This window comes from Lithobates pipiens, unplaced genomic scaffold (assembly GCF_037356315.1).
Source record: "Lithobates pipiens isolate NorthernLeopardFrog02 unplaced genomic scaffold, aLitPip1_a1.2 Scaffold_3, whole genome shotgun sequence".
Lineage (NCBI taxonomy): Eukaryota > Metazoa > Chordata > Amphibia > Anura > Ranidae > Lithobates > Lithobates pipiens.
In genome coordinates, this window is record NW_027507790.1 from 82,696,455 (window position 1) to 82,949,843 (window position 253,389).

The 253,389-nt window shown below is 43.0% G+C and overlaps 2 protein-coding genes across 3 annotated transcripts; both read right to left on the reverse strand.

Moving 5' to 3' along the window:
- Positions 1-5,454: 5,454 nt before the first annotated feature.
- LRRC43 (leucine rich repeat containing 43) lies at positions 5,455-69,755 on the reverse strand. The gene is made up of 12 exons (XM_077461956.1): positions 69,591-69,755; positions 60,284-60,526; positions 54,017-54,127; positions 51,284-51,423; positions 49,308-49,546; positions 45,112-45,290; positions 27,471-27,555; positions 13,826-13,962; positions 13,502-13,609; positions 8,909-9,103; positions 7,234-7,321; positions 5,455-5,744 (listed from the first exon to the last, which is right to left on the reverse strand). The coding sequence occupies exons 1-12, from the start codon at positions 69,675-69,677 to the stop codon at positions 5,641-5,643; spliced, it is 1,716 nt and encodes a 571-aa protein (XP_077318082.1). The 5' UTR covers positions 69,678-69,755; the 3' UTR covers positions 5,455-5,640.
- Positions 69,756-107,546: 37,791 nt separating this feature from the next.
- Positions 107,547-234,717, reverse strand: MLXIP (MLX interacting protein). 2 transcript variants are annotated; one of them, XM_077461958.1, is made up of 18 exons: positions 234,306-234,717; positions 172,121-172,227; positions 171,815-171,865; positions 166,171-166,256; positions 164,818-164,907; positions 163,030-163,071; positions 159,217-159,346; positions 155,158-155,247; positions 151,793-151,902; positions 150,597-151,197; positions 137,768-137,889; positions 126,354-126,534; positions 120,194-120,306; positions 118,524-118,625; positions 116,584-116,711; positions 116,365-116,488; positions 112,781-112,910; positions 107,547-110,664 (listed from the first exon to the last, which is right to left on the reverse strand). In XM_077461958.1, exons 1-18 carry the CDS (start codon positions 234,617-234,619, stop codon positions 110,543-110,545), a joined length of 2,643 nt encoding a protein of 880 aa, XP_077318084.1. In that variant the 5' UTR covers positions 234,620-234,717; the 3' UTR covers positions 107,547-110,542. The 2 variants fall into 2 exon arrangements, with proteins under 2 accessions (XP_077318084.1, XP_077318085.1); XM_077461959.1 differs by lacking the exon at positions 171,815-171,865.
- Between the last annotated feature and the right edge of the window lie 18,672 nt (positions 234,718-253,389).

Consider the following 253,389-nt stretch of genomic DNA (forward strand, 5'->3'; position numbering starts at 1 on the left):
CCCAGACTTTTAGAAATTTAGCATGTGAATCGTGTACGATGCTGGACATGCGTTCATGTAGAAGCATAGTGGTCATGTGTGTCTTTAGTCCGTGGAACTCCACCCGTTGGGTCTTCCAGGCCTGGGCAAATTTGTTGTTTCTATTTGAAAACAGTTTTAATGTTTATGTAAGAGTATTTATACTGTTTGCTGTTAAGGATGTGTATCTTCTAGATTGTAAGCTCTAACCAGCAGGGCTCTCTGATCCCTCCTGTGTTGAAATTGTATTGTAATTGCACCATCTTCCTCCATGTTGCAAAGCGCTGCACAATCTGTTGGCACTATATAAATCCTGTATAATAATAATAATATTTAATATATGCCATGTTATTTATTCAAAGTTAATTATGGCCAGGACGGATTTCCAAAATGGGAGAGCAAGTGTAGGCAGGTTGAAATATGTTGGGTCTAACGAGTTAGCGGCTGGCCCAGGCCAGGGGAAAGGGCTAACTGTTGTAAACTCAGTTCCTGGGATTTTTGGTCCTAGCCAGCCCACCTGTGCTATAAAAAGGGGGAAGGCTGAGGTGAAGGGGCCTTTAGAGATCTTTAGTCTATTTGGTTGGTCCTGTTCTGCTTGTGGTTGGAGGTACTGGTGCTTGCTCAAGTCAGCTAACGGCACCAGGACTTTCAGGGACATCCAAGCCATGGAGAATGTCAAGATGGACTCTCACTTCATGAAGGTACCCAGATAGCAAGGATAACTTGCCGCAAATTTGTGGCAGTGTTGAATTTTAAGTCATGTTAACTTGCTGCACAATTTGTAGCAAATTTCATGGCAAGTCTCTTGCAAGAGCAAAGTTGTAGTGGTGAGTCTACAGCAAACGTTCTGCAAGTCTACAGCATGAAATTTCAGCCACAGTGACCTCTGTGGTGAGATGACCATTGCACCACATAACTGAACCAGAACTTGCAGCAGACTTGCAGAATGTTTGCAAAGAAAGTTGATCTGGAGTCATGCAGTGCGAACCAGGGGCGGATCCAGGGGGGGGCAATGGGGCAAATGCCCCCTCCGAGAATACCGCCAGCTGATGACAGCACGGCTGGTTCCGCGGGTACCAGCGCGGCTGGCTCCGCGGATGCCAGTGCGGCCGGTCCCGTGGCCGGTTTCACGGGTGCCAGCGCGGCCAGTTCTGCGGGTGATTGCGCTGAGTGGACGGGTGAGGGGGGGGCAGCTGGGCGGCTTAGGAGGGCTGCTGGCCAATCAGGAAGCCAGCAGGCAGGGGAGCAGGGAGATGACAGAAGACCGGGCCACCACCTGTAAAAGAGCTATAAGAAGGCGCGGTGGCACGGCAGAAGAACCAAAGAGGGGGACAAGACCCCCAAAGTCGGAAGAAGAGGCCGGCGTCGAGGAAGAAAGCCGGGCTCCTCCGCTAGCAAAAGAGCTAGCAGAAGATAACGGAGGAGTCCGGCGAGAAGACCCCCGAAGACGTGCAATAAACTATTTTTACCCTGTGTTGTGTTTTTTTTGTACTTTTTTTTCACAGGTGAATGGATAGGGGTACATTGTACCCCATACTCATTCACATAGGGTGGGGGGCCGGTATCCGGGGGCCCCTTATTAAAGGGGGCTCCCGGATTCCGATAAGCCCCCCGCCCGCAGACCCCAACAACCAACGGCCAGGGTTGTCAGGAAGAGGCCCTTGTCCTCATCAACATGGGGACAAGGTGCTTTGGGGTGGGGGGGCCGCGCGGCCCCCCCTTCCCCAAGGCACCCCCCATGTTGAGGGCACGCGGCCTGGTACGGCTCAGGAGGGGGGCGCTCGCTCACCCCCCCCTTTCCTGGCCGGCTGGGTAGCGTGCTCGGACAAGGGTCTGATGTGGACCTGGGGGGAACCCCCACACCGATTTTTTCGGCGTTGGGGTTCCCCTTTAAGTCCATACCAGGTGGCGGGGCCAGTGACGTCTCCTTCGCGGGCCCCGCCTACCTGGAGACCCGCTAGAAGTCCGTTAATTTCAAAAGATACGGCGGACTGGCATACGCACGGCCAGATTGTCCGCCGAAATGCGAGTCCGGCGGGAAGATTGGAGTGCAAAACTATTTTCTAAGTCCGCCGTACTTTCGGGTCAAAAAAGTCTGCCGGAGGCTACACAGGGGGGGATTGTCCGGCGGACTTGAGTTTGCCGGACTTTTCCACCCGATTGTTTGATCGCGTGTACGCGGCATTACAAGCAGGACTATAATTAAGCACCTTTCTGTCCTAGGTACACCTAAATGATAAGGCTCCTCTGTACTAACTCATCTCCTTAAATCATGATTATTGTTGTAAAGAGTGCTTACAGGGGCAGTGTGCTGGCTGTTTTATATTTTCCACAAGATTTTAGGTGTATGGGTCAATAAAAAAAAAAAGATAGGATATAATTGTTTTCAATTATAATGCAAAGGTTATTATTGCTTATCACAGGCACATTTAATCCTTATTGCAGATGGGTTCATATAATCCCTATTACAATTCCATACATGTTACTGAAGTAAACAGGGTACTGTGCTGAAATCTTATTGCTCCAGCATTGTGTAAAAGATCCATGGTATGTCGAATAGATACCTACTCTTGGTCTACTATACAACATACAGTAAAATGCATTCATTTTTCTTTGTAATCTTCATTAGGCAAGTGTCAGTGCTATTATTTTTTCATCATGTACTATACCCTAGGGAATTACTAATGCCCTCAGGAAGATTATTAGAATTCAAAATAGAAAGCAACAAGGAACCAATTATATATTTTCTGTTTAGGGCATTGCTTTCTCTTAACTCACCTTTAAATTCAGTCTTTTATAGCACTCTGTTAAGTAGCAAGTGGCATATTTTACCATCCCTATTAGTGCAATTAGGTCATAAAGCTCTGCCGTATTTATGGTGGAGAAATAATCTTCCATGCCACTGAAACATAATTATATTGTTATTTCTTAGAAAAAACACCTAATTATGAGAAATTAGAAACACCAGTTTTTACACAGATTAGAGAGACCTTGCTCTAAAATTGCAAGGTCCACTAATTTACCAAGGCCCACTTCCCCATGTCAAAATGCTACATAGCAATTAATTAAAGAAATAAAACAAAAAGCTGGGGGTGAAAATATTTGCCTTGCTCCTACCTGCAGCACCTAGGAGAGCGTGACGTCACCATCCTTGTAGTGAGATCCTGAGGAGAAGACACTTTTGGACTGTGCTGGAGCATCATTTCTTCAGATTTAAGAATGGTGATGTCAGCCCCCGCAGTACTGAGTTTAGGGAATAAAAAGGTAATTATTTAATATCATATGTGAAGCCTTAAATCTTTTTAGATTTTGATAGAGCGTTGAAGGGTCTATCAGGTTAAAAAAAAATTCTGTGTCCCACTGAGGAGATTTCCCTTCACTTTTTGTTCTAGAATGTCAACAGGAATTACACTTCAAAGTGAACCAAATTCCGGTCTTAGAGTGTTATTACAGGAGCATTTGTTCCTATGGGAGAATTTTCCTCCCCGATTGCTCTCGCGAGAGTAAATCACCCTAGCGAGGACACAAACTTGTCAGGGATTTTAACTCTCCCTGCTCTCTGCACAACTAAAAAACATAATTTACTTTTATATCCCCTTTCATTTTTTTACTCTCTTTTTATTTTTGTATTTTAGTGCAGCATTATGGCATTGGGGAGGGGGCTCTTAAAATAGGTAAATAAGGGGACCTGGCTTGTAGTGGAAGGTATGCATTGGCTTGTTTTATCTGGAGTTTTACCTGTTAAAAGAAAAAGAAAACATACTGGAGCTGGTTCTTACAGTATGCATTTCCCCTGAGAGGTAATTATATTGTATGTTGGCTCTACCTTCATGCAGAATCTCCAGGTGCACAGACATATGACGTATTTTGCCTCCTCTATGCTCTAGCATTTCAGTTCGTTTCTACTACCCCAGCATTCATTTAAAAATTACTCATTGCACATCACTTACTTTTGTTTTGAGTAGAGCAGGGAAAGATCGGTACCTTTGGTAAAGTTGTTATTGCTGTCTGGACAGGAAGTTGAGGGAAATTTCTCCAATTGGGATGTTACAGTCAAAAACAAATGCACACTTTTAGTAGATAGGGCAATAGTTAACCTCTTGCTACCCATGTAACACATATGTGTGTGTATTATGGTGGGATTTAACAACGCTACACATATGCAGCAATGGGAAGCTGAGGTTTCTGTTCTTTAAAACTCTCGGCCTTTAGGCTCTGTTCACTCTAGGCATTTTGTTTTCAGGCAGAAAGTTGTGCGATTTTATCGCAATTTTGTACAAAGTCACATAAAAAAGCAAAAAATGCCTGTAATCAGACAAAAAGAAGCTCCTGTACTTTGAGCTTCAGATGACAAAACGCTCAGATGTGAACAGGGGCTATTGAAATGAGTAGGATTTGTCTTGTTGGGCATTTTTTGAGCTGAGGCTTAGAGCAGAAAAATGTCCAAAAATGCCTAGGTGTCAACAGAGCCTTAGTTATATTCGGGAGATGGCAGGAAAGGCTTCTGCTCATGTGACCACTGTAACAACCAATCAAAGTGGTCACCTGATCGGGACGTCCGTCTGACCCCAGGTGCCAAGTCCAACTTTAAGAGTCACTTGGCCTGGATGGGAAGAGGTTTAAAACATTTTTTTATTGCGTCTGTGTCTGGGGAAATTACCACACTCCCCAGGAAATTAGGGAAAACCTCCCAAATATGGTCACAGATTGAAAAAAAACCTCACAGACAGTTTAAAAGAGTTGTAAAGGCAGAAGTTTTTTTTAATCTTAATGCATTCTATGCATTAAGATAAAAAAAGACTTCTGTGTGTAGCAGCCTCCCCAGCACCCCCCAATTACCTACCTAAGCTCCTTCTCTCTCCAGCGATGTCCACAATCCCCTCAGCCATCCAGTACACTCGTTCTGATTGGCTGAGACAGAGCAGCAGTGCTATTGGCTCCCGTGGATGTCAATCAAAGTCAGTCATCTAATCAGGGAGAGGGGGCGCAGGGCCAGGTCGGGGCTCCGTGTCTGAATGGATACACAGAGCTCTGACTCAGCTTGGGTGAGCCCTTTAGCAAGCTGCTGGCTAAGTGGTACTCAAATGAGGGATCTCAAAGGAGGGAGGGACTAGGAGCAGTGAAGAGGGACCCGAGAAGAGGAGGATCCAGGCTGCTCTGTGCAAAACCAACTGCACAGAGGAGGTAAGTTTTTAACATGTTTGTTATTTAAAAAAACAACAACAAAAAAACGAGCCTTTGCAATCACTTTAAACCTTCCTTATTCTATTCAAAGTTAAAACAAGTTTGACTGGCATTAGTATTTAATAGCTTAATTGCTTTTAAAATTAAACAGAATTATTTACAAGGGCATATAGCAGTAAGATTTTTGCTTGAAAGAAATCACATAATTATCATTGAGCATTCCACCACAAGGCAAATATTTGTACAGTCCAATTCGCTATAAGGTATTTTATTGGTAGCAATATTTACTATGGCACTTAGACTATGGCATGTGTATATCACATGTTTGTACAATCCAAATAGAAAGTAAAGTTCAAATACACGTTTGACACCAAAAGGACAATTAGGACAAAGTCTCCTTATTATCAAAGTCACAGCACTCCTGGATGATGTATAACCTTAGTGCAGAAAACTGACAGTAATCTCTGCTGTCACAGGTATCGGTGCAGATTGGAGCTCATCTTCTGTTGCTTTTATTGTAGAATCTTTATGTTTTTCTTTTGCTAAAAAAAATTAAAAAATAAAATAAATATTGGTCCTCTATGGATGTGTTTTTCTGAGATATTTATAACTCGTAATCAATGTGAAACACAACTGGATACAAGCATAATCGCATGCAGGGCAATGCAGTGGCTAACCAGTTGCATTAATGCAACGCACAAGAACAGCACAGTGTAAATGGGCCCTAAGTATTTTCTGCAAAATGATATGGGAAAATATATGAACAACATAAAATAAATTACAATAGTGTTTTTTAAAAACATGTGCGATATAAAGAATTGTATTAGCCATTTCAGCTAAATAGGTAGAGTAGGCTCAACTAACAAACCTAAGCAGGCTAATGAACCTAGCTTTAAAGAAAATAGAAATTGGGTTAAAGTGGAAGTGTTTTTTAAAATAGTAAACATTGTATACTCACCTGCTTTGTGCAATGGTTTTGCACAGAGCAGACATGATCCTCCACGTCTGAGGTCCCCCATCGGCGTGCCTCGCTCTTCCTCTTTGGTGAGTGCCCCATATCAGTGCACTGATTACCAACAGCCTACCAAGATATTTACCACTTTTTGGACTATCATTATAGACTGATGCAAAAATGTAGCTTTGGATAAAGCATATGCATGATTATGAGGACATGGACACACCACTGGGGAATGTAAATCTCCATTTAATATATCATGAACATGATCATATGTCCATCTATGTCTTTTTTTGTCTTGTCTTGCCTACATAATAAGCATCCCATTCACAGAGAATTAAATACAATCAAACAACAAATGAAAATCATTTACATCAAGTTTGTCCAGGTATCATATAGTTTAAAGCAGGGGTCTCCAAACTTTTGAAACAAAGGGCCAGTTTATTGTCCTTCAGACTTTTGGGGGGCCGGAAATGTGGCCAGCAGAAGTAGAAATATTTCTATCATCAATGGAAGCAAACATCGCCACATTTGGTATTAGTGGGAGCCCCATATTTGGTATCATTGAGAGGAATAGTGCCCCCACGGTGTCAGTGGAAGAAATGGTGCCCCACTGTTGATGTCAGTTGGCAGAATAGTGTCTCATATCAATGGGAGGGATATGCTTCAAGGACCAGATAAAGGAAAGCAAAGGGTCACATTTGGCAGTTTGGAGACTATTGGTTTAGAGACATAATATTATTAAAAAATATGTATCTGAATATATTATACATTTGCTGTTTTCATAAAAGTATCTTCTCTGTTTGAACTGAGTATCAATTAAAAAAAAGATTTTGTTCCAGGAAACACGTTCGATGAAAATCAGCACATGTATGGCATGTAATTATGAGACTGTTATTGACCTTTGTTCTATGGTCTAATTAAGATAAGTTATGAATGTCAGAATTTTTTTTTTGAGACATTAAAAAATTTAATGTTTTTATATATGTGTTGATGTTGAATACTGCATATCATAAATATTCCTTTTTTTCTCTTTGAAATGTAATCCTACAAAAATACTAGATATTTAAAAATACCAGATGAGCGAGGTGTTTTATGAGCTTCTGTGCTTTCCGGTCCACTTTTTAGCTTTTGTTCTTTGTGTTTTTTACCATCATGAGGAGCCTGAAACAGAACATATTACCATTTAAATATATTGTTGGTAAAGAAACATAAGCCACTACAGCAACAGACATAGCAAATAGTCAAGCCAAACTTAATTGGACAAAGCTGAAAAGAAAAGTTTGTGTTAGCTGAAGTTGGACTTTAAAGTGCATTTATATGGTTGCATAACATGATATAATAAAGGGATACTAAGGCAAAGGGATCTTATCAGGAAATACTGGGCTCAATTTACTAAAGGATATCGCATGTAGTATTTTGGTAATGTTTCACTTTTTTGCCAAATATCGCATGCAATACTGAAAAATAAATTTGCCATTGCCGACCCCTTGTCTAAATGCTGTCCCTCAAACAGGCTGATTTATTATATTTAACATTAGGTTACTCTGCTGATGATAAGCATTCATTAAAATTGTTACCACCCTATTCACATTTTTTAGGCTTTTGAGGCCTAGGACAGATTTTTTTTTAATTCATTAATAGTAATAATAAATAAATACTACTACTAATATATATTTATTATTATTATAGTTATACATAGACAAACAAATAAAGATACTTTAAACATGACTTTAGTATCTGAAAGTGCCACCTTCAAGAATATGGAGATGAGCACATTCATAAAGTCCCAGTTTAATTTAAGCAAAGGAGAGTTCAATAAATATGAAGTGCAAGTGTACTTTCGGGTTAGTGAGAATGTGGTTGGATCTCTTTAAGTAGTGAAAGCATACACCGATCAGCCATAACATTATGACCACTTACAGGTAATCTAGTTACAATGGCATCTGAAAATTGGTGGGATATATTAAGCAGCAAGTGAACATGTTATCCATGAAGTTGATGTAGTAAAAGCAGAAAAAATTGGGCATCGCGGTTTGTTGTGTATGGGGCAGTGAAGCCCATGGTGACTCGTGCCCACAGCCAAAAGCATGAACATCAGAACTAGAATACGGAGCAATGGAAGAAGGTGGCCTGGTATGATAAATTACGTTTTCTTTTATATCATGTGGATGGCTGGGTGTGTCACTTACCTGGGGAAGAAATGGCATCAGAATGCAATATAAGAAGGCAAGTTGGCAGAGGCAGTGTGATGCTTTGGACAATGTTCTGCTGGGAAACCTTGGGTCCTGCCGTTCATGTGGATGTTATTTGGAGTCCATGCCTCAATGGGTCAGGGCTGTTTTAGCAAAAGGGGGTCATACTCAATATTAGGTGGGTGGTCATAATGTTATGGCTGATCGGTGTATGCCCACACACACACACAAATGATTGACCAAATGTCAGCATGGTACGTGGACGTGGAGGCTCCATTGTATTCAGACTGTTGACATCTTTCTTTAGAGCATATGACCTTTACCATCTGCCACAGAATGCACTAGGACTTTTTAGGAATTTCATCACAGATAGCAATTACTAAGAATGTAATTTGTGTGCATGGCTAGTATTTACTGACAAAATCCTTCTACTGTATATACCTAAGGTGAATGGTTTAATTTCCCATCTCTTTGCATTGTTACTATATATAGTGCGAATGGTTTATTTTCCAACTTTGTTTACAGTTCAGATACACTCATATTTGATTTACATTACCTTGTCATTGCAATGCTGCTCTGTATCTGTTATTAAAATCCCAAAGTTACACACATGGTATGTTTGACTTTCCCCAGAAACAAGGCTTCCCAAGGGCATAACAACAGATCCAAGAGTGCGAACCACTGGGGGATCATGGCGGAGATCATCTAGGTTCTCTTTCTTCTTCTTACTCTTTGAGCCAGCTTTACTTCCCTGGTATAAAACACATTAGATGTACTTTATATATAGATTTGCTCACCTGCCCACCCGAAGAACCCTCAGGTATACAATGAGCATACGCTAAGATTTTAGGAGGTACATTTTTTACTACCAGTAAGACCATTCTGAGATTGTAGCAATGTACCAGATAAAACAAATGTTCAACAACCGATTAAGTACAACTAAGCTCACTGGCATGAATATTTCAATAAACATAGAAAAAAAACGGTGGTTAATAGAGTTTAGGAAGAAAACATGATTTATCAAATTGATCATTTATAGTTATGCCGTGTACACACGATCGGAATTTTGGTCGGAAAAAGCTCTGATGGTTTTCCCGACTGAATTTCCGACGGGATTTCGATCAAGCTGTCTTGCATACTCACCTTCTCTTCTTTGTTCTCAATCGGTCCAGAGGGGAGGAGGAGGAGGAGAAGACAGAGGCAGCCCATACTCACGATTTCTTTTGTCCCCCGTGCTCCGCCATGTTCAAACTCCGGCGCCCTGTGATTGGGCGTATGGGGTCATGTGCGGTGGTGGGGCTGGCCTATTAACGTTGCTCCTGGAGTCCCGCCTCCGTACATGACCCCATTCGCCCAATAACAGGGTGCCAGAGACTGAACATGTGCAGAGGCTCGACTCCAGGATCTACCTCGATCGTGGATAGGCCAGCCCCGCCGCCGCACATGACCCCATACACTCACTCAAAGGGCGCCGGAGTTTGAACATGGCGGGGGGACACAGCAAAGTAAATTTAGGAGGAGGCAGACAGAATTTCGCCCCCCCTGAATGTTGTGCCCAGGGCCACGGCCCCCTCCGCACCCCCCCACACACTACGCCACTGGCTCTGGGTCTGGGGATGCCTCCAACAGTTCAGGGGATATCGGAGCGACGATCTCCTCAGCAGGAGACGCCATGGCTACAAGTGAATCTGCTGGGCTCCATTCCCCTCTCCCTCCATGCTGTGCTCCGGAAGCAGAGCCTAAGATGGCTCCCGGAAAGCCTCTTACCCTACTGCCTCTGAGGCTTTGGGACGCCGTGTGTCTTCCCCCGACCCTTTGCGGACATGATTTCTGCTGCCGAGGGAACTAGGATGCCGGGAGAAGCCGATGGATGTCTTTTCAGTGATGATAGAGCAGTATATCAGGAGGAATTGGACAGATGTGCATGGAGCTCTGGAGGCAGACATCCTCTCCTTCTCACATCCCGGCCACGCCCCCCAGGTTACCAATCATTGAATGTGGTGGCTGCATCGGTTTTGTTTTTTCCCCCTCTGTTTTCACCTGGTGATCTGGCCAGTAATACACCTCCTGTATCAGTGAGACGCAACTCTGAATGAATGAGCACAGGAGGTACAACAAACAATAGCATTGTCAGTCTGGGGGCAGTGACATCGGTAGGGGGTGGCTTTTGGGGCTTCAGCTCTGAATCTGGGGTCCATAGCCCTGAGTGTCTTAGCGGGAGCAGCCTTTGAGTAAAAGGAAAGGTAAGTCAGCAGCGGCGGCAACCGCATTATACCTCCTGTGTGATTCGCCAGGGGCGGCTCCGCCCATGGCACTTTCACCTGTAGGCGGAATGATATGCCTGAGGTCAGCAGAAGACAAAGGCATGGTGCTCGATTTCTCCTTGCATCCAGCCGGCTTGGTGACACCCACTAGTCTGCTACCTCCAGAGTCACGCTGTGCTGAAGAGTTAAGGTGCTTCTGAGGAAATCTCTCTCAATGGTGTCTGCAAACTTCTAGATATATATATATATTCACCCTTGTATTTCCCTGGAAGGGTATGTACCAAGTTGTAGTTCTTTATGTTTTACATTGTACATTCCTATACACCCTGTGAAAAGTGTCAGTTAGTGTCCAATGTGTCCGCCACAATGTCACAGTCCTGCTACAAAATCGCTCATCACCGCCATTACTAGTAAAAAAAAAATACCATAAAATGATCCCATAGTTTGTAAACACAATAACTTTTAAAAATAAATATATTGGGATTAAATATGTATATGTGTGTAGTACAATACATGACTTAAATTAATGAAGAAATTTAATTTTTTACCTTTTTTCATTGGATGTGTTTTATAGCAGAAAATGAAAACTTTTTTTTTTTTCAAATTGTCAGTCTTTGTTTATAGCATAAAAAGTAAAAACAGCAGATGTGATAAAATACCACCAAAAGAAAGCTCTATTTGTGGGAAAAAAAAGGACAATTTTGTTTGGGTATAGTGTTGCACGACTGCGCAACTGTCAGTTAAAGTAAGGCAGTGCCAGAGTGCAAAAACGGCCTGTTCAGGAAGGGGGGAAAACTTCCAGGGCTGAAGTGGTTAAACTGAAAATTAGTTTCAGAGTTAGCTGTGAGCTTGTATTGTATCCAAGTAAATCAGATAGCAGTGGTTTGCTGATATTGGTCTACATATAATGGATACATTTCTTATAAATACATTCAGAAAATAGACACAATTGTAATTGTTCTTGTTCATATAACTGAGGACATAAAGAGAATGGCCCCGGGGTGGAAGAATGAAGGTGCTGGATTCTCTTTTGCATTTCAGTGGTGTTATCTGGGAGAATGTGGATTTTTTAAATAAATTTTTTTTAAGTGAACTTATTCTTACTGGCTGGATCACCAGATGAAAATAGAAGAAAGAAAGCCTAAAAAAGGAAACTAATACGGCCAACAATCATTTAAGATTTGGTAAGCGGCAATATAATAAGTAAGGTTTATAGCTGCTTTAAGGTGCTTGCACATACACAGAATGACCCATTCTAGGAAAGATGCCAATAACCAACTTGTAATATATAGCCGCATGCCGACTGCATCACAAGGATGTATGGCGGTTAAGCAGCCTCCTTCTGTTGGATCATGTACCTAGTACATGATCCGTGCGCCCACACGCCGCTCTGGCTATGCTATGATTCCTCAGAGCAGAAGCCGATCAGTGGGTCTCGGCCAACAATTGCCCACTGGCACCTGTTGATTGGCTCAGTCATCAATGGAACACAGCTCTGTGATTGTAAACGATACAGAGCTCTGTTTACTAACAGGGAATCCAAAAAAACAAGATCCTTAGTAAAAGAAGCACATATCACACACACTTGTTAGGCACACATTTAACCATTTGATTGCTCTAGATGTTAACCCCTTCTCAATCAGTGTCATTAGCACAGTGACAGTGCATATTATTAGCACTGATCCCTATATTAATGTCACTGGTTATGTCAGTGGCAGTTAGTTAGTTTCCCCCAGCGTCAGTTAGTGTTGCACTGTCGCAGTCCCATTATAAGTCGCTGTTCACCGCTATTAGTAGTGTAAAAAAAATAACAAAAATTATAGTATACAGTATATCTCATAGTTTGTAGACGCTATAACTGTCAGACAAATTAATCAATATGCACTTATTGGGATTTTTCTTTATCAAAGACATGTAGCAGAATACATTTTGGCCAAAATTAGATTTTATTTGATCAGATTTTTTTAATGGATATGTTTTATAGCAGAAAGTAAAAAAAAATGTTTTTTTATTTTTCAAAATTTACGTCTTTTTATTTAAATCACAAAAAACAAAAACAAAAAAAAAAACAGTGGTGATCAAATACCACCAAAAGAAAGCTCTATTTGTGTGAAAATAGTAATACAAATTGTGTTTATGTACAGCGTTACATGTTCATGAAATTACCAGTTAAAGTAGCTCAGTGGTAAAATCTTCCAGGGGTCCAGTGGATAGACTAAAGCTACCATCTGTGACCACCATACCATCCTGATACCACATGACCAGCGTGAAAAATCTGGTCCATTTTATTGTATCTGCCGTATATCACAATTCAATTACAGTATAGCAACTTGCTAATTCCTTTGCACAACCCTAGAATTAGGCTTTTGTGCTTAAACTTTGAATTGCAAAATATACATTAAAGCTGGCCATACGCTGTTAGTTTTTTTTTTGTTTTGTTTTTTTCATTCAACCAGTGGGTCAGCGGTCCAGCTCCAAAAAACAAACACCAAAAACACAAAAAGAAAAAACAGATTCCTCCATTCACCTAAAACCAGGTGGAATGAACAATCCTCTCCACCAGGACCCACTATCCTGACAGCTGTGCCCACTGCTGTCAGAACACTGATCAGCAGCTGCAGCAAATTGCCTGCAACTGCTGATCAAGAAAAATATTCCACCATATCCCTTTGAATAAAATCAATGAAGCAATCGACTTTTCAGTGGGGACTGACACACATTGATCAAAATTTGTCTGGCCCTTGCTGAATTAGGTGGATTTGGATCAGTGTATGGCCAGAGTATTCTCTCGAATCTGCTAGAGTAGTAGATCCATGTATTAGCCCTAAGGGCCAAGTCTAAACAAATTTGCCTATTTTTTTTGCTACCCGTTCCGTCAAACTCACCCTGGAGCTACTTCGGACTTTCTCTTTTTCCTTGTCTTTCCCACCGGCTTTTTTGTCAAGCTTAGGTATAGCTGCACCCTGGTCAGCATCCGGTGGCCAGGACAAGATCTAAGAGATTAAAGATTGGTCTCGTCAGTTCAGAAAACATACATACTGTACATTCTACATTCATTTACATCATCATAGTTTACAGCTCTGCATTATACAGTAACCACATCATGTTTTAGGGTCCTATATACCACTTTGCTGTGAAAGTAATGGGGGACAGCTTGACAGCAATATGTTGTATTATTTTTTCTTACAAGACGTGTAAAATGTGATTACCTTTTCCTCTATAAGAGTCACTGTCATGCCAGAGAGAAGAAATGACTTTAGGAGGACTAAATCTGTAATGGTATGTTCCTTTGTATACTCATAGTCTATGACGTCACTCCATGGTAATCCATCAGATTTACATAAACCTGTTAATGCACAGTATTATAAAAGATTAAAGATGCATAATGTAAGATTTTATACAGCTATTTTAATGGAAAAAAAAAATATTATTTAGAATATGTAAACGTGCATATAAGTGGGAACAGAAAAACTGTAATGTAAGCTATAAATTTCCATCTTAATTGGATTAAAGCTGAAATCTAGGCAGATGTAAAATACTTAAATGAATACATCCGTTAGTGATTTTTAAAAAATACAAGCCGTATAACTACCTAAACTTTTCTCGTTGTCAGCCTTGTATAATCACTTTACATCAGAGCTCAGAAATGAGGAGGGTGAGGAAGCATAATGAGCTAGTCAGATATGATGCAGTGCAGGAAGCAATGCTGTATCCTGCCCTAGGCCTTTGCAGGGGGGCAGCATGGAAAGAGTCCCCGCCGGCTTGCGATAACAGTTTATGGGGCGGACTGGGCTGAGAGGAAAATTAGTCTGGTGCCCCCATAAAGCGGCCGCACTGCTTCTGGTATGCGGGCGGCCAGCATTCCGTAACTGTGTGGGGGGGCGCTTCTAATTTTGACTGTTTTATTATCCTGGACCACAAACCTTCCTCACTGTGTTATATGGTTTCTGTTGCACCATTGGCATGGTTATATCTTCTTAGTCCTCTCCAAAAAATTATCAGAAATTTGTGTTTAAAGTAGAACTATAGGCAACACTTTTTTTTTTCATTTTGGATATAATAAGGGGGGGGGGGGTTATAGCCCCCGTCAGTTTATTATCATCCCCATGTCCCATTGCAGAGATTTCCCTTCACTTTCTTCCCTATAGCCAAACAGGAAGTGAGAGGAAATCTATGCAAATTAAGGGAATCCAATGCCCCCCCTCACCCAGGCTTTCAGAAATAATGTCCCCACTCGAACATTTCAGGCTGGGTCTTAAACAGCAAGGGGTGTGGCCTTGACAGGAAGGGTTGGGTCATATTTAAATTAGGGGTGCACCAGTTTAGTCAGGCCTAGGGCAGCACAAAACCTAAATACACTACTGGCAAGAAGTATGCTGAACTGGCAGTGATGGCGAACCTTGGCACCCCAAATGTTTTGGAACTACATTTCCCGTGATGCTCATCCACTCTGCAGTATAGTTGAGCATCATGGGAAATGTAGTTCCAAAACATATGGGGTGCCAAAGTTCGCCACCACTGTGATAGGATGGAAGAGCAAAGGAATGAGCTCAGCAGTTTTCTGTTACTCCTTTCTCTATCCACTTACAGGATGAGAATGGGGAGAAAACTTGTAAGTGTAAGTGAAATTGCACCAGAGAAAGATCAGATCCCCTCGCCTGCCAGGAAGGACTGTGCTGTATGGTAGAGCTGTGTGCATTTTTGGACTGTATAGACCAGTGATGGCGAACCTTGGCACCCCAGATGTTTTGGAACTACATTTCCCATGATGCTCATGCACTCTGCGGTATAGTTGAGCATCATGGGAAATGTAGTTCCAAAACATCTGGGGTGCCAAGGTTCGCCATCACTGGTATAGACAGAATCACAAAGGTAGACCAGCACTGATAAATGTATTTCACCTGTGTATTTAGCTGTTCACCTGGAGTTCAGGTTTAAAATAGAACTATAGGCCATGTGTCCCTTTGTCCACTCGGGGTTGGAAGCTCTTAAATCTTAATGGGCACTGGACATCCTTAGCTTGGAGGATGGTTGGGAGGAAATATGGGAATGTGCCTTTCTACAGCTGGTTTCTGCAAGGGACAGGTTAATTTAGTACAAACTTCTGCATAGGATCTACATTACACCTGCACCAGTTTACACAGAATATATCCCTCTGTTCCTGCGGAGTGTTGGCGGCGTGCAGCAAACTCAGCAGACTTTATCCACGTATTCTGGCAATGCCCTAATATTCAAATTCTCTGGGAAGCGGTGGTCTTCGTCATACAATCTGTGACCACTATTCATGTGCCCTGGACAGTGGAGGTTTGTTTGCTGGGTTTGGTGGAACCCTGGCTCATCTTCGGCCTCCAGGACGCTGATAGGATTACTATTATTTTACGCAAGGAAAATTATTCTTCTCCAATGGAAATCCCCATCTGCTCCAACCCTAACCTTGTGGGAAAAAATAATTAATGTCAATTTACCACTGTACAAGCCCACCTATTTAACGAGAGGATGCCCTAAAAAATTCCACAAGGTTTGGGGCATTTGGGTAGAGGACCAAATACTAATACTAACCCTGATTATCCTAATTAGTGGATTGCCTTACAAAGGACCAGGTGGACATGTATATGTAGTTGAACCCACGTCCAAGCCACATGTCTAATAATTGTGACTTCCATCCTATTAAATGTAGTTTAAAACTACCCCCTGAGTAGCTGATACCTACAATACGCTTAAGCCCCGTACACACTATCAGATTGTCTGCTGAGTTTTTCCTTCAGATTTACCAAAACCATGTAGTAGAATGGCCTGCCTGATTGCATACACATTGAAACTCCTAAGGTTTGACCTCATATTATATGGTTTTGGTAAATCTGAAGGAAAAACTCAGCAGGCAATCCCGTGTGTACGGGGCTTAACAATCTCAGAAGTTATTGGAGCGTGTAGTTTTGTTCTAGTGCCCATAGCAGCACTACTGTTTAAGATTTTATTTTATTTTTTATACTGTTTGTTTTATTGTCATGTATGTGGACCAAGCCTGGGTATGCCTGATATGCTCTGTTTTGTATCTAAATTTGAAACCCAATAAAAAGAATAAAAAAAGAAATAAAATAGAACTATAGGCAAAACTTTTTTATTTTTTATATATATATTCTGAATAGAGTAAGGGAGGGAGATTTACTGTCACTTTCCTCCCAAAGCCAAAACAGGAAGTGGGAGGAAATCCCTGCAAATTAAAGCAATCCCTTAGGCCCCTAGATCACCAGAACTCGTATCCCCATTCGAAAATTTCCCCTCTGTTACTTTTCTGCGGCCAACTCAAAATTTAGGATTTTCTTTTACTTTAATTCTCAATGATAATGGTAAACAAGACAAATAGAGATGGTGAATCTTCCTAACGGGGCCACAGACAGCAACAAACACCTGTTCTATTCCATCTCTATTCTATCCAAAGCTAAGAAAAAAGTTTTGCCTTTAGTTATACTTTAACTGCTTGCCGACTGCCCTATAGCAGTTTTACTGCTTCAGGGCGGTAACTGTGTGCTGGATCAAATACAGTATATATACATATGATATAAAACAAGTAAAGCTGTGCTAAAATAACTAATGGAACACCAACTGGGGAAGTTGGAGCAGTGCACTTATCACTGGCGAACAGTTGATGTAAACAAATATATGTTAAAACTAGTAAAAACCTGTATGGCAGTATGTGAATAAAGAAACATAAAATGTTTACAAATATGAGTTAACAAACACCACTAAAAATGTGAAAATTAATTAATAAAACCCAATCCTATGATAAAAATATACACAGATGATAAGTGGCAATAGTGAACAAAAACATAAGTGGCGTTAATAAATTACATAAATACGGAATTGTCAACTAGCAGTGAATAAATGTGACATAAGATTGCTGAAAAATGCAAATAAATGTCCATGCACATAATGCGGGTGACTTGATCACGGTGACATTAATCCAAACACCACAATAACTGTAAGCCCTTGTACACACGGTCGGACATTCCGACGGAAAATGTCCGATCGGACCGCGTTGTCGGATAATCCGACTGTGTGTGGGCTCCATCGGACTGTTTCCATCGTAATTTCCGACGGACAAAGTTTTAGAGCTGGGCTATAAAACTTTCCGACAACATAATCCGATCGGACTTTGTCCGATTGTGTGTAGAGAATTCCGATCGGACAAAGTGCCACGCATGCTCAGATCAAATTCCTAGACCAAAGCTATTGGCTACTAGCCTGAATGAAGTCCCGTCGTAACGAAATAACGTCATCACGTTCAGAATGATTGGATTTTCCGACAACTTTGTCCAACCGTGTGTATGCAACACCAGTTTCGGACAAAATCCGTCGGACAAAATCCAACGGATTTTGTTGTCGGAATGTCCGACCGTGTGTACAAGGGCTAAGAAGAAAGGGAAAGTGCCTCCACCTAGGTACACATTGCCGCTTAGTGGAACGATGTGGTCCCTCGTTACAGGGGACCCAGAAGCACAAATGGCTAATAATCCAGCCTAGGATCTTAATGGCAAGCACCACGCTCCTCTATCATAACAGCGATCATCCTCATCCAAACAGGGCCAGAGAAGAGAATCTGGCATAGTGTAAAACCTTACTATTTATTAAACTTGTAAAAAGTCAAATGTACACTTACAATCACGTTGAGTAAAAACAGCAGAAACAAAATCGTCGAGCCGGCCGGCTCTCGACAGCAGCCCATTCCCTTCTGGGACTCACGCAGCACGCAGTGACGTCAGCACGCCGCTCCTCTGACGTCACTGCGGGACTCACGCTGTGTGAGTCCCGGAAGAGAATGGGCTTCTGTCGAGAGTTGTTTCTGCTGTTTTTACTCAATGTGAATGTAAGTGTCCATTTGACTTTTTACAAGGTTTTACACTATGCCAGCTAGTTGACAATTCATTCCGTATTTATGTAATTTATTAACGTCACTTATGTTTTTGTTCACTATTACCACTTATCATCATCTGTGTATATTTTTATCATAGGATTGAGTTTTATTAATTAATTTGCAAATTTTTTGTGGTGTTTGTTAACTCATATTTGTAAACAATTTATGTTTCTTTATTCACATACTGCCATACAGGTTTTTACTAGTTTTAACATATATTTGTTTACGTCAACTGTTCGCCAGTGATAAGTGCACTTCACTCCAACTTCCCCGGTTGGTGTCCCATCAGTTATTTTAGCGCAGCTTTACTTGTTTTATTTCTGTTTTGGTGTCGTATAATGCATTTTAGTTGCAGCTTAGTCCTTTTAAAAAAATAGCACAGTTTTTCTTTTTAATATATATACATATCCTGCACTTCCGAGTAGGGGGGTACACATGCAGCTGCTGGTGGCTCGCTTCCGCTGTGGTTACACACAGTGGAAGCCGATGGGTGGGTGCTGGGTACTCGATGTCCTCCAGCTCCCGCCGATCATCAAGCAGAGAGGCAGAAATGCAATCTACCTATGTAAACAAGGGATGGAGTTTGTGTTTGCACAAACCAATCAACATATACACTTAATAGGATTTTTTTTTTTACCAAAAATATGTAGCAGAATATATGTTGGCCTAAATTTAAGAAGAAATTCGATTTTTTTCAATTTTTTTATTGAATGTGTTTTATAGCAGAAAGTAAATATATATATATATATATATATATATATATATATATATATATATATATATATATATATATATTTATTTATATATATATTTTTCAAAATTGTCAGTCTTTTTTTGTTTATAACACAAAAAATGAAAAATAAAAAAACACAAATGTGATCAAATACCACCAAAAGAAAGCTCTTTTTGTGGGTAAGGTCTCTTTCACACGGGCGGACCCATACACCGACATGTCCGTGTGAAAGGGCACTAAAAAAAAGAGATACTTTTTTTGGGTACAGTGTCACACAACCACACAATTATCAGTGTCGTATCGCAAAAAATGGCCTAGTCTCTAATAAGGCAAATTAGGCAGTCGCCTAAGGCCTCGTGACCACCTCATTTGCCTAAATGAAGAGCCGCCTCTACTGACAATGCTGCTGCAGCGGCGATGCACTCCAGCGAGCAGAGGGTTCATGTATATGAGCTTTGTGGAGAGAGAGGATGGAACCGTGGCTGTGTCTTGGGGAGGAGGCGGGACCAGCGCTGTTTTGACCGGGGGAGGAGAAGTGGAGGAAACTTATTCCAACAGCAGGAGCAAAATGATACAAATAAATATTCCCGCTGCTCTGGAGATGCAGATCGCTCCCCATCACCCACCTCTGGAATGCTGCTCTGATCAATCCCCCCACACCCGGAGGAGGCATCCAGCATCTGACTGGTAAGCAGAAGGGAAGAGGAGGATCCTGCTGGGGAGGAAACCTCGCCAGGGCTGTATGGAGCTGATGGAAGGGGGAGGTAGGAGAGAAGAGCTGATGAGGAGTCCGAGCCACCCCTCTCTGGGGCTGTCAATCAAGAAGGGGAGATTCGCGGCTCCAGATGCAGGGAGAGGCACAGCACAGCTACCATGTCACAACCCCTTCTCCAGTCAGCGATCACCAGCATGAGAGAGCGCCAGCTCCCATTCCAGCTCCTCCAGCATTCTTTAGCCACAGCCACTGGCCTTTATATCCACCCCTGCCCCATCCCCCCCACTCCCTTCCTCCTGGTTATCGGTGCCACAGTCAGGGCAGCTTAGTCCTGTGCTAGTGTGCCAAACTGTGATTGACAGCCCCTGACCGCTCCCTCCACCCTGCCCTTACCCCCACCTATGCAGAGCTCCACTGTGGTGTCGGGAGGTCCCAGCCCAGTCCAGTGCTGACCTCAGCCATGGTGGGCCGGGCACTCTGTATTCTGCGCTAGCACTGCCTGCTGATTGGCTTTTCCGCTGCTATCAACCTCACTGACACCAGGACCAAGATAGAGAGCACTGACACCAGAGCTGAGATAGAGAGCATTGACAGGAGAATTAAGATAGACATGGACACCAACACTTTAAAGCTGTTAATATGTGTAATTTATACAGTTTTTTTTTTTATTGCTTGAATTATTTCTCCCGTTATGAGCGTGAGTGGGGCCTCATGCCTAGGTTTTCCCTATGGCCTCACAAAGCCTAGAACCGCCTCTGGCCTGGTCATAAATGGGTATCACAAAAAATGGCCTGGTCTTGAAGGGGTAAATCTTCCAGAGGTCAAGTGGTTAAAGTCTAAAAGGACCAAGTATATATTACATTATAGCAATGAGAAGAACAATCTGTACAGTAATTCAAAGCAGTGGATAATATTAACACTGTAAGATAGACAGCTTTATTTTTATAACTACCTTCTTTTCAACCAGTAAGGGTTAAACTTTACTACCACTGGCAATACACATGTATTTCTATTTTTTCAGGAAAACCCATACTTAACAGCATATCTGGGAAATGAAAAAATTACCCAATGCACTTATTTTGCTCATCTGTTTCTGTGCAGTCTTGTGTCAAATTTTGCTATGGGATTATTTTAAACAAGAAGTATATTTCCTGGGAAACTATAATGCAAAGCTGGTCATAAAACATATATTTGTGTTTCTAAATACAGATCTATTGTGCTGATTATAATATTCTCCCTGCAAGTCAGTCAATTTGGGAACTCCTTTTGTGCAATTTCAGCAAAAAGTGTGTTTATATTACCTCTAGAACAGACGCATGGAGGATTCAGAAGTAAACATTTTTGCAATTCTAGTTTTATATGTAGGAGACCTTGGGGAGTGAAATAGTAAAACAATACTGGGGTTACTATTTAGGATTACTAATTCCAAGAACAAAGATGTAATACACAGTAAAACCTTGGATTGCAAGCATAATTCGTTCCAGAAACATGCTTGTAATCCAAAGCACTTGTATATCAAAGCAAATTTCCCCATAAGAAATAATGGAAACTCAAATGATTCATTCCACAACCATTTATTCATAAATCCTTTCATTTCTAGTCCTTATAAAAAGATTATAACAATGTGATGGGTTGTGTAACCATAAACTGTCCATTTACAAATGGAAACCTCCACAAGGGGATTAGAAGTAAAATCCAGCAGGAGCTATAAAGTATAAAAGTGAAGAAAGGCACCTCTAAGTGTAGCAATATGGTTACATTTAATGATTTTCTTCTGGGTCAGGGTTGAGTGATGACTTACAGGCAGCATCACTGAGACCTCCCACTTCTTTCCAGAAAGTTCTACTGAATACCTGGTATAGTAACTGTGCAAATAATGCAAAATAAAATTTGCAAATTTGCAAATGATCTGAGTGATTATTACAACAACCGGATATGCTGTTGCTAGAATGCAGATTGGTACCAATCCAACCCGTGTTTATGGTATATTCCTCCTGTGCAAAAACCACAATGCTAAAACCAATTATCTGCTGTGATAATAATCATATATAACAACAGGCATAAAACATATATAATGTCCTATGATAAGAAAGTGCTGGTGCACTGAAAAGTCCCAATAACATGAAATAATTAAATTAAATAAAAATAAAATGACAGGTGCTCTTCTCAAACGCTTTTCAGTGCATCTTAAAAGGTGCCCCATAAGAAATGCACTCACCGGAATCATTCACCCCACCCCAAGGGGGTATTATGCTTTCACAGTATTTGCCACTGTGCAGCACACTGGAAAAACAGGATTTTTAAAACAGCTTACCTATAAAATTATTTTCTTTGATGTACATCAGGACATAGAGCCATAGTACTTACTATGTGGGTTATAGGGCCACTGATAGGTGATGGACACTGGCATGCCCTAAGGCAAAAAGTGTCCTCCCTATATAACCCCTCCCACTACTGGGAGTCCTCAGTTTTGTAGCCAAGTGATACAAGTGTATAGCAAGAAGGGAGGGACCTCTGTGTCCCCTGATTTACATCAAAGAAAATGATTTTACAGGTAAGCTGTTTTAAAAATCCTGTTTTCTTTTCTTACATCAGGAGACACAGAGCCATAGTACTTACTATGTGGGATGTCCCATAGCAATGGCAACTGAAGGGAGGGAGAAACAACAATAAAAAGGAGGCCAGATGACTCATACTGCAGCCTGCAGTACACTGCGCCCAAAGGCAATTTCCTCATGACCTTTAACATTGATTTGATAAAATCTGGTAAACGTATGAACTGAAGACCAAGTTGCGGCCTGATGATGCACTGCCCAAGAGGCACTAATCGTCCTGGTTGCGTGTGCTTTAACATGAAAAGGAGGAATTTTCTTCTTTAAACCATAAGCCTGAATAATGACTTGACAAATACATTTGGAAATAGTAGATTTTGATACTACCAGTCCCCTTTTTGGACCTTCTGGCAGTACAAATAAAACATCTGTTTTGCGAATCTGAGTGGTCGCCTTCAAATACACTCTGACCGCTCTTACTACATCAAGGGAATGTAGTGCCTTCTCTTCCCTAGACTGAGGCTCTGGGAAGAAAGAAGGAAGAACAAGATCTTGGTTTAAGTGAAATCATTAGTTTAAAGGAAATCAGGATGATGACATAAAACTACCTTATGCATGATCAAATATGGCTCTTTACAAGACAGAGCCGCTAGTTCCGATACTCTTCTAGCAGAAGAAAGGGCAACCAGAAAGATTATCTTTCTAGTCAAAAGAACCAAGGGAATTTCTCATAAAGGTTTAAAAGGCTGATTCTGCAAAGCTAATAAGACCAAGTTTAAATCCCAAGGATTTAGAGGTGCCTTGATAGGGGGATTGATCCATGTTACCCCCTGTATAAAGCTACGCACCAGAAAGTGGGAAGCAAGAGCCCCTTGAAAAAATACTGACAAGGCCGAGATCTGGCCCTTGATAGTACTCAATGCCAGCTTAATTTCTAATCCCATTTGCAGGAAATCAAGGATCCTACCTATGACATATTTCCTGGGGTGCCAACCCCTGGATCCACACCAAGAAACATATGCCTTCCAGACTCTATAGTAAATGATTCTGGAAGCCAGATTCCTGGCATTAATCAAGGTAGACACTACCGAAGGAGACAACCCACAATCCTTTAGAATGTGGGTCTCAATAGCCAATCAATAAAACCAATAAATTTAGCTTCTGTAAGGTAGGATGGAATATGGGACCTTGTGCGAGAAGGTCTGGCCATAATGGCAGAGTCCAAGGGACTCCCACCGCCATCTTTATGATCTCGGCAAACCAAGATCTTCTGGGCCACGCTGGGACCACCAGAATTACCTCCTTTCATTCCTGCTTCATCCTGCGAAGAAGACGTGGAAGTAGCAGAACTGGAGGAAACGCATAGATCAGTGAAAACTGATCCCATGGGAAGACTAATGCATCTGTTCCGCATGCTAGCGGATCCCTTTTTCTCGACACAAAGTTGTCGACCTTGTTGTTGAATCTGGACGTGAACAGGTCCACGTCCGGAGTACCCCATCTCTGACATATTGCTAGGAAGATGTTGGGATGAAGAGACCATTCGCCCGGAAAGAATTGTTGGCGACTCATTAGTCCGCCTGCTACTTTTCTATTTCCGGAATTAATATTGCCGACAGGCAAGGAATGTTGTGTTCTGCCCAAGCTAGAACATGATTGACCTCTTTTTGGGCTGCACGACTTCTCATGCCCCCCTGGTGATTGATGTAAGCCACAGCCGTGGCATTGACGGACTGAATCCTGACAGGACAATCCCTTAGTCTGACCGTCCAAGACTTTAGGGCCAGACAAACTGCAGAATCTCCATAATGTTGATAGGCAAGATCCTCTCCAACTTGGACCACCTCCCTTGGACAGAATCTTCTTCCAGGACTGCTCCCCAGCCTAGAAGGCTGGCATCTGTTGTCACCACTTTCCAGGAGACTGGTAGAAACGATTTTCTCTTTTGGAGGTTGCTGGATACCAACCACCAATTTAGGCTCTGATGCACATCGGGAGCCAAGCGTATTAGAAAATCCAAGGCCTGAACCTTTTTGTTCCAGGCCAACAGGATGGGGCTTTGAAGCAGTCTTGATTGAAACTGTGCGTAAGGGACGGCCTCAAAGGAGGCCATCATTTTCCGCTACAATCTCATGAATAATCTAATGGAAGGATTTCTCTTTGCTTTGATGAGTTGAATCAGTCCTAAAATGGAACCGATTCTTGTCTGGGGTAAAAATACCTTTTTCTGTATGGTATCTATGACCAGTTCCAAGTACTGCATTCTCCTTGATGGTTTCAAGGAGGATTTTTCTAGGTTGAGAATCCAACCTAGAGATTCCAGGTAGTTTACAACTGTGACCAGTCTCTGGTTTAGACTTGAAACTGAATGACCTATTAAAAGTATATTGTCTAAATAGGCTAGGACCGTTATGCCTTGAGCCCTTAATCTGGCTAAAGGAGGTCCAGAAATTTTGAGAACACCGTGGTGCTGTGGCTAGAATGAATGGCAGGGCCACAAACTGAAAATAATGATTTTCTATTTTGAAGCGCAGAAATTTCTGGTGAGTGGGAAATATTAGCACGTGGACATATGCATCTTTGATATCGATTAAAGAAGCCAAAAACTCCCCTCCTTGCAGGATGGAAACAATCGATCGGATCAGATGTTTAAGTGCCGATTCAGATCTTTCAGATCTAGAATGGGTCTTGCTTGGTTTTGGAACCGTGAAAAGGTTTGAATAAAAACCTTTGCCCTGTTCCACTAAAGGGACCTCTGATATCACCGACTGGGATAATAGATGAACCACAGCTAGAAGGAGAGACTTATTTTTCTCTGGGTCCTTGGGAACATTTGACCTTAGAAAGTGAGGAGACGGAAACTCTCGGAACTCACCTTCCCCCCACCCGAGTGAGCGGGGGCGCCCCTTCATAAGGAGGTTTTAGCATTCTGTTTTGTGGGCTTTCTGCCCCAAGATCTCTTCTGGCCTTGGTGCTGCCCTTGGGGTCTTCCCCTTTAACCTGACGGTTGAGGCCATCGAGACTGCCTAGAGACTGATGCCCCTGGTACAGGTGAGGCAGCACGTTTAAAGGAAAAATGTTTGAACCTCTTCTTTACTGGTAAAAGAGAGCTTTTCCCATTAGAGATTCTTTTGATGTATTTATCCAGATCGTCTCCAAATAACCATTCCCCATGAAAAGGGAAACTAGCTAAAAGCTTTTTACACCGTGCTTCAGCTGACCAATTTTTCAGCCATAGAACTCTGCAAGAATGCACTAGTCCAAGCATAAGCCGTGAGGCTTGAATAATAGAATCTTTCATGGCATCTACTGTGAAACACAGTGCATCTGATACACCAGCCCATTGCTGAGCCTGCTGATCAGGCAGAATTTTAAGTATCTCCTCAAACTGTTCCTTAATGGACTGGGATACACCAATTGTGCCAAGAACCGGCTGCGCTACTGAACTTGCCAAAGACATATGGCTTTTAGAAAGAAGTTCCAACTTTTTATCTTTTTATCTGTTGGATCCTTTAATATTAACGCATTATCCACCGGACATGTGAGATTCTTGTTCACTGAGGGGATTGCAGCATCAATCGCTGGAACCCCCCATTTTTTATAGAAATCCTCTTCCATAGGATAAAGTGTGGAGAATCTCTTAGGAGGATAATATTGTTTATCCAGATGTTCCCATTCAGCATACATAAGCTTCTTTAGCCATGCATGAATAGGAAAGTGTGAGAAACCATGAATCAGACTGAGACAGAAGTACAATTAAATCACACTTGTTTATTAATAAAAATAAAAAAGGTAAATAGAAAAAGCGTAGTTAAGCATAGCCAGAGTCCAGTAACCAGATTGGGTAGTCAGCCAGTCCAAAGTTCAATAACCAGATCGGGTAATAAGTCAGGGATCCAAGTAGAGCAACTGCAAGCAGGATAAGGAGCCAGGAGGGATGTCAGCAAGCCAGTCTTGAAACAAACCGCAGGATATGGTTTCTTGTGATGTGACCAACGCAAAGGCAGAGGTGGAAGTGAGCTGGAAGGCTTTAAGTAGGCAGGTCAGACGAGCATCATCGGGAACAGCTGGTAACTGTGGAGAGAGAAGAGAGCTGGCAATTAGCCAACAGCTGAGCGGCCAGCCCAGAGAAGGAAGGACTAAGCCAGCCCTGACAGTACCCCCTCCTCAATGACCCTTCTCCCTCAGAGGGCCACCGGACTTGAGGGGAAACCATCTATGGAACTCGCGGAGGAGGACAGGGGCATGTACGTCAGAAGATGAAACCCAGGAGCCTTCCTCTGGACCGTACCCCTTCCAATGCACCAAGTACTGTATGTGCCCACGGAACCTACGGGAGTCAACAATGGATTGTACCTCATACTCCTCATGGTTCTCAACCTGATTAGGGTGACGACATGGCACTGAGGTGGTAAACCGGTTACAGACCAACGGTTTCAATAAGGAGGCATGAAACACATTTGAGATGCTCATACTAGGAGGAAGGTCCAACGCGTAAGCCACTGGGTTAATCCTGTGAAGGATACGGAAAGGCCCAATAAACCGAGGTGCAAACTTCAGTGAGGGAACACAAAGCCGGAGGTTGCGAGATGACAGCCAGACCCTGTCCCCAACCTGGTAGGAAGGCGCAGGCAGGCGTCTGCGGTCAGCATGGGGTCTGTACCTATAATTAGCATGACGCGAAGCCTCCTGGACTTGTACCTAAGTGGAATGAAGACCACAGAGATGCTCCTCTAACGCAGGAATACTCTGCGGAACAAATGAGTAAGGCAACATGGAAGGTTGGAAACCATAATTCGCCATAAATGGTAGTCTAAAATCTTTCGATACCATGTTTGTTATACATCGCATATTTTCCACTTAATGAGTGAAAATTAAACATTTGACATGGCATATTACATCCTTACTTTCTTTTTATGTTGTAGAATAAAAATTCTATTACCAGTGTGAAAGTGAGAAGTCGGTGAGTTTAGTAGGGTTACACCTTCTTCTGGGGTTGTCAGCTGTTGATTTTGGTACCTTTCAGGCTGCAATGACAAAATAATAATTCAATTCAAAGCACTTTTATAAGCCAGGGCAGATTCATCAACATTATGATGTCTAACTGAAGAAAAGATTATCTGCACACCCCTATTGTTTAAAGGAGGGAAAGGTTAGAGATGAATTGCTGCTCCTTTATATGGAGATTTCTCTTCGCTTGTCATAGTGATCCTTGTCATAGGAGAGAAGAAATGAAGGGAAATTTCTCCAGCAGTGACAGTATTTGTAGCTCCTGGCCTTTATTTATTTATAGAAAAAAAAATTAAAAAAAGTGTAGTTCTTCTTTAACCACTTCAGCCCCGGACCAATAAACACCCTAAGGACCAGAGGTCTTTTTACAATTTCGCACTGCGCTGCTTTAACTGGTAATTGCGCGGTCATGCAATATTGCACCCAAACAAAATTTGCGTCCTTTTCGTCCCACAAATAGAGCTTTCTTTTGATGCTATTTGATTGCCTCTGCGATTTTAATTTTTTGCGATATAAATGGAAAAAGACCGAAAATTTTGAGAAAAAATGATATTTTCTACTTTTTGTTATAAGAAAAATCAAATAAACTCAATTTTAGTCATACATTTAGGGCAAAATTTATTCAGCCACATGTCTTTAGTAAAGAAAAATGTCAATAAGCGTATATTTATTGGTTTGCGCAAAAGTTATAGCGTCTACAAACTAGAGTACATTTTCTGGAATTTACACAGCTTTTAATTTACGACTGCCTATCTAATTTCTTGAGGTGCTAAAATGGCAGGGCAGTATAAACCCCCCCCCAAATGACGCCATTTTGGAAAGTAGAGACCCCAAGGAAGTTGTGGAGAGGCATATTGAGCACATTGAATATTTTTTTTTTTTGTCCCAAGTGATTGAATAATGACACACAAAAAAAAAAAGTTTACAAAAAGTTGTCACTAAATGATATATTGCTCACACATGCCATAGTTATATGTGGAATTGCACCCCAAAATATATTCTGCTGCTTCTCCTGAGTATAGGGATACCACATATGTGGGACTTTTTGGGAGTCTAGCCGCGTACGGGACCCCGAAAACCAATCACTGCCTTCAGGATTTCTAAGGGTGCAAATTTTTGATTTCACTCCTCACTACCTATCACAGTTTCGAAGGCCATAAAATGCCAAAATAATACAAAACCCCCCCAAATTACCCCATTTTGGAAAGTAGACACCCCAAGCTATTTACTGAGAGGCATGTTGAGTCCATGAAATATTTTATATTTTGCCACAAGTTGCAGGAATTTCAAAAAAAATTTTTTTTTGCACAAAGTTGTCACTAAATGATATATTGCTCACACATGCTATGGGCATAAGTCAAGTTACACCCCAAAATAAATTCTACTGCTTCTCCCGAGTATGGGGATACCACATGTGGGGGACTTTTTGGGAGCCTAGCCACGTACGGGACCCCGAAAACCAAGCACTGCCTTCCGGATTTAAATATAAAATGCTACCAAAAAAAAAACAGCGATCGCAGGGATCAGGCCTGACTCTGCGATCGCTGCAGTTATGTGTTTAGTGTTTTGTAAGTGACAGTGATCGATCGATACTGCACTTGGGTGGGCTGGGCGGAGGGGCAAAACGCAGGTGCCAGCAGGTATCTGGGCTGATCCCGCTAACAATGCGTTTTTTTGGAACCTTAAACTGCTGGGGACGCTAGTATAGATCTGATCAGATATTGATCTGTTCACATTCTATACCACTACGGGAGGTTTATGCTTTGCGTGTGGGTGTTAGCGGTACTGGCACTAACCTAGCGCTGCCTGGGTCGACGCAGACCCTGACCCTAAAACCTAATTGATATCACCCGCCGGGTGATCAGGGGGTTAAACCTTTATTGGGTAATAAATGGTGGGTGCCCTGATGCTATAAAAAGCAAACTAACCAGAGTCACCCGTAACACTTATACGGTGATCACTGGTGAAAGGGTTAACTAGGGGCAATCAGGGGGTTCAAATTTTTATTAGGTAGTATATGGGGGTCCCTGGGCGCTATATAAAAACCTGAAAGGGAACCTAAATAACTAACTGGCTAACCAGCGTCACCAGTGACACTTATACTGTGATCGCTGGTGAAAGGGTTAACTAGGGTCAATCAGAGGGTTAAAACCATTATTGGGTAGTATATGGGGGTACCTAGTGCTATAAAAACCTGGCGGTGAACCTAAAAAAATAACTAGCTACCTAGCGACACTAGTGACACTAATGCAGCGATCAGAAAAACGATTGCTTAGTGACACTGGCAAAAGGGGGTGAAAGGGTTAACTAGGGGCAATCAGGGGGTTAAAACCATTATTGGGTAGTATATCGGGGTACCTAGCGCTATAAAAACCTGGCGGTGAACCTAAAAAAAAAACGAGCTACCTAGCGACACTAGCGACACTAATGCAGCGATCAGAAAAATTATCGCTTAGTGACACTGGCAAAAGGGGGTGAAAGGGTTAACTAGGGGCAATCAGGGGGTTAAAACCATTATTGGGTAGTATATCGGGGTACCTACGCTATAAAAACCTGGCGGTGAACCTAAAAAAATAACTAGCTACCTAGCGACAATAGCGACACTAATGCAGCGATCAGAAAAATGATCGCTTAGTGACACTGGCAAAAGGGGGTGAAAGGGTTAACTCTAGGGGCAATCAGGGGGTTAAACCTTTAATGGGGGGTGATAGGGGGCTACCCTGGACCTAACACTAACTGCCCTGACAGTTTTTACTTTTACAACTGACACTGAATGCAGTGATCAGTAAATAAATGATCACTGCAATCAGTGACACTGTGACTGAGGGGGAGGGGGGATCGGGGGGGGTTTGTGTGCCTGTGTGTACCTACATGTCAGTGTAGTGTTGGTGCACACTTACTTTCTGTCTTCTCCTCGTAGTCCGGTCAAAAAGACCGCCCCGAGGAGAATGACATCACTTCCTCCTTCCTGTGTATACAATACACAGTGGGAGGAAGCTTCTCATTGGCCAGGAGCGATCGAGAGGGGATGGCCAGAAACCAATGGCCATCCCCTCATCACGGGTCGCTCCTGCAGCGAACCGGACCGCCGTATCCAGTGGGAGGGGGTCCGATCGGACCCCCCACCCCCCCGCTGGAAGGCAGGCACGTACATGTACGTGCTTGTGCCTGCCTGTGCCATTGTAATGACGTACATTGGCAATACGGCGGTCCTTAAGTGGTTAAACCATACTGCATGCTTTAACTAGGCTAAGTATGGCCAACTGCAGGACTTAGACAGCCAATTGACTGTCACCATTTTAGTGTACCAAATGTCTTGAATTTGGTGACTTTAGAGCTTTCCACGGTATTTGCCAAATCAACATGGGTTTACATTAACACTATACATATTTTTACTAATACTTTTGCTTTTCTTAGCCTAGTCAGACATTTGTTTGCATTGACATATTTCACCAGAGAAGGTAAAGCCAATTGTATAATGGCCACATCTAGCAATGTCTGCAGCCAATCAGGTCTATTGTTCCTCAGCATTATGTATATTTTGTCAGCCCTTCCAAAAATATGGATGCCCAATAATGGTTCATCATGCAGTTCACATGTTGTGTGCTCAGTTTTATCCTCCGAAAGAAAGCTGTTTTGATTGCTGAACTGCTGTTTAAAGAAGCATAACCTCCCAAGGCAACATTCACATGACTGAAACACAGATACTTGTTTAGTTGATAGGTGATATGGCATATTTATTATCAGCAACAGTAATACTTGAGACGTAATAGTCATTTGTAGTCAGAGTCTTCACTTGTAAATGTGATACCCTAACTAATAAGACCTGAGGTGTGCCTTGGCCTAGCCGGTCAGTAAGCCTGATAGATGCTTGAAAGTGCTGGTGAATAAAGGCCAATACACTGTGGCAATAAGCATCGAAGCCAAAGTAAGGAACCCGAGAAATCAACAATAACATCCACCCATAACAACCAGAGCTCCTCAACGGAGGAGTTGCAACCTTAAACACCCGCCTGCAAAACCTTGCGGCCGAAGCAAGCATCCGAAGATGCGCTCACATCAACCTTGTAAAATTTAGTGAAAGTGTGAACGGACGACCAGATCGCCACCTTACACACCTGAGAAACAGACGCTTGATGTCGGAAAGCCCAAGAGGCACCAATTGCCCTGTTAGAATGCGCCGTAACAGGAAAGGGAGGCGCCCGTCCCCTTATGGCATAATTCTGAACTACAATCTGTCTGATCACCCGAGAGATGGTTGTCGATGAGACCGCCAGTCCCTTCTTCGGACCAGCCACCAATACAAACAGCATGTCTGACCTCCAAAAAGGAGCCGTAGAAGACAGATACACCCGCAGAGCCCGGATCACGTCCAAGGAATGCAAAGCCACCTCCAGGACATAAGGACGGAAGCACAATGTCCTCATTTAGATGAAAGACCAAAAACACTTTTGGAAGAAACGAAGGCTGTGGACGCAGCCCCAACTTATCCTTGTGGAGGATCAAGTAGGGAGACTTGCAAGACAAGGCCGCCAACTCAGAAACCCTCCTGGCAGATGTAATGACCACTAGAAAGACTACTTTCTGAGAGAGTGTCAATAAGGGAATCTCCCTAATGTTTTCAAATGGCGGTTTCTGAAGCACCGAGAGCACCAGCGGTGGTCGAACCAGAGGGGCCACATGACGAACCCCCTGAACAAACGTACTGACCAATGAATGAGTCGCCAAGGAACGCTGAAAAAAAAACAGCCAAAGCTGATATCTGTCCCTTAATGGTGCTTAATGCAATTTTCTGATCCACTCCTCGCTGCAAAAACAGCAGGATCCTGGAAACGGAATATGTATGTGGACACCACCCCATCTCCTCACACATGGAGATGTAGGCCTTCCACGTACAATGATAAATCTTCTGAGAAGATGACTTCCATGCCCTCAACATAGTGGATATTACCGAATCCGACAGACCTCAGTCCCTTAGCACCTGGCTTTCAACAGCCATGCCGTTAAAGCAAGTGACGTTAAAGCAGGATGAAGTATCGGACCTTGCGACAGAAGGTCCTCTCGCATCGGCAGTCGCCAAGGAACATCCGCCACCATTCATACTAAGTCGGCGTACCATGGACGCCGAGGCCAATTTGGGGCAATCAGAATCACCAGAATCCCCTAGGCCTCTACTCTGCGAAGCAGACGTGGTAGAAGTTTGAGTAGGGGGAAGGCATAAATCAGCCGATTATGCCCCCATGGAGCCACCAACGCATCTGCCACATTCAGCCAAGGATCCTTTGACCTGGCCACAAACCTCTGTACCTTCCGATTGAGTCGAGAAGCCAGGAGATCCACATCTAGTGTGCCCCACCTTAGGAGGAGGAGGAGCCGAAAAATACATCCAGATGTAGCGACCATTCCCCTTGGTCCAGCATCTGACGACTTAGGTATTCCGCTTGCCAGTTTTCTACTCTCATAATGTACATGGCCGACAGAGCCAGCATGCGCTGCTCTGCCCACTGCAGGATGTGAGCTACCTCCAGTGCTGCAGCAGAGCTCCTTGTTCCCCCTTGATGGTTGACATACGCCACCGCCGTGGCGTTGTCCGTCTGGATCCTGACTGGACGCCCCTGCGAGCATGTGGACAGGCACCGCCTGATTGCCCAAAGTTCCAGCGCGTTGATCGGCAGGCGGGATTTTTCCTGGGTCCACCGACCCTGGGCTGACTGTACGCCCCAAACTCCCCTCCAAGCGGTCAGGCTGGTGTCCGTTGTGATCACCGTCCAATGAAGAGGAAGGAACGACTTCCCGGACCGAAGGCCCGGCGACCTTAGCCACCAGAGCAGGGAATCCCTGACTAGCTGGCTCACCCAAATTTGACAATCCAGGGACAACGGAGATTTGTCCCATTTGGACAGGAACTCCTTTTGCAAGACTTGAGTGTGGAATTGAGCATACGGTACGACCTTGAAAGTGGCTACCATGAGACCCAGGACTCGCATGCAAAAAGACAGTGACAACCACCTGCGGGACGCCTGTGCTGTTTCTCCTTATTTATCGACCACCAAAACCAAACCCATCATTTATTACTGAGATATCAAATCTTCTCACAACTTTCTGCACATCCTCTGCCGATGTTATAATTTTGGGCGATATGAACATCCATGTTGACACCCCTTTCTACCGTTTTGCAGCTGAATTTCTTCAACTACTGGATTGTTTTAACTTAAAGAAACTTGTTGGTGTCCCCATACATACCAGGGGGAATATCTTGGATCTGGTCATTACAAACTCTGCTCCTCTCGCCAACCTGCAGGTGTATGATCTAGGTGTGTCGGATCACAAGGCCATCTCTATGGATTTGCCATCCCCTTCTGGCCTTTGCAGGCCTAAGCGGAACATCTGTTTTAGAAACCTAAAAAACATAAACCCAGACCTTTTGGCAGCAGACTTTGAGCATCTTTCCACACATTTTTTATCAGCTGATGAAGCAGTGGATTATTACAACAGTCAACTTAGCAGCCTCTTGGACCTCCATGCCCCTGTTAAAACAAGAACAGTCACCTTCACCTGTTCAGCTCCCTGGTTTACAGATGAGCTTCGTAAGATGAAGGCAGCAGGGCGGGTCCTTGAGCGGCGCTTCAAAGCCTCTAGTCTCACTGTTCATAATCAAATTTACCGGGAGCACCAACAAAAATATGCACAGTCTCTTAAAGAGGCAAGGTCACAGTTTTACTCAAATGCCATCTGAAATAGCCCAGGAAATTCTAAGCAGCTTTTCTCCACTGTAAACTACCTTCTTAAACCAAAATCCCCTCCACTTACTGCCCTTACAGAAGAGCTGTGCAATAAATTTATGGATTTTTTCCACTTCAAAAATTGCACATATTCGTTCTGGTCCTCTCACCCAAATTGTTCCCCAAACACAGATCATTTCTCAACCTGTTTTCTTGAGGTGTCATCAGATGAGGTGCAGAACATCATCAGGAAGATGAAACCTTCCACCTGTTCCCTGGACCCTCTTCCAACCTCCCTGGTAAAAATGTATATTACTGTCCTAAGTCCCCTGATCATCACTGCTATAAATCATTCTCTCCAAGCTGGTCACATTCCCCCTGTTTTAAAAACCACTATTATCAGACCATTGCTTAAAAAACCTACTCTTGATCCGGAAGTCCCATCTAACTATAGGCCCATCTCAAATCTTTCCTTTATATCAAAAGTACTGGAGAAAGTAGTTGCCACACGTCTTCAGGACCACCTCAAATATAACAACCTCTTTGAAAAATTTCAGTCTGGTTTCTGGTTTCCTCTTTGCTCACAGCACAGAGACTGCCCTCTTTAGAGTTACAAACAACCTTCTCATATCATCTGATGCTGGCTTTCCCTCCCTCCTCATCCTCCCGGACCTTCGGCTGCATTCTATACTGTTGACCATGGCATTCTTTTAAATCATCTCCACTTCACAGCTGGACTCAATGACACAGCCCTCAGTTGGTTCAAATCATACCTCACAAACCGGACAGAGTATATTTCCCTGGGTCATTTTAAATCAAATCCACATACAGTTACTTGTGGTGTCCCCCAGTGGTCAGTTCTTGGCCCCATTCTTTTCATTCTCTACCTCACCCCCCTTGGCCAAATTATCAGCCACCATAAAATTTAATTCCACTGTTAAGCTGATGATACACAGCTATATGTAAATGCAACAGCTGCAACCCCATCTTTACAGTCATCTTTATCAGTACTCTCCACCTGTCTGGAGGTGGTAAAGGTATGGATGGAGCACAATTTTCTTCAATTAAACCGTTCCAAAACTGAAGTCGTTTTGATTGGCACTCCTCACCAGACCAAATCATCACCTATAACCAGCATTACTTTTTCTGGCTCTAACATTCCTCTCTCATCAGCAGTTACAAATATTGGTGTAAAAATGGATTCTCAACTCACTTTTGAAACCCATATAAATCATTTATGTAAGACTTCTTTCTACCATCTTTGTAACATTTCTAAACTCTGTCCTAGTCTTTCTTTTTCTGATGCTGAAAAACTACTTCTTGCCTTTGTCTCCTCCAGACTGGACTACTGTAACCCACTTCTCATTAGACATGTGCAGAGTAAAATATTTTGTTTCGGAATTTCGTTTTCGTCCGAAAAATTCATTTATTTACCGTATATACTCGAGTATAGGCCGACCCGAATATAAGCCGAGGCCCCCAATTTACCCCCAAAAAAACTGGCAAACTTATTGACTCGTGTATAAGCCGAGGGTGAGACATGCCTGTCCATCCCTGTGTGTGTGTCCGTCCATCCCTGTGTGTCCGTCCATCCCTGTGTGTCCGTCCATCCATCCCTGTGTGTGTGTGTGTCCATCCATCCATCCATCCCTGTGTGTGTGTGTCTCCATCCATCCATCCATCCATCCCTGTGTGTGTGTGTCTCCATCCATCCATCCCTGTGTGTGTGTGTCTCCATCCATGTGTGTGTGTGTGTGTGTGTGTGTGTGTGTGTGTGTGTGTGTGTGTCCAGCCTACCTGTGTCCCGAGCCTTTGTCCCGAGCCTCCGTCCCGTGCCTTGCCTCCTTGCCTCCGTCCCGTGCCGTGCCTTGCCGCCGTGCCTTGCCTCCGTCCCGTGTCGTGCCTTGCCTTGCCTCCGTCCCGTCCCGTCCCGTGCCGTGCCTTGCCTTGCCTCCGTCCCGTGCCCTCTTCGTCGGCGGCCATTGTAAAATTCAAAAGCCTCCGCCTTCGCCTGTGATAGGCGGAACACTGAATTTCCCAGCAGCCTGTGTTCCGCCTATCACGGACATCGTATCATCCTCGTCCGTAGTACGAGGATGATACGATGTTCGTGATAGGCGGAACACAGGCTGCTGGGAAATTCAGTGTTCCGCCTATCACAGGCGAAGGCGGAGCCGGAGGCGCGGCTTTTGAATGATAGAATGGCCGCTGTCTGTCTGCTCGACACGCTGATCGAGCGGGCAGCGATGACTCGAGTATAAGCCGAGGGGGGCACTTTCAGCCTCAAAAAAGAGGCTGAAAATCTCGGCTTATACTCGAGTATATACGGTAGTTTCTCCCGAAATTTGTTTTTATTTATTTTGTTTTCCGTTCAAAAATTGCATTAGTCTGAAAATCCACATGAATTACGGTTGAATCTGTCTTTGAAGGCTTATGGTGTAAAATAAAATGTCTGGCATCATTTCATTAACATGCTGTGCTGATACAAATCCCTTTGCCTACCGCTATTCCCTTTCTTTCACCCATGTTCCCAGCTGCATTGCGACTGATCCAAAGAATTGCAGCAGTGTCTAAAGTGTATAAAATGTCCCTTCTGCCTACAGGCATCAGATTATCAGTGGCCTCTCTAGAGGTTTTTCCATGCCGGTACTTAATAGTGATGTAGCTGAGCTGAATTGCTACAAAGAAATGCAGAGTAGATGTCCAGGCAGCAATTCTATAGCATACAGTAGCAGTGGGGTTATTTTCCCACCCTGGCCAGGCCCCACCATGCTTGGTAACCTGTTGCATGCAAGATAAGTTTTCCCCTGCCTGCAGCTACTCTACCCTTCCAATTACCGGTGCTTAGTGATAAGCTTTTGGCATTTTTCCTTGCCCAGCAACAGCTAGCCAGTTCCACCTAAACCATCCCCCTCCATCCCCCTTCTCCATGGGAGCGTCAGCACTTACCTTGATGACTGTGTGCTCCTCTCCGGTGTTCTCCGCACCTCTCCTGCGGTGTGCTCTACTCCTCTTACTTCCTGTTTCCTCTCTCGGGTTCAATGGGAGAGAGAAGACAGGAAGTGACATCTGAGTCAGATGTCAATCAAACTGCCCGGCTGTAGTAATACATACTACAGCGCCGGGTGGAAACTACTCAGCGCTTCAGAAAGCGCCCCAAGGCAGGCTAAACGCCCGCAAATGAAGCGCCACGTCTGCAATCTCATGATTGCATTGACGTGGTGGTTCCCATAGTGCACTGTGTCCGGCGCTCGAACACAGTGCACTTCCTTAAAGAACTTTTTTTTTTTTAAAGGAGCAGTTTTAAACTTTTTTCTTTTTTTTACATTTTTTTTTTGTGACTGCACAGAAGGGGGGGGGGGGGCGGTGCCCGGGCGCCCCCTATGGACGGGCCGCCACTGAGGGACTTAGTTCCAAATCAGGGACAAGACCCTCAAAATCAGGGGCACTTGGGAGCTATGGATTTATCTGCAGCCCTCTGTCCTATACAGCCATTCAAAGTGCACATTTTATACAGAATTTATGTGTGTAATCTGAGACCTGAGTGGAGGTAATGATCACAAAACCCATCTACACAGTCTCATAGGGAAACATGCACAGCTGAGGGTGTCAATCACCTGCTGAGTGCAGGATGTAGAGAGGGGCCATTTCCTTGGATTGCTTTGTGTCGGGGTAAACGATCACAAGTGACTCACGTGTACAGCAGAGGGAGGAAGGAAAAGCCAGAAAATACAACTAGTTGCTTTGGATTGAGGCAAGTACTAGAAGGATATGCTTGTTCATTTTTCATATCAAAGGTTTACAATCACTTTAAAGTGATAGGCAGTAAGAGATCTTTCTATGTCAATCCAACTTTTAGATCTGCAGTGGACTTATCCTGACTGCTAATCTTAAAATGCAGAATATTTTCTAAGGAGAAGAGGAAATAAATACTAACAGTTAACTAATACCGACAAATGTTTTCCATCATACAAGAAGCTCTATTGACAGACAAGAAACCCATGTAATATGGCACAGCTGTTGAAGTTACATATTTTAAAATAAATACTGGACTATGTAGGGCTGCATTACGCTAGACAAATATATAAAGACTGGAGTACCCGAGCCAAGTGAGACTAAGGCCCCTTTCACACTTGTGCTACTTGTCCTGCGACTTGGGACTGCAAAGTCACATGACAATTATACCCCATGATTTCCAATATGTACCATTCATATCTGCACTACTTTGGTGTGACTTTGATGCAACTTGAGGTCCGTAGACCTCAAGATTACACATGCATTGCATCAAATTCGCGAGACTTTCAGATCGCACAAGTGTGAAAGGGGCCTTAAGAAGTGATTTCCAAATCTAACTGAATCAGAAGGTCTACACAACAATTCTAAACTTCCAGATCAAGTGGGGAACAATAACAGCCTTTGATCGCAATTAGATAAACTTCATGACACGTTTCACAGGGAAATGGTTTATCTGTTCACTCTCAAAAAACACAAAATCAAATTAATATTTCCCGTTTCCTATACCGTATTACTTTTTTTAGTGTCCAGTTTCAGCAAATATTTACTCAGGTTTTACCATCAATTGCAGTACTCTATGGCTGTTATTTCTTGTACCATGCTGGTCACAATAGAACAATGAACCATAGCAACAGAGCTCTGGGAGAACTTTTATGAAAAGAAAAGGTCTCTTCAGGCGTAATAAAGGCAACAGTTTTTTGATGGATTACCAGCAGTTCTCTGTGTGGTATGTGGCTGAATTCACAAATATTGATTGCTTATATGACCCCCCCACGTGGCTTTCAGTTTATTATTATAGGTACAGACAAGAGTTACAAATACACTATACTTTCAAAAGTATTGTGCTGCCTGCCTTTACACACACACAAACTTTAATGGCATCCCAGATTTAGTCCGTAGGGTTCAATATTGAGTTGGTCCACCCTTTGCAACTATAACAGCCTAAACTCTTCTGGGAAGGCTGTCCGCAAGGTTTAGGAGTGTGTTTATTGGAACGTTTGCCTATTCTTCCTCAATCGCATTTTTGAGGTTAGACGCTGATGGACGAGAAGGCCTGGCTCGCAGTCTCCACTCTAATTCATCCCAAAGGTGTTCAATTGGGTTGAGGTCAGGACTCTGTGCAGGCCAGTCAAGTTCCTCCACCCCAAACTCCCTCATCCATGTCTTTATGGACCTTGCTTTGTACACTGGTGCGCAGTCATGTTGGAACAGGAAGGGGCAATCCTTCCTGGGAGCATGAAGTTGTCCAAACTGTCTTGGTATGCTGATGCCTTAAGAGTTCCCTTCACAGGGGCCAAGCCTAACCCCCAAATAACAACCCCACACCATAATCCCCTCTCCACCAAATGATTTGGACCAGTGCACAAAGCAAGATCCATAAAGAAATGAATGAACAAGTTTGGGGTGGAGGAACTTGACTGGGCTGCACAGCATCCTGACCTTAACCCACTATAACACCTTTAGGATGAATTAGAGCGGAGACTGCGAGCTAGGCCTTCTTGGCTAATATCAGTGCCTGACCTCACAAATTCTCTTCTGGAAAAAGCGTCAAACGTTCCCATAGACACACTCCTAAACCTTGTGGACAGCCTTCCCAGAAGAGTTGAAGTTGTTATAGCTGCAAAGTGTGGGCCAACTCAATATTGAACCCTAAGGACTAAGACTGGGATGCCATTAAATGTTCATGTGTGTGTAAAGGCAAGCATCCCAATACTTTTGGTAATATAGTGTATATATGAACCTACATATACAGCATACACACTGTATATACATATATATATTATATATATATATATATATATATATATATATATATATACACACACACACACACACACACACACACACATACATACATATATATATATATATATGTGTATATATATATATATATATATATATATACTCCCCTCGAAAAGAAAAACTGAAACAATAAACCACAACCAGCAGAAAATGTGCAGAGATTTCCATGTGAGTGCTATCTAGTGACCAAATGTAGTATTTTCTATTTTAAATCATTGGAAAACATTTGTTCAGCACAGAAAAGTAGGCTAACAACATTTGCTTTATTGGCACATTTGTACAGAAGGAAAACACATGCATTTTCACTGGGCAAATTGCTATGAAAATTTGTTTATAACTACACCCCTATGACCATGACAATTTCAACCACTTTTAATAGAAATAAAAAGCAAGAAAATGGATATAGAAACCTGACCTCTCCAAATTTTGAAGAATCTAAACTGCTAGTAGTAGGCTGCTTTTACAGTGTTTGGTCAGTTTTGTCATTAAAATGACTGAAAGTGGTTGAAATGGCCACATAATACCCTTGTATCTGGCCAGCATAAAATGTGGCTAAAATCCTTCATAGGGTAGGTATATAGCTCTATGGAAGAAGTAAAAACCAGGAGCACTCTGTTGAGAGACAAGAAGTGCATTTAACACTGCGCATTCTAATGTAGGTTACAATACTTTAAAAAGTATTCATACCCCTTGAAATTTTCCACATTTTGTCATGTTACAACCAAAAACGTAAATGTATTTTATGTGATAGACCAACACAAAGTGACACATAATTGTGAAGTGGAAGGAAAATGATAAATGGTTTTAAAATCTTTTTACAAATAAATATCTAAAAAGTGTGCCGTGCATTTGTATTCAGCCCCCTTTACTCTGATACCCTTAACTAAAATCTAATGGAACCAATTGTCTTTAAAAGTCACCAAATTAGTAAAAAGAGTCAGTAGTTTAATCTCAGCATAAATACAGCTGTTCTGTGAAGCCCTCAGAGGTTCGTTAGAAAAGTTAGGTTATAAAAAAAAATATCCCAAGCTTTGAACATCTCATGGAGCACTGTTCAATCCATCATCTGAAAATGGAAAGAGAATGGCACAACTGCAAACCTACCAAGACATGGGCACCCACCTAAACAGACAGGCCAGGCAAGGAGAGCATTAATCAGAGAAGCGCCCAAGAGGCCCATGGTAACCCTGGAGGAGCTGCAGAAATCCACAGCTGAGGTGGGAGAATCTGTTCACAGGACAACTATTAGTCGTGCACTCCACAAATGTGGCCTTTATGAAAGAGTGGCAAGAAGAAAGCCATTGTTGAAAGAAAGCCATAAGAAGTCATGTTTGCAGTTTGCGAGAAGCCATGTGGGGGACACAGTAAACATGTGGAAGAAGGTGCTCTGGTCAGATGAGACTGAAATAGAACTGCATTCTAGTGCCTTATTGGTGCGTTCTAGTGTGTTTTTGATGCGTTTTACAGCATTTCAGTATAGTGCAGGAAAAATGCAGCATGTTCTACTTCTTTTTCTGGAACTGGAACGCACTGGTGTAAACTATGCCACTGAAAACCATATAACCTACTTTCCATGCATTTTTGATGCAGTAAAAAAACACACTGGACTGCATGTGGTGTGAAGTAAAATGCTATGTGTGGCGGAGAACTAACACTGCACATCACACTGAACAGTCCATGTCCAAATATGGTGGTGGCAACATCATGTTGTGGGGATTTTTTCTTCAGCAGGGACAGGGAATGTGGTCAGAGTTGATGGGAAGATGGATGGAGCCAAATACAGGGCAATCTTAAGCCGCGTACACACGGGCGGACTGTCTGGCCTACTTAGTCCGCCGAAACACATTTCAGCGGACAGTCCACTCGTGTGTGGGCTTCAGCGGACTTTTTCAGCGTGCAGTCTGGCGGACTAAGTATTTCGGAATTTCTGTAATACAGTCCGTCGGACTCGCATTTCGGCGGACAATCCGCCCGTGTGTGTGCCAGTCCGTCGTACTTTTGAAATGAGCGGACTTTTCCCGCCCGGAGAAAAGTCCGCTCATTTCGAGCGGGTATCCAGGTAGGCAGGGCCCGCGACGGAGACGTCGCTGGCCCCGCCGCCTTATATGGACTTAAAGGGGAACCCCAACGCCAAAAAAAATCGGCGTGGGGGTCCCCCCCAAGTCCACAACAGACCCTTGTCCGAGCACGCTACCCGGCCGGCCAGGAAAGGGGGGCGAGCAAGCGCCCCCCCTCCTGAGCCGTACCAGGCCGCGTGCCCTCACCATGGGGGGTGCCTTGGGGAAGGGGGGCCGCGCGGCCCCCCCACCCCAAAGCACCTTGTCCCCATGTTGATGAGGACAAGGGCCTCTTCCCGACAACCCTGGCCGTTGGTTGTCGGGGTCTGCGGGCGGGGGGCTTATCGGAATCCGGGAGCCCCCTTTAATAAGGGGGCCCCCGGATACCGGCCCCCCACCCTATGTGAATGAGTATGGGGTACAATGTACCCCTACCCATTCACCTGTGAAAAAAAGTACAAAAAAAAACACAACACAGGGTTTAAATATTTTATTGCACAGCTCCGGGGGTCTTCCGTCTTCGGGGGTCTTCTCGCCGGACTCCTCCGCTATCTTCTTGTAGCTCTTTTGCTAGCGGAGGAGTCCGGCTTTCTTCCTCGCCGCCGGCCTCTTCTCCCGACTTCGGGGGTCTTGTCCCCCTCTTCGGTTCTTCTGCCTGGCCACCGCGCCTTCTTATAGCTCTTTTACAGGCGGTGGCCCGGTCTTCTGTCGCCGCCGCCGCCTTCCATTCTTCTTCTTCTTCTTCTTCTCCAGGAGATGTTGCCTCGACGATCTCTCCGGCCGGAATGCCAGGGACGCGCTCCGCTGCCACTTATATAGGGACAATGGGGCGGTGTCACATGGCTTTATGTCACATGGGTTGGTCACATGGTGACCCCGCCCCTTACGATGTCATAGTCCCCATGTGACATCAACCCATGTGACCAACCCATGTGACATAAAGCCATGTGACACCGCCCCATTGTCCCTATATAAGTGGCAGCGGAGCGCGTCCCTGGCATTCCGGCCGGAGAGATCATCGAGGCAACATCTCCTGGAGAAGAAGAAGAAGAAGAATGGAAGGCAGCGGCGACGGCGGCAACAGAAGACCGGGCCACCGCCTGTAAAAGAGCTATAAGAAGGCGCGGTGGCCCGGCAGAAGAACCGAAGAGGGGGACAAGACCCCCGAAGTCGGGAGAAGAGGCCGGCGGCGAGGAAGAAAGCCGGACTCCTCCGCTAGCAAAAGAGCTACAAGAAGATAGCGGAGGAGTCCGGCAAGAAGACCCCCGAAGACGGAAGACCCCCGGAGCTGTGCAATAAAATATTTTAACCCTGTGTTGTTTTTTTTTGTACTTTTTTTCACAGGTGAATGGGTAGGGGTACATTGTACCCCATACTCATTCACATAGGGTGGGGGGCCGGTATCCGGGGGCCCCCTTATTAAAGGGGGCTCCCGGATTCCGATAAGCCCCCCGCCCGCAGACCCCGACAACCAACGGCCAGGGTTGTCGGGAAGAGGCCCTTGTCCTCATCAACATGGGGACAGGGTGCTTTGGGGTGGGGGGGCCGCGCGGCCCCCCTTCCCCAAGGCACCCCCCCATGTTGAGGGCACGCGGCCTGGTACGGCCTGGTACGGCTCAGGAGGGGGGGCGCTCGCTCGTCCCCCTTTCCTGGCCGGCCGGGTAGCGTGCTCGGACAAGGGTCTGTTGTGGACTTGGGGGGGACCCCCACGCCGATTTTTTTCGGCGTTGGGGTTCCCCTTTAAGTCCATACCAGGCGACGGGGTCAGCAACGTCTCCTTCGCGGGCCCCGCCTACCTGGAGACGCGCTCGAAATGAGCGGACTTTCCTCCGCGTGTGTGGGCGAGTCCGTTCATTTCAAAAGTAGGGCGATAGTATGGCGGACTTAGTCTTAGTATTAGTCCGCTCAAAAAGTGCCGTGTGTGGGCAAGTCCGTTCATTCGAAAGTATGACGGACTGTCCGTCGGATTGTCTGACGGACTAAGTTGGCCAGACAGTCCGCCACGTGTGTACGCGGCTTTAGAAGAAAACCTAATAGAGTCTGCAAAAGACTTGAGACTGGGGCAGAGATTCACCTTCCAGCAGGACAACAACCAGTGGCAGCCGGTCCACAAGGGGCGCAGGTTTCCATCAGGTCTTTCACTCCCTCACAGGTACGTGACCACAACCCGAGTCCCCAATTGGTCAATTTTATATTGTCATTTGGGCGCAGAGCACACATTCATGTGTTAGAATGGCCCAGGCAAAGTCCAGACCTAAAGCCAATTGAGAATCTGTGGCAAGACTTCAAAATTGCTGTTCGCAGACACTCTGCATCCAATATGACAGAGCTTGACCTATTTTGCGAAGAAGAATGCGCAAAAATGTCAACCTAGATGTGCAAAGCTGGTAGAGACTCGAAGCTGTAATTGCAGTGAAAGGCGGTTCTACAAAGTATTGACTCAGGGGGGCTGAATACAAATGCACGCCACACTTTTCACATATTTGCAAAAAAAATTGAAAACCATTTATCATTTTCCTTTCACTTCACAATTATGTACCACTTTGGGTGTTATTTATGAAAGGCAAATCCACTTTGCACTGCAAGTGCACTTGGAAGTGCAGTTGCTCTAAATCGAAGGGGTAGATGTGAAATGAGGGGAAGCTCTGCTGATTTTATCATCCAATCATGTGCAAGCTAAAATGCTGTTTTTTATTTTCCTTGCATGTCCCCCTCAGATCTACAGCGACTTTACTTCTAAGTGCACTTTTAGTGCAAAGTGGATTTTCCTTTAGTAAATAACCCCCTTTGTGTTGGTCTATCACATAAAATTAAACACATTTATGTTTTTGGTTGTAACATGACAAAATGTGGAAAATTTCAAGGGATATGAATACTTTTTCAAGACACCTTACATCAGCTGACTGACAACTACGATTAGGGATCACACCACTTGTAACAAGAGGACATTGGCTGGAAAACCATTTATTCAACCTACTTGAGTCTCAGGTAGCTCTCCTCTGTCCTGGTCCTCCATGAACTCATAGTAAATACGGTAATTAAATGTAATGATGGGATATTCACTTGCGTTATGTTGTTCTGTGACAATGTTTGGATTTGGAATTCCTTGCACTTTTCCAATGTGGACAAACAGCTTTGCTTTGTTGGTCAGAGACTCTGCAAGGAGAATGGTAATATGTTATATAAGGCATTTGCCAGCAGTGGTTGTGTTGCTGTACAATGCATACAAGGCATCATTACATTTCTAATAATAATATTTATTTCATAGATTTAATTTTTTATTTACTAGTAACAGGAAGCTAAATAAGACTGTAGGGATTTTCGTGGGAGCAGTATCTAGTGGCCAAATGTGGTATTTTCTGTTCTAAATCAATGAAAAACATTTGTCCAGCATAGGAAATAGACTAAAAACATTATTTTTTGTCCCATTTATACAGAAGGAATGTAAATAAGATTTAAAAAAAATAAAAATAAAGAAAACAAAGAAAAGCTTAGTAGGTAATGGAAGGAAGATTTTCCAAGTGAAGTTACGTGTGACAACCAAGCAGATATCGTTCTAAGTTGATATCTTTACAGTATGTGTGTGTGTAAGTAGTGTGAAGTACTTAAACATTTTTACTTTTATCTATTTTTATTTTAAAAAAAATCTAATTATAAAAGCAGTATCAAATCATGTACTTAAAGCATATCTTACATCTACATTTAATGAAACAATAATAAAATGAATTATAGCGCTAATTTTGTCCCACCAAAATTAATAATTTACATTTATATCAGGTCTACTGCTCACTTAGCTACCACTGCTTCAATCAGCAACAAATGCTGAACTAAGTATTGTACATCTGTCATGAAAGAGTCTATCATTGCTGTCCTCATTCAGAAAATGCTAGTTTCCTGACTGCATTTGACTTCAATATTTGGACTCACAGACCAGGCACAAGCATGCTATAAGTGTCAAAAAAGTAACAGAATTCCTTATCTCTTTACTTGTTATGAATCAGTGACTAAGGCTGCTTTCACACTGAAAGTGACGGCCGCTAGAGGTATAGCACTGCTTATTTTAGCGACGTCTTACCGCTGTTTAAAGCGCACTTTTGCGCCACTTTTCATCCGCTAGCAAGGTGCTTTAACCACAAAGAAGAGGTTAAAAACTCCTGAAGTGCTTTTCAGGCGCTTCCCATTCCCATTCAAACCGCTCCAAAGATGCTGCTTGCAGGACTTTTTCTAGCGTCCCGCAAGCGCACCTCCCCAGTGTGAAAGACCCAAAATAATGAATGAGAGGTAGTTTTCAGGCGCTTTACAGGTGCTATTTCTAGCGCTAAAATGCCTGAAACTGCCTCAGTGTGAAAGGGGTCTAAGAAAGTGTTAAAGCCAAAGAATCAAAACTGTGGCCAGGTTACAAAAATTTTCAAAATGAAAGGTCAGCAATAGCAGTCTCCATAAAACAGGTGTACTTTAACCCTTTCACTGCCCATAAGGCTGTGGTAAACCATGGCAGCATTTATACACATTCCTGCCTGCTACAGAAGCCAGGAGTCTTTGTGTGTGTGTACTTTCTCAGCCAACTGTTGATTTTCTGGTGGACCATTTCATGCTCCAGGGTCCCTGCTTTCAGAAAATATATAAGGTTTGGGGGTTTTAAAGCTGAAGATTCATCTTTTTTAGGGGGGATGGATACAGAATCATACATATTAGTTATGTGTAAGGGTGTATATCCCATTACTTGCGGATTTCTGCTTCTGCTTAAAAATCTTCTCTGCAGTGTGTCCTCACACCCTTTGGATACTACCATGAGAGCCTGTATTCCAGACCTGTGAACATTTCAACATTGTCTCCATTTGGGGCCTGTGATGGGAGTCACTTTTGGCAGGGGGCCCATGGAACCCAGGATCTCTTGGGGAGGTTGGGAAACTCTTATTTAAGCTTCCCATGCACCTCTTATGTCTAAGTTACCCTGTGTCTCTAACAAGGGTACAGAATGACCGAAAACCCCAGTCTGATCTGTATTAATCGGACTCACTGTACAACCAATCTGTCTGTCAGCCTTGGGTATTATGGGATGTGTACAGAGGCGTAACTTGAAGTTTGTGGGCCCCGATGCAAAAGTTGACATGAGTCCCCCCCACTTCCATTGTGTGTGCAGATACACTCACTGCACACCAAGATACTCAAAGTGGCTTCAGAGCTTTGAGTTCCCAGAGTTCCTCCTTAAATCAGAGTACAGGAATCACCACTGGTGAATAAGAGGACAAGGACCCCTAGCAGTTCACTTGGCAGAGCTCCTTTCCCATTCCAGCACTGTATACAGCTCCTCCCCTCCACACTACACAGGACTGGAATCACATTCCTTTACACACAATCTGTCAGCCTTCACAGGGTTTATCTAGCTTTTATGTTGCTGTTCTGACCTGTGAAATTCTCTGGTCGGAACGGCAGTGCAGTTGCAGTAGGCAGATACACCCTGTGAAGATCATGGCTGACTGTCTGTGTTGTAAAGGAATGTGATTTCAGCCCTGCGGAGGAGGAACAGTATAGAGTGCCATAATGGGAAAGGAGCTCAGCAGCCGGGCATAGCATCCAGGGTGAAGGGGGGGTCAGGGGGCTTTGGGAGGGGCACAACTTAGATGGAGGGCAAAGCCACCTGACACAAATCCTGGAACCTGCAGCCTCTTAGGGGTCCCTCAGGAGATGTTAAGAGATTTATTTAGCAATTAATGAAGGTTTCTTTCTCAGTGTTATCAGGTGTTGGGGGAAGGTCACCTCCCAGAGGTGTGTGTCTTTTCCCCAGTTGTCAGGGAAGTGGGGTAAGCAGACATCTCTGGGTGGGGGGTACAAAGAATCCCAGCTGGTGAATAGGAGACACTGAACGCTCACCAGTAACATCCATCCCATCGTGGCTACAGGACGGTACTCTTCTCATAACTCGGTGAGCTTGGTTACCATTCCATGTTGCCAGCATACAGCACAGACACTTCCCCATCCTGGGCTGTTCTCACTCCATGCTTCTCTTCTTTCAGGAAATGGCTCGCAGCTTCTCCCCAGCCAAAGAGAAGAGAGGGGTGGGGAATGTGGAAGGCAAAGTGGAAGCCCGGTATTGGAGCGTGGCTGTAGGGCCCTAGGGCAGATTGGAGCTACACGTTGTGGAGGATATGATAATATGACAGGGAGGCTGCAGGGGCCCCCTGGAGCTAGGGGCAGGGTTGTGATTGTGACCCCTGCAATCCCTTATGCTATGGATGTGTATGTAGATTAGCTGTGAGAGGGGAGGGGGACATTTCCTCTAACTGCTCTCCCTGCTGATTGGACAGTCTACTGAGGAGAAGTTTGAGTATCTCAGTTTACCGGAGTTTAAATAAACATTTCATGTTGAGCAACCAAAGTGAGTACTGCCTAGTTTGTGGTTGCAGCGGTTTGGAATATCTGATATCTATAGTCAGACTGGAGAAAGTGGTATATGACAAAAGCACTCAAGCGGATTGTGGGATGTTTCGTTACCAGTTCGTACACCCATTCCTGTATGGCTGTCCAACTTTGACACTTTGGCTGTATCTGTGCAGCCACTGCATCTAAATCCACTTTCCAAGGCTGTCTGCATGCAGTTGGGGGGGGGGCTGCAAACACCAAAACAAATGCCTCCTTCATGTAGTATGGGTGACAGCAGTCATTTTACGAAGCCTAAAGCATTATGGAAAACGATACCTATAAATCATTTAGTGGATGCTCAACTGGTGATGCCTGCAGACATCCATAGCTACTCTATACAAAATGCTGGGCTGATATAGTTGACATGATTCTGCTCTTGTGGTTCACAAAAATCGAATGCCTTCATGTGCTGCCGGTGTTTAAGGGCTGGTTCACATCTGTGCATTGTGTTTTGGATGTGTTTTACATGAGCTTTAGGTGCGTTAGTATTGAACTACTAATACTACTAGCTAAGCTCTAATGTTATGTATGGCCTTCAGAAGTTTTGAGAACTAAATCTGAAGCCCCCCAAATGTTACAAATGGAAAAGATAATAATATTCTATAGTCTTTCAGGAAATTGTTATTTAAACAAGAATTATGAGGGCTCAAGTGGACCTGGAAAAAATTACAATAAATGTATGCTGCGACGCATTATGGTGACTTCTACGCAACAGTGGCCTTAGTTTATATCGTTGTAACTCATCCTCACCTTTCTGGTTGCATAGTCCATCATACTTGTGCTTTTCATCAGGCAGTATTGAAATATCATCCAATACACACAGCTTTTTTATACTGTCTATAGTATAGCCTCGATAGGTGGGAATGAAGGTCAGAGGATTACCCTGCAATAGCAGGATACGCAATTTATTCAAGGTACAGAGTCTGGAAATCAAGTCGAAAAGGTCTGTGAGATCATTGAAACTGAGGTCCAGGGAAACTAAGGCTGGCCTGAAAGACAGATGAAGCCTTTATTTCATAACGTAGATATATACATTGATATATACATTCAATTGTGTATTTTAACATAGAATTGGTGCATTTATACAGCACATAGTTCATATTATGTTGTGTAATAGCTAACATTATTGGATATTCTAGTACCTGCTGCTATTTCATCAACTCTGTTTTGAGGGCCAATCTAGAAGACATGGGAACTCTCTAATAAAAATAATGATATGATACAGTTTGTCACTAACATTAACATATTTGGTTTCTGTGATATCATTTTTTTTACCCGTTGATCCTGTTAGTAGAGCTGTAATTTTTCACATTCACAAGTCAAACTATCCACTAAAAGTTACAGGATGGGAATTAACTAAGTTGAATTGTAGGTTTTAATATGGCTTAACTCTTTCACCAGAGAAAAAAAACTTTGCTGTAACTGCCTTAAAAAAGTCTGCACTAGGTGACAGTCACACTTCATAGTAAAATAAGATTGTTGCTTTATTCCATGAAAAAAATTGAGATCAGGCTGAAAACATATATAATGTCTTGAAATGGAGAAAACACATGAATTAGAGTCAGCTGCGCCCCCGAAAAGGTCTTTGAAAAAGGAATTGGGAAGTTCCCCCAAGGTTTTTTTTAGCAGCATAGTAATATATTGGTCAGAAAAAATGAAAGTATAATAAAATCCAACGCGTTTCGACCAATGCTGTTGCGGTCTTCTTCAGGGGATTTGTATTCTGGTGAAATCGCAAAAAAGTTAATTGTTCCAACACTTTAGCGTACTGACAACTATATGTATGACACTGGCAGTGAAGGGGTTAACCAGTGGGTGGCAGTGTAGGGGTTAAGTGTTCCTAGGGGTGTGTTACTAACTGTTGGGGGCTGGGCTTTAATTTAGTGAACACTGATCTCTGCTCCAATCACATGGAGCAGAGATCAGCGTCACTAGTTGCTAGGCAGAACGGGGAGATGCTGCCCCGTGAGACGATCGCGGGTATGCCCGCGGCGATCGAGTCCACGGACCCACGATCGGACTCAGGGGGGTCCCGACCAGCACGCGGCAGGGCGGCAAATTTAAAGGGACGTACAGGTACGCCCATTTGCCTGCCCGTGCCATTCTGCCGACGTATATCGGCGTGCGCTGGTCGGGAACCGGTTAAATACTTGAAATGCATTGTATAGCCAATTTGATTAAATATTCTCTGAGACATGCCCGTAGCCAGAGTTTGTACTTTTTAGAAAAATCAATCAATGATCTGCAATTTGTTGTTTGTATAAATAAATGATTTTATTATACTTTCATTTTTTCTGACCAATATATTACTATGCCGCTAAAAAACCCCTTGGGGGAACTTCCCAATTCCTTTTTCAAAAACCTTTTGGGGGGCGCACCAAACCAAATATAATGTCTTCACCAAACAAACCATACTCCCCAGACGTTTTTTACTCACAGGGATAGAGCAGGTACTTCTTTTCTTTTAATTGTATGTAATTATTCTGTGCTGCGGTGCATTTGAATGCGATATATAAAAATGCAACATGTCCAACTTTCAACCTGTTGATATGAAAGGAAGTCATAGGGCATAGAAAAAAATACCTTGCTATTTCTTTTTCTCTCCAGTCCTAAACTGGTGGTGGGAAGGAGCCTTAATGTGTTTTGGAGGCTGGCTACAAAAAAGTCCCTAGTTCAACTGAACATTGCGGTGGTAAATTTCTGATTTCAGTAGCTAATATTCTTACCAGAAGTCGGCTGTCAGATATTTACTTTCTAAAGAAACCTGAATCTTGTTATAGGCAAGGCCCAGATGCTGTAACCCAGGAGGAGGATTTACAGTAAGATCTTTTAGGCTTGAAATGTGGTTTGAACACAACTCCAGCACCTGAAACATATCATAAGGGACACGGGTAAAGCTTTATTTGACTTGTTAGGCGTTTGGAGAAGAAATAAAAATTTTTACATTTTTGTATGTAATAAGCCCCATGAGGAATAGACACTATAAACAAACTGTTTGCAGAGCGGAGACCAAAAGAACTAAAGATATTTACATTCTTTGACTGGTTAAATAAAAGGATGGGGAAAGCATTATAACGCTAAGATAAGTTGATGATACACTTTACTGATTGTTCTCCAGATGAAATACTGGTCTGTCTCTATTAGATAAAATTCCACAATTTGAGAAGCTCTGGAGCCCTTGGGTGACCCATTTCTTACCCACAGGTTTCGACAAAACCCTATTACGCCCATAGCCTCGAAACCATACTCTCCTCACCTAACCCTTAGAGTCTGCTAACACACCCCCTCTTTCCCCCTCCCCTACCCCATTACCCTCCCCCCTCAACTCCTACTCTCTGCCCCCCTTTTTTTCTCTCTCCCGCAGCCCCCTCACCCCTGCTCGGAATGTTCACTAAAAAATCCTCACACATGCCACATATTCGATCTTAGACTACAGTCTCCCAGATATCTTGAGTTTGTTGCTACTATCCTTAAATCAGGGAGCCCCGTTGCTACCCTCAAAATTAACAATTGGGCACACCACGGAAGGTATAGGCTGAACCCCTCCTCTCCCCAAAATTCCCCACCCCTATAGTTAATGTGTCTTAGGCCCATATCATACTCTCTCACCTTGTAGTAATTTGAAATAGACCATTCCTCTTTGCTTTCCATTTTTTGACCACTGGCCTTCTATGCTATTCTTTGAATGGTAATTAATGACACATTACACCAGCTTTATCCCAAAAGACTAAGTCTGTGCTACTCCCTCTATGTTGAAATCTATTGTTCTTTCACATTCGTTGTTTGCATAAATACTCAATGTCTAGAAGTATTGCCTTCCCCTCATGGCGCAGTCTGCTCCCAGTTGGGGTACCTGAGGATGTTAGGCAATACTCCACACTTTACACTCTGCCTCTGGAAAGGCTTATAATATCCACTGTCATTGGCTCTCTACCACTGTCATTGGCTCTCTACAGAGTTATCACTTATAACTTTCCTTGCATTACTTATTACTGGCTTTAACTGTTCTGTTTACGCTCTGCTTATTCTTTCTGTACACCTTGTAAAACTTCAAAAAATGTTAAACAAGAAATACCTGTCCGTGGACAGAGACTATTGTGAAGACTTTAAGCCCACGTACACACGGTCGGAGATTTTGCCAACCAAATCCGTCGGATTTTGCCCGTCGGATTTAGTCCGACGGATTGTGTCCGAAACTGTTGCATACACACAGTCGGGCCAAGTTGTCGAAAAATCCGATCTTTCAGAACGTGATGACGTAATTTCGTTACGATGGGACTACATTCAGGCTAGTAGCCAATAGCTTTGATGTAGGAATTTGATCTGAGCATGCGTGGCACTTGGTCCGATCAAAATGGTCTACATATGATCGGATTAGGTCCGTCCGGCCCAGTTGGTCGGGAAATATTTCCAACATGTTGGAAAATTGGGTCGGACGGAATCAGTCCGATGCATACCACACACAGTCGGATTATCTGACGACACGGTCCGATAAGACTCATTCAGACAGATTCTCCGACCGTGTGTACAAGGGCTAAGAGTTGTTTATCCAGATGAATTCTGTCTAAATAGTCAACAAGACTGTCCAAAGTCCATTTTAAGCAACTCAAAGAAATATCTGATTTATTTTTTCTTTCTCAGAAATATTTTAAAAGTATACCTATTGTTGTGAATGACATATCTCTATCTTAGCCATGTATACAGAAATATATATCCATATAGCATGTGTTTTTACCTGGATGCATAAGTAATTATAATAGCTAGAGGGGTAAAATGCCTATTCATAGCCATCTCAGAAACCAAGGCAGCCATTTTAGAACTCTGGTAACCACCATTTTGAAAAGGGTAATTATATTGCATTGGTTTTACCTTTTTATTCAATTGTTTTATTTTAAAATATTGATTATTGATTTTGATTATACAGTTGGATAAATATTTCTCTTCAGTTGATAACTACCTTGTAGATTTTTCTCTAAGCTTAATTTTTACATTATAGTTTTTGTAATTTCTCTTTCTGTTGACACAGCAGAAGTCTATTCTATTTCATGTTATTGACCACTTACTTACCTGCAGTATAGCAATGGTTGAATTTGTGAAATACATACATTCTGTCTAACTGGCATATATACACAGTTATTGACTCTACAGGGAAGTTTTATCATTTCTGTGTCATTAAAATGTACAACACTCCCATTAGTGGGTGTTTTCAATTAATTTTCTTGATTTTATGTAACATTTATTTCTGTCAACCAATATATATAACTATTTTGTATGAATACATATTTGGTAAATAAATCTCCTATTTTTAGTCTGTGTCCATATTGATTGATCCTGTATCTTAAAAATATTATCATTTAAAAATGACTTATTCATAATTACCGTGCAGAAAAAATATTCTCATTAGCCTGACAGACTGAAATGCATTTTGGTGACATTAAAGTTATAATGCACATATCTACCTTTAATGTCTGAGGAAGATTGCTGGAACAGACTGTTTGTAACTTATTGGCACTTAAGATAAGTTCTTCAAGGTTGTGAAATTTCAGCAGCCCATCATCCACTTCTGTTACCTGTAAAAGGAAAAGAGCTCATAAGTGACAGCACTCATGCTTTGTAATAGGAAGCAGAAAGAAAAGTGAGCCACATGCTCCACATGCTCGTAAAGTAGCAGGTATTTTCTTTACTTCCAGCAGCTGAACAGGACGGAGGGACATGCTGAGAGTCATTACCTTACAGAATAAAGCAAACCATTCAAGGGGGAAATACAGACGGATGATGGCCTCCTTCTAAAAATGCTGGCCTCAGAATTCCTTATGGCAATGTTTTGACTCAGTGAATCAGAAATGGTTGAAGCCTAAGCATTAGCATGACAGCCAGGTCATTAGGATTCTCAAAAAGAGAGACCAGCAATAACAGCCTACATGATTCCCTTATGGCAAGTGTAGTCAAGAGTGCACCTCAGTACAATGCAACCACAAAGGTCCTGTACCTTGTAGCATAGCAGATACAAGACAGCACTGTCCTACCTTCCCTAGAAGTAATAGATCGCTACACCACTGGTTCTATAGCATGATCATAATAAACTCTAAAAAGAAGCCATAAGGACTACCTAGCCAAATCAGAAGAATTATTTAAAGGGTTATTTCACCTTTACCAAAAAACTGCCTATGCAGGTATGGGGCACCTGTAGATAAAAACAAACTATGTAGCTGTGTCCAACATTTAAAAATGTCCTTGCAATAGATGTAGGTCATTTACCTACATCTATTGCCCCCCACCAAGCCGAAGCCTGACTGAAAAACTCCCAGAGATGGCATCATCCTGTCCTGTCTTGTTTTTAGAATGTTGCTCAGATACTCTGAGTCAATTCAAATCCCTTTGCATTCGCCCTCTCTTCACTATTGTAGTAGGCAGACTTTTGAGACCTCGCTCCTGTGATGGTGAGGGTGAGCAGTAATGACTGTGGGTGTCTTAGAAATGTCCCGGCAATAGGGCGGGACTGGATAATGTCATCTCTGGGAGCTTTCAAGCCAGAGTTTGGAAGGTATGTAAATGGCCTACACCCATAGCAAGGGCATTATCCACTATTATCCATTATGCTTTTATCAACAGGTGCCCTTTACCTGCATAGGCATGTTTTTGGTATAGATGAACTAGCCTTTTAATATAGCTGTACAGCTTTTAAGGCTTAAAGTGGTTGTAAACCCTAGAACCCCCCCCCCAAAAAAAAAAAACCTGCAAGACAAAGGCATAATGAGCTAGTATGCATAGCATACTAGCTTATTATGAATTATTTACGTTAGATCAAAGCCCCCGCAGCAGTCCTCGTACCCCACTCCGGCCGGCGACATCACTCCTGGAGTTACTTCCGGGTATCACGGGCTCCGGTGCTGTGATTGGCCGGAGCCGCGAAGATGCATGCGGGCGGGAGCCGCCGGTAATGGCACACTCACCGAAGCAACGGCACGTACGTGCCATTGCTTCAGTGCGCATGTGCTGATGGCGTTGGCACATGCAGATACAGGGGATGTCTCCTAAACCCTTTAGGACAGGCATGTCCAAAGTCCGGCCCGCGGGCCAATTGCGGCCCGCGGTTCGGTTTTGAACGGCCCGCCTGGTCTTTCTCAATTTAGTGTGCCACGGGAGCAGGGCTGTCAGATGAGCCCAATCCCCAGCACTGTGAGAAGCTCCGTGAGCTTCAAAAGTGAAAGTAAAGTGCAGAGGAGTGTGCTGTGCTCTCTGCTTCCCCCTACAGTGCAGTACCCGGCTGAATGAGGAAGCTGCAAAGGTACTGTACTGTGCTACAAGCTACATTAGTGTTAAAAAGGGCTTTATTCGTGTGTGTGTGTGTGTGTGTGTGCACATGTGTCTGTATGTGTGTGTATGCACATGTGTCTGTATCTGTGTGTGTGCACAAATGTGTCTGTATGTGTGTGTGTGTACATGTATCTGTATGTGTGTGCACATGTGTCTGTATGTGTCTGTGTGTGTGTGCACATGTGTCTGTGTGTGTGTGCACATGTGTCTGTATGTGTGTGTGTGTGCACATGTGTCTGGATGTATGTGTGTGTGTGCACATGTGTCTGTATGTGTGTGTGCACATGTGTCTGTATGTATGTGTGTGTGTGCACATGTGTCTGTATGTATGTCTGTACGTGTGTGCATTTATGTCTGTATGTATGTGTGTGTGCACATGTGTCTGTATGTATGTCTGTGTGTGTGCATGTATGTGTATGCGTGTGTCTGTATGTATGTGTGTGTGCACATGTGTCTGTATATCTGTATGTGTGTGCATGTATGTCTGTATCTGTGTGTGCACATGTGTCTGTATGTATGTCTGTGTGTGTGCATGTATGTGTATGTCTGTATGTATGTGTGTGTGCACATGTGTCTGTATATCTGTATGTGTGTGCATGTATGTCTGTATATCTGTAGGTTTGTGCATGTATGTCTGTATCTGTGTGTGCACGTGTCTGTATGTATGTCTGTATGTATGTGTGCGCATGTGTCTGTATGTATGTCTGTATGTGTCTGTAAGTATGTGTATGCATGTGTCTGTATGTATGTCTGTATGTGTGTGTGTGTACGTATGTGTGTGTGCACATGTGTATGTATGTCTGTATGTATGTGTATGCATGTGTCTGTATGTGTGTGCGGCGTGCATTTGTCTGCAAGTGTGTGCATGTATCTGTGTGTATGTTACGTTTAATCCGGACCCCCCCCCCCCATTCTTATACCATCAAAACTGCTTTTGTAGGGCTTGTGTGTGATATTAGCCAGGACTGCTGCTCCTCTGAAAAGCAATCCATGCACAGATCTCTTTTCAGAGGCATTTGAATGGCGGTAAAGAGGCATTATGTTGCCGCCTCACCACCTGTTTTAAGCCCATAAATGCAACATCTGTGTGGCTGTGTACTGTGTGTAGGGCAGCCCATTAATTTCAATGGACTTCCCTACTCACAAATGCAGGGAAAGAAGTTCCCGAGCTTTTTTTTTTTTTAAATTGCACTGCACCAAAAGCACCCTACATTTTCCAATGTGTGGGGTACCATTAAGAATTAACGGTACCCCCTAAAGTGCAGAGCATTCGTCTGTGTGTCGGGAACGAGCGTGACAAATGCAAGAGAATTCTTGTTGGGCCGTGTATTAGTGCTCGGATGGACACACTTAGACCGAATTTTCAATGGTTCAAAGAATGTCAGGCAAAATGGTCGGCCCTCATGCATGTTCACTTCATCAAGTCTGGCCCTCTTTGAAAAAAGTTTGGACACCCCTGCTTTAGGAGATATCCAGGGTGGCTACAGGAAAGCCTTATTATAGGCTCACCTGTAGCAAAAAGTGGTTGTAAAGGGTTTACAACCACTTTAAAGTGATTGTAGATGATCACCTTGTAAAACAACCCATTCAGTTTAAAATTGAAATGAAAGGCAAATCATTTGTGTATAGATTTTTAAAAAAACACAATACCTTGTTTCTCTTTCTTTAATACGTGATCATATTCCCTCTGTTCTCAGCTGCATAAGAGCTGGGGGAAAGTGAAATAGCATTAATCTTCCCAGTGAAAGGCTGTACAGGGGGGTGTCAGGACAAGTCTGATCATTGGAGGAGATCACACTGAGTTCCCAGCATAGAAAACTCACCACAATGTGTTCTCCTGCTTAGTGCGGTCAGTTTTAGGAAACCAGAGGGACTGGCAGGAACACCAGGGATTTCACACAAATGAAGGAATACAAAGCGAACAGGATACTTTTTCATACAAGTACATGGTACAGCAGACGCATATCAGGAATAAGAATTACTGGGTTACAAACACCAATTTTACATTCTCTAGCAGGAACAAGGCGTTCATCAAGAAACATGGAGACTGGTGATCTGTGCTCAGCACCTGGCTGTCATGCTGTTTCAATGGATTTATTGCCGTTTAAGTCACTGACAAGGAAAATATTTCCAGACGAGGAGCTCTGATTTTCTTGCTTGATTTTTCTATGTTAGGTGGCGGTTTCATTTTGCGGTTTCCCTGCTCAGAATCCCCACTGAGCACTTCAAGCAGCTCCAACCCTAACACAAGGTACAGCTTCTCTGCTTTCATCATTACAGCGCTGCCCAGCCATTCATCATCCACGAGCTTCCAAGTTCATCACAAGCCAAAGGACTTCTGAGACCAGGCTGTTGTATGCAGGGGAGAGGAGAGCTCTTTAATGTCGTGTACACACGACCGATTTATCCGTCAGAATAAACTCAGACGGTCTTTCCGACGGAATTCCAACAGCGTTCCGCTCAAATGGACTTGCCTACACACGATCACACCAAAGTCTGTTCGTTTAGAAGGTGATGACGTACAACGGGACTAGAAAAGGAAGTTCAATAGCCAGTAGCCAATAGCTGCCCTAGCGTCGTTTTTGGTCCATCCGAATATCATACAGACGAACGGTTTTCGCAATAGGAATTGATTCCGTCGGAAAGATTTAAAACACGTTCTATTTCTAGGTCCATCAGAATTTTTAAAAAAAAAAAAAAGTCTGATGAAGCCCACACACGATCGGAATATCTGATGAAATGAGTCCGTCAGACATTTTCTGCTGGAAAGTCCGGTCGTGTGTACGCGGCATTAGGGGTTGTAGACTTCAAATGCCTTTGCTTTGCTATTAAAGCATTTGATTGTTCTGATCTAGAAAACCTATGTCAATAAGAAAATCGGGGAAGGAAAATGGCTCCATTCATACTTCTATGGCTCCGAAGACACACCAACTTTGGAGTGCAACTTTGGATGGGTGCAACTTGGATACAACTTTGGCTTTGACCAGTGATAATGGACAAATGTTGCATTATATAACATTCAGGTATGACTTTCATGCAACTTTTGAGGGTTAACTTTGAATTATATGGCATGAAAGTGGGACCATAGTAGTGCATGAACTACTTTAACCACTTCAGCTCCGGAAGGAATTGCTCACTTAATGACCAGGCCATTTTTTTGCAATACAGCACTGCGTCGCTTTAACTGACAATTGCGCAGTGTGATGCTGCACTCAAACAAAATTGACGTCCTTTTTTCCCCACAAATAGTTTTTTTTTTTGGTGGTATTTTATCACCGCCATGTTTTTTATTTTTTGCGCTATAAAAAAAAACAAAGAGCAACAATTTTGGAAAAAAATATAATTTTTTTTTTACTTTTTACTATAATACATATCCAAAAAAATATATGAAAAAACGAATTTATTCATCAGTTTAGGCTGATATATATTCTTCTACATATGTTTGGAAAAAAAAATTGCAATAGGCATATATATTGATTGGTTTGCGCAAAACATATCACGTCTACAAACTATGGGATAGATTTAGGGACTTTTATTTTTTTCTATTGTTTTTACTGGTAATGGTGGCGATCTGCGATCTTTAGCAGGACTGCGACATTTTGGCGGACAAATCTGACCTCAAATTACACTTTTTTGGGGACCAATGACATTATTACATTCATCAGTGCCATAAAAAATGCACTGATCAATGTATAAATGACACTGGCAGGGAAGGGATTAACAGTAGGGGGAGATCAAGGGGTTAAATGAGTTCCCTCAGTGTGTTCCAACTCTATGGGGGGTGGGCTGGCAGGGACATGACAGAAATCACTGTTCCCGATCACTGGGTACAGCAGATCTCTGAGATGTCTCCTGTCAGAATGGGAATCCGCCTTGTCTACAGATCCCCATTCTGCATCTGTATACCGCGTCTGCCCGATCTGCGGGCATGCTCCTGCAGTGTGCATCAGCCACGCCTGCCCGCTATCGTGCCTGCGTGAGCTGCCATACAGCTACTGCGATTTGCACAGGAGAGCCCACCTACGGCGGCTGGTCGGCAAGCGGTTAAAGTTGCTGCAACTTTAAGTCGCACACATATGAATGGTTATCATTGGAAAACATGGGGAACGACTTGTCATGCAACTTTGATGTTCAACATTGCATGACAAGCCGCCAGAAGTGTGAATGGAGCCTCACTCTCCTCACTCTCCTCACTCTGGCTAAAACTCCACCAGCCATTTAGACATTAGCTTTAGAAATATCTTCCAGCTCTTTACAAGCCAGGAAACCAAAGTATTGATATTAAATTATATTTAGAGATTTTAAATGATCCTTCATTGCTGCAGACTGTTTGCAGATTTTTATTCCAATGTTCTTTTAAACAGAGATATGGTTTCTAAAGTGCACACTCCTGGCTCACATCTACTCACCTCCTGGTCTACCACTCTTAGAGACCTGAAGTATGAATAAATGAACTGTTCAGTGATAAGTTCAGGACGTGTGACTGCCAGCTCCCTAATATGTTGAGCCTCCGCACTGCATCTGCCATCCAGCTCCCAAGGTGAACCATGCTGATTCAGAAGGTCTTTCAGGTTGTCCTCATTCTCCTCTTCTGGATCACTGCTTTCGCAGTCTGAACAGGGAGTCGTTCTATTCAGCGCACTAGACTTGTTCTGGAGAAAGAAGAAACCGAACCTTAGCTTCAGTAGGAAAGATCACTATACAGTGTCTTGAAAAAGTATTCATACCCCTTGAAATTTTCTACATTTTGTCATGTTACAACCAAAAGCGTAAACGTATTTTATTGGGATTTTATGTAATAGACTAACACAAAGTGGCACATAATTGTGAAGTGGAAGGAAAATAATAAATGGTTTTCAAACTTTGTTACAAATAAATATCTGAGAAGTGTGGAGTGCATTTGTATTCATCCCCCCTTTACTATTATCCCCCTAACTAAAATCTAGTTGAACCAATTGCCTTCAGAAGTCACCTAATTCGTAAATAGAGCCCACCTTGTGTGTAATTAATTCTCGGTATAAATACAGCTGTTCTGTGAAGCCCTCGGATGTTTGTTAGAGAACCTTAGTGAACAAACAGCATCATGAAGGCCAAGGAACACACCAGACAGGCCAGGGATAAAGTTGCGGAGGAGTGTAACAAAAAAAGAGAATACATTTCTCCCAAGAGGGCCAAATCTAGGACACTATGATTGATTAAAAAAACGTTATTAAATAGAAAAAACATACAACAATTGAATGAAAAAAGAGACTGGTAATTTACCTCACAGGTAGTTTAAAAATAGGACAATGTTGTCATATATTAAAAAATGGGATGGCAGCTGCACATACCACACATACACACACTCATTACCCACATTTGAGCAATAACTTACCGTATATACTCGAGTATAAGCCGAGATTTTCAGCCCCTTTTTTTAGGCTGAAAGTGCCCCCCTCGGCTTATACTCGAGTCACCGCCGTCTGCCTACCCGATCAGCGTGTCGTGCAGACAGACGGCGGCCATTCCACTATTCAAAAGCCGCGCCTCCCTGTCTGTGATAGGCGGAACACTCAATTTCCCAGCAGTCAGTGGTCCGCCTATCACGGACATCCGCTCATCCTCATACTACGGACGAGGATGAGAGGATGTCCGTGATAGGCAGAACACTGACTGCTGGGAAATTGAGTGTTCCGCCTATCACAGACGGAGGCGCGACTTTTGAACAGTGGAATGGCCGCCGTCTGTCACAGACGAGGAGGAGAGGTGTGGCGATCCTGGCATGGCCGCCGTATGTTTTTTGGCACACAGAGGCTGCAGAAGGACACAGAGGCTGCAGATTGGCACACGGAGGCATGCACAGGACTCAGGTAGGCTGCAATGGACACAGGGATGGACACAGGGATGGACACAGTGATGGACACAGTGATGGACACAGGGAGGTATACAGCTGCAGATGGGCATTGTTGACCCTCTTTTCCACTCTTTTAAGCTGTAACAGTAGCTGCTGCATGTCTCACCCTCGGCTTATACACAAGTCAATAAGTTTTCCCATTTTTTTTGTGGTAAATTAGGGGCCTCGGCTTATATTCAGATCGACCTATACTCGAGTATATACGGTAGGTCAAACCAATAGTTCCTGTAATTTCAACCTTATATGTAAAACACTCAGTTCTCAGAGACCAGGAATTCAACACTATTGCAATTACAGTACATCTTTGGTTGCTGATTAGAACAGTGGATCAAATGGCCCATTTAGATATGGGTGATATTGAGCGGGTTGGTGAGTTTGTTACTGTCATGGAATCAAAAAACAGAGGGTATCATTTGGCTATCCACAGATGGATGATTAGAAGTCCCTTTTGAAATTGGACAACTAAACACATTCCACCTAGTGAAGCAGGAGGGTGATTTCACTGTTGCTAGAATAATCAACGGACTAGGCTTAAACATAAAGTCACTTAGTAGCACGGATATATCTCCATAGGCTGTCAGATGGGGAGGCAAACCAGGGGCAGGAACACCACAGATGTGTTAATAGACTTAAGCCCCATACACACTATCAGATTTTCTGCTGATTTTTGTCTTTAGATTTACCAAAACCATGTAGTGCAAAGGCCTGCCTGATTGCAAACACATTGAAACTCCTAAGGTTTGACCTCATATTATATAGTTTTGGTAAATCTGAAGGAAAAAATCTGCAGAAAATCTGATAGTGTGTATGGGGCTTCAGTTAAAGACACTCTCACCATGTCACATGTATCGGTCACTTCCCTGTACCTCTACCCATCGGTCCGCTTTGAGCCACGCTCAAAATGAGCCGGTATCCTGACAACTGGAAGTTTTCCTACTGTATGTGAAGTGCCGGCTGTTAATTCCAACCAATAGATTAGAAGTCGCCATTCCTCCACCGTCTCAATGCTTCACACGTGCAGCAAGCAAACGATCCCCCGTTCGCCAAGCCCCAGAGCCTGAGGAAACTAGCGTTGATTGGCTAGTGAAACGCGTCAGACTGTCGAACGGGGGATCGTTTACTTGCTGCACGTGTGAAGCATTGAGACGGTGGAGGAAAGGGGGCCTCTAATCTATTGGCTGGAATTAATAGCCTACATGAACGACTGTGAAATTACGTCTTTTTGACCCCAGATCTCATATTTAAGAGGTCCTGTCATGCTTATTTTCTATTACAAGGGATTCTTACATTCCTTGTAATAGGAATAAAAGTGACATTTAAAGCGGAGGTCCACCCTAAAAGGGACCTTCCGCTCATCGGAATCCTCCCCCCCTCCGGCGCCACAATTGGCACCTTTCAGGGGGGAGGGGGGTGCAGTTACCTGGATAATCCAGGTAACTGCACCCACTTCCAGGATAGCTCTCTGCGGAAAGGGGCGTAGATTACGCCCCTTTCCGCAAGTGCCCGCCCCTTTCCGCAAGTGCCCCGCTGCCTGCTGGGAAAACACACAGATCCCAGAGGCAGCGGGGACCGTCCTTATTGCGCAGCGCGGCTCGCGCATGCGCAGTAGGGAACTGGGAAATGAAGCCGAAAGGCTCCATTTCCTGATTCCCATACCCAAGATGGCGGCGGCAGCACGCGAGAAACGATCTACAGATCTGCTTCGGGTGCCGACATCGCGGGCGCGCTGGACAGGTAAGTGTCACTATTTTAAAAGTCAGCAGCTGCAGTATTTGTAGCTGCTGGCTTTTAAAAAAAAAAAAAGCGCGGAGTCCCGGCGGACTCCCGCTTTAAAAAAAAAAAAAAACTGTGTAAAAATAAAAAAAGTTAAATATATAAGAAAAAAACATTTTTTAAACGTGCCCCGTCCCGTCAAGTTTGCGTGCAGAAGCAAACGCATATGTGAGTAGCGCCCGCATATGAAAACTGTGTTCAAACCACATGTGAGGTCTCACTGTGATCAGTAGAGCGAGAGCAATAATTCTAGCCCTAGACCTCCTCTGCAAAGCAAAACATGCAACCTGTAGATTTTTTTAAATGTCGCCTATAGTGATTTTTAAGAGTAAAAATTTGTCGCCATTCCAGGATCGGGCGCAATTTTGAACCGTGACATGTTGGGAATCAATTTACTCAGCGTAACATTATCTTTCACAATATATAAAAAAACTTGGACTAACTTTACTCGCATGCCTCCTGGCGGAAGTTCACACTGCCCTATGCGAACTGCTGGGAGTGTCAGTGAAAAGTTAATGACACCTCCAAATCAGTTCGCATATCGCAGTGCGATCTTCAAACTCAGACAGGAATCGGATCGCATGGTGTGAACACCCATGCGATCCGATTCTGCTGCAGACCATAAAAAGGGTCCTGTACGAGTTTGGGCCGGATGCGATGCGAATTCAGCCATAATATCTGTATGGCTGAGATCGCATGTGATTTGCACTGCAGTGCGGTGCGAATCACATCCGATCTCGTACATCGCAGCAGTGTGAACCCAGCATGAAATGGAAAAAATGGAATACCTCTCTATAATTTTTCTTTCCTGGTGCCTATCCGTGGCAGCTTACGCACAATACCAGGAAAGTAGCTCTTAGACAAATCGCACCTTTTTTTGTTTTGCCATGCCAATCAGCCTAGTTAAGCTGCAGCTGGGAAATCTGTTGCATGAAAATTGTTGGGGGGGGGGGGGGGGGGGTGTAAAATGCATTACTTGGATTCAGCATGCATCTGCAAAACAAATTATTAACAAAACATATAAAAAAAATCTACAAATGTTTTTGGTCAACAAAACAGGACTTGGAAAAGAGCAAGGAAAGCAAAAAAACAAACATATTTATGTTAATTTGAGACGCTAACAGAATATGGTTTTGAGGACACACACACTTCACAAAGCACCAAAAAAAACAAAGTCCCTGAGCATGCATAGACCAACACAAATGCAACTAGCACAAAATAAGCCACCCCCCTGTCCAAAAGTAGGCACATCATCCAGCATGCTACAAAATGACAGATGGGACAAACACCCCCTGGGGGGGCAAACAAAGAGCCTAACATGGGCAAAAGTTATACAACAAATATCACTGCAGTCTATGGGAACTGACTTGTTAATTTTGCTAGTCCCCACTTGGCTGGCTTATATTCTAGTTATTGTTCTTAAAATGGGTAGGGGGGTCCAGGTCCCACCCTGAGTGACATATATCAATGTCAACAGTTTGGACAACCCCAAAACAAAACAAGGAGCAGTACCTTTAAAAATGCAAAATTGCTTAAAAGCTAGCAACTTGGGGGGGGGGGGGGGGGGGCTTACCCTGCCTGTAAAGTGGAGCATCTGTAGCATGTATCCAAAATGCTGCTTCAAAGATGTACGGCTTTAGAGAAAACGTACAAATCTACATTGCAGCTGCAAGATTTTAACCCAAAACAAAAAATAGCCTGCCCCCCAATATATACAAGGCCATTTGGGTCTGTTAAGGCTTAAAATGAGAACCCCCACGTGAAAAATACCACCCAACCGAAAACAAATATTGTGCCCCTCCCACACATTAACAAACCCCTAGCCAAACACACAGCAAGCCAACTCATGAAAGGGGGTGGATGGTTGGGGGCAGGAGGGACTCTGGCACCCCAAAAAGTCAACCAACTTGTTCCCGTATTTAGGGGGACAAGGGCCTCTTCCACACAACCATAAGCTTTTGTGATGTGGTTTAGATTGGTGAAGGCAGCTTACAGCCTTTGGAGAATAGAGTGGAGTTCCCCTTTAAAAGCAGAAGTTAGCCAAAAGAAATCCAAGGGGTTAGAGGGGGAGACCAGAGCATTGGAGAATGGAGTTACCCTTTAAGAGCAAAAGCTAGCTCAAGGAAATCATATGCATTAGATGGGGAAGGTTAAATGCCCTTATAGGAGGAGCTAGAGGAATGAGAGTAATTTTACATAATTTTAACAAGGTACATGTCACATGTTGGCAATGTAACATGTTAAAGTGGTTGTAAACCCTTACAAACCACTTTGACCTACAGGTAAGCCTAGATTAAGGCTTACCTGTAGGTCAAAGAAATATCTCCTAAACCTATACGGTTTAGGAGATATTTACCTGAAGACAGCAACCGCTGTCTACGGTGCGCAGGCGCACTGGGCAAGCCGCAGATCGCGGCGATATGCGGCGAGTGTCGGCTCCCATACGCATGCGTGGGAGTGACGTCATCGCTGCTCCGGCGAATCACAGCGCCGGAGCAACAAGACCCACCAAGAAGATGGACGCTCGGAACTACAGGGGACATCGGTGACTTCGCTGGCTCCTGTGTCAGGTAAATGACACATAATGGGCTACTATGCGATGCATAGTAGTCCATTATGCTTTACCTATGCAGGGAATCAAAGAGGAAGTAAACCCATCAGGGTTTACTTCCTCTTTAACATGACCCGTGTGCAAATCTCCTTTAAAAAATACATAAAGGTGAACCTGCATAAAAAAATAAAAAAAGAGTGTGTCAAGTTTAGAGTTGCACCCGTTCAACCCATGCATGTATGTTGCTTAACATTTACTAAGATTTTGGCCACGCAGTGAACAAACACATGTGAATGAGCGCAACTTCCGCTTGCGTACTGCTTACATTGATCTCACGCAGTTCTAAACGTACGTGCAGGCACAGCAGGCTTTCTCTGAAAAAGTTACTTTCTCATTCTATTTTGGGCATATTTGTTACTTGGGTAGTTGCTACTAAACTTCCTCACATCAACCCATAAGATTGGCACCTCCATCTTCTGTCAATATTGATTTGGGGATGCCGTGCGCCATTTCCATAGTGGTGAACAGATTGCATTCTCCCGTGCGCCGAGATCGCTACAGTAAATGGGGGATTCACGCTCTGAAAACTGCGCACCATTTCATAAATATTAAAATGTGCGTTGCGCCTTGCCGTGTGCCTATACTGGTGGTGCAAGGCTTTCATAAATCACCCCCATAGGCTTTTATTGAGTTGATAAGAGTAAACAGATAACCAGCACTACACCTTAAAGATAGCTGCTAGCAACAGAGAAAATGCACCACCCTCAGGCTGTGTTCACACCCTCGCCGCATGCGGCTCCCAGCAGGGGTCCGGTGCGTCCTGGTTCACTGTTTCAGGTCTGATTTCAGGCCGAATTTTTCAGACCTGAAACGGACCAAAAGAAGCACAGGGCTCCTGTGCAAATATGCACCGGAGCCACAGTGGAGACGCGTGAACAGGCTTCATAGAGAGCCGGTCAAAATCTCCTGCTATTGCAAACTGTGTTTACTATGCTTCAGTTTGTGAATGAACAGGAAGCCGTTCTGCACCGAGCACTTCCCATTAATTCACTGCCCCTTGCAGCTGAGGCTGCAGAGAAAGGCATGTCTGTTTGAGCTTCAGGGTGCACACCCTAATGCAATAGGCTGCGCACACCTATGGATATGGCTGAGTGATTGGACACAGCTGATCGCATGTTAAAGAGTCGCTGATTGAATCTTTACCCTGATCTGTGATCAGCTGTGTGGAATGTGGAATGTGACATTTCCATAAGTGTGTTAGGGTCAATGGGGTTACTATCAGGCATAATAGCTTCGATCCGCTGGATACCCTAATGTGTCTAATCAAGAATGGGGAGGTCTGGTATTAGGGAGCGCAGAATATCGATAGGGTACTGCAGTCGCTTGGCTTATTCATGAGAGGCAGTATTGAGGCATAATTCCCTCCACACCAACACTAATGCTTTGGTGGTGATAGGCAACTTAGAGATTGTCAGTGCCTGCCACCGGTCTGCAAAGAGCAGGTTACTCAAACTGTTTATTTTGTAAGGGAGCGTTCCATATCCACCTATGGGGGGGGGGCTCTCAGGTGGAAAACCAATGTTTTAATATGTCGCGGTGTGATAATCCTAAATATCCACTATTCCCATACCACCAACTGACCTATCTTTGGTAAGAATGGAGTGAGGACAACTCGCTGTCTTACATTGCCAAATGTATTTCTTCACCAAAGAGGAAAAGGATTTTAGGTAAACTTTTGGGGTTATTATTTGCAGTCCTAAACATGTATAGAATTTGGGGAAGAATGAGCATCTTAAAGGCTGCTAGCTGTCCAGCCCAGGACAATTCTGCTTTTGCCATGTTATTAAGTTCTTTGTCTAAATTAGCTAAAAGGTTTATAATTTACATTAGCGATTTGAGGCCATAGAAGGCGTTAAACGTATTCCTAAATGGGGATACTCTCTTCAGACCAAGTGTACGGACATTGGCCTTGCAGTTGTAAACGTTTATGGCAGACTTTCTCAACCTTTTCAACACAGAGGAACCCTTGAAAAAAACCTCTCGGTCCCAGGAAACCCCTGTTAAAAATGGCTATATCTACAACTCATGATACATTGGTGTAATGGTCAGTGAAAAAGTGCTCCTTACATCTATGGCCTTGGGGAAGAATTTCCCCCCTACAGATAGCTAAAAAGATCATTGGTGTCACTGGGAACTTATCTAAAAGGGAAAAATTGGTCATTGCTCAAGGAACCCCTAGCAACCTTTGGAGGAACCCTGGTTGAGAAACCCTGGTTTATGGCAAGGTACACCCAGGTTCAGAATTAGGGACTTACTGAAGTTGACCTTATAATAGGAGAGAAAACTAAATTTAAAGAAAACGTTGTGAGCATGAGGAAGGGAGGGGGGTCTCAGGTTTGGTTAACAGAAGCATGACGTCATCAGCAAATAATATTACAATATGCGCCGTCCTGCTATGTGAAAACCATGTATCTTAGGATGAGAGTGAATGCTCTTGGCTAAGTGCTCAATCAAAGCCGCAAAGTACGGACCTGGCAGCGAAACGCACATGATACGTGAAAATAAACGCACTACACAACTTTAAGACCCGTACACACGATAAGAAAATCGGAAGTAACATGTCGTACGTCGGACAATCGGCTGATTATCTGATATACTGTGCTTTCAACAGCCGATTTTGGATGACAAAGACTGAGGGTTTAGGCCATAAAATTTTACTGTACGTGAACACAATGTCTGATTTTCATTTAATTAGTACAGTTTTTCATCAAAATTTGTAAGAGCAAGACAACGCATGCTCAGAAACGATAGAATACATTACAAAACAATTCAACACATTAAATCACTTCCAAAGTTGTATTCTGTCATATGAGAATTTTCGGAAGTTGAGTAACCTCTTCACTTTCGATATGAGACTAGCATGCAATAAAAAAGGGGTGGTTATTCGTCTGATAATCTCATTGTGTGTATCAGGCTAAAACAGTTAGACAAATGCATAGCTCCCAACTGTCCCTGATTTCAAGGGACAGTCCCTGATTTGTAAAAAAAGTCCCTCTGTCCCGCTTTCATCCTCATTTTGGTCTGATCTATATAGTTGTATATAAAATGCACTTTTTAGCTTTCAAAAAGTTTTTCCCAATGCTAAACCTTTCATCCAATTTTTCCATTTCTGCATTTGTAAATTTCAAAAGCCAACATAAAGGAATAGTAATGGTAAAAAAAAAAAAAACACTTGTGGGTTTAATTAATTTTTTTTTTTTTTTTGAATTCTCCTTTAAGGGGGAGTGGCAGGGTGTTTGTCCTATGCCTACATACTTTTGCTAATAGGTGTCCCTCGTTCCCATCTCAAAAAGTTGGGAGGTATGAAAATATAATAGCCATGTTCTCTACCTGTATGGGCATGACTCTTGGTTTAAAATTAGGACTGGCACATCAATGAAGTAGATGGCAGTCCATAGAGATGAGAAGGGACAGACATTAGACAGGGAGGAATGATTACCCAGCTTCCAGGAGCACAGGGGAAGGATTTCAGACCCAGGGATTTCAGCTGCCTTGTCAGGGCTCCAGAGACGGTGGTGCCTGTCATCGTATTATCACCGCAGAGTCACTATTCCTGTATGTGGACTGTCAGCCATCACACCCCTCTGCACTGTGAAGCACGTGTGTCAGGATAAACATTGCAGGCTGCCTGGAGACGGCATTGTGTTGCTTAGCAACCAGGAGGTCCTGGGATCTGGTCAGTTTAGAAATGCTCCATTGTATTTCTATGATCAGACTTTTAGTTTACACGGTTGTAAATAATTTGTGCCTGAATGCGTCAGATGTACTTCACTACTCTGAGCTCAAAGATAAACACAAATTATACAGTTTGGCTGGCCCCTGGAGCATTTGGCTGGCCAAAGACCAGAATACTTTTTGCGATTCGGCACTGCATCGATTTAACCGTCAATTGCGCGGTCATGAGACGCGGCTCCCAAACAAAATTGTCGTCCCTTTTTCCCCACAAATTGAGCTTTCTTTGGGTGGTATTTGATTACCCCTATGTTTTTTATTTTTTGTGCTATAAACAAAAAAAAGTGTACATTTTTTTTGCGATAATAAATATCCCCCAAAAAATATATAAAAAAACATTTTTTTTCCTCAGTTTAGGCCGATACGTATTCTTCTACATATTTTTGGTAAAGAAAAAAAAATCACAATAAGTGTTTGATTGGTTTGCGCAAAAGTTATAGCATCTACAAAATAGGGTGTTTTTGGCATTTTTATTAATAATAATTTTTTTTTTTTTTTTTACTAGTAATGGCGGTGATCAGAGATTTTTTTTTATCATGACTGCAACATTATTGCAGACACATAGGACACTTTTGGTGCTATTTTGGGACCATTCACATTTATACAGCGATCGGTGTGATTAAAAATGCCCTGATTACTGTGTAAATGTGACTGGCAGTGAAGGGGTTAATCAGGGGGGGGCGCTGCAGGGGTTAAGTGCGTCCTAGGGACTGATTCCAACTGTGGGGGGGAGAGACTGTGTGTGACATTACACAGATCACCGCTCCCATTTACAGGGAGCGGTGATCAATGTCAGTAGGCAAAATGGGGTAATGCTTGTTTACATTAGCATTTTCCCGTTCTTCCTCTCAGTGAGGCGATCGTGGGTATCGGACCTGCGGTTGGACTCACGGTGCTCGCGGCGGGCACGGGCCCGCTATGCAAACCTCGCGAGATCACGTACAATAATGTGATTTTGCGTAGCCGACCTGCCGAAGTAAAACTGCAATGGCTGGTCCGCAACCGGTTAATAAAAGGTACAAGCTTTATTCACAAGGGACTTATACTGTGTACCCTTCTCCAAATATAATACATACATATCCTCTACCTAATGGCCCTGTAATCCACTTTTCATGAAATTATTTCTCACTGTGTTTTTCTGCCTCCTTGTAATGTCATCTAGGAGCTCCCAGACCTTTCCTTTTCCCTTCTCACTTCTGTTTGTTTGGAATTGCCTGTTAGTTGCCTTTTGGCCCCTTTCACACCAGCGGACCCAATCGGACCACACATTGTTCTCTATGTAAGCGGACATGTGTCTGCTGTCACCCGATCCACTAAAACAGACAGATGAGGATACGTTCCCAATCCATCTGGTGGTTTGGATTGGATGACAATCGGATGGAACAGGCAGTCCATTTCCTTCCGACCGCCCCATAGAGAAAGGTGGGCTGTGTCTGCTCTGCATATAAAAGTGGACACGGACCTGTCATATACCTGTTTAGTGGGGGTCAGCAGAGAGATCCCCGTTGAGCAGTCGGATCCGCTTGGACAGATTCTGCTCTGTCTGAAAAGGGTCTTGTCTCTATGCACACTGCAAATCTCATCCATATATCCATAGGGGATGCCCTGCAAATTCCCTATGTCCAATGCACAAGGTTGCAGCATGTCAGTGGAGCATTTATAGGGTTAAGGCAGACATCTGAAACGCAATCTGAATGCAAGTTGCTTTTCAGAGGCGCGGCAGTTTATCTGCAAGTATAATTTAGCCTTAGTTCATCTCTCTTGCACATCCCCCCAGCATGATTGGATTAAAAAATAAAAATAAATCCTAAATCTTCTTTAACCGCTTGCCGACCAGCCGCCGTCATATTGTGAAACACCTCCCAGGGAATACACATAACTCCTTGATCGCCCCCCCCCCCCCTAGTGTTTACCCCTTCCCTGACAGTATAATTTACACAGTAATCAGTGCATTTTTATAGCACTGATCGCTGTATAAGTGTCATCTGTCCCCAAAAAAGTGTCAAAAGTGTCCAAGCTATCCTCCACAATGTAGCAGTCCCGCTAAAAATCGCTGATCACTGCCATCACTACTAAAAAAATAATAATAATACACATGCCATAGATCTATCCCCTATTTTGTAGACGCAATAACTTTTGCGCAAACCAATCGATATACGCTTATTGCGATTTTTTTTTTTTACCAAAAATATGTAGAAGAATACATATTGGCCTAAACTGATGAAAAAATTCGTTTTTTTAGGATATTTATTATAGCAAAATGTAAATTTATTTTTTTATCAAAATTGTCAGTCTTTTTTTGTTTATAGAGGGAAAAAAAAACACAGAGGTGATCAAATACCACCAAAAGAAACTTATATTTGTGGGAAAATAAAAAGGACATAAATTTTGTTTAGGTACAGCGTTGTATGACTGCGCCTGGTCATTAAGGGGGAAAATCTCCCGGGTCTGAAGTGGTTAAACTGAAAATAGTTTCAGGGTTAGCTGTGAGTTTATATTGTATCCAAATAAATCAGAGTAGCCACTAGATGACAGTGGTTCTCTGATATTGGTCTACATATAATGGATACATTTCTTATAAATACATTCAGAAAATAGACACATTTTTTGCAATTGTTCTTGTTCATATAAGGTGAGGAAACTAACAGGCTTGAGGAGGCTCTGATAGATATCCATGTGAAGAACTGCAAGAACAAGAGATTATCAGTACAGCTGGGAGTCTAGGTTCTGGCGGGAAAGCCTTGCCTAGGAGCATAGTTGTGCGCAGCCTATTGCATTAGGGTGTGCACCCCAAAGCTCAAACACACATGCATGTACGTGTCTCTCTCTCTCTCTCTCTCTCTCTCTCTCTCTCTCTCTCTCTCTCTCTCTCTCTCTCTCTCTCTCTCTCTCTCTCTCTCTCTATCTCTCTATATATATATATATATATATATATATATATATATATATATATATATATATATATATATATATAATCTCTAACCCCGACACATTGATCTCCCTGCAGGCACAGTGGAAGGGAAGTGAGTAAGCACTTCTCTTACTGCAGAGCCGATAAGAGGGAGATCTTTCCCATCTCCCCGCCTGCACATAGAGTGATAATGCTAATGCGCACAAAGGTGATTATGGGATTCCTCCTACGCGTAGGAGACGTCCTGGAGCTTTCCCTCCACTCTACTTCCTAGCTAAGCTCTACCAGTGTTAGCGCGTGTGTTTCGTCATATTAGGCGACCCATCAGATTTTGTAACGGAAGTGACGTTCTGTCGCCGCCATCTTGGTACACCCCGCACTCGGCTGCGGTAACGATACAGTGAGAAGACGGCAAGCGGACATCTTGTTACACCCACCAGAGTCTTGCATTTTTAACAGTAACCTGAGCTTATATATTGAAATACACTATTTTGAAATCCGTCTCACTGTTTTGATGTTGAGTTTTAAAAGCAGCGGCACTCTGTCACATTAGCAAACCAGTGAGATCGGCAGGCTTGTTGCTGCTTTTAAAATTCAACATCAAAACAGACGGATTTCAAAAGGGTTTCTTGTTGAAATTGAACTGTCCGCCCCTGGTGTAACATGCTCCAAATTAAACCCCCGCCCGTTAAGTTATTGATCCCCATGACAGTAGGCAGGGGGTTCCTCTCCCCCCACCCACTGTCACTTTTCAAAATCAGCGTCTATACAGGGCTCCACCAGCACAGACACAATTCACAAAAATCTGTAAATGGCAACTCCATTGTTTGTATACATCCCCATCTGGCTGTTATTTTACAGCTCAAGTGGGCAGTCGGGGGGGGGGGGGGGGTAAAAACAGGAAGGGGAGACCTATTTCATACCTATTATTCCTAGCACCAGGTGTTTGTTTTGTATATATTTATGTATTTTCTGACCTTCTCAGATCTAGAATGAATGCTGAGCAGAATTATGTTGACCCACAAGGATCCCTTGTTGAAAAATGAACTGTCTGCCCCTGGTGTAACATGCTCCAAATTAAACCCTCACTACTTAAGCGCTTGCTCCCCATGAGAGTAGGCAGGGGTTTCCTCTCCCCACACCCACTGTCACTTTTCAAAGTCAGCATCAATTAGGGTGACCACGCATCCTAGATTGCCCGGGAGAGTCCCGCATCTTGGAGGTATGTTCCCGGGTACCTTCATTCCGGGACAATACAGTGTCCCGCAATGAAATATGCAGCCGTTCACGATTTTGTGGCCATGTCTGTCGGTCTCCTCTTCCCGCTCACTCTCCCGCCACACCAACAATTTCATCCTATCAGCACAGAGCAAGGGGGCAGGAGGAGCTGGAGATCTGCACAGACAGCAGGATTGGCAGAGTCTTTTCATAACAGCTCCTCTTGCCCACTGCTCTGCTGATAGGCAGGGTTGTCTTTGCCCTCAAGGTAGTAGAGGCTGATTGGTTGAAGGAGCGGGGCTGGCAGTGGGGGTAATAGTAAGGTGGATAGAGGTATACGTCGGGCATAGCGGTGTTGGCTCCCTGTCAGATGTGCAGTGAACAGCTGATCTCGGTGATCAGTGATCTGGCACGGCTTGTCGCTAGTGACTGAAATGGGGGTGGGGTGCTGCATGTGTCCCAGAGTCCTTCCTGTGCTTCCCAGTCCTCAGGTCCCTCCTTCTTGGTGCTTGCTCACCTCCAGCTGCTCCCTCCCCGATAGTCTCCCCCAGCTCTGACCCAGGTCCTTCTGACTGTTCCAGGCTCTCAATGTCCAGGGTCTCCTCTGACACTGTCCTCCCCCTTTACTCCTTCATTGAACCATGTGTGGGAGGGAGTCCTCACTTGTTCCTTACCTCCCATCTACCCTGCCCCCAACCCATAGTACCCTGCACCCCTCCACAGGACCCTGACCTCAACCCATAGTACCCCACACCCCTCCACAGAACCCTGTCCCCAACCCATAGTACCCCGCACCCCTCTACAGAACCCTGCCCCCAACCCATAGTGCCCCTGCACCCCTCTATAGAACCCTGTCCCCAAACCATAGTAACCTGCACCCCTCTCTATACACCCTCACTATTGGCTGGCAAGGGACGCTGCATGTGGTGGCAGGCTGCGGGTGGCAAGAGGCACAATGTATCTGGCGGCAGGCTACAGGTGGCAAGTGGCACACTGTATCTGGTGGCAATCAACAAACTGCATTGGATGGCAAGTGACACACTGCATCTGGCAGCAGACGATGGTGGCAAGTGACGAGCTGCATCTGGGGGCAGGCGACGGTGGCATGCTGTATCTGGGGGCAAGTGACAAGCTTAGGGATTCCACTGATTCTGCATTATGGGGAGTTGAACCATTTTATTATATATTACAATATAGTAATAGAAACAATGTGAGTTGATCATCATGACACCATATCAAGCATGGTGTCGGGATGATTTAAGTGCTAACATCAGCCATTCACCCGATAAATCACCCGCCGCCGAATTCCCTGTCAACCCACAGACTACATTCCTCTCTCCTTCCACGAAACTGGTCCCCCATACAAAAAAGGTTGAGGACCGCTGTTCTAAAGTGACATCACTTCCTCCTAGCGTTCTATGATAGAGATAGCCACACAGAAGGGAAATGAGTGACAGATTCCATCGTCCGCGACGGGTTTGAAATTTTTTTTTGGGAGGGGGGGGGGGGGGGTGGTGTCCCTAAATGGTCACCCTAGCGTCTACATGGGGCTCCACCCGCACAGACACAATTAAATTCACAAAAATCTGTAAATGAGAAAACACTTGCAATGAACTGCAAAGCCACTGATTGGTACAGTTGTAGATCATTCACAAGCCCTGCAGCTTTATGCCAGTCGGTACAGGAGGTACAGGCAGAAAGCTGTAGGATTTGTCACCAGGAGCCTGACATTGCACTGATGATCCAGTTTTTGCAGGCACATTGCTTTATTACAGGCTCCTTGGCGAAAAAATTATAAATGCATTTTTTTTTTCTGAAAAAGTATGTACAGTTATTTTTTCCCCAAAAGGTAAATGTAGCCTTTAATGGAATAGAAAGTTTCATGAATGGAGGATCATGTATCCTTTCAAAAGGCGCTCTTTCCATTTTTTTTTTGTCTACATTTCCATTAATTGAATTACACATTTGCAAAGCACACTGTACTGTGTGGTCGCCTTCTTTGTCAAGTACTTTTTACGTGATTGAACACTATTTGTAAAACCGCAGATATGCAAAATGATACTTTGTGATGATTTTGAGAGTTTTAAACTCAACGCCATATAGTTTGGAAGGTTATGCATCTTAGAGCTATCACTATTCTTTTCCTGACTGGAAAACTGTTCTCGTTAAAAATGACAGCTTAAAGTGGAAATTCACCTAATATGGAAAGTTCCGCTCTTCCTCAAGCCGCGTACACACGGGCGGACTGTCTGGCCAACTAAGTCCGTCAGACAATCCGACAGACAGTCCGTCCTACTTTTGAATGAACGGACTTGACCACACACGATGAACAGACAGTCTGTTGAAAGCTTGCGCGATGACGTGTACAGCACGTACAACGGGACTAGAAATACGACGTCCAATACACTGCAATGCAACCTTCGGCCGTGTAAATCCTTTCTGAGCATGCGCCATACTTAGTTCGTCCAACTTGCCTACTCACGAGCGGACTCTCCGCTGAAACCAAAGTTGGACGGACAATATTACGGAAATTCCGAAAGACTTAGTCCGCCAGACTGTCCGCTGAAGCCCACACACGAGCGGACTGTCCGCTGAAACACGTTTCAGCGGACTAAGTTGGACAGACAGTCCGCCCGTGTGTACGCGGCCTCATCCTTTTGACAGGTACCCACTCCCCCACTTCCAGTCAGATCACTGCAGCCATCTGAGTGGAAGTCATCCCCCGTCCCCCCCACAGCCTTCTGGGACATATCACAGGTCTCAGAAAACTGCAGGACCAATCAGATGGCACAGCACGGCTCATACATGTGCAGCGAGCAGCCGGCTGCCCACACAGTATGCTGGTAGCTGAAGCCCGCTAAAGAAACTGGCCAGGTGAGGGCACCGCTGGATCCTGGGACAGGTTAGTGTCCATTTGTTGAACATCAGCAGCTATAGTTTTTGTATCTGCTTACATTTGATTTTTCAAAATATGACTGGAGCATCTTTTTAAATATATAGTACAAGTGATACGCCTAAGTGCCCTAGAGCAAAATTAGTTCAATGCAGCTTTACAGCTTCCATTCAAACCTGTCTGAAATATTTGTGTTGACCTTAAATTCACAATAAAAAATTATTATTTTCCACTTTACGTTTTTTTTGGAAGTTTTTGGCATTGGCACAAGTCTCCCATTGCAAACCCTAGCTTCCAATGTCTTTTTTTAATACCTTGCAAGTTAGCCTTCAAAATTACCAGAATTGACAAACAAGACTCATCTTTGGCCCTTCTAAACCCAGTGGCCTAAACTCAAAGGCCAGGCAATGCATTATTGTTGCCAATAATTCAGTCTCGTAAACATACCTATTAAAAAATAGCGCTTATGAAGCAAAGAGCATGCAGCTTTCATTAATACTCTAATACTTAATTCTAGTAACAGCTTCGGCACAAGGGTATAGTGTCATGCCTTCTTTCATGCTAGATTACCCAATGGCATTGCTCAGTCAGTAGTATTTCCACCTGCCCTTCATGCCAAGTAACCATACCTTGTGGATAAACAAGAAAATGGCATTTGGGACTTTGAATTAGGTAGTAAACTCATTGAGGTAAATTAGGTGAATACATTTTTAATAATATGGTAAAAAAAAATTGTAAAAGCATAGCAAAAATACAACTCATGTAAACAATTATATTTGTACATATGCACATTATTAATATAATCATACATTATATATATATATATATATATATATATATATATATATATATATATATATATATAATAATCAGCACATAATGTCTTGTGGATGAGAGATCAGCTGCCCACTTGTTACTGTAATTGCATGTGTGCACCTCTTGTTAAATCTTAATTTGTAACAGGTTGGATAAGTCAATGGTTATGTCATGTTTTTATTTTATTTTTTGTTTCATGAAAAAAAATAAAAATAAAACTGTCCTGCACACATTACTTTACACCATAAAAGTTTCTAGTGCACAACTTGGGGGAAACCCAAGCAATGCAAAACGTAGAAGATGGCTAAGACACCACAGAGAAAGTAGAAAAGGTTTACAAAAGAAGTACAAATGCTGAAACTCTTTGGAGATGTGGGTCCCCAAAGGAGACCAATGTTTGTCACCTTCACAAAGTAGACCCTTTTGTCCTATAAACATTGGTGGTTCTTTTCCCTCCTTTGTAACATTAATTTTAGGCTTGGTTGGCTGAACTTGAGCAGTTGGGCAAATACTGCAAAGTCTAGATGTGCAAAGTTATTAGAGACATATCCCAACAGACTAAAGGCTGTAATTAAAGCAAAAGCTGGTACAACAAAATACTGACATAAAGGGGGTGATCCTTTTTTCAACTCATTGATTCCGTTTTTGAATTTTTTCTGACATGTTGGTTCTATTTTTCACTTGGATGTTATAATTTGAACTGAGTAAATACAGCTGGATAAAACAAAAACCGTCTCTGTCCCTATTTCAGGCTGCAAAGCAACAAAAAGTGATTATTTTAAAAGGAGGGCGATTCTTTTCTATAGTCCCTGTATGTATTGGTGTTGCGAAGCTCCCCTTCTCCTGTGCATCATGCGGAGTGGAATTCTTAGTATATGCTCTGATTCTGTATGTATAGATAAACTATTTTACCAAAAGTATTGGGACGCCTGCTTTTACACAAAAACTTTAATCGCAATCCAATCATAGTTCGTAGGGTTCAATATTGCGTCGGCCCACCCTTCGCAGCTATAACAGCTTTGACTCTTCTGAGAAGGCTGTCCGTAAGGTTTGGGAGTGTGTATGAGAATGTTTGACTATTCTTACAGAGACCAATTTGTGAGGTCATGCACTGATCTGGACGAGAACGCCTGTCTCCAATATAATTCATCCCAAAGATGTTCAATGGTGGCTGAGGTCAGGAGCAGGTAAATCATGTTCCTCCACCCCAAACTTGCTCATCCATGGTCTTTATAGATCTTGTTTGTGCACTGGTGCGCAGTCATGTTGGAACAGGAAGGGGTCACTCCCAAGCTGTTCCCACAAAGTTGGAAGTATGAAATTGTCCAAAATGTCTTGGTATGCCGACACCTTAAGAGTTCCCTTCACTGGAACTAAGGGGCCAAGCCCAAGCTCAACCCTTGGAACAACAACCCCACACCATAACCCCCCCTCCACCAAATGATTTGGACCAGTGCACAAAGCAAGGCCCATAAAGACATGGATGAGCAAGTTTAGGGTGGAGGACCTTGACTGGCCTGCACAGAGTCCTGACCTCAACCCGATAGAACACCTTTGGAATAAATTAGAATGGAAACTGTGAGCCAGGACTTCTCATCCAACATCAGTGCCTGACCTCACAAATGCGCTTCTGGAAGAATGCTCAAACCTTCCCATAGACACTCCTAAACCTTGTGGACAGCCTTCCCAGAAGAGTTGAATCTGTTATAGCGGCAAAGGGTGGGCCAACTCAATATTGAACTCAACATCTATTTTATTGGCCTTTTGTTTTTTGTGTAAACTTTTTATTGAGAATTTTTTATTTTTTTTAACAGATATTTAAAGTAACATTGATAGAACAAACATATGAAAAGTATTCACCAAAAGGCCTTTAAGTGAATTAGCCAATTTAACATTTCTTAACAAAGCATAGTGCACAGTAAAGTACATAACAGTATGATAAAGCTTTACACCCTCACATCTCCAATTAACTTATTTGATTTTCTACTTGTGATTTTCACTTAAACATGTGAGTTAACTAGTAAAAAGTGGAGGTCCGCCTACCCCCGCAAAAAAATAAAAGCCAGCAGCCACACATACTGCAGTAGCAATGCTAATCATAGGACACTTACCTGTTGTGGAGTCCAGCAATGTCGGCACCTCAGCTGATGTTTCCATCAGCTATCGGATGTTGCTGCTGCCATTGCCACTAAGCAAACCAGGCAGTGCAGCATTAAGCCGAGTCCCTACTGCGCATGCACTGTTGCGCCCTCCTTCTGGCCTGGCAGTGGGGGAAGGAGAGCTGAGCCGCTGATTTAATTTGCTGTGGCCCGGACTCCCGGAAGTGGGGAGCGGATATCAGAGGAGACAAATAAGCAGAAGTTCCACTTTTGGGTGGAACTCCGCTTTAAGTATTGTTGTATTGATGTACATCTTTCACAAATTTCTTTAGTTATTGCATTGATATGTATAGACGACAGTAGGTTTAGGTGTGATCCTTGACCTCTTTGGAGTGAGGGGGTGTTATCTCTTCTAAAGTAATGTGTCATGCAGGTCATATATTTCAACCTGACTAACTATGTAACCCCATTTTTGGCACGTACGTTTATAATGCTACATTGCAAGTCAGAGGAATCGCTTACAATTAAAGAATGGATCACTGCACTGGGAAATATGCTCTGAATGAAAAAAATTATATACCAACATAGGGGATGCTCCCAAAAGTTTGAGAAACTCTGGGGCCCGTGGCTAGATGTATCTGGACTTGTCCCGGTGGACTTGATCATAGGTAGGCTGCTACGTATGAATGCTGGTTGAATCAAGTCTCAAAAATACTGGATCAGGAAACATGGGAAATGTAATATAATTAAGCCCTGGGAGGGAAAAGACTCGGACAAGAGGGTTATTCTCTTATTGGGCCATACTAGAGATCCGGCAACATTTAGTTTGCAACATGATTAGGTCTACTATGCTATGTAACAGATTACATGTAAAGCCTCGGTTTATGTTGACTTTAATAAACGTTTTCTATGAAAAAAAAAAAAAAAAAGTATAGTAATAAGTCCTAGTTGCAATCTCGGAACACGCAATAAGATAGTATGCAACCGATCTAAACCATGTGGCATGTTCACTAATGCCAGGAGCCTGGCGGCCAAGATGGGTGAACTAGAGATAGTGTTGTACGAGGAGGATTTGGATTTTGTGGCAATTTCAGAGATCTGGTTCAACAGCTCTCATGATTGGTTGGCAACCATCAAGGGTATATCTGTCACCGCAGAGATAGAGAGGGTAAAACAGGGGAGGGGTATGCAATATATCAAGAATAATGTACAAGTGAATGTGAGCGATGACATCACTAAGGGAGCTAGGGAGGAGGTAGAATCCTTATGGTTAGAGCTCCAAAAGGATGAAGTTAAGGGGAAAATATTACTGAGAGTATGCTATAGCCCCCCTAACCTGAGGCAGGAGGGGGAGACGGATCTCCTATCACAAGTTAGATTAGCAGCAAGGATGGGAAGTGTTATCATAATGGGGGATTTTAATTATCCAGACAGACTGGGAGGAGGCAACCACGCATTTGTCTAAGGCTGTCCAGTTCCTAAATGTCTTGCAGGACAATTTCATGGTCCAGATGGTAGACGCACTAACTAAAAATAAAGCGTTACTGGATCAACTGATTATCAAAAATACAGACCTGATCACAGATGTGTAAATACAGGGCAATTTGCTTCAGTATAAAATCACACAAATAGGAAATATAAGGGGAATACAAAGCCACTGTATTTCAAAAAAGAGCCAACCTCCCTAAACTACGAACCTTGTTAGAAGGCATGAATTGGGATAAAATCTTAGGAACAAAGAACACGAAGGAAAGATGGGTTTGCTTCAAGAGCATATTAAATAAGGGTATTAGCCAATGCATCCCATTGGGTAATACATTTAAAAGAGCGAACAAAAGTCCTGGATGGCTTAACTCCAATGTAAAAATGCATATAAAAGCAAAGGAGAAGGCTTTCAAAAAAATACAAGGTTGGAGGGATCATCATCAGCATTCAGACTTTATAAAGAACAGAACAAGAAATGTAAGGGTGCAATTAGGGCACCTAAGATAGAACATGAAAGATACCTAGCAGAGGAGAGCAAAAAAAAACATCCCAAGAAATGTTTTAATTATGTAAACAGTCAAAAAAGGGAGGACAGACCATATTGGCCCCATAAAGAATGAGGAAGGACATCTGGTTATAAAGGATGGGGAGATGGTGAAGGTATTGAATTTTTTTCCTCAGTCTTCATGAGGGAATCAGGGGGCTTCAGTAACCAAAACTGCAGCCTTTATCCTTACAACACATCCAGGCCCGGACTGGGACAAAAAAATAGGCCCGGGCATTTTGGAATGAGCAGCCCATGACATCTTAACCAGCCCCTTTCCCACTTTCCATCCCGATGGACCTGGCAAAGGTGCGGGGGGCGAGGGGGACAGGGAAAGAGCGGGGGGGATGAGAACACAGGGAAGAACCTTGAGAACATGGGGTGGGGCGAGAGCACAGGGGGCTGGAGAGCACTGTGGGGGGAGGCGGAGAGCATGGGGGGCAGAGAGCACAGGGGAGAGGCAGAGAACACAGGAAGGAAGAGGAGAGCACAAGGGGGCCAGAGAGCATGGGGGGGGGTTGGAGAGCACAGGGTGGGGTGGAGAGCACAGGGAGGTCAGGAGAGCATGGCGGCGGAGAGCACAGGGGGAAGTGGAGAGCACAGGGGCGATGCGGAGATCACTGGGGGGCTGTAGAGCACTGGGGGGAGGCGGAGGGCAGCAGAGGGCACAGGGGGGCAGCAGAGAGCATGAGAGGAGGTGGAGAGAACAGGGGGTAGGTGATCAATGGGGGGCTACAGAGCACTGGGGGAGAGGCGTAGGGCACAGGGGGGCAGTGTAGAGCATGAGGGAGATGGCGATCACAGAGGGGGGGCTGGAGATCACAGGGGGGGGTTGGAGAGCACTGGGGAGGCACCATAGAGCATGGGGGAGGTGTAGAGCACTGGGGGGGGGCTAGAAAGCACTGCGGGAGAGGGCACAGGGGTGCACCATAGAGCATGGGGAGGTGGAGATCACTGGGGGGGCTGGAGAGCACTGGGAGGGCTATAGAGCACTGAGAGGCAGAGGGCACCGGGGGGCAGCGTAGAGCATAGGGGAAGTGGAGAGTACAGGGAGAGAGACAGAGGGCACGGGGGGCAGTGTAGAGCATGGGGAAGGTGGAGAGCATAGGAGGGAGGTGGAGAGAAGAGGGGGCTGGAGAGCATTGGGGGAGGTGAAGTGCACAGTGGGAGGTGGAGATCACAGGGGGGCACAGGGGGGCAGCGTAGAACATGGGAGGGGGTGAAAAGCACAGGGGGAGAGGCGGAGGGCACAGGGAGGCAGCATAGAGCATGGGGGAGGTGGAGAGCACTGGGTGGAGGTGGAGAGCACAGGGGGGGCTGGAGAGCACTGGGGGAGAAGTGGAGGGCACAGGGGGGCAGTGGAGAGCACAGAAGGGAGGTGGATATCACGGGGGGTGGAGAGCACAGGGGGAGGTGGAGATCACAGGGAGAGAGACCGAGAGCACAGGGGGGGGCAGTGGAGAGCATGGGGGGAGGTAGAGAGCACTGGGGGGGCTGGAGAGCATTGAAGGAGGTGAAGAGCACAGGGGGAGAGGCGGAGGGCACGGGGGAGCGTAGAGCATGGGGGGAGGTGGAGAGCACAGGGGGAGGTAAAAAGCACAGGGGGGCAGCGTAGAGCATGGGTGGGGGTAGAGACCCCAGGAGGGAGGAGGAGAGCACAGGGGGGCTGGATAGCACTGGGGGAGAAGTGGAGGGCACAGGGGGCAGCAAAGAGCATGGGGGAGGTGGAGTGCACAGGGAAAGAGGCAGAGGGAACAGGGGGGCAGCAGAGAGCATGGGGGAGGTAGAGAGCACCGGGTGGGCTAGAGAGCCCTGTGGGGGAGGTAGAGAGCACTGGGGGGGAGGTAGAGAGCACTGTGGGGGCAGAAGAGATAAGCAGGATGGGAGGAGCAGTGGGGTGGCTGCATATAGAAGAATTATTCTCTCCATCTTCCTCCCGCAGTACCTGAAAGCCTGCAAGAGGAAGAGGAGCAGAAGCAGGCATTCAGGTACTGCGGGAGGAAGATGGAGAGAATGATTCTTCTATATGCAGCCACCCCACTGCTCCTCCTATTCAGGTTACAGGTGGCCACACCTACGTTCTCTCTGATCCGGCTGCATCAGGCTCCTCTCCCCTTTGTGGTCACGCCCCCAGGCTTCAACGGCTAAACTATACTGGCGGCCGTGGAGAGGTGTCTCCTCTAGCTCCTCCCCCTTCATGTTTCACTCCCCCTGGTGCCGATGGCTGAGCCTGAACTGGCAGCCGGGCGGCCGCGGAAAGGTTAGGGGACTGGCGTGGACTTAAAGAGCAGCCTGCCTTGGCCTCACAAGGACATGCCCGGTTTGCCCTATGGCCAATCCGGGCCTGGACACATCACAGGAAGCTCCTCCATGGTTAACAGAGGACAGAGTTAAAATTAGACTTGGGAAACTTAATAAAAAATCACTGGGACCAGGTGGCTTGCATCCGAGGGTACTTAGGGAACTCATTCAGGTAATTGCACGACCATTGTTCCGAATTCTTCCTGACAGTCTACCGAATGGAATGGTACCAGGTGATGAGAAAAGCCAGTGTAGCACCAATATTTAAAAAGGGCCCAAAATACATACCCAAATTACAAATAGGACAAAATAACAGAAAAAGAAAAAACTATAACTATTCACCTCCCTAAAGTCAATACTTTGTAGAACCACCTTCTTCGGCTATTACAGCTCCAAGTCACTTTGGATAAGTCTCTATGAGCTTGCGACATCTTACCACTGGGATTTTTGCCCATCCCTCCTTGCAAAACTGCTCCAGCTCCTTCAAGTTGGATGGTTTGCGCTTGTGAACAGCAGTCTTTAAGTCTGACTACAGATTTTCTATTGGATTGAGGTCTGGGCTTTGACTATGTTTCCCCTTAAACCACTCAAGTGTTGCTTTAGCAGTGTGTTTGGGGTCATTGTCCTGCTGGAAGGTGAACCTCTGTCCTAGCCTCAAATCACACACAGAGTGGTACAGGTGTTACTAAAGAATATGCCTGTATTTAGCACCATCCATCTTTCCCTCAACTCTGACCAGTTTCCCAGTCCTGAGTTTCACTGTGGGGATGGTGTTCTTTGGGTGATGATATGTGTTGGATTTGCACCAGAGCCTTTCCTTTGATGACCAAAAAGTTAAATTTTAGTCTCATCAGACCACAGCACCTTCCTCCATACATTTTGGGAGTCTCCCACATGCCTTTTCACAAACTTAAAACGTGCCATTTTGTTTTTTGCTGAAAGTAATGGCTTTCTTCTGGCCACTCTGCCATAAAGCCCAACTCTAAGGAGCGTACGGCTTAATGCCGTCCTATGTACAGATACTCCAGGGTTACCTTAGGTCTCTGTACTGCCTCTCTGATTAATGCCCTCCTTGCCCAGTCCATGAGTTTTGGTGTGCGGCCATCTCTTGGCAGGTTTGCTGTTGTGCCATGTTCTTTCCCTTTGGTTATGATAGATTTGATGGCGCTCCTAGGGATCAAAGATTTGTAATTTTCCTTTTATAACCTAACCCTGGCTTGTACTTCTCAACAACATTGTCCCTTGTTTGGAGAGTTCCTTGGTCTTCATGGCAGTGTTTCATTAGTGGTGCCTCTTGCTTAAGTGTTGCAGCCTCTGGGGCCTTTCAAAAAGGTGTGTATATGTAATGACAGATCATGTGGCACTTAGATTGCACACATGTGGACATCATTTCACTAATTATGTGACTTCTGAAGGTAATTGGTTACAGCAGAGCTTTTTATGGGCTGCATAACAAAGGGAGTGAATACATACGCAGATGCACATTATTTTTTTAGTTATGAAAAATCCATGATCCATCACATATAATTGAGATTAAAAAAACATTGGCTTTTTACCTATTTTGTTACATTACATTTAGTTCAAAGAGGGGGGCAGGGGTGGTGCGCATACTTGTGCAAGGCACTGTATCTGCTGGCGGTCGCCTTTAACCACTTGACCACTGGGCACTTAAACACCCTTAAAGTGGTTGTATAGCCTTTTTTGGGACTTTTACCTACAGGAAAGCCTATAATAAGGCTTACCTGTAGGTAAAAAAAATATCTCCTAAACCTGACTGCAGCGGCGCATGCGCACAGGGGATTCCCGGGTGAAAGCCCGGCAGACTACGGACACTGCCGGGAAGAAATTTCCCGCGCGCATGCACAGGAGTGACGATATCGCGGCTCCGGCCACTCACAGCGCCGGAGCCGCGATACCCGGAAGAAGCGCAGAGGGAGCATGTCAGCTCCCTCGGCGTGGATCGGACCAGATGTCGGGGGCCTCGTTCTAAGGTAAGTATTTCATAATGAGCTAGTATGCGGTGCATACTAGCTCATTATGCCTTTTCCTTTGCAGGTAGAAAAAAAAAAAACATCTGCGGGTTTACTCCCGCTTTAATAACCAGACCAATTTTCAGCTTTCAGTGCTCTCACACTTTGAATGACAATTACTCAGTCATGCAACACTGTACCCATATATAAAATGTATGTCCTTTTTTTCACACAAATAGAGCTTTCTTTTGGTGGTATTTAATCACCGCTGGGTTATTTATTTTTTGTGCTATAAAAAGAAAAAAAGACTGAAGATTCAGTAAAAAAATGAATTTTTCTTCATTTGTTATAAAATTTAGCAGATTAGTAATTTTTTGCCAAAATTTATACTACTACATATCTTTGGTAAAAAATAAGTACAAATTGGTGGATATTATTTGGTCTTTGTGAAAGTTATAGGAGTCCACAAGCTATGTTGCCAATATCTGAAAATTGATCACACCTGAAGTACTGACGGCCTATCTCATTTCTTGAGACCCCAACATGCCAGAAAAGTACAAATACCCCCCAAATGACCCCTTTTTGGAAAGAAGACATTCCAAGGTATTTAGTAAGAGGCATGATGAGTTTTTTGAAGCTGTAATTTTTTCCCACAATTCTTTGCAAAATCAAGATTTTTTTTCCACAAAATTGTCATATTATCAGGTTATTTCTCACACACAGCATATGCATACCACAAATTACACCTCAAAACACATTCTGCTATTACTCCCGAGTATGGCGATACCACATGTGTGAGACTTTTACACAGCGTGGCCACATACAGAGGCCCAACATGCAGGGAGCACCCAGGCCAATTCTAACATTTCTCTCCTACGTGTAAAAATAATCATTTATGAGGGAGTGGCCTGGAGCGGCATGAGATAGGACGCATGTGAGCTGAGCTCCGCCGGCCGCATATCCTGTTCACATATCCTGAGACGCAGACTACACTTTTCTCTCCGCTTTGACTGCTCCGCGAGCCGGGCAACCCCAGGGCACATGTCGCCGACAAAATGGAACAATACAGCGGCCGCTAGATTGTCTCAATTCCGGCATGATGAAGCAGGCCCAGCAGACCAAGATGGCGCCGCCATGCAGGGGGAGGAAGACGCGCGGAACACAGACACAGCCAGACTCCTTGATGCTATCACAGCATGTCAAGAAGCTGTTACGAACTGCCAAACCAACCTCACAGCCAGGATTGAAGAGGTAAAAGTCGATATATCACTGGTTAGGCAAGATTTTCAGAAATTAAGGGAGAGGGTCACTGAAGCTGAGACCCGCCTGGGCAATGTAGAGGACTCCCTCCCCCCCCCCCTCCAGATCTCCTCAGCCATGCAGCACCAAGTGAATCAAATCCTACAGAAACAGGACAATATTGAGAACAGGATTCGCAGGTGTAATCTGCGCTTTATAGGCCTGCCAGAGGGAGTGGGGGGCAGAGACCCCCCGACTTTTTTGGAAAAGCTCCTTTTGGACACCTACGGAAGGGATTCATTCTCCCCCATGTTTGCAGTGGAACGCGCACATAGACTGTCGGGTAAGCCTCCCCCATCGGGGGCGCCTCCCCGCACCTTTATTACCAAGTTCCAAAACTTCAGAGACAGAGACACTATCCTCTGCCTTAGCAGGGAAAAGGGGAACATTCCTTTTGATAACAAAACCGTAGCAATTTTCCCTGATTTTTCTTCTGAAGTCCAGGAAAAAACAAAAAACGTAATGGAAGTGAAACGACGCCTGCGAATCAAAAATATAAAATATGCTATGTTATTTCCTGCTCATCTGTGTGTGGAAGGCACAGACCGGGCCCACTTTTTTTAGGATCCTGAGACAGCATTGTCCTGGCTGGAACATCGAGATACCAACAGATGAGTATATATGTACAGATCCGTCTGTCACTGCCGGCTGTTTTCTGGAAGTGCCCTCTCTTCCCCCCTTGTTATCTTTGCTTACGTCTGTGTTGCTGGACTGGGGCCCCTATCTCCTCATACCCACTGAGTGATTGTGAAACTGCACGACAACAGTGCTCACTGCACCCATCACTCCAGGGTCCAAAAATATTGAGACACTGACTGTTACCATGCAGTCCCATGTGGTTTCACGGCCTCCCTTATTTACGCCTGCTGATGGGCCGGCCATGTGGAGGCAGGGCACTTGACTGCATATGTACATTGCTCACTGGTTAAGACAGCCGCCCGTGAGGGTGGAGGCTGGGTTCCCCATGAGTGTTGGGACACTCGACCCTAGACTGGCCTACCTCACAGGATGGAGACATCACTGTTACAGTTTCTTTAGCTGAAATCTTCCTTGGAAAGAGTGTCATGCCCTAAACGGGGCCCTGTAACATTAGATTGAATATTGCAGTCAAACATACCAATGTCTGTGTTGAAACTTTAACTTTATTTTTCCTACTTTTCATAGGAGTATATTGTTTTGAACCCTACTTGCCGGCGGGGGAAAACAAATAATTAGCAAGCTCACCTTGCTTTGTGAGCACAGTCCTATAGTGTCACATAATACAGCGAAGTTTCGCCCAACGCTTTATAATGCACTACTCGGGTTGGAACGAATGGCATAATACTTCGCTTTCTTATCATGACACCTCTACGTGTATTCTCTTGCTACAATGTCATGCCTTCCCGAGTTGGAAAACGTTTGTGCCCTGTTGGCAGTTAGGGTTTAATGCCCACACTAGTTGGAGTCAGAGCAGGGCGGGGAGGGGGGATATATACGGTTTTCACGGGTTAAAAAAGTTATTTTTGAGTTTGTATACGCTTGTTTTTTATGGTACTACATGTGTTTTGTGGTGCGGGTGGGGCCCTCTCACGATTGGGGGGGTCCCGGCTGCTCCGGCCTGGCGGGTTGATCTGTCTCCTGGTGTCTCATTATTGATTAGTATACACCCATGGCCACACTGAAATTTCTCACGTGGAGTGTGAGGGGAATGAGAGACCCTATTAAGCGGTCAGCCGTCTTTGGGCAGCTTAAAACAATGAAGGCAGATGTAGTGGCCTTAGTGGAAACACATGCTGAAGGTCCCATGCTTAGAGCGCTTCGGCGCCCTTGGATTGGGTGGGCATATCACTCTGTTCATACTACCCACTCCAGAGGAGTCTCCTTACTGATTGCTAAACGCACACACTTTGAGCTCCAGGATTCGGTTATAGACCCCCTGGGTAGATTTGTATTTATAAAAGCAAAGCTGCATGGGGATATGTTTCTTATAATGGCATTTTATGTACCTTCCACCTGGTCGACTCGTGGAGAACCAGAAACCCAACACAGCAGGCATTTATATGCTTCTCAGCCACTCACCAGTCTATGTCCCGAATAGACTTTATACTCTTCTCCAAATCACTCCTACCTAGGCTCACGGACGTGGGCCTTTTTCCCAGATCGCTCTCTGACCATTGTCCACATTGGGCAACACTCTCCTTACAGCAAGCACCCCCCCCGACAACGTGGCGCCTTAGCCCCTTCTGGTTGACTCTCCTCCCCGAGGATAGTGACCTGGAATCGGGTTGGGGGGCATTTTTTGAGACCAATGAGGGGTCGGCACAACCACATATAGTCTGGGAAGCGTTTAAACTGCATGCTAGAATGACTTTACAGACTCAAATCAACAAGGTAAAGCGGTCTTCTGCAGCAAATATAGCAGAGGCAACACACACTTTACAGGTAGCGGAACAGGACTTTATAAATGACCCCACGACGGAAAAGGCAGGCAGCCTATGTTCCAGAACGCTAGACCAACTGCTTTATGAAAAATCCAAACAGAAGCTGTTCTTCCTCGGGCAGAGGTCATTTGAGCATGGTGAACGGCGGGGAAGCTGTTAGCTTATCTAGTTCATAGCGAGGAGAGACCCCCCAGTGGTGATCTCCCTCCGCTCATCACAGGGTGTGCTCGAGACTGATCCTTTGCAGGTCATGCAGATGTTTCGTGACTTTTTTTACCTCTCTTTACACCACTAATGCCTCGAATGACCCCTCCCGGATGGATCTTTTTTGATGGGGCTGCATTTTCCTCACCTGACTGAGGAACAGACTCTAGGACTGGAAGCACCTCTGACAAGGGATGAAATAGTGTCTGCCATTGCTACGTTTCCGTCGTCCAAAGCCCCAGGCTCAGACGGCCTACCGATAGAATTCTACTCTACCTACGTAGAGCTGTTGGCCCCTAGGCTGTTGGCAATATATAACTCTATATTTGAGACTTCCGAACTTACAGCGACCATGAGGGAGGCTACTATAGTGCTTATCCCCAAACCTCGGAAGGACCCGCACCTCCCGGAATCTTACCGCCCCATCTCTTTGTTGCAGGTGGATGTCAAGATACTCGCTAAGGTTCTTGCCATCCGCCTTAATAAGGTGATCCTCTCATTGATCCATGGGGATCAAGCAGGATTCATGCCGGGCAGAAACACGTCGGTTAACCTCCGAAGATTATTTATTAACCTCCAGACCCTCCATGATGACGCCGGCACTAGGATAATAGTCGCCTTGGACACGCCAAAGCGTTTGATTCTGTTGAGTGGCAGTACTTATGGACCTGCTTGGCACAGTTCGGCCTGGGGCCCAAATTTATTAAGTGGATCCAATTACTCTATCAGAATCCGGTGGCCAAGGTATTGGCGAATGGCTGGCCCTCAGAGCAGTTCCCCCTCTCTAGAGGCACTAGACAGGGGTGCCCCTTATCGCCTTTGCTTTACGCACTGGCGGCGGAGCCGCTAGCCATGGCGATCCGTGCGCATACGGGAATAGTGGGTTTGTGTAGGGATGGGATCACGGAGAAGATCAGCACTTATGCAGATGACACTCTACTTTATCTAAACGACTCAGATCAATCACTCCCCCTTGCTTTAGCACTGATAGAAGAGTTTGGCACGTTTTCTGGTCTAAAAATCAACTGGGACAAGTCCCAAATTCTTCCTCTGGACAGTTTTCCACCTCCCAGAGATAGGGCCCTGCTTCCCGTACAGAGGGTGGATACCATTAAATATCTTGGAATTAGGGCGACTAGAATCCCATCAGACTATATCAAACTTAACATAACTCCTTTAATTGATATGATTAAACAGAAGACGCAGCTATGGGCACGTCTCCCACTGGGGGTAATGGGTCGTACAAACTTGATTAAGATGGTCCTCCTTCTGAAAATTTTGTATATGCTCTGGCACTCCCCTGTCTACCTGGTCCTCAAACATTTTAAGGTGATGGAAGCCCTTCTGAAACCCATTGTATGGGGTAATAATAGGCACAAACTCCCATGGCAAAAACTCAAACAGCCCACAGACCTAGCGGGACTGGCAATGCCGAACTTTAATTTGTATTATATAGCAGCTCAGCTATCGCAAATGTTTCATATAGACAAAACCGACAAAGACAGGTTTCTACATTTTCTATGCCCGGCATGGACTAAACTAACTTTAGATCTGATGGTGGCGATTGTTGGGGGGATGGAGAGGGAGAGAAGGAAAGCGGTCACTACATCTCTTCTATACCAGTATAGGAGGGTGTGGCACATTGCCTCTGCGAGACTGCGCCTGCCACCCTTGCATGAATATACCCCCATATGGAATAATGAGATAATCCCAGAGTTTAGATGGATCGTGGATAGGGGACTGTGGAGTGGAAGGGGCATTTTTTTATTTGTCTCACATACTTTCTGGTGGTAAACTAAAATCCCTTCATGACTTGCAGTCTGAATACGGGCTCCCGAATCACTTTTACTATAGATACTTACAGCTTTGTCATGCATACCATGCCCAATTTCCCCTAGATGATCTATTTCTAGCTCAAAACCCACTGATGGCAGCGATCAAAAACCCAGATCCCAAAAAACTAATCTCACAGTTTTATGCTATGTTGTCGCTTCCCTCCATGACCGTGGCTGCCTACGTGCTAAAAAACAGATGGGAGAGGGAGTTGGGGCCTATTACAGATGACGAATGGAGTGATGCATTGGACACCTGTAAACTAGTATCGCCCAAGCTCTCTGACCGGCTGACCCAAGTTTTTATAACGCATAGAGCATATCTCACACCGCTTACGATTTCAAAATACAAACACGCCTATTCCAGTACTTGCCCCATGTGTGCACAAGTATCCGGTACTTTTTTTCATCTCCTGTGGGAACGCCCTAAAATTCAAACGTATTGGTCGCAGGTGGTGAGGTTCCTACATGACACGATGGGCTCCCCCGTCACGCCAAAGCCGTGTCTTCTGGGCATCTTCCCAGATCATGACTCGAATAAATACACCAAAATATTCTTGCATGAAACTCTATTCTCTGCACGGAAAATTATTGCCAGAGTCTGGATGAGACCTGATCCTCCAACGGTCTCACAATGGCTCCATGGAGGTGTTTGTATGGCTCCGATAATAATTCGAATACTATGTACTGATGTAACTATCTATGTGAGTCATGTATTTGTATTATGTACGAGAAGTGAAACTGAGATTACCATATGTTTCCATGTTGACAACCTTTACTTTTTTTTGTATGTACCATACAATTTTTTCAATAAAAAGAACTCATGTTTTAAAATGAAAAATAATCATTTATTTGCTAGAAAATTACATAGAACCCCAAAACATTATATATATTTTTTAGAAAAGACCCTAGAGAATACAATGGTGGTCGTTGCAACTTTTTATCTTGCACGGTATTTGTGCAGCAATTTTCTGAACGCATTTTTTTGAAAAACAAAACAAAACAGTATGCAAAAACATTGGGCTAACTTTAATGTGAAAGATGAAGTTACGCCGAGTAAATAGATACCTAACATATCACCCTTAAAAATTGCACACGCTCGTGGAATGGCGCCAAACGTCGCTACTTAAAAATCCCCATAGGCAACGCTTACATTTTTTTTACTGGTTACATGTTTTGAGTTACAGAGGAGGTCTAGGGCCAAAATTATTGCTCTCGCTCTAACGTTCACATCAATACCTCACATGTGTGGTTTGAACACAGTTTTCATATGTGGGCGGGACTTGCGTATGCGTTCGCTTCTGCATGCGAGCACATGGGGACAGGGGCGCTTTAAAAAAAAAAAAAAAAAAAAAAAAAATTTTATGGTTCATTTTACTTTAATTATTTTAGTTTGACATTTTTTCCCCAAAAATACATTCTTTGATCACTTTTATTCCTATTACAAGGAATGTAAACATCCCTTGTAATAGGAATATGGCATGACAGGTCCTCTTTACAGTGAGATGTAGGGTCAATAAGACCCCACATCTCACCTCTATGCTGGGAAGCCTGAAATGAAAAACAAAACAAAACAAAAAAACAATTCTGGCTTTGATCGTATTGGCGAGTCGGTAGAAGCACCGGAGGGTGGTGGGACGATCAAGCAGTGGAACATGATCATTCTTATGGTGTAGAGAATCGCCGGCTGAAAAAGCTGATATCTGAATGATGCCTGTAGCTACACCCATCATTCAGATATCCCCGCACAAAGTGAAGCATGTCACATGACGGCCGGCGGGCGGAAAGTGGTTAAAATGCATTTTTTTTTTTAACACAAAGTTGTCCATTTATACAATATTTCTAACACATAGCATGTACATACCAAAAATGACACCCCAAAATAGATTCTCCTACTCCTCCTGAGTACAGGGATAACATATGTGCGAGACTTCCACAGCCTGGCCACATACAGAGGCTGAGTACAGCCAAGCATGGCCGAGTATGGCTGGGTATTGCAGGGTATTACCGAGTATGGCTGAGCATGGCCGAGTATGGCTGGGTATTGCAGGGTATCACAGAGTATGGCTGGGTATTGCAGGGTATCACCGACTATGGCTGGGTATTGCAGAGTATGGCTGGATATTGCAGGGTATCACCGAGTATGCCTGGGTATTGCAGGGTATCACCGAATATGGCTGAGTATTGCAGGGTATCACCGAGTATGGCTGGGTATTACCGAGTATGACTGGGTATTGCAGGGTATCAGAGTATGGCTGAGCATGGCCGAGTATGGCTGGGTATTGCAGGGTATCACAGAGTATGGCTGGGTATTGCAGAGTATCACCGACTATGGCTGGGTATCACCGAGTATGCCTGGGTATTGCAGGGTATCACCGAATATGGCTGGGTATTGCAGGGTATCACTGAGTATGGCTGGGTATTACGGAGTATGACTGGGTATTGCAGGGTATCACAGAGTATGACTGGGTATTGCAGGGTATCAGAGTATGGCTGAGCATGGCCGAGTATTGCAGAGTATCACCTACTATGGCTGGGTATTGCAGGGCATCACCGAGTATGGCTGGGTATTGCAGAGCATCACCGAGTATGGCTGGGTATTGCAGAGCATCACCGAGTATGGCTGGGTATTGCAGAGCATCACCGAGTATGGCTGGGTATTGCAGAGCATCACCGAGTATGGCTGGGTATTGCAGAGCATCACCGAGTATGGCTGGGTATTGCAGAGCATCACCGAGTATGGCTGGGTATGGCAATTTATGGCAGAGTATTGGCTGGGTATTGCAGAGTATTCGCAGGGCATTGCGGGGTTAATTGTTGGTGAGCAGCACTGTGGGCACTGCAGATCCAGCCCACAGCGCTGCCGACACCGATCTCTCCCCTCCACTTTACCGATCGGTACAGAGAGGGGAGGGAGGAACCGGCGTCATAACATGACGCCAGTTTGTTTACAAGTGAAACAAAAGTCAAATGACAGAGCGATCACGTGGTAAACGGCCGCGATGAGTGGCCGTTTACCGTGATGCAGGACCAGGTGGTCATGGATGCTCCCAGAGTTAAGCAACCGCCCTGTATCCGTCATTCGTCTATGGCCGGTTAAGTGGTTAAACAGACTCTGATCACTCTTACTACATCAAGGGAATGTAGTGTCTTCGCTTCCCTAGCTTGAGGCTCTGGGAAGAAAGAAGGTAGAATAATATCCTGGTTTAAATGAAAACCCGTCACCACTTTTGGTAGGAATTCAGGATGAGGACGCAAAACCACTTTATCCATGATCAAATATGGCTCTTTACAAGACAGAGCTGCTAGTTCCGATACTCTTCTAGCAGAAGAAATGGCAACCAAAAAGATTATTTTCCTTGTCAAAAGAACCAAGGGAATTTCCCCTAAATACTCAAAATGCTGATTCTGTAAAGCTGATAAGACTAAATTTAAATCCTACGGATTTAGAGGTGCCTTGATAGGGGGATTGATCCGTGTTACCCCTTGAATAAAACTATGCACCAGAGAGTGAGAAGCGAGAGGCCGTTGAAAAAACTCTGACAAGGCCGAGATCTGGCCCTTGATAGTACTCAAGACCAGCTTAATTTCTAATCCCATTTGCAGGAAATCGAGGATACTACCTATGACATACTTCCTGGGGTGCCAACCCCTGGATCCACACCAGGAAACATATGCCTTTCAGACTCTGTAGTAAATGATTCTGGAAGCCGGCTTTCTGGCATTAACCAAACTAGACCCTACTGAAGGGGATAACCCACAGCCCTTTAGAATGTGGGTTTCAATAGCCAAACCATTAAATTTTGCATCCATAAGGTAGGACGGAAAACCGGACCTTGTGCAAGAAGGTCTGGCCAGAATAAGGGACTCCTACTGCCATATTTATGATCTCGGCCACCAGAATCACCTCCTTTTGTTCCTGCGAAGAAGGCGGGGAAGTAGTAGAACTGGAGGAAACGCATAGATCAGTGAAACCTGATCCCATGGGAAGACTAATGCGTCTGTTCCGCATGCTAGCGGATCCCTTGTTCTTGACACAAAGTTGTCGACTTTATTGAATCTGGACGCGAACAGGTCCACGTCCGGAAAACCATCACTGACATATCGCTAGGAAGATGTCGGGGTGAAGAGACCATTCCCCTGGAAATAACTGCTGGCGACTCAAGTAGTCCGTCTGCCAATTTTCTATTCCTGGAATGAAAATCACCGATAGGCAAGGAATTTTGTTTTCTGCCCAAGCTAGAACATGATTCACCTCTTTTTGGGCTGCACTACTTCTTGTGCCCCCTTGGTGATTGATGTAAGCCACAGCCATGGCATTGTCAGATTGAATCCTGACAGGACAATCCCATAGCCTGAGCGTCCAGGACTCTAGGGACGTACTGCCCGAATCTCCAAAATGTTGATGGGCAAGGTTCTGACTTAGACCATCTCCCCTGGACAGAAGCTTCTTCCAGGACTGCTCCCCAGCCTAGAAAGCTGGCATCCCTTGTCACCACTTTCTAGGATACTGGCAGAAAGGATTTCCCCTTTTGAAGGTTGCTGGATATCGGTATTGGAAAATCCAAAGCCTGAACCTTCTTGTGTCAGACCAACAGGATGGTGTTTTATAGCAGTCTTGAGTGAAACTGCGCATAAGGGACAGCCTCAAAGGAGGTCCCCATTCTCCCTAACAATCTCATGCACAGCCGAATGGAAGGATTTTTCTTTGTTTTGACAAGTTGAATTAGTCCTATAATGGAACTGACTCTTGTCTGGGATAAGAATACCTTTTTCTGTATGGTAGCTATGACCAGCCCCAAGTACTGTAATCTCCTTGATGGTTTTAAGGAGGATTTTTCTAGGTTGAGTATCCAACCCAGAGATTTTAGGTAGCTTACAGCTGTGATTAAACCTTGATTTAGACCAGAGACTGAATGGTCTATTAAAAGTCTAAATAGGCTAGGACAGTTATGCCCTGAGCCCTCAATCTGGCTAAAGGAGGTGCCAGAATCTTTAAGAATACCCACGGTGCGGTGGCTAGACCTAATGGCAGGGCCACAAACTGAAAATTATGATTTCCTATCTCAAAGCGTATACATTTCTGGTGAGTGGGAAATATTGGCACATGGAGATACGCATCCTTGATATCGATTGATGACAAAAACTCCCCTCCTTGCAAGAGGGAAACAACCGATCGGACTGATTCCATGCGAAAGGACCGGATATTTAAGTGCCGGTTCAGATCTCTGAACTCTAGAATAGGTCTTACCTCTCTGTTTGGTTTTGGAACTGTGAAAAGGTTTGAATAAAAACCTGAGCCCTGTTCTCCTAAGGGAACTTCCGATATCACCAGCTGGGATAAGAGATTATCCAGAGCTAGAAATAGAGACTTCTTTTGGTCTGGATCCCTGGGAACATTTGATCTTAGAAAAAGAGGAGACGGAAAATTCTCAGAACTCTAGTCTGTAACCTAGAGAAAGTGAGGAAGGCACCCATCTGTCTTGACATTTTTTCCTGCCAGATCTTTGAAAATTGCAGAAGCCTTCCCCCCACCCAAGAGAGCGGGGGAGCCCCTTCATAAAGAGGCTTTTGCATTCTGTTTTGCAGGCTTTCTGCACCAAAGCCTCTTTTGACCCTGGTGCGGCCCTTGAGGTCTTCCCTTTGAACCTGATGGTGGAGGCCATCGAGACTGCATAGAGGTTGATGTCCCTGGCACAGGTGAGGAAGCACGCTTAAAAGGAGAAATGTTTAAACGTCTTTACTGGTAAAAGAGCTTTTCCCATTAGAGATCCTTTGGATGTATTTATCCAGATCGTCTCCAAATAGCCATTCACCATGAAAGGGGAAACTGGCCAAGAGTTTCTTACACTGTGCTTCTGCTGACCAATTGTTCAGCCACAGAACTCTGCGAGAATGCACTAGGCCTAGCATAAGCCGTGAGGCTTGGATGATAGAATCTTTCATAGCATCTACTGTGAAACATAGTGAGTCTGATACATCAGCCCATTGGTGGGCCTGCTGATCAGGAAGAAGCTTAAGTATCTCCACAAACTTTTCCTTAATGGACTGAGCTACACCAATTGCCGCAAGAAGCGGCTGCGCTACTGAACTTGCTAAAGACATATTGTTTTTAAAAAGAAGTTCCAATTTTTTATCTATTGGATCTTTTAACATCAGTGCATTATCCACCGGACATGTGACACTGGTTCACTGAGGCGATTGAAGCATCAATTGCTGGAACCCCCCCATTTCTCATGGAAATCCTCCTCCATAGGATATAGAGTAGAAAACTTTCTGGGAGGATAATACTGTTTATCCGGATGTTCCCATTCAGAATATATAAGCTTTTTTAGCCATGACTGAATAGCAAAAGCATTCCCAGATGGGGGAGGTTTTAGTGATCCCAAACCAGAGGTGGGTTCATCAAGAGCCTGCGCTGCAGGCAGCAAAAACGTTGAACGAACCAATTTAGTAAGAGAGTGCACAAGCAAACTGCCTTGTGATACTACTCTATATTAGGATGCTCGGAAGAGGATATATTAGTATCTTCCAAATCTCTTGGATCTTCCTGATCCCCTGCCCCTTACACCTCAATATGAGGGTCCTGGGCTCCGGATGGGGATCTGCTAGGTTTAGACCCACTATGGAGAGTGATCAGAGCATCAATCTTTTACAAATTAGAAATGGTAGAAAAAAAAAAAATCTCCTGTGTGATTATATATATATATATATATATATATATATATATATATATATATATATATATATTTATATATTTATATATGGGCTGAAGTGTCTAGTGCTGCTGCAACATCAGTCTCCCCTGACGGCTCAATCTGACTGGTCGCATCACTCTCAGGGGAGGATGGCATCCTTTTGGAAATGGATTTAGGTTGTTGTGAAACCATCGAGCCTCTAGAACCCTTTTGAGGAGTTCCTGGTCCTTCTTCCACTCATAGGCTAAAGCACAAAGCAGAGGCACTACCAAAAAGAATGTACACTGCTAGTCTATAGTCCAGCACTACAAAACTGCTATTAATGCCCAGCCTGGTAAAGTAATGTGTCAAAGGGGAATGCCTGTGTCACCAAACCTGAAATAAGCCACCTCCGCACGTGTCCCTCCACAGGCAGCAGCAGCAACAAACCATGCTTTTTAAAGACTTCCTCCACGCGTAGCTGGCGTCTGAGAAGGCTGATGCAGTTAGCCCCACCCCTGTTTTTAAAAGAGGGCTTTCCGCGAGAGCAGGGGACTATAGGTGCCTAGCAAACAGCTAATATGGCGGGGGGTAAAAACAGTGATTTCGGGCTTTAACATTTTAACATGGGGGGGCTGCAGGTGGAAAAACCAGTCCCCCCTCTTGCTTACCGGAGGATCTGCTGCTTTGGCCAGAGGGAAAGGAGGAAATAATGGCTCCTGACACAGCGCTATTTCCAGCATAAGGCAGTGGGTGCTCAATACAGCCCTCAGTGGTGACACATAGGCATCACAACATTATATACTTAAAAGGAGATATTCATTAGAAAATCCAAAGATATTTCTTAAGGGTCATCTGAGATGAACCCAATCTTCACCCTTCATGGTGGGCTCCAAAACCTTCAGGAGCAGGGGAACCTAGAGGTTACCCACAATCCTGAACCTGCAACAGCACCCTGCCAGTAAAAACTTCATGGCCTTACTACCAAAAAGCACTGGATCCCAGGGTCCAGCTCTCTAAAAAGAGAAGCAATTGCAAGCAAAACCTCGCTGGCCGGGCACCATTCCTTAGGCCCATTAAAGGACACTCTGAACAGATCCAGTCAGCATGGCTAGCCCCAGCAAGGATTGCTCCAGGGGAGCTCAGCACAGCACATCTTTACTCATGACCAACACCTTAGACACTGGTGAAAAAACGGAGGCACTCCCAGTAGTGGGAGGGGTTATGTAGGGAGTGCACTTCTGGTCTTAGGGTGTGCCAGTGTCCATCACCTAAAGGTTGCCTATTAACCACATAACTACTATGGCTGTGTCCCCTGATGTATGAAAAGAAACGATCTGGGCAAAAAGGGGGTAAAGTGCCATGTATTGAGGTGGTTAAAAAAAATGCTTATTTTTTTGTGGATTTTTTTTTTTTTTGTTAAAATGTGTTTATACTTCCAGAACACATGGCCGAAGATAAATTAGACAGGGTCTCTTTACTGGACTTTTATCTTCTCAAAGAAGAATATCCCACTCCACAAAGAATTGAGAATTACCCCATCCATTGAACCAGATATTGATGCGTTAGCTTAATCGAAAACAGTGTGAAAATATCACACTAGTCTTATGTTGACCTCTTACTTTTATAATAAAAAAAATTACAAAAAATGTATTACTCAGATGATAGGTACATTATCTATACCAATGATCATTAACTTGTGATCTGCCTGATTTTTTTTCTGCTCATCAGCTATCCTTATTGTTAGTGTATTTTATGTGTGGCCCAAGACAATTCCTCTTCTTCCAATGTGGCCAAAGAAATTCAAAAGGTTGGACACCCCTAATTTAAAGTGTAAAAAAATAAATAAAATAAGGGAGAGAAAAATCAGCATTACCCAAGTGTAGCATTTTTTTAAAACCTATTAGTGAAATGAAAAATAAATATGCACTCACGGTTAAAAAGTATAAAAAAATCTTAAAAAGTATCAATAAAGTCTCCAACAGGTGGCAATCTTTGGCAACGCCAATGTTTTCAGGAAGCCATGACTCTCTAATTTGAATAACCCAGTAGTGGATATTCCTGTCCATGAGGTTCAGCATGAATGGGGGGAAATCTTAAATTTTTTGAGCCATGTTTGACTAGCTGAAGCACTACGAATTATATGCAAGAGTTTTTGGGTGTACTGGGGAACTTTTTTTTTTTTTTATAAATTCTTTATTTTTTCCATAGATTTCGCATTACAATTCATTACACGCCTATATTATCTTTAACAGTTATATCTTACAATATTTCCAGTTTATACCTTAATTCCATGTGAATTCTCCTTTTTAATTGATTCCTTTCCCCCTACCCCATCTTAATTATCGTCTACCTAAGAAAAATAAAAACAATTAAAATAATATTTAAAATATTGTGTAGATATCACCTGTAGGAGGGACGCATTTATTTCTATCCCCATTGCTTCTGATTTTCCATAATTTACTTTAAAATTTGATACTTTGCCATATTCTTGTAGCTCCATCAGTAAAGATGGAAAAGATTTAACTGGGGCAGTTACGAAAAAAAATCAAATCGTCCGCATAAGCTGCCAGCTTCTGTTCTTCTCCCCTTCTTTTCACCCCCTTAATATTCACATTGGCACAGATTTTCCTTAAAAAGGGTTCTATTGTCAAAATGAATATCAGGTGTGAGAGAGGGCATCCCTGACGTGTTCCGTAGAGAAAGGCTCAGAGATTCTATCATTTATTTTTACCCTGGCACTTGGTTTTGAATATCGATTAGAGATCCATCTCAGCATTCCATCTCCTAGACCTATGTGTTGTATCACCGCCTTTAAGAATATCCAATCTACCCGATAGAAAGGTTTTTCCGCATCAGCGGACACCATCACCATTGACTTATGTTGTTTTTACGTAAAATAGATTGCATTCACCCCCCGTTGTGTGTTTTCTCTTCCTTCTCTCCCAGGGGCGAACCCAACTTGGTCTGGGTGAATTAAACCCGGGATAAGGTCTATCAATAAATCTCATAGCTAAAATCTTTGTGAACACTTTAAGGTCCACATTCAGCAATGAAATAGGTTGGTAGCTTGGGCACTGAAAGGGATCCTTCCCTTCTTTTGGAAGAACTGTTATATGTGCCAATAATGTTTCTGTTGGAATTTGCTTCCCTTTGCGTATTGAATTATAGGCTTCTGTGAATCTCGGGGCCAATTTCTCCGCAAACATTCTATAATATGACAGGGTAAACCCATCCAGGCCCGGTGCCTTGCCCAATTTCAGCAATTTTAATGCCCTTATAAATTCCTCTGTTGTAATGGGTACATCAATGTCTCTAGCCATCTCCTCTGTCATTTTTGGCATTTCCATCTCTTCAATATATTCTCTAGCTACTTCCCATTTCTTTAAAGTGGAAGTAAACCCTTCTATCGTTTTCAATCAAAGAAGCCGCCATCTTGGCCTCTAATAATTCTTCAACTGCCATAATGCTGCACATGTGATCAGTTATGACACCAGCCATTGGATGGTTTGAAAGTTTGGTTGAGAGCACAACCAATGTGAACATTAGCATTTCCGGCATGCCGGGAATGTAAGTGTTCTTATTTAAACTGGGTTTACTCCCGCTTTAAGTCACGCACTAAAGTAGATTTATTTTTATTTTTTTCTAACTGGTCTAGACTCTTAGTATTCTTTAAACACCTGGGCAATTTTCTGCAGGGTATTTACAATTTCATCTCTGTGTTTTCATTTGTGCGATTGGATTTCGAGTAGTTATTTCTCTAAGGGCATTTGCCAGCAATCTCCCTGGTTTATTCCCACATTCATAGAATGTCCGCCTCCCTCGAGTTAGCTTTGCTTTTTCTATTAGTTGGAGATTTAGTTTTTCATGCAATTTACGTTTTCTATGTGGCCCCCAGGGAGATAAACATTCCTCTGACACATTTATGTGTCTCCCATATACAAAAAGGTGTTTCTCCTGTCTTCTTTTAATTTCTCCTTGTATTCACCTTCTTTCAATAGCGTTTCATTTAACTTCCAATGCCACTCTCTGGGTTCTGCCTCCCCCAACTCTAACACACAGCTTGTCAGAGCATGATCTGATAGCGTAAATGAGCCAATTGAGGCTTCTACTAGAGATGTAATCACATGCTGGGAAATTAGAATATAATCAATTCTAGAATAGGTCTTATACTTTGCCAAAAAGAATGTAAAGTCCCTGTTCCGTGTATAGACTACCCTCCAGCTGTCAATCAGCTGCAATTCTTGCATCATTCTCTTTACTTTCCTTAATTTGACATATGACCAATGAGATGAGCCTTTTGATGTATCCTTCATTGGATCTAAAGCCATATTTAGATCACCGCCCACCACTAGAATTCACCTTTGTGTTGTTGTACAATCTGTAAATATATTTCTAAAGAGTTTACTTGGTCTTCGTTTGGCAAATATAATTTTACCAGTGTAACTTTTTGACGACTCAAAGTTCCCTTTACTATGAGGAGGAGACCTTACTCATCAGTATATACCGCCAATTCCTTCTATGGTATCTATCTTGCTATTAAAATAGACACCCCAAAAGATTTTGAATTCTGTGATTTACTATGGTATACCGACAGATAGTGATTTTCACTCCATGGGATTTTATCCCTTTTAAAATGTGTCCTGAAGGAAAAAAATTTTGGGATTTGAGTCTACCAAAAATTCCATCATCATTGACACTTAAATAAATTGATTACTTTTATTCCTATTACAAGGAATGTAAACATCCCTTGTAATAGGAATATGGCACGATCGAAGCCATTTACAGTGAGATATGGGGTCAATAAGACCCCATCTCTCACCGCTAGGCTGGGAAGCCACAAAAAAAAAAAAAAAAATAGAAGATCCTGGCCTCCCAGCCAAAACGGTGCCGTTAATTTGAATGCAGAGGCCGGGCGTGACATCATAACATCGCGCCCGGCCTCCGAACGATCATAGAGACTCCGGGGACAATCTGGTCCTCTGGAAATCTCTATGGTAACTTCCGGGGAGCCGGCAGATCCTGTGACCGACTCACCGATGTAAGCGGTGAGTCGGTACAAGCAGCAGAGACGTCCCCTCCCGCAAGAACGATCAAGCGGCAGAACAGCCGCTATGATCGTTCTTATGGTGCAGGGAATCGCCGGCTGAAAACGCCAATATCTGACTGATGTCTGTGGCCTCAGGCATCATTCAGATATACCGCCACAAAGCCCATGACGTCAATAGATGTAGTGTGGGCGCCAAGTGGTTAAAAGTAGCGACAGGTACAGAAAATGAAAAGAATACTATTTTTGTGATCTTTCTTTGCACATTTCAAATACAACCCCAAAAACCTAATCACGTGACTGATACAACACAATCACCAACCCTTTAGAGACAGACAGTTTCTATAACAGCTTACCGGTAAAATCATTTTCTTGGAGATCATAGGACACAGAGCCTTAAGTATTTACTTAGTGGGTTATAGCTACCTTTAGGTGTTGACGCTGGCACACCCAATACAGGAAGTTAGCTCCCCTATATAACTCCTCCTCCTTCCAGGCATACCTCAGTTTTTGTAGTCAAGCAATATACTTAAACCCCATCAAAGAAGAGGGACGGGACCTGTGTCCCATGATGTACTCCCAGAAAAGATTTTTAGGTAAGTTGTTATAAAAATCCTATTTTCTTTATCATACATCATAGGACACAGAGCCTTAAGTATTTACTTTGACGTCCCATAGCAATGCTACTTGAAGGGAGGGAGACAACCCGTAGGGAACCCCCGAACCTTGAGGACTTATACTGCTGCCTGCAGCACACTGCACCCAAAGGCGATATCCTCATTCCTTCTTACATCCACTTGGTAAAATTTTGTGAATGTATAGACCAAAGACCAAGTTGCGGCCTTACAGATCTGAGCAAAGGAGGCCTGGTGACGCACTGCCCAAGAAGCACTAACCGCTCTGGTAGAGTGCGCCTTAACTTGAATAGGGGGAATCTTAAATCATAAAGTTTGAATTCTAACTTGCCGAATCCTCTTAGCAACAGTGGATTTCGACGCTGCCCGTCTTTTTTTTTTTAGGGCCCTCTGGCAGAAGAAAGACACCAGTCTTACGAATCTGAGCAGCTTTCTTTAAATAGATTTTCACTGCTCTCACTACATCAAGACAATGTAGTGACTTTTCTTCCCTGGAACATGGTTTTGGGGAAAAATTATGACAATATCAATATGACAATTCAGATGAAAGCCTGAAACCACTTTTGGCAAAAAGCCTGGTCGAGGGCGCAACACCACCCTGTCTTCATGAATAATCAAATATGGCTCTTTACAAGAAAGAGCAGCCAATTCTGAAACCCTCCTTGCTGAGGATATAACCAAAATATCAGCATCCTAGTCAGAAGGACTAAGGGAACATGCTGTAATGGTTCAAATGGCGGTTTCTGTAAAACTGACAAATTACCTTTAACCCCTTGGGACTTGAATTTAGTTTTAACTGGTGGATTAATCTGCATCACCTCTTGCATAAAGCCCCAGACTAAAGAATGCGTAGCAAGCGGTCTTTGAAATAAAACCGATAAGGCTGAGACTTGGCCCTTAATAGTACATCTCTACGCCCAATTGTAGAAAGGCAAGGATTCTGCCTATAATATATTTCCAAGGGTGCCAACCCTTGGATTCACACCAGGAAACGTAAGCTTCCCAAACTCTATAATATACAGCTCTGGAAACTGGTTTCCTTGCATTGATTAAAGTTGAGCTAACAGACCTGGAAAGTCCACCCGTCTTCAGAATGTGGGTTTCAATAGCCAAGCTGTTAAATTTAGTGTTGGTAAAATAGGATGAAATATCAGCCCCTGCGATAGCAGAGCTGGCCTTAGTGGGAAAGGCCAAGGACCCTCCACTGCCACCTTTACAATCTACAGAATTAGCAGCTTTCGTTCTAGCTTGATCCTGCAAAGAAGTTGAGGCAGCAACTGAAATTGGGGGAAAATCGCAGATCGGCACATCTGTTCTGTATGCAAGTGGATCCCTTGTTCTGGACACAAAGTTGGCCAACTTCATGTTGAATCTGAACGCTAGAAAATCTATGTCCGGAGTCCCTCATCTTTGGCAAACCGCCCAAAACACTTCGGGGTGAAGGGACCATTCCCCTGGGAATAACTGCTGGCGACTTAGATAGTCCGCCTGCCAATTTTCTACTCCTGGAATGAAAATTGCTGATAGGGATGGGACATTCCTTGCTTCCCAAGTTAGGATATGGTTCACCTCTCTGAGCTGAGAGACTGTGTTTGGTGATTGATATAGGCCACAGCCATGGCACTGTCGGATTGAATCCGAACTGGACAATTCTTTAACCTGGAGGTCCAAGTTTTCAGAGTCCGATACACTGCCTAAATCTCTAGGATGTTGGTGGGCAGGGCTCTTTCAAATTTTGACCACTGTCCCTGGAAAGTCATTTCCTAGTACCGCTACCCAGCCTGAGTCTGGCATCTGTCGTTTCTACTTTGCAGATTGGTCTGAAGGATTTCCCCTTCAGCAAATTCTGGCTTCGTAACCACCAACTGAGGCTTTGAGACACTCTTGGGGACAGCTGTATTGGCAAGTACAAACGCCAACACTGTGATGCCCTGTGCCCACAACCTGGCTAGAGGTGGGGCCAGTATTTTTGTGAATACCTGTGGTGCTGTGGCTAGCCTGAAGGGTAATGCCATGAAAATGAAAGTGCCGCCGTTCCACTTCGAAACGCAGAAACCTTTAGTGAGCAGGAAATATAGGGACATGCAGATATGCAACCCTGATGTCGATGGACGCCAGAAGTTCTCCACCCTGTAGGATGGAGACCACTAACCTGATCAACTTCATTCAAAATGAGCAAATTTTTAGGAACCAATTTAGATTTTTTTTAGATCCAGAATGGGCCTGACATCTCCATTTGGTTTTGGTACCGTAAACAGGTTTGAATAGCAACCTAAACCTTGTTCTTCTGTGGGGATCTGTACGATTACCCCTCGAGTCAATAATCGGTCTAATGCTTGAAACGGGGATCGTCTTTTCCCTTGATAATTGGGAATGTTTGATCTCAAAGTGAGAGGGTGGAAACTCTAGTTTGTATCCTAGAGTCACTGTGGAGAGAGCCCATCTGTCCTGAGTTTCGCTCTGCCAGACTTCTGCGAAATGCAGAAGTCTTTCCCCCGCCTTGGTGAGGGGAGATGCCTCTTCATGAAGAGGTCTTCATATTTTGCTTTGTAGTCTTGCGGCTCCAGGTCTTCCTTTGAGCCTGGGCCTGAGATTTTCCTCCGGAATCTGGCAGTGGAAGCTGTCACCACTGCCTAGAGGCAAATGCACTTGGTGCAGGAGAGAAAGTGCTCAATTTATGAAAAAACAACCACTATTAAATAATGCGTATACAGCATTGACATTTAACAATTTTGTATGCATGTCTTCCCTAATTCCATAGAGCTGAACTTTCTTTACTTTTTAAAAACAGAATATCTTACCATTTTGTGCAACTGAAGAGCAATGCATTACCTTCTAAACAATGCAGACCGCATACATGGAACTTGTGTAAAAAACAAAAACAAACACCAACTCATTTGAGGTCAAATGTTTATTGCTTTATTGTGCTGCTGGTAAACATTGAACCCATGCATGGATCAAAAAGTTCCATCAGCAACGTTTTTTTTCATTTTTTTTAAAGATGTATATGCAGATTTTTTTGTGTGCAGTTCTTGGAGGGGGGCATAACAAACAGCAACAGGTGACAGATAAAGACCACCATTAAAACAGATCACAATTGAAAAAAAGGGCATCCTAGAAATAGTTGCATTTTATCAGAGACTGCCCTTTTTTGACCAGGTATGCCAGATTTTAAATAAAAAAAAAAAATACAAACTAATATATATATATATATATATATATATATATATATATATATATATATATATATATATATATATATATATATATATATATATATATATATATATATATATATATATATATATATAATTTTTATTTTTACAGACATATAGACATTTGCCCATATCAAATATCATATTTTCATTAACATTTACTTTGCTTATTGTGCTTAAACGGGGGTGTGGGGGTCAGGGAAACAAAAATAAAAAAAACAAACACAACATTAAGCCAACAGCAGCACCTAGGATGGTAGGCTCTTTATACTGTGTAATATAAAAGCAATTTCTTGTGATGCTGAAAGAACATGAAATAGTTCTTTAACTTGAAGCTTAATGAAACCCAACAACAAAAAGTAATATATTCCAGCTTACCAGTCCTTAGAAGCGGTTGCTGCATTTGTTTTCCTTCTTTAGGCCCCCCCTCCACATAATTTTAGCCTCGTGTTTCTGCCAGGAAAACACTTCCTGTCTTAGGACGACAATGCTCAGACTGCACAGTGTCTATGGCAGAGCAGCATGATCATCCTACACTGCTCTCCTAATGTGTTCTACAAACACTTCCGCTCTCTTCACATACATTAGATAGGGAAGTTGGGCTGAATAGTCCACAGAAAGGTGATGTTAACACCTTGTAAACAATGTGAATGAAGGGAATAAAAAAAAAAACCCATACACACTCGCCTCCCTGCTACAGTATCGGATCTGATGCTGCAGTTGTCCCCCGCTCTAGCTCTAACCCTGAGTTAAGAGCAATGACATGACTGCTCATCGCTCAGTTCCTAGTTTACTGAGCTAATAGAAGGGACCGTTCAGTCATTGCTGCCCCTACTCTGCCCCTCCAGCACTCACTGAAGTGCTGGGCTGGGGAGGAGGCTGGACTGACTGGCTGGCTCAGGCGCTCAGTGGTACAGAGGCTAAGCAAGCTGCTGATCAGGCATCTGATGGATTCTGAAATTGTCAGGATCCTTCCAGAGCCTGGAGCCGCCTGTGACATCAGCCAACAGCAGGCTTCAGCTGATTCTGGGTAACAGGAGAGCAAAACTAAGTGCAGCCCTGTTACCCAGAAGGGAAAACAAAGCTTTGGCCATACTTCTCTTTTAAGCTACAAGGACATGAGAAGTCTAGTAGGTTCATGATTTAATGTTCTGTGCTTGCACAAAAATTTAAAATTAAAAAACTCATGCATTCACTACATCTAAGAAATATTACATTATTATTCTTGGGTTTTGATATATTTTAATTATCCTGGGCACAAATATTGCACAGAGTAAACAAAAGCAAATACCGTCAGACCATTATATATATATATATATTATCTTATGATCATTGTATCCTCATGTGTATAAATCATGCAAAGCTCAAAAAGGGATAGATAAAACATGTCTGAGCACTGGGGACATAAATGACCTTTATTACAGAAGAGCATTTTGATTTACCATCTGATAGGAAGAATCATGCTCACTGAAAATATAGTACAGTTTACAGGGAACACTGAACAAAATGTATATGAAACATTCTGTGATGTGCACGCACCAGAACGCAAGACTTACAAAACCTTGATAGGAACTGAAACTCAAACCGAATAAGATTTTATAAAAAAAAAAAATCGGCATTAAGACTCGCTGCAAAAATGCTTACATTTAAAAAATACTTCTCAGGACACGGCAAACCTATTTGGGGTATGATGTATAAAATCACATGCAACACTTCAGCTGTTCTTTGCAGCCTCTGGAACACAACCAGAGCAGGTTTGATGCCTCCACCATTCTGGACACAAAGGAGTCAACCCCGCTGCCCACCCCCGATTTCTAGAATTACTCCAATGGTAATTGTGGATTGGGTGCGAGTTTTTTCTCCAACCCATTCCAGGCTAAGTGGCATGAAATCTCTCTGCAGGAGCCAACATAGTCAGAAAAGTACAGCATGCTACATTAGAGATTGAATCCAGCCCAACACTAAGAATTTTGGATGGAATTATTCAACTTCTGCCGCATTTGCCAGTACTCTCCCACTCTAAAAATACAGCATAATTTTCTATCAGTTACCAAAAATGTAACTTAAACACCATACAACCCTTTAAAGCACAGCACAGGAGGTAGTTTTACTAGATCCTGCAGCTACATCCATCGAGAATAAGCCTTTTCCACTGAAATCCCCAGCAAGACATTAAAAATGTAAAAGGAATTCATTGGGGGGCATCAGTTAATGTGACATGCGCTATACCCTGTTTTATGCTCTAAACATTTTTCTCAAGTCCAAGCAGCTGATTTTTTTATTTTATTTTTTCAGAGAAATACAGCAGTACTAATTTCAAAATTGCAAAATTAGCTTGCTTAATATATCTCTGCACAGAGAGCCATGGCATTTTATTCTGAGAAATAAAAAAAAAATAGGTCTACATTGCTTACAGACTGGCATCAGATAAGCAAAGGTAGAATAGGAGAGAATTCTGCACATACTCATTTACAAGTGACATACAACTGAGAGCTTATAATGCTGACTGTACGAGATATTGTACGCATTTTCTGGTATGAGATCTCAATGCAGCACTGTCACCAGAAGTTCCTTTGGAACATAAAAGAGCAGAAACCTGAGTCCAATAATGTCAAGTTTAAATAATTGAGGGCATGGCTCTATTATGCTACTGACCAATTTTTAGCTTTTTGATATACATAAAAAATGCCTTTAATAACTGTTAAAAGGCAATTATGAGGTCCTCTAAATGAAAAGGTTTAAAAAACACATACAATAAAGGCTGCAAAGCTTCATTGAAAAAAAAAAAGTAAAATAAAAGATGACATCACAACTGTATTCCCTTTAAACATTTTTTTTCCCCACACTGAATCATTTTAAGGTTCTTGCTGATGCTTCAAATAACAGGAATCCTTTAGCTGTTCCTGCCCTTCATAGAAGCGACACCTTGCAGATCCGCTGAGATAGGGGTTGTCCCTGAAAGCCAAGGATGCATTGGATGGCCAGTTACCAATTGCAGCAGCACAGATACACAGGTGGAGTGTTGAAATGCAGCTCACAGAGCACTGAAAGGTAACAGCACAAGCTCTTCTCTCTATTTAAGAGTGTATACATTTATGTACCACCAGCACCATTACTGTTCTTACTAACAGCCTGCTTGGCTTGCTCAGGCAGGCTTGATGGGTCAGTCAAGATGGAGGTTGTTGTGCTCAGATGACGCAGTGTACTTAGCACCACTAGAGAAAGGGGGGGAAAAAAGAATTATATTTAAGCCAATAAATTTACCTTCCAGTGTATCCGGAAAGTATAGCGCTTCACTTTTTCCACATTGTTATGTTGCAGCCTTATTCCAAAATGGATTAAATTCATTTTCCTTAAATACCCCATAATGACAATGTGAAGAGTTTGTTTGAAAGCTTTGCAAATTTCTAAAATAAAAAAAATAAAAAAATTTGCATGTACGGAAATATTCACAGCCTTTGCTCAATACTTTGTTGAAGCACCTTTGGCACCAATTACAGCCTCAAGTCTTAAGTATGATGCTACAAGCTTTGCAAACATTTTTGGCCAGTTTCTCCCATTCTTCTTTGCAGGACCTCTCAAGCTCCATTTAGGTTGGATGCACAGCCATTTTCAGATCTCTCCAGAGATGTTCTAATCGGGTTCATGTTTGGGTTCTGGCTTGGCCACTCAAGGACATTCACAGAGTTATTCCATAGCCACTCCTTTGTTATTTTGCTTTGTTCTTATGGTCATTGTTCTGTTGGAAGATGAACCTTCCCCCCAGTCTGGTTCAGAGCACTCTGGAGCAAGTTTCCATCAAGGATGTCTGTACACTGCTGCATTCATCTTTCCCTCGATCCTGACTAGTCTCCCAGTTCCTGAAAAACATCCCCACAGCATGATGCTGCCACCACCATGCTTAGCTGTAGGGATAGTATTGGCCAGGTGATGAGCAGTGCCTGGGTTTCCACTAGACATGACGCTTGCTATTCAGGTCAAGGAGTTAGTTTCATCAGACCAGAGATTTTTGTTTATCATGGTCAGAATCCTTCAGGTGCCTTTTGGCAAAATTCAGGCGGGCTGTCATGTGCCTTTTACTGAGGAGTGGTTTCCGTCTGACCACTATACCATACAGGCCTGATTGGTGGAGTTCTGCAGAGATTGTTTTTCTTGAGGGTTCTCCTCTCCAGAGAAACAGTGGAGCTCTGTCAGAGTGACCATCAGGTTCTTGGTCACGTACCCTTCCCCAGACCTGTGCCTTGATACAATCCTATCGGACAATTCCTTGGACTTCATGGCTTGGTTTGTGCTTTGGCATACACTGTTAACTGTGGGACCTTTCCAAATCATGTCCAATTAACTGAATTTACCACAGGTGGATGCCAGTCAAGTTGTAGAAACATCTCAAGGATGATCAGTGGAAACAGGATGCACCCGAGCTCAATTTGGAGTGTCATGGCAAAGGCTGTGAACACGTATGTACACGTGATTAGTTTTTTTATAATTTTGCAAAGATTTCAAACAAACTTCTTTCATGGTAACAGGTGTGTGCCTTTCCAAATCACGTCCAATCAACTGAATTTACCACAGGTGGATGCCAGTCAAGTTGTAGAAACAGCTCAATTGATGATCAGTGGAAACAGAATGCATCTGAGCTAAATTTTTTAGGCCCCTATCAGACTGGGACAGTTTTTAAAAATAGCGTCTGTAGCGCTTGAAAAAAACAGCCCCTTTCACTCCAGTGTGAAAGCCCGAAGGCTTTCACACTGGAGCAGTGCGCTAGCAGGACGGAAAAAATAAATAAAAATAAAGTCCTGCTAGCTGCATCTTTGGAGCGGTGAAAGGAGCAGTGTATTCACTGCACCTACCCATTGAAGTCAATGGGACAGCGCGGCTATACCGCCGGCAAAGTGCAGTGGCGCTTTTAACCCTTTTCCGGCCGCTAGAGGAGGTTAAAACGACCTCGCTAGCAGCCGCAGACCGCCGCTAAGACGGTAAAAACGCAGCTAAAAATAGCGGTGCTACCGTCGACGGCCGCACCGCCCCAGTGTGAAAGGGGCCTTAGTGTCATGTCAAAGGTTGTGAATATTTATGTACATGTGATTTTTTTCTAATTTTTTTACTTTTAATAAATTTGCAAAGATTTCAAATAAAAATCTTTCACGTTGTCATTATGAGGTATTGTTTGCAGAATTGAGGAAAATAATGTAATCGATTTTGGAATAAGGCTGTAAAAAAAATGTGGAAAAAAAGTGAAGCGCTGTGAATACTTTCTGGATGCACTGTAAACTAAGCAACTGAAGGAACATGAAAAACAAAAAAACAAACAAAAAATAATAATTTACTTACTGGGCCTCAATGCAGGGAGGGAGCAATGATGTTCCAGCCATTCTACAGTAGTGCTGTATAATTCTTCTATGCTAGCTGTAGATACTATGTCATTGAACGAGTCAAACAAGGGCTTTATAATGATGCTGAACTGAATGAACAAAGTTAAGGAAAAAGGGTAGATCTAAATAGCCAGCAACTGTTCACTGTGCTGGGGCTGTAGTGCTTACAATAGCAAATACCAGGATGAATTTTTGCAAAATACCACAATGAAGATGACAAATTTGACAATAATGACTCAAATATATTTAAAGCAACCCTCTCCCTAGTATACAAAGTCTCCAGCAGCTACCCCTTATAAAAAATAAGTTGTATACTTACCTAGCCGGCTACTGGATCATTCCAAGTGTTTGGGATAGCATGTTGCCTGCTGGAGGCTGCTCCGTCCATGACATCTCCAGCGCTACAAAACACTGTATTAATGTAGGGGTTGGTGGGAGGAACTACAGTGTACATGATATCAAACCCTAGCAAAAGTCATTAACCACTTGACCTTTGGAAGATTTACCCCCCTTCATGACCAAGCCATTTTTATTGTGATACGCCACTGGATTACACTGACAATTGCGCGGCTGTGCAACACTGTACCCAAATACATTTTATGTCCTTTCTTCCCACAAAAAGACCAATTTGAAAAATAAACAAAATTGATAAACCTAAAAAACACTTGCTTTCTGCTATAAAACATTCAATAAAATACAAAACACAAAATCAAATTTCTTCATAAATTTAGGCCAATATGTATTCCGATACATTTGTGGTGAGAAAAAAATAAATTTTTACACACAAAAACACTGAAATATCGCTGTTTTCTAGCTGGTCTATAACCATTTTTGATGTAAACTGACATTTTTGGTAAGCAGTAGCTCTAGTAAGGCTTTATTTCTAGTTGGTGCATCTACCATCTGACCCATGAAATTGTCCTGCAAGACATTTAGGAACTCGCAAGCCTTAGACGAATGCGTGGTTCCCTACATCCAGTCTATGTCTGGATAATTAAAATCCCCCATTATGATAACACTTCCCATTCTTGCTGCTAATCCAAATTGTGATAGGAGGTCCATTGCCGCCTCCTCCTTCAGGTTGGGGGGGCCTATGGCATACACCCAGCTTCATGCTTTTGGAGCTCTACTCATAAGGATTCCACCTCAATAGCTCCCTTAGTGATGTCATCTCTCACATTCACTTGCACATTATTCTTGATATATAGACATACCTCTCCCCCTTTTACCCCATCTATCCCTGCGATAAAGGGAATATGCTTGAAGCCAGTCATGAGAGCTGTTGAACCAGGTCACTGAAATCCCCACAAAATCCAAATCCTCCTGGTACAACAGTATCTCTAGTTCACCCATCTTGTCCACCAGGCTCCTGGCATTGGTGAACATGCCACAGATTTTAACTAGGACTTGTTACTATAATTACCTTGGGTTTATGTGCTTTAGTCAACCTACCACTACACCCCCCCAATACTACCCTCTGGAATATGTTCCGCGCTGACTAGCACTACCTCTGGACCCCCCCCCCCCAGTTTAAAAACCCCTCTAACTTTTTGGCCATCTTTACTGCCAGCAGATTTGCACCTCATTTAGGTGCAGTCTGTCCCTTTTATAGTACTGGTAACTGACAAGTTGGCCCAGTCCTCCAGGAACCCAAACCCTTCCTTGCTACACCAGCTCCTCAGACACTTGTTTACTTCCCTAATCTCCCTCTGCCTCTCTGGTGTGGCTTGAGCCGTTTTTGTGTATTGTGTTAGGCGCTTTTACTAGGGGGAAGAGGTGGATTTTATTCCCTGCTTTGCATGAACACAAAATCCATCCTTTCACCCCGTCAGAACGGAGATCTGCCTCCTTGACATTGGTATAGCACACAAAACTGAGATCTGCCTATGATTGGCAGATGCCCTGCTCATAATGGCTATTCCAGGTAGCTACAACTGAGACTTTGCCTGCATAGATCTGACCACTGGAGTCCAGTGTTGAAAATGAAAACTGGATTAGAAAGGTTTTAGGTAAGCAAAATATGAAATATTACATACGTATAGTGAGATGGCAGGCTGCGCTCTTTTTTCATATATTTATGTGGGTAAATCTGAACTGCATGGCTGAGAAAAAACAAACACCATCCACAATATTCAAATAACCACACAACTGGAAGCGAAGTTCGCCTTCTGTATGGCACCATATAACTCCGTTACAGATTCGAAAATGAGACCATTAGTTTGATGTGTGGATTGCACTAACTTCTAAAAAAGATTTTTACCACTCCTATTTGCAAGAAAAATATATATATTCATTATATACACATAGTGTAGAGTCCTTACTGGTGTTCCTCTCTGTTCCAACAATTTATATAGGTGCCCAAACTTCAACACAATATCATATCCCTCTATATAGAAATTTTGTATAAAACAGAAACTCTAGTGAAAGTACCTGTGCACTATTGACAACATCTTGTTATTAATCAAAGTGCAAGTGCCAAATAAGTTGTTAATATTGCACAGGTACTTTCACTAGAGTTGCTGTTTATATAACATTTCTATATAGGGAGAACAGAGGAACACCAGTAAGAACTCTCATAGCCATATTGAGATTTGAGAGGAGTGTGGCACCAGACAGAATCTGCATAGCAGAATGAGTTCTATTCAGCCCACCTGGCGTGCACGAAGCTTCAAAGACATTTAGGACAATGACGGCACCGGTCTGTCTGTAAGGACAAAGAAATAATTAATGAACGGGAAGGGCGTCCGAGATCGAATCACAAGATGTGGACCCAGTCGGAGCAGTTACAATTCATGGGCAAACACTGCCCCCCAGAGGCCAATTATGGCAGGACTGTCAGAGGTAGTTAGCCTGGGGGAGGAGACACCCCAGAAACGCTGATTGGTCCACAGGCAAAGGAGGGAGGGCAATGGGGTGTGGTGTGGCTGAGGTGTGTATCAAAAAGGGTTGCATCAATGAGTTCTGCCTCTGATTCCATCAGGAGGTCCAGTCACGAGGGTCGGATAAGTATAATGCTTGTATTGTACTCTGATAACTTCTATTGATACCTTATGTAAGTTTTCTTATTTCCTTGGGAAATAAATGAGATTTGATTGATCTTAGCCGTGTATTAATTTCATAACTAATTGTGGTAGTATTGTGATATTAACGATAGCATGTGCTTGGAGTATAGATAGACTATAAACTAAACTATAGGGACTAGACAAAGTAATACATAACTGATAATAGATTGCATTTATCTATCTATCTATATCTATATATATATATATATATATATATATATATATATATATACACACACATACACACATTTTTCTTGCAAATAGGAGTGGTAAAAATCTTTTAGACGTTAGCACAATCCATACAAACTAATATTTTAACATCCAACCCTAGGGTGGTATGTATTTCTGATTGCAGCAAACTAGGCTATCGGTTATATAATTTGTTGTTTTTGATTTTGTTTTTGCACACCTTTTCATATTAAAGAGACTGACTGGCATACATCTACATGCTATGATTTGTGCACAGTATAACAAAAGATACAATCCAGAACTTCCAATTTTGAATCGTTCTTCTCTGCACGTACTTGTCAAACAGATCCCTCATATGGTTTGTTCTTTGTGGAGCTATGGGTACACCAGTGGCTGGAAGTTGCTGCTGACAGGAACTGAAAAATATATTTTTCTCATTTATAAATGTACAGGGCAAAATAAATTCCATCAATTCACAATAAAGTGCTTGGGAAAAAAAGCTAAGCCATACTTGATGGCAATGTTCAACTCTTCTACTTCTTCCCTGAGTCGTCTGGTCTCTTCCAACACATTGGCCCTCTCCTGCTGCAGTTTGGCAATGTACTCCACGGTCTTCTGTAGTGTGATCGCATGGCTGATCTGGGTTAGGTGACACAACATAATTGCACCATTAGGTAGCTCCTGCACACTGCAGGAAATAAAACGACAGTAGCAGAATTACCAATAGCACCCATACTGATCATTTGTCAAGGCAAACCTGAAAACTGAAATGGTCCACATAGCAACCCTTTTCTACTTTTTCTCCACCTTTTAAAAATAAGCCCCACTGCATCCCATACTGGAATCCATTAGCACAGCACGGCAAGTAGTATTCTACATTTGCAGAGGAGGCAAACAGGCAACAATTGGGCTGTTCAATGAAACTGTGCTAATCCAGAGATTTTGAAAACAGTAAAAAGGTTTCCATATGTCTAAATTAAGATACAAGTCTTTTGATTGTTTTGGATTAAACATGAACAGAATAGCTGTTTAACACTTTCATGCCTAAGCCTTTTCCTGACATTTGCTGCTTACAAGTTCAAATCCATATTTTTCTAAAAAAATAAATTACTTGGAACCCCCAAACATATATTTTTTTTTAGTAGAGACCCTAAACAATAAAATGCCAATCATTGAAATATTTTATGTCGAGTAAAGTTAGCACAATTAAACGCTGAGTAAATAGATATCCAACATGTCCTGCTTTGAAATTGGTCTGGTGCTAGAATTATTGCTCTCACGCCGACGATACCTCATGTGGGAACAGTTTACATTTGCAGGCGCGACTTGCGTATACATTTTCTTTGCTACACGAGCACAGGGGCGCTTTAAAACGTTTTTTTTTACATTGTCCCTTTAAAAAAAAAAAAATGCATCACTTATTGCTGTCACATGTAAACATCCCTTGTGACAATAATAGGTGGTGACAGGTACTCTTTATGGAGGGATCCCTCCTTTGCACTTAAAAGCATTCAGATTGCCAATATTGGCAATTCTGAATACAGTTTTTTTTTTTTTAATCTGCGCCATTGGCAGCTGAATAAACTGGAAGTGACGTTGGGAGGATGCTTCTGGGATTTTACAAAGGAGATCCGATCAAAGCTGAATCTAGCTTTGTTCGGGTCTCGGCCTAGGGGGGAGGACACAACAGTTGGTGCCTCGGGTCTCCCGGAGGGACAGGAGGCCCGGGAAGAGCGGCGGAAGGCTCCCGCCTCCCTCCTGCTCCTTTTGGATAACAGCCAAGCAACTTTAAGTGGCATTGTTTATCACTATAAAGCCAACCACTGGCTATAAGAAAATAAAAAAACTGCACTGGGTGGTGTCTGCATCACCCCGGTACCTGCAAATTTGTGTACAGGTGGCAAACAAAGCAAGATCAAAAAAAATTTGCTGCACTGAAATTCTCCCTCCTGATTGGCTGAGACACAGCAGTGGCGCAATTGGCTGCAGCCACTGTCAAAGTCAGCTAGCCAATCAGCGGAGAGAGGGGGTGGTGTCAGGTCAAGGCTTTGCGTCTGAATAGACACAGGGAGCTGTGGTTCGGGTCCCCCATAGCAAGTTGCTTGCTGTGGGGGCACTGAACAGGAGTGAGGGGCCAAGGTCACAGAAGAGGGACCTGAGAAGAGTATCTAGTCTGCTCTGTGCAAAACCACTGCAACAGAGCAGGTGAGCATAACATGTTTGTTATTTTTATAATCACTTTACTTTACAATCACTTTAATTAGTTCGGAAGTAAAGAAATCTTTAGCTGGTTATACGGTTTTTCATATTGTTATGACCAAGTACTGGTAGAGCATAAAACAGTCAAAATACTACTCATAAGGAACCATAGCACTACTCTCTCTGTAACCAATAGTACAGAAAACATCCTGCAACAAGGCACAATACTTTTGAAAGTGGCTGATCAAGTACCGGTTTGGAGCTTGAGGAAACAAAACTGTGCAGTGTGTTGAAAGCAATCTTTATATTAAATCTCCTCTTCTGTTCTGCAGAAATATGCTTCAATCTTTCATTCTACAAGAGAAAAACAAAAATTTGGCAAAATTAAATAAAATAGGACTTCCTGTACAAGATTATCTGCATTTTATACTGCATTTAGGCTGTTAGCAGAAAACGTATGCAAAAGCATTCTGAATCTTGGGGAGCAAATTAGAAAACTGGGAGGAAATTCAAGTACGTTACTCACAGAAACCAATGGGATCCTTTTTATTTTCTGAACTGCACTAGCAGATGACAGTAGCATTTTGATTAGTCCTCAGATGTTTGACCTGTATCTGTAAAGACCGAGGCCCACTGTCGCAACTGCCATGTATCCATTCATTGTGAAGAAAACAGGTAAGCCAGTAACCAAACACTGTTACTTTCCATTTCTTAAAACCCAGGCATTTATTACTTTCCCCTAGAATCGTCCTTTGCAAATATCTAAGGTCCTGAAGCATAACATGAAATTCTTATAGCACATCCGTATGCTTTCAATTTTCTGGACTATTAGAATAACTTTGCTGCAGAAGCCATCTAGTTCAATGCATCTGTCAGCTTATGGTCCTAAGATAGGTCACGCGAGCGCCATTCTGAAATAAGGTAGATAGCGGAATTTGTTTTAATAAAGCACACACACAGGGACACAGTATTATCAGACATAGATTGCCTGAGAATTATCCAAGTGGGGTTGCAACCACCTTAATAAAAATTCTACTTAACCCCCCCCAAAAAGGCTGTGGCTTCGACCTAGCTCCGGAGCGGCGGCCATCTTGGTGCACCCGCCGTTTGCAATGGGATCGGACATGACGGAGCGATCACTTGTAAACAAACCGGCGTCATGATGATGCCGGTTCCTCTCTCCCCTCTGTGTACAGATCTGTACAGTGGAGGGGAGAGATCGGATGGCAGCAGCGCTGTGGGCTGCATCTGTAGTGCCCACAGCGCTGCTTCACGGGCACTGGAAAATATTTTAGTACACCATTTGGTTCAGAATTTTTTTTTTCTTGTTTTCAACCTCTAAAACCTAGGTGCGTCTTATGGAGTGAAAAACAGTACATATTATGAAAATTACCGTATTTATCAGCGTATAACACGCACTTTTTTCCTCTTAAAATCAGGGCAAAAAAAATTAAAAATGGGGGTGAGTGTTATACGCCAAACCGCTGCCTTGGAGGGGGCAGGAGGTAACCCAGCCCGCTGAAATAGACAGCCGAGTGTACTGTGTACTCTGCTAGGATCGTCTCACAGTCATGCCCAGTCCCGCCTCATAGAGGCCAGGCCAAGGGGCAGGACTGTGAGAGGATCAGAGTATACAGGATATCAGCTCTGTATCTCGGCGGCGCAACAATTTAAAAACCGATCATGCTGCAATTTGGGGCAAGGCTGCAGATGGACAGCGATCATTCTGCAATGATGGGCAAGGCTGCAGATGGACACTGATAAGGGCTTCACTGATGGGCATTTAAAATGTACGTTTTTCCCCCCCTTAAACTTCCCTCCTAGGTGTGCGTGTCATACGCCAATACGGTATATATATTTTTCTTAAAAAGGCCCACAGTAAGGATTGAGAGCCATCAAGTAAACTGATAATGAGAGACTACCTTAGATGTAGAGCAGTGAGAGTCAGATGAGGTTTTTCCTGAGCTTTGCGGAGGGCTGAGGCTGTGTTCAGATGCGCATGGCGACCCCCGTCTTGAACGGTGACAATCCCGATCTTGAAAGGCAAAATGTACACAATACTTAGATTTCCTAAACAAAATTGTTCTAAAAAAAGGCAGATATGATTAGGTGTTCCAATGATGCCTTCTAACACAAGTAATGGCTTGTGCACATTAGTGTTCCTTTTTTATTATACAAGAACTGAGAATGTCAACTGCTGGAACACCAGCTCTCTGCCTGGTGCTTTTGGGATCTTTGAGGTTTCCAATTTTTGGCTCTTTTGAAGCATATCAAGTTAACAAAAAAATTGAACAATCTTACAATATACAATGTGCCTCTGAATAATTGACTAGGTGGCATAAAACTCAATGAAAAATAAAAGGTCTTCTATAAAAAGTACCACATCAAAAAGTGTTCCTTGTTTTCAATGTCTGAAGGAGTGAAACCACAAAATGCATGCTACTTAAAGTATACATGTGACCATTCTTGGCTTAAAAACCATTGATTACATTTCATAAAGTCCGGAATCCTGCAGATCTTGCCCATTTTAATTTATTCTAAATTGCAACAAAATCCTTAAAAAGCCAAGGCCTATTATGCAAATAGTGTAGAAAATTTACTTCCCTGCCTCCTTACTGGTCTTTAACCACTTTCAGACCGGACCATTTTGCTGGTCAATGACCAGAGGTCTTTTTACAATTTGGCACTGCGCTGCTTTAACTGGTAATTGCGCAGTCATGCAATGTTGTACCCAAACAAAATTTGCGTCCTTTTCCCACAAATAGAGCTTTCTTTTAAAAGGTATTTGACTGACTCTGCGATTTTTATTTTTTGCGATATAAACTTAAAAAGACCGCAAATTTTGAAAAAAAATGATATTTTCTAATTTTTGTTATTAGAAAAATCCAATAAACTCAATTTTAGTCATACATTTAGGCCAAAATGTATTCAGCCACATGTCTTTGGTAAAAAAAAGTCAATAACTGTATATTTATTGGTTTGCGCAAAAGTTGTCACATCTACAAACTAAGGTACGTTTTCTGGAATTTACGCAGCTTTTAGTTTATGACTGCCTATCATTTCTTGAGGTGCTAAAATGGCAGGGCAGTACAAAACCCCCCCAAATGACCCCATTTTGGAAAGTAGATACCCTAAGGAAATTGATAAGAGGCATGTTGAGCCCATTGAATATTTTATTTTTTTGCCTCAAGCGATTGAATGACAAAAAAAAAAAAAAAATTTTTTTTTTTTTTTTTTTTTACACAAAGTTGTCACTAAATGATATATTGCTCACACATGCCATGGTTATATGTGGAATTGTACCCCAAAATACATTCTGCTGCTTCTCCTGAGTACGGGGATACCACATGTGGACGACTTTTTGGAAGCCTAGCCGCGTACGGGGCCCCAAAAACCAAGCACCGCCTTCCGGATTTCTAAGGGCATACATTTGTAATTTCACTCCACTACCTATCACAGTTTTGAAGGCCATAAAATGCCAAGATGGCACAAAATACCCACAAATGACCCCATTTTAGAAAGTAGACACCCCAAGCTATTTGCTGAGAGGCATGTTGAGTCCATGGAATATTTTATATTTGGCACAAGTTGCGGGAAAATTACAAACTTTTATTTTTTTTCACAAAGTTGTCACTAAATGATATATTGCTCACACATGCTATGGGCATATGTGAAATGACACCCCAAAATAAGTTCTGCTGCTTCTCCTGAGTACGGGGATACCATATATGTGGGACTTTTTGGGAGCCTAGCCGCGTACGGGGCCCTGAAAACCAAGCACCGCCTTCAGGCTTTCTAAGGGCGTAAATTTTTGACTTCACTCCTCACTACCTATTACAGTTTTGAAGGCCATAAAATGCCAAGATAGCACAAACCCCCCCCCCCCCCCCCAAATGACCCCATTTTGGAAAGTAGACACCCCTAAATTTAGGGGTACACTAGTGAGACTCACAGGTAAAAAAGCACCTAGGCTGTCAGCGACTGTATCAAAACGCTACAAGAAAAACTGTTAGCGATCGCAGGGATCAGGCCTGACTCTGCGAACGCTGCAGTTATGCGTGTTGTGTTTTGTAAGTGACAGTGATCGATCGATACTGCACTTGGGTGGGCTGGTCTGGGCTTGGTGGAGGGGCTAAACGCAGGTGCTAGAAGGTATCTGGGCTGATCCCGTTAATGCGTTTTGGGAAACCTAAACTGCTGGCGACGCTAATATAGATCTGATCAGATACTATATTACTAAGGGAGGTGTATGCTTTGTGCGTGGGTGTTAGCGGTACTGGCACTAACCTGACGCTGCCTGGGGCGACGCAGACCTTATCTGACCCTCAAACTTATATCACCCGCCGGGTGATCAGGGGGTTAAACCTTTATTGGGTAATAAATGGCGGGTGCCCTGAAACTATAAAAAAATAACTAACCAACCAGCGTCACCTGTAACAGTTATATGGTGATCACTGGTGAAATGGTTAACTAGGGGGCAATCAGGAGGCTTTATGCGGTAGTATATGGGGGTCCCTGGCGCTATAAAAAGCTGCGGCGAACCTAAATACCTACCTGCCTAACTAGCGTCACCTGTGACACTAATACAGCGATCAGAAAAACGATCGCTTATTAGGCTGGGTTCACACTGGAGCAATGCGGGAACGCCACAAATCCGTGGCGGGTTCCCACATAGCATGCCTCCCGGCGGCAGTTCACACTGCCCTATGCGAACTGCTGGGAGTGTCAGTGAAATGTTAACGACACCCCCAGATCAGTTCGCATATCGCAGTGCGATCTGCAAACTCGGATCGCATGGTGTGAACACCCATGCGATCCGATTCTGCTGTGGACCAAAAAAAAAGGGTCCCGTTCGAGTTTGCGGCGGGTGGGACGCAAATTCAGCCATACTATCTGTATGGCTGAACTCGAATCGCACAGAGATCGGATGTGATTTGCACTGCAGTGCGGTGCGAATCACATCCGTTCTCAGACCGCTGCAATGTGAACCCAGCCTTAGTGACACTGGCGACGGGGGGTGATCACGGGGTTAAACCTTTATTGGGGGGGGTTAGGGGGGTACCTTAGAACTAAAGGGGGCTAACCCTAACTGCCCTAACAGTTATTACAGTCACAAATGACACCAATGCAAAAAAAATTAATGCAATTGGTGTCACTGTCACTGGGGGGGGTGAAAGTGTGCCTGGCATGTTCTACTGTGTAGTGTCGTGTTGGTGCAACTCACCGATCCTCTCTCCTCGGTGCCGGAACGAAAAATACCGACACGGAGGAGAGATTACATCACTTCCTCTGCCTGTGTTTACATTACAGGAGAGGAAGTGATGTCATGCTTCACTTCCATTCGTCAGGAGCGATCGCGAAGGGGTGGCCATGAATGAATGGCCGCCCCCTCATCCCGGATCGCTCCTGAACGGATACCGACCGCCGCTGGCACGGGGGGGGGGCCCGATCGGGCCCCCCACCCGCGGGAAGGCAGGGACGTACATTTACGCCCATATGCCTGCCCGTGCCATTCTGTCGACGTACATCGTCGTGCGGCGGTCGGCAAGTGGTTAAAGCAGCCCATTAAATTGATGGCCAACAGGAATGATTGAAAAGAGTCAAAAGTTGGTTTTCTATATGAAGACACTAGTCACATAATGGAAGCTCTGAAACCAGGGGAGTTCTACAGCACTCTATTGAAAGTGGAGTGGACACCTGGGAGTGTCTGACCCCCTTTCTTTAAAACAAACAATCCTTCACAGCTTCTGCAAATATTGCGGAACTGTATCTGGCGCCCATTCTCCGGACATTGATGGGGAGCATTCCACTAACATCCTCAGGCTGAGTAGATGGTTTTACCCCATTATAATCACTAGATCAGTGTTACATAGTAGCTGAGGTTGAAAAAAGACAAGTCCAACCTGTGTGTTATGTCAGCATTACATTGTATATCCCTGCATGTCGCGGTCGTTCAGGTGCTTATCTAATCTTTTTTAAAACAAATCGATGCTTACCGCTGAAAACACCACCTGTGGAAGGGTACGCCACATCCTGCCGCTCTTACAGTAAAGAACCCTCTACGTAGTTTAAGTTTAAACCTCTTTTCTTCTAATTTTAATGAGTGGCCACGAGTCTCGTTAAACTCCCTTTTGCGAAAGTTTTATCCTCATTGTGGGGTCACCAGTAGGAAAAACTATATGGCTCCTCTCCTAGTCACTCCCATCCCCACATACATTTAACCCCTTGAAGCACCATAGTGTTAACGCCTTCCCTGCCAGTGACATTAACAGTAATCAGTGCATTTTTATAGCACCGATCGCTGTATAAATGCCAATGGTCCCAAAAAAGTGTCAAGTCTCTGATCTGTCCGTCCCCTTGTTGCAGTACTGCTAAAAAGCCCAGATCACCGCCATTACTAGTATAAAAAAAAAAAAAAAAAAAGCCATAAATCTTTCCCATGGTTTGCGCAAGTTGTAGCGTCTGCAAACAAATCAATATACGCCTATTGTGATTTTTTTTTTTTTTTACCAAAAATATGTAGAAAAATATATTGGTCTAAACTGAAATTTGTTTTTGGTGTGTGTATGTGTGTATATATATATATATATATATATATATATATATATATATATATATATATATATATATATATATATATATATATATATATATATATATATATATATATATATATATATATATATATATAGGACACAGATTTTTGTTTGGGTACATCGAGCGAAAAAAAAAATTGTAAAAAGTGCCAGGAAGGGGGTAAAAATCTTCTGGGGCTGAAGTGGTTAAACCTCATTTGCAATGTAGTTGCCCACCCCAATTATCTGCAAATACAGAAATTGAACTTTTACCTCCAGATCGTTTATGAACAAATTAAAATAGAGTTTGTCCAGGCACAGAATCTTGTGGGACCCTACTACCCACCTCTGACCGTTCTGAGTATTCCCCATTTATCACCTCTCTGAACTCGCCCCTGTAGCCAGTTTTCAATCCATGTACTCACCCTATGGTCCATGTCAATAGACCTTACTTTGTACAGTGAACGTTTATGGGGAACGGTGTCAAATGCTTTTGCAAAATCCAGATACACCCAATCTACGGGCCTTCCTTTATCTAGATCAGGGGTCTCCAAACTGTGGCCCAAGGGCCAGATGTGGCCCTCTGCTAGCCTTTATGCGGCCCTTGGGGCACTATTCCTCCCACTGATATGAGCCACTTTTCCTTCCACCAACACCAATGGGGCACTATTTCTTCCACCGATACCAGTGATGGGATACCATTTCTCTTACTAATTTGGTCACTACTCCTCCTATTGACAACCAACCCTAAGCACACATTCTATCCCACTCATGCTGGAGGCGTGTCATTTTCTGCCCCTGCTGGCCACAATCCAGCCCTCTGTCTGCAAGTCTGAAGGCCAATAAACTGGCCCTTTGTTTGAAAAGTTTGGAGACCCCTGATCTAGATGGCAACTCACCTCCTCATAGAAGTTTAATAGATTTTTTGGCTAGAACGATTCTTCATGAATTCATGCTGATTACTGCTAATGATACCATTTTCATTACTAAAATCTTGTATATAGTGCCTTATCCCCTCCAAGAGCTTGTTTAGGTGTGGGAAGGAGGCACAGGCTGTTTGGATTGCCAGCTGGGCAGTGCATCAGTCCTACCATTTAGGGCAGTATGTGTCCAGGGATGAATGCCCAAAATGCAAGCAGTATGCATTCTGGGCATTTGTCCTTGGGAGCATACTGCTCTAAATGTTGGGACTGTTTTTAATCGCATGGTCTAGTGTTTTATAAACTGCCAGCAGCAGGGCTAGATGGTGCACCTGTGCCTTCCACCAGCACCTAAATTCCAGAGACTCATGCACCTTGGCTAAATGCCCAGTGTGCATTAGGCCAAACAAACTGTAAAATGGCTCATCGAGCTATTGGATGGTAAATAGTTCACCAATTGTAAAAAAGGGTTCTTATTGCTTTCCAAAATATAGCTACAGCTATAACGGCACAAACCATATACACAGGAATAGACAATACTGCAATTAAATACATCATGGCATGGTGAATTCTCCTTCTGAGCTCACAGGATGAGGGAGAAGGTGCAGTTCTGCAGTTCCGGGAGGAGGTCATCTCTCTCTTCACCAAGATGTCTTGAGTTGGACTGGAAAAGAGTTGAGACACAGCAGACTGAGACTTCTGGGTGCCCTGAGATCGCTGAGCTGGTCCAACAAGAATACTGCCGTGGAACTCTGGTACTCCAGAAGACTACAAGAGACACAAACATGCTCTGGTGACTTACGAATATTATACTTAAAGCAGTTAAAATCATGGCTTTCACCCCATCAAAGTGAGGTTTATGCCAGTTAAATGCATGCATATAGGCAACCAAAAGCAAATTATTCACTTCTACTGTTTATCAATAAATGTAGAATTACATTTTGCAGTCACAAAGTTGCAAATGAGCTAACCAAAAACAGAACTATTATTGGAAAGAGTAAACAAACTACTGAAACTTTTTTTTCCTTTTTTTTTTCCTTTTTAAAAGGATCAGTGAACGCAAACAATATATTTTGCAATAGTTTTAGGGTCACTCACATGCTAAAATTGTGTGCACACTTGCAACACATCATGCTGTCATTTTTCAGCTTTTTTAAACTTTATTAGCTGCTTGCCGCCCAACGTCATATGATGGTGCTGGGTTTGAGTGGTGATATCTGAATGATGTCTGCAGCTACAGGCATTATTCAGATATCTTCTTTTAGAGACGGCGATTCCCTGCACCATATTGATCATAGCTGCTGTTCAGCTGCTTGCTCTTACAGGCGTCGGGAGGGTGAGGTGACTGTGGAGGGGGAGAAAGGATTTGCTGGCGCTGGATGCCGACGATAGAGATTTCTGGCGGGCCAGATGGTGCCTGGAGTCTATGGTTGTTAAGAGGCGGGATGCGATGTTATGACCTCACGCACAGCCTCTGCATTAGAAAAAATGCTGCCGCCTCGGTTGGAAAGCAGAGATTTTTTGGGGGGGATTTCAGGCTTCACAGCCTAGGGGGTGACATCTGGGGACTTATTGACCCCAGAGGTCACTAAGGAGGACCCCTCATGCCAAATTCCTATCACAGGGGATGTTTACATTCCTTGTAATAGGAATAAAAGTGATAAAAAAATAAAAAATTAAAGTGCCCCTGTCCTCGCTTGCAGAAGCGAACACATACGCAAGTCGTGCCTGCATATGAAAATGGTGTTTAAACCACACGTGTGAGGTATCGCCACAAACGTTAGAGCGAGAGCAATAACTATAGACATCCTCTAACAAAACATGTAACCTGTAAAAAAAAAAAAAATGTAAGCATTGCCTATGGGGATTGTCAAGTACCGAAATTTGGCGCCATTCCACAAGCGTATGAAATTTTGAAGCATGACATGTTAGGTATCAATTTACTTGGCGTAACATCTTTCAAATTATACAAAAAAAATTGGGCCAAGTTTTTAATACATGAAACTTTTCCAAAGAAAAAAAAAATGCGTTTGAAAAATTGCTGCACAAATAAGAGTGTGAGATAAAGTTACAATGACAGCCATTTTATTCTCTAGGGTCTCTGTTAAACAAAATATACATGTTTGGGGGTCCTGTGTAATTTTTTTTTGCTATAAAAACACACAGAAAACCTTAGTCAAGTCCTCCTCCTTGCTGTGAGTGACAGGTGATTTACATATCTCGTGCACTAGCCTAAGAGACATTTTTTTTTTTTTTAATTCCCTCCCACTCCTTCTGCTGCTCTGTCAGAATTGGATGTTCCCTACCTCAGCATAATTGGGCATGCTGAACTCATGTGGTTACTTTGCTGTCTTTTCACTGGCTGTTAGAGATCATAGCAGAAGTTCAGCGTAAGAAACACTGGACTGGAGAATATGCACATTAACAAGGGAAGTGTAGAGGTGGGCGAGGAGTCTACTGAAATCACGACTCCACCCACCGAACTCCAGACAACAGACCCACCCACAGAATATGCAGTTTTTCAGGTCTCATAGCAGACAGAGGGGAGACATTTGACAGGTAAAGATACATGCAGGAGGCATGTATATCCTTATAGATAACCCCTATTGCAGTAGTTTAGAAAGGATGACATTGGATTTACATCCACTTTAAGGCATCAAAATGACACGATGCGCAGCAGTGTGTTGTGATGTGCTGCATTGTGTTGCGCTAGATAAAAATGCGGCATGCATTTTCACGCAATGCACCAAAACCAACCTCAATGCAGCACCGTTCTGTGAACAAAGGACATGGAACACAATTTTTCTATGTTTTCTTGAAATTTCCTGTCAGGAAGTGACTGAAGTCTCGCCAGTGGGCAAAATCTTTCAAGGTCCCTTTACACGATAAGGTACAGTGGAACCTCGGATCGCAAGTAACGCGATTAATGAGCGTTTCGCAATACGAGCATTTTTTTTTTTTTAATCCTAGAGCCTCGCAAAAACGAGCAGGTTTCAAGCCTCTGCAGTGTGCAATACCACATTTGGCCAGAAGTGCAATTTGGAAACACTCAGCTCTCTAGTGTTTCCAAGTCTCTCCGGTGCCCCCCACCACTGGCCACATGCGGTATTGCATGCAATAGAAGTTAATGAGGAACGAATTATCTTAGTTTCCATTGACTATGGGGAAACTCTCTTTGATATGAGAGTGCTTTGGATTACACGCATTCTCCTGGAACAGATTAGGCTCCTAATCCAAGGTTCCACTGTAATTAGCCTTATGTCCTATTGCTTCAGCTCACACCAACACTGCATTTTTTATGCACTAACAAAAAGTAGAAGTGCATTGCGCAACTCTACACTCAGTACGTACAGTTAAAGTGGTTGTAAACCCTTACAAACCACTTTGACCTACAGGTAAACTTAGATTAAGGCTTACCTGTAGGTCCAAGAAATACACGGTTTACGAGATATTTGCCAAAACACAGGCACCACTGTCTATGGCGCATGCGCCGTAGACAGCAATATGCCGCGAGTGGCAGCTCCCGTGCGCATGCATGGGAGTGACGTCATCTCGGCTTCGTTGAATGACAGCACCGGAGCAGCGAGACCCACCGAGAAGATGGAGGCTCCGTACACAAGGGGGACAGCGGTGACTTTGCTGGCTCCTGTGTCAGGTAAGTGACACATAATGGACTATGTGATGCATAGTAGTCCATTATGCTTTACCTTTGCAGGGAATCAAAGAGGAAGTAAACCCATCCGGGTTTACTTCCTCTTTAATTTAAACGTATTTCTGTAAAAATAAGATAAAGAAAATAGTGCGACATGTTTCAAGAATGCATTGCAATGCCCCTATACCAGCGCCTCTCAACCTTTTGCTACCCTGGAGAAACACTTGAAATAATTTTAAAGGTCTCAGAGAACACCTGGTAAAACTCTTTCAACCTCTATTTCATAGTTAAAGCATGAAAAAAAAAAAAAAAAAAAAAAAAAAAGTGTCCCCTTACAACAGTGGTCAGTGTATTAATGCCCCATTCACATTGAGAATCCCCAAGAAAAGCCCTCTTTTGCACTGGAGGTGAATGTAGACGTGACTCCAAACATTACAGGTCAGTGAGAAATTGCCCCCCAACACTGATAGTCATAGTTGGTTGTAGAATTTTTCAATACCCCCCTCTGCCACCTGAAGTGATGACTGGCTATAGCATCACTGGCTGAAAAATGTGATAATGTATCACCACTTAACCCCCAGGAGGTCATATGGATGTCCAAGTGGTTAAACAAACATATATATGATTACTTAAACTTCCTGTATTTTTGTCTAAATCAGTCTTCATCTCTATTTATGACCAACTGACCTTCAGCTTAGCAAATCACTAGCTAGTTAAAGCTCAGTGTCCATATACAGTCTAGTCTCACACCCATATTAGCCATGAAGAATCACAAAAATAGGATTTTTAAAACCGCCTACCTGTAAAATCCTTTTCTTGGAGTACATCATAGGACACAGAGCCTCAAGTATTTAGTTAGTGGTTATGGGCCTACCTTCAGGTGTTGATAGTGGTATAACCAATACAGGAAGTTGACTCCCCTATATAACCCCCTCCTTCCAGGAGCACTCAGTTTTTGTAGCCAAGCAATATAAGTAATATACTCTCACCCCATAAAACAGAGGGGTGGGAGCTCTGTGTCCTATGATGTACTCCAAGAAAAGGATTTTACAGGCAGTTTTAAAAATACTATTTTCTTTATCGTACATCATAGGACACAGAGCCTCAAGTATTTAGTGGGATGTCCCATAGCAATCCTACTTGAGGGGAGGGAAACACAACCCGTAGGGTAACCCCCAGACCTGAGGACTTATACTGCTGCCTGCAGCACACTGCGCCTGAAGGCAATATCCTCATTCCATCTTACATTCACTTGATAACATTTTGCAAATTATGAACTGAAGACCAAGTCGCGGCCTTGCAGATCTGAGACATGGAGGCCTGGCGATGCACTGTTCAAGAAGCCCCAACCGCTCTGGTAGAGTGCGCCTTAGCTTGAAAAGGGAGAATCTTTCCCTTTAAAATCATAAGTTTGAATTCTAACTTGCAGAATCCACTTAGCGACAATGGATTTTGATGATGCCTGTCCTTTTTTAGGACCCTCTGGCAGAAGAATAAGACACCAGTCTTAAGAGCCTGAGAAGTTTTCTTTAACTAGATTTTCACTGCGCTCACTAGATCAAGATAATTTAGTGACTTTTCTTCCCTGTAACATGGTCTTCAGAAAAACCATGGCAGGACAATATCTTCATTCAGATGAAAGCTTGAAACCACCTTTGACAAAAAGCCTGGACGAGGGCGTAACACCACTCTGTCCTCATGAATAATCAAATATGGCTCTTTACAAGAAAGAGCAGCCAATTCTGAAACCCTCCTTGCTGAGGATATAGCAACCAAAAATATCTGCTTCCTAGTCAGAAGGACTAAGGGAACATGCTGCAACGGTTCAAATGGCTGTTTTTGTAACACCAACAAAACTACATTTAAGTCCCAAGGGCTTAAGTGTCATTTAACTGAATTAATCCACAGCACTCCTTGCATGAAACCCTGGACTACAGAATGCATAGCAAGCGGTCTTTGAAATAAAAATTGATAAGGCCGAGACTTGGCCCTTAATAGTACTCAGGGCCAACTTCATCTACGCTTAATTGGGTGCCAATCCTTGGATTCACACCAGGAAACATAAGCTTTCCAGGCTCTATAATATATAGGAGCTATACACACACACACACACACACACACACACAAACACAAACACTGCGCAGTACCAAATGTATAGGAAAAAAGCTGCCAACACGCTAAAACTAGGATTTTATAGCCACAGAAATGTTAAATATAAAGTGTAAGCGCTAAATATATGATGCCACAATAATCAAATTAAAAGTGAAAAAACAGAGAAAATTCATAAATATGAAAAAGTGAAAATATGTTAAAAAAGGGTATAAGAAACCCTATACAGTGTATTCATACAACCATGAATATTTTGTGAGATGTAAACACAAATAGTAATTAAGTGGAGTCCATAGCTTGTAATAATGGATGCATAAATATAAGTCCCAACAAAGTGCGATGAAAACAGGAATCCAAATCAGATGTGACCATAAAAATTCCCTACGGTGCGAATCCCACCACCATAAGAAGCGCAGGCTTACCAGATGAAAATGACCCGATTAGACGTATATCTAAGGGGGTCACAAATTGCTTATAATTCCAAATACCGTGGCACTGGTTCAGCGTTCTATGGTTGTATGGATCCCAAGAAGGATGGCTCTTTCATTGTATTGGACTGTATATGGTAACAGCTTTTAAAGAGACAGCTCCGACATCAACCCAGACATGTAATGGAAGGATAAAGCCAGGATGGAGTAAGAACGTTTAAAAAAAAAAAAAAAAAAATTTATAAAAAAAAAAAATCAAACTCACATTACAGTAGTTAATAGCGAACATGTCAGATAAAATAGGCAGTGGTAGAGTCTTCCCAAATATCTATAATATATAGCTCTAGAAGCTAGCTTCCTAGCATTAATCAAAGTAGAGTTAACGGACCTGGAAAGCCCACGTTTCTTCAGAACGTGGGTCTCAATAGCCAAGCCATTAAATTTAGCATTCGTAAAGTAGGATAGAATATTGGCCCCTGAGATAGCAGGTATGGCCTTAGTGATCTCTGCATACCATGACCTTCTGGGCCATTCTGGTGCTACTATTACAGACTTTCTTTCCAGCTTGATCTTGCAAAGAACTCGAGGTAGCAACTGAATCATGGGAAAATGCATAGATCGGCGAGAACTGATCCCACGGGGTCACCAACGCATCTGTTCCGTATGCGAGTGGGTCCCTTGTCCTGGACACAAATTTGACTAGCTTTGTGTTGAATCTGGATGCTAGAAGGTCTACGTCCGGAGTCCCCCATCTTTGGCAAACAGCCTGAAACACTTCAGGATGATGAGACCATTCTCCCAGGAACAACATCTGGCGACTTAGATAGTCCGCCTGCCAATTCTCTACTCCCGGAATGAAAACTGCCGATAGGCATGGGACATTCTCTTCTGCCCAAGTTAGAGTCTGGTTCACCTCTCTCTGAGCTGAGAGACTCTTGGTGCCACCTTGGTGATTGATATATGCCATAGCCGTGGCATTGTCGGATTGGATCCTAACAGGACAATTCTTTAACCTAGAGGTCCAGGTTTCTAGAGCCAGATACACTGCCGGAATCTCTTGGATGTTGATGGGCAAGGCTCCTGCTCCCCAGCCTGAAAGGCTGGCATCTGTCGTTACTACCTTCCAGATAATTGGTCTGAAGGCCTTTCCCTGCAGGAGGTTCCAAGATAGTAACCACCAACTGAGGCTTTGGGACACTCATGGGGATAGCCACATTGGAAAGTCCAAAGCTTGAATCGTTTTGTTCCAAGCAGACAGGATACTGTTTTGAAACAGTCTCAAATGGAATTGGGGTAAGAACTACCTCGAATTAAGCTACCATCTTCCCTAACAACTTCATGCAAAGGCAAATTGAAGGATTTCTCTACGACCTGATCATCCTCACCAGCTCTTGTATGGAGCTGATCCTTGCGGGAGGCAAGAACACCCTTTTCTGGGCTGTGTCTATGATCAGGCCCAGATACTGCAGCCGTCTTAGTGGCTTTAAGGAGGATTTCTTTAGGTTGAGAATCCAACCCAAACCTTCCAGGTAACTGCTTGTAATGGCTACACCTTGCTTCAAGCGAGCCACTGACTGGTCTATTAACAATAGATTGTCTAAGTAAGCCAAGACAGTTATGCCCTGTGCCCTTAACCTGGCTAGAGGTGGGGCTAATACCATAGTGAACACCCGAGGTGCTGTAGCAAGCCGAAGGGCAAGGCTATAAACTGAAAATGCTTCTGCTCTACTTCGAACTGCAGAAACCTCTGGTGAGGAGGAAATACAGGGACATGCAGATATGCATCTCTGATGATGATGGATGCCAGAAGTTCTCCTTGCAGGATGGAAACGACTGACTTGATTGACTCCATGCAAAAGGAGCAGATCTTCAGGAACTTAGATTCCATAGATCTAGATTTGGTCTGATATCCCCATTTAGCTTTTGCACTGTAAATAGGTTTGAGCAAAACCCCAAACCTTGCTCTTGTTTGGGAATCTGTCTGATCACTCCTTGAGCCAATAATCGGTCTAATGCTTGCAACAGGGATTGCCTTTTCCCTGAATCCTTGGGAACGTTTGAGCTCAGAAAACGAGACGGTGGAAAGTCTCAAAGCTCTAGCTTGTATCCTTGAGACACCGTGGAGAGAGTCCATTTGTCCTGAATCTCCCTTTGCCAGACTTCAGAGTACATCAGAAGTCTCCCCCCACCTTGGTGAGGGGAGATGCCTCTTCATAACGAGGTCTTGTATTCTGCTTTGCAGGCTTGCAGCCCCGGGTCTTCCTTTATGCCTGGTCTGATGACGGAGGCCGGAGGGCCGAACAGTTTAAATGAAGGACGCTTATAATTTTCTTTTGACTGCCAAAGAGTACCCTTTCCTCTGGAAATTGAATGTATTTATCCAAACTATCACCAAATAATCATTCTCCCTTAAAGGGGAAACTAGTTAGAAGGTTCTTACAAGGCGTTTCAGCTGACCAACCCTTTAACCAAATGGGTCCTTCGCATATGTACAAGTACAAGGCGTGATGCCTGGTGAATAGAATCCTTCATAGCATCTATAGCAAAGCATAATGCTTTAGGTAGCTCGGCCAGTTCCTGTGCAAGGAGCTCATCTGAGAGCATCTGTGAACTGGTCCTTTAAGGACTGACAGATGCCTATAGCTGCAATTGCAGGCTGAGCAACAGTACCTGCTAAGGAAAAGAGGATTTTAACAGACCTTCCAACTTCTTATCTGTTGGATCTTTAAGCATAAGCTCATTGTCCACTGGGCAAGTTAAACATTCATTTTTTTTTCACATTGGAAATCGCAGTGTCAACTGCTGGAACTATCTTTTACTGAATTTTTCATCCATAGGAGAGAGACTTCAGAGTCTCTTTGGAGGGGAAAAATGCTTATCCGGATGATACCATTCAGTATAAATAAGCTTTTTTAGTAATGCGTGGATGGGAAATGCATGCAAAGGCTGTAAAGGCTTCAAGGAACCCAAGGAGGAGACCGGACCTTCAGCTAACTCTGTTAGGGGTAGCATGAAAGCAGAGCGAACCTTATTTGTAAGGCTCTGTACTTCAGATTGTGAAGTAGGAACTTCAAGTATTGTTTCCTCCGTAGAAGAATAATCGGCATGTCTTTCCTCCCGATCAATACCCCATCCTGTCCCCATAATTCTTTTGGACCCTCCACTGACTGTAAAGAGTCTAAGGTGGGGGAGGGGAACCCAGGACGCTTCCTATACACTTGGATGGAGGATGCAATTAAAGCCACTAATCTTCCTTCTAAGCCTTGCAAGGCAGAGGAAAATGCATCTTCAGTCACATATACAGGGGTTGAAGTGTGTGAAGCAGTTGCACCACCGCTAGCTTCCAGTGACTCACCCTGGCTTGCCATGTCTGATCTCTCCGAAGAGGAAGACCGTATAGAGGCATAACTGGATTCCCAGGGCCTGGGGGTGACACTTTAGGTACCTTTACGGTAGGTCTGGAAGACATAGTGCAAAGCACAAAGCAGAGGTACACACAAAATATTTGCTTGGCAACAATTCTAGCACAGACAATGTCACCAAAATAACCGGTCTTTTGCTGCTAAGTAACAATAGTTTTCCTGTCTGGAAATGCCTGTTTACACCCTTACGTGTCCAGCACTCTGGTGTCTTAGTGTGACAGACTGCCTCTCTTCAGTTAAAAAGTTTCTGAAATGAGAGTGTTCATGATATAAAGCCTCAGGTGAAATCCGATTGGCATCCTCAGCGCTTCCCCCTCAGCTATGCGGCGAGTGCTGTGTGTGGAAGTTACATCCATATACAGCGCCACGTGACTTTGCGGACATGCCCCTCTGCATTCTCAGGCCCTGCTAGGGACCCTAATGGCCAACACAAAGTAAGGCGAGTATCTAACTTGTGGATATACTATACACCTCTACAAGAGAGAAGAGGGGGGAGGTTCTGTCAGCAGATTTATAGTCTTTAAAACCACAGAGGCACAGGGATTTTCCCCAATGTTACTAGGTGGAAATGCTGGGTTGTAATTAAACCATGCAGCTAAAGCAGCTGCGTCAACCAGCCACCGCCCATATAGAAGTTTATACACATCTCTATTAGCAACTGCTGTATTTTTACCAAATCCCACAAGATTTAAGTAAGAACCCCCTCTGCCGCTGGGACCACAGAGCTGCACTAAGACATCGTACATAGGTAGTGTAAGTTACTCCCTACAGAGGAGACATTTTTAAGGCATAGAAGGTATATTGAAGAAAAAAGCATAGCTTCTTCCCTTACCTTGTCCTTCGCTGCAGGATACTGCTGATTTAACAGACAGATCCAACTTTCACCCATCACGGCAGGCAGCGTAGTTTAAACCTTCAAAGACTGGGGCCCTTTTAATAGGGGTTCCGCTCCTTTGGGCCTTGTATAGCACCCCTCAGGACAACTTTAGGCAATGTAGCAAGACCTGTCCTGGTCCCTAGGGTCCAGCTCGCAGAAAGAAGCTTACAGGCAAAACCTCGTTCTTGAATCGAGGTCCAGGTACCATCCTATGGCCTCAGTGGTGAGGATGGATCCGGTTGTGGAGGTTCTTTTAAATCCAGCATGGATCCCTCCTTGGAGCACATCTTCACTCGAGACCAACACCTTAGACACTGGCGAAAAAACTGAGTGCTCCTGGAAGGAGGAGGGGTTATATAGGGGAGTCAACTTCCTGTATTGGTTATACCAGTGTCAACACCTGAAGGTAGGCCCATAACCGCTAAAAATACTGGAGACTGTGTCCTATGATGTACGATAAAGAAAATCATTTTTTCCCCTCCCTTTTAGTGAGTAGTACATTTTCAGTACCTAGTTGGACAGCTTGTTAAGGGTGCTACAGTGAAGGGGTGCCCCAAGACCCTCCTCTTAATCATTGAAATGTTTTTGGGGATATAAAACTTTATGATGTAAAACTGGAAGGCGGCACAACTTGAGCTGAAGCTGCAGTAAGGGATTGGGGAAACCTGATCATCTTGACCATGTTAGAAGACATTTTGTATCATTTAAAACTATTCCTGACATTTGTAAACGATGTTTCTTTGAAGGAACCGCTGTTTTATGCGGGCGTTTTTACTTACTGTATACACACAAAAAAAAAAAAAAAAAAAAAATTCCCAGCCTGCATCATTCCATCAATTATATCCCTAGAATTGTAAAATTTGTCAATTAGAGTATTTTCTACATTGGGAGATTCATTTCACCAAGGAACCCCTAGCAATTGCCAGAGGAGCCCTAGCTGAGAAAGCCTGTCCAATACAATGCATACCGGCGGGTGTGTTATATAGAACAGAATGCTTGCCTGTTGGCGTGAATGGGCCCTAAAGCCTCGTACACGGTCAGATAGATTTTCGGATGACCGTTCGTCTGTTTTATTTTTTGTTGCATGCTAGTCTCATGTCGAAAGTGAAGAGGTTACTCACCATACGAAATATTCTCATATGATAGAATACAACTTCAGAAGTGATGTAAGGTGTTTAAGTCTTGTATGTTTTCTTTACTTTCTGAGCATGTGTAGTCTTGCGATTTTATTCGGACAAGAAAAAAAAATAAGCACTAAACGAAAATCGGACATTGCGTTCACTTACGACAAATTTTATATAATTTTATAGTCTGCACATCCAGCTTTTGTCGAAAGCATCGTACCAACGATCCGAAAATCGGCAGATAGTTCGGACGAAAATTTTCTTCAGATTTTCGTTATCGTGTGTTTTTTCGTACCCATTACATTTTAAAAACTAGAATTGACAGAAAAGTTTTTCCCACAAGGAAGCGTTTTACATTAATCTGTTTTAATACTAAATCAGTTACTTACCCTTGCAAGACCTGCTGGTGCAATCACAACACTGGACTGAGTAATTCTTGGTGCCAGCATGGTGTCTGACTTAAGGGAGGCTGGAGATACTATCACAGCTTGAGTCTGACCTGAAAATGATGCTGAAAGACATGACTGCAGGTTAAAAAAATGCAAGGTGCAAAATAAGGAGGTATAAAAACAGAAAAATAAAAAGTCCAATTAACAGGGTAGAGTAAAATGTAGAGACGTATATTGTGGGATTGGAATTCATATTTCAAAAGATATAACTGGAGCATTCCAACACTAACAGATACAAAACATATTGGCTAGTAAGCTGCTGCAGTTCATCAGGTTTTTCCATAAGCATCAAGTGAAAACTTGTTTAAAAAGTCTTGCATCGAAAAAAAAAAAAAAAAAAAAAAAAGCTCTAAAGGATGTGGGTAGAGCAAAACAAAAAACACCCAATACCATTCCATCCCCAAACATTGGAGTTAACCTAATCGCTACATTAGACAATATCGCATATGTAACATTAATGTTTATATATTGACATCTCAGCATTGACTAGAAGCCCAGGACCGTGGTGAAGAATGTGTTACAATCCTCTAAAGTGCTTGCTTAGCGGACTGATGTTGCTGGCTAATCCATTTAATTTTTTTTTATATATAAAGATCTATGAATTTAGGGAGGTAAAGGGGCTATAAAGATGAAGGAGATTATTTTACTATAAACCTCTTACAGAAGCTACAGCTGTAGATTTTTTTTTTCTCTCATTTAAAAACGTGCGCGCGCACACACAAAATCACTAAACAGTTTCCATCAAAACTCAAAATCTAGGCCAGTTTCTGATATAAAAGGAATAATGCTCAAAATCGAATAAAATAACCGATTATAGTCACGGCCTTTAGCACAGTAGTTGATAAAATTACACAAGCCATAGGCTAAATTATTATTTACACTGATAAACTCAGTGACTAATCGATTACTCCAAGCTCTAGAAAGATGGAACCCAAGCATAGCTAGCCATTATCCAGGTCTACGCTTGATAGCAGTGGTCTCCAAACTGCAGTCATTCGGGCACCATTTCATTCACGGACACCAATGAAGGGGCACAATGGGGCCCAAAGACAACTATGATGGGGCACATTCCATCACAATGACACTGATTGGCACAGCTGCTCCCACTCATAACAATGGCAGGGGCCAGCACAGAGGTGGGTGGAGACAAAGGTGCAGGCACTAGAAAAGAGTAGATAGGTGACAGTAAGGAAGGATAGAGGGGAAAGCTCAGGGGTGGCTGATCCTGGGCTGGAACATCCCAATAAGTACGCTACATTGAGTGACATTGGTGAAACCAGTCAGGGACCAGCACTGCTGGAGCTGAGGGACTCCCCTAGCTGCCAAGGGATACATGATTTGTAATATGTGCCATTATTGCATGTATTGTCTGCCATGTACCTACTCAATCATGTCAAACAAATACTTGTTCATGTTTCACTTTGATGCCTTCGATTAGCCACAATATAGACACCTCATTTAAAGTCCCGACCCTTTCTCTCTATATACTTGAATAGGGATGGAGATGCATGTTACCATGCTTCTCATTTAAAGTCCCAAAAGCCCCCTCTATTGCAATTGATTAGGGATGGAGGTGTAGTGAGTAGTTGCATCGTTGGATCATGACCCTCAATGTCCTCATATTAATCAAGACCGATCTCCCTTATGGGTAGTTAGTTTTTCTATGTTTCAGTCCTTTAATTTACCATTCTAAGACAAGTGCATAAAATATAGATTTCCCCAACACTCTGGTCTGTCTGCATGCGCACTGCCGGATTGTTGGACCGATTTTTTTTGTCTCATTTCCTCCAGGAGCTGTGATTCTTTCCTCGGCGCCCCTCCCATGTCCCCCCTTACCCGACTTATGTTGGGTGCAGGGACGTTGGCGGGGCTGTCCGCCCTGGCATCGGTGCCACGCTTCCGCTTGTGCAGTCGATGCTTTGCGTCTTTTGCAGACACAAGCAGGTGTTGCCATCTTGGCCGACGGTGGTATGGACGTCTGGGGTTCAGTGAGCGGTTTTCTGCCCAGACTCTGGCGCCCGCCCTAAATGTTATGCCTTGTGCAACGCTGGGTAGGATCCCCACTTGTTACTTACACTGTCTTGATATCAGTTCACATTCATTTTAGTTAGTCTCCTTCCTTTGATCAGCTTACATTTTTACACTTTTAGCACCATTTGGTGTATTTATGTTTTTTATTGTTCCACAGAACGGCGCCCCTTTATTACATTGTTCCAGATACTCTGGGTTACATCCACTCATGTTCCCTGTGTTTCTATTGGACCCTACTACCACAGCTTCCGGACCAGGCATTCCTTTCTGCCCTAGCACACCTTCGGTCTGTTTCACACTAAACAGATATGAGAGTCTTACAGGGATGACCATCTTATCCCTGTACCTACTCAATCATGGCAAACAAATATTTGTTCATGTTCTCTTTGACTTCGATTAGCCGCAATATAGACACCTCATTTAAAGTCCTGACCCTCTTTCTCTATGTACTAGCTGCCAGGGGGAAGAATTCCTCCAGTGAGTGGGGGAGGGGGGGGGGGGGTTTGAATGGAAAGGGAAGAGTCTGGTGGTAGGGGGCTCAACCCTTAGGATGGACTGGGCAATCTGTCACAAAGACCTGAAGCGCCGAACTGTATGCTGTCTACCAGGCGCTTGGGTTCGGCACATCAGATCTGGTGGAAAGATTACTGGGAGGGGCTGGAAAAGACCCGGCTATCATGGTGCACGTTGGTAACAATGACAAATTCAGAGGCAGATGAAGAATGATTTTAGGGACTTAGGAGTTAAAATTGAGAAAAATTACCTCCAAGGTAGTATTCTTAAATACTACCAGTACCTTGAGCCACATCAGATAGGCAGAGGGAGATTAGGGAAGTAAACAAGTAGTTGAAGAGCTGGTGTAGTAAGGAGGGGTTTGGGTTCCTGGCGAACTGGGCCGGACTGCACCTAAATGAGGAGGGTGCAGATTTGATGGGCGTAAAGATGGGCAAAAAGTTAGATGGGCAAGTGGGGGGTGCCCAGGAAGTAGAGATAATCAGCGTGGAACAGATGGGGGCATTGATGGTAGGTTGACTTAAAAACACATAAACCCAAGGAAAGTATAGTAACAAGTCTTAGTTTAAATTTCGGAACACCCAATAAGAGGGCAGTATGCAACCGGTCTAAACTACGTGGCATGTTCACCAATGCCAGGAGCCTGGTGGACAAGATGGGAGAACTAGATACTGTTGTATGAGGAGGATTTAGATTTTGTGGGAATTTCAAAGACTTCGTTTCAACAGCTCTCATGATTGGCTGGCAACCATTCAAGGGTATTCCCTTTATTGCAGGGTTAGAGGGTAAAAAAGGGGGAGGGGTATGCCTGTATATCAATAATTATGTACAAGTGAATGTGAGATGACATCACTAAGGGAGCTAGGGAGGAGGTGGAATGGGTAGAGCTCCAAAGGGATGAAACTAAGGAAAATACTGGGAGTATGCTATAGGCCCCCTAACCTGAGGGAGGAGGGGGGAGACTGACCCATCACAATTTGTATTAGCAGCAAGGATGGTAAGTGCCATCATAATGGGGGATATGAATTATCCAGGCATAGACTGGGCAGAAGGAACCACACATTCTTCTAAGGCTCGCCAGTTCCTAAATGTCTTGCAGGACAATTTCATGGGTAAGATGGTAGACGCACCAACTAGAAACAAAGCGTTACTAGACCAACTGATTATCAACAATACAGACCTGATCGTGGATGTGGTAATATGGGGCAATTTAGGAAACCTAAACTACAAACATTGCTGGAAGATATAAAATGGGATAAAATCTTAGGAACAAACATGGAGGAGAAATGGGTTTCCTTTAAGAGCATATTAAATAAGGACATTAACCAGTGCACCCCACTGGGAAAGAAATTTAAAAGAGCAAAACAAAAGTCCTGAATGGCTCAACTCCAATGTAAAAATGCATATAAAAGCAAAGGCGTTGGCCTTCAAAAAATACAATGCAAGGGTGCAATTAGGGCAGCTAAGATAGAACACGAAAGACACATAGCGGAGGAGAGCAGAAAAAATAAAATAAATAAAAATCACAAGAAAGTCTTTAACGTATATAAACAGTAAAAAAGGGAGGACAGACTATAATTGGCCCCATAAAGAAAGCATTAGGAAGGAAACCTGGTTACAAAGGATGGGGAGATGGCAAAGGTATTGAATTATTCTCCTCAGTCTTCACGAGGGAATCGGGTAGGCTTTAGTAACCAAAACTGCAGTGCTTATCCTCATGACACATCACAGGAAGCACCTTCATGGCTAACAGAGGACAGAATTAGAGACAGACGTGGAAAAAAACTTAAGTCCCCAGGAGCAGATGGCCTGCACCTGAGGGTGCTTAGAGAACCCAGTCAAGTAATTGCCAGACCATTGTTCCATCCATTCAGTATGAGAATATACTAAGTACCTGTACCAGGGTAGATATATTACAAAGTGCCCATTTAGCCAAACAATACACATATTCTTTATGTATAATCTTCAGTCCATTTTCACATATAAGAGATGGCCTTCTATACAGTGCCTTGAAAAAGCATTCATACCCCTTGAAATGTTCCACATTGTCATGTTACAACCAAAAATGTATTTAATTTGGATTTTACGTGATAGACCAAACACAAAGTGGCACATCATTGTGAAGTGGAGGGAAAATGACAAATGGTTTCCATTTTTTTTTTTATAAATATCTGAAAAGTGTGGCGTGCATTTGTATTCAGCCCCCTTTCACACGGGACAGATCTGTGATGATCCGCCCCGTGAACATCTGCTTGCTCAGCGGGGATCGCTCCTTTTATCCCCACTAAGCCACACTGTGCAGGGACCGCCCTGTCAGATCTCCACTCTCCTCTATGGGAGATCGGATCAACACGGACCGTCTGTCCGTGATCATCCGCTCCGCAGATGGATAGAAAAATAGGATTTTCCTCCGTCTGCCGAACCAGACCATAGCAGAGACAGAAATCGGGTGTCAGCAAATGTTAATTCGCTGACACCCGCTATCCCATAGGGATGCATGTATGTCCGTATTTAATCCAAAAATGGATGGATAAAATACGGACATATGGCCCACATGTGTGAAAGGGGCCTTACTCTGATACTCCCCAACTAAAATCTAGTGCAACCAATTGCCTTCAGACGTCATCTATTTAAGTAAATAGAGTCTGCCTGTAATTTAATCTCACTATAAAAATTTAGCTGTTCTGTGAAACCCTCAGGTTTGTTAGAGAACCTTGAGTGAACAAACCAAATCATAAAAGGCCAAGGAACACACCGGACAGGTCAGGGATAAAGTTGTGGAGACGATTAAAGCAGGATTAGGTCATAAAAAAATAAAAATATCCTAGCTTTGCACAGCTCACGGAGCACTATTCAATCCATCATCCAAAAACGTAAACTGCAAACCTACCAAGACATGGCCGTCCACCTAAACTGACAGGCCGGGCAAGGAGAGCCATAAGTCGTCCCGTTTGCTGTGTCTCCCACATGGGTTCTCGCAAACTGCAAACATGGAAGAAGGTGCTCTGGTCAGATGGGACTAAAGTTGAACTTTTTAGCCTATAATCAAAAAGCTATGTATGGCGGAACACCAATACTGCATATCACCCTGCATCTCCACTGTGAAACATAGTGGTGGCAGCATCATGTTGTGGTGATACTTTTCTTCAGCAAGGACAGGGAAGCTGATCAGAGTTGATGGTAAGATGGATGAAGCCAAATACAGGGCAATCTTAGAAGAAAACCTGTTACAGTCTGCAAAAGACTTGACTGGGGCAGAGGTTCGCCTTCCAGCAGGACAAAGCCTAAACATACAGCCAGAGCTACAGCGGAATGGTTTAGGTCAAAGCATACTCATGTGTTAGAGTAGCCCAGTTATAGTCCAGACCTAAATCCAACTAAGAATCTGTGGCAAGACTTGGAAATTGCTGTTCAGACGCGCTCTATCCAATCTGACAGAGCTTGAGATATTTTGCAAAGATTGTGCAAAAATGTCACTCTAGATGTGCAAAGCTGGTAGAAACATCCCCAAAAAGATTTGCAGCTAAATGTGGTCTACAAAAGTATTGACTCAGGAATATAAAATCTAAATTTTATATGAATATAAATGCACACCACGCTTTCCACATTTATTTTTTAATACAAATTGAAAGCCATTTATCATTTTCCTTCCACTTTACAATTATGTGTCACTTTGTTGGTCTATCAAATAAAATACATTTAAGTTTTTGGTTGCAACATGAGAAAATGGGGAATATTTCAAGGGGTATGAATACTGTGTCCAGGCACTGTACGTCATCTAATACTGGCCATAGAATGGTCCTGTCTCTGGCTTGTGTGGGAACACCTGATGTGCTGTTCAAAAGCATTTAGGCAATGTGTCCCCTAAATGCACGTACGTGTGCGAGATTTAATTGGGGCTGCAGGCAGGATCTATTAAAATGTAAATGCAGATTGCACCACAGAAGTGCAGGCCTGACTTTGAAGGTTTAAATAGGCTGTGTAGTGCTGATGGAGCCACTGAACTTGCTTCATCAGGGACAGAAAAGTAATTGGTGTGTAAAAATGCACTAAGGATGCATTCACCATCTTTCATTGCATTATCGCCGCATTAATTGTGAAGGGGATGCCAAACCATCGCATTTCACTTTTTTTTTTTTTTTTAAGCTGCACACCATAACACTCAGATTGTTTACATCTGTGCATAGTGGTGTTCTGAAACGCACATGTATGGAATTGTTGGCAAGGTGCATTGTGGTGCCACTCAAAATCAAAGGCACCGCAAAAGCACTTTTTCCAGCGTTACTCTGCATTGTAGAAAAATGCACATTTTACTTTAACATACAAGATAAAAAAAAAAAAAAAATACTTGTGACTGTAAAACTCCTTTAACTTCTGGACATCAAAAATCAAAAACAAAATGTCTGTTAGTTGTCCACGGTTGACAGGGCCAATGAAGCCCCTATTTTGACCCCAGACTCCAAGTAAACATTAACTCTAGCATTTGTGGGGGCTGACAAATGTGTAGCAGAAAGTTACAAAAGGGCAATAAGCCAAAAGTCCACCCTTCTATTCTGTGCATAAATTATTCCATGTATTCTGGTGTAGATTACAGAATAAAAATTACCACCTAATCAAAGTAGAACTTTAGGCTAGGAATTGAAAATTGGCATACAGGTGGGATTTTTAGAAGACATCGGGCGACGATTGAGACCCACAATTGTGGTTTGAAGAGGTCAGTAGCTGATGGGGAGTTCAGGGGACGGCACGGCGCTGGATTCAATGAGACTATAGCTCTGCTTTTAATTGCTATAAGGCAATAATTACTGTAAGCCGAGAACAAAAATAAGCAGTTTCTCACACAACAGTGCAAGTTAATCAATAGGAAAGGTTCATTTTGTTTTTGGCTTAAAATAAAAACTGATGTTATACATACCTACTCTGTGCACTGATATTTGCACTGGTGGTCACTTCCTATTTTGCAATCATTTGTCTGTTCTTTCTTCCAAGTAACCCCATAGCAAGCCAGCTGTTAAGGGGGCACCCTTGCATGTGCATTCCCGAGTCAGATGGTGCATTTTAAATTAATGCAGAGAATGCATGAAGGTAAAAAACATTTAGGACTTTATAATCATTGGCTCCAGCTGTCAATCAAATTCTGAGATGAAGGAGCGGGGGGCGTGGCAGAGTGTCAATAGAGGCAGACAGGGCAGCTCGGGAGTGAGCCCGCATAAGTGCCTTAGTTTACAGTGTAAACACAGGGAGAACCTCATCAGTCTCCACTATGAAGTGTGTTCTTGACTAAACTGAGCTACTGCAGAAGCAAAGGTCAAGGGCATGGCTGTGCTGCCTGGCAAGGTTTGCTGGATTACAAAACTGGCTAAATTACAAGTCCTTTGGCAGGTTGAACAGTATCCATGTAATTAACTGCTTGCGTGGAGTTGAGCTTTAACGGTTACATAAATTCATGAACATAAACTACCACTAGGTGTCTACATACTCACTCATACGTAGGATCATGGGTCTTGCGTGTGAAAGTGTGCTAAGACGTAAACATTGTTGCCACGTGTAAAATATGAATACTTTTTTTTCAATGCTGGACTACAGGGCTATGTAAAGTGTTTGCCATGGGCAACAGCTAACAGCACCTAACAGCTTTAGGATTAAACACCACCAACCAAACGGGGAAAAAAAAAAAAAAAAAAAGTCTCACGCACACAGAAAAAGATTGCTTACATTTCTAAACAGCCAAGCTTACAAAACGACAGCCACAGAGATGCAGGTTCCTCATTTACAGTATATAGCAAGCCCTCATCTTTTCTGTTTGCTAGGGCACAAAACTACAGAAGGATTTTCTTAAAAGTGCAATATCTTTTTCAATGTTTAGTGGTTACATGGCTGCAGAGATGGGGCAGTGCCAAGTGTATCATGTAGCTGTTGGCGTCCTGCCTTGCAGTCTCTCTCTACTCACCACCAGACAATGAGGGTCAATGCAGGAGACTATGTTATGGCCCATACACACGATCTTAAAATTGGATGACAGATCTTTTTTGCATGCTAGTCACATATCGAAAAGAGAGAGTTTACTAAAGTTACGAAAATTCTCAGAATAAAAGAAAAAAAAGAAATATTCAGAAGCGATATAATGTGTTGTAGTGCATTCTATTGTATTTTTGGACGACAACTGTACTGAATAAACAAAAATCGTAAAATATGGTATCAAACGAGAATTTGAGTTTTTCCGATCGGATAATAATCGGATGAACGGTCACGATCAGCTCTCGAAAGCTCTGTACCAACGATACAATTATACAACCGCTTCAAAAGTGATATTTTTCATCCGATTTTTAGATCATGTGCTCAGGCAATTAGGGCCTGTTAACGCCACAACTTCCAATTGTGGTGTTCCAAATGCATTAAAAACACTCATACAAAACACGCATTTGAGCCATTCTGGTGCATTTCTCCCCCCCCCCCCTTTCGATTCTTTATCTCAATTCAGGACATATGCATGCCAGTGCATTTTGCTGCTTTTCAGGTGTTCCATACAGAAAAATGCACCATGTTCAACTTTTGCTGACTACACTGGAACGCACTGAACTGCTGTGAACTATGGACATTGGAACGCTTGGAAAACATTGTGCATGTGGTTTTTTATGCATGTTAAAAACGCACTAGACTACATCTGTGTGAACCAGCTCTCAGTCAATTGCTGAAACCTGGGAGGCGGCCAGCTGAGTTCGGAAAAAAAACGCACCATGTATTGGGCTTGGTGCAGGAGTGCAAGCACAAGGAGAGTGAGAGCTGCATATGGATAAAGATAGAGGGCAAGATGGAGGAAACAAAAGAACACCACATCCCAAATATGAAAAATGTCAAATAATTAAAGAGCCGGGCAAAGAGGTAACAAACCTCGGGACTTTAAGGGTGTTCTACACAGGCATACCCCACTTTTAAGTACACAAAATGGGGTTTACTAAAGCTGGAAAGTGCAAAATCAGGCTCAGTTCTGCATAGAAACCAATGAGCTTCTAACCCCAGCTTGTTCAATTAAGCTTTGATAATAAAACCTCAAAGCTCATTGGTTTCTATGCAGAAGTGAGTCTGATTTTGCACTTTCCAGCTTTAGAAAAATAAACCCCATTGTGTACTTAAAAGTGGGGTATACCTGTATAGAGATCAAAACTCAAATAGCATACAATTTAAAGTTTTATTAGAAAAAGATTAAAAACATGAGAAGTGAAAGCTCATCCACGACAAAGGATAAATTGATTATTAAAGTGGTTGTAAACCCTTACAACACACTTTGACCTACAGGTAAGCCTAGATTAAGGCTTACTCGTAGGTCCAAGAAATATCTCCTAAACCTACACGGTTTAGGAGATATTTACTGAAAGACAGGCATCGCTGTCAGCGGCACGCAGGCACACTGAGCGCGGCACCATCAACGGCAAATATGCCGTGCGTGGCGGCTCCCTTACGCATGCGCAGGAGTGACATTATTGCGATGCATAGTAGTCCATTATGCTTTACCTTTGCAGGGAATGAAAGAGGAAGTAAACTCATCAGGGTTTACTTCCTCTAAAGCATTTACAAACAAGGCACTACAACTCTCGACATGTTTCACTCGATAGTTTTAGGAGATTGATGTGGTGGCTCTTTTTATAGTAAAAAAACAAAAACAATTGAATATCTCATGAACGCATTAAAAAAAAGAAAAAAAAAATACAATGACATGAATATACATGCAGATTGGCATAGTGTGTAGAGGGAACTATGCGGGATTTGTTTTAAATAGAACAGTAGTATCAAGACATAAGGACATAGAAACAAGTGGTCACTAAAGAGAACCAAGCCTCAACAGAACTGCTTTAATTCCAAAGAGGATGTGAATAAAACAAGCAAATCGGTCGGTTTATATATAGCAAACCATTCATTCAGCTAAACACGCCTTGGATGCTTGCAGAGTGGAGCTATACTGGTGATTTTTCTAAAGAGAAATATATATCTCTGCAAGCATCCAAGGTGGTTTAGCTGGATGAATGGTTTTCCATATACACCATCAATCTGAAGAAACTATCGAGTGAAACATGTCGAGAGTTGTAGTGTCTTGTTTGTAAATGCTTTAATAATCAATTTATCCTTTGTCATGGATGAACTTTCCCTTCTCCTGTTTTTAATCTTTTTCTAATAAAACTTTAAAATTGTATGCTACTTGTTGAGTTTTGAGAGAATATATATGCCCTTAAATTAGAAATGTTGCATATGGATAACATTTCAACCCCTAACCAGGAAGATTTACTGGCAGGACCAATATTTCATTAGCAAACAAAAGTTTCTTAAAAAAAAAAAAAACGACAGCACATTACTACACCTTGGCTGAGTGCCCCATTGTTAATGTAAGATATCACCAAGGCTAACCATACATGAAAAGACTAACCTATACATAAAATGAACTTACAGGTCACGCTCCAGCCACCAGGGCCTCAGCCAAACTTCCACTTTGTGTACGGGACAATGGAAATACCTGCATGTGTACATGCTAGTCACACAAAAGCATTTCCATCATAGGAATTTAAAGTCTAAGCATACGCTGTTCAAGCAGAACAGCCAATAGAATTCATCACGTGTACACAAACATGATGATAGGTATAAAATAAGCAAGTCTAACAATCAAGTTTAGTGCAGGCAGGACTTTTTGAAACGCACAGCAACCGTATCACATGGTACATTTGTACCTTGTGGGCCGGTGTGGGCAAATGCACTGCATTTGGGGTGTAGTTCACTTTGAACTGAGCCCTGCCGCAGATTGCAATGGCAGTGCGATTGAAATGCAATGCGGGAAGTGCATGGGAAAGCGGCTCTCCCGCACTGCATTCAAGTGTGAACTGGCCCTTAAGCTGGCTGTACACTAATAGATTGGCATACATTTGTATGATAATGCTCAGTACTGTACATTCGATGACTTGATCAATTTTGGCATGAATAGATTTTTCAAGAAAAAAAAAAAACAAACAAACACATTCACGTGTTCCTTTCTGCTTCTTTGAATTTTTTTTCGCTGCGGTAGCGAATGCCAATTTGACCCCACCGACGATTATAAAAAAAATTTTATCTTATGCTTTCCATATTGACCCCAGAAGTCTCCATAAAGAGGACTTGTCATGTCCTATTCTCATTACAAGGAATGTTTACATTTCTTGTAATAGGAATAAAAGCGATTAAAAAATAAATTTAAGGGACATCACAATATAAAAATACTTTTATTTTTTTTTAAAGCGCATCTGTCACCTTGTGTTCACATGCAGAAATGAACGCATATGTAAATGGCATTTGTGCCACATGTATGAGGCATCACCGCAAAGGTTATAGCGAGAGCAATAATTCTAGCACCAGACCTCTAACGCTAAACTGGCAACTTGTAAAAATATTTAAAATGTCGTCTATGAAGATCTTTAATTACCATAGTTTGGTACCATTCCACAAGTGTACGCAATTGTGTGACAAATTGCAACAGCCATCATTTTATTTTCTAGGATCTTTGCAAAAAAAAAAAAAAAATGAAAAAGTGGATATAATGTTTGAGGATTCTAGAGTAATTTTCTAGCAAAAAAAAAAAAAGATGATCTTTACATGTATTAGAGCAATGCCAAAAAGTAAATAACCAACATGTTATTGTTGCCTTTGTACAATGGAATTGAACAGGAAGCAGAAGTTCCGGTAGGGCCATTCTGTGCAATTTCAAGTGCCCCCATAACAAGCCACTTGCTATGGAGGAACTCATCCGGACTTAATACCGGCCATGTGACAAAGGTCATGACCAAACTCTTTCCTGCTTTTTTTCCCCTCAAAGTTAATTTTGTTTTAATGCACTACTATTTTCAGAGTCCACAATCTAGCAAAGCACAGACCACAATTATAAAAAAAAAAAAAAAACTGCAACAAATTAATGTGTGCCGTTTGTTTTAACCAGGTTTTGACCATACTGCTGCTTTTAAAGGAGCCCCTTAGAATTGCAAAAAAGAAACAAATAAAACCCACCTTTGTCCCTTCTAACAAAGGACAGAATGGTGGTGCATATCCTGTAAGGCAGATTAGTTGGCAGTATGCTCTCAGCCTGGATTTTCATATAGTAAAACATTGATTTTAGCTTTCAAACTTTACATTTTATTTAAATCATAAAAACTTATTAAACAGATTGACAGGAGTCCCTTGAGGGCTGCAATCTCAGAAACCCAACACTTACCAGGAGTAAAAAGCAAAGATACAGTCTCTTGCTGAGGAGCAGGCACAATTTTTGGAGGCTGCTTTTTCTGCTTAGCCCCCGAGCTTGAAATAGTAAAGTACCCATGGGTTTGGGGGGCAGTCTGTTGCATTACCCCAGCAGTTTGCACTGAAATGTTACAAGGCACATGTTGCTGCGTTGTGAGAATAAGGTTCTGGCTCTGACTGAAGGTAGTTGCAGAAGGACTATGGGCAAGAGTGGCAGAGGCCGTGTGCGTAATAACTGAGGCGTTACACATGTGAAACTTATCAGCATCCGAGCTAACAAAAGAGGGCTGGGGTCCCAGGCGATGATTCGGAGGCAACGTTTGTTGACCAGGCGGCGTCTGAAAAATCGTAACTGGAGGGGGGCACACTGGGACAAAACCATGCTGGTTGTTTATAGAAGTGTCTGAGTTAAACTTGACTGGTCCATGAACAGTAGATATATTGCCCAGACTGGATGCCCGTTCCCTCCTCACTTCAGGCACTCGTGGGAGCATGGAAGGAGGACCTGAGGGTGGGATCAACTCCTCATCAAGATTCACAGGTGCAAGGTTGCTAGACGATGGCGAGCCAGGAGGCTGGAAAACAGCAAAATTAGAAGGTCACCTTGCAGTCTAGATAGAATTTTAGGACTGGTTTATTATGGTCCCACCACAGTCACTCAGAACAGTTTATTGGTGCTTACTCCCACTTCTGCAATTATTCCACCCCCATCAAATCATTCTCTGCAGCTATTACCTTTTGTACCACCACCCCCTCCGTTTAGAATGTAAGATCTACGAGCAGGGCCCTCCTGTACCTTTTGTATTGAACTGCAATTGTGTTGTCCCCACCCCCATACATTGTAAAGCGCTGCGTAAACTATTGGCGCTATATAAATAGTGAATAATAATAGCCAAGGCAAGGATGACACCCTTGCCCTACCGCTTCCCATGACATATCACATGTCCCAGGAGGTTGGCGGACTACTCGGAGAGTTAAGCAGGAAACAGGCTGTTCATCAGGAAGTCGCAGCCAACGCCTGTATCCAAGATGGCAGTGATTTTTTATATATTTTTAATTCAAAGCCAGCAGCCATAATATATTTGTAGCTGCCGAGTCAAAAAAAAAACAAAACAAAAAAAAACCATAACTGAAGTTATTCCTTAATTCTTTTAACTTGCTTATCCTTACCGCCATCGTCTGGTTACAGGAATGCAAAGCGGGGTCAGGCAGTGGGACGGTAGGTACAGAAGAGGCAAAAGTAAACAAAGAAGATGGCAGACGGTTGCCAGAGAAAAGATCTAAAATGAAAGAAAAAAAAAAAAATTTTTTAGATATTTATATATATCCACTTTAAGACATTCAGTTTAAATGCAAAATCAATTTAACCACTTCAGCTCTGGAAGATTTTACCCCCTTCACCAGGCCATTTTTTGCCATTTAGCACTGCACTACTTTAACTGGCGATTGTACAGTCATGCAACGCTATACCGAAACAAAATGTAAAAAAATGTTATAATCTATCTCTATCTTTTTTTTAACACACACATACATATATATTTTTTAATCACAAACCGAGCTTTCCTTTAGAAATATTTGATCACCACTGGGTTTATTCCTACTTTGCAAGGATGAGAAATACAGAGATCGTCCTTTGTACAAAGCTCTGTGTTGAATGTCAACACAGAGCTCTGGGCGGTGATTGGGGGAGGGGTGAATGGGAGTAGGTGAGGGACAAATTGGAGGGTTGAGCCAGGGAAAGTAAAAAAGATTTATTTTAGGAGTTTACTTCCCATAGTAACCAGATTTGGAATTTGTTTAGATTGTCAAACAGTAACTTTTAGTTGTACTTTTTAAAATGTATGGATATTAAATGTATTGAGATTTTTAGTAGCATTTTTCTCTAAACAGATCAGGTTATAAGCTTCCAAGGTACAAGCTGGCAGTCCAACCAGATCTTCGGAGGTACAACATTCTAATATTTTAGCTCTGCTATAAGTTGCATGTAGAAACATGAGAAAATATCCAGAAATAATTTTCATAAAAACCTACCTGTTCACTTATGTGCAACCCCTTGTTAACTGTCAAGCTCAATAAAACTGGTTAATTCCTCCAGGGGAGAAACACTGTTTGGGAGGTTTTCCCACTTTGACATAATACACTCTGGTTTATGCTGTCTAGGGGCATTACTAGATTTTACCCAGTTCCCCATATAGTAGACTGACGTTAGGCCAGACTGCAGAAATGTTCAAAAATATAAAAGTTTAGGCAGGACTGTTCAATACTTAAGATTCCATTCCTATGCAACATGAGATTCCTACGCTTTTAGATAACCATACATATTTCCATCACACAAGTTCCTGGAAGAGGCTTTAGGATATTGGGTGATGCAGCAACTGCCTGTTGGAGACTGGCTCATGCATGGCACAGTGTAGATATTTGCCAGCACACCACAGATAGTCAACTCCAAGTAGTTTATTGAAATATGGTCACATCATAAACGAGAGTGCTTAACAGAGGGGTCTGCTTGACCCAAAATGTTGCACTTGTGTTTGTAATGTGATCATACTTCAATAAAACATTTTGACTTAAAGTGAAGCGTCACTCTCCCAACATTTTCAATCCTCATGCTGCTAGCTTTAGTAAATAGTAAGGAAAGTATATTATATTTGCCAATTTCAAACTGGTTTCCAGGCCTAGGCAAATTACGTCATACATCCCAGGAGTCTTCAGGAGGGAAGGAGAGGTTCTCTTAGCTAAGCACACTCTGGCATGCATGCTTGAGCCAAGGGCAGATGAATTCCAGGAAGTAAAAGGCTACATGAATCAGTTGTCCTTACTCAAGATGGCCACAGCTAGAAATGCTAGGGAAGTTTTTTCAAAGTGATTTCTCAACAAAAAGCATAGAGATATGGATGGATGGGGGGAGTTTGCTTTGAATATAAAAAATGAATTTAGTCGCGTTTTTGGTTTGTGGTGCTCAGATGCAGTGAAGATCTGCTTTAACGTGAAGATCTGTGATGTGCTGGCAAATATTTACACTGTTTTCCCAATTAGACCCCTTTCACACTGGGGAGCTTTGCATGCGCTACAGAGCTAAAAATAGCACTGGCAAAACACCATTAAACAGCCGCTGCTTTGTCTCCAGTGTGAAAACCCTGAGGGCTTTCACACTGGAGCGGTGCGCTAGCAGGACAGTAAAAAAAAAGTTCTGTTAGCAGCGTCTTTGGGGCAGTGTGTATACCGCTCCTGCTCATTGAAATCAATGGGGCAGCATGGCTATACCAGCAAAGCGCCTCTGCAGGTGATCAGACAAAAAAGCGCAGCTAAAAATAGCGGTGCTTTACCACCGATGCACCTCCCGCCCAGGATAAATGTTGGTGTGATGAGTCGTGCACTCTAAACTGCATCGAACGTGCTTTGCAATGCTCAAAGAAAAAATTCTAAAAATTTGAGAATGAAAACTCCTTCTACAAGCTTTAACCAGTGCTCAGCTGGACATTGATAGAAGTTACAAGACTGTTATATACTGCTGATGAAAAAAGGTATTTAGCCGTTTATATTTACTAAAATAATTGCATTTCCATGTTCGGTGTACTGTGGTAGACCAGATCTGGTGAATGCAGGGTCCTGGGTTTTAGAAACACTTTAAATCTTTTCAAAAAGGTCCATACCCCACTTTCAGTACCCCTTGAAAGTTTTATACTTTCTTGAGCAGACTGCTCATGAGTACAGCCTCCTCTTGGAGGACTGTTCACCTGGTAACAGATGTCCTTCCTCTTGGAATGAAATGAGAATGCTGTGAGTATGCACAGGAGAAGCAGAGTCCAGATGGGAGACTTTTGGTAAAGGGGCTGTGGAAGATCTCAAGAGGAGTGAGCACAAGTGTAAGACTTGCTGGGGGTTCTGAAGAAGTAAAGCTGGGCCTGAAGGAGAGAAGCTTATAACTATGTGATATTGCAGCCCCGCACATTCATAAGGCAAATTGATGTGCTTTATAAAATTGCACTTTGCTGGCAGGCACATCAAAGCTGCTGGACTACAATAAAAAGGAATAGTAGGAGGGGGTCACATGACCTGTCAGTTCTGCCTGCCGATTACTGAAGTACCACCAGTTCTATACCAAGGTCTGCATTTTATAAAATGGGCAAATTACAAGTTGCTGTATTAAACAACACTGCAAAGTATATCAGAGCTCAGGGCTACTTATGGCAAACAGCTGCCCAGGCCCCTCATTAACAAAGAACTATAAGATTTTTTTTGCCTTTCTGGAGGGTCCAGAATACAGCATCTAACAAGAGGTAAACTATGTGAATAGGGACTTGAAGCAAACATATTGCAGACGGTATCGTCAATTTCGCTGCAAAAAAAATTTACACTTTAATTATAGAAACGATCTAGGCCTCTCCTGCAAAAAATAAAAATAAATAAATAAACACCCACAAGAAACGTATATATTGCCTTCCGCCACCTCACTCAGGATGTGGGCACGTGGCTATTAAGTGCTCAGACTCCACTACAGATAAATATCACTCATAATCCACAGATCGACTTACCTTGGAAAGACTCAAAAGTGTCCATCAAATCCAAGTTGGGTTGAAGTGGAAAAAGCTCTGGTTGAATCATATCTGCATTCCCCGAATGTTCTGTGGTTAAAGAAAGAAAACACCACTTAAATTTGTTTTTGTTCTTATATAGCTCCTCTTCCATGCTAGAAAGAGGCGACTGAATAAATCTGTTTATTGCAAACATTCAGATTAGATTATGAAAATGGTTTAAGAAATGAAGTTACAGACCCCACATTTAGTGACTTTCCAAGTGGGCAAGCAGTTTAACCTTTCATCAGGACAAATGCATTTTATGTATATGCATTACATATTGATCATTGAAAACATCCACTACTCATTCTGGTAGAAACTGTCATTCCTGCTTTCTTCTGCAAATGTTAGATTTGTTATGCTTTCCTATGGTTTGATAAAGGGGTGGTCTTGCTTGTCCTGACACATGTACCCACACCCCCTCCACTTCATGCCACCATCAACCAGCTGAGAGAGATGCTGTTTGGAACCAAAGCCATCTTGCTATTCCTGGAAGCCGCTGTTGCCTATGATCCAGGTGATCCTATGGAGGTCTATATGGGTTTATGACAAGCCTGGATTCACTTTTAACCAGCGAGTGCATTTTTATTGCCTTTTATTCTTTTTAATTAAAGTGGTTGTACACCCTGTACAACCACTTTTACCTACAGGTAAGCCTATATTAAGGCTTACCTGTAGGTGCTGGAAATACCTCCTAAACCTCCACAGTGTAGGAGATATTTACGAAAAAGCCAAGCACAGATGACAGCACGTGCGCATTTTAGAAAGGGCACATTGTGCAGTTTCCAATTAGAGGTCCTGCTGTGACTGGCGGCTGCCACGTGCATATACGGGAGTGATGTCACGCGATTCTGGCCAGTCCCAGAGCCAGAATATGCAGGTTGAAGATGGACGCTCTCTGCTAGTGGAGACATCGGTGGCATCACAGACTTCGGTTTCAAGCAGGTGATACATAATGGGCTACTATGCATTGGGCTTTACCTTTGCAGGGAAATAAAGAGGAAGTAAAACCCACCAGGGTTTACTTCCTCAAAAAAAAAAAAAAAAAAAAAAAAAAAAAAAAAAGCTACACCTACATTGAGGCGCCGTCTTGGGTGTTTTATATATGTGCATTAGGATCTCTAGACCCAATCTGAAAGGAGCAGCATCAACTTCACCTGGTGTTCCCTACCACTCACCTGGCCCTCTTATGTGCCCTGTTAAAGTGGTTAAAAACCTCAGACATGAAATATGAACAAAGGATTTTGTAGTGTGCAAGTTTTCCTGACGCCAAGAGGAAAAAAGTGACAGGGAAGGAATCTCCAGCTGGCAGCCTCAACTGTTCCCGTGTGCCATGTGTGACCCTTCTCTCTAAATCAGCTCAGAGCTCCCCTTGCTGAGCTCTACAGATTTGTGACTTCAGTTCTCAGCCTTTTTTCTGAATGATCAGACAAGCTTTATAAATTCTGGACTTTAAATAGATGTAGAAAAGAGAAGACTGCAGATAGACAGGTGCAAGTTATGTAGGATCTCTTTCACCCGATAGTCCCTTCACTGGGTATATAACCAAAATTAAAGCGGGATTCCGTTGCAGTTTTTTTTTTTTTTACCTGCGTCACTGGTGGGCGATTCCTACGGTGTCTTTGCAGTCACGATCGGCGTCTTTTTAACCCCCGGCGTGATTATTTCATTGCTAAGGAAAACTTAAAAAAGCAGTCCAGCGGTTTCCATTTTCACTGTGGGCGTTTGAAGCCCACAGGCATTTACTTCCTGGATGCGATGATGCTGATCTCCCAGCATCCACCGCTCCATCTCGCACATGCTCATTGAGTGTCGCCTTTGTTTTCCTTCCTCTTGCCTCGTGTGCTATAGTGGTAATGGCAGATAGAGCTGCCTGCCCACTTTCAAAATGGCAATTTCGCACATGCCCTCGTCACGTGACAGGCGTCCTCCTTCCGAAATCTCACGAGATTTCGGCATGACTGTGTCCCCCACTGATTCCTGGGAAATAGCTAAAAAAGTTCCCAGGGACCATTGCGAAGCCGATAAACACGCCTACTCCCATGGGAGGAGAGCTCGGAAGTCGGCATAAACATTAAAAATAAAAGGTAAATACTGCACATTTTATTTCAATGGTTATAACTGCATCTATGTTCCAAAGCCATTTGAATAAGATGAACTTGCAATTTTCTGTACAAAACCGCTTTAAGCCAAGGTTCCAATTGATGCGACTTGCCATGTGAAAATTTGCGTCTCTTGCTGGCAATGGCACCGTCTGAATCAGTGCGACACCAACTTTGTGTCACCGCACAGATTCCCAAAAGTAGTTTCTGTACTACTTTTGGGGTGTGAACAGATGTCTCTGAAATCGCGCCTAAAGTGTGAATGTATGAAGTCGGACATCAAATCGTGCAAGTCCAGCGGAATTCAATCCCGCTGTCAGTGTGAACCTCGGCTAAAAGACGTTTGAGTTCTAGCCAGTGCAATAGCTTCTTCATTTGGTTAGGTTGACCGTTTTGTTTCCAATACTTCTTTGAAATCAATGTCTTGGAACAATAAGAAGGGGGGGAGGGGGGAGAAGCTTTTTCTGGGGGGGGGGGGGGGGGGGGGGGAAGAAGGACAAATATAGTCACAACACCCTTACTTGTGTTAAACATGCCTCTGGATTGCAGTGTTTGAACATCACCCCGCCCAGTAGGTCAGGAAAGGAAGGTGAATGAGCCATACCAGGCTGCTCATCTCAGCGGCCCCCACCCCAAAGCACCCTGCCCCCATGTTGATGAGGACAGGGGCCTCTTCCCAACAACCCTGGCCAGTGGTTGTCAGGGTCTGCGGTCAGGGGCTTATCGCCAGCCCACCCCCCCAAGTGAATGGGTAGGGGGTACCCCTACCCATTCACAAGAAAAAAAAAAAAAAAAAAAAAAAGGAAAAGCCGGTCTTGTTCTAAAGCCACCTTTCTTGGTTACAATGTCCCTACTGTCTGACACCTCTTATATAGGCATTGTGTATGGTCATCCAATAACATTGCATAGAGAGCTTTCCCCTGGTGACGGGAGACTGCACTGGGCCTGCATGAAAACTGCATGCAAAAGCGCATAAAAAAAAAAAAGTTTACAAAATCACTGTAAAACGTGCCTGAAAAAACAAATCAAGCATAGCTGCATAGATGTGAACCTAGACTTAGGAGCTTTCACAGGCGTCAAGCTCTTGGGCATTAATTCAATTCATTGGCCCTAATGAGTTTATTCTGGCCATTGAAATGAATTCATGCTCAAGCACACCTAGCATGTAGGAGATTTTAGGTGCGTGTAATAGCCTTTAGTAGCATCAAGGGGTTTCCACCTAAACTCTGCTGTTCCTGGATGCCCGGGCAGTGTTTTTCCTGCCTCTAAAAGCTGCTAAAACCCTGTGTGTATAGACACATACACGCAGGGGAGTTTAAAGGCAAGAGGAAAAAAAAACCCCGCCAGGTGCCCCTAGGAGCAGCTGTAAAAACATCCAGTGTGCATGAAGCCTAACAGCAGACCAGTTGGGCTTTATTCAGTAGCACTAGATAATGCAACAGATAAGACACCAGGCAGCTACACTGTACAGTCCAGAGAGAACACTTTAAAGTGATTTTAAAAGGGCAGAAAATCTTAATGCATTCTATGTATTAAGATAGGAAAAGAAAAAACCCTCAGTATGCCGCAGCCCCCTAATACTTACCCGAGCTCCATCTCGATCCACCAATGTACATAACTGCCTCGGCCATCCGGGACTCTCCCTCCTGATTGGCTGAAACACAGCAGCGGCACCATTGGCTAACTGACTTTGACAGAAGTGGGAGCCAATCAGGAGAGAAAGGGGGTGGGACCGAACCGTGGCTCCTTGTCTGAATGGCCACAGGGAGCTGCGCTCGGGAGGCCAAGAGCCAGCGAGGGACCCGAGAAGAGGAAGATCTGGGCCCCTCCACCCAAAAAATTTGAGACTTTGCAGAATACCTGTGTGCATGTCTTCCAGAACGAACGTTCAATAAAATCTATGGATAGTACTTACCAATCTCTTTTGGGTTGTGCTGATGTGAATAAATAGTAGAAAATAAAGTGTCACTGAACTCCGCCATAAGCATTTCCATGTCCAGGAGAGGCTCCTCTTCCATTGGCACCGCAGCATCAATCTCATCATCCTGCAAACATTTAGAAACCTGTTATAATGAATTATCTGCTGTAAAATATAAATTAAACATGCATTCTATACGGAATATCATCACCCAATGTTGTACAGATGTGGTCTAAAAAGGAGCTTTTTAATTTAAGGAGTAAAAACCAATATTAAAAAAAAAAAAGGAAGGAGGACACACGCACACACGCGCCCCCCAACCATCACCTAGAAAATATTTTTCCCACCACACAGATTCAAGCTGTAGTGTACATTGAGCAAACTTTTGTCTTTTGCTGGGAAGCCCATAAAAGTGAATTAGAGCTTAATTTGATCCAGCGGCTCCCACTGTCAGGGGCAGGGACAACGCCCACTGTATCAAATCACAGATTAGGGGCTCGAGAGCGAGCACGCATGGGTGCCCCTGTGGAAAGTGGCTTTCCGCGGCGGCATCCGCAGGAGAGGGGGCTGGAGTGCCAGCAGGGGACTGGATTGGGGCTGCTCTGTGCAAAAGCAGGCAAGTATGACATGTTTGTTATTTTAGGAAAATAAAAGGTTTACTACTACTTTAAGCTTTGCATAGAAACCAGCGAGATTTCAAGTTGTCAGAGCTGCACTCTCTAGTTTTAGTAAATGTCTCAGGGGAGAGGATTCCCCTCTGCACCTTGATTGTGTGGATGGGGGAATCCTTTTCGGATCCATCATTTGACAGCCTAAAAAGTCTTAAACTGATCTCAAATGCAATCTGAACACACCAGAAATATTGCTCCAAAATGCCATCTACACAAGTCTAGAAAAGCTGCCTTCGCCAGAAAGTATTAACTGTCTGGCTGTCATACTGATACATGGTCTTCAATACTGTCAGTGTTACTGATAGAACAAGTATGTAAGTTAGGAGTTCACACTGTCCCTGACCTAGGATAAGCATGCCAGAGGGTATACAGTGTTGGCAGACTCTAGAGATAGCCACTGTAGAGACAGTGATATTTTTAGGAGGCAACCAGCAATAGAAGCCTATATATCAGTGTTTCCTATGGTTTGGGACACAAACTAGCTTTTGGACTTGTTTGGACTCAGTTGCCACTTTAAGCCCCTTTCACACCAAGTTTTTTTTTTATTATGCATCCCCCCCCCCCTCCCCCTTTTCAATTTTTATTTAGAGCAGTGGTTTCAAACTGGCAGCCCTCTGGCTGTTGCGAAACTACAGGTCCCATCATGCCTCTGCCTGTGGGAGTCAGGCTTGTAACTGTCAGCCTTCAAATGCCTCACAGGACTTGTAGTTTGACAACAGCTGGAGGGCCGCCAGTTTAAGACCCATGATTTAGAGGATTTGTATCAGTTAAAAATACATAACTGTATAAACGAGTCTGACAGTTTGTTTGAAACCTTTGCAAGGTAGATTTACAGTTGAAAGTAAACAGTAAGGTCTCCGGTAGTTTAGGATATGCTGCAAAATAGGAACCTATATATCTCAAAAATCCCAATGCTCAGGTTGATATACAAAAGTGAGATAAGGCTAGTAGTGTTTCTATCTGAGCATATCCAAAAGTTTCTGTTAGCATAGCATTGAGAGAGAATAGGAAAAAAAAAAAAAAGATGAAGTTGTGTGTGGGGGGGGGGGGGGGGAGCGATCAGTTGGGGTTGTGAAGGGGTAGGAGACGGTCTCTGCTGGGGGAGCCAGGAAAAAAAAGTAGGTCACGGCCACGACTTAAGAGCGCAGGCACAACCATTGTTTGGATCAGACATATTGCAAGTATTCCTCAGAGAAGTGGAAGAGACTAATAGAACCATCTGTTTTTATGCTCTTTGGTTTAGGTAAGGTCGGTCTTCCAGTTGCTCGATATTCACCTTTGCACGCCATTGTGTAACTGTCAGGGCAGACTGTTTTTTCCACATACCCAGGCTGCAAGGTTGAGCAGGTGCTTAAGCAGAGATTTGTGGTACCTCTTCTTGGATAATGGTGCGAGATTAGAACAAGCATGAAGTTCCAGGAGGAGTTTGTAAGAAGTAGAAACAGTCTCAAATCGGGTCCCTTCCCAGACATGGCTCTTCAAAATGCATGCAATTCTCGGGGGAAACTATGTTTTGACAGATTGCAAGAACTGGGACAACTGAAGTGGCCTCCATTGAGGCAGCAGAGAGGTGGAAGAACAGGGGAACAAAGTCCTCATCGCAAGCCAGCCATTGGTACCCAGGAGTTGAGCAGTGGGCCTTGAGGTGATAATGAGCTGGATCAGTGAGAAATGCCTTTTCTTGTGTTTTTTCCCACGCTACACATAGGACAGCCCATTGATTTCAATGTGCTGACCTAATTGCAACAAAGCAGATTATGCAGCATTTTAACACATTCCTGTTTGCATAAACAGCAAAATGTGAGTTTGCTTCCAACGCGTGGGGTGCCACCAACACCCCTCAAGAGCAACGTGTGTTTTTTCACAGAGAAGTGGATGGAGCCTAACTGTACAGCCTAGTTCCGGGATATGCAATTAGCGGATCTTCAGCTGTTGCAAAACTACAAGTCCCATCATGCCTCTGGGAGTCATGCTTGTGACTGTCAGTCTTGTTATGCCTCATGAGACTAGTAGTTCTGCAACAGCTTGCGGTCCACTAATTGCACATCACTGGTCTAGTTTATGCACATGGAAAATTTGTGGTTCAGTCAAGAGGATTATATCACACTGACAGCAAACAAGGACATAGGGAGAACTTAAGCATATGCAAGGTGGGGGATGGAGGAAGTTACACATACAAGGTCCGAGTTCTGCCACACAAGGACTGCAAGAAGCTGATAGAGAAACATCAGTTACTTACAAAGCTTTAAGAAGTTAATAAATAAATAACAAAAAAAGCTGTAACATTTTGTTTTTCTTGGGGCCCGGAATGCCATTTACCCAAGAATATGTTGAATTGGGGTGACACAGTGGTGTAGTGGGTAGCACTCTCGCCTAGCCGTAAGGTCGCTGGTTCGAATCCCAACCACGACACTACCTGCCTGGAGTTTGCATGTTTGCCTGCGTGGGTTTCCTCCAGGTACTCCGGTTTCCTCCCACACTCCAAAGACATGCTTGTAGGTTAATTGGATCCTGTCTAAATTGTCCCTAGTATGTATGAATGTGAGTTAGGCACCTTAGATTGTAAGCTCCTTGAGGGTAGGGACTGATGTGAATGAACAATGTATATGTAAAGCGCTGCGTAAATTGGTGGCGCTATATAAGTAAATAAGATTAAATCTATTCCTATTAGAAACCCCTTCAAGAAGATCATATCCCTACAATATGCATTGCTGTAATTTTACACCTGCAGATGTCAGTTATAATAAATGGCCATCAAATGCCTGTCTATGCCAAGCATGCAATGTTCAAATTTTAACAGAAACCCTTTTCTGTCTCAGCGATTGTTTACAATCAATAACCAGATCTGATCAATTACCCCAGTCCTATGGTTTGCAGTGATTTTTATGGTATGTATAAAATACATGGGGGTAATGTACAAAGTGCAAATACATTTGTTAAAGAGACTCTAAAGCACATAATGGGTGGTTATTTAGCAAGACTGCACGGACGGCATGGTGTGAATCTTGAACAGGAGGACTGTTGTGCAGGTAATGTTGTAATACATTCCTGGCGCAGCTCCAGCAAATATCAGCACATCCGTCTCACATTCTGGCCCAACCAGTTTGTTCTCAAGGAGCATTACAGAGCTTTTACTCACTTTGACCAAGCTTGAGAGATCTTCATCTCGATGCTTCTGTAACTGGAAAAAGAAAAAAAAGTCACAGGTCTGAAACATCCTTGGCATAAAACCAAGTGATTATATACACAACACCAGCCACAATTGCTTCTCTGATGGGAAGGCAGTAAAGATAAAGCCTAAATAGATTTGCAGTATGTTATTTCATGACAAGGTTCAATGGTTCTAGGCATCAAGGCCAGCTACATAATCTGAACAATTTTCAGGGTAGACAACTTCTACCCTGAAAAAAAATAAATAAATAAAAAAAAATATAAAAAAAAAAAAAAAAAAAAAAAAAAACACACAACCTTACAAGGCCCAACACTGATTTTTGCCACCCAGGCTAGGGCAGTTTGCCATTAAAGTGATTAGAAAAAAAAAAAGTAGATTTAGAAACAGGTCTATTCTTACCTGTTCTGTGCAATGGAATTGCAGAGCAGCCACAAACCGCCTTTTTTCTTCAGGTCCCCCGCCAGCACTCCTGGCCCCTCCCCTCTGTACAGTGACCCCAATAGAAGCAGCTTCCCATGGGGGGGCACTTGTGCATGCTCACTCCCAAACCTAGCTGCTGCATCCATGGACACCGACAGCAGAACTCAGCTCCACCATCGGCACCCCCGTCACTGGCTTTGATTGACAGCACTGGGAGCCAATGTCTCCCGGTACCCCAGCAAAGCCAGTGAGACCCAAAAGTGAGGGGAGATGAAGAGCTGCAGACATGCACAGCACTGGATCCACTGAAGGCTCAGTGCTGACACCTAAACATTGTTTACCTTAATGCAAAGAATTGCTTAAGGTAAAAAAATGTTTAGGCTTTACAACTACTTTAATATGAACCCAATTAAGAGGAATAAGACCCAGACTAAGAATGCAGCTCATGAGCTGCATGAGCTGCAATACAGATTGTGAACGCCTGTCACAGGTCAGCCAAAGCATTCAAGCCAGAAGCAGCCAAAGAACTAGCATTTTTGGTGTGGCACCTATATTTTAAACATCTAATACACTTGTCTTTTGGGCATTTTCTTATGTAGGATGTTATGATCTGCCCACCTGCATGGATTTCTCCTAGGACCCCTTTTTGAGTAGGGATAGGTTAGGCACATTGCTGGATGTAGCCCCTTGCTGGGAAGGCTTACCTCTTTATTGGTCTTGGTGATCATTGTTACTAAGAAAGGGGTTTGAGAAAAGTGCGAATGAGTGAAAATTCCAAAAATTGTGAGTGGCCACCATAGCAATAGATGATGGAACATCCTCCAATGGGGACACCTGTTCACTTTTCAGAGATTTCTTTTCACTTTCTGTTGCATCTCTCAAACAGGAAGTGAAGGCAAATCCCCACAGCAGGATGCAGGAACAACCTAATATGGGTTTTAATCCTTTCCTACTCCATTTAGAATGTAAAATATAGCTTACACATTTCAATCTTTGCAGTAGTGGTACAGACAAACTGAAGGAGTACTATTATAATTGGTTTTATTATGTATTGGAATTACAAAATACATCAAGCCCACACAGCATTTAAAACTTGTTTTGGGGGAGATGATGAGAAGTGAAAAAACACTAGCAGCCCTATCTGGACAAAGGGCTCCTATTCCCAAGTGACAGAACTTCAGGGTGCCAATAGCAGCCGGTCAAAATTCACTCCGCTGAAGTCAGACCAATCCAAGTTCATGAACTGAATTCATCATAATTCGTTTACTGCACATAAAAAACTTAATGTTGAATAAGATTATAAATTTAAAAAGTAGACTTTTTTTAAAGCCTTACCCTTTTCTTAAAATAGGTTCTCCACTTGTGGTATTCTCTGACTACAATCTCTATCCTCCTTTTCCAGTACCTTCCTTCGGTAGCAATAGCCTAAACAGTAGAGAGATGAACTAGTAATATAAATACACAACAAATGGATACATCTATGGCTACATACTGATAATGTCTGTCCTTTTATTAATCTGTTCGCTACAGGGCCAATTTTATCGCACGTAAAAAAAAAAAAAAAAAAAAAAAAAAAAAAAAAAAAAGACCTAAAAGCCCCAAAACATGATTTTTTTGAAAGCCAAGGCCCTGTGGGAAAAAAAGGTAGTAGCATTTCTTTTATTTTGCATAACAGATCTAGAGAGATCGAGACATACATAATAAATATTATATATATATATATATATATATATATATATATTATGGAGGACCAGATTGCTTTGCACTGAATACAGATCAGGTCCGGCTTTCCTCAACTACATTGAAGATAGCTAGATATATCAGAGATAGATCTCTCTATATATAATTTATACTTAAAAGCGGAGGTCCACCCTAAAGTGGACCTTCCGCTCATTGGAATCCTCCCCCTTCCGGCGCCACAATTGGCACCTTTCAGGGGGGAGGGGGGTGCAGGTACCTGTACAGTACAGGTATCTGCACCCACTTCCTGGATAGCTCAATGCGGAAAGGGGAGTAGATTACGCCCCTTTCCGAAAGTCCCCCGCTGCCTGCTGGGAAACACACAGATCCCAGAGGCAGCGGGTCCGTCCTCATTGCGCAGCGCGACTCGCGCATGTGCAGTAGGGAACCGGGAAATTAAGCCAAAAGGCTCCATTTCCTGATTCCCATACCCAAGATGGCGGCGGCAGCACCCGAGAGACGATCGAGAGGTCGGCTTCGGGTGCCGACATCGCGGGCGCGCTGGACAGGTAAGTGTCACTATTTTAAAAGTCAGCAGCTGCAGTATTTGTAGCTGCTGGCTTTTAAAAAAAAAAAAAAAAAAAAAAAAACACGCGGAGTCCCGGCGGACTCCCGCTTTAATTGGAAAAAGTCTCTTCCTCTCCTCCTATAAAGTACACCCTCCTGCTTGCATGCTTGGCCTAAGGGCAGATGGATTCCAGGAAAGAGGCTACATTAACGGTTTGCCCTTACTTTGAAAAACACATTTCTAGCTGCTGCCATCTTGAACGATTGCTTTATTTTGTTGAGCAAAGACATAGGTAGAGGGGGGAAGTTTGTTGTGAAGATTAAAAATGAATTAAATAGCATTTTCAGTTTGTGGTGCTCAAATACAGTTAGGTTTTATATTTTAAATATGAGATTGAGTTCACATTCAGCAGAAGCATACAGGACTCTGAACCTTCATACCTCTGGTCTCCGATGTTCATCAAAATCGATTGATGCATCCAAAGGAGTCACAAAATGGCATACTGGATTTTGTCGTTTCTCTATATCTGGAAGGTAAATCAAAAGGTAACTTGAAACAGCCTAATCATTAGGCAAACAACGAACTGCTAAACCAAAATAAGTAAAAACTTCGAGATTTAAAAAAAAAAGTCAGACCCCACTCTTTTCAAAAACATTAAAGGCCATGTTGAACTTCTTAGGCAGAATTTCACCTTCCATAATAAATTGAAGCCTTTCCTAATATCTTTTCTGCCCAAGCCATCCCAACGTGCTGATCTCTCACTTACCTAGTCCATGGCAGCTTTGAGACTCAACCTCTGCTCAAAATGTTAAGTTTTCCAAACCCCTCACATCCTGTATCATGTGACCATCCAGGAAACGTCATATCCCATAATGCACCGTCTTGCTGCATCACAAACAAGGGCATGCTAACCTCTCTGGTCCACACCTCATCATTAAACCCCCCCCCCCCCCCCCATTTTCTAACCACATTCCTACTTCTTGCTTGAAAAAGGTGTCCAATCAGCTTTAAAGATACCATCAACTATGTAGTGCAATGGCCTGCCTGATTGGATTGTTCAGGCGGGTCCTCCTATTACACAGTTCTGGTAAATCTAAAAGCAACCCATACAGAGATTGTACAAATAGATATGGCCATCTTTAGGACAGGTACATGAGTGGATGGACACAGCTGTCATTGTTCTTGTGTAAAGACAAATTTCACTTTCAGATACCACTCGCACCTAGCCTAGTAGGAACACTTTTTTTTTTAGACGTGTTTTTCCCATGACACACAAGAATGATTTTTAATGGGCTGTCCTACATTTGGCAAAGTAGCTCATGGGACATTTTGGCATATTGTGCCTTTTACTGGGCATTTTGCTTCATTTATTCCTGTGGCAAAAATGTATTTTGGCTTCCGTGTTTGGGGCAGCATTGTTAACATGGGGGCATCAAAGTGTTAAATGAACTGGCAAATTTAGATAAACTAGCAAAATTAAAGCCAAACCCCAGCTAATACTTTTAAGCAGTTACAGCAACAGTTTAATCCTATTTGGGATAAAGGTTTTACGCAACTAAAAGCTTATCATTGTAAGCACCAGTCAATGGTTCATCTCTTCCCTCTAACTGCTACATCTGCACACCTTGTTCTGGCCAGTAATTCTGCTTTTCAACAGATCACAATGTTCTTTAGATTTTTCAAAATCATGATAAAAAGGGGTCATTCCTAAAACACTTTCAACTGTATAAAATCAGGCAGGCCCTTGCAATACATAGTTGAAGATAATCTAAAAGGACAATGGAAAGGCAAAAGTTGTACAGTGTGTATCCAGCTTCCTAAAAGAAAGAACGCTTAGATAGATAGATAGAGAGAGATAGATAGAGATAGAGATAGATAGAGATAGAGATATATATATATATATATATCTCTATCTATATCTATCCCCAACGCAGCCATCACAAAATTGGTAAGCAGCAATACAAGTGCTTTTATGTTTAATACATCTAAATCATTTAAAGCGGGGTTCCACTCTAAAGTGGAGTTTCCGCTCATCGGAACCCTCCCCACCCTCCGGCGTCACAGTTGGCACCTTTCAGGGGGGGGAGGGGGTGCAGATACCTGTCCAAGACAGGTATTTGCACCCACTCCCGTGCATAGACTCCCATGGGCCCCAGAGACAGCGCGGACCATTCCCACTGCGCTGCGTGACTTGCGCATGTGCAGTAGGGAACTGGGAAGTGAAGCCGCAACGCTTCACTTCCTGATTCCCTCACCGAGAATGGCGGCGGCAGCAGCCGAGAGATTGATCGGCCTCAGCTGCCGACATCGCTGGACCCTGGGACAGGTGAGTGCCCATTTATTAAAAGTCAGCAGCTGTAGTATTATAGCTGCTGGCTTTTAATATTTTTTTCCAGAGGAATCCCTCCAAGTTTTATTATACAGTTAGTATTTATTAAAATTGCATTTCAACATTTTTGCATTTTAAACAACACTTCGGTGGTAAAGTTACAATCTTTACAGAACAGTTTCTTCTTTGTTATACAGTAGAAAGAGCAGCAGAAAACTGCAGTTTGTCTAGAATAGGAAGTGAATGGAAATGTCCCCAACTGGACACAGCAAAAAAAACAAAAACAAACATTTGACAGGGTTAACAATTTCCAACTCTATCCAAAGCTAAAATACATTTCGGCTTTACTTACTTTTAGGCCTCTTGCACGCAATACTCCTGTTTGTGCATCTACTTTTCTTTTTTGTATGCATTTTTGCACATATGCATTTGTGCAAATTTGCGTTTGTTCTGCACAGTGTAAATGGACATTTGAGTGCAATCGTGCACATTTATACACTTGAGGCCTAAATTACTGACCAAACATGCAGATTTTTTATTTATTTTTTCACTGAAGAAAGTGTGGCTCTTGTTTACACACCTGTATGCATAGACACATTACAATTAATGGGCTGTATTTTAACTCCCTTAAAAAAAAAAAAAAAAAAAATTCATCAAATAAAAAAATTAAAAAAAAATTGTACGGAGCTTTTTCAAGCTACATTGTGCAAGAGGCCCTAGAAATCTTACTTTGGTTAGGGAGGAAAAATACAAACTTCTTAAAGTATATAAAACAATCTACCTATTCTTAATCAACTCTAAAAAGGAGCAAGTGAGAGGCATCACGCCAATGTACCATAACCTCCAAAATTTCCAGACTACCCTTTGAGTGTAGATTTCCATAAATCACGCCAATGCTCATGTTTTCTAACCTGGACGACTACAGCCAATTCTCAGATTTTATATGCACTAAGAAGACAGTTACAAGCCATACATTTTCTAAATGCAATGGTTGTACAGCATTAGAGACCGTTATCCTCGTTTTCGCTTCCTACAATAGTGTCCGTTTATCAAGCAGCAGTAAATTATCACTGCTGCATTCTCGGGCATTCTCAGGGATGACTTTGCCCGTTTATGAAGCAGGGTAGATCACTTTTCACTCTTAAGGAGTAAAGTGATCTAAAAACGCTTCAAACTGTGGAGAACGCCTCCTGTTCCTGTAATCTTACAAGACATTGCAAGAATACAGTAACAAGAAGTCAGTGAAACACAGTGATGTCTGTTTATTAAGCAGTGGTGAATTCTCAGGGGAGACTGCTCTCCTCAGTATACTGCATAAGTTAAAGTCCCCCTACGCAATCTATACATACACAGTGTCTCAAACTAGTGAGTATACCCCTCACATTTTTGTAAATATTTTATTACATCTTTTCATGTGACAACACTGAAGAAATTACACTTTGTTACAAAGTAAAGTAGTGAGTACAGCTTGTATAACAGTGTAAATTTGCTGCCCCCTCAAAACAACAACACGCAGCCAAGAATGTCGAAACCACTGGCAACAAAAGTGAGAACAACCCCCCCCCCCACAGATGCTCAATAGTGTTTAGGTCTGGAGAAATGCTTGTCCAGTCCATCACCATTACCCTCAGCTTCTTTAGCAAGGCAGTGGTCATCTTGGAGGTGTGTTTGGGGTCGTTATGTTGGAATACTGCCCTGCGGTCCAGTCTCCAAAGGGAGGGGATCATTCCCGGCTTCAGTATGTCACAGTACATGTTGGCATTCACGGTTCCCTCAATGAACTGTAGCTCCCCAGTGCCAACAGGCACTCATGCAGCCCCAGACCACGACACTCCCACCATGTTTGACTGTAGGCAAGACACTTGTTTTTGTACTCCTTACCTGGTTACCGCCACACACGCTTGACACCATCTGAACCAAAATAAGTTCATCTTGGTCTCAGACCACAGGACATGGTTCCAGAAAAGCTTGTCTTCAGCAAACTGTTTGTGGGCTCTCTTGTACACAATCGTCAGAAGAGGCTTCCTTCTGGGACAACAGCCATGAAGACCAATTTGATGCAGTGAATGGTCTGAGCACTGACAGGCTGACCAAACCCACCCCCCCCCCCCCCCTTTAACCTTGGAATCAATGCTGGCAGCACCCATTTGTCTATTTCCCAAAGACAACCTCTGGATAGGATGTCAAGCATGTGCACTTAACTTCTTGGTCGACCATGGCAAGGCCTCTTCTGAGTGGAACCTGTCCTGTTAAACCGCTGTATAGTCTTGGCCACCATGCTGCAGCTCAGTTTTAGGGTCTTGCCAATCTTATAGCCTAGGCCAGTGATGGCGAACCTTGGCACCCCAGATGTTTTGGAACTGCATTTCCCATGATGCTCATGCACTCTGCATTGTAGTTGAGCATCATGGGAAATGAAGTTCCAAAACATCTGGGGTGCCAAGGTTCGCCATCACTGGCCTCGGCCATCTTTATATAGAGCAACAATTTATTTATTTCAGATCGTCAGAGAGTTCTTTGCCATGAGGTGCCATATTGAACTTCCAGTGACCAGTATGAGAAAGTGAGAGCGATAACACCAAATTTAAACACACTCGCTCCCCATTCACAACTGAGACCTTGTAATACTAATGGGTCACATGACACCTGGGAGGGAAAATGGCTACTTGGGCCCAATTTGGACATTTTCACTTAGGGGTGTACTCACCTTTGTTGCCAGCGGTTTAGACATTAATGGCAGTATGTTGAGTTATTTTGAGGGGACAGCAACATTTACAGTTATACAAGCTGTACATTTACTACTTTGCTACAATGTAAAGTGCCATTTTGTCATATGAAAAGATCTCTCTCCCTCTCTCTCTCTGTCCTTTATTTTTTTACTGTCTTGGAGGCTCTGAATGAAAAAGGAGGAAGTCCATCCTCCTTCAGAGTTCTCTGGTTATTCTCTTCTCTCCCAGATTCTCCACCTCTGGACTGGAGAATCGGGCAGACAGGGAATTTTACAGCGTTTGCCGGTGAGGTGCTGAGATCGCACCTTCATAAACTGGATGCTGCTGGCAATGACAGATTCTCGGTGTGCTGAGGTGATCAGCTTAGTTTCATAAACCGATAACAGATCATTAGGATCGCAACTCATCTCGGTTTCACAAATGTACACCAATGTGTCTACAAACTACTGGTTTACATAAAAAAAAATAAAAGTCCTTGGCAGGCTATCAGAACCCCCCCCCCCCCCAAAACAAACAAATTATTTGTTCACATGGGGTGTGTGCATCCATGCCCTATGTGAGTGCTGTGTAGATGTGCATGGGAATGCACAGGTGTTCTATTCATCCCCATAGCTGTTGATGGGGATGAAGCAGCTACATAGACATAGTCCTTTCTTCCAATGTGCCATCAGTGTGGGTGTATGCCCCCAAATCAATAGGCTGGCTTATTGTGTACAGCTAGCAACAGTGGGCATCATATGTCTGCTAGCCAAACTGTTTATTTTAGTTTTGGATGGAATGGAAACATGGTTACATCCTATGACAATTTTAATGCAGTCTGGTCTTGTTGGGGACATTTGTCCACACTTCCTCTCCAGAGGAATAGAATTGATGGGAACGTTATCCAATGGAGACAGACAGACAAAAAACAAACACACGAATACAGGTGGGAAAGTTCAGAATCTATTTCTGTGTGTGCCTTCCAGTATAACACGATCCCCGCTTCTCTCAGGGATGTCACAGACACAAAGGGGAAAAACTGCTCACTTGAATCAGACAGAAACAGGAGCTTCTCATCCTTCCCCGCTCTATCTGAAACTGAAAAAAAGATTGCTTTCACTAAAACAAAAAAACTTTACACACGTATTTTCCTTATTCACTCAGCTGTTACAGTTCACATCATTTGTGAATTCCATGCATTGTTTTATAAATGACTAATTCCTTCTTAAAATAAACTGCCAAGCCCTCAGAGGTTGTGCAATTCCAGTTTCATTACGGAAAGAAAGGCCAGAGAAACAGAACTTATTTCATAACTTTAGAGAATCCCTACGCCGAAGGACCAGCTACACTTACACTGCATGTACCACGCTCGCCATATTGCATTGTTTAGACGGATTTTGTCTCTCCACTGTAGCTTCAGGCCCTTGAAGTTCTTCCATTTTGGAGAAACCAGCTTACCACTGAAAAACAAAATAGAAGACTGTATATGTAAAGAGTACCAGATTGAAATGCTTAAATTAGAAAGCTGCTGTAAACACTGACAACAAACAAGATATGGCCATGTTAGATCCGGATAGACAACATAAAGCTGGTAGAGAAGAAGAATCATCAAGCTCTTGGATTTGCAATTAGTAAACATCAGTGCCAAAACCAAGGTCTGCACCAAAAAACTAGAATACTAACTGCAAATCCACCATAAAACAGACATTAGAATACGTACGGCTGCATAACATCGTACTCAAGCCTTGACAGCTGCTATTTGCTTCTGCTGTGATAAACCCAAGTTCATGGCTTGAGCACAGACCTTGCTTCCATTATGTACTTCAAAACATTATTGCACAATAAACTGCAAGCAAAACGTACCTATGGTGTCCCTAATATCCATTGCTACCATGTACATACAAACGGACTTGGAATGATGTAGGTCTGGCCGATAAATAAGCTCCTCCTAATCCAAGCTATGCATGGCTGAAGATGGGCTAGGTTTGGGAATTTTGAGGGAGTCAGGCTGGGTTTTGCTGTGGATGCTCTTCCACATGCTTGGAAAGTTGTTAAACTAGAGGAATTAGGAAAATATATCCGTAGAGTAACACCCCACCACCACCTACTCCACTTCCCTGCACAACAAGGCTTAACTACTCATTAAGTCAAAGGGAACTAGAAGAGCAATACTTGCCCTACTCCCTGTTCTGGCAGGCTCCCTTGACTAATGCAACTGATTCCAGGCTGCCTTGCCGTGGGGCTTAACAAGCATTTAAAATGCTTCTACAGTCACGCTATGCAGTAATGTAAAAAACCTTGTGTGCAGCCCCCTCCCATCTTGATCCAGCGATGTGCATAAGATCAGCATGGCTGCTCTCTCACGTCACTAGCTTAGACACAGCAGCAGGAGCCATTCCCCAATGGACACAAAGGTAGCCAGCCTGCATGAGTGCCCCCATAGCAAGCTGCTTGCTATGGGGGCACTCAGCAGGAGGAAGAGATGAGAGTGGGCGAGGTACCCGAGATGAGGGCTGCTCTGTGCAAAACCATTGACTTTACGTAGAGGGGGGGGGCCTGTCAGCAAGTGCCAGCCCATGATTCACGGCCAGGATCTACTAACCGGCTGTGTTTACGATCACAGCCCAGAGCTCTGTACAGAGAGAGCGATCTGTCAGTTTCTCATCCCTGTAAAACACGGATGAAAAACTGAGATCTAGTAGTGAAAGCACACTGTACACACATTTAACCTCTTGATCGGTCTAGGTATTAACCCCATCCAGTTTCATTAGTACAGTGAATAGGATCACTGGTGAGGTCAGTGGCAGTTATTCAGTCCACCACCCCCCCTCCCCAGTTTGCATCAGATTGGCCACAGTACCATCGCAGTTCCATGCCGCCATTAGCATTTAAAAAAAATTAAAATCATAAGTGTGTGCGTGAGTGATTTATTTTTTATTTTTACACAAGCTTTGACAAAAACCAAATAGACACTTATTGGGATCGATTATAATGTATATATAAGAATATGACATGTAATTGAATACATCCTTTTTTAATTGGATAGGTTGCATAACAAAGTAAAAAATAGTTTAAGATAATTAAGCTTTTCGTTTATAATCGCAAAAAATAAAAAAACACAGTGGTGATCCAATACCAAAAATAAATCTCTATGTGTGAAAAAAATAAATGTAGTTTGGTTACAGAGTTGCGTGACCACACAATTATCAGCTAAAGTGCCGAATAACAAAAAATGGCCTGGTCATGAAGGGGGTAAAACACTGACAACTAAAACCGTTCCTGTACAACAACTGTGTATTTAGTGGTTTGCTTGAAGTTCAGCTTTAAATAGAGCACTTGCCTTAAAATAGGTTATTATAGTCACTTGTTGTTATCCTCTACACGCCAGGGGACAGACCAGGGGAAGGAGGGCAGACAGTTTATAAGGTTCCACCATACCACACAGTCACTGAAAGTAAACCGACAGGAGAAGAACAAAAAATGGGGAAAGCTGGCCACACATTATACAATTTTCTCATTCAAATTTTTTTTTAGATGCACCTTCAACTATGTAGATCAAGGTGCTACCTGATTGCATACAAATTGGCCAGCCGATATGGACTTTTCAGAAACGTTATTGGTAACAAACTTACCGATATTGCTTCAAGTGGAGGGGCACCGAATGTTTTTTTGGTGCTGAAACTGATACCGAAAATTAAAGATACACCGGGCCGAAAACCGAAAGTAACCGATACCTAAACTTATTTAAAAAAAATTTTTTTTTTTGTATACAGGAGATGGTCAGAGATTGGGGACATGGTACAAGATCAATGCAGCCTCGCTAGTGCCCATCAGATGCAGCCATCCTGTGTAAGGGAAGAGAGGAGAGCCGCCCCTGGTTGATTAGAGCGCTAGCAACATAACAGCTTTCATTTCAATAGCTGTGCGTTTCCCGCCGCACGCCGTCACATACAGCCCCTCTTTGTCTGGGCACTCTGACAAATCACACGTCCAATCCTGGGACGGGTGATCTATCAAAGTTTCCCCAGACAGGGAGGGGGGGTGGGCTTATGTGACGGCACGCGGCAGGGAACACACAGCTATTGAAATGAAAGTGGTTATATTCCCGGCGCTCTAATCAACCAGGCGGCAGCGGCTCTCTTCTGCGCTATAAGACACCCCCGTGATGGGTGGCACCAGGAGCCCGGCTCCATTATTGGCCATAAGGGGCCATTTTTGGCCGATATGTTTCGGCGGGCAAAATTTCTGTGCATCCCTAGCTTCAAGTGGTTGTACCGGGGTGATGCCTGCTGCTACAGGCATCACCCCCAATACCATGCTTTAGAGCAGACAGTCGGCTTTTTGTAACAACAACCGATGCGACCAAGCAGCCGCTCAGCTGTCATCACAACCAGCAGGGGGGTGACAGAAGGAAATATTGTACATGAAAATTGTATAATGTATGGGCAGCCTATTACTGATAGCATCCAGATGTTTTATAGATTGAACGAGTGTACGTGGTTAATGTTAAAGAGGAACTGCAGTCTGCCAACAATTCGTAATAAACACATCTGACATTCTGAAGCTTCCTCCAACCAGTGTATTAATATAATATAATATAATATAATATAATATAATATAATATAATATAATATAATATAATATAATATAATATAATATAATATAATATAATATAATATAATATAATATAATATAATATAATATAATATAATATAATATAATATAATATAATATAATATAATATAATATAATATAATATAATATAATATAATATAATATAATATAATATATATATATATATATATATATATATATATATATATTCTCCAAAATATGCTGCAGAAATCTCCCTCCTCCGAGTCTGACTGCGACCATTTTAAAGTGGAAGTAAACTCCATCGTTTTCATCCACGGAAGCTGCCATCTTTGCCTCTGTTTAATCTTCAGCTGCCACGGTGCTGCACGTGAACCGTTATGACACCAGCCATTGGGTGGTTTGACAGTTTGGTTGAGAGCACAGCCAATGTGCAGTTAGCATTCCCAGCATGCCTTTTTTTAAACTGTTTAAAATCAATGGGTTTACTTCCACTTCAACTGTGGGCAGTTGAAGCTGCTGCCTGTTCACTTCCTGGGATTTACAGAGGCACACCTCCAGCTCTGCAGCCCTCATTGGCCCTCTTATGATTCACCCCTCTCCCTTCCAGGCAAACTCTCACAAGAATGAGAGCTGTGCATGATGTCATAAGCCTAGGCCAGTGATGGCGAACCTTGGTACTCCAGATGTTTTGGAACTACATTTCCCATGATGCTCATGCACTCTGCAGTATAGCCGAGCATCATGGGAAAAGTAGTTCCAAAACACCTGGGGTGCCAAGGTTCGCCATCACTGGCCTAGGCTAATGACCAGACAAGAAACAGGAAGTGGCTGTATACGGTATTTACTGGCAGAAAAAATAAAAAATAAAAAAAAAAAAAAAATAAACACACACACACGTTTTACTATCCAAAGTTAAAAACAAGGGCAGAAGATTTAATAGATGGAAAGACAAGGACACCTTTCATAACAGGTTACACCCATATTCGGGGTGTAACAGGTTATGAACGCACCAGCCCCTACACTTCCCCAAACCCCACTGTGCCAGCTAGTGGAGGGGGGGGGGGGGGGCGCGGGTTGGGGGAAGTGTATCTTCTCCACCCATTGGTTGTCAAAAAATAAAGAGGGGGGGCCATGCGGGTTACACCCACATCACTCATTAACAGCGCTCTATGAATGGTAAACTTCAAGGTCCGGCAGCCTTTGCAGCTGTCGGCTTGTCGTTTTCAATGAACTACCACAGAGCAGTGAGAGCTGTGGTAGTTCATTTATTCCTCCTGTCCGCATGTATCCTCGTACGAGCGAGCCTGTACACCAGGGACCTTCAAACTACTGCCCTCCAGCTGTTGCGGCACTACAAGTCCCATAACGCATTGTAAAACTCACATTCACAGACATGACTAGGCATGATGGGAATTGTAGTTCCTGAACTGGGAGGGCTGTAGGAGACCGGCATGGCATCAGAGATCTGCCAATTTCCAGTGCAATGCTTTATAAGCGCCTACAACAAAAACAATGTACATTTTGTCACGTGCAAAAAAAAAAATTAAAAAAATTATGCATTTATCATTTTTTCTGAAAAGGTGAACTTGTCCTTTAAAAGGCAAATTTCCCAAACAAAATAACATGATTATCAAATTCTGATAGTGATAATGTTGAGGACACAGGGGAGGATGTACCACAACAAAATGAAGGATTTTCGTGCCAAGGCCATACGTTTGGAACAGTACGAGACTGAGTGTCAGCAGCTCTGACCTTGGCTGGGATCCTAGACACCATTTCATAGATCGAAAAGAGTCAATTGTGCCAAACTGTGCCAGATAACAGGCACTGTTCACAATACAGAGTCACGTTACAATAACCCTCCAAGAGGAGAATGCCCACATAACTACACACACACACACACACACACACACAGACGCAGACGCAGCGTGGGAATGGTACTGGCATGCCAGCTGAAGGAAGGATTGTTACCAATGTTCTGGAAACACAGATTATATATTTGTTGATGTATCCCTTTCACAATCTGAACAAAATGGGACAGACCCCTCAGAAATACAAAGTTTGTTCATCATAAGTGTACAATAAAAAATACGAATAAGCGGATCAGTATAATACAGCATGGTATAAATACACCTGTAAAAAACAGGTTATGCGCTCTCTCGCCTATAAATGAAATAACTATATAAATGAAATAACTATATAAATGAAATAACTATATAAATGAAATAACTATATAAATGAATTAACTATATAAATGAATTAACTATATAAATGAATTAACTATATAAATGAAATAACTATATAAATGAAATAACTATATAAATTAAATAACTATATAAATTATATATATATATATATATATATATATATATATATATATATATATATATATATATATATATAATTTATATTAAGTAATTTTCTAGCAAAAAACAAAAACAAAGACTTGGTCTTTAAGTGGTTAAAACGGAGTTCCGCCCACCCCTTTAAAAATGTCAGCAGCTACACATACTGTAGCTGCTGTCTTAACATTCGGACACTTGCCTGTTCTGGACTCCAGTGATGTTGGCTCCGCAGTTGAGGTTTACATTGGCTGGTCGGGTCCTGCCTTCACCATTGAGGGTAAAGGAACCCGGCAGTGTAGCATTTCGGCTTCATGGTCGGGTCCCTACTGCGCATGCGCGAGGCTCTCCTTGGTCCGGCAGAAGGGGGCCTAGCTGCCGATTTAAACCTAGCCCACTTTACCAGAACTAAATTGACTGGAAAAGGGTTTTAAATAGAGTAAAATGGTCAGTTTTCTACAAGACACGCCATAGAGCTGGGCGATTTTCTCAAAAAACCCTAATTTCAAATAGTTTTTTTTTTTGATGGGCACCGTGTCGGTCCTGAGGAGCTGGAGCTGTGGGCAGGAGTTTTTTTTAGATGAGGCCGCGGCTTCAGCCTAGTCCGCGGCATCTGGGACTTGCGGACTAGGCCGAAGCCTTGCCTAAAAACTCCTGCCCGCAGCACCTCAAGACCGGCGCGGTGTCAGCGCCGGTCCTGGTGAAAGAAAATAGTTTTGCTGAAATTTTTAATCGATTTGACCTCTCAACTCGATTCAAGATTTAAAATAGATTTTTCCCCCAGCCCCAACAAGCCACCTAATGCCTCGTACACACGATCAAACAATCCGGTGGAAAAATCCGGCGGACTCAAGTCCACCGGACAATCCCGCTGTGTGTGGGCTCCAGCGGACTTTTTTTTGCCCAAAAAACAGCCGTGCGGGTGCCAGCTCGCCATACTTTTGAAATGAACAGACTTTTCCCACCCGGAGAAAAGTCCGTTCACTTTGAGCACATATCCAGGTAGCCGGGGCCAGCGAAGGAGGCGTCGCTGGCCCTGTCACCTGGTATGGACTTAAAGGGGAATCCCTACGGCGAAAAATCGGCGTGGGGGTCCCCCCCCCCCAGGTCCATATCAGACCCTTATCCGAGCACGCTACCTGGCCAGCCAGGAAAGGGGGTGGAGACGAGTGAGCGCACCATCCTGAGCCGTACCAGGCCGCGTGCCCTCAACATGGGGGGGGGCCTCTTCCCGACAACCCTGGCCGCTGATCAAAAGGGGTTGCAACGATTGTGTTTTAATGCATCCTATGCATTAGGGTGAAAAAAACTTCTGGCAGTGGCCTGAAGATTACACAAACCCACAAATATATACATTCTGAAAGCAGACACCCTAGAGAATAAAATAATAGCAGTTGCAATTTATGTCACATGATATTACCGCAAAGGTCTAGGACAGCGATTCTCAACCAGGCTGGTCTAGGAAATGCAAGATTTCAGTAAAAGACACACGAAGGTAAATTTTAGGGCAAACAACAAAATGACCCAAATTTTTGGTGAAATATAGAATACGAGGTTGCAGTAAATAGATACCCAACATGCCAAACCTTAAAATTTGTGTGCGTCTGAAATGTCGATAAGCTTCAGTACCCTATATTTTCTATAGGTGACTCACCCAATAGGGGGCTTTTGATATCAGTTTAGTGTTAAGGGGGTGGTCTGGTTTTAAATGTATTGTTCTCACTCTTGGTATGCAACATGTTTCGCAAGCAGAGTTTTCACGCGTAGGTGGCCCGATGCATGCGTTACATTCATATGTGTGCAGGTATATGTGTGCAGTCCTCAAAATTATTATTATTTTTTTTTTAACTTAACTCTTCCCCCCCCCCCCATCTACATAGGGGACAAAACAGTCTGATTTTTAGGCAACAGGTTCTCTTTATTGAGATAGGCAGGGTCCAAGTCCCTGCACGTCTCCCCTATACTACACTGAATGTTTTGCAATGCAGATCACATTGCAAAACATCCTCTCGGCAAAGCGAACAGGGGACACCGAGACCTTGACCCAGAAGTGACAGACGTCACTTTCTGAGTTGCAAGAAGGGGATAAACATGGACACGTGGCTGCTCTCTCTCCTCTACCCACCAGCATCCGCCATGGAGATCCCGAGCCTGCCGATGGACAAGCAGAGCCCAGAAAGCATGGCCATTGGGTCCGTACAGTCTGGCGGCAAAAGGGTTAAGAGCTTTGGCCGGCTCCTGTCAGACCAGTTGCAGTACACACAGGGCAAATTTTTATTGAATCGCCCAATGCCGTCTGATATTTGACCCCTGTTCTAGGCTTTAGAAGTCTCACAAGCAGTTTATCCTGCCTATGAATGGTTAAGAAAAAGTAGATTAAGTTTTCAAACAGTGATCATGCTGTAGAATGCAGATAGATCTTTTGACAAATTGGCCCATATAGAGGCCAGCAGATATTCCATTACATGAAAAGGCTAGGATGATCAATGTCTTAGACACCAGTGCGTTTCTAGCAATCCAATGTATGTTTAGTCATCACCACTATCACTATGAATGAGCAAACCTGATATAGATAAGACACAGTCTAGAGAAGCTGAGCAGCTTTATTAAAAACAGACTGCAAAAAAAAAAAAAAAAAAAAAAAAAAAAGGCAAAAATGAGCACAAGTGCATATGCATGGCATAGAATATAATAGCAGGCAATATATTAACATTTTTAATCCCCCTTACCCCTATAGACTGCTGTAAAAACAAAACCCAAAAACACAACTTTTAAATAATAAAGTTTGCATTTTAACCACTTGCAGACTGCACGCCGTCACTTTACGTCAGTACTTTGACGTGGAATACCAGGATTCACTGTGAGATCACTTAGAAGGGGGGGGGGGGGGGGGTTCCTCTGGTCCACATAATAAAAAAAGTGTGTATGTGTAATATATATATATATATATATATATATATATATATATATATATATATATATATATATATATATATATATATATATATATATATATATATATAATTTTTACAGCGCCCCATCCCACCAAGCTTGTGCGCAGAAGCGAACGCATAGACAAGTCGTGTCCGCATATGAAAAATATGTTCAAAACACACATGTGAGGCATCGCTGCAATTGTTCAAGCGAGAGCAAGGATTCTAGCAAAAGACCTACCCTAACCGTAGACATTTTTAAATGTCGCCTATGGAGATTAAGGGTCAAAGTTTTCCGCCATTCTACGAGCCGGTGCAATTTTGAAGCATGACATGTTGGATATCAATTTACTCAGAGTAAGATTATCTCTCACAATATATTTTTCCAGAAGACCACTGCTCAAATATGGCATATAGTTAAACTTTGTGGTAGTTTGGAAAACAAAAAAAGGTTTGATTTTCTGGCATGGTAAAAAAAAAAAAAACAAACAAAAAAAAATAAATAAAAAAAAATAAATAAAAAAAACCACATCCTCTCATTTCACAATAGTATGTTGCAATGCTACATCATGGTGTTTTGCTTTGTATCAGAAGGAAAACCCAAGAAAGGGACATTTTAAATATTGTTACACTTGGGCCAATGCAGCTGTATGTACTATACCTGGCACATGCCCCTGGAAGCTGGAAATTGCTTCTGGGTCCAGTGCCGGGTTGCAGCCCTGCTGCATTCTGAACACAGGTGGTCACTTGGCCCCAGCACTATTCAGAGAATGCATTCATTCAGAAAATAAAATAAAAAAGTAAAGTGTTCTATTACTGAACAAGGTGGATATCTGGGGCAGTGAAATCATGCTCTAAACCTCACACAGAATGGATTGCATTTATTCACAAAATACAAAGCATTCCCTGAATGGTGCCCATACCGAGCAGTCAACCCCCTGTGTTCAGAATGCAGTAGGGCAGCCACTTGTATAGCAAATATAACCTGCTAAATACCTTTTCTCATCAGCAGTATATAATAGCAGTCTTGTGACTTCTATTAGTATCCAGCAGAGCACTGGTTAAAGCTTGTCAAAGTTTTCATGCTATCTGTCCTATGAGGCTGCAGGACCTCTGACCCTCTATCTGGACAGTGCGATTGGCCCTGTACTGATCACATGCACTCCCAAAAAGGGAAGAAAAAAAAAAAAAATAAATAAAAAAAAAAAAAACTCTCTAGCAATACACACCAAACTGAGTATGTGCAGAGTGCCCCCAAGGCTCTGTACCATCAGTAGATGGATTGGGGAATATGGAAAAAGAAGATCAGTGGAGCCAGGATCAAACAGCCTTTTTACACAATGCAGAGGATTAACCCCACAGCGAGTATAAAAAGTATGCTTTACTGCATATACAGACTGATTTTACTGTTGTGGGTTTAGAAACACAAACTCCTTGCACTCATACCCTAATGGCATATATGAGACTGCCTCCTAGTGTGCTAAAAACAGACCGCTTAAAGTGGTTGTAAACCCTTACAAACCACTTTGACCTACAGGTAAGCCTAGATTAGGGCTTACCTGTAGGTCCAAGAAATATCTCCCAAACCTATACGGTTCAGGAGATATTTGCCCGAAGACGGGCACCGCTGTCTACGGCGCATGCGCCGTAGACAGTGGTGCGCAGGCGCACTGAGCGTGGCATTCTCGATAATGAAGATGCCGCGTGTCTCGGCTCCCGTGCGCATGCGCCGGAGTGACGTCATTATGGCTTCACCGAATGACAGCGGCGGAGCTGCGAGACCCACCGAGAAGATGGATGCGGCGGACTACAGGGGACAGCTGTGACTTCGCTGGCTCCTGTGTCAGGTAAGTGACACATAATGGGCTACTATGCGATACATAGTAGTCCATTATGCTTTACCTTTGCAGGGAATGAAAGAGGAAGTAAACTCATCAGGGTTTACTTCCTCTTTAAGAAATGACTACTTGTATTGGTATTTAATATTTGGAAAAAAAATCTACACACACACCCACACACCAATATATGAATATATATATATACACATACATACACACACACACACACACACACACACATATACACACACACACATATACACACACCCCAAAAGATCATGTACAACCATCAGTCCCAGAAACGTTCTTAAAAAAAAAAAAAAAAAAAAAAAAAAAAAAAACACACCAGTAAAACTGCTTCAGGATTGTGTTTAGGAAAAAAACATGCATACCACATAGGTTTTATAACCATTTTTAAGGTGTGACACTCTGAAACTTCACATGCTTATGACACATAGCAGTACACACATTATGATCATAAACCACAACATTGCTCAAGTATATGTGCTCTTACGCATCAAATCCTCCAGTCTACCTATTAGTGCTGATCATCTGGTAAAAAATACACGCATCTGAACCACAGTGAGCTTTAGTGTGCGGCTTTTAAATACTACAGAGCCCCCTCTTTAACCACTTGAATACCGGGCACTTAAACACCTTCCTGCCCAGACCAATTTTGAGCTTTCAGCGCTGTCGCACTTTGAATGACAATTGCGCGGTCATGCTACACTGTACCCAAATTAAATTTTTATCATTTTTTTCCCCACAAATAGAGCTTTCTTTTGGTGGTATTTGATCACCTCTACGGTTTTTATTTTTTGCCCTACAAATAAAAAAAATACCGAAAATTTTGAAAAAAAAAGTTTTTTTTTGTTTCAGTTTCAAAACTTTGTAAATAAGTACGTTTTCTCCCAAACTGATGGGCACCGACGGGGCTACACTGATGGGCACCGACGGGGCTACACTGATGGGCACCGACGGGGCTACACTGATGGGCACCGACGGGGCTACACTGATGGGCACCGACGGGGCTACACTGATGGGCATTGGTGGGCACCAATGACGTGGCATTGGTGGGCACCAATGACGTGGCATTGGTGGGCACCAATGACGTGGCATTGGTGGGCGGCACCGGTGGGCGGCACCGGTGTTATACTATAGTAATGGATGCCAATCAGTGCCAAAAAATGCATGCCAATCAGTGATGCCCATTGTGGGCACTGATTGGCATCCATTGTGCTGACTGGCATCCCTGGTGGTCTAGGGAGGATTACCTCTTCCCTGGTGGTCTGGTGGCGTCCCTGGTGGTCCAGTGTGGGCATCCTCGGGGGGGCTGTGCTGATAATCGATCAGCACAGACCCCCCCCCCCGCCAGAGGAGCAGCCGATTGGCTCTCCTCTACTCGCGTCTGACAGACGCGAGTGAGGGAAAGCCGATCACCGGCTCTTCCCATTTACACTGATCAGCCGTGATTGGACACGGCTGATCACGTGGTAAAGAGTCTCCGTCAGAGACTCTTTACCGAGATCGTAGTTGCCGGGTGTCAGACTGACACCCAGCAACAACGATCGCCGCGATGCGCGCCCTCATAATCCTGATCACGTCATATGACGTCCGGTCAGGATTATGCAACCACTTTGCAGCCGTCAATTGCCTATAGGGCGGGCGGCAAGTGGTTAAAAAGGGTTGGTTCACCTGTACCAAAAAAAAAACTGCAAATAAGAACAGCTGTAGATAAAAAAAAAAAAAAAAAAAAAAAAACACACACACAGTGCAGCTTTGACTAAAGTTGAATAATGCAATAGGTGTAGGCCATTTACAAAGCTCACGAAGCATGACTGGAAAACTCTCAGGACGTTACCCAGTGAGGCCCAGCCGTTCCTGTCCACTCAGTCACAGGAGTGAGCTCAAATGCTTAGCTCAAAGCTACTGCATCAGGGGAGTGAACGTGAAGGGGTTTGAATCAGCAAAAAAAGCACACTCTTGTAATGGTGAAGGTGAGAACAGCTAGGCCTCTCCGTAACATCCTGGAAGTTTTCCAGTCACGCTTCATGAGGAACATAAATGGCCTATAGCTATATCAAGGGCATTATTGAATTTTGGGCAAAGGTGCAGTTATTTTTTTTTTTTTTTTTTATCTACAGACATTCCTTATCTGCATGGTAAAAGCAAACTGTCTTTAAAAAATAAATTCACCTTTCCTAACATGTTACACACGCATTTCAGGGTGTAAGTGCTGCTTTAACACCATCACTGCTCCAGGTGGATCCCTTAAACTCAAGCCAGGTGCCAGCCCAGCTCACGTGCTTCACAATGGATGGAAGATCCGGACAGCTGAACTCCAACAAACCACTTAATTCGGTATGAACATTAAAACCATATGACAGATGGAACCAACACAGTGGGGGACAAGTAGGTAGATAGATGCGTTTCGCACTAAATTCAGGGCTTGCTTTATAGCGCGAAACTCGTCTACCAGCTTGTACCCCACAGTACTTGTTTCATCTGCGATTTAGTTTTAATGTTTATACCACATAAAGTGGATGAAGTTGGAGTGCAGCCATTCAGATCTTCCATGTTAATTCTGCAGCTGCCTCTGTTTCCCCCCAATCCCTGCAGTGACAGCAGATCGGGGATCTTCTTCCCTCGTCAGCTGCCTGAATAAAAAAAAAAAAAAAAAAAAAAGCCATCCAGGGCTCAGGCAGCGTCAGTCATTCACAGTATTCTGTGAATAGAAAACTACAAGTCCTGACAGCCTTAGCAGCTGTCAGCTTGTAGTGCTCAATTAACTACCACGGCACTGTGAGCGCTGTACTAGCTCATTGATTCTTCCTGTCAATATCTGCTTTAGGCAAGGTAAAGGAGGATGCGCGTACCCCTCCTGGCAGCACCGCCAGCCATGGGAGAGGCGCCCGTGTCCTCCCCCTATATATGAGCCAGAGTGTGGAATGGTGCACACATCAAGATGCCACCAGGAGGGGTTTACCTCTCCTCCTATCTTGCCTATGCACAATGTTGGGATTTACCTGTGGGTGGGCTGGATATCTACCAAGCACCTTTACCCACTCTTTCCCACCTGCACTATTGGTCGAATTGCACATCACAGCATAACTTGTCGCTTTATATGCACACCAGGTAATTATATTTGAACATACCGATTGTTCTTTGGTTGCACTTATTCTGGCTATTTCTTACTCACTACGTCTTATCACTCGCTCTCAGTTATATGCACAAGTTATACTTACCTTGCACCCATAGTGTCACAGTTCTTACCTTAGTGATGTTTCATTCACCTCTCCATCGCCTATTGTACGCTGGTTTTACCTGGTTCACATTGGTATTGTTTTAAGAGCCATTCGCTGCAACTTCATTTTGCTGACAGACTCCCTTAAAGTTTTATCCTATGTTACCAACACTATGGAGAATACATTCCCTGAGGATCTTGCGTTTGGATGTTCACCCCGCGTGCAGCGTAGCTTCCTCAGCTCCTGTGACAGTTTATTAGTGGCTCCTTCCAAACTCCAGTAGTACATTCCTCTATACCAGCTCTATGCAAGCTATTCAGCCTCAATATCTTTTCTCCTTCCATTGTAGTTGGAGGTTCAGTTAGAGTTTAATCGTTTTTTTTACATTTCTTACAGAATAGTGGATGCACCCACTTATAATGATGTGAGTTAGTAAAACAAAATGTGCTGAGACCGATGGGATGTGCCATGTTTTTATTCAGTTCATCATTGCTACATGCTAGAGCTGCACAATTCTGGCCAAAATGAGAATCAATTTTTTTGCTTAGAAAAGATTCGCGATGTAAAATCTTTCACGTTATACAAAAGAAAAATTGGGATAACTTTACTGGTTCATTTATTTTTATTTTTTAATTCACTAAAGTAATTTTTTTTAAAAGCGCTGAATACAGTGTGACATAAAATGTTGCAACAACCACCATTTTATTCTCTAGGGTCTCTACTAAATACACACACACACACACGAAGTGTATTCCTTTGACAAATTGTAACAATGTTTATACTTAAGTTCCACTGCTAAAGAATGTTGCGATTCTTGGCAGACTGACAGGTTTTCCTGCTCCTTTTGAGAGCTGTGGCTTCAGAAGAGCAGCGAGCATCTCTTTGTATATATAGAATCGTGAAACACTTGTCAAGACCGCAACGGAAAAAATAAAAAAATTGCAATAACGATTCTTGAAGATCAATCGTGCAGCTCTACTACATGCACTTTATAATCCCTATACGGAGTACTTGCTCCATACATGGGTTACTGGAATATGCTGCCATTTAGCTTTTATAATGTGTGTATATGAACTGTTTGGAATATGTAATTATATAGCTCTTTATTTCTATGTATTTATGAACTGTACTTTATCAATTTGTGTGTATATATTCAATGGCTTTGCTATATGTTTCATACAGAGTGCAAAAAAAAAAAAAAAACACACACACACACACACACACACACACACACACACACTAAAAGATGCAGAGGGATTCATTTTAGACTGTTAACCCCAGGTTGTCAGCGGCATAGTTCTTTATCTTGGGTCAAGTTTTGTTTAAACAAAAGGTAAACCCAAATAGGTTGGTGCTTGATTAGGGGGATTAGAACAGAGCAACCTTTATCCAAGTTGGAGTGAGTTCAGGCTCCTCCTCCAGCATGCTCCCAGCACGCATCTTTCAGCAGATCATTGCATTTTTACAGAGTACTGCCGACTATGATCTACTTTATTTCTTACTAACCACATGACCCGTCTGAGAACTACCACAATCTAACACAGTAGGAAACAAAGATTGCTCTTTTCCCCCCACAGAAAATGAACCATCCTTTGTGAAAAGTAAGAATAAAGTTCTGTTATCTTTGCTCCTTCACACCGACTACCTTTGACAGCCATCATAATCTATCTGTGGAATTTTCTTCCTGATTAATAGAATCTTCTGCATGACACACCATGTTGGTGCAGGCCCGTTTACAGACAGCTGCATTTTGCATCAGCCCAGACAGGCTTGCAGGGATTCAAAACATACAGGCACTCAAAAAATGTATTTATTTTAATTAAGAAGAGAAGAATGGGAATTGTTTTTAATCTGGGTAGCAGGAAAAAAGGGAATTGGGACTTTGAATGAAGCAATTAAATAGTGGAGGTAAGTTACAATATAATGTATTTTATTTATAAATACTCTCAAAGCATTAAATCATAGTTCATATCGTATATATATATATATACACACATATAGTGTGCACAAAAACTGAACATAGTAAACAAAATACACACATACAACACATGATCAGAGTAATAAATGTACAGATTGATACAAAAGGGCATGTATATGCCAATAGTACCATGCCCAATGCTGGTATGTACACCTACATGGTATATGTACATCTGTCAAAAAATATATATAAAAACATCATCAAGTCTAGTGGTAATGAATAAATATCAGTTCGTATGAGATGTAACTGCAGCATCAAGTAAAGCTCTACGCGTTTCATGGGTGTTCCCAATCGTCAGGAGCAGATGCGGCGGACATTCCTATGGAATATATATAAAAAGGGATATAAAGAACTGAATTCTAAGTAAAAAAATACTCAAAATAATTATACAAATATAAATGGTTGACCAGCAACACTCACCAAACCTGTCCACAACCGCAGCTAGGAGTGGCCAGCCAAAGGTCAGGCAAGAATGTATTCTTGCCTGACCTTTGGCTGGCCACTCCTAGCTGCGGTTGTGGACAGGTTTGGTGAGTGTTGCTGGTCAACCATTTATATTTGTATAATTATTTTGAGTATTTTTTTACTTAGAATTCAGTTCTTTATATCCCTTTTTATATATATTCCATAGGAATGTCCGCCGCATCTGCTCCTGACGATTGGGAACACCCATGAAACGCGTAGAGCTTTACTTGATGCTGCAGTTACATCTCATACGAACTGATATTTATTCATTACCACTAGACTTGATGATGTTTTTATATATATTTTTTGACAGATGTACATATACCATGTAGGTGTACATACCAGCATTGGGCATGGTACTATTGGCATATACATGCCCTTTTGTATCAATCTGTACATTTATTACTCTGATCATGTGTTGTATGTGTGTATTTTGTTTACTATGTTCAGTTTTTGTGCACACTATGTGTGTGTATATATATATACGATATGAACTATGATTTAATGCTTTGAGAGTATTTATAAATAAAATACATTATATTGTAACTTACCTCCACTATTTAATTGCTTCATTCAAAGTCCCAATTCCCTTTTTTCCTTCTATCCATTACCGGGATGGAGGCACTCTAGGGTGCTTCATTTAAAGTCCCAACCCTCTTCTATTTTACTGTTTTTAATCTGGAATCATACTTACCTAAGTGGACGCAGCATCGTCCCCCACTGGCTCTGAAGGATCGTACACACGATACAAAAAAAAAAAAAATACAAAAAAAAAAAAAAAAGAAGGAAAATTTAGTCTGACCATTTTTGGACTGTTCGTATGGTGCTTTCGACAGCCGATTCTAGTGTCAGTCACAACTCTCTGCGCTGCCCCTCCCGGCTCACTGGAGTGCTGCGCCATGGAGAAGCAGGAGGCTCAGGCTCTCAGCGGCTCACTAGGAGGCTGAGTCTGGCTTCAGTCCAGGCACGTGGGAGGATCCTGACCATATAATGGGCACGATCATTCCAGAGCCTGGACCAGATATGAAAATGGGTCTAGGACTGCATAACGAAACTGTACTCCTGTAATCCACAAGAGGAGTGCAGCCAAAACGAGCTTAGGCTGTAGTTCTTCAAAGGAGTTGTAAAGGCACACGGTTTCATTCTATGCAGTACGCAAAAAAAAAAAAAAAAAAAAAAAAAAAAACGTAGCAGCCTCGCCAGCACCCCATAACTACTTACCTGAGCTCCATCTCCCTCCAGCGATGTCCATAAATGTTTAAAGCACCCTGGACACGCCTCCTGATTAAGTAAGACAGCAGCGACCCTACTGGATCCTGGGGGTGTCGAAGTCAGTCAGCCAATCAAGTGAGAGCAAAGGCAGGGCTTCGTGTCTGAATGGACACACGGAGCTCTGACTCTGCTCAGTTGCCCCCTATTGGAAGCTGCAGACTGTGGGGGCACTCGATAGGAAGGAAGGGCCAGGAGCATCAAAGAGGCACCTGAGAAGAGAAGGATTTGGGCTGCCACGTGCAAAACTGCATAGAGGAGGCAACTTTTTTTAACGAGACTTTACAATCAGTAAGGAAAAAAACAAAACAAAAAAAAAAAAAGGGAAAAACTTGTTCAATGAGAAGTGTCCCTAGTGATGGTTGCTGTCTGTCGAAATACTCAATCCACTGCACTCCATCCCCATACCCCTGCAGTGGTAATCTGCAGTGCTGAGGGGGTATTACTGATATTGGACCCATCATAGGCACTCAAAGAAAGCAAACTATACCTACCCTTTCCACTCGCCTCCCCATGCATAGAAGCTGTACTACACAATGAATGGAGTAGGCGGACCTACTGAAGCTTCTATGAATGGAGAAGAGGAAGAGATGAAAGAATAGGCAGTCAGCACTCTTGACAAGTGCCTATGATAGGTCCAGTGACTGTATCTGTCCTTCAGCACTGGAAGACTACCACTGCGGAGGTATATGGCAGTGGATGAAAGATTTCAACTAAAAGTAGCCTCCAGCACAATGGACACTTATTCAATGCAAGTACTGTACCTTGTGCCATTTATTTTATTTATTTTTTAATTCAAAGTGGAACTCTAGCCACAACCCAACTACTCGTTCGTTACCCTAACATTTCATATTCCTGATATGTGCCTGCTGTACCATGTAAGTGTGTAAAAAAATAAAATTAAAAAAAAAAGGATCCTGTTCTCTATGTATTGCATCCTTAGTGTGAAATTCCTGGTTTTCCTGCCAGTTCCTCTGCTTTCCTATTAACTGACCACACTGGTCAGTTCTCTAGCTATGCTGGGAACTCAGACTGCTCCTGACATGCCTCCCCTGCACAGCCAGCCATTCACTGTGAAGCTCAGTGTACTACTGCTTCTCCTCCGGCCAGCCCTTATGCAGCCGAGAACAGAGGGAACGAGATCACAAAAAAGTTAGAGGTTTGATATCTATAAGGCCCCTTTCACACTGGGGCGGGAGCAGAGTCAGCGGTAAAGCGATGCCATTTTTAGCACCGCCCGATAGCGGCTAAAGAAGGGTTAAGCCGTGCTGCCCCATTCATTTCAATGGGTAGGAGCAGTGAATACACCGCACCAAAAGATGCGGCTAGCAGGACTTTTTTCACTGTCCTACTAGCACAGCGCTCCAGTGAGAAAGCCCTCCAGCTTTCAACCTGGAGTGAAAGGGGCTGTTTTTTTTTCAGGCGCTAATTTTAGCACTGTAGCGCCTGAGAACCACCTCAGTGTAAAAAGGGGCCCAAAAATGTTTTTGAACTGGATTGTTTTACAAAGTGATTGTTCATAAATCATTTCGATACAGGGCACTTGCGCACACACGCCCTTTCCTGCCAGTTTGCCGCTTTCAGTAAAAAAACGGCAGTGATCTACAAGGAAATATCCTAGGCATCAGTTGCAGTCCACAGGAGGGTGCTCAAGGTTACGATGTCCTCACAACAACAAGTAACCAAATTCCAAAAGAAGCAGCCGACCCCTCCAAATGATGTCCAGTGCGACACCCTTATCCGTTTTTGGTCGCTCAAGTCCGGTCACATGATCATCCCATCAGCCAGCGCTAGCTGCAGTCCAGAAGGAATGGCAACGGACTAAGCATGGGTGACGTCACTGCTCAGGCATTACCAGTCATTGTGAACACTCTCCCCATTTCCCTGCAGCCGGCTGACACAAGGGAGATCATGTGACCGGACTGGAGTGGCCTGAAAAAGGGCAAGTATACAGATCTTTTCTTCCACAGGATAGACAGAATAGATGTTAGGAGGGGGAAGGGTTCATTTTTAAAGAGTAGCAAGGTTGCAATGGAATTTCAATTTAATTCAATTTAGCATTCAACTATGGCCAAAAATAAATAAATGAAAAAATTATTTTGTATAAATAATCAAAACGGGAAGATAATTCACTTTTACATAAAACAGATGAAAGAACTTCCCCTGTAATGCTAGCCAATGGCTGCTTATTTGGGCTAGTGCAGTTATAACTTGCAGTTAAGAAAAAGGCTGCATAAAATAAAATTGCCATTGGTCGCTAAGGGCTATCGCACTTTGCGCATATTAGAAGGTTACTGAAAGTTAATTACATTGAAATTACTCAACTGCCACAATGAAGCCTACAAGGAAATATACTAACAAGCGTAGTAATTGGTGTGCTTTAAAATTCCAACAAAAAGTACAATATGCCTTTAACCAGTAATGGTGCAGCCATTAAATCCCAAAGTAGTGTCCCGACCCAGGAAAGTCCCTCTATAAAGCATTATTCTGCAGGCTACAAGGAGAGGGGTGGCCATCTAATTTTAGTACTGAACACTGGCAGGATAATCTTCCAAGCTTACGACGCAGCCAACTCTCCCCATGGATCATATTCTTCAAACCTCCTGTCCAATTCCAAAAATATCCAGAATGTGTAATCCCAAAATACAAAGGCCTTGGATGAGCTTCAGGGAATATGTACACCGTGCCGATTGTCATGTATAAATTAAGCGGCAGAAATGAAAACAGCAGCAGCTTCCTTTCTTTGCTACAGACATGACCATCCCTAATTTGTCAGTAGACAGCCCCAAACAGCAGCAATTGATTCTTCATATAGTGCTGGAGGTGAGGGCATCGAGAAAAGCTCATTTGTAATAGTATGGATGCTCAAGAAAGAATGGAGTACATTTATGCAATCTTTGTTTCAATAATTTAGGCCCCATGCACACTGGGCTTAAAAACACTCATATATAGAATCTTTTTTACAAAGTTTAGACAAGTTTTACGTATTTTTCTGCCAGTAAGCTCCAATCAGAAACACGAACAAGGCGTTTTTCCCCTGCCTCTAAACGCCGAGCTCAAAATATGCCTGTAATGGTCTTAATGTGCATGGACACATAGGATAACATTGAGCCGCTTCTACATGCAGACCACAAAACTCCTGTAGAAGTAGAGATTTAAGCCAGTGGAGCCTTCGTGTTCAGCTGCTGGATCGGATAGTGAGTGACTGTTCAATCAGATAGGACCAGACAACAAAAGCCATTCATGGCTATGCTGCTCATCCATCTGCAGAACACAAGACCCTGCCCTTCATTTTAAATAACCATAGGGAACTTGAAACCTGCAAAGTGCATTCTTCATATTTTTAAGCCTGTGATCTATAATAAAAAAGGGCAAATATCAAAACTTTGCACAGATTTTCTAGTATTTTGAATATCTTCACATACAAAAGCAGAATTGTATAACATCCAAGTTGCCATTTCCCTTGTGCTACTCTTCTCCTGCACTGCCAAGTTCTTGTGACCAAAATCCAGACTGGGGTCAAGCCCAGTGACCAAAATCAGTTGGTATTTGGCCTGAATTACACCTGCCAGTTTAGGCATAATGAAAAATTTGCATTCTGCAACATGCCAAAATCTATATAGAGGCACTTGTATCCAAACTTCACTGTCAAACGCAACAGATCCGTTTTAGTATTCCAGGATTTGTCCTTCCGCTGCATAACTCCAACTGACATTTGCTCTCACAAGAGAAACTTTGGTGCCACTATGGAGCTCAATCATCTCAGTCTACACTAACCAAAAATGTATTGGATCAATCTGTAAACTCTATTCAACAATTGCCATCATCCCATCCAGTGTGATGTCACTCGACATTGGGTACTTCACTCCTTAAATAAGATTCGTCATTTGTGACTACAGCAACTTTTCAGTCCACAAGATCTTCTGAAGCTAAACAGACCAACTTTATGGAGTTGCCCGTTCTCTTAAACCTGTGTGTTGAACATTTGAGTGCAATCACAGATCAACTAAAACAACCTTGGCATAAAACACTTTTGGGACTCATGTAGATACAGATACCACCAGCTCCTACTGTGGTGGGCAAGTGTTGAAACATTGTAGATTACTGTAACCTCTGTTGTATTGAAACAGGACCGAGCACAGTGGGAACTACCGTCAGCGTAGAACACGCACCCAAATTTAAGGGGGAAGTTTCAGGAAAAAAAAAAACCTTTTCCCATAAGCCACTTTGAAGCAAAATAATGGTCAGTACCAATCAATGCAGCCTGATTAGTGCCCATCTCAGCCAGAATGCAGCCTCTGTGCCCATCCAATGCAGCCACAATGTAGCTTCTGTGCCCATCTGCAGCCCGATGCCTATCTGCAGCCTCACCATTTTTTATGCAGCGCAGGAAATCAGGAGGGGGGACGAGCGCCGCCGGAATCACTGAGCCGTCATCTTCTGTATACAGTACTCATCTCTCACACACACACGTCCTGCCATCACCATTGGACCAGCTCCTGTGATTGACAGAACACTGGTCCAATGCCAGTGGTGGGACGTGTGTAAGAGAGCCTCTTTAAGAGCTGCAATATCCCACAGAGTGCTTCTTATTCCCAACTAGTGCTCAGATGAGTGCTCCATTTCTCATTAGTGCTCAAAGATCACCTCCAAGTGCTTTCCCCTCCAGGAATCTCACCTGAGGAAGTGTGGAGCTCTACAATTAAGCAAGGTCAATACAAGCCTTTTAGCCTCCCGGCTTTGAAATCCCTTGCTGTTGTCCTCTCCGATATGGCTCATGGTGATTCATAGTATCCAAAAGGCATACAGTGCCTTGCAAAAGCATTCACCCCCCTTGGCATTTTTCGTGCTTTGTTACCTCACAACCTGGAATTAACATGATTGTTTGAGGATTTGCATCATTTCATTTACAGAACATGCCCACAACTTTGAAGATTTTGTTTTTGTTGATAAGCAAACAATAGGACAAAATAACAGAAAAAGTCAATGTGCATAACTATTCACCCCCCCTAAAGTCAATACTTTAGGGGGGTGTAGAGCCACCTTTTGCAGCCATCACAGCTCAAAGTTGCTTTGAATAAGTCTCTATGAGCTCGTCACATCTTACCACTGGGATTTTTGCCCATTCCTTCTTGCAAAACTGCCCCAGCTCCTTAAAGTTGGATTGTTTGCGCTTGTGAACAGCAATTTAAGTCCGACCGCAGATTTTTCTATTGGACCTGGGCTTTGACTAGGCCATTCTAACACATTCACGTTTCCCCTTAAACCACTCAAGTGTTGATTTAGCAGAGTGCTTGGGGTCATTTGTCCTACTGGAAGGTGAACCTCCGTCCTAGCCTCAAATCACAGAGTGGTACAGGTTTTGCTCAAGAATATTCTAGCATTTAGCACCACCCATCTTTCCCTCAAAGCTGACACGTTTTATAGTCCCAGCTGGTGAAAAACATCCCCACAGCATGATGCTGCCACCATGTTACACTGTGGAGATGGTGTTCTTTGGGTGATGTGTTGGGTTTGCGTCAGTTTTCTTTGATGGCCAAAAAGAAAAATTTTAGTGTCATCAGACCACAGCACCTTCCTCCGCAAACTCAAAACGTGCCATTTTATTTTCTGAAAGTAATGGCTTTCAACAACATTGTCTGTTTGGAGAGTTCCTTGGTCTGCATGGCAGGGTTTGGTTAGTGGTGCCTCTTTCTCAGGTGTTGCAGCCTTTGGGGCCTTTCAAAAAAAAAGTGTATATGCAATGACCAATCATGTGACACTTAGATTGCACACAGGTGGACATTTCACTAATGTGACTTCTGAAGGTAATTGGTTGCACCAGAGCTTTTAATAGGCTTCATAACAAAGGGGATGAATACATATGCACATGCCAATTATCAGTTTTTAATTTCTAAAAAATATTTTTATGATATATTTTTCCAATTTTACTTCACCAAGGTAGACTATTGTGTTCTTATCTATCACATATAATTCAGATTAAAAAGACATTGAACTAAAAGGGTATAATGTAACAAAATGGGTAAAAAGCCAAGGGGGGTAAATACTTTTGCAAGGCACGATATATGGAAAAAACAAAAAAAACAAAAACAAATAGTGCTTATATCCTTCAATTTATTAAACAAGTCCACTCCAGGTTACCCACATTGCTCAGGTGCTTCCAGCACGCCAGGCTCTGACCAGCATTAAAGCGGGAGTCCACCGGGACTCAGCGTTTTTTTTTTTTTTTTTAGAAGCCAGCAGCTACAAATACTGCAGCTGCTGACTTTTAAAATAGTGACACTTACCTGTCCAGCGCGCCCGCGATGTCGGCACCCGAAGCCGATCGCTAGGTCGTCTGTCGGGTCCTGCCGCCGCCATCTTGGGTATGGGAATCAGGAAATGGAGCCTTTCGGCTTCATTTCCCGGTTCCCTACTGCGCATGCGCGAGCCGCGCGGCGCAATCCGGACGGTCCCCGCTGCCTCTGAGAACTGTGTGTTTCCCAGCAGGCAGCGGGGCACTTGCGCAAAGGGGCGGGCAGTAGCGGAAAGGGGCGTAATCTACGCCCCTTTCCGCAGACCTCTATCCCGGAAGTGGGTGCAGTTACCTGGATTATCCAGGTAACTGCACCCCCCTCCCCCCTGAAAGGTGCCAATTGTGGCGCCGGAGGGGGGGGGGGGATTCCGATGAGCGGAGGTCCATTTTAGGGTGGACCTCCGCTTTAAAATGCATGTTTTGAACACCCCTCTTTCCACAAGCCCTTGCAGACAACGGTCTGACTCACAGCTCCACGCTGATTGCAGATGTCTTCACCATCCTGGCCCCTCCCCTATGCGTGTTGACACAGGGTCACATGTCTTCCTTAGGGGGATAATCTCTGGGGGCACACTCTACTTGCATCAGCCATAACCACTGGTGAACAGAGGTTTTAGTCTAGTCACAGCATCTTAGCCACGCCCCTCTGACTGGTTTCAACCTGATAGGGATTGGTTGTAGAAGTAGCTACTCTCTGCTACCTGTACGACCAAGCCCAATCAAGGTGAAACGCATCAGTGGGGCATGGCCAATTGCAGGGACTGTAGCTGAAGCCTTTGTGTGTTCCCCAATGGTTATGGCCAATTCAAAATGGAGTGCACCCCTATGTATTGTGGTTGTCTCCTGGTGTGAACATGCTGGGACCTACAAAGGAAGGAGAACCAACAGAAGGATGTGCAAGAGGCTTTTTTAAGTGGCATTAACATTTATAGGGTCACAAAAAAATGCTATTCTACAAATAGAATATACAGTAAAAGCATATAGTAAAAGAAGAATAAAAAATATATAATCACTGATGTCCTTGGTAACAGGAATGCCAACTTACAGACTGTATTTTTAAAGAAAAGAACACAAGGCCAAAACGTGTGCACCAAAGGAGATTACAAGTAGCAAACAACAGATAAGCGCTCTTAAAACATGTATTAACCTTGAACTCTGAAGACCAATATACAGGGTAAACTCCTGAAAGTAGACACATGGGGGAGTGGCGTTTCCAAATGTTGATCACCCTTGTTTCACAAAACAAATTTCAATTTCTAAAAACACTTATTTTTCTGAAAAGTGTGGCCTATTGCTACATAATTTAATGTATGATGAGAAATTGCATATCTGCACACAAGCAGTTACTTGAACAGGGACATGCAAGCGAGTCACGGGTGACTTAAGAGACCATCACCTTTGTCCTGAATATGACCTACAATCCTATGGAAATAGATTTGGAGAGGAGTCTTTTATAGGTTACAGATTCACAAAGCACCTATGGGAGGAACCTGGCTAAACATTTATAGGCTATAATGCAAAAGGTGAACAAGTCTTACATTTGGTTGACAATATGTAACACACACACACACACAATCAAACCGTGCATGAAATATTAGGATTACGACCAGTAAAGCGCTGTAAAGCCTGCCTACAGAAACTTAGTTGTGGACAGAGCCGGGTACATCAGGGGTTGACAAATTTGCTTGGAATCTAGGAGCCAGCTAAAAAAGTTAGGAGCCAGGTCCGTGACGGCGATCTGGACCTGTCCCTGGCCTGACATGGAGACGAGTGAGGGGAAGATAGCCCCCAGCCCCCCACATATGAGATCACCTCTCATTGGACACACCGCTCGAGTGCTAAATGGCCGCTGTGATTGGTCATTTAGCATGATCTGTGATTGGCTGTATCCAAGGGACACGGCCAACACAGAACTTCCCCGATGCTCGCCCATGGCGGCGTGCAGAGGGGAAGTAAACAGGAGGATGTCTAGGGACGCCCACCCGGCAATTGGTGTCCGCGCTGTAGACATCTTTCGTCTATAGCGCGGGCACGAAGTGGTTAACAAAAGAATGTGACTATTATTTCCGACATATTCCCGCTCATTTACTGCCATTTCCCTGCTAAGGGTTCGATCAGGTCCGCCTGAAAAACTGACAGGTGAACCTGATCAGACAGCCCTTGTGAAAGGGGTCAAGCAGGGAGGATTACAAATAATATTTTTTTTTTCCTTAATTAAAATAAATTTTTTTTTTTACAAAAAAAAAAAATTACAAACTATATATATATATATATATATATATATATATATATATATATATATATATATATATATATATATATACACACACACACACACACAATTAAATTAATAAATAAATTAATAAATGTAATAATATATATATATATATATATATATATATATATATATATATATATATATATATATATATATATATATATATATATATATATATATATATATATATATATATATATAATGAGAAGCCATTTACCAGCCACCACACTCACCGTTGGGCAAAAAACAGGCAGGGGAGCTTCACTCCATTAGGAATTAGCATTATTGGAATAGGGTGCAATTTCTACATCCACCACAAGATGGCGCCAGACTACCGAAAGATTTTAGAAGGCCGCAAAGCCGCGGCCTCAATTACTGGCCGGCGCGGCCCGATGGAATTGCGCGGCCGAGTTCGGGGTCCAAATGGAGACAGGATACCCCAGCAGCGTTGCCCCAGTCGCCAGGACACGAAATCTAGGCGCAAATGCGACCTGGCGACCGGGGTTTGTCGAGCCCTGGGGTACATGGTATATAATATGCCAAGTTTGCCATCTGGGTCCCCATGGGGGAAATTTACCTCATCTGTCCTGATGACCACTATCAAATTTTAATGGTGGTCCCAGGAAAAGAGGGGAAGTTTTCAAATTGGGGACATTTGTTCCTGTGACAACTAAAAGGGGATTTCTCCTCACTCTTGAAAAATCTCTTTTGTTTTACTTTTGTGTTTCTGGGCCAGAAAGTAAAGTGAAAAACAGCCCAAAACTTAAAGTGAAGAAAAAAAATTGAGGATTTAGAACTTGTCTAGTTCAGACAGTTTGAGCCCTTTTGAATCATTTCCAAGGAGAACTTTACCTAAATACATTTACAAAAAAGTGCTCTTTTGTTACCCCTTTTCTTTGTCACCCCCCCCCCCCCCCCCCCCACACACACACACACACCTTCTTGACCTTTCCCTATTGGATTAGTCATCCTTGATATTGCTTCCCATATACTTACAATCTGCATAAAATGATTTTGACGTGGAGATTGGAGGACTGGTGAGGACTCGTGATTTAGCACTATCTGTAGATCATATGCCTTTACATTCCTTATACCCCTCATGTCGGATGGTCAATTGGACCTTTTGTCATGTATGGAAAGGTCACCTATATGAAACCATTAATGAATGGATGACCATCATCCATCCCCTTCTCCATTCCTATCCTTACTGGATTGTATGTTTCTAAACTTTCTAAATAAAGATTACTTAAAAAACGTGTCTACTTCTCATTTATATCCTATGAGAATCTGAAGGGTTCAGTTGAAAGAAGCAAATTCTTGCCATTTTCCCATACACTTGACAAACACTTTTCCATACTAAAATAGAGCATTACAGATTCCAGAAAGCGTTGACTTTTTTGAATTTACTAGAAATCATTTGCTTTGACTTGTTGGAATGGCTACGAGACCATCAGCTTTCCTTGGTTTTGAATTTTGGACAAGAAAATCTTCCTCCGCTGAAAGACCTTTATTTTCATCTGTTTTTGGTGCCAAGGCACGAGTAATGAGCAAGAGAAAAAGACAATTTCCCAATTTGAGAAAAAGAAAAGAAAAAAAACAAACCCCGTTTCTAGATGAGGTGTATCATCTGAGTGGGAGGGGAGGGCAGGAAGAGATGACTGTTGTGTTGCGCCACCTCCTTAACCTATCAGCACACCTCTAACCTACTCCTTACCCAACCCACCACATTGGACTCAAAAGAAGATGCTGGCGGCTGGACCGGGCAGGAGGGAGTTAAAGTACAGGCTCCCTGCTGGAAGAAGGTATGACATTTAGATCAAACAAATCGCACCATCCACACATGGGACTCTACACAAATAGCTCTATAGAAACAGCTGAAGATCATAATGAACAATGTGTCAACACACATGTATTGCCAGCTGCAGCATCTTCTAGAAGTATAATCATCCATATGTTCACCCGCCCGGTGTGCAGATTAGGCAATGAACATACTGATTAGGGAATGACTCCACCTCGCTCACACACCATTTACACTAGCACACAGGGACAGGTGAACATATGGACAATGCTGATCAGACTTCCTGAAGACGCCGCCATTGGCATTACATGCAAGTACATTTTTAGTGATGATCTTCAGTTTCTATAGAGCAATTTTTGTAGAGTACTGTGCCCTCCATGATTATTTGTTTTCCTTTTATGTTTTTACAGTATTTAGACTGGTCAGGTTATCAGCTTCCATTTAGCGGACCTTTAAAACTGGATCTTTTACCACAAAGGCCTCCAACAAATGCTGCAGTCCCTACCACCCCTTTATAAAACGACCCACAGTGGCCTGCTTTGGGGAGGAAATACTGCTGGCTCATGAAGCCCTTTCCAGCCAAATGTGAATTTTGCATTGAGATATTGTGTCACAAGCCAATCGTTTAAGGTTGCTGTAGAATTTAATGCCTATGCAAAAGAGCTCAAAACCAACAAAATTAACATTTGTTGCCCTATTTGAATAGACAAAAAAATAAAAAATTTTGGCAGAGCCAAACCCCAGTTAGTGTGAATCTGTCAGAGTATTGGGTGGCAAGCAGGAAAGCGGCATTACTTTGCACCAAGGCATGCGACATGGTTTGCTGTACATTACCACAGTGCAATAGTATGAATTGAGCAAATGCTACTAAAGCTATATTAAAAAGGGAATCGGCTTCATACTGCGCTTCTGGAAAAGCCCTCTTTGGACGCAATTCTTGAACAGGGTATTACCAACCGGGGATCTCTTGGTCATGCATACTGCCATTCCCCCCCTACTGCTGTGCATTCTTGCAGAAAAAGGTCTATGATGCAAATTTTACTTATATATGCGTACGCACTGCGCTAATGAAAAACACCTGTCTGTGCTGCCATTTAATATTCAATAAAAACATGCAAATGAGGTGAATAATCTACAAATCTTCAAAATATCAACATTGTGATAAAACATAAAAAGGCCCATAAATATATATAACCCACACAAACTCGATTCACAATTCGAATCAAGTTTTTTTTGATTGACACCGTGCTGGTCCTGAGGAGCTGTGGGCAGGGGTCTTTAGGCGAGGCCACGGCTTGGGCCTAGTCTGCTGCGTCTGGCCTTGCAGACTAGGCCGAAGCTGCGGCCTCACCTAAAAACTCCTGCCTGCAGCCAGGCACAGAGGACTACTTGGATCCAAATCCTGATACCACTGGTAAAGTCTATTCGCATATACAGTTGTGTGGAAAATTCCTATATATTTCTCACTTAAAATATTAAAACAAAGAACCTGATTAAATCCAAGATGCAGTTTTTACATTTAATTTATTAAAAAGGGAAAAAAGCTGCTAAAACTTGCCTGGCCCTATGTGAAAAAGTAAATGCCCCCTCCCATGCTGAATCATGAATGAACTGTGATTAACCATTTTTTTTGGAAAGCAGGAGTTAAATTTCACTTGCCATACTCAGGCCTGATTACTGTCAGACCTGTTGAAGCAAGAAATCACATGAATAGAAGCCATCTGACACTATCACAAAAAGCCAGACATGCCACAATCTAGGAACAGATCAGAAACAAAGTAATGTATTGGTCTAGGAAGGGTTTCAAAGCCATTTCTAAGGCTTTGGAACTTCAGTGAACCATGGGGAGAGCCATTATCTACAAATGACGACAACTTGGAACAGTGGTAACCCTTCCCAGGAGTTGCCAGCCTACAAAAATTACTTTAAGGAGCATGACGACGTCTCATCCAGGATGTCATGAAAGAACCCAGAACATCGAAAGAACTGCAGACCTCACTTGCCTCAAGTAAGATCCATGTTCATGATTCAACAATAAGAAAGACTGGGCAAAAATGGCATCCATGGGAGAGTTTCAAGGCAAAAAGCCATTGCTGACCAAAACAAATGCTCATCTAACATTTAACAAAAAATAAAAAAATAAAATCTTGATTATCCCCCATGACTTTTAGGCAAATATTCTGTGGACTGCGGAGACAAAAAAAAAAAAAAAGTAACCTTTTGGAAGGTGCGAGTCTTGTTACATCTGGCATAAAACTAAACCAGCATTTCACAACAAGATCGTCATACCAACAGTCAGACATAGTGGTGGTAGCATTATGGTCTGGGGTTGCTTTGCAACTTTAGGACCCAGACAACTTACCATAATTGATGGAACCATGAATTCCGACATCTACCAGAAAATCCTAAAGGAGAAAGTCCAGCCATCAGTTTGTGAGCTCAAGTGGGTTATGCAGCAAGACAATGATCACAATGAGTCGCAACAGCAAGTCCACCTCAAAATGGTTCAAACAAAGCAAAAATTTAGGGTTTTGGAGTAGCCTAGTCAGAGCCCGGACTTAAATCCAATCCAATTGATATGCCGTTTCATGACCTTACACAGGCCATTTCATGCTGGAAAACCCTCCAATGTGGCTGAATCAAAACAATTCTGCAAAGAAAAGTGGGCCAAAATTGCTTCACAGCAATGTGAAAGACTCATTGGCAGTTATCACAAATGCCAAGGGTGGCACAACCAGTTATTAGGTTTAGGGGGTCACTTTTTCACATACAGCCAGGCAGGACAGCTTTTTTGTCTTAATATATGAAACCCTTAAAAATTGCATTTTGTATTTATTCCGGTTAGCTTTGTGTAAAAAAAATTTTTGGTGATCCGAGTCATTTTAGTGTAAAAAATATGGCAAAAAAGTATATTATATATATATATATATATATATATATATATATATATATATATATATATATATATATATATAAAAAATGTATGAACAGGGGCAAATACTTTATCACACAACTGTACGCAGTTCAGCAATAATGCTAAAAAGGTCTGGAAATCTTATGTTCTTTGTCAGCTTAGTCCATCACTTACCCACTGGAAAAAATAAAAAAAATTAAATATTGCCATCTGTGACCCATTGGAGAGATTTTTCTTCACCTTGTCCCATAGCCACAACAGGAAGGGAGAGGAAATCCCCTTAAAGTGATGGGACCCTGGGGGGTCACCTGAACTAGTGTTCCCACTGGAAGATTCCCCCTCTAGTACGGATCTGATGTCAACCCACAATATGGGATTTATCTTTGACTTTTAATAACTGTAAACAGGTGTTCTAAGCCCTCTCCACTCATCAAAACTGGGAGAAAAAAAAAAAAAAAAAAGTGGGAAGAAAGTTTTGACTTCAGTTACACTTTGGAACAGGAGTGGCTGCATATGGTTACATGGGCCTCAACCAATCAAGCAAATTCAAGATAAAACAATATTTTAAAACACAACAGTGTCTACATGTAGTTCTATGACCCAAAACATAACGACTTCACATCTGACGATGAGTGTTCAAGTGGCCTTCCAGAGATCAGAGTGAACTTTCAGTGTGGAAGCTTAGAAACAATTAGTTTATCACTCACCACTCCAAACCACAGCCAAGTTTCCACTGTGTACTGTACACCAACACTACAGTCCAGGGAGAAAAAATCACAGCACATCTGCTTGAGGCACAATCTTCAATTGAGGAACACAAGTCTGCATATTCCACATACAAGTGGAGACCGCATATAGAGTTGTGCTCATAAGTTTACATACCCTGGCAGAACTTATTTCTTGGCCATTTTTCAGAGAATATGAATAACAAACTTTTCATTCATGATTAGTGTTTGGCTGAAGCCATTGTCGTTATGATTTAAACATTAAACCGTTGATAAACTACCCTGATCAAAAAAAGTTTACATAGCCTGGTGATTTTGGCCTAATGACATGCACACAAGTTGACACAAAAGGGGTTTGAAAGGCTCTTAAAAAAGGGTAACTATCCTCCCTGGTGATCTGTTTGCTTGTAATTAGGGTGTATAAAAGTTAAATGAGTTTCTGGACTCCTGACAGACCCTTGCATCTTTCACCCAGTGCTGCACTGACATTTCTGGATTCTGAGTCATGGGGGAAGCAAAAGAATTGACAAAATATCTGCGGGAAAAAGGTAGTTGAACTGTATAAAAGGGATATAAAAAGATATCCAAGGAATTGAGAATGCCAATCAGCAGTGTTCAAACTCGAAGTGGAAAATTAGAGGTTCTGTTGAAACCAGTTAGACCAACTAAAAGTAAAGGAACAACTGCCAGGAAAATTGTTTGGGATGAAAAAAACAAACACACACACACACACACACACACACACACACACACACACACACACACACACACACAACTTCAGGTGAAATACAGTACTCTGAAAACATGTGGTGTGGTAATTTCAAGATTCACAATAAAGAAGGCGCTTGAAGAAAGGGCTGCATGGTTGCGTTGCCAGAAGAAAGCAATTACTACGCATATGGCACAAAGTATCCCGCTTACAATATGGCAAACAGCACAGAGCCAAGCCTGAAACCATCTGGCACAAAGTCATTTGGAGTGATGAGACCAAAAATTAAGCATTTTGGCCACAACCATAAATGCTTAATTTGGAGAAGAGTCAACAAGGTATGAAAAAATAAATAAAAAACACCCCACACATGGGCCCACTGCAAAGAAGATTACTCCTGATCACTGATGGAGTCCTAAAAAAAGCTTGAAGACTAAAACCAGAAACTGTAAAAGTTTCAGATTCAAGGTCCTCTGTTGCATACTGTGGCTCCCTCCATTGACCGCTACATTACTACAGAACAGTGCCAAGGAACCATAGCTCAAACTATTTCCATCTCATGAACCTTAATATTCCCATGATGCTTCAGGCCACACTAGGACTAAATTACCTAAATCCAAAAATGTAATATATTTCAAGCTTACTAGTCCTTGACGTTTTGGCTGTACTTGTTTTATTGGTTCAAGCTGCTTTATTTTCTCCTGGTGATCCTGCAAACAAAACACTAACTGTCCCTTGGTGGCTGTCATTCCACCCTGTATCTACGGAAGGCGCCATGGTTGTCACCCTAGGCCACCCTCTTGATTTACACTAGAAACATGTCCATCTCTTGCAGAAGCAAGAAACCAACACTATTTCCAGAACACAAAATTACAGCAACCCACCCAGTTTGATACAGAGAAAAAAGTAAAATGCACAAAAAAAATAAAGTTTATAAATGATGTAGTGTCCCACATATAGCAGGATATTAAAAGCAGTATACACATTGTGGTTTGCAATACTTGATTTAAAATAGGTTTTCTTACCCCTGGTCTGTCACTGTGCAGTTGGTAACTTATAACTTACATCCACGTGATAAGGTCTCAATGACTTTCACCAAAAATATGGCAACACTGCATGGTTAGATCACATACTTGTAATCTACATTCAGACTAAATCAACTAACACTATACCTGCCAAACAGCTCTCGCTGATTAGGAAGCAATATCAATATCAACTTCTCAAAGAAAAAGCAAACCACTACAAGGCCACATCTAAAAGACATTAACTATATCACAGCAGCTTCCAAGCTACTTCAATGAACGAGATCAGACTTTGATCTGACAATAGCAAGCCCTTTGGAGTCTGGTATGAATTTTGAAAGGGGAGACCCCCATGCCAGAATGGAGGGGAGGAAAAAAAAAAAAAAAAAAAAAAAAAAAAAAAAAGGGGGGGGGAGGGATGAAGGTCGCAGAGAGCCACCCCCCCCCCCCCGATACCAGACCCTTATCCAAGCACGCAGCCCACCCCAGAGCCCCTTGTTTCCACGTTGATAGTGACAAGGGCCTTTTCCCAGCAACCTTTGGCTGTGTTTTTTGGGGTTTATGGGCAGGGGGCTTATTGGAATCTGGAAGCCCCCACCCTTTGTGAATGCGTATGGGGTACATTGTACCCTTACTCATTCACAAAAAAAAAAAAAAAAAAAAAAAAGTGTCAAAAATAAAACCAGTACATAGGTTTTTGGCAAAGTCCTTTATTAAAGCAGCGCCGTTTCGTCTTCCTACGGTTCTCCAAATGCTGGCTCCTGTTGTGTCAGCTCCGGCGTGTGCAATTACTTCTATAGCCATGGGTCGTGGCCATTGGGAGACCTCGTCCCCTTCTGATATCACCAACCGGGGCCTTTGGAAGACATCACCTGATGCCCATGCTCCATAGCTATATAAGTAATGGCACACGCCAGAGCCAACACAACAGCAGCTAGCATCAGAAGCCATCATGAGGCAAAAGAACCAGAGGGAGAAGACACGTTGGAGCTACTTTAAATAAAGGACTTTGTCAAAAAATTGTGTGCTGGTTTTATTTGACACTTTTTGGGTGAATGAGTTGGGCTACAAAGCCTCTCCCGACACCAGGCTGCACGCTCAGATAAGGATCTGGAATCAGATTTTTTGGGGGGGGGGGGGGGGGGCGTCATGGTTTTTTTGGCTTGGGGTTTCCCCTCAAAATCCATACCAGGAGCGAGACTTCTCCCCAATTTTGACGTGGGGTTCGTCCCTCAAGATCCTCATAGCACAAGTCTGATCAGTTAAGACTGATCCAACTTGGAAGAGAGTTACATTCAAATCAATGGACTGAAATCATGCCCAAGTCCAAAACCAAAGTAGTGCAGGAACCTTTTTCAAAGTCGAACCAGTTAGGATGGCTCTCATAGGAAACCATTTATACACGTCATGCGCTCCCAAAGTGGGAAAGCATGACGATACCAGTGTGAATTGGGCCTAAGCTACCATCACCAGAGCCTGTCGTGTAATCAGGCCATGTGCAGAGTGACACACATACTTGCACCAAGAACACTCACATACTTTCCAACCTGTAGTTTTTTTCCTGCACTGTGCAGCCTTGTCTAACTTGGTCTTAACAAAAGGATAAGACAAATTGGGGCACGGGGCATAATTACCAAGTTATGCCACATTGTTACCACCTAGAGCTGCACAATTCTGGCTAAAATGAGAATCACAATTTTTTTTGCCAAGAAGATAAATCACGATTCACGCGTTTAATATTTCACATTAAAAAAAAAAATTGTGCTAACTTTTTATTTATTTATTTTTTAAGAAAAAAGGTAAAGTATTTTTTTTCCCCAAACAATTGCATTTGAGAGACTGCTGGGCAAACAGTGTGACAAAAATATTGCAGCAATTGCCATTTTATTCCCTAGGGTCTCTGCTAAAAAATTAAAAATATATACATATGCACATAATTTTCTTCACAGCTTGGCAGACTGCCCAGATTGTTCGTTTACACAAGAAGTTATATTCCTTTGATCTAAGAAGTTAGTTAAAAGGTTTCAAGTTCTACACTTGGTAGATTGCCCGGGATGCTTTCTTTTGACAGCTGAGTGAGCAGATAATCTCTCCACTCCTTTATATGAAAGAATCACCTACTCAGCAGGAGAGATTGTCAGAAGGTGTGAATCGAGATCAGTTTTTTTTTTAACGATTAATCGTGCAGCTCTATTACCACCTCCCTCAATTACTTCCCCCTAAGCTACAAAGGGGCAGCACAGGGGTATAAACACATGCCATGGTCGAATACTTGCATCAGAACCCAGCAAAAATTCTCTGCCATGCGACATGGCCCTAATCACTTGAAAGGGCTGCATTTGGCAGGCAGTACAAACACAACCCTTTCAAGTGAATGGGGTAATGCTGCACAGTTGTGTGGGATTTTAGGGGGTTAAAACATGTAGTGTGGAGGTGACATAATGGATTGTTCGTCAGAGGGCGATGTATAAAATGAGCCCCCAGTTTTCTTTACAAAGCAGCCATAGCCTGTCCCCCAGCCAGCAGCGACCATTTAAAAGTTTTGGATTAGTACTAATAGCAGCAGGGGTGGGCATAGATGGAGGCACACAAGGAGCTGACAGGCATATAGGAGGGGAGAGGGAGAGGGAGAGGGAGAGGGAGAGGGAGAGAGAACACAAACGTCTCAGACAACAATGGTCAGGGCTCAGCAGCCCCGATATTAATGGTCAGAGCAGGGAGGGGATACAGGAAGTGGCAGGGTTTGTTTATTTTTGTTACAGTTTAGAGGAGGGGCAGATTAAACAGCACAAGCACTGCTATTTATTTAATCTGCTTTGAGGGAACAGGAGATTTTTTCCTCCCCTTCTTTGGTTGGGGGGGGTTCTTGTGAGCCTAATCTAGGTCTATCCATACATACGCACAGAAATGATTGCAATACTATTCAAACAAACCTTCCCAAAGAACGGGCCAGGTTTTTATTATGATCTCAAATAATGCCTTTATTGCATTCACACTAGGAAGCTGTAGATCTGCCATTTACCCAATACACAATGCTAAGGCCTCATACACATGGACACTATAACGGCCTGTTAAGCTAGTTACAATGTCTGGAAAAAAATCAGCGTTAACGCAATTTTATTAGCGTTCTTGCTCTGGTGTCAATGCATAAACATTTTTACAGCTCAAAAATACTGACGCTAAAAAAAAAAAACGTCGGTATAGCTTTAATGCACAGTAATGCGCGCTAGGTCAAAACTGCGCTAACGCTGGTGCCTCTGAAGGCGCTGGTCTTTTTTTTTTGGAGCTTAAAAACGGCAATGCCTGTTACAGCTCAAAAACGCCAGTGTGCATGAGCCCATTGAATAACACGGAGTTGCCTTCTTAAGCAGCAAAAAAAGCCACTGTAAAAAACGTCTGTGTGTATGAGGCCTTATAAAGGCCAATATTTAAAATAGTGATCACATTATTGTGGCACTGCCAGTATTCAATATGCAGGGTTTCTACTGTTGTGTACCAAGATGGATAACACACCAACACGCGTACCCACCTGAAATCGGGCAAAATTCAAGCAGTGATGGCCCAGAATGTTTGACCATTCTTCCACAAACGCATTGTGAGGTCAGACACTGATGTGGACAAGGCCTGGCTTGCAAACTCTGCTCCAATTCATCCCAAAAGTGTTCTATGGAGTTGAGGTCAGGACTCTGTGCAGGACAGTCAAGTTCCTCCATGTCTTTATGGACCTTGCTTTGTGCACCGTGTAGAATTTTGAGGAAAATAATGAATTTGCCATATACAGCACGTTTGCAAAGCCCCACAAGAATCATGCCATATACAGGGCATCCAAAAAGTATTAACAGCGTTACACTTCATTTTGGAATAAGACTGTAACATAAAATGTGGGGAAAAAAAAAAAAAAAAAAAAGTCAAGTGCTCTGAATACTTTTCTGATGCACTGAATATGGCACGATTGTTGTGGGGCTTTGCAAACTAATGGGAACTACAGTAAAGTATTACTAAATAGAATACATTTATTTTAGAATATGCATTTCTAGGGAAACCAACGCCAAAAACACGTTGGCAATGTTCTGATCAACCATAATCAAAGCTTATCAATTTCAACTCGTTCTCCGTTTTGATTCAAAAGATGTGTTCCAGTCAAGAGGTCAACAGTCTGTGCACATTACACATCTGACTCAGCAGACCTGACAAATGCTGACTCCGGGTCATGTGACAAACTCACTCAAAGGCACCTGTTAACAGTGCGTAAAATGTTTAGGGCCCTCCGGATAACTCATTTAGAATGCCAGAAAGACATTATATACATTATGGCATTCTAGATGATGTAAAATTACCAACATATTTAAAAAGGGCACAAAAATTACATTACTATACAGGATTTACAAGACGTCAACAGTTTATGCATCGCTTTACAATATGAGCCTAGATAGTACAATTACAATTTAATCAGATCTGCACGTAAGCCATCACATTTCTGATCGTAAAACATTTAAATGTGGTTTCAAATAGGACTGTACATACACTACATCCCAAAAAGTTGACATATGGTACTCTTAAAGGTAATCTACAAGTAACAGTAGAGACTGGGCAGAGAAAAATCACTGACAAAGCAGGCCAGCTTAACCACTTGACCGCCAGAAGGTTTTACCCCTGCATGACCAGGAAAGGTTTTTGCTATTCAGCGCTGTTACATTAACAAAAAATATTTTCTACTCTGTTACAAAGCATATCCAATAAAAACAAAAAAAATAAATAAAAAAAATCTATATATGCCACATTTTTTTCTACTACAGGTCTTCGAGGTCTGGCACGGATGTTGGTCGAGAAGGCCTGGCTTGCAGTCTCCATTCTAATTTATTCCAAAGGTGTTCTATTGCGTTGAGTCCAGGGCTCTGTGCAGGAAAGTCAAAGTCCTCTACTACAAACTCCCTCATACAGGTCGTTATGGACCTTGCTTTGTGCACTGGTGTGCAGTGCTGTTGGAACAGGAAGGGGCCCATCCCCAAACTGTTCCCCCAAAGCAGGGAGCATGAAATTGTCCAAAACAATTAAAAGCGCCCGTCGCTGGAACTAAGGGGCTAAGCCTAACCCCTGAAAGAACAACCCCACACCATAATCCCTCCTCCACCTAATGGTTTGGACCATTACAGAAAGCAAGGTCCATAAAGACATGGATAAGCAAGTTTGGGGTGGAGGAACTTTGGGGTGGCCTGCAAAGAGTCCTGACCTCAACCCAACAGGACACCTTTAGGATTAATTAGTGAAGAGAGTGCGAGCTAGGCTTTCCTGTCCACATCAGTGCCTGACCTCACAAACGCGCTTCTAGAAGAATGGTCAAACATTCCCATAGACAGACTCCTAATCCTTGTGTACAGCCTTCCCAGAAGAGTTGAAGCTGTTAGTTGCAAAGGGAGGGCCAACTCAATATCCAACCCTACAGACCAAGACGTTATTAACAACTTGCTGGGCGGTGGTTCAAGCGGGAGTCCGCCTTTTTTTTTTTTTTTTTTTTTTTTTAAAGCCAGCAGCTACAAATACTGCAGCTGCTGACTTTTAAAATAATGACACTTACCCGCCCAGCGCGCCCGCGATGTCGGCACCCAAAGCCGATCTCTCGATCGTCTCTCGGGTGCTGCCGCCGCCATCTTGGCTATGGTAATCAGGAAGTGGAGCCTTGCGGCTTCATTTCCCGGTTCCCTACTGCGCATGCGCGAGTCGCGCTGCGCAATAAGGATGGTCCCTGCTGTCTCTGGGATCCGTGTGTTTCCCAGCAGACAGCGGGGGACCTTCGGAAAGGGGCGTAGATATCTGTGGAAAGGGGTGTATATTCTGCAGATATCTATGCCAGAAGTGGGTGCAGATACCTGTAGGTGGGTTCCAATGAGCAGAAGCTCCACTTTAGGGTGGACCTCCGCTTTCAGTTATCCTGACTGTGCATCAAATGATGTTCCGCAGGATAACAGCCGTCGTGTACCCCTTGGGGGTGTGCATCACAGCGATCAGTGGTGCAGCGTGTCAGTCTGACACACCGCTACACTGATCTCGGTAAAGAGGCTATTTACCGTGTGATCAGCCGTCTCCAATCATGGCTGATCACGCTCTAAACAGGAAGAGCCGCTGATCGTTTGACAGATGCAAGTAGAGGAGAGCTGATAGTTTGCTCTCCTGAAAGGGGAAGGGGGGATACTAGCGCAGCCACCCCCCGCCCCCCCTTGGAATTTTCTTTAAATTAGTTTGGGTACAGTGTAGCATGACCACACAATTGTCATTCAAATTGCTACAGCGCTGAAAGCTGAAAATTGGCTTGGGCAGGAAGGTGTATAAGTGCTTGGTATTGAAGTGGTTAAAGTTCATGTAAGGGTAGGTGTCCCAATACTTGGAGAAATATACATACACAATTCTTAATTATATATGCAAAACATTTGTGGAAAAAAAAAAACTGTAAATTAACACCTTGCCACCGAGTACACAGATGTGCGTACTCGGCTTCCGGGGGTTATACCGGGATGATGCCCGCACCTGCAGGCATCATCCCGGTACTGATTTTTAGAGAGGCGATTGGCTTTCCAGCCATAACAACCGATGCGGCTAAAAGCCGCTCGGCTGTTATGCCGGAGGAGCGGGAGGGGGCATCCCCCCGCCCCCCTCCCACCGCTCTTACCGGGGCTCCCGTTCAATCGGGAGCACCGATGCACGATCCGATGCCTCTGGTGGCTAGGGAGGGACTGGAATGAAGCCGTAAGTGGCTTCATTCCAGTATGCTTAACGTAAACACAGAAGCGACGTCATGGCGTCACTTCCGGTTTACTCGGCTGCCAATGGTGCCGGATTTAAAAATATATACAGTATCGCCAAAATTGCCAATTTGAATACTTTGAAGTGTAAAGGAGCGATCGGGGGTATCCATTTACTCTGCGTAACATTTTTCACATTATGCAAAAAAATTGGGATAATTTTACTGTTTCCTTTTTTTAAACTTCATGAAAGTGTCCTTTTCCCAAAAGTTGCGTTTAAAACACCACTGCGCAAATACCGCGTGACATAAAATATTGCCAAAGAAAACATGCTCTACTGAAAATTACCAGGGAGACTGAAAACCTGTGCTCTGGTCTAAATGCCTTTGAAATGTAGTAGGTAGGTTGTTTCAATCATCTTGGAGAACGATTGGTAAAATTGGTTAATCATAAACCTGAGTCTAAATCTACAAAATCCCTGACTTTGTGCAAGTGTAAGAATTAATGCAAGTATGAAGCCAAAGTGAAGTCACACTGAACATAGATTTGATTTAGAATGTTGACTTTGCATTTTTTTTTAAATTGATAAAAATAAAAACATTTTTGAAAGCACTCTTTTTGTTTTTTTTACACAACCGCCCCTTACCTGCATATGCTGTTAGGTGAAATAACCCCTAAAAAAAGATACAAACACCATACCAAATTCATTTTGGATCATTGAGTAATTGTCAAATTCTGAAAAATGGCCTAGTAATGAAGGATTATTACAGGATGGCAATCAAGTAGCTAAAGAATAACTCGCCTGAGCACCATCTAGTGAATAAAGTAAATCAGTTTATTGGATCCTTAAACCGCAAAGCAGTCATCCATGTGTAAAAGGCTACTATATGCAGCTGTCTCCATTAAAGCCAATAAAGTCTGAGAACTCTCATGTCCCAGCCCTGCATTACTGTTTTAGGTCAGCTACACATTTAGATGTAATAGCAAAGATCAAAATCACAGAAATAGTCCTTTATAACCCAGACCAAAAAAAAAAAAAAAAAAAACACACAACTGTAATATAGGTAGGTAAATAAGTGGAATCCTACATGCTGCAGTCCCTATTGGTTCCCATCGATGAGTGAAAAAAAAAAAAAAATTACAGTGCCTTGCGAAAGTATTCGGCCCCCTTGAACTTTTCAACCTTTTGCCACATTTCAGGCTTCAAACAAAGATATAAAATTTGTGTGAAGAATCACCAACACGTGGGACAGAATTGTGAAGTGGAACGAAATCTATTGGATAATTTAAACTTTTTTAGAAAATAAAAAACTGAAAAGTGGTGCGTGCAAAATTATTCGGCCCCTTTACTTTCAGTCCAGCAAACTCACTCCAGAAGTTCAGCGAGGATCTCTGAATGATCCGATGTTGTCCTAAATGACTGATGGTGATAAATAGAATCCACCTGTGTGTAATCAAGTCTCTGTATAAATGCACCTGCTCTGTGATAGTCTCAGGGTTCTGTTGAAAGCGCAGAGAGCATCATGAAGACCAAGGAACACACCAGGCAGGTCCGTTATACTGTTGTGGAGAAGTTTAAAGCCGGATTTGGATACAAAAAGATTTCCCAAGCTTTAAACATCCCAAGGAGCACTGTGCAAGCGATCATTTTGAAATGGAAGGAGTATCAGACCACTGCAAATCTACCAAGACCTGGCCGCCCCTCTAAACTTTCAGCTCAGACAAGGAGAAGACTGATCAGAGATGCAGCCAAGAGGCCCATGATCACTCTGGATGAACTGCAGAGAACTACAGCTGAGGTGGGAGAGTCTGTCCATAGGACAACAATCAGTCGTACACTGCACACATCTGGCCTTTATGGAAGAGTGGCAAGAAGAAAGCAATTTCTCAAAGATATCCATAAAAAGTCTTGTCTAAAGTTTGCCACAAGCCACCTGGGAGACACACCAAACATGTGGAAGAAGGTGCTCTGGTCAGATGAAACCAAAAATCGAACTTTTTGCCCACAATGCAAAACGATATGTTTGGCGTAAAAGCAACACAGCTCATCACCCTCAACACACCATCCCCACTGTCAAACATGGTGGTGGCAGCATCATGGTTTGGGCCTGCTTTTCTTCAGCAGGGACAGGGAAGATGGTTAAAATTGAGGGGAAGATGGATGCAGCCAAATACAGGACCATTCTGGATGAAAACCTGTTAAGTCTGCAAAAGACCTGAAACTGGGACGGAGATTTATCTTCCAACAAGACAATGATCCCAAACAGAGAAAAATCTACAAAGGAATGGTTCACAAATAAATGCATCCAGGTGTTAGAATGGCCAAGTCAAAGTCCAGACCTGAATCTAATCGAGAATCTGTGGAAAGAGCTGAAAACTGCTGTTCACAAACGCTCTCCATCCAACCTCACTGAGCTTGAGCTGTTTTGCAAGGAAGAATGGGCAAGAATTTCAGTCTCGATGTGCAAAACTGATAGAGACATACCCCAAGCGACTTGCAGCTGTAATCGCAGCAAAAGGTGACTCTACAAAGTATTAACGCAAGGGGGCCGAATAATTTTGCACACCTCACTTTTCATTTTTTTATTAGTTAAAAAAAAGTTTCAAAAATCCAATAGATTTCGTTCCACTTCACAATTGTGTCCCACTTGTTGGTGATTCTTCACAAAAAATAAAAATGTTATATCTTTATGTTTGAAGCCTGAAATGTGGCAAAAGGTTGAAAAGTTCAAGGGGGCCGAATACTTTTTACACCCACTTCCGGGCATAGACTCCCGTGGGAGTCTGTCATTTCCCGTCCTGCCGCGCTGTCTGCTGGGACACACGGGTCCCAGTGACAGCGCGGAGAATTCCTATTGCGCTGCGCGACTCGCGCATGCGCAGTAGGGAACCGGGAAGTGAAGCCGATTCGCTTCACTTCCTGATTCCCTCACCTAGAATGGTGACGGCAGCAGCCGAGAGATCGATCGGCATCGCTGGAACCCAGGACAGGCGAGTGTCCATTTATTAAAAGTCAGCAGCTGTAGTATTTATAGCTGCTGGCTTTTAATATTTTTTTTTTTTTTTTTTTTTTTTTTTTAGGTGGAATCCCTTTTTAACCTTTATTTGGTGGACCTAAAAATGTAATACTAGGGGTAGGTGTACTGTATTGATCTGATTTGACCCATCATGTATAGTTCTCCCTCAACAATACAAGGGTGGTGTGTGGGGGGGAGTGATAAAATTCAGGGACAGTGGCCCTTGGGAAGGCCAGATTGCTTGCACATTCTTGCCAAGACCGTTGTGCAACTCACCCTTCGAACCTCTATACATACCCTTGTGAGTAAGCACTGGTCTAAATTGCTGGAATCTTGGAAACGATGGCTACAGGTGGTTTGTTTTCCTACACAGACGAGGACGTGGCTCGGATATATACACGGGCACAACAGGATTGAGGGATTTCCTCTGTAAAAGTTCATCTAGGCAATGGACGCATAAAATTGGAAAAGGCTTTACAAAAATCTACATCGATTGAGCTTCAGAAAGCTGGCAGTATACTACAAGTCAAAGCTGATATCGCGAGGTCTAAGGGTACGTATAGTGCCCACTTTATTTGCACAAAATGAATAAAAAAAAAAAAGAAGATCTACACAAAAGCAAATGCTCTTTTGATCTCATTTAATGGTATAATACTTACAAAAGGAGCAAGTTATCATTGCCTATTTGGAGAGGCAATACTACTTTCTTAAAATGAAAAAAAGATATGGATGAGAAATTACTAAAACACAGGAAGTCAACTGAAATATGAAAAACATACTAAAATGGATCGTGATGATCAGAGGTCGACCGATATTTGCAGTTTTTTTAAATTAATCAGCATCGGCCGATTGAGCTGATAAAAAGGCCGATTTAGAACTACAATGGGACTTGGAAATGACTTCTGTAATAGAAGTCAATGCAAGTTGCCTGAGTCTTCATAGAAACAACTTGTTTCCTCTCTGGGCAGTCTGCCAAGAAAAGAGCAAAAAGATACAATGTTTACACTTGAATGAATGAACTCAACTCTGTGTGTAGAGTTCTCAATTTAACCATTTAAAGACTAAATCTTTTCTGACACTTGTTGCTTACAAGTAAAAGTCCTGTATTTTCTGCCCGAAAATCACTTAGACCCCCAAAAAAGTATATAAAGGGAATAAAATAGCGGTTGTTGCAATATTTTATGTCACACGGCATTTGCGCAGAGGTCTTTCTAATGCAATTTTTTTGGGAAAAAAAAAAATACACTAAATGATTAATAATAAAAAAATAAAAAAAAAATAAAAAAACCCCCACACACCTAAAACTTAAAGTGAGCCCATTTTTTTTTTGTTGTCCAAAAGTTTTGACTACCCGCTTTTCCACTGGAGCAGGCAGGCATTGATGGTAAAATGCTGCTAGTTTTAGCAGCGCTTTACCATCATTTTAGCGGTGCTAGTGGGGCGCATATAATCCAGCTAGCGGCCAAAGAAGAGGTTAAATGCACCCGTGAAGCACCGCTGCCAAATCGCATTGCATGCGCTTCAGGAGTGGTGCCCATTAATATCAATGGGCAGGAGCGGTATACACCACTCCAAACGTGCTGCTTGCAGGACTTTTTTTTTTTTATAAACATCCTGCCAGCGCATCGCCTCAGTGTCAAAGCACTGTCTTTCACAGACTGCAGGGGAGCCATTTTGCAGGCACTTTACAGGCGCTATTTTTAGCCCAAAAGCTCCTAAAAAAACCCCAGTGGGAAAGGTGTCTGTTAGGTTTTATGAGATGGGGGGGGGGGGGAAATCGGCATCATATAATCGCCCGCCATGATTTCTAAATATCGGCATTGGCCAGAGAAAAACCCATATCCGTCAACCTCTAGTGATGATTATATCAATAAATCGGGTATATAAAGTGGACTGATGCTAATCGCTTACAAGCTAGATTTGAAAATCCAAGACATAAATCAACAATTATCTACGTCCACGGGCTCATCAACGAATGCCCCCAGAGGATCTCTTTTGGATCATGGCCCCTCAAATCCAAAAACAAGAGGCGAGGAGGCAAGAAGAACTGAAGGCGCAACATTTGAGAAATTTTAAGACATGCACCTGTATATACACACACACCATGGCCATACCATACTGTCCAAGACATGGCCATCGCTAGACCCTATCCAGCAACACAGAAAACAGTTGGATTGATACGCTGACCATCATTGTCTGCACAGTACCAGCAGGGCAGCACAATGGCTAAGCGGTTAGCACTTCCACCTGGAAGCACTAGAGTGGTCAGTTGGAATCTCAATGATGGCACTACTTGCCTGGAGTCTGCACGTTCTTGTTGTGCCTGTGTGTTCCTCCAGTTTCCTCCCACACGCCAAAGACAAATGCTGGTAGGTTAATTGGCTCCTGTCTAAATTGGCCTGAGTAGGTGTATAAACGTGAGTTAGGGACCTTAGATTTTAAGCTCCTTGAGGGCAGAGACTAATATGAACGTATTATGTATAGCACTTTGTAGATTGACAGCGCTATAGAAGTACAAATTAAAAATAATTTAAAAATAACTAAAAATGGAATTTGTCAGAGCCAGCCACCACTGACAGATTCTCTGATCTATCAGGTGTGTAAACACTGACAGCAATGATTCTGCTAGCCGTCTGTAAAGGGGGCATTCTTCCCATCACTAAATTCATACTAGGACTCTTGTGTTTAGATTTCTAAACATAGAACTCATCTGGAAAGAATAAACTTTTAAGCTTCCCAGAACACTTTTTCTTGTGGTTAGATGTTCTTACTTTGAAGCAGGTTTAGACTCGCATGCATTTGACAGTGTTGAGCGTCGAATCGGATCCTGGACACGCAGAATTCAATTTTTTCTAAATGTAAAGTGTCAATGGCATGGTTCAAAAGCATCTTAGAAATGTTCTTTAACCGCTTGCTGACCATGCTACAGCCGAATGACAGCTACAGCTGAATGACAGCTACAGCGTGGCTCGATAACTCTGGGAGGGCGTACATTGACATCCTCCCAGAATCCCACTCTCGTGCGCCTCCCCCCAGGAATATCCATGACCACCAGGTCTAGAGGACCTGGCAAATCACTGTAAACGGCCGTTTATCACAATGACGGCGCTATCACTTGTAAACAAACACGTGTCACGTCCAGTTCCTCTCTCCCCTCTCTGTACAGTGTGAGGGGGCAAGATCAGTGGCAGCAGCACTGTGGGCTGGATGTGTAGTGCCTACAGCGCTGATGTGCCCATTCCAGCCATCCATCCATCCTCCATGGTTTTAAAATCTTTTTTGCTAGAAAAAATTACTTGGAACCCCCAAACATTTTTTTTAGTAGACACCCTAAAATTGTTGCAATATTTCATCTCACACTGTATTTTCACAGCGGTCTTTCAAATGCAATTTTTTTTTGGAAAAAAATAAAATCACTTTAATAAAATAAAACAGTAAAGTTAGCCCTTTTTTTTTTTTATAGAATGTGAAAGATTTTATGTTGCGAGAATCATGATCTTTTTATCCTAAGCAAAAAAAATAAAAAAATTGTGAGTCTCATTTTGGCCAGAATCGTGCAGTTCTACTGCACATACATGATTCTAATCTCAACCGGCCAAAATTCAAACAGTTTATGGCAGATTTTAGGGTCTATTCATACCAGTGCAGCCCACCTGGTAAGTTCAGACCACCACAACGTCAAAAAATAAATAGAAAAACAAAAAGTGCAATGCGCCGCGATTAGCAAATCGGAACTGCAATCATCTCTCTGCATCACACCGTACGCCAGCCCCTGCATGGTAACAGTGTGAATAGATTGATTCTTTTCAAATTTTATTCTGACCAGCCAAAAAAAAAACACTTGATAGTAACTGCCAATCTAGGTACGATTTGCTATAAAACGTTGCACATAGCCAAGTATCCAGAATTCACAATAGATGGGAAAGTCTTTGTGCAAATCTCGAACTCTGCATGACGGAATTCCTGAATGGGTCATGACCCCAGAGCAGAAGGAAGGAGAGGTGAGAGCAGGCAGCATGGGGCAGCATCAAGCTCAGAATCTCCCCTGGGGGAAGGATTTACACAGTCAGAGATATGGGAAAACCTTTTTAATAGGAGAGCCGGAGCAACAGATCACTAATCCCTAAAGACATGCCTGGCACACGCTGCTTGTTTATGCTGAAGCTATAGCAATACACAGTTTAGAACTGTGGCAAGAAACAGCGCCTGGGCTCTGTAAAGTAAACAAATGTTAGTCTGCATAAAAGTAGTATGACTTATTAGAGCTGGAAATGTATTAGGCCTCTTGTACAGGGATGTAATCTTCTACCGATGTTTACATACAGAATCTGCCCGACAGAAAAAAAAAAAAAAAAAAAAGGGGGGGGGGGCGCTTAATTCTTCATCCACCGCTAGCTGTCAGTGTTACATTACCCGTGTATATGCGGGAATTACTGCTCAACCCTAAAGGTTTCTATTTTTCCTATACATGTCACTGCATTACTGATCTTTATGGAGATGTGTGCATTACAGCATAGACAATGCACCACTTTAAAAAAAAAAAAAAAAACGCACTACGCTATTTGGCTACAAAATGTGGCTTTTTGTTCCTGCAGAGGAGGCCTTATTTCTAAGCAGCTGCTCCTTCAGTTTTTAAAAAAATCTTACAGGCGTCTTCTGTGCAAGAACCATAATCAGATTTTAATCTACTATTCCTGAGACATGAGTCCATCTGATAGAAATCTTCCCAAAAATCTAGTTTGCTCTTATGCTGGAAAGGCTAGGTGTATCTCTTCTGCAAATTCTTTCTAGTATTTTGTTTCCTTCTGCTGCAGTCTGTAGGAGGAAGTTACAACACTCAGCAACCATAGAAAGAGGAGGAAACAAAAAAAAACATCCACCTCTCTGCACAGCCAAGCACATCACATGTCAAAAAAACAACACAGAAGTAGGAGAAAAACTGCGTAATCAGAAGCTTTTAACCAAACAACAAAGAATTTAAAGGTCTGCAGAGTGCAAACAAGGAGAGCTACCGAAGTCTATGATAAACAAAGCATACTGAATCCCTTCCCACACCCGGAGTATGCTTTTTTTTTATTTTTAGATACACTGGTAGGTTAGAACCACTGCCAGATTTTTATTGTCATGTGTCCTGGTGGGGAGATCCATCCTCTCCATTTGTCCTAGTGACCACCATCACAGACTAGGTAGAAACCAAACTGAGTTGTTTGAGAAAGAGGAAACCTATGACCACCGTCTAATTTTGGAGAGCTTACCTTTCACTTCCTACCTAGAATACATGAAGATGATAAAAAAATATATATATAATATAATCACCTTTATACCATTACAATCCCTTCAAGTAATATTCTGACATCTTTTATACAGAGGGAAGGGGGGGGGGGGGGATATTATAGGATCTCTAAACTTTTCATAGCAGACCTCTATCAGCAATGTGTAAACAAACAGCTGCTGATAGAGGCTCTTTAAAAAACTGACGTGGCTGGTAAGATATCACTGGATCACAGCTCAGAGCTTATTTTAGAGCTGCCAAAGATGCTTAGGCTGGGAAATACCCTCTCTTGGTAATCATGTGTAAACCTGCAATATCTGCAGCCAAACATGCAGTTGGCTCAGTTCCAGAACTTGCAGGGTTCAGATCCACACGTCTGAGATCTGGCTGTCATAATATAGTAAATGGTCTGGGTGGATGGGAGATGGAGATGACAGCCACCTTATGGCAATGCACACGACTGAAGGTCTCACCTCATTTGCTGCCACTAGAGAGGGCTCGCTGTCCCCAACAGGGGCACTCAGGCATTATGTAACAGATAAACAATACCAGTGACTTCAACATGTGTTCCGTTGTCAAATGACAAAACCTCCGACACTGAGCAAGTCCGTTTACCGGGCTACAAGTCAGCAGATTACGCAATGAGAAAGTGTCAGTAGGCACTGCACAGATTATACTGACATTACAAACTGCACGAGGGAATGCGTGTTGGGTCTTAAATATATAGCTAAAACCTTTTTTTTTTTTTTTTTTTTTTTTTAAAGAAAGGTCTGCAACCCCACTCATTTTGTTTCTGCTCTCTGCAACCCACTGGGGCAATGTTCCATCACTTTCTATTAACGCTTGCCTCCTAAAAACAACCATACCCAACTAAAAGGTTTCCCCTCTATTCCTGTTCCCCGGACAACTCAAAATTGTCACCAGCAATAAAAGCCTTACAGGAGTTCTAACTCTTTCCTACATTATACAAAAAGTTTACACCAAATGTTTACAAAATTGGCTTTAGATACACTAACGCCTCATGTACACTGGACGTTATAAACATGCCAGTAGCGTTAACCGAAGAAAGCTGTTGTAGAAGGAATTTTGCATTTTTTTTGCAGTAGAGTGGTTTAGTTTTATTTTTTTAGCATGGCTCAAAAAACACTGAATAGCTGCGTATTTTAGTGTTCCTCAGCTTTTTCCAGAGTCGGAGCCTTTTTACAGCTGAAAAATTCTTACAACCCACTAGTTCTGGGGTTTCTTTCCAGCCAGAAAACGTCCCTGCCAAAAAAGCGAACAGCCTATGTGTGCATGGACACAGGATAACATGCTGGGGAGTTTACTGGCTGCAGAAAAAAAAAAAAAAAAATGCCTGAAGCCGAAAACAGCAGCTGTAAAACATCATGAGGCCTAAAGCTCTGTTCCACGCTAGTGCAATCTCAAACTTGAGTTGCACAGAATCACAAGACAACAAAAATCACATTGTTTTCACCCGATTACATCAATGCAGCACAGCATGATTTTGGAAAGGTTCCTGTACTACTTTGGTGCAATTCCAGTGTAATTCTGGCCCCATAGCACATGCAAACCACATCCAAGTTGCACTGAAAATCGGATCAAAGTCAGATCGCAGCAGTGTGAACCTAGCCTAAAACCCCATTTGACAGTTAAGGATCTTTGCATTACCACCAGCTGTAGCACCATTAACTACAAGCAGCTTATCTAGAGTCTGGAAGCATTTATTAACAGATCCTACAGAATGTTAGATTTTTGTCTTTTAGAATAATGCATATGTCCAGATGTAATAAAGAGCTTTCCACAGATAGTTAACATATGCCAATAATCAGAATAAAAAAAAAAACATCAAAATAAAATATAAAAATAAAATGTATACATAAAATCATCACTTTAGTCACAAACTCAGCAATCTATAGAGAAATCTGTATTTTGTTAGCAAATGCAGTTTGTCAAGAATGAGCACATTACCCAATTGAAATGTTTATTTTGGCTTTTAAACAGCGCAATGTCTATGGATGAGATATACAGCAATGTTTTGACATGGTATACATGAGCATTCTTTTGTGTGTTAAGGAGCTGGACCAGCAACAGCTCTGGGAAGCAGGCTCCTATAGGTACCTGCAATCATGCTTGCATGCCTTGTGACGTAAACCAGGAGCCTTAAAACCTGGTTACTCCATATTATAAACTTTGACCAGCTACTCAGAGCCCTGGTCTGCCTACTCTTGCAACTCACTAACAGCCCATAATTAATTATGATGGTGGTCCCAGTGACGTGTAAGATTACTCAGTGATTCAGCATAGAAGCTGCTTATGATTTGTACGCGTGAAAATTTTAGGGCTTCTGGCTCGTTTTAACAAGGTAGAGAAAAAAAAAAAATTTAAGAAATATAGTTCTAAAAATGGGTAGAACTCAGCTTTAAACCTCATGTTTTTTAAGTGTTCTGTATATAATGTATTACACTCATGTTGCTGACATATCCTCCTAATTCATATCAAATTGATATCAGGAGCATTGGAAGCACACAGGCTAACTTACTAAAGGGTTGGAGCATGTTCACACTATAAATTGTGTGAATATTCAATTATCCAATCATGTGCAGAGGCAATATGTGAACATGGATTTTCTTTTCAAATGATTGAATAATTGAAGTGAACCTTCACGCATTTTATTATATGCAGATCTTTCAGTAAATCAGCCTCATACTTTCTACCTCATATGCTATTCAGTTTACATAAAACAGGATTTTGTTAACACTCTATAGGATGTTTGCCATTTTTGGATATCTGGGACAGCACCGTCTAACACTCTCTACCTGACCCATTGACTAAGGCCCCTTTCACACTTGTGCGACTTGTCCTGCAAAGTCACATGACAAGTCGTACCCCATGATTTCCAATGAGTACTAGTTACATCTGTGCTTCTTCAAGGTAGTCCCTGTACTACTTTGGTCCGACTTTGATGCGCATTGAGTTTCATAGACCTCAAGTTTACACAGGCATTCCCTAAAATCGTGCAACTTTCGAGTCACTGCAATGTGAAAGGGGCCTAAGGGCTTTATTCTGCAGAGCAGCGGAAAAGTGTTCTTAATAGCATCTTACAAAGTGTGGATCAGCTTGTCATATAGCTTTCTATTCATTAGTGCAGTGGTCTCCAAACTGCAGTCCTATACTTTTTATTTAGCCAAGGACCACCATTTCTCCCACTGTTACAAGTCTCCAATCCCTATGCTGATGCCAACTACGGGGGCGCACTATTCCCCTGCGCTGGTGCCAACTATGGGGGCATTTAGTACTTTGTGTGGCCCCCATAAAGTCTGACTATAAATTGGCCCTTTTTGTTTAGGAAGATTGAAGACCCCTTCATTCCTGTGTGCAGGTGCTTGTAGTTGGGGTTATCAGATATGTCTTTCATGTTTCTAGACATCGACTTTGTACAGAGAAATGGTCTAGTGTTTGTTGAAATTACCTAGGTGGCCATAGTATTTGAAGAAATTATTCAGGTAAAAACACAGGTAAACCCTGTTCTGTAGTGGAATCTTCATGGGTTTTAGCTCTTTAATATTCTACTCAGATTTCTAATTTTCATGTTATAAGCCAAAACTTTTATATGAGGCCAAGTGGTTCAGCAAAGTTAGCCATTTAAGCCAATTTGGGAGATGCCTTGAAATAATTCTAAAATCCTGAGAACCCCTGCTAAAAACAGTAAGGCCGCGTACACACGCGGGGACTGTTCGCTCAACTTTGTCCGTCAAACAGTTTCAGCAAACAGTCCGCTCAAAATTAGCATGGACGGACTTGCCCACACACGACGAACGAACAGTTTGCTGAAACCGTGCGCGATGATGTGAACGGCACGTACGACGGGACGGAAAATACGACGTCCTATACACTGCATTACAACTTTCGGCGTGTAAATCCTTTCTGAGCATGCGCGGAACTTAGTTTGACGAACAAGCCTACACACGAGGGGACTGTTCGCTGAAACCAAGTTTCAGCGGACAGTTTTTCGGAATTTCCGAAAAACTTTGTTCAGCAGACTGTTCGCTGAAACTGTCCGCTGAAAGCCCACACACGGGCGGACTGTCCGCCAAAACACTGTTCAGCGGACAAAGTTGGGCGAACAGTCCCCGCGTGTGTACGCGGCCTTAGTGGTAAAAACCCCTCCCTTATGGTGGTGATCAATGTCAAAGCTTAAAGAATCCCTAACATCTAGATCAACCTCTAGAATTTCACAGAACTGGTTTAAAATGGCTACCTGAAAGATAAAGCGACTCCCTTGTTCAGTATCTGACTGTAGCTAATCGGCTATAATTATTTTTTGAGTCTAGTTATTTGCCTTGTGAGGTTAGGGCAAATGTCTGGGTAGGAGTGCTGTTCTTTAAGATTTGTAATAAATAGTATAATCTGATGAAAGCCTGGCCACTCAACAGGATTAGCAGACTTCTAGTTTGTCCAGCTTTAGAGGTTACTTTATTAACTTTCTACAATTTTTGTCTGGTTTCATCAGATTTTCATTCGGTTTGGTTTTATGTACACTTTTTGTCCCCCACCCCCTTCTTGCCATTATATTGAAGCTGCAAATTAGAACACAAGGCACATGGGAGAACAAACCTCACTGGCTTGTCTGCAGTGGAAATGTTAACTGTTGCTGATAAAATTCTGTGCCGATAACTGTCTTCCTAAATTTTAGAAAAGCCATGACGAGTATCATACTATGACACCTTTATATCACCAACGTGATCTGGGCATTTAAATTACCCATGGTCACTCTGGAAGAAGAGAAGCTACATCAATTAAATTATTGCAGCATATAGATCAACAGATTTATTATTATTATCTTACCTGGATAGCAGTGTTTTCCCTCTAGTTTCCAGCCTCTGCCACCAGTGGATATGTCCGTGATATATCTGGCGGCACACTGTCTCCTGGGAGCGATGTGTCTTATTTCCCCATGAGTCAGTGTGGATGGCCGCCGCTCGGGTTGCCATCACAATGAGGCGGGCACTTTCAACGCCACCCGTTGTAACGTCATAAGTTTCCAACGCTGCGATCATTTCCTACTGTGCATGCTGGTCATTCAGCTGCAACCCACAAGCAAAATGGGAACTTGCAATAAAGCGGAATAAAAAGTACCAGTTACTTACCGGTAACTGTCTTTCTGGGAAATCTTCCAGGACGGCACACCTGAGAGATGAGAGGCTCCTCCCTACAGGAAACACAATCAATCGACAGCTGTTTTAAGTCCCCACCCTTCCCCTTGATCCTCAGTTTGTAGAGAAGTAACTCCTGAACCAGGTTCACAAGGGAAATCATTCCTCATAGGTACTCACCTTCTAGTGTTCTAGAATTTTCCCTCCTCCAACGGGCGGGAAGTAGGCCTGCCGTCCTGGAAGATTTCCCAGAAAGACAGTTACCGGTAAGTAACTGGTACTTTTCTCAAGTCATCTTCCAGGACGGCACACCTGAGAGGATAAACAAGTACCTCAGGCCTACCTTAGGGTGGGGCCACTGCAAAACCCTCTTGGCGAACCTTGGCTCTGCAGTGAGCTTTACCTCCACTCCATACGCTCATATGCTTGATGAAGGCATGTTAGCTGGATCATGCGGCTGATCTGCAGGTCTGCTCCACAGATGTTCCTGCCTTTTCCGCTTCAGATGCAGTATCTAGGTGAAATGGGCTCTTAAAAATGGAATCAGAAAACATGTTAAACTTGTAGGTTAGCAATGTTACCTATCTCACACATCTAACAACCATGGCCTATTATGCCTGTAGGTGCTACTTAGAACCACTAAAAAGATAAATAAGAGACCTGTGTAAGACAAGGACACTACATTAATCAATAAGAGGGCCTGTCTTAACACTATCCTGTTGAGGGAAATAAAACTGCTTCCTTTTTATCTTTATGTCAGCAAAAGACTAAAGGGAAGCCTACTTAAGGGAAATAGATTAACAGAAGCTTGAACCCTGGGTTTAAGGCATGCCCAATCTATGTCCTTACTTACGCCTGAGAGCCTTCTTCAGGAGATTAAAGTCCCTAGCAGGAGTAGACTACCCATATTGCTATGTCTAGTTTTGCTAAAAGGGCAAAATGAAGGCCATGCACCAAGCCGAAACCTATTCGATCGGGTATACATCTTTATACTTCATCCTCAGGCCCTAATACTCCTCTGAACAGAACTCTCCAAGTTCTTACTAAACAGGGCGATTCATTATCCCCTTCCTCCAGTGTCCCATAACCCTACAGGGCTTCAACCCTAGGAAATGGTTCTGGCATCCCTGAATGCAAGTGGTCAAGGTTTTCTGACATGTGGCAGCGGCAGCCCGAACTCCTGGCCCCTCCATGGAAAAGAAGGCTGAAATACAAAAAGGTGATACATGCATTATTAATATCACAAATAAAATGATCATAGATTGTGGGCACGGCACAATAGATTTAGACAGAAAGGACACAAGCATAGACAACAATGTTGTGTGCCTGAGTGTGACTAGCTAAACCAATATATCAAATATGGGAAGAGACCCAAATCTGAACCTCAACGTAGACAAACAGTCCTCATAGTCTGGTTTTCTGATGTGCTGCCAAGACGTAAAAACATTAAGACTCAAGCAAACACTAAATGCTGCGTATTTCTTTAGTGCAGCTAGCTAGGTCATAACTGATATATAAATACGGAAAGGACAGGAACCCCCTTTACTGTTGTGCTTTACCTATGTACAGCAAAACAAGGCTATAAAGACAGAAAGACCCAAACTTCTATGTTGTGTATTTCTGACAAACCACCACAGTTATAAGATTAATATGAACACCAACTCCCGTGTTGTGCATTTCTGCTATGCCACAGGGAAAAATATGGAACACAAGACAATCCTTTCTGTCATGCACTTCTGTAGTGTAGTTCAGATAGAACCAACACTGAGAAAGGACACGAGCAACCTGCAGCATTGTGTTTTTCTGAAACAGAAAGCACCAGCCAGCTTCAATCTTGAGTATTTCTGCTGTGCAACAACATAAAAGCAGACACTGAGGAAAAAGACAGACAGCCTTTACAGCTGCAATCTTTCTGGTCTGCTGCAAAATAAAACAATAACGCCATGATGAGTATTCCTGCTGTGTAGCAAAACCTCAATCAGAAGGGACAGATAAGTTTAGGGTTCCCACACCCGTGCGACCCAACCTGCGACTTGGGACTGCAAGACGCATGAGAAGTCATATACTATGGCTTCCAATGGGTACCATTTGTGTCTGTGCGACACCAGCAGTCCCTGATTCCTGGATCCACAGACCTCAAGATTACACAGGTCGCAGGGAAAAAAATAGCAATTTTCAGGTCGAACCAGTAAGGGGTCCCCAATGCTGTGACTCCCTGGAGGATTGCAGCCAACAAACCCCTGCTGTGTATCCCTAAGATGCAGAAAGGTAGATCCATGAGAAACACTGCTTAGCCTGATATACAAACGATAAGGCAGTAAATATAGGACATACAGGACACAAACATTCAATCTTTGTGTATGTCTGATGTGTAGTAATATACCAATACTGAGCAGAGAGGCCACCATCCTCAATGTGTCTCTCAGCTGAGCAGCAAAAACAAAATCAGAAAAAGACAAGCAACCTTCACTGCTGTGTCCTGATATGCAGCCAATAAGGCAGAATATGCAAGACATAAAAAGGACAGACAACCTTCAATCTTGTATATGTCTGATGTGCAACAATATAACAATTCTGAATAGAGATAGCACATGCATATTGAAGCGATTTGGCCTTGCGACTCAACATGTCAAATCGCATGGCTAAAATCAGCACAACACCACTTTGTGGTGCTACATGGATTACCAAAGGCAGTATATGTACTACACCTGGCAGGGGTTCAATTTGTATTTCTACTAAGTAGCCCAACAAATTCGAACCATCAATTTTCACTGCTGCCTTTCTGATAAGGCAGTAATACAGGACACAAAACCTCACAGACCTTAATGCTGTACAAATCTGATGTGCAACAATAAAACACTATGAATAGAGATAGCACATCCATATTGAAATGATTTGTCATGCGACTCAACATGTCAAATCGCATGTTTAAACTCGGCAGCCATTGCTGTTAATAGCACTGTCTGAATCAGCACAGCGCCCTGCAAATCAGGACCATCAGACTTCACTGCCGCCTTTCTGATAAGTAACCAACAAGGCAGTAAAACAGGACACAAAGCCCCACAGACAGACCTCAATCTTGTGTATGTCTGATGTGCAGCAATATAACCATTATGAGCAGAGATGTCACCAGACACAATGATGTGCATTTCTGCTGTGCAACACAAAACCAGAAAGTACAGACCACCTTCACTGTTGTATTCTTCTGATCTGTAGCCAAACAAAGCAGTACCTTTAGTATATAAAGGACAGCAAACAAGCTTCAGTGCAGTGCATTTCTGATGTACAGCAATATAGCCCTTATAAGCAGAGATGTCACAAATCTCAATGTGTATTTCTGCTGTGCCACAAAAACATCCCAGCAAGCACAAACCTTCACTACTGAGGTCTACTGGTGTGCAGCCAATGAGGAGTCATGGTCTATCCCTTTATGAAATAACCAACAGGCAATTTACTTCATAGGCATAGCCTGGGCTGTAGATACTAAACCTTCACCACCAGAGAAGGAACAGATCCTAAAATGGTTGGACACCCTACTATTAGTAGTAGTTGTTGTCCTACCTTACCTCCATAGACTGAGCAAACGCTAGCCAGCACATATCCAGGTGGTGCTGATTAGCAACTAAAGTCTCAATGAGCCCAGCCCTAGAGACCAATTTAAGACCTCTCTAGAAGAGGTGGTTACCAGTTTAGCCTGGGAGGTAAATAGCTATTTGCAGGCTTCAAACAATTAATTATGTAGCTCTTGCATAGGTTTGCACAGAAAATCCTCAATTAAAAGGATGTAGGGAGCGATCTATGGTGAATCGCCTTTAGATCTGCCACTGCGTGGATTGTAGCCCAAACCAATAAAAAAAAAAAAAGTTTCTTCTTACCTCCTACACTATAATATAAACACAGTGTAAAGGTGGAGTGGGAGGTTGGAGCTTATGAAAGTTAACTATAGCAGGCAACCCCCAAAAGGAGGATCTGTGACAAGGGAACCCCTACTGTGCCACACAGTAGCTTGGTCTCTGCCCATCCTTGAATGTTAGGTCAGCTTTTAAACATTGTGAAGCAACTTCAGATTCCTAGCAGCTGGGCTAATAGGGCCGGTAACCTAGTGCACCTGCTGACCAGGGGAGCTTCTGAATCCACCAACCACTGCCCAATTAATAACCTGTTCAGTGGTATACCTGGCCTGTAAGTAACTTTGTATCTACCAGGTCCCCTCTGTACGCTATATTCATCCCTACTAAATGTACCACAACTGGGCATGTAGGGAGAGGCTGGCAACCTACTGCTGCGATAACCACAGTGTCTCTGCTGTAAGAGGGAGCTGTGGCTGGTGGTTTTAGCAGTGGCGTCTGCGCTATTTGTATCCCGACCCCAGGTTCTGCACTGCACCAGTCAGTATATACACGGGGAAGGGGGAGCAATGGCCTACCTACCTCTTTCTCATCTGAAGTGGTTTAGGCACACTCGTTCCTCTGCACCACCTGTCCACCATACAGCTTCTCTGATGTAAGAGGGAGCTGCGGCTGGTGTTTTTAGCAGAAGCTTAAGGGCTATTTGAATCCAGACCCCAGGTGAGATCTCAAATGCCCAGGAACCCTCTGGCTGGAATTGGGGATTTTGCAGCTAAATTCCCACGGCAAAAGGAAAGTAAAGTACTCACCGTTGTCGTCTTCCTCTTTTTGCCACAGCCAGCGGGCTTGCTTTTCCATCCTTATGGTCCATACGCAAGGAGGATAGCCGCCAAAGTGCTCCCCCCCCCCCAACTGCTGTCCCCATAGGGAAGTCAGTCTATATACATGGGGGGGGGGGGGGGGGCAATGCCTTCCATTCCTCATTCCCATCTTCATATCTGAGGTGGTTAAGGCAGACATCCACCGTAGTAAACTGGTGCCTCCTCGCTCTAGAGAAAGGAGGATGTGGGCGCCTGCTCCTACTGACTCTCAGCCTTCCCTCCTGGGTAAGAACGCCGCTGCCATTTTCCCGAAGTTTGAAAATGACGCGGGTGCTTGTTGCCACGCCCTCTCCGGCAGCCCACGCGAGCTACCGGGGACCCAGGAGTCGGGGACAAGCCCCCTGGAAAGAACCGATGGCCAGCACCCCCGTCTGAACAGCCACCTGTACAGGTAAGGAGGGGGGAGACAGGATAATGGCCCCTGAAGTTCTGGGTACACCACTGTACCCAGGGTCCTTCAGCTCTCAGGGGGGCTCTTCCAATTTCTGCTGCCCGCCCTGAGGAAAAGATAGGGGAACCCCCCAGGAAGGACAAGAATATCCTACCAGACCCAGAGGCTTCCCAGGCTTGTGGTCCGGCTCCCAGGGGGAGACCACCAGCCCCAGGCTTCGGGTCATTTGGAAAAAAACAAACAGTTTCGCTGTGTAGGGAGAAACACAATCAAAAACTGAGGATCAAGGGGAAGGGTGGGGACTTAAAACAGCTGTCGATTGATTGTGTTTCCTGTAGGGAGGAGCCTCTCATCTCTCAGGTGTGCCGTCCTGGAAGATGACTTGAGAAAGAGGTATTTTTTTAATCGAATAAGTTTAGAGGGGCGAATGTTATTAAAATCGTCAGTGGTATTAATGTATGGCATGACCCAAAGTTAGGCTTCAAAAAAAAAAAAAAAAAAAAAAAAAAAAAAAGCTAACGTGGAAAAACTAAAAACTGCTATAGCAATAACGTTGAAAAAAAAAAAAAAGAAAAAGCTCACTGCAAAGCTACTGGCGTTTATAACATTATTTTAATGTCCAGTGTGCATGAGGCCCTATAGTCGGTGGGAAAAATGCTCCTCACATTGGTGGTCTTAAAGGCCTCTAAAAATATCACTGGTGTCAGTGGTTACTAATGTTCCATACATTGGTGGTCTTACAGAGAATGAAAAGATCAGTCTCAGTGGTTACTAATGCTTTTTACATTAGTGGTCACAGATGGCCAAAAAGATCATTGGCGTCAGTGGCATTTCATTGGAGGCGCACAAATTGCTGAAGGAACCCCCAACAACCTCTGGAAGAAACCTGGTTGAGAAATCTTGCTCTATAGGATGAAGAAGCAACACCAATTTAAAGGAAGAGCAACCAATATGTTTGTCAGATTTTAAAGCTTCCTGCCTAGAGACAGCAAGAGCTTTAAAATATGCTGGGTGCAAAATTCCATGCATTTTCCAGCACCCAGGGAGCCACATACAGTATGCCATATGGTATTCATACTCTTGTAAATGCCAAAGCATCTCTTCTCAGTATTTACCTGCGTATGTGAGCATGACATTTCCCAAACAGGCATTCACTTGTATAGCAGGCTGTACACGGAACCCCAGAATGTTACAACCACTATGTGTTTGCATGAGACCTAATGCTAGCTTGTCCAGTAAAGTACAACATACTTTTAGATTGCATACTCTGGTGAGTAGAGCCCTCCTAACCCTCTTTTTAGAGATTGTAAGCTCTTGTGAGTAGGGTTACTCTTTATCTAATGGTAGCCATATATAGTCGTAGATATTTTTATCCGATCAATGCATGATTCAACGAAAACAATTACATTTGCAAACAACTGAATAGCCATATCTCCACTTCTAATCAGTTTAGACCCCATTTTAATCAAATTTGATAAGCCAGGGTCGAAAATTGATAGTTTTATGAGCAGCAGCACTGAGACACTTTGCTCATGAACACAATCCTATTTTGGTTGATCGGATTATGAGAATGCATGGGGGAGGCCAATGCGATTGATAATTTACAATCAGAAGTTATCTTAAAATGGTAGAAAAGTCATATTTTAATTTTGTCCTACAGGAACGCTTTATAATAAAGCCTGGTGCACACTGAGGTTTCCCCCCCCCCCCCCCAACCCAGCTGGTTGAACGAAAAAAATAAAAATAAAAAAATAAACTGTCAGTTCTGGTCAGAGCCACTGTACTATGTGAAGTTAGTGCAGTGATCTCCCCCACTGAGCTGTCATGTTCTGACAGGGGGACCTCATCCCGCCAGAACACTCCGATCAGTGCTCTCGGGAATTGGCTGCTGGTTTTCCAGCACGCTCATCCGAGAGACCAACACGGGCCGAATGTCAGCCCGTTTTGAACCAGCTGATGTCTCCCAACATTCGGCCTGTGTGTATGTGGCTTAAGTCTTACCTGCAGGTACTGTTAGCCTGGATTCACATATCTGCGGTGCGGCACATTGCATGCAATTTGCACAGGAGTGTGGTGTAATCTGAGCTATTTATATGGCTCAAAATCAGAACAAAAAAAAAAAGTGCAGGACCTTCCCCCCCCCCCCCCCCCCCACACTGGAATCTAATTACATTGGTGCTCACACCTATGTGATCCAACTCCATCAATTGCAGTAACATGGACAGCCCCTGCGGTTTGCATGAACGTCATGCAGTTTAATTTCAATGCGGTGCAGGAATATTATAATATATATATATATATATATATTTTCTCTCTTACACCATTTAAAAGTCATTCACATTGCCTGCAGCAGAGGAGGTTAGTGCTCATTCTCAGTGCACTCAGCATTCAGGAGACACAGAGGTGTGCCTTGAATGTAGAAAGAATTGCGCCACAATAGTGATGCCTGTGCAAGTGCCCATGAGTGATGTCATGGCCTGGCTGCTCAAACCTGGAAGGAAGACCAGGTGAAGATGAAAGTACAAGGAATGGTCATAGCTCAGCACCGGAGAACTCCTTTTACAAAGGAAAGTCTGTCACAATGTGCTAGTATGTGGTGCCCACTAGTGCATTATAGCAGCAGTCCCCAGCCATCCCCGCCACCAGTGATAACCCCCTTCACAGACAAGGGAGGGGTTAGTGCTGCCTGTTACCTCTGGGGGTTGGATGCAGCCCATCACGTGTGTGCGTGTAGCCTGCCACCTCTGGTTACCTCTTCATAGGTAAGCAGATCACAGAGGAAAGGGAGCAGTGGTGTTAGCAGAAGGCAGAGCAGGCACCCTCTGGTGGTGGGAGGGTGGCAGTGCGGGTTTTGCTGGCTAGCTCATGCACCCCAACAGGCCATGGACTGGCACAGATTCGAGGTCTCCAGCATTATAGCATTTTGAGCAGCAGAGTGGCTAAGTGGTTCTGCCTAGCAGCATTAGCGATGTTGGTTCAAATCCTAACCACAGCACTACCTGCATGTTCTCATTGTGTGGGTTTCCACCGGTTACCTCCCACCCTCCAAAAGACATGCTGGTAGGTTATCCATTCTAAATTGGCGTGCATATATATATATATATATAAAAAGTGTTGGTGCAATGTAAATAAAAACAGCAGGGGGCCATTTAAAAAATACAAAGTTGGTAGCGTTTACTACTGCTTTACACATCCACCATAACACTAAAACCTCTACAGCTATAGAGGTCCACATTCTAACACTAACCTATCTAGCCCTGTAAAGAAGAAATCACTATACATTCCTTTTCTGAAGCCGGGACGATCTCCAGCGGCGGAAGCTCTGTAGAGGACATGGCAGACAGTGGCTGGGAAACTAACAGGGAGTGACGTCACCCATAGAGTTCCTATGGTGCTCCCGTTGTCGGCTGTGTCCTCTGCACCCGCAGCCGACAGCTCAGCGTGGGATTGGGGGGGGGGGGACGTATACTGATTTCTTCTTTACAGGACTAGATAGGTTAGTGTTAGATCATGGATGTCTGTAAATGTAGATTATTGTTAGGGTGGACTTATCCTTTAAGTAAACAAAACCCACTTGTGTGTGACACATTGATCAAATGTATAGTTGTTATAGATTGATGATGCTTATTGGAAGAGATGGATAGGAAAATAAACAGATGTATTTTAGTATCATAGTGTGTATGGTGACCATTAGATTGTAAGCTCTTGTGCACAGTCCCTATGGTGAGGAGTGCAGTCCCCCTTTATATTGCAGTGAGCTGGCACTATAGGAATCTTGTATAATAAACAGTTTAGAGTCCAGTGATTGGTGTGCCCCCCTCCCCCAGGTTACCTGTATGCCAGGGTCATACACTCCAGCAGCTTGGTGAGGGAGGCGTCTATGGACAGGTGACATGTGCTGGTCTTGCCGCTGTACGTCTGGCAGGCCTTCTCATTGACCGTATCGAAGTCGTAGCCTTTCTTGGGCGGGTGCTCGCTGTGCGGGGAGGACACCATGAAGTGGCCGCTGTGGATGATCTGCGGCTCGGCGCTGTCTGACTTCTTGAGCAGCAAGTTGGGCTCGTCCGTGTCCGAGTCATCGTCCGGCTCTTGCTTCACCATGGAGGAGGCGACGTGAGACAAGCGCATCGGCAGCGCCATCATCATCCTTGCGGCTCCTCCGAGCACCGGCGGGACATTCCTGTCCGCGGAGCCGATTTCCCTCTGCGTTATTGTCGCGGACGAGGCGGGGGAGGGGCAGAGACTCCTGCTCCTCACGTGATCTCCGGCCTATCCGCAGCGCCATCTCTCCCAGACGGAGGAAGTGAGGCGGGGCCATGCGCTTGATTGGCTGTCGGGCAGACCGGCCCTCGACGACGCCCACTGAGTGACGTGGGCTGGAGATGTTGTGGAAGGCTGAGAGGAGAGATGCTTCCACTTTCTTTTGTTCCCTCAGATTAGCGTGAGGAGAATGGACGGTGTTCCATGGCTGGGAGCCTGAGGAGCGGAGTGCGGGCCACAGCTACAGAGACAACCGAGGGAGCAGTGTAGGGAGCAGAGGAGTCCTCCCAGCCCCTCTAGAACACAACAACCTCTCCTTGTTACTCCAGTCAGCTCATCTATCATACCCCACAGTTCATGGCTTGTCAGTTCGGTTGAGAACACAAGCAACTGTGACTGTTATCATTCATGTTGTGCCTTGCAAATACGTTAGCCACTTCAATAGCGGGCACTTTAACCCGCTTCCTGCCCAGGCCAGCTTTCAGCGAGGTCACACTTTGAATGACAACTACACGGTCACGTATCGCTGTACACAAATGACATCTTTTTTTTAGACAGAGGTTTCTCTTGGTGGTATTTAATCGCTGCTGTTTTTTTTTTTTATTTATATTTTACAAAAAAAGATCAAAAATTTTGGAATTTTTTTTTTCTTTGCTTCTGTTAGAAAATGTTGTAAATAAGTAATTTTCCTCCTTCACTGATGTGCGCTGATGAGGAGGCACTAATATGCAGTACTGATGAGCACTGATAGGTGGCACTGATGAGGAGACACTAAAATGCAGCACCGATGGCCACTGATAGGTGGCCATCAGTGCTTCCAGTCAGTGTCTGCTCCTCAGTGCCACTGATATACTGCCCTATTGGCGGCACTGATTGGCATCACTGTTGGGGCTGCACTGATAATCAGTGCCCTGATTATCTGTGCAGATCTCCCCTATGAGGAAATGCCACTGACCGCCTCTCCTCACACATTGTCAATGTGAAAGCCAAGAACCGGCATTTGTGATTGGACACAGCTGATTAACATGGGCAAACAGCCTCGTCATTGACTCTTTACCAAGATCGGGGATGCGCCATGTCCTAGGAACACAGTGCGCAGCCAATCGCTCTGCTGGCACGCCTGCAGAGAGCAGGACAGTATCATATGATGTCCTAGAGCAAGAGAGCCTCCCTCCTGCTGTTATTTTTCTATACGGCAGGCAGGAGGTGGTTAACCACTTGCTTACTGGGTACTTAAACCCCCCTCCTGCCCAAACCAATTTTCAGCTTTCAGCGCTGATGCACTTTGAATGACAATTGCGTGGCCATATAACACTGTACCCAAATGAAATTTTTATCATTTTTTTCCCAACAAATAGAGCTTTCTTTTGGTGGTATTTAATTCCAGCTGGGAGTTTTATTTTTTGCTAAACAAACAAAAAAAGATGCAAAAAAAATCATGTTTAATTGTTTGTTATAAAATTTTGGAAACGGGTCATTTTTCTCCTTCATTGAAATGTGCTGATGAGGCGGCACTGGTGGGCACTGATGAGGCTGCACTGGTGAGCACTGATAGGCTGCACTGGTGGGCACTGATAGGCACAGTTAAGGCGGCACTAATAGGCACAGATAAGGTGGCACTGATGGGCAAAGATGGGCACAGATAAGATGGCACTGATTGGTACCACTGATAGATGGGACTGATGGGCTCTGATAGGTGGCACTGATGGGCACTGGTAGATGACACTGATGGGCACAGATATGTGGCACTGAGGTGCAGCACTGTTGAGGCAGATTGTGGGCACTGATAGGTGGCACTGTGGGCACTGATGGGTGGCACTGGCAGGGGGCAGGTGCGCACTGATGAGCTGGCCGTGATTGGCTTGTTTTTTTCTCCTCGCGCTGACAGCGCGAGGAGGAAAAATAGCCGATTGCCGGCTCTGTTGTCTCACATGATCAGCTGTCATTGGCTGACAGCTGATCACGTGGTAAAGGGTCGGGATCGACCCCTTGCTCCGATCCGTGATCAGGCGAGTCTCATAGACTCACTGATCACAGAGCGTGCCGCACGTGCCCCTCAGGGGGCGTGCAGGCCGCTCATGCACGGGATGACGTCAATAGATGTAGTCCCGGCAAAGCAGAGCCGCAATGTAGCCGTCATTTGGCTATAGCGCGGATCTCTAGTGGTTAAGCTGGCCATCCATTGCCTGAAAATTTGAACAGTTAAAGTGGTTGTAAACCCTTATAGACCACTTTGTGATACAGGTAAGCCTATAATTAGGCTTACCTGTCGTTACCCCAGATATCTCCTAAACCTGCACAGTTTAGGGGATATCCCCTGTATTTGTATGTGCCGACATCATGGGCACATGCACACTGACACAAACTGAAGCAGGGGCGTGTATGTGCCGTTGCTTCAGTGAGTGTGCCATTACTGCGCGCATGCATGGGAGTGACGTCATCACGATTCTGGCCATTCACAGCACCGGAGCCACGATACCTGGAAGTAACCCCCTGGGAGTGATGACGCCGTCTGATACTGTGTACGCAATCACAGCAAGGGCTTCGATCTCAGGTGAGTATTACATAATGAACTAGTATGCTAGGGTTAATTATGTAGGTTTAACTTTGACATCAGTTTGGTTGGGCTGTGTTAGAGTTCTGCCTGGTCATGTGTACAGTGAGGTGCATGTGACAGGCTCAGAACCAGGCCTGGTTGGATGTTTTGGGTATCAGCTTTCCCCGGAGCCAATCAGTGGGTGTTACTGGGCCCTGCTGAGGAGTCTGGGGTAGGGTACTTAAGATGTTGAAGTCACGTGTTCCGGGTTTGTTCATGAGGCTCTAGCGGTCTGTTCCTGATTCTGGACCGGGGTAGCCCCACGAGGGGTCCCGGCCATGGGAGCATTCGTCGCTCCGCAACATGGTTCGGTTGGTTAACCCCAATAGACCCACCCCGTCTGGGGTAAGGATCCGTCTGTTCCCAAGTCTCGGAACCAGCTGATCCGAGGCGCAGTAACTGAGGGAGGATTGAAGGCGTCCGGGTGTGCTCTCGGCTTGAAGGGGGGACTGCAGTTTGCGTAAGTGACTGGGGGAGGACTCTTCGGAGGAGGGCCAACAAGCTGGCATCCTGAGAAGTGACTGGTTGCTGAGTTGTGAAGGACACTGAAGAATTCACGTTTTTCCAGTACTGTCAAGGAGACGGAGAACGTTCCAGGTACTGAAGAAAAAGGTTCCTGTTCACTTTCAGTTACAACTTGTTCAAGGTCAGAGATTTCACAAGTTCTGAGTCAAAGCGCTGATTGCCATAATCTCTGGCTAGAGATTTGTTCAGCCTCAAAGTGCCCAGTTGCGAGTGGCTATTCTCTGGGTGGTACTAGAGACTTTGTGATATTTGCAGTTCAAGGTGCCTGAGTTCTTTCACCCTTGCCCTCTGTTCCCATACAAGACTGTGTTTGTTAGATGTTACCCCTGCAAATAAAAACCTTTCAAAAGGACTTTAGATTGTTGGGTACTAACTCTGGGAACCCCTAGACGTGGAAGAACAAGGTAAGCGGTAAGCCCAAAAGTTAAGGCCGCCCTGCCAAGCGTTATGGTCGCTACACGTGGGGGCTCACAGTTCGGGATTTACAGTTACCTTGCAGGGCCTTGGAACGGAGGGTGAAGAATGTTTTTTGAACTGCGCCATAAAGATCAGCGCCATTTTGGAGAGACTTTCACTGAGGTGCGTAAGCATGGGAGGAGCCTGTACTGAAAGCCTGCAAAATTACACAGGAGCCAGTGCCCAGTGGAAGGAGTCTAGGCTGATCTTTTCTACGCACGAGGCACCACGTGAGAGTATGGTGCGGAAGGAAGAGGCAAGTCCATTTTTCTCGGAATTGGAGAAAATTTTTTTCAGAATGTACCGTGTTCCGGGTGTGCAACCTGTGCCAGGACCCAGGATGCCTCTTGGAAGGAGTCCCGCAGGAATACAGCCACTTGGATCCGTGTTCACTGACATGGGCATTCGCTTGCTGCCGCAGGGCGGTTCATACTCTAAACTACTGGAGACATCGATGGCATGGGTATGCTGTGCAGGAAGTGTGACGGTCTGGTCGCCAACCCTCTGCCATTTTCTAGATGCAGAAAGTTTGGAGAGTACACCTTCAAAGTGGAGCAGCCAGTCATGTCACCAAAGGCTTACCGCATGGACTGGGCCACGGGCATGATAACCGAGGAGCCGGCCATTTTCACTCCTTTGGTGAGGCCTTCCACAGAAGTGACACCTGTTGTTGCTGACATTGCAGAGAGAGATGCGGCTACGTCTGTTACGGAGACTGCTGAGGAAACCATTCTGGAGCAGATGGACACTGTTTCTGATACCCTTTCGGAAATCACTATGCCTCCACTAGAGAAGGTGAAGCGTATAAAGTCCTCACGGAGGCCACGCAAAGTTCCGCCATTGGGTCCGGCTGGATCCAATCGGTGGAAGAGGGCTGCTTCGGAAAAGAGTCTGTCCGTGAGTACATCCTTGTCCAATTATTTACCGGCAGAGGAATACAGAGATTCAGAGCTAGAGACCCTGTCGGATCTAGAAGATGAGGACATTTTGGGGGTATTGTCGGAGGAGTTGTGGGCTGGGGGAGATGATGTGGCCGCCACTTGTGCAGATGTTTTGGATTGCCTGGATCTAACCCCTGGGGATGGAACGATGAATGCAGAAAATCCCAGCACGGTGAATATGACTTTCCCTAAACCCGTGAAATTGTCCACATTGAAGATGGATTCTGCCAGGCTGGTGCAGCGATCCCCAAACTCCTGCATACCGCCTGGTGAGGGAAGTGCCCTTGCATTGCCGAAACTTGCAAGGTCACAGAGGCTTCTTCACAAAAGAGTAGCTACCGAGTACGGGTTGGAGTTTTCCTATGTCCCCAGGGATGTTATGACTGTTATCAAGGAAAATCGTGAGGCTTGGTATGAGGATGATGTTTAGATGATGTTTAGTACCTGAAAGTACCAAAGCCTCTCCGGAAAAAGGCCTTTTCCCCGGAGTTCTATGACCGATTTCAGGGCTATTTGTTGCATTGGAGCTATGGTCGGCATATCTATTGTGACAAGGTTGTGATATGCAGACCAGATAAAGAGAGTGCCATATACCTCATCACTACCATTGATGCACAAGGAAAAAGACCTAACATTGTCAGATCCAAGGTTTAATTGGTGAACTGTTCCTGGAGTTAAGTCTTTGAAAAATTTTGCAGAAGAGAAAAATAACTTCTCTGTGTCTTCAGCTTTTCCAGTGTTTTCTGCAAGTTACAAGGGCTTTGGGGTAGTTAGGTAGGTGGTTACTACGGGAAGATGCACGCCAAGTTTTGCAGGCTTTTAGCCCAAAGCGCTCTGGTTATTGAGAGACTTGTAGTTACAGCGGCTCTGACCACTAGGTGGCATGAGTCGGCAGAAAAAAAAAAGGGAGCAGTAATAGGCAAGAACTTCCTTTTCATAGCCGTTAGAAAATGTTAGAGAGAAATTTCATGTGTCTTTGAAGAAGGAAGTTCCATGGAATTTCGCTCTTCAAGACGAAATATATAGTGTACAGTGTTGTCTTTTGTATTGTGTTTCTCTTTCAGGATGCATCAAGATCGACTGTCAAGCTGATCGGAGATTGGGTGGGTTTAGTCAGTTAGCTAGGTGGTATATGTATAGCATTGAATGTGCTATTGTGAAAATGTTAATGTTTGAATATGTTTCCTTCCCTTCCCCAACACCCATGAAAAAAAAAACTCAGGCACTGTATAGTGTTTTAAAAAAAAATTAGGATAGGATTTTTGCCTTGGTTGTTGCCTAGACGATGAGGACATCGTCTAAATAACTGGGGGGATGTGTAGCAGTGACACTTTGGACAAAGTGTCATTCATTAAACAGTAAAGGGTTCTGAAGGTTAATTGTGTAGGTTTAACTTTGACATCAGTTTGGTTGGGCTGTGTTACAGTTCTGCCTGGTCATGTGTACAGTGAGGTGCATGTGAAAGGCTCAGAACCAGGCCTGGTTGGACGTTTTGGGTATCAAATTCCCCGGAGCCAATCAGTGGGTGTGCCGGGCCCCGCTGAGGAGTCTGGGGAAGGGTACTTAAGATGTTTATTTTTTTTTTTTCATTTTCCACATTTACAAATAGTATTACAAATTTTCTTATACATACTTTTACAAATCACTTTACATAACATTCATAATAATATTCAATATTTTCAGAATTCATATAAAAACGAGAAAAAAAAGAGTTTACATTGGGTACACGACTGGATCGATCCCTACTATACCTCCATAGTGAAGAGGAAGAAAGAAGAAAAAGAGGGGAAAAAAAAAGGGGGGGGGGAGACAAGTTTTCTACAACCCTGTGACCTATATTATCACCTTATAAATCCTATCTTGACCTTACTATTTCCTCTTCCCCGTGACTATTTTTCTTAATTTCAGTATATAGTATGTGTAAGGTGGGGATTCCTCTCCCTCTATCCCCACTCCCTTCTTCCATACATTTCTGTGACTATTATCTTTTGAAAGAAAAAAAATAAAAATATCCTCCCCCCCCTAAAAAAAAACGTGGGTGATGGAGTAGGAGCGCCCAGCGACAAACCCCTAGGCGCTCTCTCCATCAACCATAATTCCCAAACAAGTCAAAGACTTTCTAAATTCCAACCAGTTCTTCCAAGTATCCTGAAATCTTGTTCCTACTCCCTTTTGAAGATGTATTAATTCTTCCATAGTCTTCATTCTATTTATTTCTCTAAACCACTCCCCCATCCCTGGTATTTCCTTTGTTTTCCAATATCTCGGAATTAGTGCTTTCGCTGCATTCAGCAAGAATGGAGTAAGTGCTGCCCTATATTTTTCCCTAGGCCCCCTGTCACATTAAACAGGCATTTCCAGGGATCCAATTATATTTCTGTCCCTTCAATCTTTTTAATTAGGCCCAGCACTTCTTCCCAGTATGACTGAATTGAGCTACACTGCCACCATATATGGGCATGAGTTCCCTCCTTCCCGCATTCTTGCCCTCATAGAGGTGATAAGTCATAGTTCATTTTATGCATTTTGGATGGGACATAGTACCACTTGATCATTAATTTATAATTCATTTCTTTTATCCTTGTGTCCATTGAAGTGGAGTGGACATAACTTTCCCTTTCAACTTTTCTGGAATTGGTTGATTCAGTTCTACTTCCCATCTCCCCAGGGGGGGACATAACCTTATCATCCATCAAGGTTATTAGGATCCTATATATATTTTAGAGATTCCCTGTCTACCCATCCCCCCTCGGTCGATCAATTTTTCCCAAGGGTTTAAACTATCACCTGAGCAAAGGGGTTTAGGGAGGGATTCTACAAAATGTTGGAGTTGTCTGTATCTCCACCCATCCCACGGTGTTATACCATATTTCTCTCGTAGCTCCCCTAGTGAGCACAAGCTATTTACTTTTATCACATCCCTTAGTCTCAGTTGGTCCATATGGGTCCATTTTAAAAAAAAATTATTTTCTTTCCCTGGGGAAAAGTAGTTATTTCCTGACAAGGGCATTAGAGGGCTATTATTTTGCCCTACTGTACCTTTGAGTGCCCCATCCCATGCTCTAAATGTTTCCATTGTAATCGGGGATATTCATCTAGGGAGACTTATAAACTTCATTGGGATCCATATGGTCTGACTCAGGGCAGCTTTACTCAGATTTTCTTCCAATAATACCCATTTTTTATATGGGGCATTGTAGACCCAATCCAGAATTCTCCTCACTACTGCTGCTGTATGATATTTCTGAAAGTCCGGGAGGGATACACCCCCCCACCCCCTTATCCTTAGGTCTACTCATTGTCTTATAGGAAATACGACTTCCTCTTCCCTTCCATATAATTTTCTGGATCAAAGATTTAATAATTTTAAAGTAGGCCCCTGGGACATTAATCGGGAGACTTTGAAAAATATATAAAGCTTTGTGGAAGGATCATCATTTTAACTACACTTATCCTACCGAACTATGACAGTCTATGTATATGATACCCCTTCAGATCTTGTTTAATTCCATTGAGGAGAGGAAGATAATTATCCTGGTATAAGTCTACAACTGATGCCGATAGATACACTCCCTGGTATAAGTCTACAACTGATGCCGATAGATACACTCCCAAGTATTTTAGACCTTTTTCTTTCCACACAAAGGGGAAGAGAGCTCTAAGTTCTCTTATCTCCTTTGGGGAGGTATAGACATTTAATATCTCAGTTTTCTCCCTATTAATTAAAAAATTCGAGACCCTCCCATATTCATCTAACTCCTGCAGGATCCTAGGGAATGACTGCTGAGGGTTCGTTATATAGAGCATAATATCATCTGCAAACGCAGATATCTTATGCTCATGCCCTGAAACCTTTATTCCCTCAATTTCATAATTCGCTCTTATAGATACCAAAAGAGGTTCCAGAGAAAATACAAAAAGTAAGGGAGAAAGTGGGCATCCCTGGCGTGTCCCATTATAAAGCCCAAAAGTATCTGATAGAGTTCCGTTCACCTGAATCTGAGCTGTAGGGTTAGAGCATGGGTCTTCAAACTATGGCCCTCCAGTTGTTCAGGAACTACAATTCCCATCATGCCTAGTCATGTCTGGGAATGTCAGAGTTTTACAATGCCTCATGGGATGTGTAGTTTCGCAACAGCTGGAGGGCCGTAGTTTGAGGATCCCTGGGTTAGAGTATAAAGCCTCTATCCACCTTAACATTCTTGCCAAATTTATGTAGTGTCTGCAGCATATATTCCCAATCTAGTCTAACAAAGGCCTTTTCGGCATCTACTGATAGGAAAAGGGAAGACTGTTTCCTCTTTTTAGCTTCATGCATTAAAAAGGTTGCCCTCAGTATGTTGTCCCTCGCCTCCCTCCCTGGGACAAAACCTGCCTGATCCCCTTCTATGCAATCCGGCATGTACTGTTTCAATCTTTCAGCCAGGATCCTGGCGTAAATTTTTACATCCTCATTAATCAGAGAAATGGGTCTAAAACTGGAACATAATGTTGGGTCTTTCCCTTCCTTTGCTAATATAGTTATATAGGCCCCCAGAGCTTCCCTGCGTAGCCTCCCTCCTCCCCCAATTGAGTTCATATACTGATGGAAATAAGGTGTCAAGGGTCCCATAAGCTTTTTAAAGTATAATGACGTATACCCATCGGGCCCTGGACTTTTCCCATTCTTACTATCCTTGATTGCACTCTCTATTTCCTCCAATTCTAACATAGGAATCTCAGGTGTTTTCTCTTCGGGACACAGCAAACTACTCTATGAAATGCTTTTGGGTAAGATTTTTAAAAGATTTTGCAATATTATTATCTTTAGGAATGATCACTATGAGATAGCTTTTTTTGATAAAGTTCCCCCCTTTCTTTAGGGGTGTTTCCCTCTTAGTACAATTGTAATGACGGAAGTCATACAAGAGGGTTAACATATAGAACCTTTATCTGCCATTATTGGCGCTGTAGTAAAATACATGCAATACTTATTAAAAATCTAGGCATGTGAAAATTTGACATGCATTTACTTTACTTGTACACCTCCTCCCTTACAGTCCGCCTATCACTGCGGTCCCGGTTCCCATCCAAGAAGGTGGTCAAACATCCCCCCCTCATTATGAGCCTAGACCTGCATCTTGGAGTGAAGATCGTATATATAGGTGGTGCGTTGTGTTTTTTTTTTTTTTTTTTTTAAATTGTACGTATATATAATTATTTCTTAAGTTTTTTATAGATTCTACTATTTTGTAAATTTAAGTGTGCTAAAATGGATCATCCCTGAAGAAGGAGTAAGATAACTCCGTAACGCGTAGGTTACATTGGATGCACAATATTAACGCAATTTGACCTTGTTTGTAGAATGCTTTGAATACGCCTATATACAATGTCATAGAAGTCTGTTTCTTTTGAATAAGATGTAGGAAGCAAATGTTTTCTGGTTCTATAAATATATGCACATGGAGGAAGTAATGTGTCCCTTTCTCCTGTTCGGAAATGTATGTTAATATATTATTCTTTGTTTTTTCTTTCTATGTTGAAATAAAATTATTTTTTTATATATTTTTACCAAATCAATTGGTGTCACAGTCTATGCCTAAAAAGTCCCGCCTTTTTTAAGGGGAAAACTTCTATAGTATTTCATGTTGGGATGTTGGCTACTGTTAAGCGGATCTTAATTTATACCTCGCACAATTCTGATTTTTATCTATTTCCTCCTTAGAGACATCTCTATCGAGCATACCAGAATCTTCTTCTGCTATCCTCGGTAGCTCTATCTTCCGGAGATATTGTTCAATTTTTTCCCTTCTATTTTGTTTACTCTTGGGGTCCTGACTGTCATTCACCTTATATAGTAGCTGATAATATTCTGAAAAAATATTGCTAATGTCTCTTGTTGAGAATTTCATTACTCCCTTCTTATCTTTAATTTTTGTGATATAATAAAAATTTCTTCTAGGTTTAATTACCCCTGCCAGGATTCTCCCCGGTTTGTTACCGAATTCATATTGCCTTTTGGCCGACTTCAAAAAAAGCTGCCTAGTTTCCTGCTCTAATAAATCTCTCAGTGCTTCCCATTTTCCTATTAATTCGACCATTATTTTATGGTCGTTTAACCCTTTATGTAGCTGTTCCAGCTCCTGGATTGCCTGTAGAATCAGTAGTTTTCGTGCTGTCCATATTTTCCTTCTCTTGGCTGCTTCTGCTATTAATCTCCCTCTCATGTATACCTTATGAGTCTCCCACAATACAGTTGGTGAAATATTCTCTATATTATTTTCTTGAAAAAATAGGTTCAAATCCATTTCTAGAGCCTTGAGTATTTTATGATCATGTAGGAGAGATTCATCCAACCTCCATGACCTTTGCCTAACCGGTATATCCTCTCCAAAGTGGCCATAATGGGAGCATGGTCTGAGAGGATTATTGATTTCACTTCCACTTCCCTTAGCCCCTCCAGGAGCTGATGATCCAGAAAAATATAGTCAATTCTTGAATAGGAACTGTGCACCTGAGAATAATAAGTATAGTCCCTCCCCCTAGGATACGCAATTCTCCATACCTCCACCAATTGCTGCCGATGCAATTTTTGTTTAATTACCTTAAAATATTATCCTTCTGAGCGTAGAGATGGAGGTTGGGCATCCAGGGAAGGATCGAATACGAAGTTAAGATCCCCTGCCACAATTACCCCTCCCTCTTTAAAACGTTCTAGATTATTCAATACTTTCCCAAAGAAGGGACAAGGGCGAGAATTAGGGCAGTAGACATTAACCAATGTATACATTTTATCAAACATAGAGCCTTTAATAAATAGGTACCTCCCTTCGGAATCCGATTCCATAGCTTTTAATATAAAGGGAGTATTTATATCGAACCCGATGGCAATTCCTCTAATCAATAGGAACAGACGATCACTCTGTGCTCCCCTGACAGAACAGGGATCTGTTTGTTTACATTCACAGATCCCCATTCTGGATCTCTGTGGAGCGATTGTAAGTGGGCCACAAATGCAGGGCCGGATTAAGAACATCATGGGCCTGGTGCTGAGGATTTTGGTCGGGCCTTTTATAAACCTTAAATAAATAAAAATGCTAACTATTTTTTGTTATAACAAATTAAAGAGAGAGAGAGGTAGGATGAGATAGAGAGAGAGAAAGGGGATGAAAGAGGTGTGAAGGGTAAGGGAGGGAGGATGAGAGAGAAAGGGGGGGATGAGAGAAAGAGGATGCACATGAGCATGTGTGGGAATGGCATCAACGCAGCCTGGCCAAGGCAAGTGACCGAAGGCACAGAACCCAGAAGGAAGACCGGAAGCTGGAAGTGCCCAGGCCCCGCCAGATTGATCACAGCACAGCACTGAAGGGCTCAGTCTGACAATTTAAGTGTGCCCTAATGTGCTAATATGCTGGGCATAATTGTACATTATGGCATAACCTACCCCATGGCTAGGGATGAGCCGAAACCCCCCCCCCCCTGTTCGGTTCGCATCAGAACTTTCGAACGGACCGCAAATTCGTACGAACTTTAGAACCCCATTGAAGTCTATGGGACTCGAACGTTCGAAATATAAAGTGCTCATTTTAATGGCTAATATGCAAGATACTGTCCTAAAAAGGGTTTGGGGACCTGGCTCCTGCCCCAGGGGACATGGGTCAATGCCTAAAATGTTTTTAAAAATGTCCGTTTTGGTGGTTGTGGTGCTGGTGCCACAACACTATAAGTCCTCACAGTCACTCTCGGTGGGCACAGGAACGGGCCCTGCTGTGAAATATTATATCAAGAATTGTAATTACATGCCCCTGTTAAACAGGGGCTGACAAATTGGGCCTTAGGCACTGGTGCTGGTGCCACGACACTGCAACCTCTCCCATATACTCTATTTGTAGTGCAGGAATGAGCCCTGCTGCAAAGCATTGCATCAAAAATTGAAATTAAATCCCCCTGTTAAACAGGGGCTGAAAAATTGGGCTGGTGGCACTGGTGCTACGACACTGCAACCTCTCCCATATACTCTAGTTGTAGTGCAGGAATGAGCCCTGCTGCAAAGCATTGCATCAAAAATTGTAATTAAACGCGCCTGTTAAACAGGGGCTGAAAAATTGGGTCTTAGGCAATCGTGCTGGTGCCACGACACTGCAACCTCTCCCATATACTCTAGTTGTGGTGCAGGAATGAGCCCTGCTGCAAAGCATTGCATCAAAAATTGTAACTAAACGCCCCTGTTAAACAGGGGCTGAAAAATTGGGCTGGTGGCATCACCCAGAACCAAAAATGTTCTTCCAACATCAGCGGAGGAGGAAGAGGATAGACAATCAACACAACAGGACAGTCACTCAGCATCAGCATAGGCAGTCTTGAAGGGATGTGATATTTCAAAAAATAGTTATTCGGTTACATCAGCTTCAGGTGCTTGGTAGCTGTGGGTGATCCAAGACTGATTCATCTTTATGAAAGTCAGTCGATCAACCCAGTCGGTGGACAGGCGCACCCTGTGATCGGTAACAAAGCCACCAGCAGCACTGAAGGTGCGTTCCGAAAGAACGCTGGATGCAGGACAGGCCAGTAGCTCAATTGCATACTGTGCAAGCTCTGGCCAGTGATCCATCCTCAAGACCCAGTAAGCCAGAGGATATTATTACTGCAAATGATATTACTGTGATGGGAATCGATATGAAGAGGTAAATAAAGGTGCGATAACTGCACTTGAAATTGATTCAGGAGTTGAAACAATGGAAACCTCTGATGACTCCTCAGACGATGAAAGTGTAAAGTCTGTTCATTCCAATTGTAGTAATATTATCCAGCAATGTGGGTTTCCAGCGCCATATGCTCAAAGAACTGCTAAAATGTTTTTTGTGTAAAAGGGGGGGTCACATCGCAAAATATTGTTGGGCGGCAAATAATATCAAAAGGAGATCATACCCGAAAACGACCCCAAGGCATTATGTGTGTTATTCAGCCAGGTGGGGTAGCAATCCAAAGCATGGAACCCATAGTAATCAAACCCATTTCCCATGTAAGACCCAAATGCGGAGTCTACAAACTGAAAAGCAATATGTAGAACAGTTGCCTAAAGTCAAAATGGAGGTAGCTGCATGGTTGTTCAAATATAGCGCTGGGGGAAACAATGGTAGCAGAACTTAGTGAGCTGCAGGCATGGTAGGAATATTCTGGTCAATGTTTCCCTGCTATGAAAAATGTGAGTGATGTGAATGTGTTTGATGTGAGTTTCAGGTTCAGAATATGATAGAGGACCTTGATATATATATTTTTTTGTATTTTCAAGGATAAACCACTGAATTGGTATTTTTGTGGTTAAAACATTTTTCTGTTATGATTATTGTTTTTTGTTTCTTTCCTCTTCTCTTATTTTCAATTTTTGTAAATTTTTCCTGAGTAATATCCAATACTTCTGCTTAATATAAGAATTGTGTGTAATCACTGTCTGTTTCTTCCTTTTCCAGAGACCATGGAAGAAGTTAAACGGCTTTAGATACTAGCATTTGTGTTTTGTCTGCAGGTCTGTCAAAGTGAGAAAAAAGTGGGAAAATATAGCAGAACAGGAGTTAGGTTATTGTAAATGCATAATCGATTATCAGATGGTACCATGAGCTCATTAGTTTGCAAACAATGAAAAATAAACAATAGTACTAAAGAGTTACAAATGAAGCTGCAATGTTGTGATGAGATACATATGCTTTGTTAGGGAAAAACAAAAACAAACTAACAGTCTTTCAGATCGGAATGAGCACTCTTCTCAGGAGAAAAATCCATGGATGTTGGTAACTAAAAGTGAGTGTTTGTCATTGTTTTATGATGGTTGTCTTGTCATGTTGTTTGTGTGATAATGGCCAGATTGTTAATTTTTTTTCAATTTTTTTTTTTGTTGGTATTTGTTTAGTCATCTATTTTATGTTATGTTTGTTCAGGTGGAAAAATGTATATATTTAGTCCACCTGAAAGGAGGGTAATTGACAATGCCCTCAGTTAGCAGCTGGAAACCATTCTAAGCCGCTGGAGTTTGGTGTTTTTTTCTTTGTTTTTATTTTCATTCAGGTGGAAAAGAGTTCCAAAAGGTTTAGGCTTTGTCCACCTGAAAGGGGGTAGTGCATACATTGTAAAGATACAGATAAATGCATTGTCTTTTTAGCTTGTAAAATTTGAATTTTTTTGAGAAGCAACACTGACGCTCAGTTTTAAAAGTTTGATCATACCATGGATCCCTTTAGAGTGGGTTCAGCCTAAAGAGGTCATGGTTGTTTGGATAGTTTGGTCAGAGTTGCAGAAGCCAGGAATGCTAAGGTCCTGGGTTCCAAAAAGGGAACTATAAGTGAACAGGTTAAGCGAGCAGATGTTATGGATAAGAATTTAATACTGCTCTTGTTTTTCACTTCCAGAATCCTGGTGGAGCGAGATTGGCGAGGTTTCTGGAACAGGGATGACAGATGATCATCTGGTTGGCAGTTTGTCTGTGCCACACCACACCATAAATTTGTTCTGATAAACATCAGGAGAGAAGAAAAAAAAACAAAAAACTGAAAGATTCAGATTAATACTTGTTTTTTCTTATGAACAATATGGTGCTAATGCTGAATCTGAAGGATGGTGCCCATCAACTGAACTTGTGAAATATTTTTGCTGAAGTCTCTCCTGATGAATGCAAACATGTTATTAATACATGTGCAATGGGTTGGAGGTTGGGGAAGAATTAAGACACATCCAATCCGTCAGAACATAAAAATGTAAAATATGTGTTTATTTGTTGGAGGGAGGAATTGAAAGAAGAAAGGTTTTAATGTTAGACATGTATTGATGTAACGGAGTTAATATGGTGCAGGTACCCAGGAGGCAGGTTGATATTTCCCTCTGGCATGACCATGATGTCCTTTGTATGCCAGGTCAATACACGGTGGTGAATGAGAAATGTTGGGAGGAAGCATCACTCTGTGTGCTGGATGGGGAGAACATTGCCGGGAAGGGAACACCAGTGTTTTATTTGGGACATGGGAGAGTTTGCTTCTTTGTCCTAAAGGATACTAATGTAACATTAGTCATGGAAATAGGGTGTTCGGTGAACCTGACAATGACAAGAGGAGCATGGTGTACCCTCAGCGGTGTCTCTGAGATCCAGACACAGGAATGGAATTATGTGGTACCGCATATGGCCAACCTGTCTGTGGATATCAACCAGAACCGCCCTGTTAATCTGAGAGCCCTGAACCTTGGTATGGGAAGGAAGATACAGGAATGGTTAGCAGATTGGGATAAAGATGAGAGCCTCATGAGGATGCTGCAGCAAGAGAGAGGTAATGCTACTATAGCCATCTACCATAATCAGAATGAAATAAAGGAGGTAGTGCATCAATTAGACAATGACGTGGGAGGTAATCTTCGGACATTCCAATAAGGCCAACAGCATTTTTAATTATTTGATACATCCCATTGTGGTATTACTCATTATTGCTGCAGTTTCATCATTGGTTCAAGTTGATATGTGTTGTTGGACCAGACATTTATATAAGAAGGTCTCGCATATATCTATGCAAGTGGAGGGACGAATTGACGGTAAGGTCTCTGCATATATGGTAGAGGCTTTGCTGCCAGCTTAGAGCCCTGGAATAACATGGACCTGCCTAATCCCGACCCGTAGTTACGGCAAAGACGTATAGCATGTGGGGAGCGGGATATGCAATTTGAGGGGTCCTATGTATATATGTATATTATGGTAATGGGTTGATTTATGTCATGGCATAGTGTGATAAAGATGTGTTTTAGGTTAAAAACATGGGCGAAAAGCCCTCCTCGTGACTCTGGGTCTGAAAGCTGGGTGATATGTTACTCTGAACGTGTGCTGGTGAATGAATGGACACCCCTTGCCTGTACTGCCATCCTGAAGATATAGAATGGTGACATGGAAGCTGTCGCTGAAGAATGGTGGTGATGTGTCACTCAGTGGCAAAGCGGCATGTGTTGGGAAGCATCACAATTATTAAAACAATTATGGACTGCTCCATAGGACCTGTTTCTGCACATGTTGAAAAGCACAACGTGGTAAGACCATTGTGGACTGTTCCATGGGAGATGTCTCTGGAGCGCATGTTGAAAACCACCACACGTTACACAAGCTAAGGACTGTGCCATAGGTACTGGTTCAGAGACACATGTTGGGAAGCGACGCGCTTTAAGACGGTTATGGACTGTTCAATAGGAGCCGTGTCTAAAGAAGGGTGGTATGCGCCTTTTAGGTGCAAAGCAGAATATGTTGGAATTGAACATGAATTAATGTTATATATCTAAAATTTCTACACATCTGTTTGTACAACCAAGCTCAGCCAGATTGAAGGTATAGAGGAATGTGGCACCAAACAGAATCTGCATAGCAAAAGGAATTCTCTTCAGCCCATCTGGTGAGCACGGAGCTTCAAATAGATTGAGGACAATAGATGGCTCCGGTCTGTCTGAGGACAAAAGGTGGGCCTAATGAGCGGGAAGGGTTGTCGGAAATCGAATCACAAGAGATGACCCCAGTCGGAGCAGTTGTAATTCATGGGCAAACACTGCCCCCCAGAGGCCAATTATGGCAGGACCGTCAGATATTTAGCCTGGGGGAGGAGACGCCCCAGAGACACTGATTCGTCCACAGGCAAAGGGGGGTGGGCAATGGGATGTGGTGTGTTTATCAAAAAGGGAATCATTGAAGAGAGCTGTCTCTCACTCCATCACAAGGCTCAGCCATGAGGACCTGCTAAGTATATTGCTTGTATTGTAATCTGATTGTATGCTATGTACTCTTGTAACTTCTAACAATACCTTGTATAAGCTTTCTTATTTCCTTGGGAAATCAATGAGATTTGATTGATTTTAGACCATCTATTTGGTTTCATAGAAAACGTTATGGTATTGTGATATTAACGATAGTCTATTAACACTCTGAGAGCACATGCTAACGAATCTATAGGGACTAGACAAATTAATACATAACTGATAATAATAGTTTGCATTGATCAGTTACTTCAACAATGATCCAAAACACACTGCAAAAGCAACCCAGGAGCTTTTGAAGGAAAAGAAGTGGCATATTCTACAATGGCCGAGTCAATCACCTGATCTCAACCCAATTGAGCATGCATGTTACTTTCTGAAAGCAAAACTAATGTCAGAAAGACTCAAAAAGAACAACCGAGGACAGCTGCAATTAGAGCCTGGCAAGGCATCAGAAAGCAGGAAACCCAGTCTTTGGTAAGGTCCATGGGTTCCAGACTTGAAAAAGTATTCATAGTCCTTGCAATTTTCCACATTTTGTCATGTTACAACCAAAAACGTAAATGTATTTTATTTGGAGTTTATGTGATAGACCAACACAAAGTGACACATCACTGTAAAGTGGAATGAAAATATAAATAGTATTAACATTTTTTTGCAAATAGATATCTGAAAAGTATGGTGTGAATTTGTATTAAGCCCCCTTTACTCTGAAACTCCTAACACAAATCTAGTGGAATCAATTGCCTTCAGAAGTCAACTAATTAGTAAATAGAGTCCACCTGTGTGTAATTTAAAGCGGTTGTATACCCACAGATCTTAAAACCTGCAAGGCAAAGGCATAATGAGTTAGTAAGTAGTAGCTTAAATCGAAGCTCCCGTATTGCAGCACAGTCCATGCCGAGGGAGCTGACATCTTGCCCTCTGCATTTCTTCTGGGTTCGTGGCTCCGGCACTGTGAATGGCCGGAGCCACGATGACATCACATTCATGTGGGAGTAGTCTTCTCGGAAAGGTCCGGCAGCATCCGACCTTCAGCCGGACATTCAGAGCACATGCTGAAACGTCAGCAGCTGCATGCAAAAGGAATATATCCTACACCATACAGGTTTAGGAGATATTAATTTTATCTACAGGTAAGCCATATTATAGGCTGATCTGTAAGTAAACATGACAAATTAGGGTATACAACCACTTTAATTGTGTGCTGGAAAACTAACACTGCACATCACCCTGAACACACCATCCCCACCCATTTAACATGGTGGTGGCAGCATCATGTTGGGGGGGATCCTTTTCTTCAGCAGGGACAGGGAAGCAGATCAGAGTTGATGGGAAAATGGATGGAACCAAATACAGGGCAATCTTAGAAGAAAACCTGTTACAGTCTG

What these genes read in the sequence shown, in the direction of transcription:
- LRRC43 (XM_077461956.1), bottom strand. Translation starts at nt 69,677, where the DNA reads ATGACAGGCACCACCGTCTCTGGAGCCCTGACAAGGCAGCTGAAATCC. An exon ending in GACTTCTCACTTTCACACTG is followed by an intron (nt 13,963 to 27,470) that starts GTAATAGAATTT and finishes GTGCATTAACAG; the next exon opens with GTTTATGTAAATCTGATGGA. An exon ending in AGCAGCATTGCAATGACAAG is followed by an intron (nt 7,322 to 8,908) that starts GTAATGTAAATC and finishes GTTCTGTTTCAG; the next exon opens with GCTCCTCATGATGGTAAAAA.
- MLXIP (XM_077461958.1), bottom strand. Translation starts at nt 234,619, where the DNA reads ATGATGATGGCGCTGCCGATGCGCTTGTCTCACGTCGCCTCCTCCATG. An exon ending in TGTATGACCCTGGCATACAG is followed by an intron (nt 172,228 to 234,305) that starts GTAACCTGGGGG and finishes TTTGTTTTTCAG; the next exon opens with TGGTAAGCTGGTTTCTCCAA. An exon ending in AAAATTGGAAGTTCTGGATT is followed by an intron (nt 112,911 to 116,364) that starts GTATCTTTTGTT and finishes TTGTTCATTCAG; the next exon opens with TTCAGCATCATTATAAAGCC.